The sequence below is a fragment of the Electrophorus electricus genome, chromosome 5, assembly GCF_041902795.1.
Source record: "Electrophorus electricus isolate QZ-2024a chromosome 5, ASM4190279v1, whole genome shotgun sequence".
In the NCBI taxonomy this organism is placed as follows: Eukaryota; Metazoa; Chordata; class Actinopteri; order Gymnotiformes; family Gymnotidae; genus Electrophorus; species Electrophorus electricus.
The window spans coordinates 18,882,686-19,171,043 of record NC_137501.1 but is presented as its reverse complement, the minus strand read 5'-3'; positions in this window follow the sequence as shown (position 1 = coordinate 19,171,043).

The following is a 288,358-nucleotide window of genomic DNA, read 5'->3' as shown; positions in this document are numbered from 1 at the left end:
CATTATGAGAAGAATCTTTACTTAGAAACTCTGTTCTTTACCTTTTTCACACTATGAAACAGCTTTATATTCAACTTAAACACTGTTTCAGGGCAAGAGATTGTGTTTTAGACTAAAAGGGAATGCATTATAAGAAGAATCTTTACTTTGAAACTCTGTTCTTTACCTTTTTCACACTATGAAACAGCTTTGTATTCACCTTAAACACTGCTTCAGGGCAAGAGATTGTGTTTTAGACTAAAACGGAATGCATTATAAGAAGAATCTTTACTTTGAAACTCTGTTCTTTACCTTTTTCACACTATGAAACATCTTTGTATTCACATTAAACACTGTTTCAGGGCAAGAGATTGTGTTTTAGACTAAAAGGGAATGCATTATTAGAAGAATCTTTAATTTGAAACTGTTCTTTACCTTTTTCACACTATGAAACAGCTTTGTATTCGCCTTAAACACTGTTTCAGGGCAAGAGATTGTGTTTAAGATTAAAACGGAATGCATTATAAGAAGAATCTTTACTTTGAAACTCTGTTCTTTACCTTTTTCACACTATGAAACAGCTTTGTATTCACCTTAAACACTGTTTCAGGGCAAGAGATTGTGTTTTAGACTAAAAGGGAATGCATTATAAGAAGAATCTTTACTTTGAAACTCTGTTCTTTACCTTATTCACACAATGAAACAGCTTTATATTCAACTTAAACACTTTTTCAGGGCAAGAGATTGTGTTGTAGCCTAAAAGAGACTGCATTATTAGAATAATCTTTACTTTGAAACTCTGTTCTTTACCTTTTTCACACTATGAAACAGCTTTATATTCAACTTAAACACTGTTTCAGGGCAAGAGATTGTGTTTTAGACTAAAAGGGAATGCATTATTAGAAGAATCTTTACTTTGAAACTGTTCTTTACCTTTTTCACACTATGAAACAGCTTTGTATTCGCCTTAAACACTGTTTCAGGGCAAGAGATTGTGTTTTAGACTAAAAGGGAATGCATTATGAGAAGAATCTTTACTTAGAAACTCTGTTCTTTACCTTTTTCACACTATGAAACAGCTTTATATTCAACTTAAACACTGTTTCAGGGCAAGAGATTGTGTTTTAGACTAAAAGGGAATGCATTATAAGAAGAATCTTTACTTTGAAACTCTGTTCTTTACCTTTTTCACACTATGAAACAGCTTTGTATTCGCCTTAAACACTGCTTCAGGGCAAGAGATTGTGTTTTAGACTAAAACGGAATGCATTATAAGAAGAAGCTTTACTTTGAAACTGTTCTTTAACTTGTTCACACTATGAAACAGCTTTGTATTCACCTTAAACACTGTTTCAGGGCAAGAGATTGTGTTTTAGACTAAAAGGGAATGCATTATAAGTAGAATCTTTACTTTGAAAATCTGTTCTTTACCTTTTTCACACTATGAAACAGCTTTGTATTCGCCTTAAACACTGTTTCAGGGCAAGAGATTGTGTTTTTGACTAAAAGGGAATGCATTATAAGAAGAATCTTTACTTTGAAACTCTGTTCTTTACCTTTTTCACACTATGAAACAGCTTTGTATTCACCTTAAACACTGTTTCAGGGCAACAGATTGTGTTTTAGACTAAAAGGGAATGCATTATAAGTAGAATCTTTACTTTGAAACTCTGTTCTTTACCTTTTTCACACTATGAAACAGCTTTGTATTCGCCTTAAACACTGTTTCTGGGCAAGAGATTATGTTTTAGACTAAAACGGAATGCATTATAAGAAGAATCTTTACTTTGAAACTGTTCTTTAACTTGTTCACACTATGAAACAGCTTTGTATTCACCTTAAACACTGTTTCAGGGCAAGAGACTGTGTTTTAGACTAAAAGGGAATGCATTATAAGAAGAATCTTTACTTTGAAACTCTGTTCTTTAACTTTTTCACACTATGAAACAGCTTTGTATTCACCTTAAACACTGTTTCAGGGCAAGAGATTGTGTTTTAGACTAAAAGGGAATGCATTCTAAGAAGAATCTTTACTTTGAAAATCTGTTCTTTACCTTTTTCACACTATGAAACAGCTTTATATTCAACTTAAACACTTTTTCAGGGCAAGAGATTGTGTTGTAGCCTAAAAGAGACTGCATTATTAGAATAATCTTTACTTTGAAACTCTGTTCTTTACCTTTTTCACACTATGAAACAGCTTTATATTCAACTTAAACACTGTTTCAGGGCAAGAGATTGTGTTTTAGACTAAAAGGGAATGCATTATTAGAAGAATCTTTACTTTGAAACTGTTCTTTACCTTTTTCACACTATGAAACAGCTTTGTATTCGCCTTAAACACTGTTTCAGGGCAAGAGATTGTGTTTTAGACTAAAAGGGAATGCATTATGAGAAGAATCTTTACTTAGAAACTCTGTTCTTTACCTTTTTCACACTATGAAACAGCTTTATATTCAACTTAAACACTGTTTCAGGGCAAGAGATTGTGTTTTAGACTAAAAGGGAATGCATTATAAGAAGAATCTTTACTTTGAAACTCTGTTCTTTACCTTTTTCACACTATGAAACAGCTTTGTATTCGCCTTAAACACTGTTTCAGGGCAAGAGATTGTGTTTTAGACTAAAAGGGAATGCATTATTAGAAGAATCTTTACTTTGAAACTGTTCTTTACCTTTTTCACACTATGAAACAGCTTTGTATTCGCCTTAAACACTGTTTCAGGGCAAGAGATTGTGTTTTAGACTAAAAGGGAATGCATTATGAGAAGAATCTTTACTTAGAAACTCTGTTCTTTACCTTTTTCACACTATGAAACAGCTTTATATTCAACTTAAACACTGTTTCAGGGCAAGAGATTGTGTTTTAGACTAAAAGGGAATGCATTATAAGAAGAATCTTTACTTTGAAACTCTGTTCTTTACCTTTTTCACACTATGAAACAGCTTTGTATTCGCCTTAAACACTGCTTCAGGGCAAGAGATTGTGTTTTAGACTAAAACGGAATGCATTATAAGAAGAAGCTTTACGTTGAAACTCTGTTCTTTAACTTGTTCACACTATGAAACAGCTTTGTATTCACCTTAAACACTGTTTCAGGGCAAGAGATTGTGTTTTAGACTAAAAGGGAATGCATTATAAGAAGAATCTTTACTTTGAAACTCTGTTCTTTACCTTATTCACACTATGAAACAGCTTTGTATTCACCTTAAACACTGTTTCAGGGCAAGAGATTGTGTTTTAGACTAAAAGGGAATGCATTATAAGAAGAATCTTTACTTTGAAACTCTGTTCTTTACCTTATTCACACAATGAAACAGCTTTATATTCAACTTAAACACTTTTTCAGGGCAAGAGATTGTGTTTTAGACTAAATGGGAATGCATTATAAGTAGAATCTTTACTTTGAAACTGTTCTTTACCTTTTTCACACTATGAAACAGCTTTATATTCAATTTAAACACTGTTTCAGGGCAAGAGATTGTGTTTTAGAATAAAAGGGAATGCATTATTAGAAGAATCTTTACTTTGAAACTGTTCTTTACCTTTTTCACACTATGAAACAGCTTTGTATTCGCCTTAAACACTGTTTCAGGGCAAGAGATTGTGTTTTAGACTAAAAGGGAATGCATTATGAGAAGAATCTTTACTTAGAAACTCTGTTCTTTACCTTTTTCACACTATGAAACAGCTTTATATTCAACTTAAACACTGTTTCAGGGCAAGAGATTGTGTTTTAGACTAAAAGGGAATGCATTATAAGAAGAATCTTTACTTTGAAACTCTGTTCTTTACCTTTTTCACACTATGAAACAGCTTTGTATTCGCCTTAAACACTGCTTCAGGGCAAGAGATTGTGTTTTAGACTAAAACGGAATGCATTATAAGAAGAAGCTTTACTTTGAAACTCTGTTCTTTACCTTATTCACACTATGAAACAGCTTTGTATTCACCTTAAACACTGTTTCAGGGCAAGAGATTGTGTTTTAGACTAAAACGGAATGCGTTATAAGAAGAATCTTTACTTTGAAACTCTGTTCTTTACCTTTTTCACACTATGAAACATCTTTGTATTCACATTAAACACTGTTTCAGGGGAAGAGATTGTGTTTTAGACTAAAAGGGAATGCATTATTAGAAGAATCTTTAATTTGAAACTGTTCTTTACCTTTTTCACACTATGAAACAGCTATGTATTCGCCTTAAACACTGTTTCAGGGCAAGAGATTGTGTTTAAGATTAAAACGGAATGCATTATAAGAAGAATCTTTACTTTGAAACTCTGTTCTTTACCTTTTTCACACTATGAAACAGCTTTGTATTCACCTTAAACACTGTTTCAGGGCAAGAGATTGTGTTTTAGACTAAAAGGGAATGCATTATAAGAAGAATCTTTACTTTGAAACTCTGTTCTTTACCTTATTCACACAATGAAACAGCTTTATATTCAACTTAAACACTTTTTCAGGGCAAGAGATTGTGTTGTAGCCTAAAAGAGACTGCATTATTAGAATAATCTTTACTTTGAAACTCTGTTCTTTACCTTATTCACACAATGAAACAGCTTTATATTCAACTTAAACACTTTTTCAGGGCAAGAGATTGTGTTTTAGACTAAAAGGGAATGCATTATTAGAAGAATCTTTACTTTGAAACTGTTCTTTACCTTTTTCACACTATGAAACAGCTTTGTATTCGCCTTAAACACTGTTTCAGGGCAAGAGATTGTGTTTTAGACTAAAAGGGAATGCATTATGAGAAGAATCTTTACTTAGAAACTCTGTTCTTTACATTTTTCACACTATGAAACAGCTTTATATTCAACTTAAACACTGTTTCAGGGCAAGAGATTGTGTTTTAGACTAAAAGGGAATGCATTATAAGAAGAATCTTTACTTTGAAACTCTGTTCTTTACCTTTTTCACACTATGAAACAGCTTTGTATTCGCCTTAAACACTGCTTCAGGGCAAGAGATTGTGTTTTAGACTAAAACGGAATGCATTATAAGAAGAAGCTTTACTTTGAAACTCTGTTCTTTAACTTGTTCACACTATGAAACAGCTTTGTATTCACCTTAAACACTGTTTCAGGGCAAGAGATTGTGTTTTAGACTAAAAGGGAATGCATTATAAGTAGAATCTTTACTTTGAAACTCTGTTCTTTACCTTTTTCACACTATGAAACAGCTTTATATTCAACTTAAACACTGTTTCAGGGCAAGAGATTGTGTTTTAGACTAAAAGGGAATGCATTATTAGAAGAATCTTTACTTTGAAACTGTTCTTTACCTTTTTCACACTATGAAACAGCTTTGTATTCGCCTTAAACACTGTTTCAGGGCAAGAGATTGTGTTTTAGACTAAAAGGGAATGCATTATGAGAAGAATCTTTACTTAGAAACTCTGTTCTTTACCTTTTTCACACTATGAAACAGCTTTATATTCAACTTAAACACTGTTTCAGGGCAAGAGATTGTGTTTTAGACTAAAAGGGAATGCATTATAAGAAGAATCTTTACTTTGAAACTCTGTTCTTTACCTTTTTCACACTATGAAACAGCTTTGTATTCGCCTTAAACACTGCTTCAGGGCAAGAGATTGTGTTTTACACTAAAACGGAATGCATTATAAGAAGAAGCTTTACTTTGAAACTCTGTTCTTTAACTTGTTCACACTATGAAACAGCTTTGTATTCACCTTAAACACTGTTTCAGGGCAAGAGATTGTGTTTTAGACTAAAAGGGAATGCATTATAAGAAGAATCTTTACTTTGAAACTCTGTTCTTTACCTTATTCACACTATGAAACAGCTTTGTATTCACCTTAAACACTGTTTCAGGGCAAGAGATTGTGTTTTAGACTAAAAGGGAATGCATTATAAGAAGAATCTTTACTTTGAAACTCTGTTCTTTACCTTATTCACACAATGAAACAGCTTTATATTCAACTTAAACACTTTTTCAGGGCAAGAGATTGTGTTGTAGCCTAAAAGAGACTGCATTATTAGAATAATCTTTACTTTGAAACTCTGTTCTTTACCTTTTTCACACTATGAAACAGCTTTATATTCAACTTAAACACTGTTACAGGGCAAGAGATTGTGTTTTAGACTAAAAGGGAATGCATTATTAGAAGAATCTTTACTTTGAAACTGTTCTTTACCTTTTTCACACTATGAAACAGCTTTGTATTCGCCTTCAACACTGTTTCAGGGCAAGAGATTGTGTTTTAGACTAAAAGGGAATGCATTATGAGAAGAATCTTTACTTAGAAACTCTGTTCTTTACCTTTTTCACACTATGAAACAGCTTTATATTCAACTTAAACACTGTTTCAGGGCAAGAGATTGTGTTTTAGACTAAAAGGGAATGCATTATAAGAAGAATCTTTACTTTGAAACTCTGTTCTTTACCTTTTTCACACTATGAAACAGCTTTGTATTCGCCTTAAACACTGCTTCAGGGCAAGAGATTGTGTTTTAGACTAAAACGGAATGCATTATAAGAAGAAGCTTTACTTTGAAACTCTGTTCTTTAACTTGTTCACACTATGAAACAGCTTTGTATTCACCTTAAACACTGTTTCAGGGCAAGAGATTGTGTTTTAGACTAAAAGGGAATGCATTATAAGTAGAATCTTTACTTTGAAACTCTGTTCTTTACCTTTTTCACACTATGAAACAGCTTTATATTCAACTTAAACACTGTTTCAGGGCAAGAGATTGTGTTTTAGACTAAAAGGGAATGCATTATTAGAAGAATCTTTACTTTGAAACTGTTCTTTACCTTTTTCACACTATGAAACAGCTTTGTATTCGCCTTAAACACTGTTTCAGGGCAAGAGATTGTGTTTTAGACTAAAAGGGAATGCATTATGAGAAGAATCTTTACTTAGAAACTCTGTTCTTTACCTTTTTCACACTATGAAACAGCTTTATATTCAACTTAAACACTGTTTCAGGGCAAGAGATTGTGTTTTAGACTAAAAGGGAATGCATTATAAGAAGAATCTTTACTTTGAAACTCTGTTCTTTACCTTATTCACACTATGAAACAGCTTTGTATTCACCTTAAACACTGTTTCAGGGCAAGAGATTGTGTTTTTGACTAAAAGGGAATGCATTATAAGAAGAATCTTTACTTTGAAACTCTGTTCTTTACCTTATTCACACAATGAAACAGCTTTATATTCAACTTAAACACTTTTTCAGGGCAAGAGATTGTGTTTTAGACTAAATGGGAATGCATTATAAGTAGAATCTTTACTTTGAAACTGTTCTTTACCTTTTTCACACTATGAAACAGCTTTATATTCAATTTAAACACTGTTTCAGGGCAAGAGATTGTGTTTTAGAATAAAAGGGAATGCATTATTAGAAGAATCTTTACTTTGAAACTGTTCTTTACCTTTTTCACACTATGAAACAGCTTTGTATTCGCCTTAAACACTGTTTCAGGGCAAGAGATTGTGTTTTAGACTAAAAGGGAATGCATTATGAGAAGAATCTTTACTTAGAAACTCTGTTCTTTACCTTTTTCACACTATGAAACAGCTTTATATTCAACTTAAACACTGTTTCAGGGCAAGAGATTGTGTTTTAGACTAAAAGGGAATGCATTATAAGAAGAATCTTTACTTTGAAACTCTGTTCTTTACCTTTTTCACACTATGAAACAGCTTTGTATTCGCCTTAAACACTGCTTCAGGGCAAGAGATTGTGTTTTAGACTAAAACGGAATGCATTATAAGAAGAAGCTTTACTTTGAAACTCTGTTCTTTACCTTATTCACACTATGAAACAGCTTTGTATTCACCTTAAACACTGTTTCAGGGCAAGAGATTGTGTTTTAGACTAAAACGGAATGCGTTATAAGAAGAATCTTTACTTTGAAACTCTGTTCTTTACCTTTTTCACACTATGAAACATCTTTGTATTCACATTAAACACTGTTTCAGGGCAAGAGATTGTGTTTTAGACTAAAAGGGAATGCATTATTAGAAGAATCTTTAATTTGAAACTGTTCTTTACCTTTTTCACACTATGAAACAGCTATGTATTCGCCTTAAACACTGTTTCAGGGCAAGAGATTGTGTTTAAGATTAAAACGGAATGCATTATAAGAAGAATCTTTACTTTGAAACTCTGTTCTTTACCTTTTTCACACTATGAAACAGCTTTGTATTCACCTTAAACACTGTTTCAGGGCAAGAGATTGTGTTTTAGACTAAAAGGGAATGCATTATAAGAAGAATCTTTACTTTGAAACTCTGTTCTTTACCTTATTCACACAATGAAACAGCTTTATATTCAACTTAAACACTTTTTCAGGGCAAGAGATTGTGTTGTAGCCTAAAAGAGACTGCATTATTAGAATAATCTTTACTTTGAAACTCTGTTCTTTACCTTATTCACACAATGAAACAGCTTTATATTCAACTTAAACACTTTTTCAGGGCAAGAGATTGTGTTTTAGACTAAAAGGGAATGCATTATTAGAAGAATCTTTACTTTGAAACTGTTCTTTACCTTTTTCACACTATGAAACAGCTTTGTATTCGCCTTAAACACTGTTTCAGGGCAAGAGATTGTGTTTTAGACTAAAAGGGAATGCATTATGAGAAGAATCTTTACTTAGAAACTCTGTTCTTTACCTTTTTCACACTATGAAACAGCTTTATATTCAACTTAAACACTGTTTCAGGGCAAGAGATTGTGTTTTAGACTAAAAGGGAATGCATTATAAGAAGAATCTTTACTTTGAAACTCTGTTCTTTACCTTTTTCACACTATGAAACAGCTTTGTATTCGCCTTAAACACTGCTTCAGGGCAAGAGATTGTGTTTTAGACTAAAACGGAATGCATTATAAGAAGAAGCTTTACTTTGAAACTCTGTTCTTTAACTTGTTCACACTATGAAACAGCTTTGTATTCACCTTAAACACTGTTTCAGGGCAAGAGATTGTGTTTTAGACTAAAAGGGAATGCATTATAAGTAGAATCTTTACTTTGAAACTCTGTTCTTTACCTTTTTCACACTATGAAACAGCTTTATATTCAACTTAAACACTGTTTCAGGGCAAGAGATTGTGTTTTAGACTAAAAGGGAATGCATTATTAGAAGAATCTTTACTTTGAAACTGTTCTTTACCTTTTTCACACTATGAAACAGCTATGTATTCGCCTTAAACACTGTTTCAGGGCAAGAGATTGTGTTTAAGATTAAAACGGAATGCATTATAAGAAGAATCTTTACTTTGAAACTCTGTTCTTTACCTTTTTCACACTATGAAACAGCTTTGTATTCACCTTAAACACTGTTTCAGGGCAAGAGATTGTGTTTTAGACTAAAAGGGAATGCATTATAAGAAGAATCTTTACTTTGAAACTCTGTTCTTTACCTTATTCACACAATGAAACAGCTTTATATTCAACTTAAACACTTTTTCAGGGCAAGAGATTGTGTTGTAGCCTAAAAGAGACTGCATTATTAGAATAATCTTTACTTTGAAACTCTGTTCTTTACCTTATTCACACAATGAAACAGCTTTATATTCAACTTAAACACTTTTTCAGGGCAAGAGATTGTGTTTTAGACTAAAAGGGAATGCATTATTAGAAGAATCTTTACTTTGAAACTGTTCTTTACCTTTTTCACACTATGAAACAGCTTTGTATTCGCCTTAAACACTGTTTCAGGGCAAGAGATTGTGTTTTAGACTAAAAGGGAATGCATTATGAGAAGAATCTTTACTTAGAAACTCTGTTCTTTACCTTTTTCACACTATGAAACAGCTTTATATTCAACTTAAACACTGTTTCAGGGCAAGAGATTGTGTTTTAGACTAAAAGGGAATGCATTATAAGAAGAATCTTTACTTTGAAACTCTGTTCTTTACCTTTTTCACACTATGAAACAGCTTTGTATTCGCCTTAAACACTGCTTCAGGGCAAGAGATTGTGTTTTAGACTAAAACGGAATGCATTATAAGAAGAAGCTTTACTTTGAAACTCTGTTCTTTAACTTGTTCACACTATGAAACAGCTTTGTATTCACCTTAAACACTGTTTCAGGGCAAGAGATTGTGTTTTAGACTAAAAGGGAATGCATTATAAGTAGAATCTTTACTTTGAAACTCTGTTCTTTACCTTTTTCACACTATGAAACAGCTTTATATTCAACTTAAACACTGTTTCAGGGCAAGAGATTGTGTTTTAGACTAAAAGGGAATGCATTATTAGAAGAATCTTTACTTTGAAACTGTTCTTTACCTTTTTCACACTATGAAACAGCTTTGTATTCGCCTTAAACACTGTTTCAGGGCAAGAGATTGTGTTTTAGACTAAAAGGGAATGCATTATGAGAAGAATCTTTACTTAGAAACTCTGTTCTTTACCTTTTTCACACTATGAAACAGCTTTATATTCAACTTAAACACTGTTTCAGGGCAAGAGATTGTGTTTTAGACTAAAAGGGAATGCATTATAAGAAGAATCTTTACTTTGAAACTCTGTTCTTTACCTTTTTCACACTATGAAACAGCTTTGTATTCGCCTTAAACACTGCTTCAGGGCAAGAGATTGTGTTTTAGACTAAAACGGAATGCATTATAAGAAGAAGCTTTACTTTGAAACTCTGTTCTTTAACTTGTTCACACTATGAAACAGCTTTGTATTCACCTTAAACACTGTTTCAGGGCAAGAGATTGTGTTTTAGACTAAAAGGGAATGCATTATAAGAAGAATCTTTACTTTGAAACTCTGTTCTTTACCTTATTCACACTATGAAACAGCTTTGTATTCACCTTAAACACTGTTTCAGGGCAAGAGATTGTGTTTTAGACTAAAAGGGAATGCATTATAAGAAGAATCTTTACTTTGAAACTCTGTTCTTTACCTTATTCACACAATGAAACAGCTTTATATTCAACTTAAACACTTTTTCAGGGCAAGAGATTGTGTTGTAGCCTAAAAGAGACTGCATTATTAGAATAATCTTTACTTTGAAACTCTGTTCTTTACCTTTTTCACACTATGAAACAGCTTTATATTCAACTTAAACACTGTTACAGGGCAAGAGATTGTGTTTTAGACTAAAAGGGAATGCATTATTAGAAGAATCTTTACTTTGAAACTGTTCTTTACCTTTTTCACACTATGAAACAGCTTTGTATTCGCCTTCAACACTGTTTCAGGGCAAGAGATTGTGTTTTAGACTAAAAGGGAATGCATTATGAGAAGAATCTTTACTTAGAAACTCTGTTCTTTACCTTTTTCACACTATGAAACAGCTTTATATTCAACTTAAACACTGTTTCAGGGCAAGAGATTGTGTTTTAGACTAAAAGGGAATGCATTATAAGAAGAATCTTTACTTTGAAACTCTGTTCTTTACCTTTTTCACACTATGAAACAGCTTTGTATTCGCCTTAAACACTGCTTCAGGGCAAGAGATTGTGTTTTAGACTAAAACGGAATGCATTATAAGAAGAAGCTTTACTTTGAAACTCTGTTCTTTAACTTGTTCACACTATGAAACAGCTTTGTATTCACCTTAAACACTGTTTCAGGGCAAGAGATTGTGTTTTAGACTAAAAGGGAATGCATTATAAGTAGAATCTTTACTTTGAAACTCTGTTCTTTACCTTTTTCACACTATGAAACAGCTTTATATTCAACTTAAACACTGTTTCAGGGCAAGAGATTGTGTTTTAGACTAAAAGGGAATGCATTATTAGAAGAATCTTTACTTTGAAACTGTTCTTTACCTTTTTCACACTATGAAACAGCTTTGTATTCGCCTTAAACACTGTTTCAGGGCAAGAGATTGTGTTTTAGACTAAAAGGGAATGCATTATGAGAAGAATCTTTACTTAGAAACTCTGTTCTTTACCTTTTTCACACTATGAAACAGCTTTATATTCAACTTAAACACTGTTTCAGGGCAAGAGATTGTGTTTTAGACTAAAAGGGAATGCATTATAAGAAGAATCTTTACTTTGAAACTCTGTTCTTTACCTTTTTCACACTATGAAACAGCTTTGTATTCGCCTTAAACACTGCTTCAGGGCAAGAGATTGTGTTTTAGACTAAAACGGAATGCATTATAAGAAGAAGCTTTACTTTGAAACTCTGTTCTTTAACTTGTTCACACTATGAAACAGCTTTGTATTCACCTTAAACACTGTTTCAGGGCAAGAGATTGTGTTTTAGACTAAAAGGGAATGCATTATAAGAAGAATCTTTACTTTGAAACTCTGTTCTTTACCTTATTCACACTATGAAACAGCTTTGTATTCACCTTAAACACTGTTTCAGGGCAAGAGATTGTGTTTTAGACTAAAAGGGAATGCATTATAAGAAGAATCTTTACTTTGAAACTCTGTTCTTTACCTTATTCACACAATGAAACAGCTTTATATTCAACTTAAACACTTTTTCAGGGCAAGAGATTGTGTTGTAGCCTAAAAGAGACTGCATTATTAGAATAATCTTTACTTTGAAACTCTGTTCTTTACCTTTTTCACACTATGAAACAGCTTTATATTCAACTTAAACACTGTTACAGGGCAAGAGATTGTGTTTTAGACTAAAAGGGAATGCATTATTAGAAGAATCTTTACTTTGAAACTGTTCTTTACCTTTTTCACACTATGAAACAGCTTTGTATTCGCCTTCAACACTGTTTCAGGGCAAGAGATTGTGTTTTAGACTAAAAGGGAATGCATTATGAGAAGAATCTTTACTTAGAAACTCTGTTCTTTACCTTTTTCACACTATGAAACAGCTTTATATTCAACTTAAACACTGTTTCAGGGCAAGAGATTGTGTTTTAGACTAAAAGGGAATGCATTATAAGAAGAATCTTTACTTTGAAACTCTGTTCTTTACCTTTTTCACACTATGAAACAGCTTTGTATTCGCCTTAAACACTGCTTCAGGGCAAGAGATTGTGTTTTAGACTAAAACGGAATGCATTATAAGAAGAAGCTTTACTTTGAAACTCTGTTCTTTAACTTGTTCACACTATGAAACAGCTTTGTATTCACCTTAAACACTGTTTCAGGGCAAGAGATTGTGTTTTAGACTAAAAGGGAATGCATTATAAGTAGAATCTTTACTTTGAAACTCTGTTCTTTACCTTTTTCACACTATGAAACAGCTTTATATTCAACTTAAACACTGTTTCAGGGCAAGAGATTGTGTTTTAGACTAAAAGGGAATGCATTATTAGAAGAATCTTTACTTTGAAACTGTTCTTTACCTTTTTCACACTATGAAACAGCTTTGTATTCGCCTTAAACACTGTTTCAGGGCAAGAGATTGTGTTTTAGACTAAAAGGGAATGCATTATGAGAAGAATCTTTACTTAGAAACTCTGTTCTTTACCTTTTTCACACTATGAAACAGCTTTATATTCAACTTAAACACTGTTTCAGGGCAAGAGATTGTGTTTTAGACTAAAAGGGAATGCATTATAAGAAGAATCTTTACTTTGAAACTCTGTTCTTTACCTTTTTCACACTATGAAACAGCTTTGTATTCGCCTTAAACACTGCTTCAGGGCAAGAGATTGTGTTTTAGACTAAAACGGAATGCATTATAAGAAGAAGCTTTACTTTGAAACTCTGTTCTTTAACTTGTTCACACTATGAAACAGCTTTGTATTCACCTTAAACACTGTTTCAGGGCAAGAGATTGTGTTTTGGACTAAAATGGAATGCATTATAAGAAGAATCTTTACTTTGAAACTCTGTTCTTTACCTTATTCACACTATGAAACAGCTTTGTATTCACCTTAAACACTGTTTCAGGGCAAGAGATTGTGTTTTAGACTAAAAGGGAATGCATTATAAGAAGAATCTTTACTTTGAAACTCTGTTCTTTACCTTATTCACACAATGAAACAGCTTTATATTCAACTTAAACACTTTTTCAGGGCAAGAGATTGTGTTGTAGCCTAAAAGAGACTGCATTATTAGAATAATCTTTACTTTGAAACTCTGTTCTTTACCTTTTTCACACTATGAAACAGCTTTATATTCAACTTAAACACTGTTACAGGGCAAGAGATTGTGTTTTAGACTAAAAGGGAATGCATTATTAGAAGAATCTTTACTTTGAAACTGTTCTTTACCTTTTTCACACTATGAAACAGCTTTGTATTCGCCTTCAACACTGTTTCAGGGCAAGATATTGTGTTTTAGACTAAAAGGGAATGCATTATGAGAAGAATCTTTACTTAGAAACTCTGTTCTTTACCTTTTTCACACTATGAAACAGCTTTATATTCAACTTAAACACTGTTTCAGGGCAAGAGATTGTGTTTTAGACTAAAAGGGAATGCATTATAAGAAGAATCTTTACTTTGAAACTCTGTTCTTTACCTTATTCACACTATGAAACAGCTTTGTATTCACCTTAAACACTGTTTCAGGGCAAGAGATTGTGTTTTAGACTAAAAGGGAATGCATTATAAGAAGAATCTTTACTTTGAAACTCTGTTCTTTACCTTATTCACACAATGAAACAGCTTTATATTCAACTTAAACACTTTTTCAGGGCAAGAGATTGTGTTGTAGCCTAAAAGAGACTGCATTATTAGAATAATCTTTACTTTGAAACTCTGTTCTTTACCTTTTTCACACTATGAAACAGCTTTATATTCAACTTAAACACTGTTACAGGGCAAGAGATTGTGTTTTAGACTAAAAGGGAATGCATTATTAGAAGAATCTTTACTTTGAAACTGTTCTTTACCTTTTTCACACTATGAAACAGCTTTGTATTCGCCTTCAACACTGTTTCAGGGCAAGAGATTGTGTTTTAGACTAAAAGGGAATGCATTATGAGAAGAATCTTTACTTAGAAACTCTGTTCTTTACCTTTTTCACACTATGAAACAGCTTTGTATTCGCCTTAAACACTGTTTCAGGGCAAGAGATTGTGTTTTTGACTAAAACGGAATGCATTATAAGAAGAATCTTTACTTTGAAACTGTTCTTTAACTTGTTCACACTATGAAACAGCTTTGTATTCACCTTAAACACTGTTTCAGGGCAAGAGACTGTGTTTTAGACTAAAAGGGAATGCATTATAAGAAGAATCTTTACTTTGAAACTCTGTTCTTTAACTTTTTCACACTATGAAACAGCTTTGTATTCACCTTAAACACTGTTTCAGGGCAAGAGATTGTGTTTTAGACTAAAAGGGAATGCATTCTAAGAAGAATCTTTACTTTGAAAATCTGTTCTTTACCTTTTTCACACTATGAAACAGCTTTGTATTCGCCTTAAACACTGTTTCAGGGCAAGAGATTGTGTTTTAGACTAAAAGGGAATGCATTATGAGAAGAATCTTTACTTAGAAACTCTGTTCTTTACCTTATTCACACTATGAAACAGCTTTGTATTCACCTTAAACACTGTTTCAGGGCAAGAGATTGTGTTTTAGACTAAAAGGGAATGCATTATAAGAAGAATCTTTACTTTGAAACTCTGTTCTTTACCTTATTCACACAATGAAACAGCTTTATATTCAACTTAAACACTTTTTCAGGGCAAGAGATTGTGTTGTAGCCTAAAAGAGACTGCATTATTAGAATAATCTTTACTTTGAAACTCTGTTCTTTACCTTTTTCACACTATGAAACAGCTTTATATTCAACTTAAACACTGTTTCAGGGCAAGAGATTGTGTTTTAGACTAAAAGGGAATGCATTATTAGAAGAATCTTTACTTTGAAACTGTTCTTTACCTTTTTCACACTATGAAACAGCTTTGTATTCGCCTTAAACACTGTTTCAGGGCAAGAGATTGTGTTTTAGACTAAAAGGGAATGCATTATGAGAAGAATCTTTACTTAGAAACTCTGTTCTTTACCTTTTTCACACTATGAAACAGCTTTATATTCAACTTAAACACTGTTTCAGGGCAAGAGATTGTGTTTTAGACTAAAAGGGAATGCATTATAAGAAGAATCTTTACTTTGAAACTCTGTTCTTTACCTTTTTCACACTATGAAACAGCTTTGTATTCGCCTTAAACACTGTTTCAGGGCAAGAGATTGTGTTTTAGACTAAAAGGGAATGCATTATTAGAAGAATCTTTACTTTGAAACTGTTCTTTACCTTTTTCACACTATGAAACAGCTTTGTATTCGCCTTAAACACTGTTTCAGGGCAAGAGATTGTGTTTTAGACTAAAAGGGAATGCATTATGAGAAGAATCTTTACTTAGAAACTCTGTTCTTTACCTTTTTCACACTATGAAACAGCTTTATATTCAACTTAAACACTGTTTCAGGGCAAGAGATTGTGTTTTAGACTAAAAGGGAATGCATTATAAGAAGAATCTTTACTTTGAAACTCTGTTCTTTACCTTTTTCACACTATGAAACAGCTTTGTATTCGCCTTAAACACTGCTTCAGGGCAAGAGATTGTGTTTTAGACTAAAACGGAATGCATTATAAGAAGAAGCTTTACTTTGAAACTCTGTTCTTTAACTTGTTCACACTATGAAACAGCTTTGTATTCACCTTAAACACTGTTTCAGGGCAAGAGATTGTGTTTTAGACTAAAAGGGAATGCATTATTAGAAGAATCTTTAATTTGAAACTGTTCTTTACCTTTTTCACACTATGAAACAGCTTTGTATTCGCCTTAAACACTGTTTCAGGGCAAGAGATTGTGTTTTAGACTAAAAGGGAATGCATTATGAGAAGAATCTTTACTTAGAAACTCTGTTCTTTACCTTTTTCACACTATGAAACAGCTTTATATTCAACTTAAACACTGTTTCAGGGCAAGAGATTGTGTTTTAGACTAAAAGGGAATGCATTATAAGAAGAATCTTTACTTTGAAACTCTGTTCTTTACCTTTTTCACACTATGAAACAGCTTTGTATTCGCCTTAAACACTGCTTCAGGGCAAGAGATTGTGTTTTAGACTAAAACGGAATGCATTATAAGAAGAAGCTTTACTTTGAAACTCTGTTCTTTAACTTGTTCACACTATGAAACAGCTTTGTATTCACCTTAAACACTGTTTCAGGGCAAGAGATTGTGTTTTGGACTAAAATGGAATGCATTATAAGAAGAATCTTTACTTTGAAGCTCTGTTCTTTACCTTATTCACACTATGAAACAGCTTTGTATTCACCTTAAACACTGTTTCAGGGCAAGAGATTGTGTTTTAGACTAAAAGGGAATGCATTATAAGAAGAATCTTTACTTTGAAACTCTGTTCTTTACCTTATTCACACAATGAAACAGCTTTATATTCAACTTAAACACTTTTTCAGGGCAAGAGATTGTGTTGTAGCCTAAAAGAGACTGCATTATTAGAATAATCTTTACTTTGAAACTCTGTTCTTTACCTTTTTCACACTATGAAACAGCTTTATATTCAACTTAAACACTGTTACAGGGCAAGAGATTGTGTTTTAGACTAAAAGGGAATGCATTATTAGAAGAATCTTTACTTTGAAACTGTTCTTTACCTTTTTCACACTATGAAACAGCTTTGTATTCGCCTTCAACACTGTTTCAGGGCAAGAGATTGTGTTTTAGACTAAAAGGGAATGCATTATGAGAAGAATCTTTACTTAGAAACTCTGTTCTTTACCTTTTTCACACTATGAAACAGCTTTATATTCAACTTAAACACTGTTTCAGGGCAAGAGATTGTGTTTTAGACTAAAAGGGAATGCATTATAAGAAGAATCTTTACTTTGAAACTCTGTTCTTTACCTTATTCACACTATGAAACAGCTTTGTATTCACCTTAAACACTGTTTCAGGGCAAGAGATTGTGTTTTAGACTAAAAGGGAATGCATTATAAGAAGAATCTTTACTTTGAAACTCTGTTCTTTACCTTATTCACACAATGAAACAGCTTTATATTCAACTTAAACACTTTTTCAGGGCAAGAGATTGTGTTGTAGCCTAAAAGAGACTGCATTATTAGAATAATCTTTACTTTGAAACTCTGTTCTTTACCTTTTTCACACTATGAAACAGCTTTATATTCAACTTAAACACTGTTACAGGGCAAGAGATTGTGTTTTAGACTAAAAGGGAATGCATTATTAGAAGAATCTTTACTTTGAAACTGTTCTTTACCTTTTTCACACTATGAAACAGCTTTGTATTCGCCTTCAACACTGTTTCAGGGCAAGAGATTGTGTTTTAGACTAAAAGGGAATGCATTATGAGAAGAATCTTTACTTAGAAACTCTGTTCTTTACCTTTTTCACACTATGAAACAGCTTTATATTCAACTTAAACACTGTTTCAGGGCAAGAGATTGTGTTTTAGACTAAAAGGGAATGCATTATGAGAAGAATCTTTACTTAGAAACTCTGTTCTTTACCTTTTTCACACTATGAAACAGCTTTATATTCAACTTAAACACTGTTTCAGGGCAAGAGATTGTGTTTTAGACTAAAAGGGAATGCATTATAAGAAGAATCTTTACTTTGAAACTCTGTTCTTTACCTTTTTCACACTATGAAACAGCTTTGTATTCGCCTTAAACACTGCTTCAGGGCAAGAGATTGTGTTTTAGACTAAAACGGAATGCATTATAAGAAGAAGCTTTACTTTGAAACTCTGTTCTTTAACTTGTTCACACTATGAAACAGCTTTGTATTCACCTTAAACACTGTTTCAGGGCAAGAGATTGTGTTTTAGACTAAAAGGGAATGCATTATAAGTAGAATCTTTACTTTGAAAATCTGTTCTTTACCTTTTTCACACTATGAAACAGCTTTGTATTCGCCTTAAACACTGTTTCAGGGCAAGAGATTGTGTTTTTGACTAAAAGGGAATGCATTATAAGAAGAATCTTTACTTTGAAACTCTGTTCTTTACCTTTTTCACACTATGAAACAGCTTTGTATTCACCTTAAACACTGTTTCAGGGCAACAGATTGTGTTTTAGACTAAAAGGGAATGCATTATAAGTAGAATCTTTACTTTGAAACTCTGTTCTTTACCTTTTTCACACTATGAAACAGCTTTGTATTCGCCTTAAACACTGTTTCTGGGCAAGAGATTATGTTTTAGACTAAAACGGAATGCATTATAAGAAGAATCTTTACTTTGAAACTGTTCTTTAACTTGTTCACACTATGAAACAGCTTTGTATTCACCTTAAACACTGTTTCAGGGCAAGAGACTGTGTTTTAGACTAAAAGGGAATGCATTATAAGAAGAATCTTTACTTTGAAACTCTGTTCTTTAACTTTTTCACACTATGAAACAGCTTTGTATTCACCTTAAACACTGTTTCAGGGCAAGAGATTGTGTTTTAGACTAAAAGGGAATGCATTCTAAGAAGAATCTTTACTTTGAAAATCTGTTCTTTACCTTTTTCACACTATGAAACAGCTTTGTATTCGCCTTAAACACTGTTTCAGGGCAAGAGATTGTGTTTTAGACTAAAAGGGAATGCATTATGAGAAGAATCTTTACTTAGAAACTCTGTTCTTTACCTTATTCACACTATGAAACAGCTTTGTATTCACCTTAAACACTGTTTCAGGGCAAGAGATTGTGTTTTGGACTAAAAGGGAATGCATTATAAGAAGAATCTTTACTTTGAAACTCTGTTCTTTACCTTATTCACACTATGAAACAGCTTTGTATTCACCTTAAACACTGTTTCAGGGCAAGAGATTGTGTTTTAGACTAAAAGGGAATGCATTATAAGAAGAATCTTTACTTTGAAACTCTGTTCTTTACCTTATTCACACAATGAAACAGCTTTATATTCAACTTAAACACTTTTTCAGGGCAAGAGATTGTGTTGTAGCCTAAAAGAGACTGCATTATTAGAATAATCTTTACTTAGAAACTCTGTTCTTTACCTTTTTCACACTATGAAACAGCTTTATATTCAACTTAAACACTGTTTCAGGGCAAGAGATTGTGTTTTAGACTAAAAGGGAATGCATTATAAGAAGAATCTTTACTTTGAAACTCTGTTCTTTACCTTTTTCACACTATGAAACAGCTTTGTATTCGCCTTAAACACTGTTTCAGGGCAAGAGATTGTGTTTTAGACTAAAAGGGAATGCATTATTAGAAGAATCTTTACTTTGAAACTGTTCTTTACCTTTTTCACACTATGAAACAGCTTTGTATTCGCCTTAAACACTGTTTCAGGGCAAGAGATTGTGTTTTAGACTAAAAGGGAATGCATTATGAGAAGAATCTTTACTTAGAAACTCTGTTCTTTACCTTTTTCACACTATGAAACAGCTTTATATTCAACTTAAACACTGTTTCAGGGCAAGAGATTGTGTTTTAGACTAAAAGGGAATGCATTATAAGAAGAATCTTTACTTTGAAACTCTGTTCTTTACCTTTTTCACACTATGAAACAGCTTTGTATTCGCCTTAAACACTGCTTCAGGGCAAGAGATTGTGTTTTAGACTAAAACGGAATGCATTATAAGAAGAAGCTTTACTTTGAAACTCTGTTCTTTAACTTGTTCACACTATGAAACAGCTTTGTATTCACCTTAAACACTGTTTCAGGGCAAGAGATTGTGTTTTAGACTAAAAGGGAATGCATTATAAGAAGAATCTTTACTTTGAAACTCTGTTCTTTACCTTATTCACACTATGAAACAGCTTTGTATTCACCTTAAACACTGTTTCAGGGCAAGAGATTGTGTTTTAGACTAAAAGGGAATGCATTATAAGAAGAATCTTTACTTTGAAACTCTGTTCTTTACCTTATTCACACAATGAAACAGCTTTATATTCAACTTAAACACTTTTTCAGGGCAAGAGATTGTGTTTTAGACTAAATGGGAATGCATTATAAGTAGAATCTTTACTTTGAAACTGTTCTTTACCTTTTTCACACTATGAAACAGCTTTATATTCAATTTAAACACTGTTTCAGGGCAAGAGATTGTGTTTTAGAATAAAAGGGAATGCATTATTAGAAGAATCTTTACTTTGAAACTGTTCTTTACCTTTTTCACACTATGAAACAGCTTTGTATTCGCCTTAAACACTGTTTCAGGGCAAGAGATTGTGTTTTAGACTAAAAGGGAATGCATTATGAGAAGAATCTTTACTTAGAAACTCTGTTCTTTACCTTTTTCACACTATGAAACAGCTTTATATTCAACTTAAACACTGTTTCAGGGCAAGAGATTGTGTTTTAGACTAAAAGGGAATGCATTATAAGAAGAATCTTTACTTTGAAACTCTGTTCTTTACCTTTTTCACACTATGAAACAGCTTTGTATTCGCCTTAAACACTGCTTCAGGGCAAGAGATTGTGTTTTAGACTAAAACGGAATGCATTATAAGAAGAAGCTTTACTTTGAAACTCTGTTCTTTACCTTATTCACACTATGAAACAGCTTTGTATTCACCTTAAACACTGTTTCAGGGCAAGAGATTGTGTTTTAGACTAAAACGGAATGCGTTATAAGAAGAATCTTTACTTTGAAACTCTGTTCTTTACCTTTTTCACACTATGAAACATCTTTGTATTCACATTAAACACTGTTTCAGGGCAAGAGATTGTGTTTTAGACTAAAAGGGAATGCATTATTAGAAGAATCTTTAATTTGAAACTGTTCTTTACCTTTTTCACACTATGAAACAGCTTTGTATTCGCCTTAAACACTGTTTCAGGGCAAGAGATTGTGTTTTAGACTAAAAGGGAATGCATTATGAGAAGAATCTTTACTTAGAAACTCTGTTCTTTACCTTTTTCACACTATGAAACAGCTTTATATTCAACTTAAACACTGTTTCAGGGCAAGAGATTGTGTTTTAGACTAAAAGGGAATGCATTATAAGAAGAATCTTTACTTTGAAACTCTGTTCTTTACCTTTTTCACACTATGAAACAGCTTTGTATTCGCCTTAAACACTGCTTCAGGGCAAGAGATTGTGTTTTAGACTAAAACGGAATGCATTATAAGAAGAAGCTTTACTTTGAAACTCTGTTCTTTAACTTGTTCACACTATGAAACAGCTTTGTATTCACCTTAAACACTGTTTCAGGGCAAGAGATTGTGTTTTAGACTAAAAGGGAATGCATTATAAGTAGAATCTTTACTTTGAAACTCTGTTCTTTACCTTTTTCACACTATGAAACAGCTTTATATTCAACTTAAACACTGTTTCAGGGCAAGAGATTGTGTTTTAGACTAAAAGGGAATGCATTATTAGAAGAATCTTTACTTTGAAACTGTTCTTTACCTTTTTCACACTATGAAACAGCTTTATATTCAACTTAAACACTGTTTCAGGGCAAGAGATTGTGTTTTAGACTAAAAGGGAATGCATTATAAGAAGAATCTTTACTTTGAAACTCTGTTCTTTACCTTTTTCACACTATGAAACAGCTTTGTATTCGCCTTAAACACTGCTTCAGGGCAAGAGATTGTGTTTTAGACTAAAACGGAATGCATTATAAGAAGAAGCTTTACTTTGAAACTCTGTTCTTTAACTTGTTCACACTATGAAACAGCTTTGTATTCACCTTAAACACTGTTTCAGGGCAAGAGATTGTGTTTTAGACTAAAAGGGAATGCATTATAAGAAGAATCTTTACTTTGAAACTCTGTTCTTTACCTTATTCACACTATGAAACAGCTTTGTATTCACCTTAAACACTGTTTCAGGGCAAGAGATTGTGTTTTAGACTAAAAGGGAATGCATTATAAGAAGAATCTTTACTTTGAAACTCTGTTCTTTACCTTATTCACACAATGAAACAGCTTTATATTCAACTTAAACACTTTTTCAGGGCAAGAGATTGTGTTGTAGCCTAAAAGAGACTGCATTATTAGAATAATCTTTACTTTGAAACTCTGTTCTTTACCTTTTTCACAATATGAAACAGCTTTATATTCAACTTAAACACTGTTACAGGGCAAGAGATTGTGTTTTAGACTAAAAGGGAATGCATTATTAGAAGAATCTTTACTTTGAAACTGTTCTTTACCTTTTTCACACTATGAAACAGCTTTGTATTCGCCTTCAACACTGTTTCAGGGCAAGAGATTGTGTTTTAGACTAAAAGGGAATGCATTATGAGAAGAATCTTTACTTAGAAACTCTGTTCTTTACCTTTTTCACATTATGAAACAGCTTTATATTCAACTTAAACACTGTTTCAGGGCAAGAGATTGTGTTTTAGACTAAAAGGGAATGCATTATAAGAAGAATCTTTACTTTGAAACTCTGTTCTTTACCTTTTTCACACTATGAAACAGCTTTGTATTCGCCTTAAACACTGCTTCAGGGCAAGAGATTGTGTTTTAGACTAAAACGGAATGCATTATAAGAAGAAGCTTTACTTTGAAACTCTGTTCTTTAACTTGTTCACACTATGAAACAGCTTTGTATTCACCTTAAACACTGTTTCAGGGCAAGAGATTGTGTTTTAGACTAAAAGGGAATGCATTATAAGTAGAATCTTTACTTTGAAACTCTGTTCTTTACCTTTTTCACACTATGAAACAGCTTTATATTCAACTTAAACACTGTTTCAGGGCAAGAGATTGTGTTTTAGACTAAAAGGGAATGCATTATTAGAAGAATCTTTACTTTGAAACTGTTCTTTACCTTTTTCACACTATGAAACAGCTTTGTATTCGCCTTAAACACTGTTTCAGGGCAAGAGATTGTGTTTTAGACTAAAAGGGAATGCATTATGAGAAGAATCTTTACTTAGAAACTCTGTTCTTTACCTTTTTCACACTATGAAACAGCTTTATATTCAACTTAAACACTGTTTCAGGGCAAGAGATTGTGTTTTAGACTAAAAGGGAATGCATTATAAGAAGAATCTTTACTTTGAAACTCTGTTCTTTACCTTTTTCACACTATGAAACAGCTTTGTATTCGCCTTAAACACTGCTTCAGGGCAAGAGATTGTGTTTTAGACTAAAACGGAATGCATTATAAGAAGAAGCTTTACTTTGAAACTCTGTTCTTTAACTTGTTCACACTATGAAACAGCTTTGTATTCACCTTAAACACTGTTTCAGGGCAAGAGATTGTGTTTTAGACTAAAAGGGAATGCATTATAAGAAGAATCTTTACTTTGAAACTCTGTTCTTTACCTTATTCACACTATGAAACAGCTTTGTATTCACCTTAAACACTGTTTCAGGGCAAGAGATTGTGTTTTAGACTAAAAGGGAATGCATTATAAGAAGAATCTTTACTTTGAAACTCTGTTCTTTACCTTATTCACACAATGAAACAGCTTTATATTCAACTTAAACACTTTTTCAGGGCAAGAGATTGTGTTGTAGCCTAAAAGAGACTGCATTATTAGAATAATCTTTACTTTGAAACTCTGTTCTTTACCTTTTTCACACTATGAAACAGCTTTATATTCAACTTAAACACTGTTACAGGGCAAGAGATTGTGTTTTAGACTAAAAGGGAATGCATTATTAGAAGAATCTTTACTTTGAAACTGTTCTTTACCTTTTTCACACTATGAAACAGCTTTGTATTCGCCTTCAACACTGTTTCAGGGCAAGAGATTGTGTTTTAGACTAAAAGGGAATGCATTATGAGAAGAATCTTTACTTAGAAACTCTGTTCTTTACCTTTTTCACACTATGAAACAGCTTTATATTCAACTTAAACACTGTTTCAGGGCAAGAGATTGTGTTTTAGACTAAAAGGGAATGCATTATAAGAAGAATCTTTACTTTGAAACTCTGTTCTTTACCTTTTTCACACTATGAAACAGCTTTGTATTCGCCTTAAACACTGCTTCAGGGCAAGAGATTGTGTTTTAGACTAAAACGGAATGCATTATAAGAAGAAGCTTTACTTTGAAACTCTGTTCTTTAACTTGTTCACACTATGAAACAGCTTTGTATTCACCTTAAACACTGTTTCAGGGCAAGAGATTGTGTTTTAGACTAAAAGGGAATGCATTATAAGTAGAATCTTTACTTTGAAACTCTGTTCTTTACCTTTTTCACACTATGAAACAGCTTTATATTCAACTTAAACACTGTTTCAGGGCAAGAGATTGTGTTTTAGACTAAAAGGGAATGCATTATTAGAAGAATCTTTACTTTGAAACTGTTCTTTACCTTTTTCACACTATGAAACAGCTTTGTATTCGCCTTAAACACTGTTTCAGGGCAAGAGATTGTGTTTTAGACTAAAAGGGAATGCATTATGAGAAGAATCTTTACTTAGAAACTCTGTTCTTTACCTTTTTGACACTATGAAACAGCTTTATATTCAACTTAAACACTGTTTCAGGGCAAGAGATTGTGTTTTAGACTAAAAGGGAATGCATTATAAGAAGAATCTTTACTTTGAAACTCTGTTCTTTACCTTTTTCACACTATGAAACAGCTTTGTATTCGCCTTAAACACTGCTTCAGGGCAAGAGATTGTGTTTTAGACTAAAACGGAATGCATTATAAGAAGAAGCTTTACTTTGAAACTCTGTTCTTTAACTTGTTCACACTATGAAACAGCTTTGTATTCACCTTAAACACTGTTTCAGGGCAAGAGATTGTGTTTTGGACTAAAAGGGAATGCATTATAAGAAGAATCTTTACTTTGAAACTCTGTTCTTTACCTTATTCACACTATGAAACAGCTTTGTATTCACCTTAAACACTGTTTCAGGGCAAGAGATTGTGTTTTAGACTAAAAGGGAATGCATTATAAGAAGAATCTTTACTTTGAAACTCTGTTCTTTACCTTATTCACACAATAAAACAGCTTTATATTCAACTTAAACACTTTTTCAGGGCAAGAGATTGTGTTGTAGCCTAAAAGAGACTGCATTATTAGAATAATCTTTACTTTGAAACTCTGTTCTTTACCTTTTTCACACTATGAAACAGCTTTATATTCAACTTAAACACTGTTACAGGGCAAGAGATTGTGTTTTAGACTAAAAGGGAATGCATTATTAGAAGAATCTTTACTTTGAAACTGTTCTTTACCTTTTTCACACTATGAAACAGCTTTGTATTCGCCTTCAACACTGTTTCAGGGCAAGAGATTGTGTTTTAGACTAAAAGGGAATGCATTATGAGAAGAATCTTTACTTAGAAACTCTGTTCTTTACCTTTTTCACACTATGAAACAGCTTTATATTCAACTTAAACACTGTTTCAGGGCAAGAGATTGTGTTTTAGACTAAAAGGGAATGCATTATAAGAAGAATCTTTACTTTGAAACTCTGTTCTTTACCTTATTCACACTATGAAACAGCTTTGTATTCACCTTAAACACTGTTTCAGGGCAAGAGATTGTGTTTTAGACTAAAAGGGAATGCATTATAAGAAGAATCTTTACTTTGAAACTCTGTTCTTTACCTTATTCACACAATGAAACAGCTTTATATTCAACTTAAACACTTTTTCAGGGCAAGAGATTGTGTTGTAGCCTAAAAGAGACTGCATTATTAGAATAATCTTTACTTTGAAACTCTGTTCTTTACCTTTTTCACACTATGAAACAGCTTTATATTCAACTTAAACACTGTTACAGGGCAAGAGATTGTGTTTTAGACTAAAAGGGAATGCATTATTAGAAGAATCTTTACTTTGAAACTGTTCTTTACCTTTTTCACACTATGAAACAGCTTTGTATTCGCCTTCAACACTGTTTCAGGGCAAGAGATTGTGTTTTAGACTAAAAGGGAATGCATTATGAGAAGAATCTTTACTTAGAAACTCTGTTCTTTACCTTTTTCACACTATGAAACAGCTTTATATTCAATTTAAACACTGTTTCAGGGCAAGAGATTGTGTTTTAGACTAAAAGGGAATGCATTATAAGAAGAATCTTTACTTTGAAACTCTGTTCTTTACCTTTTTCACACTATGAAACAGCTTTGTATTCGCCTTAAACACTGTTTCAGGGCAAGAGATTGTGTTTTTGACTAAAAGGGAATGCATTATAAGAAGAATCTTTACTTTGAAACTCTGTTCTTTACCTTTTTCACACTATGAAACAGCTTTGTATTCACCTTAAACACTGTTTCAGGGCAACAGATTGTGTTTTAGACTAAAAGGGAATGCATTATAAGTAGAATCTTTACTTTGAAACTCTGTTCTTTACCTTTTTCACACTATGAAACAGCTTTGTATTCGCCTTAAACACTGTTTCTGGGCAAGAGATTATGTTTTAGACTAAAACGGAATGCATTATAAGAAGAATCTTTACTTTGAAACTGTTCTTTAACTTGTTCACACTATGAAACAGCTTTGTATTCACCTTAAACACTGTTTCAGGGCAAGAGACTGTGTTTTAAACTAAAAGGGAATGCATTATAAGAAGAATCTTTACTTTGAAACTCTGTTCTTTAACTTTTTCACACTATGAAACAGCTTTGTATTCACCTTAAACACTGTTTCAGGGCAAGAGATTGTGTTTTAGACTAAAAGGGAATGCATTCTAAGAAGAATCTTTACTTTGAAAATCTGTTCTTTACCTTTTTCACAATATGAAACAGCTTTGTATTCGCCTTAAACACTGTTTCAGGGCAAGAGATTGTGTTTTTGACTAAAAGGGAATGCATTATAAGAAGAATCTTTACTTTGAAACTCTGTTCTTTACCTTATTCACACTATGAAACAGCTTTGTATTCACCTTAAACACTGTTTCAAGGCAAGAGATTGTGTTTTAGACTAAAAGGGAATGCATTATAAGAAGAATCTTTACTTTGAAACTCTGCACTTTACCTTTTTCACATTATGAAACATCTTTGTATTCACATTAAACACTGTTTCAGGGCAAGAGATTGTGTTTTAGACTAAAAGGGAATGCATTATTAGAAGAATCTTTAATTTGAAACTCTGTTCTTTACCTTTTTCACACAATGAAACAGCTTTGTATTCGCCTTAAACACTGTTTCAGGGCAAGAGATTGTGTTTTACACTAAAAGGGAATGCATTATGAGAAGAATCTTTACTTTGAAACTCTGTTCTTTACCTTATTCACACTATGAAACAGCTTTGTATTCACCTTAAACACTGTTTCAGGGCAAGAGATTGTGTTTTAGACTAAAAGGGAATGCATTCTAAGAAGAATCTTTACTTTGAAAATCTGTTCTTTACCTTTTTCACACTATGAAACAGCTTTGTATTCGCCTTAAACACTGTTTCAGGGCAAGAGATTGTGTTTTTGACTAAAAGGGAATGCATTATAAGAAGAATCTTTACTTTGAAACTCTGTTCTTTACCTTTTTCACACTATGAAACAGCTTTGTATTCACCTTAAACACTGTTTCAGGGCAAGAGACTGTGTTTTAGACTAAAAGGGAATGCATTATAAGAAGAATCTTTACTTTGAAACTCTGTTCTTTAACTTTTTCACACTATGAAACAGCTTTGTATTCACCTTAAACACTGTTTCAGGGCAAGAGATTGTGTTTTAGACTAAAAGGGAATGCATTCTAAGAAGAATCTTTACTTTGAAAATCTGTTCTTTACCTTTTTCACACTATGAAACAGCTTTGTATTCGCCTTAAACACTGTTTCAGGGCAAGAGATTGTGTTTTAGACTAAAACGGAATGCATTATGAGAAGAATCTTTACTTAGAAACTCTGTTCTTTACCTTTTTCACACTATGAAACAGCTTTATATTCAACTTAAACACTGTTTCAGGGCAAGAGATTGTGTTTTAGACTAAAAGGGAATGCATTATAAGAAGAATCTTTACTTTGAAACTCTGTTCTTTACCTTTTTCACACTATGAAACAGCTTTGTATTCGCCTTAAACACTGCTTCAGGGCAAGAGATTGTGTTTTAGACTAAAACGGAATGCATTATAAGAAGAAGCTTTACTTTGAAACTCTGTTCTTTAACTTGTTCACACTATGAAACAGCTTTGTATTCACCTTAAACACTGTTTCAGGGCAAGAGATTGTGTTTTAGACTAAAAGGGAATGCATTATAAGTAGAATCTTTACTTTGAAAATCTGTTCTTTACCTTTTTCACACTATGAAACAGCTTTGTATTCGCCTTAAACACTGTTTCAGGGCAAGAGATTGTGTTTTTGACTAAAAGGGAATGCATTATAAGAAGAATCTTTACTTTGAAACTCTGTTCTTTACCTTTTTCACACTATGAAACAGCTTTGTATTCACCTTAAACACTGTTTCAGGGCAACAGATTGTGTTTTAGACTAAAAGGGAATGCATTATAAGTAGAATCTTTACTTTGAAACTCTGTTCTTTACCTTTTTCACACTATGAAACAGCTTTGTATTCGCCTTAAACACTGTTTCTGGGCAAGAGATTATGTTTTAGACTAAAACGGAATGCATTATAAGAAGAATCTTTACTTTGAAACTGTTCTTTAACTTGTTCACACTATGAAACAGCTTTGTATTCACCTTAAACACTGTTTCAGGGCAAGAGACTGTGTTTTAGACTAAAAGGGAATGCATTATAAGAAGAATCTTTACTTTGAAACTCTGTTCTTTACCTTATTCACACTATGAAACAGCTTTGTATTCACCTTAAACACTGTTTCAGGGCAAGAGATTGTGTTTTAGACTAAAAGGGAATGCATTATAAGAAGAATCTTTACTTTGAAACTCTGTTCTTTACCTTATTCACACAATGAAACAGCTTTATATTCAACTTAAACACTTTTTCAGGGCAAGAGATTGTGTTTTAGACTAAATGGGAATGCATTATAAGTAGAATCTTTACTTTGAAACTGTTCTTTACCTTTTTCACACTATGAAACAGCTTTATATTCAATTTAAACACTGTTTCAGGGCAAGAGATTGTGTTTTAGAATAAAAGGGAATGCATTATTAGAAGAATCTTTACTTTGAAACTGTTCTTTACCTTTTTCACACTATGAAACAGCTTTGTATTCGCCTTAAACACTGTTTCAGGGCAAGAGATTGTGTTTTAGACTAAAAGGGAATGCATTATGAGAAGAATCTTTACTTAGAAACTCTGTTCTTTACCTTTTTCACACTATGAAACAGCTTTATATTCAACTTAAACACTGTTTCAGGGCAAGAGATTGTGTTTTAGACTAAAAGGGAATGCATTATAAGAAGAATCTTTACTTTGAAACTCTGTTCTTTACCTTTTTCACACTATGAAACAGCTTTGTATTCGCCTTAAACACTGCTTCAGGGCAAGAGATTGTGTTTTAGACTAAAACGGAATGCATTATAAGAAGAAGCTTTACTTTGAAACTCTGTTCTTTACCTTATTCACACTATGAAACAGCTTTGTATTCACCTTAAACACTGTTTCAGGGCAAGAGATTGTGTTTTAGACTAAAACGGAATGCGTTATAAGAAGAATCTTTACTTTGAAACTCTGTTCTTTACCTTTTTCACACTATGAAACATCTTTGTATTCACATTAAACACTGTTTCAGGGCAAGAGATTGTGTTTTAGACTAAAAGGGAATGCATTATTAGAAGAATCTTTAATTTGAAACTGTTCTTTATCTTTTTCACACTATGAAACAGCTTTGTATTCGCCTTAAACACTGTTTCAGGGCAAGAGATTGTGTTTTAGACTAAAAGGGAATGCATTATGAGAAGAATCTTTACTTAGAAACTCTGTTCTTTACCTTTTTCACACTATGAAACAGCTTTATATTCAACTTAAACACTGTTTCAGGGCAAGAGATTGTGTTTTAGACTAAAAGGGAATGCATTATAAGAAGAATCTTTACTTTGAAACTCTGTTCTTTACCTTTTTCACACTATGAAACAGCTTTGTATTCGCCTTAAACACTGCTTCAGGGCAAGAGATTGTGTTTTAGACTAAAACGGAATGCATTATAAGAAGAAGCTTTACTTTGAAACTCTGTTCTTTAACTTGTTCACACTATGAAACAGCTTTGTATTCACCTTAAACACTGTTTCAGGGCAAGAGATTGTGTTTTAGACTAAAAGGGAATGCATTATAAGAAGAATCTTTACTTTGAAACTCTGTTCTTTACCTTATTCACACTATGAAACTGCTTTGTATTCACCTTAAACACTGTTTCAGGGCAAGAGATTGTGTTTTAGACTAAAAGGGAATGCATTATAAGAAGAATCTTTACTTTGAAACTCTGTTCTTTACCTTATTCACACAATGAAACAGCTTTATATTCAACTTAAACACTTTTTCAGGGCAAGAGATTGTGTTGTAGCCTAAAAGAGACTGCATTATTAGAATAATCTTTACTTTGAAACTCTGTTCTTTACCTTTTTCACACTATGAAACAGCTTTATATTCAACTTAAACACTGTTACAGGGCAAGAGATTGTGTTTTAGACTAAAAGGGAATGCATTATTAGAAGAATCTTTACTTTGAAACTGTTCTTTACCTTTTTCACACTATGAAACAGCTTTGTATTCGCCTTCAACACTGTTTCAGGGCAAGAGATTGTGTTTTAGACTAAAAGGGAATGCATTATGAGAAGAATCTTTACTTAGAAACTCTGTTCTTTACCTTTTTCACACTATGAAACAGCTTTATATTCAACTTAAACACTGTTTCAGGGCAAGAGATTGTGTTTTAGACTAAAAGGGAATGCATTATAAGAAGAATCTTTACTTTGAAACTCTGTTCTTTACCTTTTTCACACTATGAAACAGCTTTGTATTCGCCTTAAACACTGCTTCAGGGCAAGAGATTGTGTTTTAGACTAAAACGGAATGCATTATAAGAAGAAGCTTTACTTTGAAACTCTGTTCTTTAACTTGTTCACACTATGAAACAGCTTTGTATTCACCTTAAACACTGTTTCAGGGCAAGAGATTGTGTTTTAGACTATAAGGGAATGCATTATAAGTAGAATCTTTACTTTGAAACTCTGTTCTTTACCTTTTTCACACTATGAAACAGCTTTATATTCAACTTAAACACTGTTTCAGGGCAAGATATTGTGTTTTAGACTAAAAGGGAATGCATTATTAGAAGAATCTTTACTTTGAAACTGTTCTTTACCTTTTTCACACTATGAAACAGCTTTGTATTCGCCTTAAACACTGTTTCAGGGCAAGAGATTGTGTTTTAGACTAAAAGGGAATGCATTATGAGAAGAATCTTTACTTAGAAACTCTGTTCTTTACCTTTTTCACACTATGAAACAGCTTTATATTCAACTTAAACACTGTTTCAGGGCAAGAGATTGTGTTTTAGACTAAAAGGGAATGCATTATAAGAAGAATCTTTACTTTGAAACTCTGTTCTTTACCTTTTTCACACTATGAAACAGCTTTGTATTCGCCTTAAACACTGCTTCAGGGCAAGAGATTGTGTTTTAGACTAAAACGGAATGCATTATAAGAAGAAGCTTTACTTTGAAACTCTGTTCTTTAACTTGTTCACACTATGAAACAGCTTTGTATTCACCTTAAACACTGTTTCAGGGCAAGAGATTGTGTTTTAGACTAAAAGGGAATGCATTATAAGTAGAATCTTTACTTTGAAACTCTGTTCTTTACCTTTTTCACACTATGAAACAGCTTTATATTCAACTTAAACACTGTTTCAGGGCAAGAGATTGTGTTTTAGACTAAAAGGGAATGCATTATTAGAAGAATCTTTACTTTGAAACTGTTCTTTACCTTTTTCACACTATGAAACAGCTTTGTATTCGCCTTAAACACTGTTTCAGGGCAAGAGATTGTGTTTTAGACTAAAAGGGAATGCATTATGAGAAGAAACTTTACTTAGAAACTCTGTTCTTTACCTTTTTCACACTATGAAACAGCTTTATATTCAACTTAAACACTGTTTCAGGGCAAGAGATTGTGTTTTAGACTAAAAGGGAATGCATTATAAGAAGAATCTTTACTTTGAAACTCTGTTCTTTACCTTTTTCACACTATGAAACAGCTTTGTATTCGCCTTAAACACTGCTTCAGGGCAAGAGATTGTGTTTTAGACTAAAACGGAATGCATTATAAGAAGAAGCTTTACTTTGAAACTCTGTTCTTTAACTTGTTCACACTATGAAACAGCTTTGTATTCACCTTAAACACTGTTTCAGGGCAAGAGATTGTGTTTTAGACTAAAAGGGAATGCATTATAAGAAGAATCTTTACTTTGAAACTCTGTTCTTTACCTTATTCACACTATGAAACTGCTTTGTATTCACCTTAAACACTGTTTCAGGGCAAGAGATTGTGTTTTAGACTAAAAGGGAATGCATTATAAGAAGAATCTTTACTTTGAAACTCTGTTCTTTACCTTATTCACACAATGAAACAGCTTTATATTCAACTTAAACACTTTTTCAGGGCAAGAGATTGTGTTGTAGCCTAAAAGAGACTGCATTATTAGAATAATCTTTACTTTGAAACTCTGTTCTTTACCTTTTTCACACTATGAAACAGCTTTATATTCAACTTAAACACTGTTACAGGGCAAGAGATTGTGTTTTAGACTAAAAGGGAATGCATTATTAGAAGAATCTTTACTTTGAAACTGTTCTTTACCTTTTTCACACTATGAAACAGCTTTGTATTCGCCTTCAACACTGTTTCAGGGCAAGAGATTGTGTTTTAGACTAAAAGGGAATGCATTATGAGAAGAATCTTTACTTAGAAACTCTGTTCTTTACCTTTTTCACACTATGAAACAGCTTTATATTCAACTTAAACACTGTTTCAGGGCAAGAGATTGTGTTTTAGACTAAAAGGGAATGCATTATAAGAAGAATCTTTACTTTGAAACTCTGTTCTTTACCTTTTTCACACTATGAAACAGCTTTGTATTCGCCTTAAACACTGCTTCAGGGCAAGAGATTGTGTTTTGGACTAAAAGGGAATGCATTATAAGAAGAATCTTTACTTTGAAACTCTGTTCTTTACCTTATTCACACTATGAAACAGCTTTGTATTCACCTTAAACACTGTTTCAGGGCAAGAGATTGTGTTTTAGACTAAAAGGGAATGCATTATAAGAAGAATCTTTACTTTGAAACTCTGTTCTTTACCTTATTCACACAATAAAACAGCTTTATATTCAACTTAAACACTTTTTCAGGGCAAGAGATTGTGTTGTAGCCTAAAAGAGACTGCATTATTAGAATAATCTTTACTTTGAAACTCTGTTCTTTACCTTTTTCACACTATGAAACAGCTTTATATTCAACTTAAACACTGTTACAGGGCAAGAGATTGTGTTTTAGACTAAAAGGGAATGCATTATTAGAAGAATCTTTACTTTGAAACTGTTCTTTACCTTTTTCACACTATGAAACAGCTTTGTATTCGCCTTCAACACTGTTTCAGGGCAAGAGATTGTGTTTTAGACTAAAAGGGAATGCATTATGAGAAGAATCTTTACTTAGAAACTCTGTTCTTTACCTTTTTCACACTATGAAACAGCTTTATATTCAACTTAAACACTGTTTCAGGGCAAGAGATTGTGTTTTAGACTAAAAGGGAATGCATTATAAGAAGAATCTTTACTTTGAAACTCTGTTCTTTACCTTATTCACACTATGAAACAGCTTTGTATTCACCTTAAACACTGTTTCAGGGCAAGAGATTGTGTTTTAGACTAAAAGGGAATGCATTATAAGAAGAATCTTTACTTTGAAACTCTGTTCTTTACCTTATTCACACAATGAAACAGCTTTATATTCAACTTAAACACTTTTTCAGGGCAAGAGATTGTGTTGTAGCCTAAAAGAGACTGCATTATTAGAATAATCTTTACTTTGAAACTCTGTTCTTTACCTTTTTCACACTATGAAACAGCTTTATATTCAACTTAAACACTGTTACAGGGCAAGAGATTGTGTTTTAGACTAAAAGGGAATGCATTATTAGAAGAATCTTTACTTTGAAACTGTTCTTTACCTTTTTCACACTATGAAACAGCTTTGTATTCGCCTTCAACACTGTTTCAGGGCAAGAGATTGTGTTTTAGACTAAAAGGGAATGCATTATGAGAAGAATCTTTACTTAGAAACTCTGTTCTTTACCTTTTTCACACTATGAAACAGCTTTATATTCAACTTAAACACTGTTTCAGGGCAAGAGATTGTGTTTTAGACTAAAAGGGAATGCATTATAAGAAGAATCTTTACTTTGAAACTCTGTTCTTTACCTTTTTCACACTATGAAACAGCTTTGTATTCGCCTTAAACACTGTTTCAGGGCAAGAGATTGTGTTTTTGACTAAAAGGGAATGCATTATAAGAAGAATCTTTACTTTGAAACTCTGTTCTTTACCTTTTTCACACTATGAAACAGCTTTGTATTCACCTTAAACACTGTTTCAGGGCAACAGATTGTGTTTTAGACTAAAAGGGAATGCATTATAAGTAGAATCTTTACTTTGAAACTCTGTTCTTTACCTTTTTCACACTATGAAACAGCTTTGTATTCGCCTTAAACACTGTTTCTGGGCAAGAGATTATGTTTTAGACTAAAACGGAATGCATTATAAGAAGAATCTTTACTTTGAAACTGTTCTTTAACTTGTTCACACTATGAAACAGCTTTGTATTCACCTTAAACACTGTTTCAGGGCAAGAGACTGTGTTTTAAACTAAAAGGGAATGCATTATAAGAAGAATCTTTACTTTGAAACTCTGTTCTTTAACTTTTTCACACTATGAAACAGCTTTGTATTCACCTTAAACACTGTTTCAGGGCAAGAGATTGTGTTTTAGACTAAAAGGGAATGCATTCTAAGAAGAATCTTTACTTTGAAAATCTGTTCTTTACCTTTTTCACAATATGAAACAGCTTTGTATTCGCCTTAAACACTGTTTCAGGGCAAGAGATTGTGTTTTTGACTAAAAGGGAATGCATTATAAGAAGAATCTTTACTTTGAAACTCTGTTCTTTACCTTATTCACACTATGAAACAGCTTTGTATTCACCTTAAACACTGTTTCAAGGCAAGAGATTGTGTTTTAGACTAAAAGGGAATGCATTATAAGAAGAATCTTTACTTTGAAACTCTGCACTTTACCTTTTTCACATTATGAAACATCTTTGTATTCACATTAAACACTGTTTCAGGGCAAGAGATTGTGTTTTAGACTAAAAGGGAATGCATTATTAGAAGAATCTTTAATTTGAAACTCTGTTCTTTACCTTTTTCACACAATGAAACAGCTTTGTATTAGCCTTAAACACTGTTTCAGGGCAAGAGATTGTGTTTTACACTAAAAGGGAATGCATTATGAGAAGAATCTTTACTTTGAAACTCTGTTCTTTACCTTATTCACACTATGAAACAGCTTTGTATTCACCTTAAACACTGTTTCAGGGCAAGAGATTGTGTTTTAGACTAAAAGGGAATGCATTCTAAGAAGAATCTTTACTTTGAAAATCTGTTCTTTACCTTTTTCACACTATGAAACAGCTTTGTATTCGCCTTAAACACTGTTTCAGGGCAAGAGATTGTGTTTTTGACTAAAAGGGAATGCATTATAAGAAGAATCTTTACTTTGAAACTCTGTTCTTTACCTTTTTCACACTATGAAACAGCTTTGTATTCACCTTAAACACTGTTTCAGGGCAAGAGACTGTGTTTTAGACTAAAAGGGAATGCATTATAAGAAGAATCTTTACTTTGAAACTCTGTTCTTTAACTTTTTCACACTATGAAACAGCTTTGTATTCACCTTAAACACTGTTTCAGGGCAAGAGATTGTGTTTTAGACTAAAAGGGAATGCATTCTAAGAAGAATCTTTACTTTGAAAATCTGTTCTTTACCTTTTTCACACTATGAAACAGCTTTGTATTCGCCTTAAACACTGTTTCAGGGCAAGAGATTGTGTTTTAGACTAAAACGGAATGCATTATGAGAAGAATCTTTACTTAGAAACTCTGTTCTTTACCTTTTTCACACTATGAAACAGCTTTATATTCAACTTAAACACTGTTTCAGGGCAAGAGATTGTGTTTTAGACTAAAAGGGAATGCATTATAAGAAGAATCTTTACTTTGAAACTCTGTTCTTTACCTTTTTCACACTATGAAACAGCTTTGTATTCGCCTTAAACACTGCTTCAGGGCAAGAGATTGTGTTTTTGACTAAAAGGGAATGCATTATAAGAAGAATCTTTACTTTGAAACTCTGTTCTTTACCTTTTTCACACTATGAAACAGCTTTGTATTCACCTTAAACACTGTTTCAGGGCAACAGATTGTGTTTTAGACTAAAAGGGAATGCATTATAAGTAGAATCTTTACTTTGAAACTCTGTTCTTTACCTTTTTCACACTATGAAACAGCTTTGTATTCGCCTTAAACACTGTTTCTGGGCAAGAGATTATGTTTTAGACTAAAACGGAATGCATTATAAGAAGAATCTTTACTTTGAAACTGTTCTTTAACTTGTTCACACTATGAAACAGCTTTGTATTCACCTTAAACACTGTTTCAGGGCAAGAGACTGTGTTTTAGACTAAAAGGGAATGCATTATAAGAAGAATCTTTACTTTGAAACTCTGTTCTTTACCTTATTCACACTATGAAACAGCTTTGTATTCACCTTAAACACTGTTTCAGGGCAAGAGATTGTGTTTTAGACTAAAAGGGAATGCATTATAAGAAGAATCTTTACTTTGAAACTGTTCTTTACCTTTTTCACACTATGAAACAGCTTTATATTCAATTTAAACACTGTTTCAGGGCAAGAGATTGTGTTTTAGAATAAAAGGGAATGCATTATTAGAAGAATCTTTACTTTGAAACTGTTCTTTACCTTTTTCACACTATGAAACAGCTTTGTATTCGCCTTAAACACTGTTTCAGGGCAAGAGATTGTGTTTTAGACTAAAAGGGAATGCATTATGAGAAGAATCTTTACTTAGAAACTCTGTTCTTTACCTTTTTCACACTATGAAACAGCTTTATATTCAACTTAAACACTGTTTCAGGGCAAGAGATTGTGTTTTAGACTAAAAGGGAATGCATTATAAGAAGAATCTTTACTTTGAAACTCTGTTCTTTACCTTTTTCACACTATGAAACAGCTTTGTATTCGCCTTAAACACTGCTTCAGGGCAAGAGATTGTGTTTTAGACTAAAACGGAATGCATTATAAGAAGAAGCTTTACTTTGAAACTCTGTTCTTTACCTTATTCACACTATGAAACAGCTTTGTATTCACCTTAAACACTGTTTCAGGGCAAGAGATTGTGTTTTAGACTAAAACGGAATGCGTTATAAGAAGAATCTTTACTTTGAAACTCTGTTCTTTACCTTTTTCACACTATGAAACATCTTTGTATTCACATTAAACACTGTTTCAGGGCAAGAGATTGTGTTTTAGACTAAAAGGGAATGCATTATTAGAAGAATCTTTAATTTGAAACTGTTCTTTATCTTTTTCACACTATGAAACAGCTTTGTATTCGCCTTAAACACTGTTTCAGGGCAAGAGATTGTGTTTTAGACTAAAAGGGAATGCATTATGAGAAGAATCTTTACTTAGAAACTCTGTTCTTTACCTTTTTCACACTATGAAACAGCTTTATATTCAACTTAAACACTGTTTCAGGGCAAGAGATTGTGTTTTAGACTAAAAGGGAATGCATTATAAGAAGAATCTTTACTTTGAAACTCTGTTCTTTACCTTTTTCACACTATGAAACAGCTTTGTATTCGCCTTAAACACTGCTTCAGGGCAAGAGATTGTGTTTTAGACTAAAACGGAATGCATTATAAGAAGAAGCTTTACTTTGAAACTCTGTTCTTTAACTTGTTCACACTATGAAACAGCTTTGTATTCACCTTAAACACTGTTTCAGGGCAAGAGATTGTGTTTTAGACTAAAAGGGAATGCATTATAAGAAGAATCTTTACTTTGAAACTCTGTTCTTTACCTTATTCACACTATGAAACTGCTTTGTATTCACCTTAAACACTGTTTCAGGGCAAGAGATTGTGTTTTAGACTAAAAGGGAATGCATTATAAGAAGAATCTTTACTTTGAAACTCTGTTCTTTACCTTATTCACACAATGAAACAGCTTTATATTCAACTTAAACACTTTTTCAGGGCAAGAGATTGTGTTGTAGCCTAAAAGAGACTGCATTATTAGAATAATCTTTACTTTGAAACTCTGTTCTTTACCTTTTTCACACTATGAAACAGCTTTATATTCAACTTAAACACTGTTACAGGGCAAGAGATTGTGTTTTAGACTAAAAGGGAATGCATTATTAGAAGAATCTTTACTTTGAAACTGTTCTTTACCTTTTTCACACTATGAAACAGCTTTGTATTCGCCTTCAACACTGTTTCAGGGCAAGAGATTGTGTTTTAGACTAAAAGGGAATGCATTATGAGAAGAATCTTTACTTAGAAACTCTGTTCTTTACCTTTTTCACACTATGAAACAGCTTTATATTCAACTTAAACACTGTTTCAGGGCAAGAGATTGTGTTTTAGACTAAAAGGGAATGCATTATAAGAAGAATCTTTACTTTGAAACTCTGTTCTTTACCTTTTTCACACTATGAAACAGCTTTGTATTCGCCTTAAACACTGCTTCAGGGCAAGAGATTGTGTTTTAGACTAAAACGGAATGCATTATAAGAAGAAGCTTTACTTTGAAACTCTGTTCTTTAACTTGTTCACACTATGAAACAGCTTTGTATTCACCTTAAACACTGTTTCAGGGCAAGAGATTGTGTTTTAGACTATAAGGGAATGCATTATAAGTAGAATCTTTACTTTGAAACTCTGTTCTTTACCTTTTTCACACTATGAAACAGCTTTATATTCAACTTAAACACTGTTTCAGGGCAAGAGATTGTGTTTTAGACTAAAAGGGAATGCATTATTAGAAGAATCTTTACTTTGAAACTGTTCTTTACCTTTTTCACACTATGAAACAGCTTTGTATTCGCCTTAAACACTGTTTCAGGGCAAGAGATTGTGTTTTAGACTAAAAGGGAATGCATTATGAGAAGAATCTTTACTTAGAAACTCTGTTCTTTACCTTTTTCACACTATGAAACAGCTTTATATTCAACTTAAACACTGTTTCAGGGCAAGAGATTGTGTTTTAGACTAAAAGGGAATGCATTATAAGAAGAATCTTTACTTTGAAACTCTGTTCTTTACCTTTTTCACACTATGAAACAGCTTTGTATTCGCCTTAAACACTGCTTCAGGGCAAGAGATTGTGTTTTAGACTAAAACGGAATGCATTATAAGAAGAAGCTTTACTTTGAAACTCTGTTCTTTAACTTGTTCACACTATGAAACAGCTTTGTATTCACCTTAAACACTGTTTCAGGGCAAGAGATTGTGTTTTAGACTAAAAGGGAATGCATTATAAGTAGAATCTTTACTTTGAAACTCTGTTCTTTACCTTTTTCACACTATGAAACAGCTTTATATTCAACTTAAACACTGTTTCAGGGCAAGAGATTGTGTTTTAGACTAAAAGGGAATGCATTATTAGAAGAATCTTTACTTTGAAACTGTTCTTTACCTTTTTCACACTATGAAACAGCTTTGTATTCGCCTTAAACACTGTTTCAGGGCAAGAGATTGTGTTTTAGACTAAAAGGGAATGCATTATGAGAAGAAACTTTACTTAGAAACTCTGTTCTTTACCTTTTTCACACTATGAAACAGCTTTATATTCAACTTAAACACTGTTTCAGGGCAAGAGATTGTGTTTTAGACTAAAAGGGAATGCATTATAAGAAGAATCTTTACTTTGAAACTCTGTTCTTTACCTTTTTCACACTATGAAACAGCTTTGTATTCGCCTTAAACACTGCTTCAGGGCAAGAGATTGTGTTTTAGACTAAAACGGAATGCATTATAAGAAGAAGCTTTACTTTGAAACTCTGTTCTTTAACTTGTTCACACTATGAAACAGCTTTGTATTCACCTTAAACACTGTTTCAGGGCAAGAGATTGTGTTTTAGACTAAAAGGGAATGCATTATAAGAAGAATCTTTACTTTGAAACTCTGTTCTTTACCTTATTCACACTATGAAACTGCTTTGTATTCACCTTAAACACTGTTTCAGGGCAAGAGATTGTGTTTTAGACTAAAAGGGAATGCATTATAAGAAGAATCTTTACTTTGAAACTCTGTTCTTTACCTTATTCACACAATGAAACAGCTTTATATTCAACTTAAACACTTTTTCAGGGCAAGAGATTGTGTTGTAGCCTAAAAGAGACTGCATTATTAGAATAATCTTTACTTTGAAACTCTGTTCTTTACCTTTTTCACACTATGAAACAGCTTTATATTCAACTTAAACACTGTTACAGGGCAAGAGATTGTGTTTTAGACTAAAAGGGAATGCATTATTAGAAGAATCTTTACTTTGAAACTGTTCTTTACCTTTTTCACACTATGAAACAGCTTTGTATTCGCCTTCAACACTGTTTCAGGGCAAGAGATTGTGTTTTAGACTAAAAGGGAATGCATTATGAGAAGAATCTTTACTTAGAAACTCTGTTCTTTACCTTTTTCACACTATGAAACAGCTTTATATTCAACTTAAACACTGTTTCAGGGCAAGAGATTGTGTTTTAGACTAAAAGGGAATGCATTATAAGAAGAATCTTTACTTTGAAACTCTGTTCTTTACCTTTTTCACACTATGAAACAGCTTTGTATTCGCCTTAAACACTGCTTCAGGGCAAGAGATTGTGTTTTAGACTAAAACGGAATGCATTATAAGAAGAAGCTTTACTTTGAAACTCTGTTCTTTAACTTGTTCACACTATGAAACAGCTTTGTATTCACCTTAAACACTGTTTCAGGGCAAGAGATTGTGTTTTAGACTATAAGGGAATGCATTATAAGTAGAATCTTTACTTTGAAACTCTGTTCTTTACCTTTTTCACACTATGAAACAGCTTTATATTCAACTTAAACACTGTTTCAGGGCAAGAGATTGTGTTTTAGACTAAAAGGGAATGCATTATTAGAAGAATCTTTACTTTGAAACTGTTCTTTACCTTTTTCACACTATGAAACAGCTTTGTATTCGCCTTAAACACTGTTTCAGGGCAAGAGATTGTGTTTTAGACTAAAAGGGAATGCATTATGAGAAGAATCTTTACTTAGAAACTCTGTTCTTTACCTTTTTCACACTATGAAACAGCTTTATATTCAACTTAAACACTGTTTCAGGGCAAGAGATTGTGTTTTAGACTAAAAGGGAATGCATTATAAGAAGAATCTTTACTTTGAAACTCTGTTCTTTACCTTTTTCACACTATGAAACAGCTTTGTATTCGCCTTAAACACTGCTTCAGGGCAAGAGATTGTGTTTTAGACTAAAACGGAATGCATTATAAGAAGAAGCTTTACTTTGAAACTCTGTTCTTTAACTTGTTCACACTATGAAACAGCTTTGTATTCACCTTAAACACTGTTTCAGGGCAAGAGATTGTGTTTTAGACTAAAAGGGAATGCATTATGAGAAGAATCTTTACTTTGAAACTCTGTTCTTTACCTTATTCACACTATGAAACAGCTTTGTATTCACCTTAAACACTGTTTCAGGGCAAGAGATTGTGTTTTAGACTAAAAGGGAATGCATTATAAGAAGAATCTTTACTTTGAAACTCTGTTCTTTACCTTATTCACACAATGAAACAGCTTTATATTCAACTTAAACACTTTTTCAGGGCAAGAGATTGTGTTGTAGCCTAAAAGAGACTGCATTATTAGAATAATCTTTACTTTGAAACTCTGTTCTTTACCTTTTTCACACTATGAAACAGCTTTATATTCAACTTAAACACTGTTACAGGGCAAGAGATTGTGTTTTAGACTAAAAGGGAATGCATTATTAGAAGAATCTTTACTTTGAAACTGTTCTTTACCTTTTTCACACTATGAAACAGCTTTGTATTCGCCTTCAACACTGTTTCAGGGCAAGAGATTGTGTTTTAGACTAAAAGGGAATGCATTATGAGAAGAATCTTTACTTAGAAACTCTGTTCTTTACCTTTTTCACACTATGAAACAGCTTTATATTCAACTTAAACACTGTTTCAGGGCAAGAGATTGTGTTTTAGACTAAAAGGGAATGCATTATAAGAAGAATCTTTACTTTGAAACTCTGTTCTTTACCTTTTTCACACTATGAAACAGCTTTGTATTCGCCTTAAACACTGCTTCAGGGCAAGAGATTGTGTTTTAGACTAAAACGGAATGCATTATAAGAAGAAGCTTTACTTTGAAACTCTGTTCTTTAACTTGTTCACACTATGAAACAGCTTTGTATTCACCTTAAACACTGTTTCAGGGCAAGAGATTGTGTTTTAGACTAAAAGGGAATGCATTATAAGTAGAATCTTTACTTTGAAACTCTGTTCTTTACCTTTTTCACACTATGAAACAGCTTTATATTCAACTTAAACACTGTTTCAGGGCAAGAGATTGTGTTTTAGACTAAAAGGGAATGCATTATTAGAAGAATCTTTACTTTGAAACTGTTCTTTACCTTTTTCACACTATGAAACAGCTTTGTATTCGCCTTAAACACTGTTTCAGGGCAAGAGATTGTGTTTTAGACTAAAAGGGAATGCATTATGAGAAGAATCTTTACTTAGAAACTCTGTTCTTTACCTTTTTCACACTATGAAACAGCTTTATATTCAACTTAAACACTGTTTCAGGGCAAGAGATTGTGTTTTAGACTAAAAGGGAATGCATTATAAGAAGAATCTTTACTTTGAAACTCTGTTCTTTACCTTTTTCACACTATGAAACAGCTTTGTATTCGCCTTAAACACTGCTTCAGGGCAAGAGATTGTGTTTTAGACTAAAACGGAATGCATTATAAGAAGAAGCTTTACTTTGAAACTCTGTTCTTTAACTTGTTCACACTATGAAACAGCTTTGTATTCACCTTAAACACTGTTTCAGGGCAAGAGATTGTGTTTTGGACTAAAAGGGAATGCATTATAAGAAGAATCTTTACTTTGAAACTCTGTTCTTTACCTTATTCACACTATGAAACAGCTTTGTATTCACCTTAAACACTGTTTCAGGGCAAGAGATTGTGTTTTAGACTAAAAGGGAATGCATTATAAGAAGAATCTTTACTTTGAAACTCTGTTCTTTACCTTATTCACACAATAAAACAGCTTTATATTCAACTTAAACACTTTTTCAGGGCAAGAGATTGTGTTGTAGCCTAAAAGAGACTGCATTATTAGAATAATCTTTACTTTGAAACTCTGTTCTTTACCTTTTTCACACTATGAAACAGCTTTATATTCAACTTAAACACTGTTACAGGGCAAGAGATTGTGTTTTAGACTAAAAGGGAATGCATTATTAGAAGAATCTTTACTTTGAAACTGTTCTTTACCTTTTTCACACTATGAAACAGCTTTGTATTCACCTTAAACACTGTTTCAGGGCAAGAGATTGTGTTTTAGACTAAAAGGGAATGCATTATAAGAAGAATCTTTACTTTGAAACTCTGTTCTTTACCTTATTCACACTATGAAACAGCTTTGTATTCACCTTAAACACTGTTTCAGGGCAAGAGATTGTGTTTTAGACTAAAAGGGAATGCATTATAAGAAGAATCTTTACTTTGAAACTCTGTTCTTTACCTTATTCACACAATGAAACAGCTTTATATTCAACTTAAACACTTTTTCAGGGCAAGAGATTGTGTTGTAGCCTAAAAGAGACTGCATTATTAGAATAATCTTTACTTTGAAACTCTGTTCTTTACCTTTTTCACACTATGAAACAGCTTTATATTCAACTTAAACACTGTTACAGGGCAAGAGATTGTGTTTTAGACTAAAAGGGAATGCATTATTAGAAGAATCTTTACTTTGAAACTGTTCTTTACCTTTTTCACACTATGAAACAGCTTTGTATTCGCCTTCAACACTGTTTCAGGGCAAGAGATTGTGTTTTAGACTAAAAGGGAATGCATTATGAGAAGAATCTTTACTTAGAAACTCTGTTCTTTACCTTTTTCACACTATGAAACAGCTTTATATTCAACTTAAACACTGTTTCAGGGCAAGAGATTGTGTTTTAGACTAAAAGGGAATGCATTATAAGAAGAATCTTTACTTTGAAACTCTGTTCTTTACCTTTTTCACACTATGAAACAGCTTTGTATTCGCCTTAAACACTGTTTCAGGGCAAGAGATTGTGTTTTTGACTAAAAGGGAATGCATTATAAGAAGAATCTTTACTTTGAAACTCTGTTCTTTACCTTTTTCACACTATGAAACAGCTTTGTATTCACCTTAAACACTGTTTCAGGGCAACAGATTGTGTTTTAGACTAAAAGGGAATGCATTATAAGTAGAATCTTTACTTTGAAACTCTGTTCTTTACCTTTTTCACACTATGAAACAGCTTTGTATTCGCCTTAAACACTGTTTCTGGGCAAGAGATTATGTTTTAGACTAAAACGGAATGCATTATAAGAAGAATCTTTACTTTGAAACTGTTCTTTAACTTGTTCACACTATGAAACAGCTTTGTATTCACCTTAAACACTGTTTCAGGGCAAGAGACTGTGTTTTAAACTAAAAGGGAATGCATTATAAGAAGAATCTTTACTTTGAAACTCTGTTCTTTAACTTTTTCACACTATGAAACAGCTTTGTATTCACCTTAAACACTGTTTCAGGGCAAGAGATTGTGTTTTAGACTAAAAGGGAATGCATTCTAAGAAGAATCTTTACTTTGAAAATCTGTTCTTTACCTTTTTCACAATATGAAACAGCTTTGTATTCGCCTTAAACACTGTTTCAGGGCAAGAGATTGTGTTTTTGACTAAAAGTTAATGCATTATAAGAAGAATCTTTACTTTGAAACTCTGCACTTTACCTTTTTCACATTATGAAACATCTTTGTATTCACATTAAACACTGTTTCAGGGCAAGAGATTGTGTTTTAGACTAAAAGGGAATGCATTATTAGAAGAATCTTTAATTTGAAACTCTGTTCTTTACCTTTTTCACACAATGAAACAGCTTTGTATTCGCCTTAAACACTGTTTCAGGGCAAGAGATTGTGTTTTACACTAAAAGGGAATGCATTATGAGAAGAATCTTTACTTTGAAACTCTGTTCTTTACCTTATTCACACTATGAAACAGCTTTGTATTCACCTTAAACACTGTTTCAGGGCAAGAGATTGTGTTTTAGACTAAAAGGGAATGCATTCTAAGAAGAATCTTTACTTTGAAAATCTGTTCTTTACCTTTTTCACACTATGAAACAGCTTTGTATTCGCCTTAAACACTGTTTCAGGGCAAGAGATTGTGTTTTTGACTAAAAGGGAATGCATTATAAGAAGAATCTTTACTTTGAAACTCTGTTCTTTACCTTTTTCACACTATGAAACAGCTTTGTATTCACCTTAAACACTGTTTCAGGGCAAGAGACTGTGTTTTAGACTAAAAGGGAATGCATTATAAGAAGAATCTTTACTTTGAAACTCTGTTCTTTAACTTTTTCACACTATGAAACAGCTTTGTATTCACCTTAAACACTGTTTCAGGGCAAGAGATTGTGTTTTAGACTAAAAGGGAATGCATTCTAAGAAGAATCTTTACTTTGAAAATCTGTTCTTTACCTTTTTCACACTATGAAACAGCTTTGTATTCAACTTAAACACTTTTTCAGGGCAAGAGATTGTGTTGTAGCCTAAAAGAGACTGCATTATTAGAATAATCTTTACTTTGAAACTCTGTTCTTTACCTTTTTCACACTATGAAACAGCTTTGTATTCACCTTAAACACTGTTTCAGGGCAAGAGATTGTGTTTTAGACTAAAAGGGAATGCATTCTAAGAAGAATCTTTACTTTGAAAATCTGTTCTTTACCTTTTTCACAATATGAAACAGCTTTGTATTCGCCTTAAACACTGTTTCAGGGCAAGAGATTGTGTTTTTGACTAAAAGTTAATGCATTATAAGAAGAATCTTTACTTTGAAACTCTGCACTTTACCTTTTTCACATTATGAAACATCTTTGTATTCACATTAAACACTGTTTCAGGGCAAGAGATTGTGTTTTAGACTAAAAGGGAATGCATTATTAGAAGAATCTTTAATTTGAAACTCTGTTCTTTACCTTTTTCACACAATGAAACAGCTTTGTATTCGCCTTAAACACTGTTTCAGGGCAAGAGATTGTGTTTTACACTAAAAGGGAATGCATTATGAGAAGAATCTTTACTTTGAAACTCTGTTCTTTACCTTATTCACACTATGAAACAGCTTTGTATTCACCTTAAACACTGTTTCAGGGCAAGAGATTGTGTTTTAGACTAAAAGGGAATGCATTCTAAGAAGAATCTTTACTTTGAAAATCTGTTCTTTACCTTTTTCACACTATGAAACAGCTTTGTATTCGCCTTAAACACTGTTTCAGGGCAAGAGATTGTGTTTTTGACTAAAAGGGAATGCATTATAAGAAGAATCTTTACTTTGAAACTCTGTTCTTTACCTTTTTCACACTATGAAACAGCTTTGTATTCACCTTAAACACTGTTTCAGGGCAAGAGACTGTGTTTTAGACTAAAAGGGAATGCATTATAAGAAGAATCTTTACTTTGAAACTCTGTTCTTTAACTTTTTCACACTATGAAACAGCTTTGTATTCACCTTAAACACTGTTTCAGGGCAAGAGATTGTGTTTTAGACTAAAAGGGAATGCATTCTAAGAAGAATCTTTACTTTGAAAATCTGTTCTTTACCTTTTTCACACTATGAAACAGCTTTGTATTCAACTTAAACACTTTTTCAGGGCAAGAGATTGTGTTGTAGCCTAAAAGAGACTGCATTATTAGAATAATCTTTACTTTGAAACTCTGTTCTTTACCTTTTTCACACTATGAAACAGCTTTATATTCAACTTAAACACTGTTACAGGGCAAGAGATTGTGTTTTAGACTAAAAGGGAATGCATTATTAGAAGAATCTTTACTTTGAAACTGTTCTTTACCTTTTTCACACTATGAAACAGCTTTGTATTCGCCTTCAACACTGTTTCAGGGCAAGAGATTGTGTTTTAGACTAAAAGGGAATGCATTATGAGAAGAATCTTTACTTAGAAACTCTGTTCTTTACCTTTTTCACACTATGAAACAGCTTTATATTCAACTTAAACACTGTTTCAGGGCAAGAGATTGTGTTTTAGACTAAAAGGGAATGCATTATAAGAAGAATCTTTACTTTGAAACTCTGTTCTTTACCTTTTTCACACTATGAAACAGCTTTGTATTCGCCTTAAACACTGTTTCAGGGCAAGAGATTGTGTTTTTGACTAAAAGGGAATGCATTATAAGAAGAATCTTTACTTTGAAACTCTGTTCTTTACCTTATTCACACAATAAAACAGCTTTATATTCAACTTAAACACTTTTTCAGGGCAAGAGATTGTGTTGTAGCCTAAAAGAGACTGCATTATTAGAATAATCTTTACTTTGAAACTCTGTTCTTTACCTTTTTCACACTATGAAACAGCTTTATATTCAACTTAAACACTGTTACAGGGCAAGAGATTGTGTTTTAGACTAAAAGGGAATGCATTATTAGAAGAATCTTTACTTTGAAACTGTTCTTTACCTTTTTCACACTATGAAACAGCTTTGTATTCGCCTTCAACACTGTTTCAGGGCAAGAGATTGTGTTTTAGACTAAAAGGGAATGCATTATGAGAAGAATCTTTACTTAGAAACTCTGTTCTTTACCTTTTTCACACTATGAAACAGCTTTATATTCAACTTAAACACTGTTTCAGGGCAAGAGATTGTGTTTTAGACTAAAAGGGAATGCATTATAAGAAGAATCTTTACTTTGAAACTCTGTTCTTTACCTTATTCACACTATGAAACAGCTTTGTATTCACCTTAAACACTGTTTCAGGGCAAGAGATTGTGTTTTAGACTAAAAGGGAATGCATTATAAGAAGAATCTTTACTTTGAAACTCTGTTCTTTACCTTATTCACACAATGAAACAGCTTTATATTCAACTTAAACACTTTTTCAGGGCAAGAGATTGTGTTGTAGCCTAAAAGAGACTGCATTATTAGAATAATCTTTACTTTGAAACTCTGTTCTTTACCTTTTTCACACTATGAAACAGCTTTATATTCAACTTAAACACTGTTACAGGGCAAGAGATTGTGTTTTAGACTAAAAGGGAATGCATTATTAGAAGAATCTTTACTTTGAAACTGTTCTTTACCTTTTTCACACTATGAAACAGCTTTGTATTCGCCTTCAACACTGTTTCAGGGCAAGAGATTGTGTTTTAGACTAAAAGGGAATGCATTATGAGAAGAATCTTTACTTAGAAACTCTGTTCTTTACCTTTTTCACACTATGAAACAGCTTTATATTCAACTTAAACACTGTTTCAGGGCAAGAGATTGTGTTTTAGACTAAAAGGGAATGCATTATAAGAAGAATCTTTACTTTGAAACTCTGTTCTTTACCTTTTTCACACTATGAAACAGCTTTGTATTCGCCTTAAACACTGTTTCAGGGCAAGAGATTGTGTTTTTGACTAAAAGGGAATGCATTATAAGAAGAATCTTTACTTTGAAACTCTGTTCTTTACCTTTTTCACACTATGAAACAGCTTTGTATTCACCTTAAACACTGTTTCAGGGCAACAGATTGTGTTTTAGACTAAAAGGGAATGCATTATAAGTAGAATCTTTACTTTGAAACTCTGTTCTTTACCTTTTTCACACTATGAAACAGCTTTGTATTCGCCTTAAACACTGTTTCTGGGCAAGAGATTATGTTTTAGACTAAAACGGAATGCATTATAAGAAGAATCTTTACTTTGAAACTGTTCTTTAACTTGTTCACACTATGAAACAGCTTTGTATTCACCTTAAACACTGTTTCAGGGCAAGAGACTGTGTTTTAAACTAAAAGGGAATGCATTATAAGAAGAATCTTTACTTTGAAACTCTGTTCTTTAACTTTTTCACACTATGAAACAGCTTTGTATTCACCTTAAACACTGTTTCAGGGCAAGAGATTGTGTTTTAGACTAAAAGGGAATGCATTCTAAGAAGAATCTTTACTTTGAAAATCTGTTCTTTACCTTTTTCACAATATGAAACAGCTTTGTATTCGCCTTAAACACTGTTTCAGGGCAAGAGATTGTGTTTTTGACTAAAAGTTAATGCATTATAAGAAGAATCTTTACTTTGAAACTCTGCACTTTACCTTTTTCACATTATGAAACATCTTTGTATTCACATTAAACACTGTTTCAGGGCAAGAGATTGTGTTTTAGACTAAAAGGGAATGCATTATTAGAAGAATCTTTAATTTGAAACTCTGTTCTTTACCTTTTTCACACAATGAAACAGCTTTGTATTCGCCTTAAACACTGTTTCAGGGCAAGAGATTGTGTTTTACACTAAAAGGGAATGCATTATGAGAAGAATCTTTACTTTGAAACTCTGTTCTTTACCTTATTCACACTATGAAACAGCTTTGTATTCACCTTAAACACTGTTTCAGGGCAAGAGATTGTGTTTTAGACTAAAAGGGAATGCATTCTAAGAAGAATCTTTACTTTGAAAATCTGTTCTTTACCTTTTTCACACTATGAAACAGCTTTGTATTCGCCTTAAACACTGTTTCAGGGCAAGAGATTGTGTTTTTGACTAAAAGGGAATGCATTATAAGAAGAATCTTTACTTTGAAACTCTGTTCTTTACCTTTTTCACACTATGAAACAGCTTTGTATTCACCTTAAACACTGTTTCAGGGCAAGAGACTGTGTTTTAGACTAAAAGGGAATGCATTATAAGAAGAATCTTTACTTTGAAACTCTGTTCTTTAACTTTTTCACACTATGAAACAGCTTTGTATTCACCTTAAACACTGTTTCAGGGCAAGAGATTGTGTTTTAGACTAAAAGGGAATGCATTCTAAGAAGAATCTTTACTTTGAAAATCTGTTCTTTACCTTTTTCACACTATGAAACAGCTTTGTATTCAACTTAAACACTTTTTCAGGGCAAGAGATTGTGTTGTAGCCTAAAAGAGACTGCATTATTAGAATAATCTTTACTTTGAAACTCTGTTCTTTACCTTTTTCACACTATGAAACAGCTTTATATTCAACTTAAACACTGTTTCAGGGCAAGAGATTGTGTTTTAGACTAAAAGGGAATGCATTATAAGAAGAATCTTTACTTTGAAACTCTGTTCTTTACCTTTTTCACACTATGAAACAGCTTTGTATTCGCCTTAAACACTGCTTCAGGGCAAGAGATTGTGTTTTAGACTAAAACGGAATGCATTATAAGTAGAAGCTTTACTTTGAAACTCTGTTCTTTAACTTGTTCACACTATGAAACAGCTTTGTATTAACCTTAAACACTGTTTCAGGGCAAGAGATTGTGTTTTAGACTAAAAGGGAATGCATTATGAGAAGAATCTTTACTTTGAAACTCTGTTCTTTACCTTATTCACACTATGAAACAGCTTTGTATTCACCTTAAACACTGTTTCAGGGCAAGAGATTGTGTTTTAGACTAAAAGGGAATGCATTATAAGAAGAATCTTTACTTTGAAACTCTGTTCTTTACCTTATTCACACAATGAAACAGCTTTATATTCAACTTAAACACTTTTTCAGGGCAAGAGATTGTGTTGTAGCCTAAAAGAGACTGCATTATTAGAATAATCTTTACTTTGAAACTCTGTTCTTTACCTTTTTCACACTATGAAACAGCTTTATATTCAACTTAAACACTGTTACAGGGCAAGAGATTGTGTTTTAGACTAAAAGGGAATGCATTATTAGAAGAATCTTTACTTTGAAACTGTTATTTACCTTTTTCACACTATGAAACAGCTTTGTATTCGCCTTCAACACTGTTTCAGGGCAAGAGATTGTGTTTTAGACTAAAAGGGAATGCATTATGAGAAGAATCTTTACTTAGAAACTCTGTTCTTTACCTTTTTCACACTATGAAACAGCTTTATATTCAACTTAAACACTGTTTCAGGGCAAGAGATTGTGTTTTAGACTAAAAGGGAATGCATTATAAGAAGAATCTTTACTTTGAAACTCTGTTCTTTACCTTTTTCACACTATGAAACAGCTTTGTATTCGCCTTAAACACTGCTTCAGGGCAAGAGATTGTGTTTTAGACTAAAACGGAATGCATTATAAGAAGAAGCTTTACTTTGAAACTCTGTTCTTTAACTTGTTCACACTATGAAACAGCTTTGTATTCACCTTAAACACTGTTTCAGGGCAAGAGATTGTGTTTTAGACTAAAAGGGAATGCATTATAAGTAGAATCTTTACTTTGAAACTGTTCTTTACCTTTTTCACACTATGAAACAGCTTTATATTCAACTTAAACACTGTTTCAGGGCAAGAGATTGTGTTTTAGACTAAAAGGGAATGCATTATTAGAAGAATCTTTACTTTGAAACTGTTCTTTACCTTTTTCACACTATGAAACAGCTTTGTATTCGCCTTAAACACTGTTTCAGGGCAAGAGATTGTGTTTTAGACTAAAAGGGAATGCATTATGAGAAGAATCTTTACTTAGAAACTCTGTTCTTTACCTTTTTCACACTATGAAACAGCTTTATATTCAACTTAAACACTGTTTCAGGGCAAGAGATTGTGTTTTAGACTAAAAGGGAATGCATTATAAGAAGAATCTTTACTTTGAAACTCTGTTCTTTACCTTTTTCACACTATGAAACAGCTTTGTATTCGCCTTAAACACTGCTTCAGGGCAAGAGATTGTGTTTTAGACTAAAACGGAATGCATTATAAGAAGAAGCTTTACTTTGAAACTCTGTTCTTTAACTTGTTCACACTATGAAACAGCTTTGTATTCACCTTAAACACTGTTTCAGGGCAAGAGATTGTGTTTTGGACTAAAAGGGAATGCATTATAAGAAGAATCTTTACTTTGAAACTCTGTTCTTTACCTTATTCACACTATGAAACAGCTTTGTATTCACCTTAAACACTGTTTCAGGGCAAGAGATTGTGTTTTAGACTAAAAGGGAATGCATTATAAGAAGAATCTTTACTTTGAAACTCTGTTCTTTACCTTATTCACACAATAAAACAGCTTTATATTCAACTTAAACACTTTTTCAGGGCAAGAGATTGTGTTGTAGCCTAAAAGAGACTGCATTATTAGAATAATCTTTACTTTGAAACTCTGTTCTTTACCTTTTTCACACTATGAAACAGCTTTATATTCAACTTAAACACTGTTACAGGGCAAGAGATTGTGTTTTAGACTAAAAGGGAATGCATTATTAGAAGAATCTTTACTTTGAAACTGTTCTTTACCTTTTTCACACTATGAAACAGCTTTGTATTCGCCTTCAACACTGTTTCAGGGCAAGAGATTGTGTTTTAGACTAAAAGGGAATGCATTATGAGAAGAATCTTTACTTAGAAACTCTGTTCTTTACCTTTTTCACACTATGAAACAGCTTTATATTCAACTTAAACACTGTTTCAGGGCAAGAGATTGTGTTTTAGACTAAAAGGGAATGCATTATAAGAAGAATCTTTACTTTGAAACTCTGTTCTTTACCTTATTCACACTATGAAACAGCTTTGTATTCACCTTAAACACTGTTTCAGGGCAAGAGATTGTGTTTTAGACTAAAAGGGAATGCATTCTAAGAAGAATCTTTACTTTGAAAATCTGTTCTTTACCTTTTTCACACTATGAAACAGCTTTGTATTCAACTTAAACACTTTTTCAGGGCAAGAGATTGTGTTGTAGCCTAAAAGAGACTGCATTATTAGAATAATCTTTACTTTGAAACTCTGTTCTTTACCTTTTTCACACTATGAAACAGCTTTATATTCAACTTAAACACTGTTTCAGGGCAAGAGATTGTGTTTTAGACTAAAAGGGAATGCATTATAAGAAGAATCTTTACTTTGAAACTCTGTTCTTTACCTTTTTCACACTATGAAACAGCTTTGTATTCGCCTTAAACACTGCTTCAGGGCAAGAGATTGTGTTTTAGACTAAAACGGAATGCATTATAAGAAGAAGCTTTACTTTGAAACTCTGTTCTTTAACTTGTTCACACTATGAAACAGCTTTGTATTCACCTTAAACACTGTTTCAGGGCAAGAGATTGTGTTTTAGACTAAAAGGGAATGCATTATGAGAAGAATCTTTACTTTGAAACTCTGTTCTTTACCTTATTCACACTATGAAACAGCTTTGTATTCACCTTAAACACTGTTTCAGGGCAAGAGATTGTGTTTTAGACTAAAAGGGAATGCATTATAAGAAGAATCTTTACTTTGAAACTCTGTTCTTTACCTTATTCACACAATGAAACAGCTTTATATTCAACTTAAACACTTTTTCAGGGCAAGAGATTGTGTTGTAGCCTAAAAGAGACTGCATTATTAGAATAATCTTTACTTTGAAACTCTGTTCTTTACCTTTTTCACACTATGAAACAGCTTTATATTCAACTTAAACACTGTTACAGGGCAAGAGATTGTGTTTTAGACTAAAAGGGAATGCATTATTAGAAGAATCTTTACTTTGAAACTGTTATTTACCTTTTTCACACTATGAAACAGCTTTGTATTCGCCTTCAACACTGTTTCAGGGCAAGAGATTGTGTTTTAGACTAAAAGGGAATGCATTATAAGAAGAATCTTTACTTTGAAACTCTGTTCTTTACCTTTTTCACACTATGAAACAGCTTTGTATTCGCCTTAAACACTGCTTCAGGGCAAGAGATTGTGTTTTAGACTAAAACGGAATGCATTATAAGAAGAAGCTTTACTTTGAAACTCTGTTCTTTAACTTGTTCACACTATGAAACAGCTTTGTATTCACCTTAAACACTGTTTCAGGGCAAGAGATTGTGTTTTAGACTAAAAGGGAATGCATTATAAGTAGAATCTTTACTTTGAAACTGTTCTTTACCTTTTTCACACTATGAAACAGCTTTATATTCAACTTAAACACTGTTTCAGGGCAAGAGATTGTGTTTTAGACTAAAAGGGAATGCATTATTAGAAGAATCTTTACTTTGAAACTGTTCTTTACCTTTTTCACACTATGAAACAGCTTTGTATTCGCCTTAAACACTGTTTCAGGGCAAGAGATTGTGTTTTAGACTAAAAGGGAATGCATTATGAGAAGAATCTTTACTTAGAAACTCTGTTCTTTACCTTTTTCACACTATGAAACAGCTTTATATTCAACTTAAACACTGTTTCAGGGCAAGAGATTGTGTTTTAGACTAAAAGGGAATGCATTATAAGAAGAATCTTTACTTTGAAACTCTGTTCTTTACCTTTTTCACACTATGAAACAGCTTTGTATTCGCCTTAAACACTGCTTCAGGGCAAGAGATTGTGTTTTAGACTAAAACGGAATGCATTATAAGAAGAAGCTTTACTTTGAAACTCTGTTCTTTAACTTGTTCACACTATGAAACAGCTTTGTATTCACCTTAAACACTGTTTCAGGGCAAGAGATTGTGTTTTGGACTAAAAGGGAATGCATTATAAGAAGAATCTTTACTTTGAAACTCTGTTCTTTACCTTATTCACACTATGAAACAGCTTTGTATTCACCTTAAACACTGTTTCAGGGCAAGAGATTGTGTTTTAGACTAAAAGGGAATGCATTATAAGAAGAATCTTTACTTTGAAACTCTGTTCTTTACCTTATTCACACAATAAAACAGCTTTATATTCAACTTAAACACTTTTTCAGGGCAAGAGATTGTGTTGTAGCCTAAAAGAGACTGCATTATTAGAATAATCTTTACTTTGAAACTCTGTTCTTTACCTTTTTCACACTATGAAACAGCTTTATATTCAACTTAAACACTGTTACAGGGCAAGAGATTGTGTTTTAGACTAAAAGGGAATGCATTATTAGAAGAATCTTTACTTTGAAACTGTTCTTTACCTTTTTCACACTATGAAACAGCTTTGTATTCGCCTTCAACACTGTTTCAGGGCAAGAGATTGTGTTTTAGACTAAAAGGGAATGCATTATGAGAAGAATCTTTACTTAGAAACTCTGTTCTTTACCTTTTTCACACTATGAAACAGCTTTATATTCAACTTAAACACTGTTTCAGGGCAAGAGATTGTGTTTTAGACTAAAAGGGAATGCATTATAAGAAGAATCTTTACTTTGAAACTCTGTTCTTTACCTTATTCACACTATGAAACAGCTTTGTATTCACCTTAAACACTGTTTCAGGGCAAGAGATTGTGTTTTAGACTAAAAGGGAATGCATTATAAGAAGAATCTTTACTTTGAAACTCTGTTCTTTACCTTATTCACACAATGAAACAGCTTTATATTCAACTTAAACACTTTTTCAGGGCAAGAGATTGTGTTGTAGCCTAAAAGAGACTGCATTATTAGAATAATCTTTACTTTGAAACTCTGTTCTTTACCTTTTTCACACTATGAAACAGCTTTATATTCAACTTAAACACTGTTACAGGGCAAGAGATTGTGTTTTAGACTAAAAGGGAATGCATTATTAGAAGAATCTTTACTTTGAAACTGTTCTTTACCTTTTTCACACTATGAAACAGCTTTGTATTCGCCTTCAACACTGTTTCAGGGCAAGAGATTGTGTTTTAGACTAAAAGGGAATGCATTATGAGAAGAATCTTTACTTAGAAACTCTGTTCTTTACCTTTTTCACACTATGAAACAGCTTTATATTCAACTTAAACACTGTTTCAGGGCAAGAGATTGTGTTTTAGACTAAAAGGGAATGCATTATAAGAAGAATCTTTACTTTGAAACTCTGTTCTTTACCTTTTTCACACTATGAAACAGCTTTGTATTCGCCTTAAACACTGTTTCAGGGCAAGAGATTGTGTTTTTGACTAAAAGGGAATGCATTATAAGAAGAATCTTTACTTTGAAACTCTGTTCTTTACCTTTTTCACACTATGAAACAGCTTTGTATTCACCTTAAACACTGTTTCAGGGCAACAGATTGTGTTTTAGACTAAAAGGGAATGCATTATAAGTAGAATCTTTACTTTGAAACTCTGTTCTTTACCTTTTTCACACTATGAAACAGCTTTGTATTCGCCTTAAACACTGTTTCTGGGCAAGAGATTATGTTTTAGACTAAAACGGAATGCATTATAAGAAGAATCTTTACTTTGAAACTGTTCTTTAACTTGTTCACACTATGAAACAGCTTTGTATTCACCTTAAACACTGTTTCAGGGCAAGAGACTGTGTTTTAAACTAAAAGGGAATGCATTATAAGAAGAATCTTTACTTTGAAACTCTGTTCTTTAACTTTTTCACACTATGAAACAGCTTTGTATTCACCTTAAACACTGTTTCAGGGCAAGAGATTGTGTTTTAGACTAAAAGGGAATGCATTCTAAGAAGAATCTTTACTTTGAAAATCTGTTCTTTACCTTTTTCACAATATGAAACAGCTTTGTATTCGCCTTAAACACTGTTTCAGGGCAAGAGATTGTGTTTTTGACTAAAAGTTAATGCATTATAAGAAGAATCTTTACTTTGAAACTCTGCACTTTACCTTTTTCACATTATGAAACATCTTTGTATTCACATTAAACACTGTTTCAGGGCAAGAGATTGTGTTTTAGACTAAAAGGGAATGCATTATTAGAAGAATCTTTAATTTGAAACTCTGTTCTTTACCTTTTTCACACAATGAAACAGCTTTGTATTCGCCTTAAACACTGTTTCAGGGCAAGAGATTGTGTTTTACACTAAAAGGGAATGCATTATGAGAAGAATCTTTACTTTGAAACTCTGTTCTTTACCTTATTCACACTATGAAACAGCTTTGTATTCACCTTAAACACTGTTTCAGGGCAAGAGATTGTGTTTTAGACTAAAAGGGAATGCATTCTAAGAAGAATCTTTACTTTGAAAATCTGTTCTTTACCTTTTTCACACTATGAAACAGCTTTGTATTCGCCTTAAACACTGTTTCAGGGCAAGAGATTGTGTTTTTGACTAAAAGGGAATGCATTATAAGAAGAATCTTTACTTTGAAACTCTGTTCTTTACCTTTTTCACACTATGAAACAGCTTTGTATTCACCTTAAACACTGTTTCAGGGCAAGAGACTGTGTTTTAGACTAAAAGGGAATGCATTATAAGAAGAATCTTTACTTTGAAACTCTGTTCTTTAACTTTTTCACACTATGAAACAGCTTTGTATTCACCTTAAACACTGTTTCAGGGCAAGAGATTGTGTTTTAGACTAAAAGGGAATGCATTCTAAGAAGAATCTTTACTTTGAAAATCTGTTCTTTACCTTTTTCACACTATGAAACAGCTTTGTATTCAACTTAAACACTTTTTCAGGGCAAGAGATTGTGTTGTAGCCTAAAAGAGACTGCATTATTAGAATAATCTTTACTTTGAAACTCTGTTCTTTACCTTTTTCACACTATGAAACAGCTTTATATTCAACTTAAACACTGTTACAGGGCAAGAGATTGTGTTTTAGACTAAAAGGGAATGCATTATTAGAAGAATCTTTACTTTGAAACTGTTCTTTACCTTTTTCACACTATGAAACAGCTTTGTATTCGCCTTCAACACTGTTTCAGGGCAAGAGATTGTGTTTTAGACTAAAAGGGAATGCATTATGAGAAGAATCTTTACTTAGAAACTCTGTTCTTTACCTTTTTCACACTATGAAACAGCTTTATATTCAACTTAAACACTGTTTCAGGGCAAGAGATTGTGTTTTAGACTAAAAGGGAATGCATTATAAGAAGAATCTTTACTTTGAAACTCTGTTCTTTACCTTTTTCACACTATGAAACAGCTTTGTATTCGCCTTAAACACTGTTTCAGGGCAAGAGATTGTGTTTTTGACTAAAAGGGAATGCATTATAAGAAGAATCTTTACTTTGAAACTCTGTTCTTTACCTTATTCACACAATAAAACAGCTTTATATTCAACTTAAACACTTTTTCAGGGCAAGAGATTGTGTTGTAGCCTAAAAGAGACTGCATTATTAGAATAATCTTTACTTTGAAACTCTGTTCTTTACCTTTTTCACACTATGAAACAGCTTTATATTCAACTTAAACACTGTTACAGGGCAAGAGATTGTGTTTTAGACTAAAAGGGAATGCATTATTAGAAGAATCTTTACTTTGAAACTGTTCTTTACCTTTTTCACACTATGAAACAGCTTTGTATTCGCCTTCAACACTGTTTCAGGGCAAGAGATTGTGTTTTAGACTAAAAGGGAATGCATTATTAGAAGAATCTTTACTTTGAAACTGTTCTTTACCTTTTTCACACTATGAAACAGCTTTGTATTCGCCTTCAACACTGTTTCAGGGCAAGAGACTGTGTTTTAGACTAAAAGGGAATGCATTATGAGAAGAATCTTTACTTAGAAACTCTGTTCTTTACCTTTTTCACACTATGAAACAGCTTTATATTCAACTTAAACACTGTTTCAGGGCAAGAGATTGTGTTTTAGACTAAAAGGGAATGCATTATAAGAAGAATCTTTACTTTGAAACTCTGTTCTTTACCTTTTTCACACTATGAAACAGCTTTGTATTCGCCTTAAACACTGTTTCAGGGCAAGAGATTGTGTTTTTGACTAAAAGGGAATGCATTATAAGAAGAATCTTTACTTTGAAACTCTGTTCTTTACCTTTTTCACACTATGAAACAGCTTTGTATTCACCTTAAACACTGTTTCAGGGCAACAGATTGTGTTTTAGACTAAAAGGGAATGCATTATAAGTAGAATCTTTACTTTGAAACTCTGTTCTTTACCTTTTTCACACTATGAAACAGCTTTGTATTCGCCTTAAACACTGTTTCTGGGCAAGAGATTATGTTTTAGACTAAAACGGAATGCATTATAAGAAGAATCTTTACTTTGAAACTGTTCTTTAACTTGTTCACACTATGAAACAGCTTTGTATTCACCTTAAACACTGTTTCAGGGCAAGAGACTGTGTTTTAAACTAAAAGGGAATGCATTATAAGAAGAATCTTTACTTTGAAACTCTGTTCTTTAACTTTTTCACACTATGAAACAGCTTTGTATTCACCTTAAACACTGTTTCAGGGCAAGAGATTGTGTTTTAGACTAAAAGGGAATGCATTCTAAGAAGAATCTTTACTTTGAAAATCTGTTCTTTACCTTTTTCACAATATGAAACAGCTTTGTATTCGCCTTAAACACTGTTTCAGGGCAAGAGATTGTGTTTTTGACTAAAAGTTAATGCATTATAAGAAGAATCTTTACTTTGAAACTCTGCACTTTACCTTTTTCACATTATGAAACATCTTTGTATTCACATTAAACACTGTTTCAGGGCAAGAGATTGTGTTTTAGACTAAAAGGGAATGCATTATTAGAAGAATCTTTAATTTGAAACTCTGTTCTTTACCTTTTTCACACAATGAAACAGCTTTGTATTCGCCTTAAACACTGTTTCAGGGCAAGAGATTGTGTTTTACACTAAAAGGGAATGCATTATGAGAAGAATCTTTACTTTGAAGCTCTGTTCTTTACCTTATTCACACTATGAAACAGCTTTGTATTCACCTTAAACACTGTTTCAGGGCAAGAGATTGTGTTTTAGACTAAAAGGGAATGCATTCTAAGAAGAATCTTTACTTTGAAAATCTGTTCTTTACCTTTTTCACACTATGAAACAGCTTTGTATTCGCCTTAAACACTGTTTCAGGGCAAGAGATTGTGTTTTTGACTAAAAGGGAATGCATTATAAGAAGAATCTTTACTTTGAAACTCTGTTCTTTACCTTTTTCACACTATGAAACAGCTTTGTATTCACCTTAAACACTGTTTCAGGGCAAGAGACTGTGTTTTAGACTAAAAGGCAATGCATTATAAGAAGAATCTTTACTTTGAAACTCTGTTCTTTAACTTTTTCACACTATGAAACAGCTTTGTATTCACCTTAAACACTGTTTCAGGGCAAGAGATTGTGTTTTAGACTAAAAGGGAATGCATTCTAAGAAGAATCTTTACTTTGAAAATCTGTTCTTTACCTTTTTCACACTATGAAACAGCTTTGTATTCAACTTAAACACTTTTTCAGGGCAAGAGATTGTGTTGTAGCCTAAAAGAGACTGCATTATAAGAAGAATCTTTACTTTGAAACTCTGTTCTTTACCTTTTTCACACTATGAAACAGCTTTGTATTCACCTTAAACACTGTTTCAGGGCAACAGATTGTGTTTTAGACTAAAAGGGAATGCATTATAAGTAGAATCTTTACTTTGAAACTCTGTTCTTTACCTTTTTCACACTATGAAACAGCTTTGTATTCGCCTTAAACACTGTTTCTGGGCAAGAGATTATGTTTTAGACTAAAACGGAATGCATTATAAGAAGAATCTTTACTTTGAAACTGTTCTTTAACTTGTTCACACTATGAAACAGCTTTGTATTCACCTTAAACACTGTTTCAGGGCAAGAGACTGTGTTTTAAACTAAAAGGGAATGCATTATAAGAAGAATCTTTACTTTGAAACTCTGTTCTTTAACTTTTTCACACTATGAAACAGCTTTGTATTCACCTTAAACACTGTTTCAGGGCAAGAGATTGTGTTTTAGACTAAAAGGGAATGCATTCTAAGAAGAATCTTTACTTTGAAAATCTGTTCTTTACCTTTTTCACAATATGAAACAGCTTTGTATTCGCCTTAAACACTGTTTCAGGGCAAGAGATTGTGTTTTTGACTAAAAGTTAATGCATTATAAGAAGAATCTTTACTTTGAAACTCTGCACTTTACCTTTTTCACATTATGAAACATCTTTGTATTCACATTAAACACTGTTTCAGGGCAAGAGATTGTGTTTTAGACTAAAAGGGAATGCATTATTAGAAGAATCTTTAATTTGAAACTCTGTTCTTTACCTTTTTCACACAATGAAACAGCTTTGTATTCGCCTTAAACACTGTTTCAGGGCAAGAGATTGTGTTTTACACTAAAAGGGAATGCATTATGAGAAGAATCTTTACTTTGAAACTCTGTTCTTTACCTTATTCACACTATGAAACAGCTTTGTATTCACCTTAAACACTGTTTCAGGGCAAGAGATTGTGTTTTAGACTAAAAGGGAATGCATTCTAAGAAGAATCTTTACTTTGAAAATCTGTTCTTTACCTTTTTCACACTATGAAACAGCTTTGTATTCGCCTTAAACACTGTTTCAGGGCAAGAGATTGTGTTTTTGACTAAAAGGGAATGCATTATAAGAAGAATCTTTACTTTGAAACTCTGTTCTTTACCTTTTTCACACTATGAAACAGCTTTGTATTCACCTTAAACACTGTTTCAGGGCAAGAGACTGTGTTTTAGACTAAAAGGGAATGCATTATAAGAAGAATCTTTACTTTGAAACTCTGTTCTTTAACTTTTTCACACTATGAAACAGCTTTGTATTCACCTTAAACACTGTTTCAGGGCAAGAGATTGTGTTTTAGACTAAAAGGGAATGCATTCTAAGAAGAATCTTTACTTTGAAAATCTGTTCTTTACCTTTTTCACACTATGAAACAGCTTTGTATTCGCCTTAAACACTGTTTCAGGGCAAGAGATTGTGTTTTAGACTAAAACGGAATGCATTATGAGAAGAATCTTTACTTAGAAACTCTGTTCTTTACCTTTTTCACACTATGAAACAGCTTTATATTCAACTTAAACACTGTTTCAGGGCAAGAGATTGTGTTTTAGACTAAAAGGGAATGCATTATAAGAAGAATCTTTACTTTGAAACTCTGTTCTTTACCTTTTTCACACTATGAAACAGCTTTGTATTCGCCTTAAACACTGCTTCAGGGCAAGAGATTGTGTTTTAGACTAAAACGGAATGCATTATAAGAAGAAGCTTTACTTTGAAACTCTGTTCTTTAACTTGTTCACACTATGAAACAGCTTTGTATTCACCTTAAACACTGTTTCAGGGCAAGAGATTGTGTTTTAGACTAAAAGGGAATGCATTATAAGTAGAATCTTTACTTTGAAAATCTGTTCTTTACCTTTTTCACACTATGAAACAGCTTTGTATTCGCCTTAAACACTGTTTCAGGGCAAGAGATTGTGTTTTTGACTAAAAGGGAATGCATTATAAGAAGAATCTTTACTTTGAAACTCTGTTCTTTACCTTTTTCACACTATGAAACAGCTTTGTATTCACCTTAAACACTGTTTCAGGGCAACAGATTGTGTTTTAGACTAAAAGGGAATGCATTATAAGTAGAATCTTTACTTTGAAACTCTGTTCTTTACCTTTTTCACACTATGAAACAGCTTTGTATTCGCCTTAAACACTGTTTCTGGGCAAGAGATTATGTTTTAGACTAAAACGGAATGCATTATAAGAAGAATCTTTACTTTGAAACTGTTCTTTAACTTGTTCACACTATGAAACAGCTTTGTATTCACCTTAAACACTGTTTCAGGGCAAGAGACTGTGTTTTAGACTAAAAGGGAATGCATTATAAGAAGAATCTTTACTTTGAAACTCTGTTCTTTAACTTTATCACACTATGAAACAGCTTTGTATTCACCTTAAACACTGTTTCAGGGCAAGAGATTGTGTTTTAGACTAAAAGGGAATGCATTCTAAGAAGAATCTTTACTTTGAAAATCTGTTCTTTACCTTTTTCACACTATGAAACAGCTTTGTATTCGCCTTAAACACTGTTTCAGGGCAAGAGATTGTGTTTTTGACTAAAAGGTAATGCATTATAAGAAGAATCTTTACTTTGAAACTCTGCACTTTACCTTTTTCACATTATGAAACATCTTTGTATTCACATTAAACACTGTTTCAGGGCAAGAGATTGTGTTTTAGACTAAAAGGGAATGCATTATTAGAAGAATCTTTAATTTGAAACTCTGTTCTTTACCTTTTTCACACTATGAAACAGCTTTGTATTCGCCTTAAACACTGCTTCAGGGCAAGAGATTGTGTTTTAGACTAAAAGGGAATGCATTATTAGAAGAATCTTTACTTTGAAACTCTGTTCTTTACCTTATTCACACAATGAAACAGCTTTATATTCAACTTAAACACTGTTTCAGGGCAAGAGATTGTGTTTTAGACTAAAAGGGAATGCATTATTAGAAGAATCTTTACTTTGAAACTGTTCTTTACCTTTTTCACACTATGAAACAGCTTTGTATTCGCCTTAAACACTGTTTCAGGGCAAGAGATTGTGTTTTAGATTAAAAGGGAATGCATTATGAGAAGAATCTTTACTTAGAAACTCTGTTCTTTACCTTTTTCACACTATGAAACAGCTTTATATTCAACTTAAACACTGTTTCAGGGCAAGAGATTGTGTTTTAGACTAAAAGGGAATGCATTATAAGAAGAATCTTTACTTTGAAACTCTGTTCTTTACCTTTTTCACACTATGAAACAGCTTTGTATTCGCCTTAAACACTACTTCAGGGCAAGAGATTGTGTTTTAGACTAAAACGGAATGCATTATAAGAAGAAGCTTTACTTTGAAACTCTGTTCTTTAACTTGTTCACACTATGAAACAGCTTTGTATTCACCTTAAACACTGTTTCAGGGCAAGAGATTGTGTTTTAGACTAAAAGGGAATGCATTCTAAGAAGAATCTTTACTTTGAAAATCTGTTCTTTACCTTTTTCACACTATGAAACAGCTTTGTATTCGCCTTAAACACTGTTTCTGGGCAAGAGATTATGTTTTAGACTAAAAGGGAATGCATTATAAGAAGAATCTTTACTTTGGAACTGTTCTTTAACTTGTTCACACTATGAAACAGCTTTGTATTCACATTAAACACTGTTTCAGGGCAAGAGACTGTGTTTTAGACTAAAAGGGAATGCATTATAAGAAGAATCTTTACTTTGAAACTCTGTTCTTTAACTTTTTCACACTATGAAACAGCTTTGTATTCACCTTAAACACTGTTTCAGGGCAAGAGATTGTGTTTTAGACTAAAAGGGAATGCATTATAAGAAGAATCTTTACTTTGAAACTCTGTTCTTTACCTTTTTCACACTATGAAACAGCTTTGTATTCGCCTTAAACACTGCTTCAGGGCAAGAGATTGTGTTTTAGACTAAAACGGAATGCATTATAAGAAGAAGCTTTACTTTGAAACTCTGTTCTTTAACTTGTTCACACTATGAAACAGCTTTGTATTCACCTTAAACACTGTTTCAGGGCAAGAGATTGTGTTTTGGACTAAAAGGGAATGCATTATAAGAAGAATCTTTACTTTGAAACTCTGTTCTTTACCTTATTCACACTATGAAACAGCTTTGTATTCACCTTAAACACTGTTTCAGGGCAAGAGATTGTGTTTTAGACTAAAAGGGAATGCATTATAAGAAGAATCTTTACTTTGAAACTCTGTTCTTTACCTTATTCACACAATGAAACAGCTTTATATTCAACTTAAACACTTTTTCAGGGCAAGAGATTGTGTTGTAGCCTAAAAGAGACTGCATTATTAGAATAATCTTTACTTTGAAACTCTGTTCTTTACCTTTTTCACACTATGAAACAGCTTTATATTCAACTTAAACACTGTTACAGGGCAAGAGATTGTGTTTTAGACTAAAAGGGAATGCATTATTAGAAGAATCTTTACTTTGAAACTGTTCTTTACCTTTTTCACACTATGAAACAGCTTTGTATTCGCCTTCAACACTGTTTCAGGGCAAGAGATTGTGTTTTAGACTAAAAGGGAATGCATTATGAGAAGAATCTTTACTTAGAAACTCTGTTCTTTACCTTTTTCACACTATGAAACAGCTTTATATTCAACTTAAACACTGTTTCAGGGCAAGAGATTGTGTTTTAGACTAAAAGGGAATGCATTATAAGAAGAATCTTTACTTTGAAACTCTGTTCTTTACCTTATTCACACTATGAAACAGCTTTGTATTCACCTTAAACACTGTTTCAGGGCAAGAGATTGTGTTTTAGACTAAAAGGGAATGCATTATAAGAAGAATCTTTACTTTGAAACTCTGTTCTTTACCTTATTCACACAATGAAACAGCTTTATATTCAACTTAAACACTTTTTCAGGGCAAGAGATTGTGTTGTAGCCTAAAAGAGACTGCATTATTAGAATAATCTTTACTTTGAAACTCTGTTCTTTACCTTTTTCACACTATGAAACAGCTTTATATTCAACTTAAACACTGTTACAGGGCAAGAGATTGTGTTTTAGACTAAAAGGGAATGCATTATTAGAAGAATCTTTACTTTGAAACTGTTCTTTACCTTTTTCACACTATGAAACAGCTTTGTATTCGCCTTCAACACTGTTTCAGGGCAAGAGATTGTGTTTTAGACTAAAAGGGAATGCATTATGAGAAGAATCTTTAATTAGAAACTCTGTTCTTTACCTTTTTCACACTATGAAACAGCTTTATATTCAACTTAAACACTGTTTCAGGGCAAGAGATTGTGTTTTAGACTAAAAGGGAATGCATTATAAGAAGAATCTTTACTTTGAAACTCTGTTCTTTACCTTTTTCACACTATGAAACAGCTTTGTATTCGCCTTAAACACTGTTTCAGGGCAAGAGATTGTGTTTTTGACTAAAAGGGAATGCATTATAAGAAGAATCTTTACTTTGAAACTCTGTTCTTTACCTTTTTCACACTATGAAACAGCTTTGTATTCACCTTAAACACTGTTTCAGGGCAACAGATTGTGTTTTAGACTAAAAGGGAATGCATTATAAGTAGAATCTTTACTTTGAAACTCTGTTCTTTACCTTTTTCACACTATGAAACAGCTTTGTATTCGCCTTAAACACTGTTTCTGGGCAAGAGATTATGTTTTAGACTAAAACGGAATGCATTATAAGAAGAATCTTTACTTTGAAACTGTTCTTTAACTTGTTCACACTATGAAACAGCTTTGTATTCACCTTAAACACTGTTTCAGGGCAAGAGACTGTGTTTTAAACTAAAAGGGAATGCATTATAAGAAGAATCTTTACTTTGAAACTCTGTTCTTTAACTTTTTCACACTATGAAACAGCTTTGTATTCACCTTAAACACTGTTTCAGGGCAAGAGATTGTGTTTTAGACTAAAAGGGAATGCATTCTAAGAAGAATCTTTACTTTGAAAATCTGTTCTTTACCTTTTTCACAATATGAAACAGCTTTGTATTCGCCTTAAACACTGTTTCAGGGCAAGAGATTGTGTTTTTGACTAAAAGGTAATGCATTATAAGAAGAATCTTTACTTTGAAACTCTGCACTTTACCTTTTTCACATTATGAAACATCTTTGTATTCACATTAAACACTGTTTCAGGGCAAGAGATTGTGTTTTAGACTAAAAGGGAATGCATTATTAGAAGAATCTTTAATTTGAAACTCTGTTCTTTACCTTTTTCACACAATGAAACAGCTTTGTATTCGCCTTAAACACTGTTTCAGGGCAAGAGATTGTGTTTTACACTAAAAGGGAATGCATTATGAGAAGAATCTTTACTTTGAAACTCTGTTCTTTACCTTATTCACACTATGAAACAGCTTTGTATTCACCTTAAACACTGTTTCAGGGCAAGAGATTGTGTTTTAGACTAAAAGGGAATGCATTCTAAGAAGAATCTTTACTTTGAAAATCTGTTCTTTACCTTTTTCACACTATGAAACAGCTTTGTATTCGCCTTAAACACTGTTTCAGGGCAAGAGATTGTGTTTTTGACTAAAAGGGAATGCATTATAAGAAGAATCTTTACTTTGAAACTCTGTTCTTTACCTTTTTCACACTATGAAACAGCTTTGTATTCACCTTAAACACTGTTTCAGGGCAAGAGATTGTGTTTTAGACTAAAAGGGAATGCATTATTAGAAGAATCTTTACTTTGAAACTGTTCTTTACCTTTTTCACACTATGAAACAGCTTTGTATTCGCCTTAAACACTGTTTCAGGGCAAGAGATTGTGTTTTAGATTAAAAGGGAATGCATTATGAGAAGAATCTTTACTTTGAAACTCTGTTCTTTACCTTTTTCACACTATGAAACAGCTTTGTATTCGCCTTAAACACTGCTTCAGGGCAAGAGATTGTGTTTTAGACTAAAACGGAATGCATTATAAGAAGAAGCTTTACTTTGAAACTCTGTTCTTTAACTTGTTCACACTATGAAACAGCTTTGTATTCACCTTAAACACTGTTTCAGGGCAAGAGATTGTGTTTTAGACTAAAAGGGAATGCATTCTAAGAAGAATCTTTACTTTGAAAATCTGTTCTTTACCTTTTTCACACTATGAAACAGCTTTGTATTCGCCTTAAACACTGTTTCTGGGCAAGAGATTATGTTTTAGACTAAAAGGGAATGCATTATAAGAAGAATCTTTACTTTGGAACTGTTCTTTAACTTGTTCACACTATGAATCAGCTTTGTATTCACATTAAACACTGTTTCAGGGCAAGAGACTGTGTTTTAGACTAAAAGGGAATGCATTATAAGAAGAATCTTTACTTTGAAACTCTGTTCTTTAACTTTTTCACACTATGAAACAGCTTTGTATTCACCTTAAACACTGTTTCAGGGCAAGAGATTGTGTTTTAGACTAAAAGGGAATGCATTCTAAGAAGAATCTTTACTTTGAAAATCTGTTCTTTACCTTTTTCACACTATGAAACAGCTTTGTATTCGCCTTAAACACTGTTTCAGGGCAAGAGATGGTGTTTTTGACTAAAAGGTAATGCATTATAAGAAGAATCTTTACTTTGAAACTCTGCACTTTACCTTTTTCACATTATGAAACATCTTTGTATTCACATTAAACACTGTTTCAGGGCAAGAGATTGTGTTTTAGACTAAAAGGGAATGCATTATTAGAAGAATCTTTAATTTGAAACTCTGTTCTTTACCTTTTTCACACTATGAAACAGCTTTGTATTCACCTTAAACACTGTTTCAGGGCAAGAGATTGTGTTTTAGACTAAAAGGGAATGCATTCTAAGAAGAATCTTTACTTTGAAAATCTGTTCTTTACCTTTTTCACACTATGAAACAGCTTTGTATTCGCCTTAAACACTGTTTCAGGGCAAGAGATTGTGTTTTTGACTAAAAGGTAATGCATTATAAGAAGAATCTTTACTTTGAAACTCTGTTCTTTACCTTTTTCACACTATGAAACATCTTTGTATTCACATTAAACACTGTTTCAGGGCAAGAGATTGTGTTTTAGACTAAAAGGGAATGCATTATTAGAAGAATCTTTACTTTGAAACTCTGTTCTTTACCTTATTCACACAATGAAACAGCTTTATATTCAACTTAAACACTTTTTCAGGGCAAGAGATTGTGTTGAATACTAAAAGAGACTGCATTATTAGAAGAATCTTTACTTTGAAACTCTGTTCTTTACCTTTTTCACACTATGAAACAGCTTTATATTCAACTTAAACACTGTTTCAGGGCAAGAGATTGTGTTTTAGACTAAAAGGGAATGCATTATTAGAAGAATCTTTACTTTGAAACTGTTCTTTACCTTTTTCACACTATGAAACAGCTTTGTATTCGCCTTAAACACTGTTTCAGGGCAAGAGATTGTGTTTTAGATTAAAAGGGAATGCATTATGAGAAGAATCTTTACTTAGAAACTCTGTTCTTTACCTTTTTCACACTATGAAACAGCTTTATATTCAACTTAAACACTGTTTCAGGGCAAGAGATTGTGTTTTAGACTAAAAGGGAATGCATTATAAGAAGAATCTTTACTTTGAAACTCTGTTCTTTACCTTTTTCACACTATGAAACAGCTTTGTATTCGCCTTAAACACTGCTTCAGGGCAAGAGATTGTGTTTTAGACTAAAACGGAATGCATTATAAGAAGAAGCTTTACTTTGAAACTCTGTTCTTTAACTTGTTCACACTATGAAACAGCTTTGTATTCACCTTAAACACTGTTTCAGGGCAAGAGATTGTGTTTTAGATTAAAAGGGAATGCATTCTAAGAAGAATCTTTACTTTGAAAATCTGTTCTTTACCTTTTTCACACTATGAAACAGCTTTGTATTCGCCTTAAACACTGTTTCAGGGCAAGAGATTGTGTTTTTGACTAAAAGGTAATGCATTATAAGAAGAATCTTTACTTTGAAACTCTGTTCTTTACCTTTTTCACATTATGAAACATCTTTGTATTCACATTAAACACTGTTTCAGGGCAAGAGATTGTGTTTTAGACTAAAAGGGAATGCATTATTAGAAGAATCTTTACTTTGAAACTCTGTTCTTTACCTTATTCACACAATGAAACAGCTTTATATTCAACTTAAACACTTTTTCAGGGCAAGAGATTGTGTTGAATACTAAAAGAGACTGCATTATTAGAAGAATCTTTACTTTGAAACTCTGTTCTTTACCTTTTTCACACTATGAAACAGCTTTATATTCAACTTAAACACTGTTTCAGGGCAAGAGATTGTGTTTTAGACTAAAAGGGAATGCATTATTAGAAGAATCTTTACTTTGAAACTGTTCTTTACCTTTTTCACACTATGAAACAGCTTTGTATTCGCCTTAAACACTGTTTCAGGGCAAGAGATTGTGTTTTAGACTAAAAGGGAATGCATTATGAGAAGAATCTTTACTTAGAAACTCTGTTCTTTACCTTTTTCACACTATGAAACAGCTTTATATTCAACTTAAACACTGTTTCAGGGCAAGAGATTGTGTTTTAGACTAAAAGGGAATGCATTATAAGAAGAATCTTTACTTTGAAACTCTGTTCTTTACCTTTTTCACACTATGAAACAGCTTTGTATTCGCCTTAAACACTGCTTCAGGGCAAGAGATTGTGTTTTAGACTAAAACGGAATGCATTATAAGAAGAAGCTTTACTTTGAAACTCTGTTCTTTAACTTGTTCACACTATGAAACAGCTTTGTATTCACCTTAAACACTGTTTCAGGGCAAGAGATTGTGTTTTAGACTAAAAGGGAATGCATTATAAGAAGAATCTTTACTTTGAAACTCTGTTCTTTACCTTATTCACACTATGAAACAGCTTTGTATTCACCTTAAACACTGTTTCAGGGCAAGAGATTGTGTTTTAGACTAAAACGGAATGCATTATAAGAAGAAGCTTTACTTTGAAACTCTGTTCTTTACCTTATTCACACAATGAAACAGCTTTATATTCAACTTAAACACTTTTTCAGGGCAAGAGATTGTGTTGTAGCCTAAAAGAGACTGCATTATTAGAATAATCTTTACTTTGAAACTCTGTTCTTTACCTTTTTCACACTATGAAACAGCTTTATATTCAACTTAAACACTGTGTCAGGGCAAGAGATTGTGTTTTAGACTAAAAGGGAATGCATTATTAGAAGAATCTTTACTTTGAAACTGTTCTTTACCTTTTTCACACTATGAAACAGCTTTGTATTCGCCTTAAACACTGTTTCAGGGCAAGAGATTGTGTTTTAGACTAAAAGGGAATGCATTATGAGAAGAATCTTTACTTAGAAACTCTGTTCTTTACCTTTTTCACACTATGAAACAGCTTTATATTCAACTTAAACACTGTTTCAGGGCAAGAGATTGTGTTTTAGACTAAAAGGGAATGCATTATAAGAAGAATCTTTACTTTGAAACTCTGTTCTTTACCTTTTTCACACTATGAAACAGCTTTGTATTCGCCTTAAACACTGCTTCAGGGCAAGAGATTGTGTTTTAGACTAAAACGGAATGCATTATAAGAAGAAGCTTTACTTTGAAACTCTGTTCTTTAACTTGTTCACACTATGAAACAGCTTTGTATTCACCTTAAACACTGTTTCAGGGCAAGAGATTGTGTTTTAGACTAAAAGGGAATGCATTATAAGTAGAATCTTTACTTTGAAAATCTGTTCTTTACCTTTTTCACACTATGAAACAGCTTTGTATTCGCCTTAAACACTGTTTCAGGGCAAGAGATTGTGTTTTTGACTAAAAGGGAATGCATTATAAGAAGAATCTTTACTTTGAAACTCTGTTCTTTACCTTTTTCACACTATGAAACAGCTTTGTATTCACCTTAAACACTGTTTCAGGGCAAAAGATTGTGTTTTAGACTAAAAGGGAATGCATTATATGTAGAATCTTTACTTTGAAACTCTGTTCTTTATTTTTTTCACACTATGAAACAGCTTTATATTCAACTTAAACACTGTTTCAGGGCAAGAGATTGTGTTTTAGACTAAAAGGGAATGCATTATAAGAAGAATCTTTACTTTGAAACTGTTCTTTACCTTTTTCACACTATGAAACAGCTTTGTATTCGCCTTAAACACTGTTTCAGGGCAAGAGATTGTGTTTTAGACTAAAAGGGAATGCATTATGAGAAGAATCTTTACTTAGAAACTCTGTTCTTTACCTTTTTCACACTATGAAACAGCTTTATATTCAACTTAAACACTGTTTCAGGGCAAGAGATTGTGTTTTAGACTAAAAGGGAATGCATTATAAGAAGAATCTTTACTTTGAAACTCTGTTCTTTACCTTTTTCACACTATGAAACAGCTTTGTATTCGCCTTAAACACTGCTTCAGGGCAAGAGATTGTGTTTTAGACTAAAACGGAATGCATTATAAGAAGAAGCTTTACTTAGAAACTCTGTTCTTTAACTTGTTCACACTATGAAACAGCTTTGTATTCACCTTAAACACTGTTTCAGGGCAAGAGATTGTGTTTTAGACTAAAAGGGAATGCATTATAAGTAGAATCTTTACTTTGAAAATCTGTTCTTTACCTTTTTCACACTTTGAAACAGCTTTGTATTCGCCTTAAACACTGTTTCAGGGCAAGAGATTGTGTTTTTGACTAAAAGGGAATGCATTATAAGAAGAATCTTTACTTTGAAACTCTGTTCTTTACCTTTTTCACACTATGAAACAGCTTTGTATTCACCTTAAACACTGTTTCAGGGCAACAGATTGTGTTTTAGACTAAAAGGGAATGCATTATAAGTAGAATCTTTACTTTGAAACTCTGTTCTTTACCTTTTTCACACTATGAAACAGCTTTGTATTCGCCTTAAACACTGTTTCTGGGCAAGAGATTATGTTTTAGACTAAAACGGAATGCATTATAAGAAGAATCTTTACTTTGAAACTGTTCTTTAACTTGTTCACACTATGAAACAGCTTTGTATTCACCTTAAACACTGTTTCAGGGCAAGAGACTGTGTTTTAGACTAAAAGGGAATGCATTATAAGAAGAATCTTTACTTTGAAACTCTGTTCTTTAACTTTATCACACTATGAAACAGCTTTGTATTCACCTTAAACACTGTTTCAGGGCAAGAGATTGTGTTTTAGACTAAAAGGGAATGCATTCTAAGAAGAATCTTTACTTTGAAAATCTGTTCTTTACCTTTTTCACACTATGAAACAGCTTTGTATTCGCCTTAAACACTGTTTCAGGGCAAGAGATTGTGTTTTTGACTAAAAGGTAATGCATTATAAGAAGAATCTTTACTTTGAAACTCTGCACTTTACCTTTTTCACATTATGAAACATCTTTGTATTCACATTAAACACTGTTTCAGGGCAAGAGATTGTGTTTTAGACTAAAAGGGAATGCATTATTAGAAGAATCTTTAATTTGAAACTCTGTTCTTTACCTTTTTCACACTATGAAACAGCTTTGTATTCGCCTTAAACACTGTTTCAGGGCAAGAGATTGTGTTTTAGACTAAAAGGGAATGCATTATAAGAAGAATCTTTACTTTGAAACTCTGTTCTTTACCTTTTTCACACTATGAAACAGCTTTGTATTCGCCTTAAACACTGCTTCAGGGCAAGAGATTGTGTTTTAGACTAAAAGGGAATGCATTATTAGAAGAATCTTTACTTTGAAACTCTGTTCTTTACCTTATTCACACAATGAAACAGCTTTATATTCAACTTAAACACTGTTTCAGGGCAAGAGATTGTGTTTTAGACTAAAAGGGAATGCATTATTAGAAGAATCTTTACTTTGAAACTGTTCTTTACCTTTTTCACACTATGAAACAGCTTTGTATTCGCCTTAAACACTGTTTCAGGGCAAGAGATTGTGTTTTAGATTAAAAGGGAATGCATTATGAGAAGAATCTTTACTTTGAAACTCTGTTCTTTACCTTTTTCACACTATGAAACAGCTTTGTATTCGCCTTAAACACTGCTTCAGGGCAAGAGATTGTGTTTTAGACTAAAACGGAATGCATTATAAGAAGAAGCTTTACTTTGAAACTCTGTTCTTTAACTTGTTCACACTATGAAACAGCTTTGTATTCACCTTAAACACTGTTTCAGGGCAAGAGATTGTGTTTTAGACTAAAAGGGAATGCATTCTAAGAAGAATCTTTACTTTGAAAATCTGTTCTTTACCTTTTTCACACTATGAAACAGCTTTGTATTCGCCTTAAACACTGTTTCTGGGCAAGAGATTATGTTTTAGACTAAAAGGGAATGCATTATAAGAAGAATCTTTACTTTGGAACTGTTCTTTAACTTGTTCACACTATGAATCAGCTTTGTATTCACATTAAACACTGTTTCAGGGCAAGAGACTGTGTTTTAGACTAAAAGGGAATGCATTATAAGAAGAATCTTTACTTTGAAACTCTGTTCTTTAACTTTTTCACACTATGAAACAGCTTTGTATTCACCTTAAACACTGTTTCAGGGCAAGAGATTGTGTTTTAGACTAAAAGGGAATGCATTCTAAGAAGAATCTTTACTTTGAAAATCTGTTCTTTACCTTTTTCACACTATGAAACAGCTTTGTATTCGCCTTAAACACTGTTTCAGGGCAAGAGATGGTGTTTTTGACTAAAAGGTAATGCATTATAAGAAGAATCTTTACTTTGAAACTCTGCACTTTACCTTTTTCACATTATGAAACATCTTTGTATTCACATTAAACACTGTTTCAGGGCAAGAGATTGTGTTTTAGACTAAAAGGGAATGCATTATTAGAAGAATCTTTAATTTGAAACTCTGTTCTTTACCTTTTTCACACTATGAAACAGCTTTGTATTCACCTTAAACACTGTTTCAGGGCAAGAGATTGTGTTTTAGACTAAAAGGGAATGCATTCTAAGAAGAATCTTTACTTTGAAAATCTGTTCTTTACCTTTTTCACACTATGAAACAGCTTTGTATTCGCCTTAAACACTGTTTCAGGGCAAGAGATTGTGTTTTTGACTAAAAGGTAATGCATTATAAGAAGAATCTTTACTTTGAAACTCTGTTCTTTACCTTTTTCACACTATGAAACATCTTTGTATTCACATTAAACACTGTTTCAGGGCAAGAGATTGTGTTTTAGACTAAAAGGGAATGCATTATTAGAAGAATCTTTACTTTGAAACTCTGTTCTTTACCTTATTCACACAATGAAACAGCTTTATATTCAACTTAAACACTTTTTCAGGGCAAGAGATTGTGTTGAATACTAAAAGAGACTGCATTATTAGAAGAATCTTTACTTTGAAACTCTGTTCTTTACCTTTTTCACACTATGAAACAGCTTTATATTCAACTTAAACACTGTTTCAGGGCAAGAGATTGTGTTTTAGACTAAAAGGGAATGCATTATTAGAAGAATCTTTACTTTGAAACTGTTCTTTACCTTTTTCACACTATGAAACAGCTTTGTATTCGCCTTAAACACTGTTTCAGGGCAAGAGATTGTGTTTTAGATTAAAAGGGAATGCATTATGAGAAGAATCTTTACTTAGAAACTCTGTTCTTTACCTTTTTCACACTATGAAACAGCTTTATATTCAACTTAAACACTGTTTCAGGGCAAGAGATTGTGTTTTAGACTAAAAGGGAATGCATTATAAGAAGAATCTTTACTTTGAAACTCTGTTCTTTACCTTTTTCACACTATGAAACAGCTTTGTATTCGCCTTAAACACTGCTTCAGGGCAAGAGATTGTGTTTTAGACTAAAACGGAATGCATTATAAGAAGAAGCTTTACTTTGAAACTCTGTTCTTTAACTTGTTCACACTATGAAACAGCTTTGTATTCACCTTAAACACTGTTTCAGGGCAAGAGATTGTGTTTTAGATTAAAAGGGAATGCATTCTAAGAAGAATCTTTACTTTGAAAATCTGTTCTTTACCTTTTTCACACTATGAAACAGCTTTGTATTCGCCTTAAACACTGTTTCAGGGCAAGAGATTGTGTTTTTGACTAAAAGGTAATGCATTATAAGAAGAATCTTTACTTTGAAACTCTGTTCTTTACCTTTTTCACATTATGAAACATCTTTGTATTCACATTAAACACTGTTTCAGGGCAAGAGATTGTGTTTTAGACTAAAAGGGAATGCATTATTAGAAGAATCTTTACTTTGAAACTCTGTTCTTTACCTTATTCACACAATGAAACAGCTTTATATTCAACTTAAACACTTTTTCAGGGCAAGAGATTGTGTTGAATACTAAAAGAGACTGCATTATTAGAAGAATCTTTACTTTGAAACTCTGTTCTTTACCTTTTTCACACTATGAAACAGCTTTATATTCAACTTAAACACTGTTTCAGGGCAAGAGATTGTGTTTTAGACTAAAAGGGAATGCATTATTAGAAGAATCTTTACTTTGAAACTGTTCTTTACCTTTTTCACACTATGAAACAGCTTTGTATTCGCCTTAAACACTGTTTCAGGGCAAGAGATTGTGTTTTAGACTAAAAGGGAATGCATTATGAGAAGAATCTTTACTTAGAAACTCTGTTCTTTACCTTTTTCACACTATGAAACAGCTTTATATTCAACTTAAACACTGTTTCAGGGCAAGAGATTGTGTTTTAGACTAAAAGGGAATGCATTATAAGAAGAATCTTTACTTTGAAACTCTGTTCTTTACCTTTTTCACACTATGAAACAGCTTTGTATTCGCCTTAAACACTGCTTCAGGGCAAGAGATTGTGTTTTAGACTAAAACGGAATGCATTATAAGAAGAAGCTTTACTTTGAAACTCTGTTCTTTAACTTGTTCACACTATGAAACAGCTTTGTATTCACCTTAAACACTGTTTCAGGGCAAGAGATTGTGTTTTAGACTAAAAGGGAATGCATTATAAGAAGAATCTTTACTTTGAAACTCTGTTCTTTACCTTATTCACACTATGAAACAGCTTTGTATTCACCTTAAACACTGTTTCAGGGCAAGAGATTGTGTTTTAGACTAAAACGGAATGCATTATAAGAAGAAGCTTTACTTTGAAACTCTGTTCTTTACCTTATTCACACAATGAAACAGCTTTATATTCAACTTAAACACTTTTTCAGGGCAAGAGATTGTGTTGTAGCCTAAAAGAGACTGCATTATTAGAATAATCTTTACTTTGAAACTCTGTTCTTTACCTTTTTCACACTATGAAACAGCTTTATATTCAACTTAAACACTGTGTCAGGGCAAGAGATTGTGTTTTAGACTAAAAGGGAATGCATTATTAGAAGAATCTTTACTTTGAAACTGTTCTTTACCTTTTTCACACTATGAAACAGCTTTGTATTCGCCTTAAACACTGTTTCAGGGCAAGAGATTGTGTTTTAGACTAAAAGGGAATGCATTATGAGAAGAATCTTTACTTAGAAACTCTGTTCTTTACCTTTTTCACACTATGAAACAGCTTTATATTCAACTTAAACACTGTTTCAGGGCAAGAGATTGTGTTTTAGACTAAAAGGTAATGCATTATAAGAAGAATCTTTACTTTGAAACTCTGCACTTTACCTTTTTCACATTATGAAACATCTTTGTATTCACATTAAACACTGTTTCAGGGCAAGAGATTGTGTTTTAGACTAAAAGGGAATGCATTATTAGAAGAATCTTTAATTTGAAACTCTGTTCTTTACCTTTTTCACACTATGAAACAGCTTTGTATTCACCTTAAACACTGTTTCAGGGCAAGAGATTGTGTTTTAGACTAAAAGGGAATGCATTCTAAGAAGAATCTTTACTTTGAAAATCTGTTCTTTACCTTTTTCACACTATGAAACAGCTTTGTATTCGCCTTAAACACTGTTTCAGGGCAAGAGATTGTGTTTTTGACTAAAAGGTAATGCATTATAAGAAGAATCTTTACTTTGAAACTCTGTTCTTTACCTTTTTCACACTATGAAACATCTTTGTATTCACATTAAATACTGTTTCAGGGCAAGAGATTGTGTTTTAGACTAAAAGGGAATGCATTATTAGAAGAATATTTACTTTGAAACTGTTCTTTACCTTATTCACACAATGAAACAGCTTTATATTCAACTTAAACACTTTTTCAGGGCAAGAGATTGTGTTGAATACTAAAAGAGACTGCATTATTAGAAGAATCTTTACTTTGAAACTCTATTCTTTACCTTTTTCACACTATGAAACAGCTTTGTATTCGCCTTAAACACTGTTTCAGGGCAAGAGATTGTGTTTTAGATTAAAAGGGAATGCATTATGAGAAGAATCTTTACTTAGAAACTCTGTTCTTTACCTTTTTCACACTATGAAACAGCTTTATATTCAACTTAAACACTGTTTCAGGGCAAGAGATTGTGTTTTAGACTAAAAGGGAATGCATTATAAGAAGAATCTTTACTTTGAAACTCTGTTCTTTACCTTTTTCACACTATGAAACAGCTTTGTATTCGCCTTAAACACTGCTTCAGGGCAAGAGATTGTGTTTTAGACTAAAACGGAATGCATTATAAGAAGAAGCTTTACTTTGAAACTCTGTTCTTTAACTTGTTCACACTATGAAACAGCTTTGTATTCACCTTAAACACTGTTTCAGGGCAAGAGATTGTGTTTTAGATTAAAAGGGAATGCATTCTAAGAAGAATCTTTACTTTGAAAATCTGTTCTTTACCTTTTTCACACTATGAAACAGCTTTGTATTCGCCTTAAACACTGTTTCAGGGCAAGAGATTGTGTTTTTGACTAAAAGGTAATGCATTATAAGAAGAATCTTTACTTTGAAACTCTGTTCTTTACCTTTTTCACATTATGAAACATCTTTGTATTCACATTAAACACTGTTTCAGGGCAAGAGATTGTGTTTTAGACTAAAAGGGAATGCATTATTAGAAGAATCTTTACTTTGAAACTCTGTTCTTTACCTTATTCACACAATGAAACAGCTTTGTATTCGCCTTAAACACTGTTTCAGGGCAAGAGATTGTGTTTTAGAATAAAAGGGAATGCATTATAAGAAGAATCTTTACTTTGAAACTCTGTTCTTTACCTTTTTCACACTATGAAACAGCTTTGTATTCACCTTAAACACTTTTTCAGGGCAAGAGATTGTGTTGAATACTAAAAGAGACTGCATTATTAGAAGAATCTTTACTTTGAAACTCTGTTCTTTACCTTTTTCACACTATGAAACAGCTTTATATTCAACTTAAACACTGTTTCAGGGCAAGAGATTGTGTTTTAGACTAAAAGGGAATGCATTATTAGAAGAATCTTTACTTTGAAACTGTTCTTTACCTTTTTCACACTATGAAACAGCTTTGTATTCGCCTTAAACACTGTTTCAGGGCAAGAGATTGTGTTTTAGACTAAAAGGGAATGCATTATAAGAAGAAGCTTTACTTTGAAACTCTGTTCTTTAACTTGTTCACACTATGAAACAGCTTTGTATTCACCTTAAACACTGTTTCAGGGCAAGAGATTGTGTTTTAGACTAAAAGGGAATGCATTATAAGAAGAATCTTTACTTTGAAACTCTGTTCTTTACCTTATTCACACTATGAAACAGCTTTGTATTCACCTTAAACACTGTTTCAGGGCAAGAGATTGTGTTTTAGACTAAAACGGAATGCATTATAAGAAGAAGCTTTACTTTGAAACTCTGTTCTTTACCTTATTCACACAATGAAACAGCTTTATATTCAACTTAAACACTTTTTCAGGGCAAGAGATTGTGTTGTAGCCTAAAAGAGACTGCATTATTAGAATAATCTTTACTTTGAAACTCTGTTCTTTACCTTTTTCACACTATGAAACAGCTTTATATTCAACTTAAACACTGTGTCAGGGCAAGAGATTGTGTTTTAGACTAAAAGGGAATGCATTATTAGAAGAATCTTTACTTTGAAACTGTTCTTTACCTTTTTCACACTATGAAACAGCTTTGTATTCGCCTTAAACACTGTTTCAGGGCAAGAGATTGTGTTTTAGACTAAAAGGGAATGCATTATGAGAAGAATCTTTACTTAGAAACTCTGTTCTTTACCTTTTTCACACTATGAAACAGCTTTATATTCAACTTAAACACTGTTTCAGGGCAAGAGATTGTGTTTTAGACTAAAAGGGAATGCATTATAAGAAGAATCTTTACTTTGAAACTCTGTTCTTTACCTTTTTCACACTATGAAACAGCTTTGTATTCGCCTTAAACACTGCTTCAGGGCAAGAGATTGTGTTTTAGACTAAAACGGAATGCATTATAAGAAGAAGCTTTACTTTGAAACTCTGTTCTTTAACTTGTTCACACTATGAAACAGCTTTGTATTCACCTTAAACACTGTTTCAGGGCAAGAGATTGTGTTTTAGACTAAAAGGGAATGCATTATAAGTAGAATCTTTACTTTGAAAATCTGTTCTTTACCTTTTTCACACTATGAAACAGCTTTGTATTCGCCTTAAACACTGCTTCAGGGCAAGAGATTGTGTTTTAGACTAAAAGGGAATGCATTATAAGAAGAAGCTTTACTTTGAAACTCTGTTCTTTAACTTGTTCACACTATGAAACAGCTTTGTATTCACCTTAAACACTGTTTCAGGGCAAGAGATTGTGTTTTAGACTAAAAGGGAATGCATTATAAGAAGAATCTTTACTTTGAAACTCTGTTCTTTACCTTATTCACACTATGAAACAGCTTTGTATTCACCTTAAACACTGTTTCAGGGCAAGAGATTGTGTTTTAGACTAAAACGGAATGCATTATAAGAAGAAGCTTTACTTTGAAACTCTGTTCTTTACCTTATTCACACAATGAAACAGCTTTATATTCAACTTAAACACTTTTTCAGGGCAAGAGATTGTGTTGTAGCCTAAAAGAGACTGCATTATTAGAATAATCTTTACTTTGAAACTCTGTTCTTTACCTTTTTCACACTATGAAACAGCTTTATATTCAACTTAAACACTGTGTCAGGGCAAGAGATTGTGTTTTAGACTAAAAGGGAATGCATTATTAGAAGAATCTTTACTTTGAAACTGTTCTTTACCTTTTTCACACTATGAAACAGCTTTGTATTCGCCTTAAACACTGTTTCAGGGCAAGAGATTGTGTTTTAGACTAAAAGGGAATGCATTATGAGAAGAATCTTTACTTAGAAACTCTGTTCTTTACCTTTTTCACACTATGAAACAGCTTTATATTCAACTTAAACACTGTTTCAGGGCAAGAGATTGTGTTTTAGACTAAAAGGGAATGCATTATAAGAAGAATCTTTACTTTGAAACTCTGTTCTTTACCTTTTTCACACTATGAAACAGCTTTGTATTCGCCTTAAACACTGCTTCAGGGCAAGAGATTGTGTTTTAGACTAAAACGGAATGCATTATAAGAAGAAGCTTTACTTTGAAACTCTGTTCTTTAACTTGTTCACACTATGAAACAGCTTTGTATTCACCTTAAACACTGTTTCAGGGCAAGAGATTGTGTTTTAGACTAAAAGGGAATGCATTATAAGTAGAATCTTTACTTTGAAAATCTGTTCTTTACCTTTTTCACACTATGAAACAGCTTTGTATTCGCCTTAAACACTGTTTCAGGGCAAGAGATTGTGTTTTAGACTAAAACGGAATGCATTATAAGAAGAATCTTTACTTTGAAACTGTTCTTTAACTTGTTCACACTATGAAACAGCTTTGTATTCACCTTAAACACTGTTTCAGGGCAAGAGACTGTGTTTTAGACTAAAAGGGAATGCATTATAAGAAGAATCTTTACTTTGAAACTCTGTTCTTTAACTTTTTCACACTATGAAACAGCTTTGTATTCACCTTAAACACTGTTTCAGGGCAAGAGATTGTGTTTTAGACTAAAAGGGAATGCATTCTAAGAAGAATCTTTACTTTGAAAATCTGTTCTTTACCTTTTTCACACTATGAAACAGCTTTGTATTCGCCTTAAACACTGTTTCAGGGCAAGAGATTGTGTTTTTGACTAAAAGGTAATGCATTATAAGAAGAATCTTTACTTTGAAACTCTGCACTTTACCTTTTTCACATTATGAAACATCTTTGTATTCACATTAAACACTGTTTCAGGGCAAGAGATTGTGTTTTAGACTAAAAGGGAATGCATTATTAGAAGAATCTTTAATTTGAAACTCTGTTCTTTACCTTTTTCACACTATGAAACAGCTTTGTATTCACCTTAAACACTGTTTCAGGGCAAGAGATTGTGTTTTAGACTAAAAGGGAATGCATTCTAAGAAGAATCTTTACTTTGAAAATCTGTTCTTTACCTTTTTCACACTATGAAACAGCTTTGTATTCGCCTTAAACACTGTTTCAGGGCAAGAGATTGTGTTTTTGACTAAAAGGTAATGCATTATAAGAAGAATCTTTACTTTGAAACTCTGTTCTTTACCTTTTTCACACTATGAAACATCTTTGTATTCACATTAAATACTGTTTCAGGGCAAGAGATTGTGTTTTAGACTAAAAGGGAATGCATTATTAGAAGAATATTTACTTTGAAACTGTTCTTTACCTTATTCACACAATGAAACAGCTTTATATTCAACTTAAACACTTTTTCAGGGCAAGAGATTGTGTTGAATACTAAAAGAGACTGCATTATTAGAAGAATCTTTACTTTGAAACTCTATTCTTTACCTTTTTCACACTATGAAACAGCTTTGTATTCGCCTTAAACACTGTTTCAGGGCAAGAGATTGTGTTTTAGATTAAAAGGGAATGCATTATGAGAAGAATCTTTACTTAGAAACTCTGTTCTTTACCTTTTTCACACTATGAAACAGCTTTATATTCAACTTAAACACTGTTTCAGGGCAAGAGATTGTGTTTTAGACTAAAAGGGAATGCATTATAAGAAGAATCTTTACTTTGAAACTCTGTTCTTTACCTTTTTCACACTATGAAACAGCTTTGTATTCGCCTTAAACACTGCTTCAGGGCAAGAGATTGTGTTTTAGACTAAAACGGAATGCATTATAAGAAGAAGCTTTACTTTGAAACTCTGTTCTTTAACTTGTTCACACTATGAAACAGCTTTGTATTCACCTTAAACACTGTTTCAGGGCAAGAGATTGTGTTTTAGATTAAAAGGGAATGCATTCTAAGAAGAATCTTTACTTTGAAAATCTGTTCTTTACCTTTTTCACACTATGAAACAGCTTTGTATTCGCCTTAAACACTGTTTCAGGGCAAGAGATTGTGTTTTTGACTAAAAGGTAATGCATTATAAGAAGAATCTTTACTTTGAAACTCTGTTCTTTACCTTTTTCACATTATGAAACATCTTTGTATTCACATTAAACACTGTTTCAGGGCAAGAGATTGTGTTTTAGACTAAAAGGGAATGCATTATTAGAAGAATCTTTACTTTGAAACTCTGTTCTTTACCTTATTCACACAATGAAACAGCTTTGTATTCGCCTTAAACACTGTTTCAGGGCAAGAGATTGTGTTTTAGAATAAAAGGGAATGCATTATAAGAAGAATCTTTACTTTGAAACTCTGTTCTTTACCTTTTTCACACTATGAAACAGCTTTGTATTCACCTTAAACACTTTTTCAGGGCAAGAGATTGTGTTGAATACTAAAAGAGACTGCATTATTAGAAGAATCTTTACTTTGAAACTCTGTTCTTTACCTTTTTCACACTATGAAACAGCTTTATATTCAACTTAAACACTGTTTCAGGGCAAGAGATTGTGTTTTAGACTAAAAGGGAATGCATTATTAGAAGAATCTTTACTTTGAAACTGTTCTTTACCTTTTTCACACTATGAAACAGCTTTGTATTCGCCTTAAACACTGTTTCAGGGCAAGAGATTGTGTTTTAGACTAAAAGGGAATGCATTATGAGAAGAATCTTTACTTAGAAACTCTGTTCTTTACCTTTTTCACACTATGAAACAGCTTTATATTCAACTTAAACACTGTTTCAGGGCAAGAGATTGTGTTTTAGACTAAAAGGGAATGCATTATAAGAAGAATCTTTACTTTGAAACTCTGTTCTTTACCTTTTTCACACTATGAAACAGCTTTGTATTCGCCTTAAACACTGCTTCAGGGCAAGAGATTGTGTTTTAGACTAAAAGGGAATGCATTATAAGAAGAAGCTTTACTTTGAAACTCTGTTCTTTAACTTGTTCACACTATGAAACAGCTTTGTATTCACCTTAAACACTGTTTCAGGGCAAGAGATTGTGTTTTAGACTAAAAGGGAATGCATTATAAGAAGAATCTTTACTTTGAAACTCTGTTCTTTACCTTATTCACACTATGAAACAGCTTTGTATTCACCTTAAACACTGTTTCAGGGCAAGAGATTGTGTTTTAGACTAAAACGGAATGCATTATAAGAAGAAGCTTTACTTTGAAACTCTGTTCTTTACCTTATTCACACAATGAAACAGCTTTATATTCAACTTAAACACTTTTTCAGGGCAAGAGATTGTGTTGTAGCCTAAAAGAGACTGCATTATTAGAATAATCTTTACTTTGAAACTCTGTTCTTTACCTTTTTCACACTATGAAACAGCTTTATATTCAACTTAAACACTGTGTCAGGGCAAGAGATTGTGTTTTAGACTAAAAGGGAATGCATTATTAGAAGAATCTTTACTTTGAAACTGTTCTTTACCTTTTTCACACTATGAAACAGCTTTGTATTCGCCTTAAACACTGTTTCAGGGCAAGAGATTGTGTTTTAGACTAAAAGGGAATGCATTATGAGAAGAATCTTTACTTAGAAACTCTGTTCTTTACCTTTTTCACACTATGAAACAGCTTTATATTCAACTTAAACACTGTTTCAGGGCAAGAGATTGTGTTTTAGACTAAAAGGGAATGCATTATAAGAAGAATCTTTACTTTGAAACTCTGTTCTTTACCTTTTTCACACTATGAAACAGCTTTGTATTCGCCTTAAACACTGCTTCAGGGCAAGAGATTGTGTTTTAGACTAAAACGGAATGCATTATAAGAAGAAGCTTTACTTTGAAACTCTGTTCTTTAACTTGTTCACACTATGAAACAGCTTTGTATTCACCTTAAACACTGTTTCAGGGCAAGAGATTGTGTTTTAGACTAAAAGGGAATGCATTATAAGTAGAATCTTTACTTTGAAAATCTGTTCTTTACCTTTTTCACACTATGAAACAGCTTTGTATTCGCCTTAAACACTGTTTCAGGGCAAGAGATTGTGTTTTAGACTAAAACGGAATGCATTATAAGAAGAATCTTTACTTTGAAACTGTTCTTTAACTTGTTCACACTATGAAACAGCTTTGTATTCACCTTAAACACTGTTTCAGGGCAAGAGACTGTGTTTTAGACTAAAAGGGAATGCATTATAAGAAGAATCTTTACTTTGAAACTCTGTTCTTTAACTTTTTCACACTATGAAACAGCTTTGTATTCACCTTAAACACTGTTTCAGGGCAAGAGATTGTGTTTTAGACTAAAAGGGAATGCATTCTAAGAAGAATCTTTACTTTGAAAATCTGTTCTTTACCTTTTTCACACTATGAAACAGCTTTGTATTCGCCTTAAACACTGTTTCAGGGCAAGAGATTGTGTTTTTGACTAAAAGGTAATGCATTATAAGAAGAATCTTTACTTTGAAACTCTGCACTTTACCTTTTTCACATTATGAAACATCTTTGTATTCACATTAAACACTGTTTCAGGGCAAGAGATTGTGTTTTAGACTAAAAGGGAATGCATTATTAGAAGAATCTTTAATTTGAAACTCTGTTCTTTACCTTTTTCACACTATGAAACAGCTTTGTATTCACCTTAAACACTGTTTCAGGGCAAGAGATTGTGTTTTAGACTAAAAGGGAATGCATTCTAAGAAGAATCTTTACTTTGAAAATCTGTTCTTTACCTTTTTCACACTATGAAACAGCTTTGTATTCGCCTTAAACACTGTTTCAGGGCAAGAGATTGTGTTTTTGACTAAAAGGTAATGCATTATAAGAAGAATCTTTACTTTGAAACTCTGTTCTTTACCTTTTTCACACTATGAAACATCTTTGTATTCACATTAAATACTGTTTCAGGGCAAGAGATTGTGTTTTAGACTAAAAGTGAATGCATTATTAGAAGAATATTTACTTTGAAACTGTTCTTTACCTTATTCACACAATGAAACAGCTTTATATTCAACTTAAACACTTTTTCAGGGCAAGAGATTGTGTTGAATACTAAAAGAGACTGCATTATTAGAAGAATCTTTACTTTGAAACTCTATTCTTTACCTTTTTCACACTATGAAACAGCTTTATATTCAACTTAAACACTGTTTCAGGGCAAGAGATTGTGTTTTAGACTAAAAGGGAATGCATTATAAGAAGAATCTTTACTTTGAAACTCTGTTCTTTACCTTTTTCACACTATGAAACAGCTTTGTATTCGCCTTAAACACTGCTTCAGGGCAAGAGATTGTGTTTTAGACTAAAACGGAATGCATTATAAGAAGAAGCTTTACTTTGAAACTCTGTTCTTTAACTTGTTCACACTATGAAACAGCTTTGTATTCACCTTAAACACTGTTTCAGGGCAAGAGATTGTGTTTTAGATTAAAAGGGAATGCATTCTAAGAAGAATCTTTACTTTGAAAATCTGTTCTTTACCTTTTTCACACTATGAAACAGCTTTGTATTCGCCTTAAACACTGTTTCAGGGCAAGAGATTGTGTTTTTGACTAAAAGGTAATGCATTATAAGAAGAATCTTTACTTTGAAACTCTGTTCTTTACCTTTTTCACATTATGAAACATCTTTGTATTCACATTAAACACTGTTTCAGGGCAAGAGATTGTGTTTTAGACTAAAAGGGAATGCATTATTAGAAGAATCTTTACTTTGAAACTCTGTTCTTTACCTTATTCACACAATGAAACAGCTTTGTATTCGCCTTAAACACTGTTTCAGGGCAAGAGATTGTGTTTTAGAATAAAAGGGAATGCATTATAAGAAGAATCTTTACTTTGAAACTCTGTTCTTTACCTTTTTCACACTATGAAACAGCTTTATATTCAACTTAAACACTGTTTCAGGGCAAGAGATTGTGTTTTAGACTAAAAGGGAATGCATTATAAGAAGAATCTTTACTTTGAAACTCTGTTCTTTACCTTTTTCACACTATGAAACAGCTTTGTATTCGCCTTAAACACTGCTTCAGGGCAAGAGATTGTGTTTTAGACTAAAACGGAATGCATTATAAGAAGAAGCTTTACTTTGAAACTCTGTTCTTTAACTTGTTCACACTATGAAACAGCTTTGTATTCACCTTAAACACTGTTTCAGGGCAAGAGATTGTGTTTTAGATTAAAAGGGAATGCATTCTAAGAAGAATCTTTACTTTGAAAATCTGTTCTTTACCTTTTTCACACTATGAAACAGCTTTGTATTCGCCTTAAACACTGTTTCAGGGCAAGAGATTGTGTTTTTGACTAAAAGGTAATGCATTATAAGAAGAATCTTTACTTTGAAACTCTGTTCTTTACCTTTTTCACATTATGAAACATCTTTGTATTCACATTAAACACTGTTTCAGGGCAAGAGATTGTGTTTTAGACTAAAAGGGAATGCATTATTAGAAGAATCTTTACTTTGAAACTCTGTTCTTTACCTTATTCACACAATGAAACAGCTTTGTATTCGCCTTAAACACTGTTTCAGGGCAAGAGATTGTGTTTTAGAATAAAAGGGAATGCATTATAAGAAGAATCTTTACTTTGAAACTCTGTTCTTTACCTTTTTCACACTATGAAACAGCTTTGTATTCACCTTAAACACTTTTTCAGGGCAAGAGATTGTGTTGAATACTAAAAGAGACTGCATTATTAGAAGAATCTTTACTTTGAAACTCTGTTCTTTACCTTTTTCACACTATGAAACAGCTTTATATTCAACTTAAACACTGTTTCAGGGCAAGAGATTGTGTTTTAGACTAAAAGGGAATGCATTATTAGAAGAATCTTTACTTTGAAACTGTTCTTTACCTTTTTCACACTATGAAACAGCTTTGTATTCACATTAAACACTGTTTCAGGGCAAGAGATTGTGTTTTAGACTAAAAGGGAATGCATTATTAGAAGAATCTTTACTTTGAAACTCTGTTCTTTACCTTATTCACACAATGAAACAGCTTTGTATTCGCCTTAAACACTGTTTCAGGGCAAGAGATTGTGTTTTAGAATAAAAGGGAATGCATTATAAGAAGAATCTTTACTTTGAAACTCTGTTCTTTACCTTTTTCACACTATGAAACAGCTTTGTATTCGCCTTAAACACTGTTTCAGGGCAAGAGATTGTGTTTTAGACTAAAAGGGAATGCATTATGAGAAGAATCTTTACTTAGAAACTCTGTTCTTTACCTTTTTCACACTATGAAACAGCTTTATATTCAACTTAAACACTGTTTCAGGGCAAGAGATTGTGTTTTAGACTAAAAGGGAATGCATTATAAGAAGAATCTTTACTTTGAAACTCTGTTCTTTACCTTTTTCACACTATGAAACAGCTTTGTATTCGCCTTAAACACTGCTTCAGGGCAAGAGATTGTGTTTTAGACTAAAACGGAATGCATTATAAGAAGAAGCTTTACTTTGAAACTCTGTTCTTTAACTTGTTCACACTATGAAACAGCTTTGTATTCACCTTAAACACTGTTTCAGGGCAAGAGATTGTGTTTTAGACTAAAAGGGAATGCATTATAAGTAGAATCTTTACTTTGAAAATCTGTTCTTTACCTTTTTCACACTATGAAACAGCTTTGTATTCGCCTTAAACACTGTTTCAGGGCAAGAGATTGTGTTTTAGACTAAAACGGAATGCATTATAAGAAGAATCTTTACTTTGAAACTGTTCTTTAACTTGTTCACACTATGAAACAGCTTTGTATTCACCTTAAACACTGTTTCAGGGCAAGAGACTGTGTTTTAGACTAAAAGGGAATGCATTATAAGAAGAATCTTTACTTTGAAACTCTGTTCTTTAACTTTTTCACACTATGAAACAGCTTTGTATTCACCTTAAACACTGTTTCAGGGCAAGAGATTGTGTTTTAGACTAAAAGGGAATGCATTCTAAGAAGAATCTTTACTTTGAAAATCTGTTCTTTACCTTTTTCACACTATGAAACAGCTTTGTATTCGCCTTAAACACTGTTTCAGGGCAAGAGATTGTGTTTTTGACTAAAAGGTAATGCATTATAAGAAGAATCTTTACTTTGAAACTCTGCACTTTACCTTTTTCACATTATGAAACATCTTTGTATTCACATTAAACACTGTTTCAGGGCAAGAGATTGTGTTTTAGACTAAAAGGGAATGCATTATTAGAAGAATCTTTAATTTGAAACTCTGTTCTTTACCTTTTTCACACTATGAAACAGCTTTGTATTCACCTTAAACACTGTTTCAGGGCAAGAGATTGTGTTTTAGACTAAAAGGGAATGCATTCTAAGAAGAATCTTTACTTTGAAAATCTGTTCTTTACCTTTTTCACACTATGAAACAGCTTTGTATTCGCCTTAAACACTGTTTCAGGGCAAGAGATTGTGTTTTTGACTAAAAGGTAATGCATTATAAGAAGAATCTTTACTTTGAAACTCTGTTCTTTACCTTTTTCACACTATGAAACATCTTTGTATTCACATTAAATACTGTTTCAGGGCAAGAGATTGTGTTTTAGACTAAAAGGGAATGCATTATTAGAAGAATATTTACTTTGAAACTGTTCTTTACCTTATTCACACAATGAAACAGCTTTATATTCAACTTAAACACTTTTTCAGGGCAAGAGATTGTGTTGAATACTAAAAGAGACTGCATTATTAGAAGAATCTTTACTTTGAAACTCTATTCTTTACCTTTTTCACACTATGAAACAGCTTTGTATTCGCCTTAAACACTGTTTCAGGGCAAGAGATTGTGTTTTAGATTAAAAGGGAATGCATTATGAGAAGAATCTTTACTTAGAAACTCTGTTCTTTACCTTTTTCACACTATGAAACAGCTTTATATTCAACTTAAACACTGTTTCAGGGCAAGAGATTGTGTTTTAGACTAAAAGGGAATGCATTATAAGAAGAATCTTTACTTTGAAACTCTGTTCTTTACCTTTTTCACACTATGAAACAGCTTTGTATTCGCCTTAAACACTGCTTCAGGGCAAGAGATTGTGTTTTAGACTAAAACGGAATGCATTATAAGAAGAAGCTTTACTTTGAAACTCTGTTCTTTAACTTGTTCACACTATGAAACAGCTTTGTATTCACCTTAAACACTGTTTCAGGGCAAGAGATTGTGTTTTAGATTAAAAGGGAATGCATTCTAAGAAGAATCTTTACTTTGAAAATCTGTTCTTTACCTTTTTCACACTATGAAACAGCTTTGTATTCGCCTTAAACACTGTTTCAGGGCAAGAGATTGTGTTTTTGACTAAAAGGTAATGCATTATAAGAAGAATCTTTACTTTGAAACTCTGTTCTTTACCTTTTTCACATTATGAAACATCTTTGTATTCACATTAAACACTGTTTCAGGGCAAGAGATTGTGTTTTAGACTAAAAGGGAATGCATTATTAGAAGAATCTTTACTTTGAAACTCTGTTCTTTACCTTATTCACACAATGAAACAGCTTTGTATTCGCCTTAAACACTGTTTCAGGGCAAGAGATTGTGTTTTAGAATAAAAGGGAATGCATTATAAGAAGAATCTTTACTTTGAAACTCTGTTCTTTACCTTTTTCACACTATGAAACAGCTTTGTATTCACCTTAAACACTTTTTCAGGGCAAGAGATTGTGTTGAATACTAAAAGAGACTGCATTATTAGAAGAATCTTTACTTTGAAACTCTGTTCTTTACCTTTTTCACACTATGAAACAGCTTTATATTCAACTTAAACACTGTTTCAGGGCAAGAGATTGTGTTTTAGACTAAAAGGGAATGCATTATTAGAAGAATCTTTACTTTGAAACTGTTCTTTACCTTTTTCACACTATGAAACAGCTTTGTATTCGCCTTAAACACTGTTTCAGGGCAAGAGATTGTGTTTTAGACTAAAAGGGAATGCATTATGAGAAGAATCTTTACTTAGAAACTCTGTTCTTTACCTTTTTCACACTATGAAACAGCTTTATATTCAACTTAAACACTGTTTCAGGGCAAGAGATTGTGTTTTAGACTAAAAGGGAATGCATTATAAGAAGAATCTTTACTTTGAAACTCTGTTCTTTACCTTTTTCACACTATGAAACAGCTTTGTATTCGCCTTAAACACTGCTTCAGGGCAAGAGATTGTGTTTTAGACTAAAAGGGAATGCATTATAAGAAGAAGCTTTACTTTGAAACTCTGTTCTTTAACTTGTTCACACTATGAAACAGCTTTGTATTCACCTTAAACACTGTTTCAGGGCAAGAGATTGTGTTTTAGACTAAAAGGGAATGCATTATAAGAAGAATCTTTACTTTGAAACTCTGTTCTTTACCTTATTCACACTATGAAACAGCTTTGTATTCACCTTAAACACTGTTTCAGGGCAAGAGATTGTGTTTTAGACTAAAACGGAATGCATTATAAGAAGAAGCTTTACTTTGAAACTCTGTTCTTTACCTTATTCACACAATGAAACAGCTTTATATTCAACTTAAACACTTTTTCAGGGCAAGAGATTGTGTTGTAGCCTAAAAGAGACTGCATTATTAGAATAATCTTTACTTTGAAACTCTGTTCTTTACCTTTTTCACACTATGAAACAGCTTTATATTCAACTTAAACACTGTGTCAGGGCAAGAGATTGTGTTTTAGACTAAAAGGGAATGCATTATTAGAAGAATCTTTACTTTGAAACTGTTCTTTACCTTTTTCACACTATGAAACAGCTTTGTATTCGCCTTAAACACTGTTTCAGGGCAAGAGATTGTGTTTTAGACTAAAAGGGAATGCATTATGAGAAGAATCTTTACTTAGAAACTCTGTTCTTTACCTTTTTCACACTATGAAACAGCTTTATATTCAACTTAAACACTGTTTCAGGGCAAGAGATTGTGTTTTAGACTAAAAGGGAATGCATTATAAGAAGAATCTTTACTTTGAAACTCTGTTCTTTACCTTTTTCACACTATGAAACAGCTTTGTATTCGCCTTAAACACTGCTTCAGGGCAAGAGATTGTGTTTTAGACTAAAACGGAATGCATTATAAGAAGAAGCTTTACTTTGAAACTCTGTTCTTTAACTTGTTCACACTATGAAACAGCTTTGTATTCACCTTAAACACTGTTTCAGGGCAAGAGATTGTGTTTTAGACTAAAAGGGAATGCATTATAAGTAGAATCTTTACTTTGAAAATCTGTTCTTTACCTTTTTCACACTATGAAACAGCTTTGTATTCGCCTTAAACACTGTTTCAGGGCAAGAGATTGTGTTTTAGACTAAAACGGAATGCATTATAAGAAGAATCTTTACTTTGAAACTGTTCTTTAACTTGTTCACACTATGAAACAGCTTTGTATTCACCTTAAACACTGTTTCAGGGCAAGAGACTGTGTTTTAGACTAAAAGGGAATGCATTATAAGAAGAATCTTTACTTTGAAACTCTGTTCTTTAACTTTTTCACACTATGAAACAGCTTTGTATTCACCTTAAACACTGTTTCAGGGCAAGAGATTGTGTTTTAGACTAAAAGGGAATGCATTCTAAGAAGAATCTTTACTTTGAAAATCTGTTCTTTACCTTTTTCACACTATGAAACAGCTTTGTATTCGCCTTAAACACTGTTTCAGGGCAAGAGATTGTGTTTTTGACTAAAAGGTAATGCATTATAAGAAGAATCTTTACTTTGAAACTCTGCACTTTACCTTTTTCACATTATGAAACATCTTTGTATTCACATTAAACACTGTTTCAGGGCAAGAGATTGTGTTTTAGACTAAAAGGGAATGCATTATTAGAAGAATCTTTAATTTGAAACTCTGTTCTTTACCTTTTTCACACTATGAAACAGCTTTGTATTCACCTTAAACACTGTTTCAGGGCAAGAGATTGTGTTTTAGACTAAAAGGGAATGCATTCTAAGAAGAATCTTTACTTTGAAAATCTGTTCTTTACCTTTTTCACACTATGAAACAGCTTTGTATTCGCCTTAAACACTGTTTCAGGGCAAGAGATTGTGTTTTTGACTAAAAGGTAATGCATTATAAGAAGAATCTTTACTTTGAAACTCTGTTCTTTACCTTTTTCACACTATGAAACATCTTTGTATTCACATTAAATACTGTTTCAGGGCAAGAGATTGTGTTTTAGACTAAAAGGGAATGCATTATTAGAAGAATATTTACTTTGAAACTGTTCTTTACCTTATTCACACAATGAAACAGCTTTATATTCAACTTAAACACTTTTTCAGGGCAAGAGATTGTGTTGAATACTAAAAGAGACTGCATTATTAGAAGAATCTTTACTTTGAAACTCTATTCTTTACCTTTTTCACACTATGAAACAGCTTTATATTCAACTTAAACACTGTTTCAGGGCAAGAGATTGTGTTTTAGACTAAAAGGGAATGCATTATAAGAAGAATCTTTACTTTGAAACTCTGTTCTTTACCTTTTTCACACTATGAAACAGCTTTGTATTCGCCTTAAACACTGCTTCAGGGCAAGAGATTGTGTTTTAGACTAAAACGGAATGCATTATAAGAAGAAGCTTTACTTTGAAACTCTGTTCTTTAACTTGTTCACACTATGAAACAGCTTTGTATTCACCTTAAACACTGTTTCAGGGCAAGAGATTGTGTTTTAGACTAAAAGGGAATGCATTATAAGTAGAATCTTTACTTTGAAAATCTGTTCTTTACCTTTTTCACACTATGAAACAGCTTTGTATTCGCCTTAAACACTGTTTCAGGGCAAGAGATTGTGTTTTAGACTAAAACGGAATGCATTATAAGAAGAATCTTTACTTTGAAACTGTTCTTTAACTTGTTCACACTATGAAACAGCTTTGTATTCACCTTAAACACTGTTTCAGGGCAAGAGACTGTGTTTTAGACTAAAAGGGAATGCATTATAAGAAGAATCTTTACTTTGAAACTCTGTTCTTTAACTTTTTCACACTATGAAACAGCTTTGTATTCACCTTAAACACTGTTTCAGGGCAAGAGATTGTGTTTTAGACTAAAAGGGAATGCATTCTAAGAAGAATCTTTACTTTGAAAATCTGTTCTTTACCTTTTTCACACTATGAAACAGCTTTGTATTCGCCTTAAACACTGTTTCAGGGCAAGAGATTGTGTTTTTGACTAAAAGGTAATGCATTATAAGAAGAATCTTTACTTTGAAACTCTGCACTTTACCTTTTTCACATTATGAAACATCTTTGTATTCACATTAAACACTGTTTCAGGGCAAGAGATTGTGTTTTAGACTAAAAGGGAATGCATTATTAGAAGAATCTTTAATTTGAAACTCTGTTCTTTACCTTTTTCACACTATGAAACAGCTTTGTATTCACCTTAAACACTGTTTCAGGGCAAGAGATTGTGTTTTAGACTAAAAGGGAATGCATTCTAAGAAGAATCTTTACTTTGAAAATCTGTTCTTTACCTTTTTCACACTATGAAACAGCTTTGTATTCGCCTTAAACACTGTTTCAGGGCAAGAGATTGTGTTTTTGACTAAAAGGTAATGCATTATAAGAAGAATCTTTACTTTGAAACTCTGTTCTTTACCTTTTTCACACTATGAAACATCTTTGTATTCACATTAAATACTGTTTCAGGGCAAGAGATTGTGTTTTAGACTAAAAGGGAATGCATTATTAGAAGAATATTTACTTTGAAACTGTTCTTTACCTTATTCACACAATGAAACAGCTTTATATTCAACTTAAACACTTTTTCAGGGCAAGAGATTGTGTTGAATACTAAAAGAGACTGCATTATTAGAAGAATCTTTACTTTGAAACTCTATTCTTTACCTTTTTCACACTATGAAACAGCTTTATATTCAACTTAAACACTGTTTCAGGGCAAGAGATTGTGTTTTAGACTAAAAGGGAATGCATTATAAGAAGAATCTTTACTTTGAAACTCTGTTCTTTACCTTTTTCACACTATGAAACAGCTTTGTATTCGCCTTAAACACTGCTTCAGGGCAAGAGATTGTGTTTTAGACTAAAACGGAATGCATTATAAGAAGAAGCTTTACTTTGAAACTCTGTTCTTTAACTTGTTCACACTATGAAACAGCTTTGTATTCACCTTAAACACTGTTTCAGGGCAAGAGATTGTGTTTTAGATTAAAAGGGAATGCATTCTAAGAAGAATCTTTACTTTGAAAATCTGTTCTTTACCTTTTTCACACTATGAAACAGCTTTGTATTCGCCTTAAACACTGTTTCAGGGCAAGAGATTGTGTTTTTGACTAAAAGGTAATGCATTATAAGAAGAATCTTTACTTTGAAACTCTGTTCTTTACCTTTTTCACATTATGAAACATCTTTGTATTCACATTAAACACTGTTTCAGGGCAAGAGATTGTGTTTTAGACTAAAAGGGAATGCATTATTAGAAGAATCTTTACTTTGAAACTCTGTTCTTTACCTTATTCACACAATGAAACAGCTTTGTATTCGCCTTAAACACTGTTTCAGGGCAAGAGATTGTGTTTTAGAATAAAAGGGAATGCATTATAAGAAGAATCTTTACTTTGAAACTCTGTTCTTTACCTTTTTCACACTATGAAACAGCTTTATATTCAACTTAAACACTGTTTCAGGGCAAGAGATTGTGTTTTAGACTAAAAGGGAATGCATTATTAGAAGAATCTTTACTTTGAAACTGTTCTTTACCTTTTTCACACTATGAAACAGCTTTGTATTCGCCTTAAACACTGTTTCAGGGCAAGAGATTGTGTTTTAGACTAAAAGGGAATGCATTATGAGAAGAATCTTTACTTAGAAACTCTGTTCTTTACCTTTTTCACACTATGAAACAGCTTTATATTCAACTTAAACACTGTTTCAGGGCAAGAGATTGTGTTTTAGACTAAAAGGGAATGCATTATAAGAAGAATCTTTACTTTGAAACTCTGTTCTTTACCTTTTTCACACTATGAAACAGCTTTGTATTCGCCTTAAACACTGCTTCAGGGCAAGAGATTGTGTTTTAGACTAAAACGGAATGCATTATAAGAAGAAGCTTTACTTTGAAACTCTGTTCTTTAACTTGTTCACACTATGAAACAGCTTTGTATTCACCTTAAACACTGTTTCAGGGCAAGAGATTGTGTTTTAGATTAAAAGGGAATGCATTCTAAGAAGAATCTTTACTTTGAAAATCTGTTCTTTACCTTTTTCACACTATGAAACAGCTTTGTATTCGCCTTAAACACTGTTTCAGGGCAAGAGATTGTGTTTTTGACTAAAAGGTAATGCATTATAAGAAGAATCTTTACTTTGAAACTCTGTTCTTTACCTTTTTCACATTATGAAACATCTTTGTATTCACATTAAACACTGTTTCAGGGCAAGAGATTGTGTTTTAGACTAAAAGGGAATGCATTATTAGAAGAATCTTTACTTTGAAACTCTGTTCTTTACCTTATTCACACAATGAAACAGCTTTATATTCAACTTAAACACTTTTTCAGGGCAAGAGATTGTGTTGAATACTAAAAGAGACTGCATTATTAGAAGAATCTTTACTTTGAAACTCTGTTCTTTACCTTTTTCACACTATGAAACAGCTTTATATTCAACTTAAACACTGTTTCAGGGCAAGAGATTGTGTTTTAGACTAAAAGGGAATGCATTATTAGAAGAATCTTTACTTTGAAACTGTTCTTTACCTTTTTCACACTATGAAACAGCTTTGTATTCGCCTTAAACACTGTTTCAGGGCAAGAGATTGTGTTTTAGACTAAAAGGGAATGCATTATGAGAAGAATCTTTACTTAGAAACTCTGTTCTTTACCTTTTTCACACTATGAAACAGCTTTATATTCAACTTAAACACTGTTTCAGGGCAAGAGATTGTGTTTTAGACTAAAAGGGAATGCATTATAAGAAGAATCTTTACTTTGAAACTCTGTTCTTTACCTTTTTCACACTATGAAACAGCTTTGTATTCGCCTTAAACACTGCTTCAGGGCAAGAGATTGTGTTTTAGACTAAAACGGAATGCATTATAAGAAGAAGCTTTACTTTGAAACTCTGTTCTTTAACTTGTTCACACTATGAAACAGCTTTGTATTCACCTTAAACACTGTTTCAGGGCAAGAGATTGTGTTTTAGACTAAAAGGGAATGCATTATAAGAAGAATCTTTACTTTGAAACTCTGTTCTTTACCTTATTCACACTATGAAACAGCTTTGTATTCACCTTAAACACTGTTTCAGGGCAAGAGATTGTGTTTTAGACTAAAACGGAATGCATTATAAGAAGAAGCTTTACTTTGAAACTCTGTTCTTTACCTTATTCACACAATGAAACAGCTTTATATTCAACTTAAACACTTTTTCAGGGCAAGAGATTGTGTTGTAGCCTAAAAGAGACTGCATTATTAGAATAATCTTTACTTTGAAACTCTGTTCTTTACCTTTTTCACACTATGAAACAGCTTTATATTCAACTTAAACACTGTGTCAGGGCAAGAGATTGTGTTTTAGACTAAAAGGGAATGCATTATTAGAAGAATCTTTACTTTGAAACTGTTCTTTACCTTTTTCACACTATGAAACAGCTTTGTATTCGCCTTAAACACTGTTTCAGGGCAAGAGATTGTGTTTTAGACTAAAAGGGAATGCATTATGAGAAGAATCTTTACTTAGAAACTCTGTTCTTTACCTTTTTCACACTATGAAACAGCTTTATATTCAACTTAAACACTGTTTCAGGGCAAGAGATTGTGTTTTAGACTAAAAGGTAATGCATTATAAGAAGAATCTTTACTTTGAAACTCTGCACTTTACCTTTTTCACATTATGAAACATCTTTGTATTCACATTAAACACTGTTTCAGGGCAAGAGATTGTGTTTTAGACTAAAAGGGAATGCATTATTAGAAGAATCTTTAATTTGAAACTCTGTTCTTTACCTTTTTCACACTATGAAACAGCTTTGTATTCACCTTAAACACTGTTTCAGGGCAAGAGATTGTGTTTTAGACTAAAAGGGAATGCATTCTAAGAAGAATCTTTACTTTGAAAATCTGTTCTTTACCTTTTTCACACTATGAAACAGCTTTGTATTCGCCTTAAACACTGTTTCAGGGCAAGAGATTGTGTTTTTGACTAAAAGGTAATGCATTATAAGAAGAATCTTTACTTTGAAACTCTGTTCTTTACCTTTTTCACACTATGAAACATCTTTGTATTCACATTAAATACTGTTTCAGGGCAAGAGATTGTGTTTTAGACTAAAAGGGAATGCATTATTAGAAGAATATTTACTTTGAAACTGTTCTTTACCTTATTCACACAATGAAACAGCTTTATATTCAACTTAAACACTTTTTCAGGGCAAGAGATTGTGTTGAATACTAAAAGAGACTGCATTATTAGAAGAATCTTTACTTTGAAACTCTATTCTTTACCTTTTTCACACTATGAAACAGCTTTGTATTCGCCTTAAACACTGTTTCAGGGCAAGAGATTGTGTTTTAGATTAAAAGGGAATGCATTATGAGAAGAATCTTTACTTAGAAACTCTGTTCTTTACCTTTTTCACACTATGAAACAGCTTTATATTCAACTTAAACACTGTTTCAGGGCAAGAGATTGTGTTTTAGACTAAAAGGGAATGCATTATAAGAAGAATCTTTACTTTGAAACTCTGTTCTTTACCTTTTTCACACTATGAAACAGCTTTGTATTCGCCTTAAACACTGCTTCAGGGCAAGAGATTGTGTTTTAGACTAAAACGGAATGCATTATAAGAAGAAGCTTTACTTTGAAACTCTGTTCTTTAACTTGTTCACACTATGAAACAGCTTTGTATTCACCTTAAACACTGTTTCAGGGCAAGAGATTGTGTTTTAGATTAAAAGGGAATGCATTCTAAGAAGAATCTTTACTTTGAAAATCTGTTCTTTACCTTTTTCACACTATGAAACAGCTTTGTATTCGCCTTAAACACTGTTTCAGGGCAAGAGATTGTGTTTTTGACTAAAAGGTAATACATTATAAGAAGAATCTTTACTTTGAAACTCTGTTCTTTACCTTTTTCACATTATGAAACATCTTTGTATTCACATTAAACACTGTTTCAGGGCAAGAGATTGTGTTTTAGACTAAAAGGGAATGCATTATTAGAAGAATCTTTACTTTGAAACTCTGTTCTTTACCTTATTCACACAATGAAACAGCTTTGTATTCGCCTTAAACACTGTTTCAGGGCAAGAGATTGTGTTTTAGAATAAAAGGGAATGCATTATAAGAAGAATCTTTACTTTGAAACTCTGTTCTTTACCTTTTTCACACTATGAAACAGCTTTGTATTCACCTTAAACACTTTTTCAGGGCAAGAGATTGTGTTGAATACTAAAAGAGACTGCATTATTAGAAGAATCTTTACTTTGAAACTCTGTTCTTTACCTTTTTCACACTATGAAACAGCTTTATATTCAACTTAAACACTGTTTCAGGGCAAGAGATTGTGTTTTAGACTAAAAGGGAATGCATTATTAGAAGAATCTTTACTTTGAAACTGTTCTTTACCTTTTTCACACTATGAAACAGCTTTGTATTCGCCTTAAACACTGTTTCAGGGCAAGAGATTGTGTTTTAGACTAAAAGGGAATGCATTATGAGAAGAATCTTTACTTAGAAACTCTGTTCTTTACCTTTTTCACACTATGAAACAGCTTTATATTCAACTTAAACACTGTTTCAGGGCAAGAGATTGTGTTTTAGACTAAAAGGGAATGCATTATAAGAAGAATCTTTACTTTGAAACTCTGTTCTTTACCTTTTTCACACTATGAAACAGCTTTGTATTCGCCTTAAACACTGCTTCAGGGCAAGAGATTGTGTTTTAGACTAAAAGGGAATGCATTATAAGAAGAAGCTTTACTTTGAAACTCTGTTCTTTAACTTGTTCACACTATGAAACAGCTTTGTATTCACCTTAAACACTGTTTCAGGGCAAGAGATTGTGTTTTAGACTAAAAGGGAATGCATTATAAGAAGAATCTTTACTTTGAAACTCTGTTCTTTACCTTATTCACACTATGAAACAGCTTTGTATTCACCTTAAACACTGTTTCAGGGCAAGAGATTGTGTTTTAGACTAAAACGGAATGCATTATAAGAAGAAGCTTTACTTTGAAACTCTGTTCTTTACCTTATTCACACAATGAAACAGCTTTATATTCAACTTAAACACTTTTTCAGGGCAAGAGATTGTGTTGTAGCCTAAAAGAGACTGCATTATTAGAATAATCTTTACTTTGAAACTCTGTTCTTTACCTTTTTCACACTATGAAACAGCTTTATATTCAACTTAAACACTGTGTCAGGGCAAGAGATTGTGTTTTAGACTAAAAGGGAATGCATTATTAGAAGAATCTTTACTTTGAAACTGTTCTTTACCTTTTTCACACTATGAAACAGCTTTGTATTCGCCTTAAACACTGTTTCAGGGCAAGAGATTGTGTTTTAGACTAAAAGGGAATGCATTATGAGAAGAATCTTTACTTAGAAACTCTGTTCTTTACCTTTTTCACACTATGAAACAGCTTTATATTCAACTTAAACACTGTTTCAGGGCAAGAGATTGTGTTTTAGACTAAAAGGGAATGCATTATAAGAAGAATCTTTACTTTGAAACTCTGTTCTTTACCTTTTTCACACTATGAAACAGCTTTGTATTCGCCTTAAACACTGCTTCAGGGCAAGAGATTGTGTTTTAGACTAAAACGGAATGCATTATAAGAAGAAGCTTTACTTTGAAACTCTGTTCTTTAACTTGTTCACACTATGAAACAGCTTTGTATTCACCTTAAACACTGTTTCAGGGCAAGAGATTGTGTTTTAGACTAAAAGGGAATGCATTATAAGTAGAATCTTTACTTTGAAAATCTGTTCTTTACCTTTTTCACACTATGAAACAGCTTTGTATTCGCCTTAAACACTGTTTCAGGGCAAGAGATTGTGTTTTAGACTAAAACGGAATGCATTATAAGAAGAATCTTTACTTTGAAACTGTTCTTTAACTTGTTCACACTATGAAACAGCTTTGTATTCACCTTAAACACTGTTTCAGGGCAAGAGACTGTGTTTTAGACTAAAAGGGAATGCATTATAAGAAGAATCTTTACTTTGAAACTCTGTTCTTTAACTTTTTCACACTATGAAACAGCTTTGTATTCACCTTAAACACTGTTTCAGGGCAAGAGATTGTGTTTTAGACTAAAAGGGAATGCATTCTAAGAAGAATCTTTACTTTGAAAATCTGTTCTTTACCTTTTTCACACTATGAAACAGCTTTGTATTCGCCTTAAACACTGTTTCAGGGCAAGAGATTGTGTTTTTGACTAAAAGGTAATGCATTATAAGAAGAATCTTTACTTTGAAACTCTGCACTTTACCTTTTTCACATTATGAAACATCTTTGTATTCACATTAAACACTGTTTCAGGGCAAGAGATTGTGTTTTAGACTAAAAGGGAATGCATTATTAGAAGAATCTTTAATTTGAAACTCTGTTCTTTACCTTTTTCACACTATGAAACAGCTTTGTATTCACCTTAAACACTGTTTCAGGGCAAGAGATTGTGTTTTAGACTAAAAGGGAATGCATTCTAAGAAGAATCTTTACTTTGAAAATCTGTTCTTTACCTTTTTCACACTATGAAACAGCTTTGTATTCGCCTTAAACACTGTTTCAGGGCAAGAGATTGTGTTTTTGACTAAAAGGTAATGCATTATAAGAAGAATCTTTACTTAGAAACTCTGTTCTTTACCTTTTTCACACTATGAAACAGCTTTATATTCAACTTAAACACTGTTTCAGGGCAAGAGATTGTGTTTTAGACTAAAAGGGAATGCATTATAAGAAGAATCTTTACTTTGAAACTCTGTTCTTTACCTTTTTCACACTATGAAACAGCTTTGTATTCGCCTTAAACACTGCTTCAGGGCAAGAGATTGTGTTTTAGACTAAAACGGAATGCATTATAAGAAGAAGCTTTACTTTGAAACTCTGTTCTTTAACTTGTTCACACTATGAAACAGCTTTGTATTCACCTTAAACACTGTTTCAGGGCAAGAGATTGTGTTTTAGATTAAAAGGGAATGCATTCTAAGAAGAATCTTTACTTTGAAAATCTGTTCTTTACCTTTTTCACACTATGAAACAGCTTTGTATTCGCCTTAAACACTGTTTCAGGGCAAGAGATTGTGTTTTTGACTAAAAGGTAATGCATTATAAGAAGAATCTTTACTTTGAAACTCTGTTCTTTACCTTTTTCACATTATGAAACATCTTTGTATTCACATTAAACACTGTTTCAGGGCAAGAGATTGTGTTTTAGACTAAAAGGGAATGCATTATTAGAAGAATCTTTACTTTGAAACTCTGTTCTTTACCTTATTCACACAATGAAACAGCTTTGTATTCGCCTTAAACACTGTTTCAGGGCAAGAGATTGTGTTTTTGACTAAAAGGTAATGCATTATAAGAAGAATCTTTACTTTGAAACTCTGTTCTTTACCTTTTTCACACAATGAAACAGCTTTGTATTCGCCTTAAACACTGTTTCAGGGCAAGAGATTGTGTTTTAGAATAAAAGGGAATGCATTATAAGAAGAATCTTTACTTTGAAACTCTGTTCTTTACCTTTTTCACACTATGAAACAGCTTTGTATTCACCTTAAACACTTTTTCAGGGCAAGAGATTGTGTTGAATACTAAAAGAGACTGCATTATTAGAAGAATCTTTACTTTGAAACTCTGTTCTTTACCTTTTTCACACTATGAAACAGCTTTATATTCAACTTAAACACTGTTTCAGGGCAAGAGATTGTGTTTTAGACTAAAAGGGAATGCATTATTAGAAGAATCTTTACTTTGAAACTGTTCTTTACCTTTTTCACACTATGAAACAGCTTTGTATTCGCCTTAAACACTGTTTCAGGGCAAGAGATTGTGTTTTAGACTAAAAGGGAATGCATTATGAGAAGAATCTTTACTTAGAAACTCTGTTCTTTACCTTTTTCACACTATGAAACAGCTTTATATTCAACTTAAACACTGTTTCAGGGCAAGAGATTGTGTTTTAGACTAAAAGGGAATGCATTATAAGAAGAATCTTTACTTTGAAACTCTGTTCTTTACCTTTTTCACACTATGAAACAGCTTTGTATTCGCCTTAAACACTGCTTCAGGGCAAGAGATTGTGTTTTAGACTAAAAGGGAATGCATTATAAGAAGAAGCTTTACTTTGAAACTCTGTTCTTTAACTTGTTCACACTATGAAACAGCTTTGTATTCACCTTAAACACTGTTTCAGGGCAAGAGATTGTGTTTTAGACTAAAAGGGAATGCATTATAAGAAGAATCTTTACTTTGAAACTCTGTTCTTTACCTTATTCACACTATGAAACAGCTTTGTATTCACCTTAAACACTGTTTCAGGGCAAGAGATTGTGTTTTAGACTAAAACGGAATGCATTATAAGAAGAAGCTTTACTTTGAAACTCTGTTCTTTACCTTATTCACACAATGAAACAGCTTTATATTCAACTTAAACACTTTTTCAGGGCAAGAGATTGTGTTGTAGCCTAAAAGAGACTGCATTATTAGAATAATCTTTACTTTGAAACTCTGTTCTTTACCTTTTTCACACTATGAAACAGCTTTATATTCAACTTAAACACTGTGTCAGGGCAAGAGATTGTGTTTTAGACTAAAAGGGAATGCATTATTAGAAGAATCTTTACTTTGAAACTGTTCTTTACCTTTTTCACACTATGAAACAGCTTTGTATTCGCCTTAAACACTGTTTCAGGGCAAGAGATTGTGTTTTAGACTAAAAGGGAATGCATTATGAGAAGAATCTTTACTTAGAAACTCTGTTCTTTACCTTTTTCACACTATGAAACAGCTTTATATTCAACTTAAACACTGTTTCAGGGCAAGAGATTGTGTTTTAGACTAAAAGGGAATGCATTATAAGAAGAATCTTTACTTTGAAACTCTGTTCTTTACCTTTTTCACACTATGAAACAGCTTTGTATTCGCCTTAAACACTGCTTCAGGGCAAGAGATTGTGTTTTAGACTAAAACGGAATGCATTATAAGAAGAAGCTTTACTTTGAAACTCTGTTCTTTAACTTGTTCACACTATGAAACAGCTTTGTATTCACCTTAAACACTGTTTCAGGGCAAGAGATTGTGTTTTAGACTAAAAGGGAATGCATTATAAGTAGAATCTTTACTTTGAAAATCTGTTCTTTACCTTTTTCACACTATGAAACAGCTTTGTATTCGCCTTAAACACTGTTTCAGGGCAAGAGATTGTGTTTTAGACTAAAACGGAATGCATTATAAGAAGAATCTTTACTTTGAAACTGTTCTTTAACTTGTTCACACTATGAAACAGCTTTGTATTCACCTTAAACACTGTTTCAGGGCAAGAGACTGTGTTTTAGACTAAAAGGGAATGCATTATAAGAAGAATCTTTACTTTGAAACTCTGTTCTTTAACTTTTTCACACTATGAAACAGCTTTGTATTCACCTTAAACACTGTTTCAGGGCAAGAGATTGTGTTTTAGACTAAAAGGGAATGCATTCTAAGAAGAATCTTTACTTTGAAAATCTGTTCTTTACCTTTTTCACACTATGAAACAGCTTTGTATTCGCCTTAAACACTGTTTCAGGGCAAGAGATTGTGTTTTTGACTAAAAGGTAATGCATTATAAGAAGAATCTTTACTTTGAAACTCTGCACTTTACCTTTTTCACATTATGAAACATCTTTGTATTCACATTAAACACTGTTTCAGGGCAAGAGATTGTGTTTTAGACTAAAAGGGAATGCATTATTAGAAGAATCTTTAATTTGAAACTCTGTTCTTTACCTTTTTCACACTATGAAACAGCTTTGTATTCACCTTAAACACTGTTTCAGGGCAAGAGATTGTGTTTTAGACTAAAAGGGAATGCATTCTAAGAAGAATCTTTACTTTGAAAATCTGTTCTTTACCTTTTTCACACTATGAAACAGCTTTGTATTCGCCTTAAACACTGTTTCAGGGCAAGAGATTGTGTTTTTGACTAAAAGGTAATGCATTATAAGAAGAATCTTTACTTTGAAACTCTGTTCTTTACCTTTTTCACACTATGAAACATCTTTGTATTCACATTAAATACTGTTTCAGGGCAAGAGATTGTGTTTTAGACTAAAAGGGAATGCATTATTAGAAGAATATTTACTTTGAAACTGTTCTTTACCTTATTCACACAATGAAACAGCTTTATATTCAACTTAAACACTTTTTCAGGGCAAGAGATTGTGTTGAATACTAAAAGAGACTGCATTATTAGAAGAATCTTTACTTTGAAACTCTATTCTTTACCTTTTTCACACTATGAAACAGCTTTATATTCAACTTAAACACTGTTTCAGGGCAAGAGATTGTGTTTTAGACTAAAAGGGAATGCATTATTAGAAGAATCTTTACTTTGAAACTGTTCTTTACCTTTTTCACACTATGAAACAGCTTTGTATTCGCCTTAAACACTGTTTCAGGGCAAGAGATTGTGTTTTAGATTAAAAGGGAATGCATTATGAGAAGAATCTTTACTTAGAAACTCTGTTCTTTACCTTTTTCACACTATGAAACAGCTTTATATTCAACTTAAACACTGTTTCAGGGCAAGAGATTGTGTTTTAGACTAAAAGGGAATGCATTATAAGAAGAATCTTTACTTTGAAACTCTGTTCTTTACCTTTTTCACACTATGAAACAGCTTTGTATTCGCCTTAAACACTGCTTCAGGGCAAGAGATTGTGTTTTAGACTAAAACGGAATGCATTATAAGAAGAAGCTTTACTTTGAAACTCTGTTCTTTAACTTGTTCACACTATGAAACAGCTTTGTATTCACCTTAAACACTGTTTCAGGGCAAGAGATTGTGTTTTAGATTAAAAGGGAATGCATTCTAAGAAGAATCTTTACTTTGAAAATCTGTTCTTTACCTTTTTCACACTATGAAACAGCTTTGTATTCGCCTTAAACACTGTTTCAGGGCAAGAGATTGTGTTTTTGACTAAAAGGTAATGCATTATAAGAAGAATCTTTACTTTGAAACTCTGTTCTTTACCTTTTTCACATTATGAAACATCTTTGTATTCACATTAAACACTGTTTCAGGGCAAGAGATTGTGTTTTAGACTAAAAGGGAATGCATTATTAGAAGAATCTTTACTTTGAAACTCTGTTCTTTACCTTATTCACACAATGAAACAGCTTTGTATTCGCCTTAAACACTGTTTCAGGGCAAGAGATTGTGTTTTAGAATAAAAGGGAATGCATTATAAGAAGAATCTTTACTTTGAAACTCTGTTCTTTACCTTTTTCACACTATGAAACAGCTTTATATTCAACTTAAACACTGTTTCAGGGCAAGAGATTGTGTTTTAGACTAAAAGGGAATGCATTATGAGAAGAATCTTTACTTAGAAACTCTGTTCTTTACCTTTTTCACACTATGAAACAGCTTTATATTCAACTTAAACACTGTTTCAGGGCAAGAGATTGTGTTTTAGACTAAAAGGGAATGCATTATAAGAAGAATCTTTACTTTGAAACTCTGTTCTTTACCTTTTTCACACTATGAAACAGCTTTGTATTCGCCTTAAACACTGCTTCAGGGCAAGAGATTGTGTTTTAGACTAAAACGGAATGCATTATAAGAAGAAGCTTTACTTTGAAACTCTGTTCTTTAACTTGTTCACACTATGAAACAGCTTTGTATTCACCTTAAACACTGTTTCAGGGCAAGAGATTGTGTTTTAGACTAAAAGGGAATGCATTATAAGAAGAATCTTTACTTTGAAACTCTGTTCTTTACCTTATTCACACTATGAAACAGCTTTGTATTCACCTTAAACACTGTTTCAGGGCAAGAGATTGTGTTTTAGACTAAAACGGAATGCATTATAAGAAGAAGCTTTACTTTGAAACTCTGTTCTTTACCTTATTCACACAATGAAACAGCTTTATATTCAACTTAAACACTTTTTCAGGGCAAGAGATTGTGTTGTAGCCTAAAAGAGACTGCATTATTAGAATAATCTTTACTTTGAAACTCTGTTCTTTACCTTTTTCACACTATGAAACAGCTTTATATTCAACTTAAACACTGTGTCAGGGCAAGAGATTGTGTTTTAGACTAAAAGGGAATGCATTATTAGAAGAATCTTTACTTTGAAACTGTTCTTTACCTTTTTCACACTATGAAACAGGTTTGTATTCGCCTTAAACACTGTTTCAGGGCAAGAGATTGTGTTTTAGACTAAAAGGGAATGCATTATGAGAAGAATCTTTACTTTGACACTCTGTTCTTTAACTTGTTCACACTATGAAACAGCTTTGTATTCACCTTAAACACTGTTTCAGGGCAAGAGATTGTGTTTTAGACTAAAAGGGAATGCATAATAAGTAGAATCTTTACTTTGAAAATCTGTTCTTTACCTTTTTCACACTATGAAACAGCTTTGTATTCGCCTTAAACACTGTTTCTGGGCAAGAGATTATGTTTTAGACTAAAACGGAATGCATTATAAGAAGAATCTTTACTTTGAAACTGTTCTTTAACTTGTTCACACTATGAAACAGCTTTGTATTCACCTTAAACACTGTTTCAGGGCAAGAGACTGTGTTTTAGACTAAAAGGGAATGCATTATAAGAAGAATCTTTACTTTGAAACTCTGTTCTTTAACTTTTTCACACTATGAAACAGCTTTGTATTCACCTTAAACACTGTTTCAGGGCAAGAGATTGTGTTTTAGACTAAAAGGGAATGCATTATAAGAAGAATCTTTACTTTGAAAATCTGTTCTTTACCTTTTTCACACTATGAAACAGCTTTGTATTCGCCTTAAACACTGTTTCAGGGCAAGAGATTGTTTTTGACTAAAAGGTAATGCATTATAAGAAGAATCTTTACTTTGAAACTCTGCACTTTACCTTTTTCACATTATGAAACATCTTTGTATTCACATTAAACACTGTTTCAGGGCAAGAGATTGTGTTTTAGACTAAAAGGGAATGCATTATTAGAAGAATCTTTAATTTGAAACTCTGTTCTTTACCTTTTTCACACTATGAAACAGCTTTGTATTCACCTTAAACACTGTTTCAGGGCAAGAGATTGTGTTTTAGACTAAAAGGGAATGCATTCTAAGAAGAATCTTTACTTTGAAAATCTGTTCTTTACCTTTTTCACACTATGAAACAGCTTTGTATTCGCCTTAAACACTGTTTCAGGGCAAGAGATTGTGTTTTTGACTAAAAGGTAATGCATTATAAGAAGAATCTTTACTTTGAAACTCTGTTCTTTACCTTTTTCACACTATGAAACATCTTTGTATTCACATTAAATACTGTTTCAGGGCAAGAGATTGTGTTTTAGACTAAAAGGGAATGCATTATAAAAAGAATCTTTACTTAGAAACTCTGTTCTTTACCTTTTTCACACTATGAAACAGCTTTGTATTCGCCTTAAACACTGCTTCAGGGCAAGAGATTGTGTTTTAGACTAAAACGGAATGCATTATAAGAAGAAGCTTTACTTTGAAACTCTGTTCTTTAACTTGTTCACACTATGAAACAGCTTTGTATTCACCTTAAACACTGTTTCAGGGCAAGAGATTGTGTTTTAGACTAAAAGGGAATGCATTATAAGAAGAATCTTTACTTTGAAACTCTGTTCTTTACCTTATTCACACTATGAAACAGCTTTGTATTCACCTTAAACACTGTTTCAGGGCAAGAGATTGTGTTTTTGACTAAAACGGAATGCATTATAAGAAGAAGCTTTAATTTGAAACTCTGTTCTTTACCTTATTCACACAATGAAACAGCTTTATATTCAACTTAAACACTTTTTCAGGGCAAGAGATTGTGTTGTAGCCTAAAAGAGACTGCATTATTAGAATAATCTTTACTTTGAAACTCTGTTCTTTACCTTTTTCACACTATGAAACAGCTTTATATTCAACTTAAACACTGTTTCAGGGCAAGAGATTGTGTTTTAGACTAAAAGGGAATGCATTATTAGAAGAATCTTTACTTTGAAACTGTTCTTTACCTTTTTCACACTATGAAACAGCTTTGTATTCGCCTTAAACACTGTTTCAGGGCAAGAGATTGTGTTTTAGACTAAAAGGGAATGCATTATGAGAAGAATCTTTACTTAGAAACTCTGTTCTTTACCTTTTTCACACTATGAAACAGCTTTATATTCAACTTAAACACTGTTTCAGGGCAAGAGATTGTGTTTTAGACTAAAAGGGAATGCATTATAAGAAGAATCTTTACTTTGAAACTCTGTTCTTTACCTTTTTCACACTATGAAACAGCTTTGTATTCGCCTTAAACACTGCTTCAGGGCAAGAGATTGTGTTTTAGACTAAAACGGAATGCATTATAAGAAGAAGCTTTACTTTGAAACTCTGTTCTTTAACTTGTTCACACTATGAAACAGCTTTGTATTCACCTTAAACACTGTTTCAGGGCAAGAGATTGTGTTTTAGACTAAAAGGGAATGCATTATAAGTAGAATCTTTACTTTGAAAATCTGTTCTTTACCTTTTTCACACTATGAAACAGCTTTGTATTCGCCTTAAACACTGTTTCAGGGCAAGAGATTGTGTTTTTGACTAAAAGGGAATGCATTATAAGAAGAATCTTTACTTTGAAACTCTGTTCTTTACCTTTTTCACACTATGAAACAGCTTTGTATTCACCTTAAACACTGTTTCAGGGCAACAGATTGTGTTTTAGACTAAAAGGGAATGCATTATAAGTAGAATCTTTACTTTGAAACTCTGTTCTTTACCTTTTTCACACTATGAAACAGCTTTATATTCAACTTAAACACTGTTTCAGGGCAAGAGATTGTGTTTTAGACTAAAAGGGAATGCATTATTAGAAGAATCTTTACTTTGAAACTGTTCTTTACCTTTTTCACACTATGAAACAGCTTTGTATTCGCCTTAAACACTGTTTCAGGGCAAGAGATTGTGTTTTAGACTAAAAGGGAATGCATTATGAGAAGAATCTTTACTTAGAAACTCTGTTCTTTACCTTTTTCACACTATGAAACAGCTTTATATTCAACTTAAACACTGTTTCAGGGCAAGAGATTGTGTTTTAGACTAAAAGGGAATGCATTATAAGAAGAATCTTTACTTTGAAACTCTGTTCTTTACCTTTTTCACACTATGAAACAGCTTTGTATTCGCCTTAAACACTGCTTCAGGGCAAGAGATTGTGTTTTAGACTAAAACGGAATGCATTATAAGAAGAAGCTTTACTTTGAAACTCTGTTCTTTAACTTGTTCACACTATGAAACAGCTTTGTATTCACCTTAAACACTGTTTCAGGGCAAGAGATTGTGTTTTAGACTAAAAGGGAATGCATTATAAGAAGAATCTTTACTTTGAAACTCTGTTCTTTACCTTATTCACACTATGAAACAGCTTTGTATTCACCTTAAACACTGTTTCAGGGCAAGAGATTGTGTTTTAAACTAAAAGGGAATGCATTATAAGAAGAATCTTTACTTTGAAACTCTGTTCTTTACCTTATTCACACAATGAAACAGCTTTATATTCAACTTAAACACTTTTTCAGGGCAAGAGATTGTGTTGTAGCCTAAAAGAGACTGCATTATTAGAATAATCTTTACTTTGAAACTCTGTTCTTTACCTTTTTCACACTATGAAACAGCTTTATATTCAACTTAAACACTGTTTCAGGGCAAGAGATTGTGTTTTAGACTAAAAGGGAATGCATTATTAGAAGAATCTTTACTTTGAAACTGTTCTTTACCTTTTTCACACTATGAAACAGCTTTGTATTCGCCTTAAACAGTTTCAGGGCAAGAGATTGTGTTTTAGACTAAAAGGGAATGCATTATGAGAAGAATCTTTACTTAGAAACTCTGTTCTTTACCTTTTTCACACTATGAAACAGCTTTATATTCAACTTAAACACTGTTTCAGGGCAAGAGATTGTGTTTTAGACTAAAAGGGAATGCATTATAAGAAGAATCTTTACTTTGAAACTTTGTTCTTTACCTTTTTCACACTATGAAACAGCTTTGTATTCGCCTTAAACACTGCTTCAGGGCAAGAGATTGTGTTTTAGACTAAAACGGAATGCATTATAAGAAGAAGCTTTACTTTGAAACTCTGTTCTTTAACTTGTTCACACTATGAAACAGCTTTGTATTCACCTTAAACACTGTTTCAGGGCAAGAGATTGTGTTTTAGACTAAAAGGGAATGCATTATAAGAAGAATCTTTACTTTGAAACTCTGTTCTTTACCTTATTCACACTATGAAACAGCTTTGTATTCACCTTAAACACTGTTTCAGGGCAAGAGATTGTGTTTTAGACTAAAAGGGAATGCATTCTAAGAAGAATCTTTACTTTGAAAATCTGTTCTTTACCTTTTTCACACTATGAAACAGCTTTGTATTCGCCTTAAACACTGTTTCAGGGCAAGAGATTGTGTTTTTGACTAAAAGGTAATGCATTATAAGAAGAATCTTTACTTTGAAACTCTGTTCTTTACCTTTTTCACACTATGAAACATCTTTGTATTCACATTAAACACTGTTTCAGGGCAAGAGATTGTGTTTTAGACTAAAAGGGAATGCATTATTAGAAGAATCTTTACTTTGAAACTCTGTTCTTTACCTTATTCACACAATGAAACAGCTTTATATTCAACTTAAACACTTTTTCAGGGCAAGAGATTGTGTTGAATACTAAAAGAGACTGCATTATTAGAAGAATCTTTACTTTGAAACTCTGTTCTTTACCTTTTTCACACTATGAAACAGCTTTATATTCAACTTAAACACTGTTTCAGGGCAAGAGATTGTGTTTTAGACTAAAAGGGAATGCATTATTAGAAGAATCTTTACTTTGAAACTGTTCTTTACCTTTTTCACACTATGAAACAGCTTTGTATTCGCCTTAAACACTGTTTCAGGGCAAGAGATTGTGTTTTAGACTAAAAGGGAATGCATTATAAGAAGAATCTTTACTTTGAAACTCTGTTCTTTACCTTATTCACACTATGAAACAGCTTTGTATTCACCTTAAACACTGTTTCAGGGCAAGAGATTGTGTTTTAGACTAAAACGGAATGCATTATAAGAAGAAGCTTTACTTTGAAACTCTGTTCTTTACCTTATTCACACAATGAAACAGCTTTATATTCAACTTAAACACTTTTTCAGGGCAAGAGATTGTGTTGTAGCCTAAAAGAGACTGCATTATTAGAATAATCTTTACTTTGAAACTCTATTCTTTACCTTTTTCACACTATGAAACAGCTTTATATTCAACTTAAACACTGTTTCAGGGCAAGAGATTGTGTTTAGACTAAAAGGGAATGCATTATTAGAAGAATCTTTACTTTGAAACTGTTCTTTACCTTTTTCACACTATGAAACAGCTTTGTATTCGCCTTAAACACTGTTTCAGGGCAAGAGATTGTGTTTTAGACTAAAAGGGAATGCATTATGAGAAGAATCTTTACTTAGAAACTCTGTTCTTTACCTTTTTCACACTATGAAACAGCTTTATATTCAACTTAAACACTGTTTCAGGGCAAGAGATTGTGTTTTAGACTAAAAGGGAATGCATTATAAGAAGAATCTTTACTTTGAAACTCTGTTCTTTACCTTTTTCACACTATGAAACAGCTTTGTATTCGCCTTAAACACTGCTTCAAGGCAAGAGATTGTGTTTTAGACTAAAACGGAATGCATTATAAGAAGAAGCTTTACTTAGAAACTCTGTTCTTTAACTTGTTCACACTATGAAACAGCTTTGTATTCACCTTAAACACTGTTTCAGGGCAAGAGATTGTGTTTTAGACTAAAAGGGAATGCATTATAAGAAGAATCTTTACTTTGAAACTCTGTTCTTTACCTTTTTCACACTATGAAACATCTTTGTATTCACATTAAACACTGTTTCAGGGCAAGAGATTGTGTTTTAGACTAAAAGGGAATGCATTATTAGAAGAATCTTTACTTTGAAACTCTGTTCTTTACCTTATTCACACAATGAAACAGCTTTATATTCAACTTAAACACTTTTTCAGGGCAAGAGATTGTGTTGAATACTAAAAGAGACTGCATTATTAGAAGAATCTTTACTTTGAAACTCTGTTCTTTACCTTTTTCACACTATGAAACAGCTTTATATTCAACTTAAACACTGTTTCAGGGCAAGAGATTGTGTTTTAGACTAAAAGGGAATGCATTATTAGAAGAATCTTTACTTTGAAACTGTTCTTTACCTTTTTCACACTATGAAACAGCTTTGTATTCGCCTTAAACACTGTTTCAGGGCAAGAGATTGTGTTTTAGACTAAAAGGGAATGCATTATAAGAAGAATCTTTACTTTGAAACTCTGTTCTTTACCTTATTCACACTATGAAACAGCTTTGTATTCACCTTAAACACTGTTTCAGGGCAAGAGATTGTGTTTTAGACTAAAACGGAATGCATTATAAGAAGAAGCTTTACTTTGAAACTCTGTTCTTTAACTTGTTCACACTATGAAACAGCTTTGTATTCACCTTAAACACTGTTTCAGGGCAAGAGATTGTGTTTTAGACTAAAAGGGAATGCATTATAAGAAGAATCTTTACTTTGAAACTCTGTTCTTTACCTTATTCACACTATGAAACAGCTTTGTATTCACCTTAAACACTGTTTCAGGGCAAGAGATTGTGTTTTAGACTAAAACGGAATGCATTATAAGAAGAAGCTTTAATTTGAAACTCTGTTCTTTACCTTATTCACACAATGAAACAGCTTTATATTCAACTTAAACACTTTTTCAGGGCAAGAGATTGTGTTGTAGCCTAAAAGAGACTGCATTATTAGAATAATCTTTACTTTGAAACTCTGTTCTTTACCTTTTTCACACTATGAAACAGCTTTATATTCAACTTAAACACTGTTTCAGGGCAAGAGATTGTGTTTTAGACTAAAAGGGAATGCATTATTAGAAGAATCTTTACTTTGAAACTGTTCTTTACCTTTTTCACACTATGAAACAGCTTTGTATTCGCCTTAAACACTGTTTCAGGGCAAGAGATTGTGTTTTAGACTAAAAGGGAATGCATTATGAGAAGAATCTTTACTTAGAAACTCTGTTCTTTACCTTTTTCACACTATGAAACAGCTTTATATTCAACTTAAACACTGTTTCAGGGCAAGAGATTGTGTTTTAGACTAAAAGGGAATGCATTATAAGAAGAATCTTTACTTTGAAACTCTGTTCTTTACCTTTTTCACACTATGAAACAGCTTTGTATTCGCCTTAAACACTGCTTCAGGGCAAGAGATTGTGTTTTAGACTAAAACGGAATGCATTATAAGAAGAAGCTTTACTTTGAAACTCTGTTCTTTAACTTGTTCACACTATGAAACAGCTTTGTATTCACCTTAAACACTGTTTCAGGGCAAGAGATTGTGTTTTAGACTAAAAGGGAATGCATTATAAGTAGAATCTTTACTTTGAAAATCTGTTCTTTACCTTTTTCACACTATGAAACAGCTTTGTATTCGCCTTAAACACTGTTTCAGGGCAAGAGATTGTGTTTTTGACTAAAAGGGAATGCATTATAAGAAGAATCTTTACTTTGAAACTCTGTTCTTTACCTTTTTCACACTATGAAACAGCTTTGTATTCACCTTAAACACTGTTTCAGGGCAACAGATTGTGTTTTAGACTAAAAGGGAATGCATTATAAGTAGAATCTTTACTTTGAAACTCTGTTCTTTACCTTTTTCACACTATGAAACAGCTTTATATTCAACTTAAACACTGTTTCAGGGCAAGAGATTGTGTTTTAGACTAAAAGGGAATGCATTATTAGAAGAATCTTTACTTTGAAACTGTTCTTTACCTTTTTCACACTATGAAACAGCTTTGTATTCGCCTTAAACACTGTTTCAGGGCAAGAGATTGTGTTTTAGACTAAAAGGGAATGCATTATGAGAAGAATCTTTACTTAGAAACTCTGTTCTTTACCTTTTTCACACTATGAAACAGCTTTATATTCAACTTAAACACTGTTTCAGGGCAAGAGATTGTGTTTTAGACTAAAAGGGAATGCATTATAAGAAGAATCTTTACTTTGAAACTCTGTTCTTTACCTTTTTCACACTATGAAACAGCTTTGTATTCGCCTTAAACACTGCTTCAGGGCAAGAGATTGTGTTTTAGACTAAAACGGAATGCATTATAAGAAGAAGCTTTACTTTGAAACTCTGTTCTTTAACTTGTTCACACTATGAAACAGCTTTGTATTCACCTTAAACACTGTTTCAGGGCAAGAGATTGTGTTTTAGACTAAAAGGGAATGCATTATAAGAAGAATCTTTACTTTGAAACTCTGTTCTTTACCTTATTCACACTATGAAACAGCTTTGTATTCACCTTAAACACTGTTTCAGGGCAAGAGATTGTGTTTTAAACTAAAAGGGAATGCATTATAAGAAGAATCTTTACTTTGAAACTCTGTTCTTTACCTTATTCACACAATGAAACAGCTTTATATTCAACTTAAACACTTTTTCAGGGCAAGAGATTGTGTTGTAGCCTAAAAGAGACTGCATTATTAGAATAATCTTTACTTTGAAACTCTGTTCTTTACCTTTTTCACACTATGAAACAGCTTTATATTCAACTTAAACACTGTTTCAGGGCAAGAGATTGTGTTTTAGACTAAAAGGGAATGCATTATTAGAAGAATCTTTACTTTGAAACTGTTCTTTACCTTTTTCACACTATGAAACAGCTTTGTATTCGCCTTAAACAGTTTCAGGGCAAGAGATTGTGTTTTAGACTAAAAGGGAATGCATTATGAGAAGAATCTTTACTTAGAAACTCTGTTCTTTACCTTTTTCACACTATGAAACAGCTTTATATTCAACTTAAACACTGTTTCAGGGCAAGAGATTGTGTTTTAGACTAAAAGGGAATGCATTATAAGAAGAATCTTTACTTTGAAACTTTGTTCTTTACCTTTTTCACACTATGAAACAGCTTTGTATTCGCCTTAAACACTGCTTCAGGGCAAGAGATTGTGTTTTAGACTAAAACGGAATGCATTATAAGAAGAAGCTTTACTTTGAAACTCTGTTCTTTAACTTGTTCACACTATGAAACAGCTTTGTATTCACCTTAAACACTGTTTCAGGGCAAGAGATTGTGTTTTAGACTAAAAGGGAATGCATTATAAGAAGAATCTTTACTTTGAAACTCTGTTCTTTACCTTATTCACACTATGAAACAGCTTTGTATTCACCTTAAACACTGTTTCAGGGCAAGAGATTGTGTTTTAGACTAAAAGGGAATGCATTCTAAGAAGAATCTTTACTTTGAAAATCTGTTCTTTACCTTTTTCACACTATGAAACAGCTTTGTATTCGCCTTAAACACTGTTTCAGGGCAAGAGATTGTGTTTTTGACTAAAAGGTAATGCATTATAAGAAGAATCTTTACTTTGAAACTCTGTTCTTTACCTTTTTCACACTATGAAACATCTTTGTATTCACATTAAACACTGTTTCAGGGCAAGAGATTGTGTTTTAGACTAAAAGGGAATGCATTATTAGAAGAATCTTTACTTTGAAACTCTGTTCTTTACCTTATTCACACAATGAAACAGCTTTATATTCAACTTAAACACTTTTTCAGGGCAAGAGATTGTGTTGAATACTAAAAGAGACTGCATTATTAGAAGAATCTTTACTTTGAAACTCTGTTCTTTACCTTTTTCACACTATGAAACAGCTTTATATTCAACTTAAACACTGTTTCAGGGCAAGAGATTGTGTTTTAGACTAAAAGGGAATGCATTATTAGAAGAATCTTTACTTTGAAACTGTTCTTTACCTTTTTCACACTATGAAACAGCTTTGTATTCGCCTTAAACACTGTTTCAGGGCAAGAGATTGTGTTTTAGACTAAAAGGGAATGCATTATAAGAAGAATCTTTACTTTGAAACTCTGTTCTTTACCTTATTCACACTATGAAACAGCTTTGTATTCACCTTAAACACTGTTTCAGGGCAAGAGATTGTGTTTTAGACTAAAACGGAATGCATTATAAGAAGAAGCTTTACTTTGAAACTCTGTTCTTTACCTTATTCACACAATGAAACAGCTTTATATTCAACTTAAACACTTTTTCAGGGCAAGAGATTGTGTTGTAGCCTAAAAGAGACTGCATTATTAGAATAATCTTTACTTTGAAACTCTATTCTTTACCTTTTTCACACTATGAAACAGCTTTATATTCAACTTAAACACTGTTTCAGGGCAAGAGATTGTGTTTAGACTAAAAGGGAATGCATTATTAGAAGAATCTTTACTTTGAAACTGTTCTTTACCTTTTTCACACTATGAAACAGCTTTGTATTCGCCTTAAACACTGTTTCAGGGCAAGAGATTGTGTTTTAGACTAAAAGGGAATGCATTATGAGAAGAATCTTTACTTAGAAACTCTGTTCTTTACCTTTTTCACACTATGAAACAGCTTTATATTCAACTTAAACACTGTTTCAGGGCAAGAGATTGTGTTTTAGACTAAAAGGGAATGCATTATAAGAAGAATCTTTACTTTGAAACTCTGTTCTTTACCTTTTTCACACTATGAAACAGCTTTGTATTCGCCTTAAACACTGCTTCAAGGCAAGAGATTGTGTTTTAGACTAAAACGGAATGCATTATAAGAAGAAGCTTTACTTAGAAACTCTGTTCTTTAACTTGTTCACACTATGAAACAGCTTTGTATTCACCTTAAACACTGTTTCAGGGCAAGAGATTGTGTTTTAGACTAAAAGGGAATGCATTATAAGAAGAATCTTTACTTTGAAACTCTGTTCTTTACCTTTTTCACACTATGAAACATCTTTGTATTCACATTAAACACTGTTTCAGGGCAAGAGATTGTGTTTTAGACTAAAAGGGAATGCATTATTAGAAGAATCTTTACTTTGAAACTCTGTTCTTTACCTTATTCACACAATGAAACAGCTTTATATTCAACTTAAACACTTTTTCAGGGCAAGAGATTGTGTTGAATACTAAAAGAGACTGCATTATTAGAAGAATCTTTACTTTGAAACTCTGTTCTTTACCTTTTTCACACTATGAAACAGCTTTATATTCAACTTAAACACTGTTTCAGGGCAAGAGATTGTGTTTTAGACTAAAAGGGAATGCATTATTAGAAGAATCTTTACTTTGAAACTGTTCTTTACCTTTTTCACACTATGAAACAGCTTTGTATTCGCCTTAAACACTGTTTCAGGGCAAGAGATTGTGTTTTAGACTAAAAGGGAATGCATTATAAGAAGAATCTTTACTTTGAAACTCTGTTCTTTACCTTATTCACACTATGAAACAGCTTTGTATTCACCTTAAACACTGTTTCAGGGCAAGAGATTGTGTTTTAGACTAAAACGGAATGCATTATAAGAAGAAGCTTTACTTTGAAACTCTGTTCTTTACCTTATTCACACAATGAAACAGCTTTATATTCAACTTAAACACTTTTTCAGGGCAAGAGATTGTGTTGTAGCCTAAAAGAGACTGCATTATTAGAATAATCTTTACTTTGAAACTCTATTCTTTACCTTTTTCACACTATGAAACAGCTTTATATTCAACTTAAACACTGTTTCAGGGCAAGAGATTGTGTTTAGACTAAAAGGGAATGCATTATTAGAAGAATCTTTACTTTGAAACTGTTCTTTACCTTTTTCACACTATGAAACAGCTTTGTATTCGCCTTAAACACTGTTTCAGGGCAAGAGATTGTGTTTTAGACTAAAAGGGAATGCATTATGAGAAGAATCTTTACTTAGAAACTCTGTTCTTTACCTTTTTCACACTATGAAACAGCTTTATATTCAACTTAAACACTGTTTCAGGGCAAGAGATTGTGTTTTAGACTAAAAGGGAATGCATTATAAGAAGAATCTTTACTTTGAAACTCTGTTCTTTACCTTTTTCACACTATGAAACAGCTTTGTATTCGCCTTAAACACTGCTTCAAGGCAAGAGATTGTGTTTTAGACTAAAACGGAATGCATTATAAGAAGAAGCTTTACTTAGAAACTCTGTTCTTTAACTTGTTCACACTATGAAACAGCTTTGTATTCACCTTAAACACTGTTTCAGGGCAAGAGATTGTGTTTTAGACTAAAAGGGAATGCATTATAAGAAGAATCTTTACTTTGAAACTCTGTTCTTTACCTTTTTCACACTATGAAACAGCTTTGTATTCGCCTTAAACACTGCTTCAGGGCAAGAGATTGTGTTTTAGACTAAAACGGAATGCATTATAAGAAGAAGCTTTACTTTGAAACTCTGTTCTTTAACTTGTTCACACTATGAAACAGCTTTGTATTCACCTTAAACACTGTTTCAGGGCAAGAGATTGTGTTTTAGACTAAAAGGGAATGCATTATAAGTAGAATCTTTACTTTGAAAATCTGTTCTTTACCTTTTTCACACTATGAAACAGCTTTGTATTCGCCTTAAACACTGTTTCAGGGCAAGAGATTGTGTTTTTGACTAAAAGGGAATGCATTATAAGAAGAATCTTTACTTTGAAACTCTGTTCTTTACCTTTTTCACACTATGAAACAGCTTTGTATTCACCTTAAACCCTGTTTCAGGGCAACAGATTGTGTTTTAGACTAAAAGGGAATGCATTATAAGTAAAATCTTTACTTTGAAACTCTGTTCTTTACCTTTTTCACACTATGAAACAGCTTTATATTCAACTTAAACACTGTTTCAGGGCAAGAGATTGTGTTTTAGACTAAAAGGGAATGCATTATTAGAAGAATCTTTACTTTGAAACTGTTCTTTACCTTTTTCACACTATGAAACAGCTTTGTATTCGCCTTAAACACTGTTTCAGGGCAAGAGATTGTGTTTTAGACTAAAAGGGAATGCATTATGAGAAGAATCTTTACTTAGAAACTCTGTTCTTTACCTTTTTCACACTATGAAACAGCTTTATATTCAACTTAAACACTGTTTCAGGGCAAGAGATTGTGTTTTAGACTAAAAGGGAATGCATTATAAGAAGAAGCTTTACTTTGAAACTCTGTTCTTTAACTTGTTCACACTATGAAACAGCTTTGTATTCACCTTAAACACTGTTTCAGGGCAAGAGATTGTGTTTTAGACTAAAAGGGAATGCATTATAAGAAGAATCTTTACTTTGAAACTCTGTTCTTTACCTTATTCACACAATGAAACAGCTTTATATTCAACTTAAACACTTTTTCAGGGCAAGAGATTGTGTTGTAGCCTAAAAGAGACTGCATTATTAGAATAATCTTTACTTTGAAACTCTGTTCTTTACCTTTTTCACACTATGAAACAGCTTTATATTCAACTTAAACACTGTTTCAGGGCAAGAGATTGTGTTTTAGACTAAAAGGGAATGCATTATTAGAAGAATCTTTACTTTGAAACTGTTCTTTACCTTTTTCACACTATGAAACAGCTTTGTATTCGCCTTAAACACTGTTTCAGGGCAAGAGATTGTGTTTTAGACTAAAAGGGAATGCATTATGAGAAGAATCTTTACTTAGAAACTCTGTTCTTTACCTTTTTCACACTATGAAACAGCTTTGTATTCACCTTAAACACTGTTTCAGGGCAACAGCTTGTGTTTTAGACTAAAAGGGAATGCATTATAAGTAGAATCTTTACTTTGAAACTCTGTTCTTTACCTTTTTCACACTATGAAACATCTTTGTATTCACATTAAATACTGTTTCAGGGCAAGAGATTGTGTTTTAGACTAAAAGGGAATGCATTATTAGAAGAATATTTACTTTGAAACTGTTCTTTACCTTATTCACACAATGAAACAGCTTTATATTCAACTTAAACACTTTTTCAGGGCAAGAGATTGTGTTGAATACTAAAAGAGACTGCATTATTAGAAGAATCTTTACTTTGAAACTCTATTCTTTACCTTTTTCACACTATGAAACAGCTTTATATTCAACTTAAACACTGTTTCAGGGCAAGAGATTGTGTTTTAGACTAAAAGGGAATGCATTATTAGAAGAATCTTTACTTTGAAACTGTTCTTTACCTTTTTCACACTATGAAACAGCTTTGTATTCGCCTTAAACACTGTTTCAGGGCAAGAGATTGTGTTTTAGACTAAAAGGGAATGCATTATGAGAAGAATCTTTACTTAGAAACTCTGTTCTTTACCTTTTTCACACTATGAAACAGCTTTGTATTCACCTTAAACACTGTTTCAGGGCAACAGCTTGTGTTTTAGACTAAAAGGGAATGCATTATAAGTAGAATCTTTACTTTGAAACTCTGTTCTTTACCTTTTTCACACTATGAAACATCTTTGTATTCACATTAAATACTGTTTCAGGGCAAGAGATTGTGTTTTAGACTAAAAGGGAATGCATTATTAGAAGAATATTTACTTTGAAACTGTTCTTTACCTTATTCACACAATGAAACAGCTTTATATTCAACTTAAACACTTTTTCAGGGCAAGAGATTGTGTTGAATACTAAAAGAGACTGCATTATTAGAAGAATCTTTACTTTGAAACTCTATTCTTTACCTTTTTCACACTATGAAACAGCTTTATATTCAACTTAAACACTGTTTCAGGGCAAGAGATTGTGTTTTAGACTAAAAGGGAATGCATTATTAGAAGAATCTTTACTTTGAAACTGTTCTTTACCTTTTTCACACTATGAAACAGCTTTGTATTCGCCTTAAACACTGTTTCAGGGCAAGAGATTGTGTTTTAGATTAAAAGGGAATGCATTATGAGAAGAATCTTTACTTAGAAACTCTGTTCTTTACCTTTTTCACACTATGAAACAGCTTTATATTCAACTTAAACACTGTTTCAGGGCAAGAGATTGTGTTTTAGACTAAAAGGGAATGCATTATAAGAAGAATCTTTACTTTGAAACTCTGTTCTTTACCTTTTTCACACTATGAAACAGCTTTGTATTCGCCTTAAACACTGCTTCAGGGCAAGAGATTGTGTTTTAGACTAAAACGGAATGCATTATAAGAAGAAGCTTTACTTTGAAACTCTGTTCTTTAACTTGTTCACACTATGAAACAGCTTTGTATTCACCTTAAACACTGTTTCAGGGCAAGAGATTGTGTTTTAGATTAAAAGGGAATGCATTCTAAGAAGAATCTTTACTTTGAAAATCTGTTCTTTACCTTTTTCACACTATGAAACAGCTTTGTATTCGCCTTAAACACTGTTTCAGGGCAAGAGATTGTGTTTTTGACTAAAAGGTAATGCATTATAAGAAGAATCTTTACTTTGAAACTCTGTTCTTTACCTTTTTCACATTATGAAACATCTTTGTATTCACATTAAACACTGTTTCAGGGCAAGAGATTGTGTTTTAGACTAAAAGGGAATGCATTATTAGAAGAATCTTTACTTTGAAACTCTGTTCTTTACCTTATTCACACAATGAAACAGCTTTGTATTCGCCTTAAACACTGTTTCAGGGCAAGAGATTGTGTTTTAGAATAAAAGGGAATGCATTATAAGAAGAATCTTTACTTTGAAACTCTGTTCTTTACCTTTTTCACACTATGAAACAGCTTTGTATTCACCTTAAACACTTTTTCAGGGCAAGAGATTGTGTTGAATACTAAAAGAGACTGCATTATTAGAAGAATCTTTACTTTGAAACTCTGTTCTTTACCTTTTTCACACTATGAAACAGCTTTATATTCAACTTAAACACTGTTTCAGGGCAAGAGATTGTGTTTTAGACTAAAAGGGAATGCATTATTAGAAGAATCTTTACTTTGAAACTGTTCTTTACCTTTTTCACACTATGAAACAGCTTTGTATTCGCCTTAAACACTGTTTCAGGGCAAGAGATTGTGTTTTAGACTAAAAGGGAATGCATTATGAGAAGAATCTTTACTTAGAAACTCTGTTCTTTACCTTTTTCACACTATGAAACAGCTTTATATTCAACTTAAACACTGTTTCAGGGCAAGAGATTGTGTTTTAGACTAAAAGGGAATGCATTATAAGAAGAATCTTTACTTTGAAACTCTGTTCTTTACCTTTTTCACACTATGAAACAGCTTTGTATTCGCCTTAAACACTGCTTCAGGGCAAGAGATTGTGTTTTAGACTAAAACGGAATGCATTATAAGAAGAAGCTTTACTTTGAAACTCTGTTCTTTAACTTGTTCACACTATGAAACAGCTTTGTATTCACCTTAAACACTGTTTCAGGGCAAGAGATTGTGTTTTAGACTAAAAGGGAATGCATTATAAGAAGAATCTTTACTTTGAAACTCTGTTCTTTACCTTATTCACACTATGAAACAGCTTTGTATTCACCTTAAACACTGTTTCAGGGCAAGAGATTGTGTTTTAGACTAAAACGGAATGCATTATAAGAAGAAGCTTTACTTTGAAACTCTGTTCTTTACCTTATTCACACAATGAAACAGCTTTATATTCAACTTAAACACTTTTTCAGGGCAAGAGATTGTGTTGTAGCCTAAAAGAGACTGCATTATTAGAATAATCTTTACTTTGAAACTCTGTTCTTTACCTTTTTCACACTATGAAACAGCTTTATATTCAACTTAAACACTGTGTCAGGGCAAGAGATTGTGTTTTAGACTAAAAGGGAATGCATTATTAGAAGAATCTTTACTTTGAAACTGTTCTTTACCTTTTTCACACTATGAAACAGCTTTGTATTCGCCTTAAACACTGTTTCAGGGCAAGAGATTGTGTTTTAGACTAAAAGGGAATGCATTATGAGAAGAATCTTTACTTTGAAACTCTGTTCTTTAACTTGTTCACACTATGAAACAGCTTTGTATTCACCTTAAACACTGTTTCAGGGCAAGAGATTGTGTTTTAGACTAAAAGGGAATGCATTATAAGTAGAATCTTTACTTTGAAAATCTGTTCTTTACCTTTTTCACACTATGAAACAGCTTTGTATTCGCCTTAAACACTGTTTCTGGGCAAGAGATTATGTTTTAGACTAAAACGGAATGCATTATAAGAAGAATCTTTACTTTGAAACTGTTCTTTAACTTGTTCACACTATGAAACAGCTTTGTATTCACCTTAAACACTGTTTCAGGGCAAGAGACTGTGTTTTAGACTAAAAGGGAATGCATTATAAGAAGAATCTTTACTTTGAAACTCTGTTCTTTAACTTTTTCACACTATGAAACAGCTTTGTATTCGCCTTAAACACTGTTTCAGGGCAAGAGATTGTTTTTGACTAAAAGGTAATGCATTATAAGAAGAATCTTTACTTTGAAACTCTGCACTTTACCTTTTTCACATTATGAAACATCTTTGTATTCACATTAAACACTGTTTCAGGGCAAGAGATTGTGTTTTAGACTAAAAGGGAATGCATTATTAGAAGAATCTTTAATTTGAAACTCTGTTCTTTACCTTTTTCACACTATGAAACAGCTTTGTATTCACCTTAAACACTGTTTCAGGGCAAGAGATTGTGTTTTAGACTAAAAGGGAATGCATTCTAAGAAGAATCTTTACTTTGAAAATCTGTTCTTTACCTTTTTCACACTATGAAACAGCTTTGTATTCGCCTTAAACACTGTTTCAGGGCAAGAGATTGTGTTTTTGACTAAAAGGTAATGCATTATAAGAAGAATCTTTACTTTGAAACTCTGTTCTTTACCTTTTTCACACTATGAAACATCTTTGTATTCACATTAAATACTGTTTCAGGGCAAGAGATTGTGTTTTAGACTAAAAGGGAATGCATTATAAAAAGAATCTTTACTTAGAAACTCTGTTCTTTACCTTTTTCACACTATGAAACAGCTTTGTATTCGCCTTAAACACTGCTTCAGGGCAAGAGATTGTGTTTTAGACTAAAACGGAATGCATTATAAGAAGAAGCTTTACTTTGAAACTCTGTTCTTTAACTTGTTCACACTATGAAACAGCTTTGTATTCACCTTAAACACTGTTTCAGGGCAAGAGATTGTGTTTTAGACTAAAAGGGAATGCATTATAAGAAGAATCTTTACTTTGAAACTCTGTTCTTTACCTTATTCACACTATGAAACAGCTTTGTATTCACCTTAAACACTGTTTCAGGGCAAGAGATTGTGTTTTAGACTAAAACGGAATGCATTATAAGAAGAAGCTTTAATTTGAAACTCTGTTCTTTACCTTATTCACACAATGAAACAGCTTTATATTCAACTTAAACACTTTTTCAGGGCAAGAGATTGTGTTGTAGCCTAAAAGAGACTGCATTATTAGAATAATCTTTACTTTGAAACTCTGTTCTTTACCTTTTTCACACTATGAAACAGCTTTATATTCAACTTAAACACTGTTTCAGGGCAAGAGATTGTGTTTTAGACTAAAAGGGAATGCATTATTAGAAGAATCTTTACTTTGAAACTGTTCTTTACCTTTTTCACACTATGAAACAGCTTTGTATTCGCCTTAAACACTGTTTCAGGGCAAGAGATTGTGTTTTAGACTAAAAGGGAATGCATTATGAGAAGAATCTTTACTTAGAAACTCTGTTCTTTACCTTTTTCACACTATGAAACAGCTTTATATTCAACTTAAACACTGTTTCAGGGCAAGAGATTGTGTTTTAGACTAAAAGGGAATGCATTATAAGAAGAATCTTTACTTTGAAACTCTGTTCTTTACCTTTTTCACACTATGAAACAGCTTTGTATTCGCCTTAAACACTGCTTCAGGGCAAGAGATTGTGTTTTAGACTAAAACGGAATGCATTATAAGAAGAAGCTTTACTTTGAAACTCTGTTCTTTAACTTGTTCACACTATGAAACAGCTTTGTATTCACCTTAAACACTGTTTCAGGGCAAGAGATTGTGTTTTAGACTAAAAGGGAATGCATTATAAGTAGAATCTTTACTTTGAAAATCTGTTCTTTACCTTTTTCACACTATGAAACAGCTTTGTATTCGCCTTAAACACTGTTTCAGGGCAAGAGATTGTGTTTTTGACTAAAAGGGAATGCATTATAAGAAGAATCTTTACTTTGAAACTCTGTTCTTTACCTTTTTCACACTATGAAACAGCTTTGTATTCACCTTAAACACTGTTTCAGGGCAACAGATTGTGTTTTAGACTAAAAGGGAATGCATTATAAGTAGAATCTTTACTTTGAAACTCTGTTCTTTACCTTTTTCACACTATGAAACAGCTTTATATTCAACTTAAACACTGTTTCAGGGCAAGAGATTGTGTTTTAGACTAAAAGGGAATGCATTATTAGAAGAATCTTTACTTTGAAACTGTTCTTTACCTTTTTCACACTATGAAACAGCTTTGTATTCGCCTTAAACACTGTTTCAGGGCAAGAGATTGTGTTTTAGACTAAAAGGGAATGCATTATGAGAAGAATCTTTACTTAGAAACTCTGTTCTTTACCTTTTTCACACTATGAAACAGCTTTATATTCAACTTAAACACTGTTTCAGGGCAAGAGATTGTGTTTTAGACTAAAAGGGAATGCATTATAAGAAGAATCTTTACTTTGAAACTCTGTTCTTTACCTTTTTCACACTATGAAACAGCTTTGTATTCGCCTTAAACACTGCTTCAGGGCAAGAGATTGTGTTTTAGACTAAAACGGAATGCATTATAAGAAGAAGCTTTACTTTGAAACTCTGTTCTTTAACTTGTTCACACTATGAAACAGCTTTGTATTCACCTTAAACACTGTTTCAGGGCAAGAGACTGTGTTTTAGACTAAAAGGGAATGCATTATAAGAAGAATCTTTACTTTGAAACTCTGTTCTTTACCTTATTCACACTATGAAACAGCTTTGTATTCACCTTAAACACTGTTTCAGGGCAAGAGATTGTGTTTTAGACTAAAAGGGAATGCATTATAAGAAGAATCTTTACTTTGAAACTCTGTTCTTTACCTTATTCACACAATGAAACAGCTTTATATTCAACTTAAACACTTTTTCAGGGCAAGAGATTGTGTTGTAGCCTAAAAGAGACTGCATTATTAGAATAATCTTTACTTTGAAACTCTGTTCTTTACCTTTTTCACACTATGAAACAGCTTTATATTCAACTTAAACACTGTTTCAGGGCAAGAGATTGTGTTTTAGACTAAAAGGGAATGCATTATTAGAAGAATCTTTACTTTGAAACTGTTCTTTACCTTTTTCACACTATGAAACAGCTTTGTATTCGCCTTAAACACTGTTTCAGGGCAAGAGATTGTGTTTTAGACTAAAAGGGAATGCATTATGAGAAGAATCTTTACTTAGAAACTCTGTTCTTTACCTTTTTCACACTATGAAACAGCTTTATATTCAACTTAAACACTGTTTCAGGGCAAGAGATTGTGTTTTAGACTAAAAGGGAATGCATTATAAGAAGAATCTTTACTTTGAAACTTTGTTCTTTACCTTTTTCACACTATGAAACAGCTTTGTATTCGCCTTAAACACTGCTTCAGGGCAAGAGATTGTGTTTTAGACTAAAACGGAATGCATTATAAGAAGAAGCTTTACTTTGAAACTCTGTTCTTTAACTTGTTCACACTATGAAACAGCTTTGTATTCACCTTAAACACTGTTTCAGGGCAAGAGATTGTGTTTTAGACTAAAAGGGAATGCATTATAAGAAGAATCTTTACTTTGAAACTCTGTTCTTTACCTTATTCACACTATGAAACAGCTTTGTATTCACCTTAAACACTGTTTCAGGGCAAGAGATTGTGTTTTAGACTAAAAGGGAATGCATTCTAAGAAGAATCTTTACTTTGAAACTCTGTTCTTTACCTTATTCACACTATGAAACAGCTTTGTATTCACCTTAAACACTGTTTCAGGGCAAGAGATTGTGTTTTAGACTAAAACGGAATGCATTATAAGAAGAAGCTTTAATTTGAAACTCTGTTCTTTACCTTATTCACACAATGAAACAGCTTTATATTCAACTTAAACACTTTTTCAGGGCAAGAGATTGTGTTGTAGCCTAAAAGAGAATGCATTATTAGAATAATCTTTACTTTGAAACTCTGTTCTTTACCTTTTTCACACTATGAAACATCTTTATATTCAACTTAAACACTGTTTCAGGGCAAGAGATTGTGTTTTAGACTAAAAGGGAATGCATTATTAGAAGAATCTTTACTTTGAAACTGTTCTTTACCTTTTTCACACTATGAAACAGCTTTGTATTCGCCTTAAACACTGTTTCAGGGCAAGAGATTGTGTTTTAGACTAAAAGGGAATGCATTATGAGAAGAATCTTTACTTAGAAACTCTGTTCTTTACCTTTTTCACACTATGAAACAGCTTTATATTCAACTTAAACACTGTTTCAGGGCAAGAGATTGTGTTTTAGACTAAAAGGGAATGCATTATAAGAAGAATCTTTACTTTGAAACTCTGTTCTTTACCTTTTTCACACTATGAAACAGCTTTGTATTCGCCTTAAACACTGCTTCAGGGCAAGAGATTGTGTTTTAGACTAAAACGGAATGCATTATAAGAAGAAGCTTTACTTTGAAACTCTGTTCTTTAACTTGTTCACACTATGAAACAGCTTTGTATTCACCTTAAACACTGTTTCAGGGCAAGAGATTGTGTTTTAGACTAAAAGGGAATGCATTATAAGTAGAATCTTTACTTTGAAAATCTGTTCTTTACCTTTTTCACACTATGAAACAGCTTTGTATTCGCCTTAAACACTGTTTCAGGGCAAGAGATTGTGTTTTTGACTAAAAGGGAATGCATTATAAGAAGAATCTTTACTTTGAAACTCTGTTCTTTACCTTTTTCACACTATGAAACAGCTTTGTATTCACCTTAAACACTGTTTCAGGGCAACAGATTGTGTTTTAGACTAAAAGGGAATGCATTATAAGTAGAATCTTTACTTTGAAACTCTGTTCTTTACCTTTTTCACACTATGAAACAGCTTTATATTCAACTTAAACACTGTTTCAGGGCAAGAGATTGTGTTTTAGACTAAAAGGGAATGCATTATTAGAAGAATCTTTACTTTGAAACTGTTCTTTACCTTTTTCACACTATGAAACAGCTTTGTATTCGCCTTAAACACTGTTTCAGGGCAAGAGATTGTGTTTTAGACTAAAAGGGAATGCATTATGAGAAGAATCTTTACTTAGAAACTCTGTTCTTTACCTTTTTCACACTATGAAACAGCTTTATATTCAACTTAAACACTGTTTCAGGGCAAGAGATTGTGTTTTAGACTAAAAGGGAATGCATTATAAGAAGAATCTTTACTTTGAAACTCTGTTCTTTACCTTTTTCACACTATGAAACAGCTTTGTATTCGCCTTAAACACTGCTTCAGGGCAAGAGATTGTGTTTTAGACTAAAACGGAATGCATTATAAGAAGAAGCTTTACTTTGAAACTCTGTTCTTTAACTTGTTCACACTATGAAACAGCTTTGTATTCACCTTAAACACTGTTTCAGGGCAAGAGATTGTGTTTTAGACTAAAAGGGAATGCATTATAAGAAGAATCTTTACTTTGAAACTCTGTTCTTTACCTTATTCACACTATGAAACAGCTTTGTATTCACCTTAAACACTGTTTCAGGGCAAGAGATTGTGTTTTAGACTAAAAGGGAATGCATTATAAGAAGAATCTTTACTTTGAAACTCTGTTCTTTACCTTATTCACACAATGAAACAGCTTTATATTCAACTTAAACACTTTTTCAGGGCAAGAGATTGTGTTGTAGCCTAAAAGAGACTGCATTATTAGAATAATCTTTACTTTGAAACTCTGTTCTTTACCTTTTTCACACTATGAAACAGCTTTATATTCAACTTAAACACTGTTTCAGGGCAAGAGATTGTGTTTTAGACTAAAAGGGAATGCATTATTAGAAGAATCTTTACTTTGAAACTGTTCTTTACCTTTTTCACACTATGAAACAGCTTTGTATTCGCCTTAAACACTGTTTCAGGGCAAGAGATTGTGTTTTAGACTAAAAGGGAATGCATTATAAGAAGAATCTTTACTTTGAAACTCTGTTCTTTACCTTATTCACACTATGAAACAGCTTTGTATTCACCTTAAACACTGTTTCAGGGCAAGAGATTGTGTTTTAGACTAAAAGGGAATGCATTCTAAGAAGAATCTTTACTTTGAAAATCTGTTCTTTACCTTTTTCACACTATGAAACAGCTTTGTATTCGCCTTAAACACTGTTTCAGGGCAAGAGATTGTGTTTTTGACTAAAAGGTAATGCATTATAAGAAGAATCTTTACTTTGAAACTCTGTTCTTTACCTTTTTCACACTATGAAACATCTTTGTATTCACATTAAACACTGTTTCAGGGCAAGAGATTGTGTTTTAGACTAAAAGGGAATGCATTATTAGAAGAATCTTTACTTTGAAACTCTGTTCTTTACCTTATTCACACAATGAAACAGCTTTATATTCCACTTAAACACTTTTTCAGGGCAAGAGATTGTGTTGAATACTAAAAGAGACTGCATTATTAGAAGAATCTTTACTTTGAAACTCTGTTCTTTACCTTTTTCACACTATGAAACAGCTTTATATTCAACTTAAACACTGTTTCAGGGCAAGAGATTGTGTTTTAGACTAAAAGGGAATGCATTATTAGAAGAATCTTTACTTTGAAACTGTTCTTTACCTTTTTCACACTATGAAACAGCTTTGTATTCGCCTTAAACACTGTTTCCGGGCAAGAGATTGTGTTTTAGACTAAAAGGGAATGCATTATAAGAAGAATCTTTACTTTGAAACTCTGTTCTTTACCTTATTCACACTATGAAACAGCTTTGTATTCACCTTAAACACTGTTTCAGGGCAAGAGATTGTGTTTTAGACTAAAACGGAATGCATTATAAGAAGAAGCTTTACTTTGAAACTCTGTTCTTTACCTTATTCACACAATGAAACAGCTTTATATTCAACTTAAACACTTTTTCAGGGCAAGAGATTGTGTTGTAGCCTAAAAGAGACTGCATTATTAGAATAATCTTTACTTTGAAACTCTATTCTTTACCTTTTTCACACTATGAAACAGCTTTATATTCAACTTAAACACTGTTTCAGGGCAAGAGATTGTGTTTTAGACTAAAAGGGAATGCATTATTAGAAGAATCTTTACTTTGAAACTGTTCTTTACCTTTTTCACACTATGAAACAGCTTTGTATTCGCCTTAAACACTGTTTCAGGGCAAGAGATTGTGTTTTAGACTAAAAGGGAATGCATTATGAGAAGAATCTTTACTTAGAAACTCTGTTCTTTACCTTTTTCACACTATGAAACAGCTTTATATTCAACTTAAACACTGTTTCAGGGCAAGAGATTGTGTTTTAGACTAAAAGGGAATGCATTATATGAAGAATCTTTACTTTGAAACTCTGTTCTTTACCTTTTTCACACTATGAAACAGCTTTGTATTCGCCTTAAACACTGCTTCAAGGCAAGAGATTGTGTTTTAGACTAAAACGGAATGCATTATAAGAAGAAGCTTTACTTAGAAACACTGTTCTTTAACTTGTTCACACTATGAAACAGCTTTGTATTCACCTTAAACACTGTTTCAGGGCAAGAGATTGTGTTTTAGACTAAAAGGGAATGCATTATAAGAAGAATCTTTACTTTGAAACTCTGTTCTTTACCTTTTTCACACTATGAAACAGCTTTGTATTCGCCTTAAACACTGCTTCAGGGCAAGAGATTGTGTTTTAGACTAAAACGGAATGCATTATAAGAAGAAGCTTTACTTTGAAACTCTGTTCTTTAACTTGTTCACACTATGAAACAGCTTTGTATTCACCTTAAACACTGTTTCAGGGCAAGAGATTGTGTTTTAGACTAAAAGGGAATGCATTATAAGTAGAATCTTTACTTTGAAAATCTGTTCTTTACCTTTTTCACACTATGAAACAGCTTTGTATTCGCCTTAAACACTGTTTCAGGGCAAGAGATTGTGTTTTTGACTAAAAGGGAATGCATTATAAGAAGAATCTTTACTTTGAAACTCTGTTCTTTACCTTTTTCACACTATGAAACAGCTTTGTATTCACCTTAAACCCTGTTTCAGGGCAACAGATTGTGTTTTAGACTAAAAGGGAATGCATTATAAGTAAAATCTTTACTTTGAAACTCTGTTCTTTACCTTTTTCACACTATGAAACAGCTTTATATTCAACTTAAACACTGTTTCAGGGCAAGAGATTGTGTTTTAGACTAAAACGGAATGCATTATTAGAAGAATCTTTACTTTGAAACTGTTCTTTACCTTTTTCACACTATGAAACAGCTTTGTATTCGCCTTAAACACTGTTTCAGGGCAAGAGATTGTGTTTTAGACTAAAAGGGAATGCATTATGAGAAGAATCTTTACTTAGAAACTCTGTTCTTTACCTTTTTCACACTATGAAACAGCTTTATATTCAACTTAAACACTGTTTCAGGGCAAGAGATTGTGTTTTAGACTAAAAGGGAATGCATTATAAGAAGAAGCTTTACTTTGAAACTCTGTTCTTTAACTTGTTCACACTATGAAACAGCTTTGTATTCACCTTAAACACTGTTTCAGGGCAAGAGATTGTGTTTTAGACTAAAAGGGAATGCATTATAAGAAGAATCTTTACTTTGAAACTCTGTTCTTTACCTTATTCACACAATGAAACAGCTTTATATTCAACTTAAACACTTTTTCAGGGCAAGAGATTGTGTTGTAGCCTAAAAGAGACTGCATTATTAGAATAATCTTTACTTTGAAACTCTGTTCTTTACCTTTTTCACACTATGAAACAGCTTTGTATTCGCCTTAAACACTGTTTCTGGGCAAGAGATTATGTTTTAGACTAAAACGGAATGCATTATAAGAAGAATCTTTACTTTGAAACTGTTCTTTAACTTGTTCACACTATGAAACAGCTTTGTATTCACCTTAAACACTGTTTCAGGGCAAGAGACTGTGTTTTAGACTAAAAGGGAATGCATTATAAGAAGAATCTTTACTTTGAAACTCTGTTCTTTAACTTTTTCACACTATGAAACAGCTTTGTATTCACCTTAAACACTGTTTCAGGGCAAGAGATTGTGTTTTAGACTAAAAGGGAATGCATTCTAAGAAGAATCTTTACTTTGAAACTCTGTTCTTTACCTTTTTCACACTATGAAACAGCTTTGTATTCGCCTTAAACACTGTTTCAGGGCAAGAGATTGTGTTTTTGACTAAAAGGTAATGCATTATAAGAAGAATCTTTACTTTGAAACTCTGCACTTTACCTTTTTCACATTATGAAACATCTTTGTATTCACATTAAACACTGTTTCAGGGCAAGAGATTGTGTTTTAGACGAAAAGGGAATGCATTATTAGAAGAATCTTTAATTTGAAACTCTGTTCTTTACCTTTTTCACACTATGAAACAGCTTTGTATTCGCCTTAAACACTGTTTCAGGGCAAGAGATTGTGTTTTAGACTAAAAGGGAATGCATTATAAGAAGAATCTTTACTTTGAAACTCTGTTCTTTACCTTATTCACACTATGAAACAGCTTTGTATTCACCTTAAACACTGTTTCAGGGCAAGAGATTGTGTTTTAGACTAAAAGGGAATGCATTCTAAGAAGAATCTTTACTTTGAAAATCTGTTCTTTACCTTTTTCACACTATGAAACAGCTTTGTATTCACCTTAAACACTGTTTCAGGGCAAGAGATTGTGTTTTAGACTAAAAGGGAATGCATTCTAAGAAGAATCTTTACTTTGAAAATCTGTTCTTTACCTTTTTCACACTATGAAACAGCTTTGTATTCGCCTTAAACACTGTTTCTGGGCAAGAGATTATGTTTTAGACTAAAACGGAATGCATTATAAGAAGAATCTTTACTTTGAAACTCTGTTCTTTACCTTTTTCACACTATGAAACATCTTTGTATTCACATTAAACACTGTTTCAGGGCAAGAGATTGTGTTTTAGACTAAAAGGGAATGCATTATTAGAAGAATCTTTACTTTGAAACTCTGTTCTTTACCTTATTCACACAATTAAACAGCTTTATATTCAACTTAAACACTTTTTCAGGGCAAGAGATTGTGTTGAATACTAAAAGAGACTGCATTATTAGAAGAATCTTTACTTTGAAACTCTGTTCTTTACCTTTTTCACACTATGAAACAGCTTTATATTCAACTTAAACACTGTTTCAGGGCAAGAGATTGTGTTTTAGACTAAAAGGGAATGCATTATTAGAAGAATCTTTACTTTGAAACTCTGTTCTTTACCTTTTTCACACTATGAAACAGCTTTGTATTCGCCTTAAACACTGTTTCAGGGCAAGAGATTGTGTTTTTGACTAAAAGGTAATGCATTATAAGAAGAATCTTTACTTTGAAACTCTGCACTTTACCTTTTTCACATTATGAAACATCTTTGTTTTCACATTAAACACTGTTTCAGGGCAAGAGATTGTGTTTTAGACTAAAAGGGAATGCATTATAAGAAGAATCTTTACTTTGAAAATCTGTTCTTTACCTTTTTCACACTATGAAACAGCTTTGTATTCACCTTAAACACTGTTTCAGGGCAAGAGATTGTGTTTTAGACTAAAAGGGAATGCATTCTAAGAAGAATCTTTACTTTGAAAATCTGTTCTTTACCTTTTTCACACTATGAAACAGCTTTGTATTCGCCTTAAACACTGTTTCTGGGCAAGAGATTATGTTTTAGACTAAAACGGAATGCATTATAAGAAGAATCTTTACTTTGAAACTCTGTTCTTTACCTTTTTCACACTATGAAACATCTTTGTATTCACATTAAACACTGTTTCAGGGCAAGAGATTGTGTTTTAGACTAAAAGGGAATGCATTATTAGAAGAATCTTTACTTTGAAACTCTGTTCTTTACCTTATTCACACAATTAAACAGCTTTATATTCAACTTAAACACTTTTTCAGGGCAAGAGATTGTGTTGAATACTAAAAGAGACTGCATTATTAGAAGAATCTTTACTTTGAAACTCTGTTCTTTACCTTTTTCACACTATGAAACAGCTTTATATTCAACTTAAACACTGTTTCAGGGCAAGAGATTGTGTTTTAGACTAAAAGGGAATGCATTATTAGAAGAATCTTTACTTTGAAACTGTTCTTTACCTTTTTCACACTATGAAACAGCTTTGTATTCGCCTTAAACACTGTTTCAGGGCAAGAGATTGTGTTTTAGACTAAAAGGGAATGCATTATGAGAAGAATCTTTACTTAGAAACTCTGTTCTTTACCTTTTTCACACTATGAAACAGCTTTATATTCAACTTAAACACTGTTTCAGGGCAAGAGATTGTGTTTTAGACTAAAAGGGAATGCATTATAAGAAGAATCTTTACTTTGAAACTCTGTTCTTTACCTTTTTCACACTATGAAACAGCTTTGTATTCGCCTTAAACACTGCTTCAGGGCAAGAGATTGTGTTTTAGACTAAAACGGAATGCATTATAAGAAGAAGCTTTACTTTGAAACTCTGTTCTTTAACTTGTTCACACTATGAAACAGCTTTGTATTCACCTTAAACACTGTTTCAGGGCAAGAGATTGTGTTTTAGACTAAAAGGGAATGCATTATAAGAAGAATCTTTACTTTGAAACTCTGTTCTTTACCTTATTCACACTATGAAACAGCTTTGTATTCACCTTAAACACTGTTTCAGGGCAAGAGATTGTGTTTTAGACTAAAAGGGAATGCATTCTAAGAAGAATCTTTACTTTGAAACTCTGTTCTTTACCTTTTTCACACTATGAAACAGCTTTATATTCAACTTAAACACTGTTTCAGGGCAAGAGATTGTGTTTTAGACTAAAAGGGAATGCATTATAAGAAGAATCTTTACTTTGAAACTCTGTTCTTTACCTTTTTCACACTATGAAACAGCTTTGTATTCACCTTAAACACTGTTTCAGGGCAAGAGATTGTGTTTTAGACTAAAACGGAATGCATTATAAGAAGAATCTTTACTTTGAAACTCTGTTCTTTACCTTATTCACACTATGAAACAGCTTTGTATTCACCTTAAACACTGTTTCAGGGCAAGAGATTGTGTTTTAGACTAAAACGGAATGCATTATAAGAAGAAGCTTTACTTTGAAACTCTGTTCTTTACCTTATTCACACAATGAAACAGCTTTATATTCAACTTAAACACTTTTTCAGGGCAAGAGATTGTGTTGTAGCCTAAAAGAGACTGCATTATTAGAATAATCTTTACTTTGAAACTCTGTTCTTTACCTTTTTCACACTATGAAACAGCTTTATATTCAACTTAAACACTGTTTCAGGGCAAGAGATTGTGTTTTAGACTAAAAGGGAATGCATTATTAGAAGAATCTTTACTTTGAAACTGTTCTTTACCTTTTTCACACTATGAAACAGCTTTGTATTCGCCTTAAACACTGTTTCAGGGCAAGAGATTGTGTTTTAGACTAAAAGGGAATGCATTATGAGAAGAATCTTTACTTAGAAACTCTGTTCTTTACCTTTTTCACACTATGAAACAGCTTTATATTCAACTTAAACACTGTTTCAGGGCAAGAGATTGTGTTTTAGACTAAAAGGGAATGCATTATAAGAAGAATCTTTACTTTGAAACTTCTTTTCCTTTTTCACACTATGAAACAGCTTTGTATTCGCCTTAAACACTGCTTCAGGGCAAGAGATTGTCTTTTAGACTAAAACGGAATGCATTATAAGAAGAAGCTTTACTTTGAAACTCTGTTCTTTAACTTGTTCACACTATGAAACAGCTTTGTATTCACCTTAAACACTGTTTCAGGGCAAGAGATTGTGTTTTAGACTAAAAGGGAATGCATTATAAGTAGAATCTTTACTTTGAAAATCTGTTCTTTACCTTTTTCACACTATGAAACAGCTTTGTATTCGCCTTAAACACTGTTTCAGGGCAAGAGATTGTGTTTTTGACTAAAAGGGAATGCATTATAAGAAGAATCTTTACTTTGAAACTGTTCTTTACCTTTTTCACACTATGAAACAGCTTTGTATTCACCTTAAACACTGTTTCAGGGCAACAGATTGTGTTTTAGACTAAAAGGGAATGCATTATAAGTAGAATCTTTACTTTGAAACTCTGTTCTTTACCTTTTTCACACTATGAAACAGCTTTATATTCAACTTAAACACTGTTTCAGGGCAAGAGATTGTGTTTTAGACTAAAAGGGAATGCATTATTAGAAGAATCTTTACTTTGAAACTGTTCTTTACCTTTTTCACACTATGAAACAGCTTTGTATTCGCCTTAAACACTGTTTCAGGGCAAGAGATTGTGTTTTAGACTAAAAGGGAATGCATTATGAGAAGAATCTTTACTTAGAAACTCTGTTCTTTACCTTTTTCACACTATGAAACAGCTTTATATTCAACTTAAACACTGTTTCAGGGCAAGAGATTGTGTTTTAGACTAAAAGGGAATGCATTATAAGAAGAATCTTTACTTTGAAACTCTGTTCTTTACCTTTTTCACACTATGAAACAGCTTTGTATTCGCCTTAAACACTGCTTCAGGGCAAGAGATTGTGTTTTAGACTAAAACGGAATGCATTATAAGAAGAAGCTTTACTTTGAAACTCTGTTCTTTAACTTGTTCACACTATGAAACAGCTTTGTATTCACCTTAAACACTGTTTCAGGGCAAGAGATTGTGTTTTAGACTAAAAGGGAATGCATTATAAGAAGAATCTTTACTTTGAAACTCTGTTCTTTACCTTATTCACACTATGAAACAGCTTTGTATTCACCTTAAACACTGTTTCAGGGCAAGAGATTGTGTTTTAGACTAAAAGGGAATGCATTATAAGAAGAATCTTTACTTTGAAACTCTGTTCTTTACCTTTTTCACACTATGAAACAGCTTTGTATTCACCTTAAACACTGTTTCAGGGCAACAGATTGTGTTTTAGACTAAAAGGGAATGCATTATAAGTAGAATCTTTACTTTGAAACTCTGTTCTTTACCTTTTTCACACTATGAAACAGCTTTGTATTCGCCTTAAACACTGTTTCTGGGCAAGAGATTATGTTTTAGACTAAAACGGAATGCATTATAAGAAGAATCTTTACTTTGAAACTGTTCTTTAACTTGTTCACACTATGAAACAGCTTTGTATTCACCTTAAACACTGTTTCAGGGCAAGAGACTGTGTTTTAGACTAAAAGGGAATGCATTATAAGAAGAATCTTTACTTTGAAACTCTGTTCTTTAACTTTTTCACACTATGAAACAGCTTTGTATTCACCTTAAACACTGTTTCAGGGCAAGAGATTGTGTTTTAGACTAAAAGGGAATGCATTCTAAGAAGAATCTTTACTTTGAAACTCTGTTCTTTACCTTTTTCACACTATGAAACAGCTTTGTATTCGCCTTAAACACTGTTTCAGGGCAAGAGATTGTGTTTTTGACTAAAAGGTAATGCATTATAAGAAGAATCTTTACTTTGAAACTCTGCACTTTACCTTTTTCACATTATGAAACATCTTTGTATTCACATTAAACACTGTTTCAGGGCAAGAGATTGTGTTTTAGACTAAAAGGGAATGCATTATTAGAAGAATCTTTAATTTGAAACTGTTCTTTACCTTTTTCACACTATGAAACAGCTTTGTATTCGCCTTAAACACTGTTTCAGGGCAAGAGATTGTGTTTTAGACTAAAAGGGAATGCATTATAAGAAGAATCTTTACTTTGAAACTGTTCTTTACCTTTTTCACACTATGAAACAGCTTTGTATTCGCCGTAAACACTGTTTCAGGGCAAGAGATTGTGTTTTAGACTAAAAGGGAATGCATTATAAGAAGAATCTTTACTTTGAAACTCTGTTCTTTACCTTTTTCACACTATGAAACAGCTTTGTATTCACCTTAAACACTGTTTCAGGGCAAGAGATTGTGTTTTAGACTAAAAGGGAATGCATTATAAGAAGAATCTTTACTTTGAAACTCTGTTCTTTACCTTATTCACACTATGAAACAGCTTTGTATTCACCTTAAACACTGTTTCAGGGCAAGAGATTGTGTTTTAGACTAAAACGGAATGCATTATAAGAAGAAGCTTTACTTTGAAACTCTGTTCTTTACCTTATTCACACAATGAAACAGCTTTATATTCAACTTAAACACTTTTTCAGGGCAAGAGATTGTGTTGTAGCCTAAAAGAGACTGCATTATTAGAATAATCTTTACTTTGAAACTCTGTTCTTTACCTTTTTCACTCTATGAAACAGCTTTATATTCAACTTAAACACTGTTTCAGGGCAAGAGATTGTGTTTTAGACTAAAAGGGAATGCATTATTAGAAGAATCTTTACTTTGAAACTGTTCTTTACCTTTTTCACACTATGAAACAGCTTTGTATTCGCCTTAAACACTGTTTCAGGGCAAGAGATTGTGTTTTAGACTAAAAGGGAATGCATTATGAGAAGAATCTTTACTTAGAAACTCTGTTCTTTACCTTTTTCACACTATGAAACAGCTTTATATTCAACTTAAACACTGTTTCAGGGCAAGAGATTGTGTTTTAGACTAAAAGGGAATGCATTATAAGAAGAATCTTTACTTTGAAACTCTGTTCTTTACCTTTTTCACACTATGAAACAGCTTTGTATTCGCCTTAAACACTGCTTCAGGGCAAGAGATTGTGTTTTAGACTAAAACGGAATGCATTATAAGAAGAAGCTTTACTTTGAAACTCTGTTCTTTAACTTGTTCACACTATGAAACAGCTTTGTATTCACCTTAAACACTGTTTCAGGGCAAGAGATTGTGTTTTAGACTAAAAGGGAATGCATTATAAGTAGAATCTTTACTTTGAAAATCTGTTCTTTACCTTTTTCACACTATGAAACAGCTTTGTATTCGCCTTAAACACTGTTTCAGGGCAAGAGATTGTGTTTTTGACTAAAAGGGAATGCATTATAAGAAGAATCTTTACTTTGAAACTCTGTTCTTTACCTTTTTCACACTATGAAACAGCTTTGTATTCACCTTAAACACTGTTTCAGGGCAACAGATTGTGTTTTAGACTAAAAGGGAATGCATTATAAGTAGAATCTTTACTTTGAAACTCTGTTCTTTACCTTTTTCACACTATGAAACAGCTTTATATTCAACTTAAACACTGTTTCAGGGCAAGAGATTGTGTTTTAGACTAAAAGGGAATGCATTATTAGAAGAATCTTTACTTTGAAACTGTTCTTTACCTTTTTCACACTATGAAACAGCTTTGTATTCGCCTTAAACACTGTTTCAGGGCAAGAGATTGTGTTTTAGACTAAAAGGGAATGCATTATGAGAAGAATCTTTACTTAGAAACTCTGTTCTTTACCTTTTTCACACTATGAAACAGCTTTGTATTCGCCTTAAACACTGCTTCAGGGCAAGAGATTGTGTTTTAGACTAAAACGGAATGCATTATAAGAAGAATCTTTACTTTGAAAATCTGTTCTTTACCTTTTTCACACTATGAAACAGCTTTGTATTCGCCTTAAACACTGTTTCAGGGCAAGAGATTGTGTTTTAGACTAAAAGGGAATGCATTATGAGAAGAATCTTTACTTAGAAACTCTGTTCTTTACCTTTTTCACACTATGAAACAGCTTTATATTCAACTTAAACACTGTTTCAGGGCAAGAGATTGTGTTTTAGACTAAAAGGGAATGCATTATAAGAAGAATCTTTACTTTGAAACTTCTTTTCCTTTTTCACACTATGAAACAGCTTTGTATTCGCCTTAAACACTGCTTCAGGGCAAGAGATTGTCTTTTAGACTAAAACGGAATGCATTATAAGAAGAAGCTTTACTTTGAAACTCTGTTCTTTAACTTGTTCACACTATGAAACAGCTTTGTATTCACCTTAAACACTGTTTCAGGGCAAGAGATTGTGTTTTAGACTAAAAGGGAATGCATTATAAGTAGAATCTTTACTTTGAAAATCTGTTCTTTACCTTTTTCACACTATGAAACAGCTTTGTATTCGCCTTAAACACTGTTTCAGGGCAAGAGATTGTGTTTTTGACTAAAAGGGAATGCATTATAAGAAGAATCTTTACTTTGAAACTGTTCTTTACCTTTTTCACACTATGAAACAGCTTTGTATTCACCTTAAACACTGTTTCAGGGCAACAGATTGTGTTTTAGACTAAAAGGGAATGCATTATAAGTAGAATCTTTACTTTGAAACTCTGTTCTTTACCTTTTTCACACTATGAAACAGCTTTATATTCAACTTAAACACTGTTTCAGGGCAAGAGATTGTGTTTTAGACTAAAAGGGAATGCATTATTAGAAGAATCTTTACTTTGAAACTGTTCTTTACCTTTTTCACACTATGAAACAGCTTTGTATTCGCCTTAAACACTGTTTCAGGGCAAGAGATTGTGTTTTAGACTAAAAGGGAATGCATTATGAGAAGAATCTTTACTTAGAAACTCTGTTCTTTACCTTTTTCACACTATGAAACAGCTTTATATTCAACTTAAACACTGTTTCAGGGCAAGAGATTGTGTTTTAGACTAAAAGGGAATGCATTATAAGAAGAATCTTTACTTTGAAACTCTGTTCTTTACCTTTTTCACACTATGAAACAGCTTTGTATTCGCCTTAAACACTGCTTCAGGGCAAGAGATTGTGTTTTAGACTAAAACGGAATGCATTATAAGAAGAAGCTTTACTTTGAAACTCTGTTCTTTAACTTGTTCACACTATGAAACAGCTTTGTATTCACCTTAAACACTGTTTCAGGGCAAGAGATTGTGTTTTAGACTAAAAGGGAATGCATTATAAGAAGAATCTTTACTTTGAAACTCTGTTCTTTACCTTATTCACACTATGAAACAGCTTTGTATTCACCTTAAACACTGTTTCAGGGCAAGAGATTGTGTTTTAGACTAAAAGGGAATGCATTATAAGAAGAATCTTTACTTTGAAACTCTGTTCTTTACCTTTTTCACACTATGAAACAGCTTTGTATTCACCTTAAACACTGTTTCAGGGCAACAGATTGTGTTTTAGACTAAAAGGGAATGCATTATAAGTAGAATCTTTACTTTGAAACTCTGTTCTTTACCTTTTTCACACTATGAAACAGCTTTGTATTCGCCTTAAACACTGTTTCTGGGCAAGAGATTATGTTTTAGACTAAAACGGAATGCATTATAAGAAGAATCTTTACTTTGAAACTGTTCTTTAACTTGTTCACACTATGAAACAGCTTTGTATTCACCTTAAACACTGTTTCAGGGCAAGAGACTGTGTTTTAGACTAAAAGGGAATGCATTATAAGAAGAATCTTTACTTTGAAACTCTGTTCTTTAACTTTTTCACACTATGAAACAGCTTTGTATTCACCTTAAACACTGTTTCAGGGCAAGAGATTGTGTTTTAGACTAAAAGGGAATGCATTCTAAGAAGAATCTTTACTTTGAAACTCTGTTCTTTACCTTTTTCACACTATGAAACAGCTTTGTATTCGCCTTAAACACTGTTTCAGGGCAAGAGATTGTGTTTTTGACTAAAAGGTAATGCATTATAAGAAGAATCTTTACTTTGAAACTCTGCACTTTACCTTTTTCACATTATGAAACATCTTTGTATTCACATTAAACACTGTTTCAGGGCAAGAGATTGTGTTTTAGACTAAAAGGGAATGCATTATTAGAAGAATCTTTAATTTGAAACTGTTCTTTACCTTTTTCACACTATGAAACAGCTTTGTATTCGCCTTAAACACTGTTTCAGGGCAAGAGATTGTGTTTTAGACTAAAAGGGAATGCATTATAAGAAGAATCTTTACTTTGAAACTGTTCTTTACCTTTTTCACACTATGAAACAGCTTTGTATTCGCCGTAAACACTGTTTCAGGGCAAGAGATTGTGTTTTAGACTAAAAGGGAATGCATTATAAGAAGAATCTTTACTTTGAAACTCTGTTCTTTACCTTTTTCACACTATGAAACAGCTTTGTATTCACCTTAAACACTGTTTCAGGGCAAGAGATTGTGTTTTAGACTAAAAGGGAATGCATTATAAGAAGAATCTTTACTTTGAAACTCTGTTCTTTACCTTATTCACACTATGAAACAGCTTTGTATTCACCTTAAACACTGTTTCAGGGCAAGAGATTGTGTTTTAGACTAAAACGGAATGCATTATAAGAAGAAGCTTTACTTTGAAACTCTGTTCTTTACCTTATTCACACAATGAAACAGCTTTATATTCAACTTAAACACTTTTTCAGGGCAAGAGATTGTGTTGTAGCCTAAAAGAGACTGCATTATTAGAATAATCTTTACTTTGAAACTCTGTTCTTTACCTTTTTCACTCTATGAAACAGCTTTATATTCAACTTAAACACTGTTTCAGGGCAAGAGATTGTGTTTTAGACTAAAAGGGAATGCATTATTAGAAGAATCTTTACTTTGAAACTGTTCTTTACCTTTTTCACACTATGAAACAGCTTTGTATTCGCCTTAAACACTGTTTCAGGGCAAGAGATTGTGTTTTAGACTAAAAGGGAATGCATTATGAGAAGAATCTTTACTTAGAAACTCTGTTCTTTACCTTTTTCACACTATGAAACAGCTTTATATTCAACTTAAACACTGTTTCAGGGCAAGAGATTGTGTTTTAGACTAAAAGGGAATGCATTATAAGAAGAATCTTTACTTTGAAACTCTGTTCTTTACCTTTTTCACACTATGAAACAGCTTTGTATTCGCCTTAAACACTGCTTCAGGGCAAGAGATTGTGTTTTAGACTAAAACGGAATGCATTATAAGAAGAAGCTTTACTTTGAAACTCTGTTCTTTAACTTGTTCACACTATGAAACAGCTTTGTATTCACCTTAAACACTGTTTCAGGGCAAGAGATTGTGTTTTAGACTAAAAGGGAATGCATTATAAGTAGAATCTTTACTTTGAAAATCTGTTCTTTACCTTTTTCACACTATGAAACAGCTTTGTATTCGCCTTAAACACTGTTTCAGGGCAAGAGATTGTGTTTTTGACTAAAAGGGAATGCATTATAAGAAGAATCTTTACTTTGAAACTCTGTTCTTTACCTTTTTCACACTATGAAACAGCTTTGTATTCACCTTAAACACTGTTTCAGGGCAACAGATTGTGTTTTAGACTAAAAGGGAATGCATTATAAGTAGAATCTTTACTTTGAAACTCTGTTCTTTACCTTTTTCACACTATGAAACAGCTTTATATTCAACTTAAACACTGTTTCAGGGCAAGAGATTGTGTTTTAGACTAAAAGGGAATGCATTATTAGAAGAATCTTTACTTTGAAACTGTTCTTTACCTTTTTCACACTATGAAACAGCTTTGTATTCGCCTTAAACACTGTTTCAGGGCAAGAGATTGTGTTTTAGACTAAAAGGGAATGCATTATGAGAAGAATCTTTACTTAGAAACTCTGTTCTTTACCTTTTTCACACTATGAAACAGCTTTGTATTCGCCTTAAACACTGCTTCAGGGCAAGAGATTGTGTTTTAGACTAAAACGGAATGCATTATAAGAAGAATCTTTACTTTGAAAATCTGTTCTTTACCTTTTTCACACTATGAAACAGCTTTGTATTCGCCTTAAACACTGTTTCAGGGCAAGAGATTGTGTTTTTGACTAAAAGGGAATGCATTATAAGAAGAATCTTTACTTTGAAACTCTGTTCTTTACCTTTTTCACACTATGAAACAGCTTTGTATTCACCTTAAACACTGTTTCAGGGCAACAGATTGTGTTTTAGACTAAAAGGGAATGCATTATAAGTAGAATCTTTACTTTGAAACTCTGTTCTTTACCTTTTTCACACTATGAAACAGCTTTGTATTCGCCTTAAACACTGTTTCTGGGCAAGAGATTATGTTTTAGACTAAAATGGAATGCATTATAAGTAGAATCTTTACTTTGAAACTGTTCTTTAACTTGTTCACACTATGAAACAGCTTTGTATTCACCTTAAACACTGTTTCAGGGCAAGAGACTGTGTTTTAGACTAAAAGGGAATGCATTATAAGAAGAATCTTTACTTTGAAACTCTGTTCTTTAACTTTTTCACACTATGAAACAGCTTTGTATTCACCTTAAACACTGTTTCAGGGCAAGAGATTGTGTTTTAGACTAAAAGGGAATGCATTCTAAGAAGAATCTTTACTTTGAAAATCTGTTCTTTACCTTTTTCACTCTATGAAACAGCTTTATATTCAACTTAAACACTGTTTCAGGGCAAGAGATTGTGTTTTAGACTAAAAGGGAATGCATTATTAGAAGAATCTTTACTTTGAAACTGTTCTTTACCTTTTTCACACTATGAAACAGCTTTGTATTCGCCTTAAACACTGTTTCAGGGCAAGAGATTGTGTTTTAGACTAAAAGGGAATGCATTATGAGAAGAATCTTTACTTAGAAACTCTGTTCTTTACCTTTTTCACACTATGAAACAGCTTTATATTCAACTTAAACACTGTTTCAGGGCAAGAGATTGTGTTTTAGACTAAAAGGGAATGCATTATAAGAAGAATCTTTACTTTGAAACTCTGTTCTTTACCTTTTTCACACTATGAAACAGCTTTGTATTCGCCTTAAACACTGCTTCAGGGCAAGAGATTGTGTTTTAGACTAAAACGGAATGCATTATAAGAAGAAGCTTTACTTTGAAACTCTGTTCTTTAACTTGTTCACACTATGAAACAGCTTTGTATTCACCTTAAACACTGTTTCAGGGCAAGAGATTGTGTTTTAGACTAAAAGGGAATGCATTATAAGTAGAATCTTTACTTTGAAAATCTGTTCTTTACCTTTTTCACACTATGAAACAGCTTTGTATTCGCCTTAAACACTGTTTCAGGGCAAGAGATTGTGTTTTTGACTAAAAGGGAATGCATTATAAGAAGAATCTTTACTTTGAAACTCTGTTCTTTACCTTTTTCACACTATGAAACAGCTTTGTATTCACCTTAAACACTGTTTCAGGGCAACAGATTGTGTTTTAGACTAAAAGGGAATGCATTATAAGTAGAATCTTTACTTTGAAACTCTGTTCTTTACCTTTTTCACACTATGAAACAGCTTTATATTCAACTTAAACACTGTTTCAGGGCAAGAGATTGTGTTTTAGACTAAAAGGGAATGCATTATTAGAAGAATCTTTACTTTGAAACTGTTCTTTACCTTTTTCACACTATGAAACAGCTTTGTATTCGCCTTAAACACTGTTTCAGGGCAAGAGATTGTGTTTTAGACTAAAAGGGAATGCATTATGAGAAGAATCTTTACTTAGAAACTCTGTTCTTTACCTTTTTCACACTATGAAACAGCTTTGTATTCGCCTTAAACACTGCTTCAGGGCAAGAGATTGTGTTTTAGACTAAAACGGAATGCATTATAAGAAGAATCTTTACTTTGAAAATCTGTTCTTTACCTTTTTCACACTATGAAACAGCTTTGTATTCGCCTTAAACACTGTTTCAGGGCAAGAGATTGTGTTTTTGACTAAAAGGGAATGCATTATAAGAAGAATCTTTACTTTGAAACTCTGTTCTTTACCTTTTTCACACTATGAAACAGCTTTGTATTCACCTTAAACACTGTTTCAGGGCAACAGATTGTGTTTTAGACTAAAAGGGAATGCATTATAAGTAGAATCTTTACTTTGAAACTCTGTTCTTTACCTTTTTCACACTATGAAACAGCTTTGTATTCGCCTTAAACACTGTTTCTGGGCAAGAGATTATGTTTTAGACTAAAATGGAATGCATTATAAGTAGAATCTTTACTTTGAAACTGTTCTTTAACTTGTTCACACTATGAAACAGCTTTGTATTCACCTTAAACACTGTTTCAGGGCAAGAGACTGTGTTTTAGACTAAAAGGGAATGCATTATAAGAAGAATCTTTACTTTGAAACTCTGTTCTTTAACTTTTTCACACTATGAAACAGCTTTGTATTCACCTTAAACACTGTTTCAGGGCAAGAGATTGTGTTTTAGACTAAAAGGGAATGCATTCTAAGAAGAATCTTTACTTTGAAAATCTGTTCTTTACCTTTTTCACACTATGAAACAGCTTTGTATTCACCTTAAACACTGTTTCAGGGCAAGAGATTGTGTTTTAGACTAAAAGGGAATGCATTCTAAGAAGAATCTTTACTTTGAAAATCTGTTCTTTACCTTTTTCACACTATGAAACAGCTTTGTATTCGCCTTAAACACTGTTTCAGGGCAAGAGATTGTGTTTTAGACTAAAAGGGAATGCATTATGAGAAGAATCTTTACTTAGAAACTCTGTTCTTTACCTTTTTCACACTATGAAACAGCTTTATATTCAACTTAAACACTGTTTCAGGGCAAGAGATTGTGTTTTAGACTAAAAGGGAATGCATTATAAGAAGAATCTTTACTTTGAAACTCTGTTCTTTACCTTTTTCACACTATGAAACAGCTTTGTATTCGCCTTAAACACTGCTTCAGGGCAAGAGATTGTGTTTTAGACTAAAACGGAATGCATTATAAGAAGAAGCTTTACTTTGAAACTCTGTTCTTTAACTTGTTCACACTATGAAACAGCTTTGTATTCACCTTAAACACTGTTTCAGGGCAAGAGATTGTGTTTTAGACTAAAAGGGAATGCATTATAAGTAGAATCTTTACTTTGAAAATCTGTTCTTTACCTTTTTCACACTATGAAACAGCTTTGTATTCGCCTTAAACACTGTTTCAGGGCAAGAGATTGTGTTTTTGACTAAAAGGGAATGCATTATAAGAAGAATCTTTACTTTGAAACTCTGTTCTTTACCTTTTTCACACTATGAAACAGCTTTGTATTCACCTTAAACACTGTTTCAGGGCAACAGATTGTGTTTTAGACTAAAAGGGAATGCATTATAAGTAGAATCTTTACTTTGAAACTCTGTTCTTTACCTTTTTCACACTATGAAACAGCTTTATATTCAACTTAAACACTGTTTCAGGGCAAGAGATTGTGTTTTAGACTAAAAGGGAATGCATTATTAGAAGAATCTTTACTTTGAAACTGTTCTTTACCTTTTTCACACTATGAAACAGCTTTGTATTCGCCTTAAACACTGTTTCAGGGCAAGAGATTGTGTTTTAGACTAAAAGGGAATGCATTATGAGAAGAATCTTTACTTAGAAACTCTGTTCTTTACCTTTTTCACACTATGAAACAGCTTTATATTCAACTTAAACACTGTTTCAGGGCAAGAGATTGTGTTTTAGACTAAAAGGGAATGCATTATAAGAAGAATCTTTACTTTGAAACTCTGTTCTTTACCTTTTTCACACTATGAAACAGCTTTGTATTCGCCTTAAACACTGCTTCAGGGCAAGAGATTGTGTTTTAGACTAAAACGGAATGCATTATAAGAAGAAGCTTTACTTTGAAACTCTGTTCTTTAACTTGTTCACACTATGAAACAGCTTTGTATTCACCTTAAACACAGTTTCAGGGCAAGAGATTGTGTTTTAGACTAAAAGGGAATGCATTATAAGAAGAATCTTTACTTTGAAACTCTGTTCTTTACCTTATTCACACTATGAAACAGCTTTGTATTCACCTTAAACACTGTTTCAGGGCAAGAGATTGTGTTTTACACTAAAAGGGAATGCATTATAAGAAGAATCTTTACTTTGAAACTCTGTTCTTTACCTTATTCACACAATGAAACAGCTTTATATTCAACTTAAACACTTTTTCAGGGCAAGAGATTGTGTTGTAGCCTAAAAGAGACTGCATTATTAGAATAATCTTTACTTTGAAACTCTGTTCTTTACCTTTTTCACACTATGAAACAGCTTTATATTCAACTTAAACACTGTTTCAGGGCAAGAGATTGTGTTTTAGACTAAAAGGGAATGCATTATAAGTAGAATCTTTACTTTGAAAATCTGTTCTTTACCTTTTTCACACTTTGAAACAGCTTTGTATTCGCCTTAAACACTGTTTCAGGGCAAGAGATTGTGTTTTTGACTAAAAGGGAATGCATTATAAGAAGAATCTTTACTTTGAAACTCTGTTCTTTACCTTTTTCACACTATGAAACAGTTTTGTATTCACCTTAAACACTGTTTCAGGGCAAGAGATTGTGTTTTAGACTAAAAGGGAATGCATTATAAGAAGAATCTTTACTTTGAAACTCTGTTCTTTACCTTATTCACACTATGAAACAGCTTTGTATTCACCTTAAACACTGTTTCAGGGCAAGAGATTGTGTTTTAGACTAAAAGGGAATGCATTATAAGAAGAATCTTTACTTTGAAACTCTGTTCTTTACCTTTTTCACACTATGAAACAGTTTTGTATTCACCTTAAACACTGTTTCAGGGCAAGAGATTGTGTTTTAGACTAAAAGGGAATGCATTATAAGAAGAATCTTTACTTTGAAACTCTGTTCTTTACCTTTTTCACACTATGAAACAGCTTTGTATTCGCCTTAAACACTGCTTCAGGGCAAGAGATTGTGTTTTAGACTAAAACGGAATGCATTATAAGAAGAAGCTTTACTTTGAAACTCTGTTCTTTAACTTGTTCACACTATGAAACAGCTTTGTATTCACCTTAAACACTGTTTCAGGGCAAGAGATTGTGTTTTAGACTAAAAGGGAATGCATTATAAGAAGAATCTTTACTTTGAAACTCTGTTCTTTACCTTATTCACACTATGAAACAGCTTTGTATTCACCTTAAACACTGTTTCAGGGCAAGAGATTGTGTTTTAGACTAAAAGGGAATGCATTATAAGAAGAATCTTTACTTTGAAACTCTGTTCTTTACCTTATTCACACAATGAAACAGCTTTATATTCAACTTAAACACTTTTTCAGGGCAAGAGATTGTGTTGTAGCCTAAAAGAGACTGCATTATTAGAATAATCTTTACTTTGAAACTCTGTTCTTTACCTTTTTCACACTATGAAACAGCTTTATATTCAACTTAAACACTGTTTCAGGGCAAGAGATTGTGTTTTAGACTAAAAGGGAATGCATTATTAGAAGAATCTTTACTTTGAAACTGTTCTTTACCTTTTTCACACTATGAAACAGCTTTGTATTCGCCTTAAACACTGTTTCAGGGCAAGAGATTGTGTTTTAGACTAAAAGGGAATGCATTATGAGAAGAATCTTTACTTAGAAACTCTGTTCTTTACCTTTTTCACACTATGAAACAGCTTTGTATTCACCTTAAACACTGTTTCAGGGCAACAGATTGTGTTTTAGACTAAAAGGGAATGCATTATAAGTAGAATCTTTACTTTGAAACTCTGTTCTTTACCTTTTTCACACTATGAAACAGCTTTGTATTCGCCTTAAACACTGTTTCTGGGCAAGAGATTATGTTTTAGACTAAAACGGAATGCATTATAAGAAAAATCTTTACTTTGAAACTGTTCTTTAACTTGTTCACACTATGAAACAGCTTTGTATTCACCTTAAACACTGTTTCAGGGCAAGAGATTGTGTTTTAGACTAAAAGGGAATGCATTCTAAGAAGAATCTTTACTTTGAAACTCTGTTCTTTACCTTTTTCACACTATGAAACAGCTTTGTATTCGCCTTAAACACTGTTTCAGGGCAAGAGATTGTGTTTTTGACTAAAAGGTAATGCATTATAAGAAGAATCTTTACTTTGAAACTCTGCACTTTACCTTTTTCACATTATGAAACATCTTTGTATTCACATTAAACACTGTTTCAGGGCAAGAGATTGTGTTTTAGACTAAAAGGGAATGCATTATTAGAAGAATCTTTAATTTGAAACTCTGTTCTTTACCTTTTTCACACTATGAAACAGCTTTGTATTCGCCTTAAACACTGTTTCAGGGCAAGAGATTGTGTTTTAGACTAAAAGGGAATGCCTTATAAGAAGAATCTTTACTTTGAAACTGTTCTTTACCTTTTTCACACTATGAAACAGCTTTGTATTCGCCTTAAACACTGTTTCAGGGCAAGAGATTGTGTTTTAGACTAAAAGGGAATGCATTATAAGAAGAATCTTTACTTTGAAACTCTGTTCTTTACCTTTTTCACACTATGAAACAGCTTTGTATTCACCTTAAACACTGTTTCAGGGCAAGAGATTGTGTTTTAGACTAAAAGGGAATGCATTATAAGAAGAATCTTTACTTTGAAACTCTGTTCTTTACCTTATTCACACTATGAAACAGCTTTGTATTCACCTTAAACACTGTTTCAGGGCAAGAGATTGTGTTTTAGACTAAAACGGATTGCATTATAAGAAGAAGCTTTACTTTGAAACTCTGTTCTTTACCTTATTCACACAATGAAACAGCTTTATATTCAACTTAAACACTTTTTCAGGGCAAGAGATTGTGTTGTAGCCTAAAAGAGACTGCATTATTAGAATAATCTTTACTTTGAAACTCTGTTCTTTACCTTTTTCACACTATGAAACAGCTTTATATTCAACTTAAACACTGTTTCAGGGCAAGAGATTGTGTTTTAGACTAAAAGGGAATGCATTATTAGAAGAATCTTTACTTTGAAACTGTTCTTTACCTTTTTCACACTATGAAACAGCTTTGTATTCGCCTTAAACACTGTTTCAGGGCAAGAGATTGTGTTTTAGACTAAAAGGGAATGCATTATGAGAAGAATCTTTACTTAGAAACTCTGTTCTTTACCTTTTTCACACTATGAAACAGCTTTATATTCAACTTAAACACTGTTTCAGGGCAAGAGATTGTGTTTTAGACTAAAACGGAATGCATTATAAGAAGAAGCTTTACTTTGAAACTCTGTTCTTTAACTTGTTCACACTATGAAACAGCTTTGTATTCACCTTAAACACTGTTTCAGGGCAAGAGATTGTGTTTTAGACTAAAAGGGAATGCATTATAAGTAGAATCTTTACTTTGAAAATCTGTTCTTTACCTTTTTCACACTATGAAACAGCTTTGTATTCGCCTTAAACACTGTTTCAGGGCAAGAGATTGTGTTTTTGACTAAAAGGGAATGCATTATAAGAAGAATCTTTACTTTGAAACTCTGTTCTTTACCTTTTTCACACTATGAAACAGCTTTGTATTCACCTTAAACACTGTTTCAGGGCAACAGATTGTGTTTTAGACTAAAAGGGAATGCATTATAAGTAGAATCTTTACTTTGAAACTCTGTTCTTTACCTTTTTCACACTATGAAACAGCTTTATATTCAACTTAAACACTGTTTCAGGGCAAGAGATTGTGTTTTAGACTAAAAGGGAATGCATTATTAGAAGAATCTTTACTTTGAAACTGTTCTTTACCTTTTTCACACTATGAAACAGCTTTGTATTCGCCTTAAACACTGTTTCAGGGCAAGAGATTGTGTTTTAGACTAAAAGGGAATGCATTATGAGAAGAATCTTTACTTAGAAACTCTGTTCTTTACCTTTTTCACACTATGAAACAGCTTTATATTCAACTTAAACACTGTTTCAGGGCAAGAGATTGTGTTTTAGACTAAAAGGGAATGCATTATAAGAAGAATCTTTACTTTGAAACTCTGTTCGTTACCTTTTTCACACTATGAAACAGCTTTGTATTCGCCTTAAACACTGCTTCAGGGCAAGAGATTGTGTTTTAGACTAAAACGGAATGCATTATAAGAAGAAGCTTTACTTTGAAACTCTGTTCTTTAACTTGTTCACACTATGAAACAGCTTTGTATTCACCTTCAACACTGTTTCAGGGCAAGAGATTGTGTTTTAGACTAAAAGGGAATGCATTATAAGAAGAATCTTTACTTTGAAACTCTGTTCTTTACCTTATTCACACTATGAAACAGCTTTGTATTCACCTTAAACACTGTTTTAAGGCAAGAGATTGTGTTTTAGACTAAAAGGGAATGCATTATAAGAAGAATCTTTACTTTGAAACTCTGTTCTTTACCTTATTCACACAATGAAACAGCTTTATATTCAGCTTAAACACTTTTTCAGGGCAAGAGATTGTGTTGTAGCCTAAAAGAGACTGCATTATTAGAATAATCTTTACTTTGAAACTCTGTTCTTTACCTTTTTCACACTATGAAACAGCTTTATATTCAACTTAAACACTGTTTCAGGGCAAGAGATTGTGTTTTAGACTAAAAGGGAATGCATTATTAGAAGAATCTTTACTTTGAAACTGTTCTTTACCTTTTTCACACTATGAAACAGCTTTGTATTCGCCTTAAACACTGTTTCAGGGCAAGAGATTGTGTATTAGACTAAAAGGGAATGCATTATGAGAAGAATCTTTACTTAGAAACTCTGTTCTTTACCTTTTTCACACTATGAAACAGCTTTATATTCAACTTAAACACTGTTTCAGGGCAAGAGATTGTGTTTTAGACTAAAAGGGAATGCATTATAAGAAGAATCTTTACTTTGAAACTCTGTTCTTTACCTTTTTCACACTATGAAACAGCTTTGTATTCGCCTTAAACACTGCTTCAGGGCAAGAGATTGTGTTTTAGACTAAAACGGAATGCATTATAAGAAGAATCTTTACTTTGAAAATCTGTTCTTTACCTTTTTCACACTATGAAACAGCTTTGTATTCGCCTTAAACACTGTTTCAGGGCAAGAGATTGTGTTTTTGACTAAAAGGGAATGCATTATAAGAAGAATCTTTACTTTGAAACTCTGTTCTTTACCTTTTTCACACTATGAAACAGCTTTGTATTCACCTTAAACACTGTTTCAGGGCAACAGATTGTGTTTTAGACTAAAAGGGAATGCATTATAAGTAGAATCTTTACTTTGAAACTCTGTTCTTTACCTTTTTCACACTATGAAACAGCTTTGTATTCGCCTTAAACACTGTTTCTGGGCAAGAGATTATGTTTTAGACTAAAATGGAATGCATTATAAGAAGAATCTTTACTTTGAAACTGTTCTTTAACTTGTTCACACTATGAAACAGCTTTGTATTCACCTTAAACACTGTTTCAGGGCAAGAGATTGTGTTTTAGACTAAAAGGGAATGCATTCTAAGAAGAATCTTTACTTTGAAAATCTGTTCTTTACCTTTTTCACACTATGAAACAGCTTTGTATTCGCCTTAAACACTGTTTCAGGGCAAGAGATTGTGTTTTTGACTAAAAGGTAATGCATTATAAGAAGAATCTTTACTTTGAAACTCTGTTCTTTACCTTATTCACACTATGAAACAGCTTTGTATTCACCTTAAACACTGTTTCAGGGCAAGAGATTGTGTTTTAGACTAAAACGGATTGCATTATAAGAAGAAGCTTTACTTTGAAACTCTGTTCTTTACCTTATTCACACAATGAAACAGCTTTATATTCAACTTAAACACTTTTTCAGGGCAAGAGATTGTGTTGTAGCCTAAAAGAGACTGCATTATTAGAATAATCTTTACTTTGAAACTCTGTTCTTTACCTTTTTCACACTATGAAACAGCTTTATATTCAACTTAAACACTGTTTCAGGGCAAGAGATTGTGTTTTAGACTAAAAGGGAATGCATTATTAGAAGAATCTTTACTTTGAAACTGTTCTTTACCTTTTTCACACTATGAAACAGCTTTGTATTCGCCTTAAACACTGTTTCAGGGCAAGAGATTGTGTTTTAGACTAAAAGGGAATGCATTATGAGAAGAATCTTTACTTAGAAACTCTGTTCTTTACCTTTTTCACACTATGAAACAGCTTTATATTCAACTTAAACACTGTTTCAGGGCAAGAGATTGTGTTTTAGACTAAAACGGAATGCATTATAAGAAGAAGCTTTACTTTGAAACTCTGTTCTTTAACTTGTTCACACTATGAAACAGCTTTGTATTCACCTTAAACACTGTTTCAGGGCAAGAGATTGTGTTTTAGACTAAAAGGGAATGCATTATAAGTAGAATCTTTACTTTGAAAATCTGTTCTTTACCTTTTTCACACTATGAAACAGCTTTGTATTCGCCTTAAACACTTTCAGGGCAAGAGATTGTGTTTTTGACTAAAAGGGAATGCATTATAAGAAGAATCTTTACTTTGAAACTCTGTTCTTTACCTTTTTCACACTATGAAACAGCTTTGTATTCACCTTAAACACTGTTTCAGGGCAACAGATTGTGTTTTAGACTAAAAGGGAATGCATTATAAGTAGAATCTTTACTTTGAAACTCTGTTCTTTACCTTTTTCACACTATGAAACAGCTTTATATTCAACTTAAACACTGTTTCAGGGCAAGAGATTGTGTTTTAGACTAAAAGGGAATGCATTATTAGAAGAATCTTTACTTTGAAACTGTTCTTTACCTTTTTCACACTATGAAACAGCTTTGTATTCGCCTTAAACACTGTTTCAGGGCAAGAGATTGTGTTTTAGACTAAAAGGGAATGCATTATGAGAAGAATCTTTACTTAGAAACTCTGTTCTTTACCTTTTTCACACTATGAAACAGCTTTATATTCAACTTAAACACTGTTTCAGGGCAAGAGATTGTGTTTTAGACTAAAAGGGAATGCATTATAAGAAGAATCTTTACTTTGAAACTCTGTTCGTTACCTTTTTCACACTATGAAACAGCTTTGTATTCGCCTTAAACACTGCTTCAGGGCAAGAGATTGTGTTTTAGACTAAAACGGAATGCATTATAAGAAGAAGCTTTACTTTGAAACTCTGTTCTTTAACTTGTTCACACTATGAAACAGCTTTGTATTCACCTTCAACACTGTTTCAGGGCAAGAGATTGTGTTTTAGACTAAAAGGGAATGCATTATAAGAAGAATCTTTACTTTGAAACTCTGTTCTTTACCTTATTCACACTATGAAACAGCTTTGTATTCACCTTAAACACTGTTTTAAGGCAAGAGATTGTGTTTTAGACTAAAAGGGAATGCATTATAAGAAGAATCTTTACTTTGAAACTCTGTTCTTTACCTTATTCACACAATCAAACAGCTTTATATTCAGCTTAAACACTTTTTCAGGGCAAGAGATTGTGTTGTAGCCTAAAAGAGACTGCATTATTAGAATAATCTTTACTTTGAAACTCTGTTCTTTACCTTTTTCACACTATGAAACAGCTTTATATTCAACTTAAACACTGTTTCAGGGCAAGAGATTGTGTTTTAGACTAAAAGGGAATGCATTATTAGAAGAATCTTTACTTTGAAACTGTTCTTTACCTTTTTCACACTATGAAACAGCTTTGTATTCGCCTTAAACACTGTTTCAGGGCAAGAGATTGTGTATTAGACTAAAAGGGAATGCATTATAAGAAGAATCTTTACTTTGAAAATCTGTTCTTTACCTTTTTCACACTATGAAACAGCTTTGTATTCGCCTTAAACACTGCTTCAGGGCAAGAGATTGTGTTTTTGACTAAAAGGGAATGCATTATAAGAAGAATCTTTACTTTGAAACTCTGTTCTTTACCTTTTTCACACTATGAAACAGCTTTGTATTCACCTTAAACACTGTTTCAGGGCAACAGATTGTGTTTTAGACTAAAAGGGAATGCATTATAAGTAGAATCTTTACTTTGAAACTCTGTTCTTTACCTTTTTCACACTATGAAACAGCTTTGTATTCGCCTTAAACACTGTTTCTGGGCAAGAGATTATGTTTTAGACTAAAATGGAATGCATTATAAGAAGAATCTTTACTTTGAAACTGTTCTTTAACTTGTTCACACTATGAAACAGCTTTGTATTCACCTTAAACACTGTTTCAGGGCAAGAGATTGTGTTTTAGACTAAAAGGGAATGCATTCTAAGAAGAATCTTTACTTTGAAAATCTGTTCTTTACCTTTTTCACACTATGAAACAGCTTTGTATTCGCCTTAAACACTGTTTCAGGGCAAGAGATTGTGTTTTTGACTAAAAGGTAATGCATTATAAGAAGAATCTTTACTTTGAAACTCTGCACTTTACCTTTTTCACATTATGAAACATCTTTGTATACACATTAAACACTGTTTCAGGGCAAGAGATTGTGTTTTAGACTAAAAGGGAATGCATTATTAGAAGAATCTTTAATTTGAAACTCTGTTCTTTACCTTTTTCACACTATGAAACAGCTTTGTATTCGCCTTAAACACTGTTTCAGGGCAAGAGATTGTGTTTTAGACTAAAAGGGAATGCATTATAAGAAGAATCTTTACTTTGAAACTCTGTTCTTTACCTTATTCACACTATGAAACAGCTTTGTATTCACCTTAAACACTGTTTCAGGGCAAGAGATTGTGTTTTAGACTAAAAGGGAATGCATTCTAAGAAGAATCTTTACTTTGAAAATCTGTTCTTTACCTTTTTCACACTATGAAACAGCTTTGTATTCACCTTAAACACTGTTTCAGGGCAAGAGATTGTGTTTTAGACTAAAAGGGAATGCATTCTAAGAAGAATCTTTACTTTGAAAATCTGTTCTTTACCTTTTTCACACTATGAAACAGCTTTGTATTCGCCTTAAACACTGTTTCAGGGCAAGAGATTGTGTTTTAGACTAAAAGGGAATGCATTATGAGAAGAATCTTTACTTTGAAACTCTGTTCTTTACCTTATTCACACTATGAAACAGCTTTGTATTCACCTTAAACACTGTTTTAAGGCAAGAGATTGTGTTTTAGACTAAAAGGGAATGCATTATAAGAAGAATCTTTACTTTGAAACTCTGTTCTTTACCTTATTCACACAATCAAACAGCTTTATATTCAGCTTAAACACTTTTTCAGGGCAAGAGATTGTGTTGTAGCCTAAAAGAGACTGCATTATTAGAATAATCTTTACTTTGAAACTCTGTTCTTTACCTTTTTCACACTATGAAACAGCTTTATATTCAACTTAAACACTGTTTCAGGGCAAGAGATTGTGTTTTAGACTAAAAGGGAATGCATTATTAGAAGAATCTTTACTTTGAAACTGTTCTTTACCTTTTTCACACTATGAAACAGCTTTGTATTCGCCTTAAACACTGTTTCAGGGCAAGAGATTGTGTATTAGACTAAAAGGGAATGCATTATGAGAAGAATCTTTACTTAGAAACTCTGTTCTTTACCTTTTTCACACTATGAAACAGCTTTATATTCAACTTAAACACTGTTTCAGGGCAAGAGATTGTGTTTTAGACTAAAAGGGAATGCATTATAAGAAGAATCTTTACTTTGAAACTCTGTTCTTTACCTTTTTCACACTATGAAACAGCTTTGTATTCGCCTTAAACACTGCTTCAGGGCAAGAGATTGTGTTTTAGACTAAAACGGAATGCATTATAAGAAGAATCTTTACTTTGAAAATCTGTTCTTTACCTTTTTCACACTATGAAACAGCTTTGTATTCGCCTTAAACACTGCTTCAGGGCAAGAGATTGTGTTTTTGACTAAAAGGGAATGCATTATAAGAAGAATCTTTACTTTGAAACTCTGTTCTTTACCTTTTTCACACTATGAAACAGCTTTGTATTCACCTTAAACACTGTTTCAGGGCAACAGATTGTGTTTTAGACTAAAAGGGAATGCATTATAAGTAGAATCTTTACTTTGAAACTCTGTTCTTTACCTTTTTCACACTATGAAACAGCTTTGTATTCGCCTTAAACACTGTTTCTGGGCAAGAGATTATGTTTTAGACTAAAATGGAATGCATTATAAGAAGAATCTTTACTTTGAAACTGTTCTTTAACTTGTTCACACTATGAAACAGCTTTGTATTCACCTTAAACACTGTTTCAGGGCAAGAGATTGTGTTTTAGACTAAAAGGGAATGCATTCTAAGAAGAATCTTTACTTTGAAAATCTGTTCTTTACCTTTTTCACACTATGAAACAGCTTTGTATTCGCCTTAAACACTGTTTCAGGGCAAGAGATTGTGTTTTTGACTAAAAGGTAATGCATTATAAGAAGAATCTTTACTTTGAAACTCTGCACTTTACCTTTTTCACATTATGAAACATCTTTGTATACACATTAAACACTGTTTCAGGGCAAGAGATTGTGTTTTAGACTAAAAGGGAATGCATTATTAGAAGAATCTTTAATTTGAAACTCTGTTCTTTACCTTTTTCACACTATGAAACAGCTTTGTATTCGCCTTAAACACTGTTTCAGGGCAAGAGATTGTGTTTTAGACTAAAAGGGAATGCATTATAAGAAGAATCTTTACTTTGAAACTCTGTTCTTTACCTTATTCACACTATGAAACAGCTTTGTATTCACCTTAAACACTGTTTCAGGGCAAGAGATTGTGTTTTAGACTAAAAGGGAATGCATTCTAAGAAGAATCTTTACTTTGAAAATCTGTTCTTTACCTTTTTCACACTATGAAACAGCTTTGTATTCACCTTAAACACTGTTTCAGGGCAAGAGATTGTGTTTTAGACTAAAAGGGAATGCATTCTAAGAAGAATCTTTACTTTGAAAATCTGTTCTTTACCTTTTTCACACTATGAAACAGCTTTGTATTCGCCTTAAACACTGTTTCAGGGCAAGAGATTGTGTTTTAGACTAAAAGGGAATGCATTATGAGAAGAATCTTTACTTAGAAACTCTGTTCTTTACCTTTTTCACACTATGAAACAGCTTTATATTCAACTTAAACACTGTTTCAGGGCAAGAGATTGTGTTTTAGACTAAAAGGGAATGCATTATAAGAAGAATCTTTACTTTGAAACTCTGTTCTTTACCTTTTTCACACTATGAAACAGCTTTGTATTCGCCTTAAACACTGCTTCAGGGCAAGAGATTGTGTTTTAGACTAAAACGGAATGCATTATAAGAAGAAGCTTTACTTTGAAACTCTGTTCTTTAACTTGTTCACACTATGAAACAGCTTTGTATTCACCTTAAACACTGTTTCAGGGCAAGAGATTGTGTTTTAGACTAAAAGGGAATGCATTATAAGTAGAATCTTTACTTTGAAAATCTGTTCTTTACCTTTTTCACACTATGAAACAGCTTTGTATTCGCCTTAAACACTGTTTCAGGGCAAGAGATTGTGTTTTTGACTAAAAGGGAATGCATTATAAGAAGAATCTTTACTTTGGAACTCTGTTCTTTACCTTTTTCACACTATGAAACAGCTTTGTATTCACCTTAAACACTGTTTCAGGGCAACAGATTGTGTTTTAGACTAAAAGGGAATGCATTATAAGTAGAATCTTTACTTTGAAACTCTGTTCTTTACCTTTTTCACACTATGAAACAGCTTTATATTCAACTTAAACACTGTTTCAGGGCAAGAGATTGTGTTTTAGACTAAAAGGGAATGCATTATTAGAAGAATCTTTACTTTGAAACTGTTCTTTACCTTTTTCACACTATGAAACAGCTTTATATTCAACTTAAACACTGTTTCAGGGCAAGAGATTGTGTTTTAGACTAAAAGGGAATGCATTATAAGAAGAATCTTTACTTTGAAACTCTGTTCTTTACCTTTTTCACACTATGAAACAGCTTTGTATTCGCCTTAAACACTGCTTCAGGGCAAGAGATTGTGTTTTAGACTAAAATGGAATGCATTATAAGAAGAAGCTTTACTTTGAAACTCTGTTCTTTAACTTGTTCACACTATGAAACAGCTTTGTATTCACCTTAAACACTGTTTCAGGGCAAGAGATTGTGTTTTAGACTAAAAGGGAATGCATTATAAGAAGAATCTTTACTTTGAAACTCTGTTCTTTACCTTATTCACACTATGAAACAGCTTTGTATTCACCTTAAACACTGTTTCAGGGCAAGAGATTGTGTTTTAGACTAAAAGGGAATGCATTATAAGAAGAATCTTTACTTTGAAACTCTGTTCTTTACCTTATTCACACAATGAAACAGCTTTATATTCAACTTAAACACTTTTTCAGGGCAAGAGATTGTGTTGTAGCCTAAAAGAGACTGCATTATTAGAATAATCTTTACTTTGAAACTCTGTTCTTTACCTTTTTCACACTATGAAACAGCTTTATATTCAACTTAAACACTGTTTCAGGGCAAGAGATTGTGTTTTAGACTAAAAGGGAATGCATTACTAGAAGAATCTTTACTTTGAAACTGTTCTTTACCTTTTTCACACTATGAAACAGCTTTGTATTCGCCTTAAACACTGTTTCAGGGCAAGAGATTGTGTTTTAGACTAAAAGGGAATGCATTATGAGAAGAATCTTTACTTAGAAACTCTGTTCTTTACCTTTTTCACACTATGAAACAGCTTTTATTCAACTTAAACACTGTTTCAGGGCAAGAGATTGTGTTTTAGACTAAAAGGGAATGCATTATAAGAAGAATCTTTACTTTGAAACTCTGTTCTTTACCTTTTTCACACTATGAAACAGCTTTGTATTCGCCTTAAACACTGCTTCAGGGCAAGAGATTGTGTTTTAGACTAAAACGGAATGCATTATAAGAAGAAGCTTTACTTTGAAACTCTGTTCTTTAACTTGTTCACACTATGAAACAGCTTTGTATTCACCTTAAACACTGTTTCAGGGCAAGAGATTGTGTTTTAGACTAAAAGGGAATGCATTATAAGTAGAATCTTTACTTTGAAAATCTGTTCTTTACCTTTTTCACACTTTGAAACAGCTTTGTATTCGCCTTAAACACTGTTTCAGGGCAAGAGATTGTGTTTTTGACTAAAAGGGAATGCATTATAAGAAGAATCTTTACTTTGAAACTCTGTTCTTTACCTTTTTCACACTATGAAACAGTTTTGTATTCACCTTAAACACTGTTTCAGGGCAACAGATTGTGTTTTAGACTAAAAGGGAATGCATTATAAGTAGAATCTTTACTTTGAAACTCTGTTCTTTACCTTTTTCACACTATGAAACAGCTTTGTATTCGCCTTAAACACTGTTTCTGGGCAAGAGATTATGTTTTAGACTAAAACGGAATGCATTATAAGAAGAATCTTTACTTTGAAACTGTTCTTTAACTTGTTCACACTATGAAACAGCTTTGTATTCACCTTAAACACTGTTTCAGGGCAAGAGACTGTGTTTTAGACTAAAAGGGAATGCATTATAAGAAGAATCTTTACTTTGAAACTCTGTTCTTTAACTTTTTCACACTATGAAACAGCTTTGTATTCACCTTAAACACTGTTTCAGGGCAAGAGATTGTGTTTTAGACTAAAAGGGAATGCATTCTAAGAAGAATCTTTACTTTGAAAATCTGTTCTTTACCTTTTTCACACTATGAAACAGCTTTGTATTCGCCTTAAACACTGTTTCAGGGCAAGAGATTGTGTTTTTGACTAAAAGGTAATGCATTATAAGAAGAATCTTTACTTTGAAACTCTGCACTTTACCATTTTCACATTATGAAACATCTTTGTATTCACATTAAACACTGTTTCAGGGCAAGAGATTGTGTTTTAGACTAAAAGGGAATGCATTATTAGAAGAATCTTTAATTTGAAACTCTGTTCTTTACCTTTTTCACACTATGAAACAGCTTTGTATTCGCCTTAAACACTGTTTCAGGGCAAGAGATTGTGTTTTAGACTAAAAGGGAATGCATTATAAGAAGAATCTTTACTTTGAAACTCTGTTCTTTACCTTATTCACACTATGAAACAGCTTTGTATTCACCTTAAACACTGTTTCAGGGCAAGAGATTGTGTTTTAGACTAAAAGGGAATGCATTATAAGTAGAATCTTTACTTTGAAAATCTGTTCTTTACCTTTTTCACACTATGAAACAGCTTTGTATTCGCCTTAAACACTGTTTCAGGGCAAGAGATTGTGTTTTTGACTAAAAGGGAATGCATTATAAGAAGAATCTTTACTTTGGAACTCTGTTCTTTACCTTTTTCACACTATGAAACAGCTTTGTATTCACCTTAAACACTGTTTCAGGGCAACAGATTGTGTTTTAGACTAAAAGGGAATGCATTATAAGTAGAATCTTTACTTTGAAACTCTGTTCTTTACCTTTTTCACACTATGAAACAGCTTTATATTCAACTTAAACACTGTTTCAGGGCAAGAGATTGTGTTTTAGACTAAAAGGGAATGCATTATTAGAAGAATCTTTACTTTGAAACTGTTCTTTACCTTTTTCACACTATGAAACAGCTTTATATTCAACTTAAACACTGTTTCAGGGCAAGAGATTGTGTTTTAGACTAAAAGGGAATGCATTATAAGAAGAATCTTTACTTTGAAACTCTGTTCTTTACCTTTTTCACACTATGAAACAGCTTTGTATTCGCCTTAAACACTGCTTCAGGGCAAGAGATTGTGTTTTAGACTAAAATGGAATGCATTATAAGAAGAAGCTTTACTTTGAAACTCTGTTCTTTAACTTGTTCACACTATGAAACAGCTTTGTATTCACCTTAAACACTGTTTCAGGGCAAGAGATTGTGTTTTAGACTAAAAGGGAATGCATTATAAGAAGAATCTTTACTTTGAAACTCTGTTCTTTACCTTATTCACACTATGAAACAGCTTTGTATTCACCTTAAACACTGTTTCAGGGCAAGAGATTGTGTTTTAGACTAAAAGGGAATGCATTATAAGAAGAATCTTTACTTTGAAACTCTGTTCTTTACCTTATTCACACAATGAAACAGCTTTATATTCAACTTAAACACTTTTTCAGGGCAAGAGATTGTGTTGTAGCCTAAAAGAGACTGCATTATTAGAATAATCTTTACTTTGAAACTCTGTTCTTTACCTTTTTCACACTATGAAACAGCTTTATATTCAACTTAAACACTGTTTCAGGGCAAGAGATTGTGTTTTAGACTAAAAGGGAATGCATTACTAGAAGAATCTTTACTTTGAAACTGTTCTTTACCTTTTTCACACTATGAAACAGCTTTGTATTCGCCTTAAACACTGTTTCAGGGCAAGAGATTGTGTTTTAGACTAAAAGGGAATGCATTATGAGAAGAATCTTTACTTAGAAACTCTGTTCTTTACCTTTTTCACACTATGAAACAGCTTTTATTCAACTTAAACACTGTTTCAGGGCAAGAGATTGTGTTTTAGACTAAAAGGGAATGCATTATAAGAAGAATCTTTACTTTGAAACTCTGTTCTTTACCTTTTTCACACTATGAAACAGCTTTGTATTCGCCTTAAACACTGCTTCAGGGCAAGAGATTGTGTTTTAGACTAAAACGGAATGCATTATAAGAAGAAGCTTTACTTTGAAACTCTGTTCTTTAACTTGTTCACACTATGAAACAGCTTTGTATTCACCTTAAACACTGTTTCAGGGCAAGAGATTGTGTTTTAGACTAAAAGGGAATGCATTATAAGTAGAATCTTTACTTTGAAAATCTGTTCTTTACCTTTTTCACACTTTGAAACAGCTTTGTATTCGCCTTAAACACTGTTTCAGGGCAAGAGATTGTGTTTTTGACTAAAAGGGAATGCATTATAAGAAGAATCTTTACTTTGAAACTCTGTTCTTTACCTTTTTCACACTATGAAACAGTTTTGTATTCACCTTAAACACTGTTTCAGGGCAACAGATTGTGTTTTAGACTAAAAGGGAATGCATTATAAGTAGAATCTTTACTTTGAAACTCTGTTCTTTACCTTTTTCACACTATGAAACAGCTTTGTATTCGCCTTAAACACTGTTTCTGGGCAAGAGATTATGTTTTAGACTAAAACGGAATGCATTATAAGAAGAATCTTTACTTTGAAACTGTTCTTTAACTTGTTCACACTATGAAACAGCTTTGTATTCACCTTAAACACTGTTTCAGGGCAAGAGACTGTGTTTTAGACTAAAAGGGAATGCATTATAAGAAGAATCTTTACTTTGAAACTCTGTTCTTTAACTTTTTCACACTATGAAACAGCTTTGTATTCACCTTAAACACTGTTTCAGGGCAAGAGATTGTGTTTTAGACTAAAAGGGAATGCATTCTAAGAAGAATCTTTACTTTGAAAATCTGTTCTTTACCTTTTTCACACTATGAAACAGCTTTGTATTCGCCTTAAACACTGTTTCAGGGCAAGAGATTGTGTTTTTGACTAAAAGGTAATGCATTATAAGAAGAATCTTTACTTTGAAACTCTGCACTTTACCATTTTCACATTATGAAACATCTTTGTATTCACATTAAACACTGTTTCAGGGCAAGAGATTGTGTTTTAGACTAAAAGGGAATGCATTATTAGAAGAATCTTTAATTTGAAACTCTGTTCTTTACCTTTTTCACACTATGAAACAGCTTTGTATTCGCCTTAAACACTGTTTCAGGGCAAGAGATTGTGTTTTAGACTAAAAGGGAATGCATTATAAGAAGAATCTTTACTTTGAAACTCTGTTCTTTACCTTATTCACACTATGAAACAGCTTTGTATTCACCTTAAACACTGTTTCAGGGCAAGAGATTGTGTTTTAGACTAAAAGGGAATGCATTCTAAGAAGAATCTTTACTTTGAAAATCTGTTCTTTACCTTTTTCACACTATGAAACAGCTTTGTATTCGCCTTAAACACTGTTTCAGGGCAAGAGATTGTGTTTTTGACTAAAAGGGAATGCATTATAAGAAGAATCTTTACTTTGAAACTCTGTTCTTTACCTTTTTCACACTATGAAACAGCTTTGTATTCACCTTAAACACTGTTTCAGGGCAAGAGACTGTGTTTTAGACTAAAAGGGAATGCATTATAAGAAGAATCTTTACTTTGAAACTCTGTTCTTTACCTTATTCACACAATGAAACAGCTTTATATTCAACTTAAACACTTTTTCAGGGCAAGAGATTGTGTTGTAGACTAAAAGAGACTGCATTATTAGAATAATCTTTACTTTGAAACTCTGTTCTTTACCTTTTTCACACTATGAAACAGCTTTGTATTCGCCTTAAACACTGTTTCAGGGCAAGAGATTGTGTTTTAGACTAAAAGGGAATGCATTATAAGAAGAATCTTTACTTTGAAACTCTGTTCTTTACCTTATTCACACAATGAAACAGCTTTATATTCAACTTAAACACTTTTTCAGGGCAAGAGATTGTGTTGTAGACTAAAAGAGACTGCATTATTAGAATAATCTTTACTTTGAAACTCTGTTCTTTACCTTTTTCACACTATGAAACAGCTTTATATTCAACTTAAACACTGTTTCAGGGCAAGAGATTGTGTTTTAGACTAAAAGGGAATGCATTATTAGAAGAATCTTTACTTTGAAACTGTTCTTTACCTTTTTCACACTATGAAACAGCTTTGTATTCGCCTTAAACACTGTTTCAGGGCAAGAGATTGTGTTTTAGACTAAAAGGGAATGCATTATAAGAAGAATCTTTACTTTGAAACTCTGTTCTTTACCTTTTTCACACTATGAAACAGCTTTGTATTCACCTTAAACACTGTTTCAGGGCAACAGATTGTGTTTTAGACTAAAAGGGAATGCATTATAAGTAGAATCTTTACTTAGAAACTCTGTTCTTTACCTTTTTCACACTATGAAACAGCTTTGTATTCACCTTAAACACTGTTTCAGGGCAACAGATTGTGTTTTAGACTAAAAGGGAATGCATTATAAGTAGAATCTTTACTTAGAAACTCTGTTCTTTACCTTTTTCACACTATGAAACAGCTTTGTATTCGCCTTAAACACTGTTTCTGGGCAAGAGATTATGTTTTAGACTAAAACGGAATGCATTATAAGAAGAATCTTTACTTTGAAACTGTTCTTTACCTTATTCACACTATGAAACAGCTTTGTATTCACCTTAAACACTGTTTCAGGGCAAGAGACTGTGTTTTAGACTAAAAGGGAATGCATTATAAGAAGAATCTTTACTTTGAAACTCTGTTCTTTAACTTTTTCACACTATGAAACAGCTTTGTATTCACCTTAAACACTGTTTCAGGGCAAGAGATTGTGTTTTAGACTAAAAGGGAATGCATTCTAAGAAGAATCTTTACTTTGAAAATCTGTTCTTTACCTTTTTCACACTATGAAACAGCTTTGTATTCGCCTTAAACACTGTTTCAGGGCAAGAGATTGTGTTTTTGACTAAAAGGTAATGCATTATAAGAAGAATCTTTACTTTGAAACTCTGTTCTTTACCTTTTTCACACTATGAAACATCTTTGTATTCACATTAAACACTGTTTCAGGGCAAGAGATTGTGTTTTAGACTAAAAGGGAATGCATTATTAGAAGAATCTTTAATTTGAAACTCTGTTCTTTACCTTTTTCACACTATGAAACAGCTTTGTATTCGCCTTAAACACTGCTTCAGGGCAAGAGATTGTGTTTTAGACTAAAACGGAATGCATTATAAGAAGAATCTTTACTTTGAAACTCTGTTCTTTACCTTTTTCACACTATGAAACAGCTTTGTATTCACCTTAAACACTGTTTCAGGGCAAGAGATTGTGTTTTAGACTAAAAGGGAATGCATTCTAAGAAGAATCTTTACTTTGAAACTCTGTTCTTTACCTTTTTCACACTATGAAACAGCTTTGTATTCACCTTAAACACTTTCAGGGCAAGAGATTATGTTTTAGACTAAAAGAGACTGCATTATGAGAAGAATCTTTACGTAGAAACTCTGTTCTTTACCTTTTTCACACTATGAAACAGCTTTATATTCACCTTAAACACTGTTTCAGGGCAAGAGATTGTGTTTTAGACTAAAACGGAATGCGTTATAAGAAGAATCTTTACTTTGAAACTCTGTTCTTTACCTTTTTCACACTATGAAACATCTTTGTATTCACATTAAACACTGTTTCAGGGCAAGAGATTGTGTTTTAGACTAAAAGGGAATGCATTATTAGAAGAATCTTTAATTTGAAACTGTTCTTTACCTTTTTCACACTATGAAACAGCTTTGTATTCGCCTTAAACACTGTTTCAGGGCAAGAGATTGTGTTTAAGATTAAAACGGAATGCATTATAAGAAGAATCTTTACTTTGAAACTCTGTTCTTTACCTTTTTCACACTATGAAACAGCTTTGTATTCACCTTAAACACTGTTTCAGGGCAAGAGATTGTGTTTTAGACTAAAAGGGAATGCAGTATAAGAAGAATCTTTACTTTGAAAATCTGTTCTTTACCTTTTTCACACTATGAAACGGCTTTGTATTCGCCTTAAACACTGTTTCAGGGCAAGAGATTGTGTTTTAGACTAAAACGGAATGCATTATAAGAAGAATCTTTACTTTGAAACTCTGTTCTTTACCTTTTTCACACTATGAAACAGCTTTGTATTCACCTTAAACACTGTTTCAGGGCAAGAGATTGTGTTTTAGACTAAAAGAGACTGCATTATGAGAAGAATCTTTACGTAGAAACTCTGTTCTTTACCTTTTTCACACTATGAAACAGCTTTGTATTCGCCTTAAACACTGTTTCAGGGCAAGAGACTGTGTTTTAGACTAAAAGGGAATGCATTATAAGAAGAATCTTTACTTTGAAAATCTGTTCTTTACCTTTTTCACACTATGAAACAGCTTTGTATTCACCTTAAACACTGTTTCAGGGCAAGAGATTGTGTTTTTGACTAAAAGGGAATGCATTATAAGAAGAATATTTACTTTGAAACTCTGTTCTTTACCTTTTTCACACTATGAAACAGCTTTGTATTCACCTTAAACACTGTTTCAGGGCAAGAGATTGTGTTTTAGACTAAAAGGGAATGCATTCTAAGAAGAATCTTTACTTTGAAACTCTGTTCTTTACCTTTTTCACACTATGAAACAGCTTTGTATTCACCTTAAACACTTTTTCAGGGCAAGAGATTATGTTTTAGACTAAAAGAGACTGCATTATGAGAAGAATCTTTACGTAGAAACTCTGTTCTTTACCTTTTTCACACTATGAAACAGCTTTATATTCAACTTAAACACTGTTTCAGGGCAAGAGATTGTCTTTTATACTAAAAGGGAATGCATTATTAGAAGAATCTTTAATTTGAAACTCTGTTCTTTACCTTTTTCACACTATGAAACAGCTTTGTATTCGCCTTAAACACTGTTTCAGGGCAAGAGATTGTGTTTTAGACTAAAAGGGAATGCATTATAAGAAGAATCTTTACTTTGAAACTCTGTTCTTTACCTTATTCACACTATGAAACAGCTTTGTATTCACCTTAAACACTGTTTCAGGGCAAGAGATTGTGTTTTAGACTAAAACGGAATGCGTTATAAGAAGAATCTTTACTTTGAAACTCTGTTCTTTACCTTTTTCACACTATGAAACATCTTTGTATTCACATTAAACACTGTTTCAGGGCAAGAGATTGTGTTTTAGACTAAAAGGGAATGCATTATTAGAAGAATCTTTAATTTGAAACTGTTCTTTACCTTTTTCACACTATGAAACAGCTTTGTATTCGCCTTAAACACTGTTTCTGGGCAAGAGATTATGTTTTAGACTAAAACGGAATGCATTATAAGAAGAATCTTTACTTTGAAACTGTTCTTTACCTTATTCACACTATGAAACAGCTTTGTATTCACCTTAAACACTGTTTCAGGGCAAGAGACTGTGTTTTAGACTAAAAGGGAATGCATTATAAGAAGAATCTTTACTTTGAAACTCTGTTCTTTAACTTTTTCACACTATGAAACAGCTTTGTATTCACCTTAAACACTGTTTCAGGGCAAGAGATTGTGTTGTAGACTAAAAGGGAATGCATTCTAAGAAGAATCTTTACTTTGAAAATCTGTTCTTTACCTTTTTCACACTATGAAACAGCTTTGTATTCACCTTAAACACTGTTTCAGGGCAAGAGATTGTGTTTTTGACTAAAAGGTAATGCATTATAAGAAGAATCTTTACTTTGAAACTCTGTTCTTTACCTTTTTCACACTATGAAACATCTTTGTATTCACATTAAACACTGTTTCAGGGCAAGAGATTGTGTTTTAGACTAAAAGGGAATGCATTATTAGAAGAATCTTTACTTTGAAACTGTTCTTTACCTTATTCACACAATGAAACAGCTTTATATTCAACTTAAACACTTTTTCAGGGCAAGAGATTGTGTTGTAGACTAAAAGAGACTGCATTATTAGAATAATCTTTACTTTGAAACTCTGTTCTTTACCTTTTTCACACTATGAAACAGCTTTATATTCAACTTAAACACTGTTTCAGGGCAAGAGATTGTGTTTTAGACTAAAAGGGAATGCATTATTAGAAGAATCTTTACTTTGAAACAGTTCTTTACCTTTTTCACACTATGAAACAGCTTTGTATTCGCCTTAAACACTGTTTCAGGGCAAGAGATTGTGTTTTAGACTAAAAGGGAATGCATTATGAGAAGAATCTTTACTTAGAAACTCTGTTCTTTACCTTTTTCACACTATGAAGCAGCTTTATATTCAACTTAAACACTGTTTCAGGGCAAGAGATTGTGTTTTAGACTAAAAAGGAATGCATTATAAGAAGAAGCTTTACTTTGAAACTCTGTTCTTTAACTTGTTCACACTATGAAACAGCTTTGTATTCACCTTAAACACTGTTTCAGGGCAAGAGATTGTGTTTTAGACTAAAAGGGAATGCATTCTAAGAAGAATCTTTACTTTGAAAATCTGTTCTTTACCTTTTTCACACTATGAAACAGCTTTGTATTCGCCTTAAACACTGTTTCAGGGCAAGAGATTGTGTTTTTGACTAAAAGGGAATGCATTATAAGAAGAATCTTTACTTTGAAACTCTGTTCTTTACCTTTTTCACACTATGAAACAGCTTTGTATTCACCTTAAACACTGTTTCAGGGCAACAGATTGTGTTTTAGACTAAAAGGGAATGCATTATAAGTAGAATCTTTACTTAGAAACTCTGTTCTTTACCTTTTTCACACTATGAAACAGCTTTGTATTCGCCTTAAACACTGTTTCTGGGCAAGAGATTATGTTTTAGACTAAAACGGAATGCATTATAAGAAGAATCTTTACTTTGAAACTGTTCTTTACCTTATTCACACTATGAAACAGCTTTGTATTCACCTTAAACACTGTTTCAGGGCAAGAGACTGTGTTTTAGACTAAAAGGGAATGCATTATAAGAAGAATCTTTACTTTGAAACTCTGTTCTTTAACTTTTTCACACTATGAAACAGCTTTGTATTCACCTTAAACACTGTTTCAGGGCAAGAGATTGTGTTTTAGACTAAAAGGGAATGCATTCTAAGAAGAATCTTTACTTTGAAAATCTGTTCTTTACCTTTTTCACACTATGAAACAGCTTTGTATTCGCCTTAAACACTGTTTCAGAGCAAGAGATTGTGTATTTGACTAAAAGGTAATGCATTATAAGAAGAATCTTTACTTTGAAACTCTGTTCTTTACCTTTTTCACACTATGAAACATCTTTGTATTCACATTAAACACTGTTTCAGGGCAAGAGATTGTGTTTTAGACTAAAAGGGAATGCATTATTAGAAGAATCTTTAATTTGAAACTCTGTTCTTTACCTTTTTCACACTATGAAACAGCTTTGTATTCGCCTTAAACACTGCTTCAGGGCAAGAGATTGTGTTTTAGACTAAAACGGAATGCATTATAAGAAGAATCTTTACTTTGAAACTCTGTTCTTTACCTTTTTCACACTATGAAACAGCTTTGTATTCACCTTAAACACTGTTTCAGGGCAAGAGATTGTGTTTTAGACTAAAAGGGAATGCATTCTAAGAAGAATCTTTACTTAGAAACTCTGTTCTTTACCTTTTTCACACTATGAAACAGCTTTGTATTCGCCTTAAACACTGTTTCTGGGCAAGAGATTATGTTTTAGACTAAAACGGAATGCATTATAAGAAGAATCTTTACATTGAAACTGTTCTTTACCTTATTCACACTATGAAACAGCTTTGTATTCACCTTAAACACTGTTTCAGGGCAAGAGACTGTGTTTTAGACTAAAAGGGAATGCATTATAAGAAGAATCTTTACTTTGAAACTCTGTTCTTTAACTTTTTCACACTATGAAACAGCTTTGTATTCACCTTAAACACTGTTTCAGGGCAAGAGATTGTGTTGTAGACTAAAAGGGAATGCATTCTAAGAAGAATCTTTACTTTGAAAATCTGTTCTTTACCTTTTTCACACTATGAAACAGCTTTGTATTCGCCTTAAACACTGTTTCAGGGCAAGAGATTGTGTTTTTGACTAAAAGGTAATGCATTATAAGAAGAATCTTTACTTTGAAACTCTGTTCTTTACCTTTTTCACACTATGAAACATCTTTGTATTCACATTAAACACTGTTTCAGGGCAAGAGATTGTGTTTTAGACTAAAAGGGAATGCATTATTAGAAGAATCTTTACTTTGAAACTCTGTTCTTTACCTTTTTCACACTATGAAACAGCTTTATATTCAACTTAAACACTGTTTCAGGGCAAGAGATTGTGTTTTAGACTAAAAGGGAATGCATTATTAGAAGAATCTTTACTTTGAAACTGTTCTTTACCTTTTTCACACTATGAAACAGCTTTGTATTCGCCTTAAACACTGTTTCAGGGCAAGAGATTGTGTTTTAGACTAAAAGGGAATGCATTATGAGAAGAATCTTTACTTAGAAACTCTGTTCTTTACCTTTTTCACACTATGAAACAGCTTTATATTCAACTTAAACACTGTTTCAGGGCAAGAGATTGTGTTTTAGACTAAAAGGGAATGCATTATAAGAAGAATCTTTACTTTGAAACTCTGTTCTTTACCTTTTTCACACTATGAAACAGCTTTGTATTCGCCTTAAACACTGCTTCAGGGCAAGAGATTGTGTTTTAGACTAAAACGGAATGCATTATAAGAAGAAGCTTTACTTTGAAACTCTGTTCTTTAACTTGTTCACACTATGAAACAGCTTTGTATTCACCTTAAACACTGTTTCAGGGCAAGAGATTGTGTTTTAGACTAAAAGGGAATGCATTCTAAGAAGAATCTTTACTTTGAAAATCTGTTCTTTACCTTTTTCACACTATGAAACAGCTTTGTATTCGCCTTAAACACTGTTTCAGGGCAAGAGATTGTGTTTTTGACTAAAAGGGAATGCATTATAAGAAGAATCTTTACTTTGAAACTCTGTTCTTTACCTTTTTCACACTATGAAACAGCTTTGTATTCACCTTAAACACTGTTTCAGGGCAACAGATTGTGTTTTAGACTAAAAGGGAATGCATTATAAGTAGAATCTTTACTTAGAAACTCTGTTCTTTACCTTTTTCACACTATGAAACAGCTTTGTATTCGCCTTAAACACTGTTTCTGGGCAAGAGATTATGTTTTAGACTAAAACGGAATGCATTATAAGAAGAATCTTTACTTTGAAACTTCTTTACCTTATTCACACTATGAAACAGCTTTGTATTCACCTTAAACACTGTTTCAGGGCAAGAGACTGTGTTTTAGACTAAAAGGGAATGCATTATAAGAAGAATCTTTACTTTGAAACTCTGTTCTTTAACTTTTTCACACTATGAAACAGCTTTGTATTCACCTTAAACACTGTTTCAGGGCAAGAGATTGTGTTTTAGACTAAAAGGGAATGCATTCTAAGAAGAATCTTTACTTTGAAAATCTGTTCTTTACCTTTTTCACACTATGAAACAGCTTTGTATTCGCCTTAAACACTGTTTCAGGGCAAGAGATTGTGTTTTTGACTAAAAGGTAATGCATTATAAGAAGAATCTTTACTTTGAAACTCTGTTCTTTACCTTTTTCACACTATGAAACATCTTTGTATTCACATTAAACACTGTTTCAGGGCAAGAGATTGTGTTTTAGACTAAAAGGGAATGCATTATTAGAAGAATCTTTAATTTGAAACTCTGTTCTTTACCTTTTTCACACTATGAAACAGCTTTGTATTCGCCTTAAACACTGCTTCAGGGCAAGAGATTGTGTTTTAGACTAAAACGGAATGCATTATAAGAAGAATCTTTACTTTGAAACTCTGTTCTTTACCTTTTTCACACTATGAAACAGCTTTGTATTCACCTTAAACACTGTTTCAGGGCAAGAGATTGTGTTTTAGACTAAAAGGGAATGCATTCTAAGAAGAATCTTTACTTTGAAACTCTGTTCTTTACCTTTTTCACACAATGAAACAGCTTTGTATTCACCTTAAACACTTTCAGGGCAAGAGATTATGTTTTAGACTAAAAGAGACTGCATTATGAGAAGAATCTTTACGTAGAAACTCTGTTCTTTACCTTTTTCACACTATGAAACAGCTTTATATTCACCTTAAACACTGTTTCAGGGCAAGAGATTGTGTTTTAGACTAAAACGGAATGCGTTATAAGAAGAATCTTTACTTTGAAACTCTGTTCTTTACCTTTTTCACACTATGAAACATCTTTGTATTCACATTAAACACTGTTTCAGGGCAAGAGATTGTGTTTTAGACTAAAAGGGAATGCATTATTAGAAGAATCTTTAATTTGAAACTGTTCTTTACCTTTTTCACACTATGAAACAGCTTTGTATTCGCCTTAAACACTGTTTCAGGGCAAGAGATTGTGTTTAAGATTAAAACGGAATGCATTATAAGAAGAATCTTTACTTTGAAACTCTGTTCTTTACCTTTTTCACACTATGAAACAGCTTTGTATTCACCTTAAACACTGTTTCAGGGCAAGAGATTGTGTTTTAGACTAAAAGGGAATGCAGTATAAGAAGAATCTTTACTTTGAAAATCTGTTCTTTACCTTTTTCACACTATGAAACGGCTTTGTATTCGCCTTAAACACTGTTTCAGGGCAAGAGATTGTGTTTTAGACTAAAACGGAATGCATTATAAGAAGAATCTTTACTTTGAAACTCTGTTCTTTACCTTTTTCACACTATGAAACAGCTTTGTATTCACCTTAAACACTGTTTCAGGGCAAGAGATTGTGTTTTAGACTAAAAGAGACTGCATTATGAGAAGAATCTTTACGTAGAAACTCTGTTCTTTACCTTTTTCACACTATGAAACAGCTTTGTATTCGCCTTAAACACTGTTTCAGGGCAAGAGACTGTGTTTTAGACTAAAAGGGAATGCATTATAAGAAGAATCTTTACTTTGAAAATCTGTTCTTTACCTTTTTCACACTATGAAACAGCTTTGTATTCGCCTTAAACACTGTTTCAGGGCAAGAGATTGTGTTTTTGACTAAAAGGGAATGCATTATAAGAAGAATATTTACTTTGAAACTCTGTTCTTTACCTTTTTCACACTATGAAACAGCTTTGTATTCACCTTAAACACTGTTTCAGGGCAAGAGATTGTGTTTTAGACTAAAAGGGAATGCATTCTAAGAAGAATCTTTACTTTGAAACTCTGTTCTTTACCTTTTTCACACTATGAAACAGCTTTGTATTCACCTTAAACACTGTTTCAGGGCAAGAGATTATGTTTTAGACTAAAAGAGACTGCATTATGAGAAGAATCTTTACGTAGAAACTCTGTTCTTTACCTTTTTCACACTATGAAACAGCTTTATATTCAACTTAAACACTGTTTCAGGGCAAGAGATTGTCTTTTATACTAAAAGGGAATGCATTATTAGAAGAATCTTTAATTTGAAACTCTGTTCTTTACCTTTTTCACACTATGAAACAGCTTTGTATTCGCCTTAAACACTGTTTCAGGGCAAGAGATTGTGTTTTAGACTAAAAGGGAATGCATTATAAGAAGAATCTTTACTTTGAAACTCTGTTCTTTACCTTATTCACACTATGAAACAGCTTTGTATTCACCTTAAACACTGTTTCAGGGCAAGAGATTGTGTTTTAGACTAAAACGGAATGCGTTATAAGAAGAATCTTTACTTTGAAACTCTGTTCTTTACCTTTTTCACACTATGAAACATCTTTGTATTCACATTAAACACTGTTTCAGGGCAAGAGATTGTGTTTTAGACTAAAAGGGAATGCATTATTAGAAGAATCTTTAATTTGAAACTGTTCTTTACCTTTTTCACACTATGAAACAGCTTTGTATTCGCCTTAAACACTGTTTCTGGGCAAGAGATTATGTTTTAGACTAAAACGGAATGCATTATAAGAAGAATCTTTACTTTGAAACTGTTCTTTACCTTATTCACACTATGAAACAGCTTTGTATTCACCTTAAACACTGTTTCAGGGCAAGAGACTGTGTTTTAGACTAAAAGGGAATGCATTATAAGAAGAATCTTTACTTTGAAACTCTGTTCTTTAACTTTTTCACACTATGAAACAGCTTTGTATTCACCTTAAACACTGTTTCAGGGCAAGAGATTGTGTTTTAGACTAAAACGGAATGCGTTATAAGAAGAATCTTTACTTTGAAACTCTGTTCTTTACCTTTTTCACACTATGAAACATCTTTGTATTCACATTAAACACTGTTTCAGGGCAAGAGATTGTGTTTTAGACTAAAAGGGAATGCATTATTAGAAGAATCTTTAATTTGAAACTGTTCTTTACCTTTTTCACACTATGAAACAGCTTTGTATTCGCCTTAAACACTGTTTCAGGGCAAGAGATTGTGTTTAAGATTAAAACGGAATGCATTATAAGAAGAATCTTTACTTTGAAACTCTGTTCTTTACCTTTTTCACACTATGAAACAGCTTTGTATTCACCTTAAACACTGTTTCAGGGCAAGAGATTGTGTTTTAGACTAAAAGGGAATGCAGTATAAGAAGAATCTTTACTTTGAAAATCTGTTCTTTACCTTTTTCACACTATGAAACGGCTTTGTATTCGCCTTAAACACTGTTTCAGGGCAAGAGATTGTGTTTTAGACTAAAACGGAATGCATTATAAGAAGAATCTTTACTTTGAAACTCTGTTCTTTACCTTTTTCACACTATGAAACAGCTTTGTATTCACCTTAAACACTGTTTCAGGGCAAGAGATTGTGTTTTAGACTAAAAGAGACTGCATTATGAGAAGAATCTTTACGTAGAAACTCTGTTCTTTACCTTTTTCACACTATGAAACAGCTTTGTATTCGCCTTAAACACTGTTTCAGGGCAAGAGACTGTGTTTTAGACTAAAAGGGAATGCATTATAAGAAGAATCTTTACTTTGAAAATCTGTTCTTTACCTTTTTCACACTATGAAACAGCTTTGTATTCGCCTTAAACACTGTTTCAGGGCAAGAGATTGTGTTTTTGACTAAAAGGGAATGCATTATAAGAAGAATATTTACTTTGAAACTCTGTTCTTTACCTTTTTCACACTATGAAACAGCTTTGTATTCACCTTAAACACTGTTTCAGGGCAAGAGATTGTGTTTTAGACTAAAAGGGAATGCATTCTAAGAAGAATCTTTACTTTGAAACTCTGTTCTTTACCTTTTTCACACTATGAAACAGCTTTGTATTCACCTTAAACACTGTTTCAGGGCAAGAGATTATGTTTTAGACTAAAAGAGACTGCATTATGAGAAGAATCTTTACGTAGAAACTCTGTTCTTTACCTTTTTCACACTATGAAACAGCTTTATATTCAACTTAAACACTGTTTCAGGGCAAGAGATTGTCTTTTATACTAAAAGGGAATGCATTATTAGAAGAATCTTTAATTTGAAACTCTGTTCTTTACCTTTTTCACACTATGAAACAGCTTTGTATTCGCCTTAAACACTGTTTCAGGGCAAGAGATTGTGTTTTAGACTAAAAGGGAATGCATTATAAGAAGAATCTTTACTTTGAAACTCTGTTCTTTACCTTATTCACACTATGAAACAGCTTTGTATTCACCTTAAACACTGTTTCAGGGCAAGAGATTGTGTTTTAGACTAAAACGGAATGCGTTATAAGAAGAATCTTTACTTTGAAACTCTGTTCTTTACCTTTTTCACACTATGAAACATCTTTGTATTCACATTAAACACTGTTTCAGGGCAAGAGATTGTGTTTTAGACTAAAAGGGAATGCATTATTAGAAGAATCTTTAATTTGAAACTGTTCTTTACCTTTTTCACACTATGAAACAGCTTTGTATTCGCCTTAAACACTGTTTCTGGGCAAGAGATTATGTTTTAGACTAAAACGGAATGCATTATAAGAAGAATCTTTACTTTGAAACTGTTCTTTACCTTATTCACACTATGAAACAGCTTTGTATTCACCTTAAACACTGTTTCAGGGCAAGAGACTGTGTTTTAGACTAAAAGGGAATGCATTATAAGAAGAATCTTTACTTTGAAACTCTGTTCTTTAACTTTTTCACACTATGAAACAGCTTTGTATTCACCTTAAACACTGTTTCAGGGCAAGAGATTGTGTTGTAGACTAAAAGGGAATGCATTCTAAGAAGAATCTTTACTTTGAAAATCTGTTCTTTACCTTTTTCACACTATGAAACAGCTTTGTATTCGCCTTAAACACTGTTTCAGGGCAAGAGATTGTGTTTTTGACTAAAAGGTAATGCATTATAAGAAGAATCTTTACTTTGAAACTCTGTTCTTTACCTTTTTCACAATATGAAACATCTTTGTATTCACATTAAACACTGTTTCAGGGCAAGAGATTGTGTTTTAGACTAAAAGGGAATGCATTATTAGAAGAATCTTTACTTTGAAACTCTGTTCTTTACCTTATTCACACAATGAAACAGCTTTATATTCAACTTAAACACTTTTTCAGGGCAAGAGATTGTGTTTTAGACTAAAAGGGAATGCATTATAAGAAGAATCTTTACTTTGAAACTCTGTTCTTTAACTTTTTCACACTATGAAACAGCTTTGTATTCACCTTAAACACTGTTTCAGGGCAAGAGATTGTGTTGTAGACTAAAAGGGAATGCATTCTAAGAAGAATCTTTACTTTGAAAATCTGTTCTTTACCTTTTTCACACTATGAAACAGCTTTGTATTCGCCTTAAACACTGTTTCAGGGCAAGAGATTGTGTTTTTGACTAAAAGGTAATGCATTATAAGAAGAATCTTTACTTTGAAACTCTGTTCTTTACCTTTTTCACACTATGAAACATCTTTGTATTCACATTAAACACTGTTTCAGGGCAAGAGATTGTGTTTTAGACTAAAAGGGAATGCATTATTAGAAGAATCTTTACTTTGAAACTCTGTTCTTTACCTTTTTCACACTAAGAAACAGCTTTATATTCAACTTAAACACTGTTTCAGGGCAAGAGATTGTGTTTTAGACTAAAAGGGAATGCATTATTAGAAGAATCTTTACTTTGAAACTGTTCTTTACCTTTTTCACACTATGAAACAGCTTTGTATTCGCCTTAAACACTGTTTCAGGGCAAGAGATTGTGTTTTAGACTAAAAGGGAATGCATTATGAGAAGAATCTTTACTTAGAAACTCTGTTCTTTACCTTTTTCACACTATGAAACAGCTTTATATTCAACTTAAACACTGTTTCAGGGCAAGAGATTGTGTTTTAGACTAAAACGGAATGCGTTATAAGAAGAATCTTTACTTTGAAACTCTGTTCTTTACCTTTTTCACACTATGAAACATCTTTGTATTCACATTAAACACTGTTTCAGGGCAAGAGATTGTGTTTTAGACTAAAAGGGAATGCATTATTAGAAGAATCTTTAATTTGAAACTGTTCTTTACCTTTTTCACACTATGAAACAGCTTTGTATTCGCCTTAAACACTGTTTCAGGGCAAGAGATTGTGTTTAAGATTAAAACGGAATGCATTATAAGAAGAATCTTTACTTTGAAACTCTGTTCTTTACCTTTTTCACACTATGAAACAGCTTTGTATTCACCTTAAACACTGTTTCAGGGCAAGAGATTGTGTTTTAGACTAAAAGGGAATGCAGTATAAGAAGAATCTTTACTTTGAAAATCTGTTCTTTACCTTTTTCACACTATGAAACGGCTTTGTATTCGCCTTAAACACTGTTTCAGGGCAAGAGATTGTGTTTTAGACTAAAACGGAATGCATTATAAGAAGAATCTTTACTTTGAAACTCTGTTCTTTACCTTTTTCACACTATGAAACAGCTTTGTATTCACCTTAAACACTGTTTCAGGGCAAGAGATTGTGTTTTAGACTAAAAGAGACTGCATTATGAGAAGAATCTTTACGTAGAAACTCTGTTCTTTACCTTTTTCACACTATGAAACAGCTTTGTATTCGCCTTAAACACTGTTTCAGGGCAAGAGACTGTGTTTTAGACTAAAAGGGAATGCATTATAAGAAGAATCTTTACTTTGAAAATCTGTTCTTTACCTTTTTCACACTATGAAACAGCTTTGTATTCGCCTTAAACACTGTTTCAGGGCAAGAGATTGTGTTTTTGACTAAAAGGGAATGCATTATAAGAAGAATATTTACTTTGAAACTCTGTTCTTTACCTTTTTCACACTATGAAACAGCTTTGTATTCACCTTAAACACTGTTTCAGGGCAAGAGATTGTGTTTTAGACTAAAAGGGAATGCATTCTAAGAAGAATCTTTACTTTGAAACTCTGTTCTTTACCTTTTTCACACTATGAAACAGCTTTGTATTCACCTTAAACACTGTTTCAGGGCAAGAGATTATGTTTTAGACTAAAAGAGACTGCATTATGAGAAGAATCTTTACGTAGAAACTCTGTTCTTTACCTTTTTCACACTATGAAACAGCTTTATATTCAACTTAAACACTGTTTCAGGGCAAGAGATTGTCTTTTATACTAAAAGGGAATGCATTATTAGAAGAATCTTTAATTTGAAACTCTGTTCTTTACCTTTTTCACACTATGAAACAGCTTTGTATTCGCCTTAAACACTGTTTCAGGGCAAGAGATTGTGTTTTAGACTAAAAGGGAATGCATTATAAGAAGAATCTTTACTTTGAAACTCTGTTCTTTACCTTATTCACACTATGAAACAGCTTTGTATTCACCTTAAACACTGTTTCAGGGCAAGAGATTGTGTTTTAGACTAAAACGGAATGCGTTATAAGAAGAATCTTTACTTTGAAACTCTGTTCTTTACCTTTTTCACACTATGAAACATCTTTGTATTCACATTAAACACTGTTTCAGGGCAAGAGATTGTGTTTTAGACTAAAAGGGAATGCATTATTAGAAGAATCTTTAATTTGAAACTGTTCTTTACCTTTTTCACACTATGAAACAGCTTTGTATTCGCCTTAAACACTGTTTCTGGGCAAGAGATTATGTTTTAGACTAAAACGGAATGCATTATAAGAAGAATCTTTACTTTGAAACTGTTCTTTACCTTATTCACACTATGAAACAGCTTTGTATTCACCTTAAACACTGTTTCAGGGCAAGAGACTGTGTTTTAGACTAAAAGGGAATGCATTATAAGAAGAATCTTTACTTTGAAACTCTGTTCTTTAACTTTTTCACACTATGAAACAGCTTTGTATTCACCTTAAACACTGTTTCAGGGCAAGAGATTGTGTTTTAGACTAAAACGGAATGCGTTATAAGAAGAATCTTTACTTTGAAACTCTGTTCTTTACCTTTTTCACACTATGAAACATCTTTGTATTCACATTAAACACTGTTTCAGGGCAAGAGATTGTGTTTTAGACTAAAAGGGAATGCATTATTAGAAGAATCTTTAATTTGAAACTGTTCTTTACCTTTTTCACACTATGAAACAGCTTTGTATTCGCCTTAAACACTGTTTCAGGGCAAGAGATTGTGTTTAAGATTAAAACGGAATGCATTATAAGAAGAATCTTTACTTTGAAACTCTGTTCTTTACCTTTTTCACACTATGAAACAGCTTTGTATTCACCTTAAACACTGTTTCAGGGCAAGAGATTGTGTTTTAGACTAAAAGGGAATGCAGTATAAGAAGAATCTTTACTTTGAAAATCTGTTCTTTACCTTTTTCACACTATGAAACGGCTTTGTATTCGCCTTAAACACTGTTTCAGGGCAAGAGATTGTGTTTTAGACTAAAACGGAATGCATTATAAGAAGAATCTTTACTTTGAAACTCTGTTCTTTACCTTTTTCACACTATGAAACAGCTTTGTATTCACCTTAAACACTGTTTCAGGGCAAGAGATTGTGTTTTAGACTAAAAGAGACTGCATTATGAGAAGAATCTTTACGTAGAAACTCTGTTCTTTACCTTTTTCACACTATGAAACAGCTTTGTATTCGCCTTAAACACTGTTTCAGGGCAAGAGACTGTGTTTTAGACTAAAAGGGAATGCATTATAAGAAGAATCTTTACTTTGAAAATCTGTTCTTTACCTTTTTCACACTATGAAACAGCTTTGTATTCGCCTTAAACACTGTTTCAGGGCAAGAGATTGTGTTTTTGACTAAAAGGGAATGCATTATAAGAAGAATATTTACTTTGAAACTCTGTTCTTTACCTTTTTCACACTATGAAACAGCTTTGTATTCACCTTAAACACTGTTTCAGGGCAAGAGATTGTGTTTTAGACTAAAAGGGAATGCATTCTAAGAAGAATCTTTACTTTGAAACTCTGTTCTTTACCTTTTTCACACTATGAAACAGCTTTGTATTCACCTTAAACACTGTTTCAGGGCAAGAGATTATGTTTTAGACTAAAAGAGACTGCATTATGAGAAGAATCTTTACGTAGAAACTCTGTTCTTTACCTTTTTCACACTATGAAACAGCTTTATATTCAACTTAAACACTGTTTCAGGGCAAGAGATTGTCTTTTATACTAAAAGGGAATGCATTATTAGAAGAATCTTTAATTTGAAACTCTGTTCTTTACCTTTTTCACACTATGAAACAGCTTTGTATTCGCCTTAAACACTGTTTCAGGGCAAGAGATTGTGTTTTAGACTAAAAGGGAATGCATTATAAGAAGAATCTTTACTTTGAAACTCTGTTCTTTACCTTATTCACACTATGAAACAGCTTTGTATTCACCTTAAACACTGTTTCAGGGCAAGAGATTGTGTTTTAGACTAAAACGGAATGCGTTATAAGAAGAATCTTTACTTTGAAACTCTGTTCTTTACCTTTTTCACACTATGAAACATCTTTGTATTCACATTAAACACTGTTTCAGGGCAAGAGATTGTGTTTTAGACTAAAAGGGAATGCATTATTAGAAGAATCTTTAATTTGAAACTGTTCTTTACCTTTTTCACACTATGAAACAGCTTTGTATTCGCCTTAAACACTGTTTCTGGGCAAGAGATTATGTTTTAGACTAAAACGGAATGCATTATAAGAAGAATCTTTACTTTGAAACTGTTCTTTACCTTATTCACACTATGAAACAGCTTTGTATTCACCTTAAACACTGTTTCAGGGCAAGAGACTGTGTTTTAGACTAAAAGGGAATGCATTATAAGAAGAATCTTTACTTTGAAACTCTGTTCTTTAACTTTTTCACACTATGAAACAGCTTTGTATTCACCTTAAACACTGTTTCAGGGCAAGAGATTGTGTTGTAGACTAAAAGGGAATGCATTCTAAGAAGAATCTTTACTTTGAAAATCTGTTCTTTACCTTTTTCACACTATGAAACAGCTTTGTATTCGCCTTAAACACTGTTTCAGGGCAAGAGATTGTGTTTTTGACTAAAAGGTAATGCATTATAAGAAGAATCTTTACTTTGAAACTCTGTTCTTTACCTTTTTCACAATATGAAACATCTTTGTATTCACATTAAACACTGTTTCAGGGCAAGAGATTGTGTTTTAGACTAAAAGGGAATGCATTATTAGAAGAATCTTTACTTTGAAACTCTGTTCTTTACCTTATTCACACAATGAAACAGCTTTATATTCAACTTAAACACTTTTTCAGGGCAAGAGATTGTGTTTTAGACTAAAAGGGAATGCATTATAAGAAGAATCTTTACTTTGAAACTCTGTTCTTTAACTTTTTCACACTATGAAACAGCTTTGTATTCACCTTAAACACTGTTTCAGGGCAAGAGATTGTGTTGTAGACTAAAAGGGAATGCATTCTAAGAAGAATCTTTACTTTGAAAATCTGTTCTTTACCTTTTTCACACTATGAAACAGCTTTGTATTCGCCTTAAACACTGTTTCAGGGCAAGAGATTGTGTTTTTGACTAAAAGGTAATGCATTATAAGAAGAATCTTTACTTTGAAACTCTGTTCTTTACCTTTTTCACACTATGAAACATCTTTGTATTCACATTAAACACTGTTTCAGGGCAAGAGATTGTGTTTTAGACTAAAAGGGAATGCATTATTAGAAGAATCTTTACTTTGAAACTCTGTTCTTTACCTTTTTCACACTAAGAAACAGCTTTATATTCAACTTAAACACTGTTTCAGGGCAAGAGATTGTGTTTTAGACTAAAAGGGAATGCATTATTAGAAGAATCTTTACTTTGAAACTGTTCTTTACCTTTTTCACACTATGAAACAGCTTTGTATTCGCCTTAAACACTGTTTCAGGGCAAGAGATTGTGTTTTAGACTAAAAGGGAATGCATTATGAGAAGAATCTTTACTTAGAAACTCTGTTCTTTACCTTTTTCACACTATGAAACAGCTTTATATTCAACTTAAACACTGTTTCAGGGCAAGAGATTGTGTTTTAGACTAAAAGGGAATGCATTATAAGAAGAATCTTTACTTTGAAACTCTGTTCTTTACCTTTTTCACACTATGAAACAGCTTTGTATTCACCTTAAACACTGCTTCAGGGCAAGAGATTGTGTTTTAGACTAAAACGGAATGCATTATAAGAAGAAGCTTTACTTTGAAACTCTGTTCTTTAACTTGTTCACACTATGAAACAGCTTTGTATTCACCTTAAACACTGTTTCAGGGCAAGAGATTGTGTTTTAGACTAAAAGGGAATGCATTCTAAGAAGAATCTTTACTTTGAAAATCTGTTCTTTACCTTTTTCACACTATGAAACAGCTTTGTATTCGCCTTAAACACTGTTTCAGGGCAAGAGATTGTGTTTTTGACTAAAAGGGAATGCATTATAAGAAGAATCTTTACTTTGAAACTCTGTTCTTTACCTTTTTCACACTATGAAACAGCTTTGTATTCACCTTAAACACTGTTTCAGGGCAACAGATTGTGTTTTAGACTAAAAGGGAATGCATTATAAGTAGAATCTTTACTTAGAAACTCTGTTCTTTACCTTTTTCACACTATGAAACAGCTTTGTATTCGCCTTAAACACTGTTTCTGGGCAAGAGATTATGTTTTAGACTAAAACGGAATGCATTATAAGAAGAATCTTTACTTTGAAACTGTTCTTTACCTTATTCACACTATGAAACAGCTTTGTATTCACCTTAAACACTGTTTCAGGGCAAGAGACTGTGTTTTAGACTAAAAGGGAATGCATTATAAGAAGAATCTTTACTTTGAAACTCTGTTCTTTAACTTTTTCACACTATGAAACAGCTTTGTATTCACCTTAAACACTGTTTCAGGGCAAGAGATTGTGTTTTAGACTAAAAGGGAATGCATTCTAAGAAGAATCTTTACTTTGAAAATCTGTTCTTTACCTTTTTCACACTATGAAACAGCTTTGTATTCGCCTTAAACACTGTTTCAGGGCAAGAGATTGTGTTTTTGACTAAAAGGTAATGCATTATAAGAAGAATCTTTACTTTGAAACTCTGTTCTTTACCTTTTTCACACTATGAAACATCTTTGTATTCACATTAAACACTGTTTCAGGGCAAGAGATTGTGTTTTAGACTAAAAGGGAATGCATTATTAGAAGAATCTTTAATTTGAAACTCTGTTCTTTACCTTTTTCACACTATGAAACAGCTTTGTATTCGCCTTAAACACTGCTTCAGGGCAAGAGATTGTGTTTTAGACTAAAACGGAATGCATTATAAGAAGAATCTTTACTTTGAAACTCTGTTCTTTACCTTATTTACACTATGAAACAGCTTTGTATTCACCTTAAACACTGTTTCAGGGCAAGAGATTGTGTTTTAGACTAAAAGGGAATGCATTATAAGAAGAATCTTTACTTTGAAACTCTGTTCTTTAACTTTTTCACACTATGAAACAGCTTTGTATTCACCTTAAACACTGTTTCAGGGCAAGAGATTGTGTTGTAGACTAAAAGGGAATGCATTCTAAGAAGAATCTTTACTTTGAAAATCTGTTCTTTACCTTATTCACACTATGAAACAGCTTTGTATTCACCTTAAACACTGTTTCAGGGCAAGAGACTGTGTTTTAGACTAAAAGGGAATGCATTATAAGAAGAATCTTTACTTTGAAACTCTGTTCTTTAACTTTTTCACACTATGAAACAGCTTTGTATTCACCTTAAACACTGTTTCAGGGCAAGAGATTGTGTTGTAGACTAAAAGGGAATGCATTCTAAGAAGAATCTTTACTTTGAAAATCTGTTCTTTACCTTTTTCACACTATGAAACAGCTTTGTATTCACCTTAAACACTGTTTCAGGGCAAGAGATTGTGTTGTAGACTAAAAGGGAATGCATTCTAAGAAGAATCTTTACTTTGAAAATCTGTTCTTTACCTTTTTCACACTATGAAACAGCTTTGTATTCACCTTAAACACTGTTTCAGGGCAAGAGATTGTGTTTTAGACTAAAAGGGAATGCATTCTAAGAAGAATCTTTACTTTGAAAATCTGTTCTTTACCTTTTTCACACTATGAAACAGCTTTGTATTCGCCTTAAACACTGTTTCAGGGCAAGAGATTGTGTTTTTGACTAAAAGGTAATGCATTATAAGAAGAATCTTTACTTTGAAACTCTGTTCTTTACCTTTTTCACACTATGAAACATCTTTGTATTCACATTAAACACTGTTTCAGGGCAAGAGATTGTGTTTTAGACTAAAAGGGAATGCATTATTAGAAGAATCTTTAATTTGAAACTCTGTTCTTTACCTTTTTCACACTATGAAACAGCTTTGTATTCGCCTTAAACACTGCTTCAGGGCAAGAGATTGTGTTTTAGACTAAAACGGAATGCATTATAAGAAGAATCTTTACTTTGAAACTCTGTTCTTTACCTTTTTCACACTATGAAACAGCTTTGTATTCACCTTAAACACTGTTTCAGGGCAAGAGATTGTGTTTTAGACTAAAAGGGAATGCATTCTAAGAAGAATCTTTACTTTGAAACTCTGTTCTTTACCTTTTTCACACTATGAAACAGCTTTGTATTCGCCTTAAACACTGTTTCTGGGCAAGAGATTATGTTTTAGACTAAAACGGAATGCATTATAAGAAGAATCTTTACATTGAAACTGTTCTTTACCTTATTTACACTATGAAACAGCTTTGTATTCACCTTAAACACTGTTTCAGGGCAAGAGACTGTGTTTTAGACTAAAAGGGAATGCATTATAAGAAGAATCTTTACTTTGAAACTCTGTTCTTTAACTTTTTCACACTATGAAACAGCTTTGTATTCACCTTAAACACTGTTTCAGGGCAAGAGATTGTGTTGTAGACTAAAAGGGAATGCATTCTAAGAAGAATCTTTACTTTGAAAATCTGTGCTTTACCTTTTTCACACTATGAAACAGCTTTGTATTCGCCTTAAACACTGTTTCAGGGCAAGAGATTGTGTTTTTGACTAAAAGGTAATGCATTATAAGAAGAATCTTTACTTTGAAACTCTGTTCTTTACCTTTTTCACACTATGAAACATCTTTGTATTCACATTAAACACTGTTTCAGGGCAAGAGATTGTGTTTTAGACTAAAAGGGAATGCATTATTAGAAGAATCTTTACTTTGAAACTCTGTTCTTTACCTTTTTCACACTATGAAACAGCTTTATATTCAACTTAAACACTGTTTCAGGGCAAGAGATTGTGTTTTAGACTAAAAGGGAATGCATTATTAGAAGAATCTTTACTTTGAAACTGTTCTTTACCTTTTTCACACTATGAAACAGCTTTGTATTCGCCTTAAACACTGTTTCAGGGCAAGAGATTGTGTTTTAGACTAAAAGGGAATGCATTATGAAAAGAATCTTTACTTAGAAACTCTGTTCTTTACCTTTTTCACACTATGAAACAGCTTTATATTCAACTTAAACACTGTTTCAGGGCAAGAGATTGTGTTTTAGACTAAAAGGGAATGCATTATAAGAAGAATCTTTACTTTGAAACTCTGTTCTTTACCTTTTTCACACTATGAAACAGCTTTGTATTCGCCTTAAACACTGCTTCAGGGCAAGAGATTGTGTTTTAGACTAAAAGGGAATGCATTATAAGAAGAAGCTTTACTTTGAAACTCTGTTCTTTAACTTGTTCACACTATGAAACAGCTTTGTATTCACCTTAAACACTGTTTCAGGGCAAGAGATTGTGTTTTAGACTAAAAGGGAATGCATTCTAAGAAGAATCTTTACTTTGAAAATCTGTTCTTTACCTTTTTCACACTATGAAACAGCTTTGTATTCGCCTTAAACACTGTTTCAGGGCAAGAGATTGTGTTTTTGACTAAAAGGGAATGCATTATAAGAAGAATCTTTACTTTGAAACTCTGTTCTTTACCTTTTTCACACTATGAAACAGCTTTGTATTCACCTTAAACACTGTTTCAGGGCAACAGATTGTGTTTTAGACTAAAAGGGAATGCATTATAAGTAGAATCTTTACTTAGAAACTCTGTTCTTTACCTTTTTCACACTATGAAACAGCTTTGTATTCGCCTTAAACACTGTTTCTGGGCAAGAGATTATGTTTTAGACTAAAACGGAATGCATTATAAGAAGAATCTTTACTTTGAAACTGTTCTTTACCTTATTCACACTATGAAACAGCTTTGTATTCACCTTAAACACTGTTTCAGGGCAAGAGACTGTGTTTTAGACTAAAAGGGAATGCATTATAAGAAGAATCTTTACTTTGAAACTCTGTTCTTTAACTTTTTCACACTATGAAACAGCTTTGTATTCACCTTAAACACTGTTTCAGGGCAAGAGATTGTGTTTTAGACTAAAAGGGAATGCATTCTAAGAAGAATCTTTACTTTGAAAATCTGTTCTTTACCTTTTTCACACTATGAAACAGCTTTGTATTCGCCTTAAACACTGTTTCAGGGCAAGAGATTGTGTTTTTGACTAAAAGGTAATGCATTATAAGAAGAATCTTTACTTTGAAACTCTGTTCTTTACCTTTTTCACACTATGAAACATCTTTGTATTCACATTAAACACTGTTTCAGGGCAAGAGATTGTGTTTTAGACTAAAAGGGAATGCATTATTAGAAGAATCTTTAATTTGAAACTCTGTTCTTTACCTTTTTCACACTATGAAACAGCTTTGTATTCGCCTTAAACACTGCTTCAGGGCAAGAGATTGTGTTTTAGACTAAAACGGAATGCATTATAAGAAGAATCTTTACTTTGAAACTCTGTTCTTTACCTTTTTCACACTATGAAACAGCTTTGTATTCACCTTAAACACTGTTTCAGGGCAAGAGATTGTGTTTTAGACTAAAAGGGAATGCATTCTAAGAAGAATCTTTACTTTGAAACTCTGTTCTTTACCTTTTTCACACTATGAAACAGCTTTGTATTCACCTTAAACACTTTCAGGGCAAGAGATTATGTTTTAGACTAAAAGAGACTGCATTATGAGAAGAATCTTTACGTAGAAACTCTGTTCTTTACCTTTTTCACACTATGAAACAGCTTTATATTCACCTTAAACACTGTTTCAGGGCAAGAGATTGTGTTTTAGACTAAAAGGGAATGCGTTATAAGAAGAATCTTTACTTTGAAACTCTGTTCTTTACCTTTTTCACACTATGAAACATCTTTGTATTCACATTAAACACTGTTTCAGGGCAAGAGATTGTGTTTTAGACTAAAAGGGAATGCATTATTAGAAGAATCTTTAATTTGAAACTGTTCTTTACCTTTTTCACACTATGAAACAGCTTTGTATTCGCCTTAAACACTGTTTCAGGGCAAGAGATTGTGTTTAAGATTAAAACGGAATGCATTATAAGAAGAATCTTTACTTTGAAACTCTGTTCTTTACCTTTTTCACACTATGAAACAGCTTTGTATTCACCTTAAACACTGTTTCAGGGCAAGAGATTGTGTTTTAGACTAAAAGGGAATGCAGTATAAGAAGAATCTTTACTTTGAAAATCTGTTCTTTACCTTTTTCACACTATGAAACGGCTTTGTATTCGCCTTAAACACTGTTTCAGGGCAAGAGATTGTGTTTTAGACTAAAACGGAATGCATTATAAGAAGAATCTTTACTTTGAAACTCTGTTCTTTACCTTTTTCACACTATGAAACAGCTTTGTATTCACCTTAAACACTGTTTCAGGGCAAGAGATTGTGTTTTAGACTAAAAGAGACTGCATTATGAGAAGAATCTTTACGTAGAAACTCTGTTCTTTACCTTTTTCACACTATGAAACAGCTTTGTATTCGCCTTAAACACTGTTTCAGGGCAAGAGACTGTGTTTTAGACTAAAAGGGAATGCATTATAAGAAGAATCTTTACTTTGAAAATCTGTTCTTTACCTTTTTCACACTATGAAACAGCTTTGTATTCGCCTTAAACACTGTTTCAGGGCAAGAGATTGTGTTTTTGACTAAAAGGGAATGCATTATAAGAAGAATATTTACTTTGAAACTCTGTTCTTTACCTTTTTCACACTATGAAACAGCTTTGTATTCACCTTAAACACTGTTTCAGGGCAAGAGATTGTGTTTTAGACTAAAAGGGAATGCATTCTAAGAAGAATCTTTACTTTGAAACTCTGTTCTTTACCTTTTTCACACTATGAAACAGCTTTGTATTCACCTTAAACACTGTTTCAGGGCAAGAGATTATGTTTTAGACTAAAAGATACTGCATTATGAGAAGAATCTTTACGTAGAAACTCTGTTCTTTACCTTTTTCACACTATGAAACAGCTTTATATTCAATTTAAACACTGTTTCAGGGCAAGAGATTGTCTTTTATACTAAAAGGGAATGCATTATTAGAAGAATCTTTAATTTGAAACTCTGTTCTTTACCTTTTTCACACTATGAAACAGCTTTGTATTCGCCTTAAACACTGTTTCAGGGCAAGAGATTGTGTTTTAGACTAAAAGGGAATGCATTATAAGAAGAATCTTTACTTTGAAACTCTGTTCTTTACCTTATTCACACTATGAAACAGCTTTGTATTCACCTTAAACACTGTTTCAGGGCAAGAGATTGTGTTTTAGACTAAAACGGAATGCGTTATAAGAAGAATCTTTACTTTGAAACTCTGTTCTTTACCTTTTTCACACTATGAAACATCTTTGTATTCACATTAAACACTGTTTCAGGGCAAGAGATTGTGTTTTAGACTAAAAGGGAATGCATTATTAGAAGAATCTTTAATTTGAAACTGTTCTTTACCTTTTTCACACTATGAAACAGCTTTGTATTCGCCTTAAACACTGTTTCTGGGCAAGAGATTATGTTTTAGACTAAAACGGAATGCATTATAAGAAGAATCTTTACTTTGAAACTGTTCTTTACCTTATTCACACTATGAAACAGCTTTGTATTCACCTTAAACACTGTTTCAGGGCAAGAGACTGTGTTTTAGACTAAAAGGGAATGCATTATAAGAAGAATCTTTACTTTGAAACTCTGTTCTTTAACTTTTTCACACTATGAAACAGCTTTGTATTCACCTTAAACACTGTTTCAGGGCAAGAGATTGTGTTGTAGACTAAAAGGGAATGCATTCTAAGAAGAATCTTTACTTTGAAAATCTGTTCTTTACCTTTTTCACACTATGAAACAGCTTTGTATTCGCCTTAAACACTGTTTCAGGGCAAGAGATTGTGTTTTTGACTAAAAGGTAATGCATTATAAGAAGAATCTTTACTTTGAAACTCTGTTCTTTACCTTTTTCACAATATGAAACATCTTTGTATTCACATTAAACACTGTTTCAGGGCAAGAGATTGTGTTTTAGACTAAAAGGGAATGCATTATTAGAAGAATCTTTACTTTGAAACTCTGTTCTTTACCTTATTCACACAATGAAACAGCTTTATATTCAACTTAAACACTTTTTCAGGGCAAGAGATTGTGTTTTAGACTAAAAGGGAATGCATTATAAGAAGAATCTTTACTTTGAAACTCTGTTCTTTAACTTTTTCACACTATGAAACAGCTTTGTATTCACCTTAAACACTGTTTCAGGGCAAGAGATTGTGTTGTAGACTAAAAGGGAATGCATTCTAAGAAGAATCTTTACTTTGAAAATCTGTTCTTTACCTTTTTCACACTATGAAACAGCTTTGTATTCGCCTTAAACACTGTTTCAGGGCAAGAGATTGTGTTTTTGACTAAAAGGTAATGCATTATAAGAAGAATCTTTACTTTGAAACTCTGTTCTTTACCTTTTTCACACTATGAAACAGCTTTGTATTCGCCTTAAACACTGCTTCAGGGCAAGAGATTGTGTTTTAGACTAAAACGGAATGCATTATAAGAAGAATCTTTACTTTGAAACTCTGTTCTTTACCTTTTTCACACTATGAAACAGCTTTGTATTCACCTTAAACACTGTTTCAGGGCAAGAGATTGTGTTTTAGACTAAAAGGGAATGCATTCTAAGAAGAATCTTTACTTTGAAACTCTGTTCTTTACCTTTTTCACACTATGAAACAGCTTTGTATTCACCTTAAACACTTTCAGGGCAAGAGATTATGTTTTAGACTAAAAGAGACTGCATTATGAGAAGAATCTTTACGTAGAAACTCTGTTCTTTACCTTTTTCACACTATGAAACAGCTTTGTATTCGCCTTAAACACTGTTTCAGGGCAAGAGATTGTGTTTTTGACTAAAAGGTAATGCATTATAAGAAGAATCTTTACTTTGAAACTCTGTTCTTTACCTTTTTCACACTATGAAACATCTTTGTATTCACATTAAACACTGTTTCAGGGCAAGAGATTGTGTTTTAGACTAAAAGGGAATGCATTATTAGAAGAATCTTTAATTTGAAACTCTGTTCTTTACCTTTTTCACACTATGAAACAGCTTTGTATTCGCCTTAAACACTGCTTCAGGGCAAGAGATTGTGTTTTAGACTAAAACGGAATGCATTATAAGAAGAATCTTTACTTTGAAACTCTGTTCTTTACCTTTTTCACACTATGAAACAGCTTTGTATTCACCTTAAACACTGTTTCAGGGCAAGAGATTGTGTTTTAGACTAAAAGGGAATGCATTCTAAGAAGAATCTTTACTTTGAAACTCTGTTCTTTACCTTTTTCACACTATGAAACAGCTTTGTATTCACCTTAAACACTTTCAGGGCAAGAGATTATGTTTTAGACTAAAAGAGACTGCATTATGAGAAGAATCTTTACGTAGAAACTCTGTTCTTTACCTTTTTCACACTATGAAACAGCTTTATATTCACCTTAAACACTGTTTCAGGGCAAGAGATTGTGTTTTAGACTAAAACGGAATGCGTTATAAGAAGAATCTTTACTTTGAAACTCTGTTCTTTACCTTTTTCACACTATGAAACATCTTTGTATTCACATTAAACACTGTTTCAGGGCAAGAGATTGTGTTTTAGACTAAAAGGGAATGCATTATTAGAAGAATCTTTAATTTGAAACTGTTCTTTACCTTTTTCACACTATGAAACAGCTTTGTATTCGCCTTAAACACTGTTTCAGGGCAAGAGATTGTGTTTAAGATTAAAACGGAATGCATTATAAGAAGAATCTTTACTTTGAAACTCTGTTCTTTACCTTTTTCACACTATGAAACAGCTTTGTATTCACCTTAAACACTGTTTCAGGGCAAGAGATTGTGTTTTAGACTAAAAGGGAATGCAGTATAAGAAGAATCTTTACTTTGAAAATCTGTTCTTTACCTTTTTCACACTATGAAACGGCTTTGTATTCGCCTTAAACACTGTTTCAGGGCAAGAGATTGTGTTTTAGACTAAAACGGAATGCATTATAAGAAGAATCTTTACTTTGAAACTCTGTTCTTTACATTTTTCACACTATGAAACAGCTTTGTATTCACCTTAAACACTGTTTCAGGGCAAGAGATTGTGTTTTAGACTAAAAGAGACTGCATTATGAGAAGAATCTTTACGTAGAAACTCTGTTCTTTACCTTTTTCACACTATGAAACAGCTTTGTATTCGCCTTAAACACTGTTTCAGGGCAAGAGACTGTGTTTTAGACTAAAAGGGAATGCATTATAAGAAGAATCTTTACTTTGAAAATCTGTTCTTTACCTTTTTCACACTATGAAACAGCTTTGTATTCGCCTTAAACACTGTTTCAGGGCAAGAGATTGTGTTTTTGACTAAAAGGGAATGCATTATAAGAAGAATATTTACTTTGAAACTCTGTTCTTTACCTTTTTCACACTATGAAACAGCTTTGTATTCACCTTAAACACTGTTTCAGGGCAAGAGATTGTGTTTTAGACTAAAAGGGAATGCATTCTAAGAAGAATCTTTACTTTGAAACTCTGTTCTTTACCTTTTTCACACTATGAAACAGCTTTGTATTCACCTTAAACACTGTTTCAGGGCAAGAGATTATGTTTTAGACTAAAAGAGACTGCATTATGAGAAGAATCTTTACGTAGAAACTCTGTTCTTTACCTTTTTCACACTATGAAACAGCTTTATATTCAACTTAAACACTGTTTCAGGGCAAGAGATTGTCTTTTATACTAAAAGGGAATGCATTATTAGAAGAATCTTTAATTTGAAACTCTGTTCTTTACCTTTTTCACACTATGAAACAGCTTTGTATTCGCCTTAAACACTGTTTCAGGGCAAGAGATTGTGTTTTAGACTAAAAGGGAATGCATTATAAGAAGAATCTTTACTTTGAAACTCTGTTCTTTACCTTATTCACACTATGAAACAGCTTTGTATTCACCTTAAACACTGTTTCAGGGCAAGAGATTGTGTTTTAGACTAAAACGGAATGCGTTATAAGAAGAATCTTTACTTTGAAACTCTGTTCTTTACCTTTTTCACACTATGAAACATCTTTGTATTCACATTAAACACTGTTTCAGGGCAAGAGATTGTGTTTTAGACTACAAGGGAATGCATTATTAGAAGAATCTTTAATTTGAAACTGTTCTTTACCTTTTTCACACTATGAAACAGCTTTGTATTCGCCTTAAACACTGTTTCTGGGCAAGAGATTATGTTTTAGACTAAAACGGAATGCATTATAAGAAGAATCTTTACTTTGAAACTGTTCTTTACCTTATTCACACTATGAAACAGCTTTGTATTCACCTTAAACACTGTTTCAGGGCAAGAGACTGTGTTTTAGACTAAAAGGGAATGCATTATAAGAAGAATCTTTACTTTGAAACTCTGTTCTTTAACTTTTTCACACTATGAAACAGCTTTGTATTCACCTTAAACACTGTTTCAGGGCAAGAGATTGTGTTGTAGACTAAAAGGGAATGCATTCTAAGAAGAATCTTTACTTTGAAAATCTGTTCTTTACCTTTTTCACACTATGAAACAGCTTTGTATTCGCCTTAAACACTGTTTCAGGGCAAGAGATTGTGTTTTTGACTAAAAGGTAATGCATTATAAGAAGAATCTTTACTTGGAAACTCTGTTCTTTACCTTTTTCACAATATGAAACATCTTTGTATTCACATTAAACACTGTTTCAGGGCAAGAGATTGTGTTTTAGACTAAAAGGGAATGCATTATTAGAAGAATCTTTACTTTGAAACTCTGTTCTTTACCTTATTCACACAATGAAACAGCTTTATATTCAACTTAAACACTTTTTCAGGGCAAGAGATTGTGTTTTAGACTAAAAGGGAATGCATTATAAGAAGAATCTTTACTTTGAAACTCTGTTCTTTAACTTTTTCACACTATGAAACAGCTTTGTATTCACCTTAAACACTGTTTCAGGGCAAGAGATTGTGTTGTAGACTAAAAGGGAATGCATTCTAAGAAGAATCTTTACTTTGAAAATCTGTTCTTTACCTTTTTCACACTATGAAACAGCTTTGTATTCGCCTTAAACACTGTTTCAGGGCAAGAGATTGTGTTTTTGACTAAAAGGTAATGCATTATAAGAAGAATCTTTACTTTGAAACTCTGTTCTTTACCTTTTTCACACTATGAAACATCTTTGTATTCACATTAAACACTGTTTCAGGGCAAGAGATTGTGTTTTAGACTAAAAGGGAATGCATTATTAGAAGAATCTTTAATTTGAAACTGTTCTTTACCTTTTTCACACTATGAAACAGCTTTGTATTCGCCTTAAACACTGTTTCAGGGCAAGAGATTGTGTTTAAGATTAAAACGGAATGCATTATAAGAAGAATCTTTACTTTGAAACTCTGTTCTTTACCTTTTTCACACTATGAAACAGCTTTGTATTCACCTTAAACACTGTTTCAGGGCAAGAGATTGTGTTTTAGACTAAAAGGGAATGCTGTATAAGAAGAATCTTTACTTTGAAAATCTGTTCTTTACCTTTTTCACACTATGAAACGGCTTTGTATTCGCCTTAAACACTGTTTCAGGGCAAGAGATTGTGTTTTAGACTAAAACGGAATGCATTCTAAGAAGAATCTTTACTTTGAAACTCTGTTCTTTACCTTTTTCACACTATGAAACAGCTTTGTATTCACCTTAAACACTGTTTCAGGGCAAGAGATTATGTTTTAGACTAAAAGAGACTGCATTATGAGAAGAATCTTTACGTAGAAACTCTGTTCTTTACCTTTTTCACACTATGAAACAGCTTTATATTCAACTTAAACACTGTTTCAGGGCAAGAGATTGTCTTTTATACTAAAAGGGAATGCATTATTAGAAGAATCTTTAATTTGAAACTCTGTTCTTTACCTTTTTCACACTATGAAACAGCTTTGTATTCGCCTGAAACACTGTTTCAGGGCAAGAGATTGTGTTTTAGACTAAAAGGGAATGCATTATAAGAAGAATCTTTACTTTGAAACTCTGTTCTTTACCTTATTCACACTATGAAACAGCTTTGTATTCACCTTAAACACTGTTTCAGGGCAAGAGATTGTGTTTTAGACTAAAACGGAATGCGTTATAAGAAGAATCTTTACTTTGAAACTCTGTTCTTTACCTTTTTCACACTATGAAACATCTTTGTATTCACATTAAACACTGTTTCAGGGCAAGAGATTGTGTTTTAGACTAAAAGGGAATGCATTATTAGAAGAATCTTTAATTTGAAACTGTTCTTTACCTTTTTCACACTATGAAACAGCTTTGTATTCGCCTTAAACACTGTTTCTGGGCAAGAGATTATGTTTTAGACTAAAACGGAATGCATTATAAGAAGAATCTTTACTTTGAAACTGTTCTTTACCTTATTCACACTATGAAACAGCTTTGTATTCACCTTAAACACTGTTTCAGGGCAAGAGACTGTGTTTTAGACTAAAAGGGAATGCATTATAAGAAGAATCTTTACTTTGAAACTCTGTTCTTTAACTTTTTCACACTATGAAACAGCTTTGTATTCACCTTAAACACTGTTTCAGGGCAAGAGATTGTGTTGTAGACTAAAAGGGAATGCATTCTAAGAAGAATCTTTACTTTGAAAATCTGTTCTTTACCTTTTTCACACTATGAAACAGCTTTGTATTCGCCTTAAACACTGTTTCAGGGCAAGAGATTGTGTTTTTGACTAAAAGGTAATGCATTATAAGAAGAATCTTTACTTTGAAACTCTGTTCTTTACCTTTTTCACAATATGAAACATCTTTGTATTCACATTAAACACTGTTTCAGGGCAAGAGATTGTGTTTTAGACTAAAAGGGAATGCATTATTAGAAGAATCTTTACTTTGAAACTCTGTTCTTTACCTTATTCACACAATGAAACAGCTTTATATTCAACTTAAACACTTTTTCAGGGCAAGAGATTGTGTTTTAGACTAAAAGGGAATGCATTATAAGAAGAATCTTTACTTTGAAACTCTGTTCTTTAACTTTTTCACACTATGAAACAGCTTTTTATTCACCTTAAACACTGTTTCAGGGCAAGAGATTGTGTTGTAGACTAAAAGGGAATGCATTCTAAGAAGAATCTTTACTTTGAAAATCTGTTCTTTACCTTTTTCACACTATGAAACAGCTTTGTATTCGCCTTAAACACTGTTTCAGGGCAAGAGATTGTGTTTTTGACTAAAAGGTAATGCATTATAAGAAGAATCTTTACTTTGAAACTCTGTTCTTTACCTTTTTCACACTATGAAACATCTTTGTATTCACATTAAACACTGTTTCAGGGCAAGAGATTGTGTTTTAGACTAAAAGGGAATGCATTATTAGAAGAATCTTTACTTTGAAACTCTGTTCTTTACCTTTTTCACACTAAGAAACAGCTTTATATTCAACTTAAACACTGTTTCAGGGCAAGAGATTGTGTTTTAGACTAAAAGGGAATGCATTATTAGAAGAATCTTTACTTTGAAACTGTTCTTTACCTTTTTCACACTATGAAACAGCTTTGTATTCGCCTTAAACACTGTTTCAGGGCAAGAGATTGTGTTTTAGACTAAAAGGGAATGCATTATGAGAAGAATCTTTACTTAGAAACTCTGTTCTTTACCTTTTTCACACTATGAAACAGCTTTGTATTCACCTTAAACACTGCTTCAGGGCAAGAGATTGTGTTTTAGACTAAAACGGAATGCATTATAAGAAGAAGCTTTACTTTGAAACTCTGTTCTTTAACTTGTTCACACTATGAAACAGCTTTGTATTCACCTTAAACACTGTTTCAGGGCAAGAGATTGTGTTTTAGACTAAAAGGGAATGCATTATAAGAAGAATCTTTACTTTGAAACTCTGTTCTTTACCTTTTTCACACTATGAAACAGCTTTGTATTCACCTTAAACACTGTTTCAGGGCAACAGATTGTGTTTTAGACTAAAAGGGAATGCATTATAAGTAGAATCTTTACTTAGAAACTCTGTTCTTTACCTTTTTCACACTATGAAACAGCTTTGTATTCGCCTTAAACACTGTTTCTGGGCAAGAGATTATGTTTTAGACTAAAACGGAATGCATTATAAGAAGAATCTTTACTTTGAAACTGTTCTTTACCTTATTCACACTATGAAACAGCTTTGTATTCACCTTAAACACTGTTTCAGGGCAAGAGATTGTGTTTTTGACTAAAAGGTAATGCATTATAAGAAGAATCTTTACTTTGAAACTCTGTTCTTTACCTTTTTCACACTATGAAACATCTTTGTATTCACATTAAACACTGTTTCAGGGCAAGAGATTGTGTTTTAGACTAAAAGGGAATGCATTATTAGAAGAATCTTTAATTTGAAACTCTGTTCTTTACCTTTTTCACACTATGAAACAGCTTTGTATTCGCCTTAAACACTGCTTCAGGGCAAGAGATTGTGTTTTAGACTAAAACGGAATGCATTATAAGAAGAATCTTTACTTTGAAACTCTGTTCTTTACCTTTTTCACACTATGAAACAGCTTTGTATTCACCTTAAACACTGTTTCAGGGCAAGAGATTGTGTTTTAGACTAAAAGGGAATGCATTCTAAGAAGAATCTTTACTTTGAAACTCTGTTCTTTACCTTTTTCACACTATGAAACAGCTTTGTATTCACCTTAAACACTTTCAGGGCAAGAGATTATGTTTTAGACTAAAAGAGACTGCATTATGAGAAGAATCTTTACGTAGAAACTCTGTTCTTTACCTTTTTCACACTATGAAACAGCTTTATATTCACCTTAAACACTGTTTCAGGGCAAGAGATTGTGTTTTAGACTAAAACGGAATGCGTTATAAGAAGAATCTTTACTTTGAAACTCTGTTCTTTACCTTTTTCACACTATGAAACATCTTTGTATTCGCCTTAAACACTGTTTCAGGGCAAGAGATTGTGTTTTAGACTAAAACGGAATGCATTATAAGAAGAATCTTTACTTTGAAACTCTGTTCTTTACCTTTTTCACACTATGAAACAGCTTTGTATTCACCTTAAACACTGTTTCAGGGCAAGAGATTGTGTTTTAGACTAAAAGAGACTGCATTATGAGAAGAATCTTTACGTAGAAACTCTGTTCTTTACCTTTTTCACACTATGAAACAGCTTTGTATTCGCCTTAAACACTGTTTCAGGGCAAGAGACTGTGTTTTAGACTAAAAGGGAATGCATTATAAGAAGAATCTTTACTTTGAAAATCTGTTCTTTACCTTTTTCACACTATGAAACAGCTTTGTATTCGCCTTAAACACTGTTTCAGGGCAAGAGATTGTGTTTTTGACTAAAAGGGAATGCATTATAAGAAGAATATTTACTTTGAAACTCTGTTCTTTACCTTTTTCACACTATGAAACAGCTTTGTATTCACCTTAAACACTGTTTCAGGGCAAGAGATTGTGTTTTAGACTAAAAGGGAATGCATTCTAAGAAGAATCTTTACTTTGAAACTCTGTTCTTTACCTTTTTCACACTATGAAACAGCTTTGTATTCACCTTAAACACTGTTTCAGGGCAAGAGATTATGTTTTAGACTAAAAGAGACTGCATTATGAGAAGAATCTTTACGTAGAAACTCTGTTCTTTACCTTTTTCACACTATGAAACAGCTTTATATTCAACTTAAACACTGTTTCAGGGCAAGAGATTGTCTTTTATACTAAAAGGGAATGCATTATTAGAAGAATCTTTAATTTGAAACTCTGTTCTTTACCTTTTTCACACTATGAAACAGCTTTGTATTCGCCTTAAACACTGTTTCAGGGCAAGAGATTGTGTTTTAGACTAAAAGGGAATGCATTATAAGAAGAATCTTTACTTTGAAACTCTGTTCTTTACCTTATTCACACTATGAAACAGCTTTGTATTCACCTTAAACACTGTTTCAGGGCAAGAGATTGTGTTTTAGACTAAAACGGAATGCGTTATAAGAAGAATCTTTACTTTGAAACTCTGTTCTTTACCTTTTTCACACTATGAAACATCTTTGTATTCACATTAAACACTGTTTCAGGGCAAGAGATTGTGTTTTAGACTAAAAGGGAATGCATTATAAGAAGAATCTTTAATTTGAAACTGTTCTTTACCTTTTTCACACTATGAAACAGCTTTGTATTCGCCTTAAACACTGTTTCTGGGCAAGAGATTATGTTTTAGACTAAAACGGAATGCATTATAAGAAGAATCTTTACTTTGAAACTGTTCTTTACCTTATTCACACTATGAAACAGCTTTGTATTCACCTTAAACACTGTTTCAGGGCAAGAGACTGTGTTTTAGACTAAAAGGGAATGCATTATAAGAAGAATCTTTACTTTGAAACTCTGTTCTTTAACTTTTTCACACTATGAAACAGCTTTGTATTCACCTTAAACACTGTTTCAGGGCAAGAGATTGTGTTGTAGACTAAAAGGGAATGCATTCTAAGAAGAATCTTTACTTTGAAAATCTGTTCTTTACCTTTTTCACACTATGAAACAGCTTTGTATTCGCCTTAAACACTGTTTCAGGGCAAGAGATTGTGTTTTTGACTAAAAGGTAATGCATTATAAGAAGAATCTTTACTTGGAAACTCTGTTCTTTACCTTTTTCACAATATGAAACATCTTTGTATTCACATTAAACACTGTTTCAGGGCAAGAGATTGTGTTTTAGACTAAAAGGGAATGCATTATTAGAAGAATCTTTACTTTGAAACTCTGTTCTTTAACTTTTTCACACTATGAAACAGCTTTGTATTCGCCTTAAACACTGTTTCAGGGCAAGAGATTGTGTTTAAGATTAAAACGGAATGCATTATAAGAAGAATCTTTACTTTGAAACTCTGTTCTTTACCTTTTTCACACTATGAAACAGCTTTGTATTCACCTTAAACACTGTTTCAGGGCAAGAGATTGTGTTTTAGACTAAAAGGGAATGCAGTATAAGAAGAATCTTTACTTTGAAAATCTGTTCTTTACCTTTTTCACACTATGAAACGGCTTTGTATTCGCCTTAAACACTGTTTCAGGGCAAGAGATTGTGTTTTAGACTAAAACGGAATGCATTATAAGAAGAATCTTTACTTTGAAACTCTGTTCTTTACCTTTTTCACACTATGAAACAGCTTTGTATTCACCTTAAACACTGTTTCAGGGCAAGAGATTGTGTTTTAGACTAAAAGAGACTGCATTATGAGAAGAATCTTTACGTAGAAACTCTGTTCTTTACCTTTTTCACACTATGAAACAGCTTTGTATTCGCCTTAAACACTGTTTCAGGGCAAGAGACTGTGTTTTAGACTAAAAGGGAATGCATTATAAGAAGAATCTTTACTTTGAAAATCTGTTCTTTACCTTTTTCACACTATGAAACAGCTTTGTATTCGCCTTAAACACTGTTTCAGGGCAAGAGATTGTGTTTTTGACTAAAAGGGAATGCATTATAAGAAGAATATTTACTTTGAAACTCTGTTCTTTACCTTTTTCACACTATGAAACAGCTTTGTATTCACCTTAAACACTGTTTCAGGGCAAGAGATTGTGTTTTAGACTAAAAGGGAATGCATTCTAAGAAGAATCTTTACTTTGAAACTCTGTTCTTTACCTTTTTCACACTATGAAACAGCTTTGTATTCACCTTAAACACTGTTTCAGGGCAAGAGATTATGTTTTAGACTAAAAGAGACTGCATTATGAGAAGAATCTTTACGTAGAAACTCTGTTCTTTACCTTTTTCACACTATGAAACAGCTTTATATTCAACTTAAACACTGTTTCAGGGCAAGAGATTGTCTTTTATACTAAAAGGGAATGCATTATTAGAAGAATCTTTAATTTGAAACTCTGTTCTTTACCTTTTTCACACTATGAAACAGCTTTGTATTCGCCTTAAACACTGTTTCAGGGCAAGAGATTGTGTTTTAGACTAAAAGGGAATGCATTATAAGAAGAATCTTTACTTTGAAACTCTGTTCTTTACCTTATTCACACTATGAAACAGCTTTGTATTCACCTTAAACACTGTTTCAGGGCAAGAGATTGTGTTTTAGACTAAAACGGAATGCGTTATAAGAAGAATCTTTACTTTGAAACTCTGTTCTTTACCTTTTTCACACTATGAAACATCTTTGTATTCACATTAAACACTGTTTCAGGGCAAGAGATTGTGTTTTAGACTAAAAGGGAATGCATTATTAGAAGAATCTTTAATTTGAAACTGTTCTTTACCTTTTTCACACTATGAAACAGCTTTGTATTCGCCTTAAACACTGTTTCTGGGCAAGAGATTATGTTTTAGACTAAAACGGAATGCATTATAAGAAGAATCTTTACTTTGAAACTGTTCTTTACCTTATTCACACTATGAAACAGCTTTGTATTCACCTTAAACACTGTTTCAGGGCAAGAGACTGTGTTTTAGACTAAAAGGGAATGCATTATAAGAAGAATCTTTACTTTGAAACTCTGTTCTTTAACTTTTTCACACTATGAAACAGCTTTGTATTCACCTTAAACACTGTTTCAGGGCAAGAGATTGTGTTGTAGACTAAAAGGGAATGCATTCTAAGAAGAATCTTTACTTTGAAAATCTGTTCTTTACCTTTTTCACACTATGAAACAGCTTTGTATTCGCCTTAAACACTGTTTCAGGGCAAGAGATTGTGTTTTTGACTAAAAGGTAATGCATTATAAGAAGAATCTTTACTTTGAAACTCTGTTCTTTACCTTTTTCACAATATGAAACATCTTTGTATTCACATTTAACACTGTTTCAGGGCAAGAGATTGTGTTTTAGACTAAAAGGGAATGCATTATTAGAAGAATCTTTACTTTGAAACTCTGTTCTTTACCTTATTCACACAATGAAACAGCTTTATATTCAACTTAAACACTTTTTCAGGGCAAGAGATTGTGTTTTAGACTAAAAGGGAATGCATTATAAGAAGAATCTTTACTTTGAAACTCTGTTCTTTAACTTTTTCACACTATGAAACAGCTTTGTATTCACCTTAAACACTGTTTCAGGGCAAGAGATTGTGTTGTAGACTAAAAGGGAATGCATTCTAAGAAGAATCTTTACTTTGAAAATCTGTTCTTTACCTTTTTCACACTATGAAACAGCTTTGTATTCGCCTTAAACACTGTTTCAGGGCAAGAGATTGTGTTTTTGACTAAAAGGTAATGCATTATAAGAAGAATCTTTACTTTGAAACTCTGTTCTTTACCTTTTTCACACTATGAAACATCTTTGTATTCACATTAAACACTGTTTCAGGGCAAGAGATTGTGTTTTAGACTAAAAGGGAATGCATTATTAGAAGAATCTTTACTTTGAAACTCTGTTCTTTACCTTTTTCACACTAAGAAACAGCTTTATATTCAACTTAAACACTGTTTCAGGGCAAGAGATTGTGTTTTAGACTAAAAGGGAATGCATTATTAGAAGAATCTTTACTTTGAAACTGTTCTTTACCTTTTTCACACTATGAAACAGCTTTGTATTCGCCTTAAACACTGTTTCAGGGCAAGAGATTGTGTTTTAGACTAAAAGGGAATGCATTATGAGAAGAATCTTTACTTAGAAACTCTGTTCTTTACCTTTTTCACACTATGAAACAGCTTTATATTCAACTTAAACACTGTTTCAGGGCAAGAGATTGTGTTTTAGACTAAAAGGGAATGCATTATAAGAAGAATCTTTACTTTGAAACTCTGTTCTTTACCTTTTTCACACTATGAAACAGCTTTGTATTCACCTTAAACACTGCTTCAGGGCAAGAGATTGTGTTTTAGACTAAAACGGAATGCATTATAAGAAGAAGCTTTACTTTGAAACTCTGTTCTTTAACTTGTTCACACTATGAAACAGCTTTGTATTCACCTTAAACACTGTTTCAGGGCAAGAGATTGTGTTTTAGACTAAAAGGGAATGCATTCTAAGAAGAATCTTTACTTTGAAAATCTGTTCTTTACCTTTTTCACACTATGAAACAGCTTTGTATTCGCCTTAAACACTGTTTCAGGGCAAGATATTGTGTTTTTGACTAAAAGGGAATGCATTATAAGAAGAATCTTTACTTTGAAACTCTGTTCTTTACCTTTTTCACACTATGAAACAGCTTTGTATTCACCTTAAACACTGTTTCAGGGCAACAGATTGTGTTTTAGACTAAAAGGGAATGCATTATAAGTAGAATCTTTACTTAGAAACTCTGTTCTTTACCTTTTTCACACTATGAAACAGCTTTGTATTCGCCTTAAACACTGTTTCTGGGCAAGAGATTATGTTTTAGACTAAAACGGAATGCATTATAAGAAGAATCTTTACTTTGAAACTGTTCTTTACCTTATTCACACTATGAAACAGCTTTGTATTCACCTTAAACACTGTTTCAGGGCAAGAGACTGTGTTTTAGACTAAAAGGGAATGCATTATAAGAAGAATCTTTACTTTGAAACTCTGTTCTTTAACTTGTTCACACTATGAAACAGCTTTGTATTCACCTTAAACACTGTTTCAGGGCAAGAGATTGTGTTTTAGACTAAAAGGGAATGCATTCTAAGAAGAATCTTTACTTTGAAAATCTGTTCTTTACCTTTTTCACACTATGAAACAGCTTTGTATTCGCCTTAAACACTGTTTCAGGGCAAGAGATTGTGTTTTTGACTAAAAGGTAATGCATTATAAGAAGAATCTTTACTTTGAAACTCTGTTCTTTACCTTTTTCACACTATGAAACATCTTTGTATTCACATTAAACACTGTTTCAGGGCAAGAGATTGTGTTTTAGACTAAAAGGGAATGCATTATTAGAAGAATCTTTAATTTGAAACTGTTCTTTACCTTTTTCACACTATGAAACAGCTTTGTATTCGCCTTAAACACTGCTTCAGGGCAAGAGATTGTGTTTTAGACTAAAACGGAATGCATTATAAGAAGAATCTTTACTTTGAAACTCTGTTCTTTACCTTTTTCACACTATGAAACAGCTTTGTATTCACCTTAAACACTGTTTCAGGGCAAGAGATTGTGTTTTAGACTAAAAGGGAATGCATTCTAAGAAGAATCTTTACTTTGAAACTCTGTTCTTTACCTTTTTCACACTATGAAACAGCTTTGTATTCACCTTAAACACTTTCAGGGCAAGAGATTATGTTTTAGACTAAAAGAGACTGCATTATGAGAAGAATCTTTACGTAGAAACTCTGTTCTTTACCTTTTTCACACTATGAAACAGCTTTATATTCACCGTAAACACTGTTTCAGGGCAAGAGATTGTGTTTTAGACTAAAACGGAATGCGTTATAAGAAGAATCTTTACTTTGAAACTCTGTTCTTTACCTTTTTCACACTATGAAACATCTTTGTATTCACATTAAACACTGTTTCAGGGCAAGAGATTGTGTTTTAGACTAAAAGGGAATGCATTATTAGAAGAATCTTTAATTTGAAACTGTTCTTTACCTTTTTCACACTATGAAACAGCTTTGTATTCGCCTTAAACACTGTTTCAGGGCAAGAGATTGTGTTTAAGATTAAAACGGAATGCATTATAAGAAGAATCTTTACTTTGAAACTCTGTTCTTTACCTTTTTCACACTATGAAACAGCTTTGTATTCACCTTAAACACTGTTTCAGGGCAAGAGATTGTGTTTTAGACTAAAAGGGAATGCAGTATAAGAAGAATCTTTACTTTGAAACTCTGTTCTTTACCTTTTTCACACTATGAAACAGCTTTGTATTCACCTTAAACACTGTTTCAGGGCAAGAGATTGTGTTTTAGACTAAAAGAGACTGCATTATGAGAAGAATCTTTACGTAGAAACTCTGTTCTTTACCTTTTTCACACTATGAAACAGCTTTGTATTCGCCTTAAACACTGTTTCAGGGCAAGAGACTGTGTTTTAGACTAAAAGGGAATGCATTATAAGAAGAATCTTTACTTTGAAAATCTGTTCTTTACCTTTTTCACACTATGAAACAGCTTTGTATTCGCCTTAAACACTGTTTCAGGGCAAGAGATTGTGTTTTTGACTAAAAGGGAATGCATTATAAGAAGAATATTTACTTTGAAACTCTGTTCTTTACCTTTTTCACACTATGAAACAGCTTTGTATTCACCGTAAACACTGTTTCAGGGCAAGAGATTGTGTTTTAGACTAAAAGGGAATGCATTCTAAGAAGAATCTTTACTTTGAAACTCTGTTCTTTACCTTTTTCACACTATGAAACAGCTTTGTATTCACCTTAAACACTGTTTCAGGGCAAGAGATTATGTTTTAGACTAAAAGAGACTGCATTATGAGAAGAATCTTTACGTAGAAACTCTGTTCTTTACCTTTTTCACACTATGAAACAGCTTTATATTCAACTTAAACACTGTTTCAGGGCAAGAGATTGTCTTTTATACTAAAACGGAATGCATTATTAGAAGAATCTTTAATTTGAAACTCTGTTCTTTACCTTTTTCACACTATGAAACAGCTTTGTATTCGCCTTAAACACTGTTTCAGAGCAAGAGATTGTGTTTTAGACTAAAAGGGAATGCATTATAAGAAGAATCTTTACTTTGAAACTCTGTTCTTTACCTTATTCACACTATGAAACAGCTTTGTATTCACCTTAAACACTGTTTCAGGGCAAGAGATTGTGTTTTAGACTAAAACGGAATGCGTTATAAGAAGAATCTTTACTTTGAAACTCTGTTCTTTACCTTTTTCACACTATGAAACATCTTTGTATTCACATTAAACACTGTTTCAGGGCAAGAGATTGTGTTTTAGACTAAAAGGGAATGCATTATTAGAAGAATCTTTAATTTGAAACTGTTCTTTACCTTTTTCACACTATGAAACAGCTTTGTATTCGCCTTAAACACTGTTTCTGGGCAAGAGATTATGTTTTAGACTAAAACGGAATGCATTATAAGAAGAATCTTTACTTTGAAACTGTTCTTTACCTTATTCACACTATGAAACAGCTTTGTATTCACCTTAAACACTGTTTCAGGGCAAGAGACTGTGTTTTAGACTAAAAGGGAATGCATTATAAGAAGAATCTTTACTTTGAAACTCTGTTCTTTAACTTTTTCACACTATGAAACAGCTTTGTATTCACCTTAAACACTGTTTCAGGGCAAGAGATTGTGTTGTAGACTAAAAGGGAATGCATTCTAAGAAGAATCTTTACTTTGAAAATCTGTTCTTTACCTTTTTCACACTATGAAACAGCTTTGTATTCGCCTTAAACACTGTTTCAGGGCAAGAGATTGTGTTTTTGACTAAAAGGTAATGCATTATAAGAAGAATCTTTACTTTGAAACTCTGTTCTTTACCTTTTTCACAATATGAAACATCTTTGTATTCACATTAAACACTGTTTCAGGGCAAGAGATTGTGTTTTAGACTAAAAGGGAATGCATTATTAGAAGAATCTTTACTTTGAAACTCTGTTCTTTACCTTATTCACACAATGAAACAGCTTTATATTCAACTTAAACACTTTTTCAGGGCAAGAGATTGTGTTTTAGACTAAAAGGGAATGCATTATAAGAAGAATCTTTACTTTGAAACTCTGTTCTTTAACTTTTTCACACTATGAAACAGCTTTGTATTCACCTTAAACACTGTTTCAGGGCAAGAGATTGTGTTGTAGACTAAAAGGGAATGCATTCTAAGAAGAATCTTTACTTTGAAAATCTGTTCTTTACCTTTTTCACACTATGAAACAGCTTTGTATTCGCCTTAAACACTGTTTCAGGGCAAGAGATTGTGTTTTTGACTAAAAGGTAATGCATTATAAGAAGAATCTTTACTTTGAAACTCTGTTCTTTACCTTTTTCACACTAAGAAACAGCTTTATATTCAACTTAAACACTGTTTCAGGGCAAGAGATTGTGTTTTAGACTAAAAGGGAATGCATTATTAGAAGAATCTTTACTTTGAAACTGTTCTTTACCTTTTTCACACTATGAAACAGCTTTGTATTCGCCTTAAACACTGTTTCAGGGCAAGAGATTGTGTTTTAGACTAAAAGGGAATGCATTATGAGAAGAATCTTTACTTAGAAACTCTGTTCTTTACCTTTTTCACACTATGAAACAGCTTTATATTCAACTTAAACACTGTTTCAGGGCAAGAGATTGTGTTTTAGACTAAAAGGGAATGCATTATAAGAAGAATCTTTACTTTGAAACTCTGTTCTTTACCTTTTTCACACTATGAAACAGCTTTGTATTCGCCTTAAACACTGCTTCAGGGCAAGAGATTGTGTTTTAGACTAAAACGGAATGCATTATAAGAAGAAGCTTTACTTTGAAACTCTGTTCTTTAACTTGTTCACACTATGAAACAGCTTTGTATTCACCTTAAACACTGTTTCAGGGCAAGAGATTGTGTTTTAGACTAAAAGGGAATGCATTCTAAGAAGAATCTTTACTTTGAAAATCTGTTCTTTACCTTTTTCACACTATGAAACAGCTTTGTATTCGCCTTAAACACTGTTTCAGGGCAAGATATTGTGTTTTTGACTAAAAGGGAATGCATTATAAGAAGAATCTTTACTTTGAAACTCTGTTCTTTACCTTTTTCACACTATGAAACAGCTTTGTATTCACCTTAAACACTGTTTCAGGGCAACAGATTGTGTTTTAGACTAAAAGGGAATGCATTATAAGTAGAATCTTTACTTAGAAACTCTGTTCTTTACCTTTTTCACACTATGAAACAGCTTTGTATTCGCCTTAAACACTGTTTCTGGGCAAGAGATTATGTTTTAGACTAAAACGGAATGCATTATAAGAAGAATCTTTACTTTGAAACTGTTCTTTACCTTATTCACACTATGAAACAGCTTTGTATTCACCTTAAACACTGTTTCAGGGCAAGAGACTGTGTTTTAGACTAAAAGGGAATGCATTATAAGAAGAATCTTTACTTTGAAACTCTGTTCTTTAACTTGTTCACACTATGAAACAGCTTTGTATTCGCCTTAAACACTGTTTCAGGGCAAGAGATTGTGTTTTTGACTAAAAGGTAATGCATTATAAGAAGAATCTTTACTTTGAAACTCTGTTCTTTACCTTTTTCACACTATGAAACATCTTTGTATTCACATTAAACACTGTTTCAGGGCAAGAGATTGTGTTTTAGACTAAAAGGGAATGCATTATTAGAAGAATCTTTAATTTGAAACTCTGTTCTTTACCTTTTTCACACTATGAAACAGCTTTGTATTCGCCTTAAACACTGCTTCAGGGCAAGAGATTGTGTTTTAGACTAAAACGGAATGCATTATAAGAAGAATCTTTACTTTGAAACTCTGTTCTTTACCTTTTTCACACTATGAAACAGCTTTGTATTCACCTTAAACACTGTTTCAGGGCAAGAGATTGTGTTTTAGACTAAAAGGGAATGCATTCTAAGAAGAATCTTTACTTTGAAACTCTGTTCTTTACCTTTTTCACACTATGAAACAGCTTTGTATTCACCTTAAACACTTTCAGGGCAAGAGATTATGTTTTAGACTAAAAGAGACTGCATTATGAGAAGAATCTTTACGTAGAAACTCTGTTCTTTACCTTTTTCACACTATGAAACAGCTTTATATTCACCTTAAACACTGTTTCAGGGCAAGAGATTGTGTTTTAGACTAAAACGGAATGCGTTATAAGAAGAATCTTTACTTTGAAACTCTGTTCTTTACCTTTTTCACACTATGAAACATCTTTGTATTCACATTAAACACTGTTTCAGGGCAAGAGATTGTGTTTTAGACTAAAAGGGAATGCATTATTAGAAGAATCTTTAATTTGAAACTGTTCTTTACCTTTTTCACACTATGAAACAGCTTTGTATTCGCCTTAAACACTGTTTCAGGGCAAGAGATTGTGTTTAAGATTAAAACGGAATGCATTATAAGAAGAATCTTTACTTTGAAACTCTGTTCTTTACCTTTTTCACACTATGAAACAGCTTTGTATTCACCTTAAACACTGTTTCAGGGCAAGAGATTGTGTTTTAGACTAAAAGGGAATGCAGTATAAGAAGAATCTTTACTTTGAAAATCTGTTCTTTACCTTTTTCACACTATGAAACGGCTTTGTATTCGCCTTAAACACTGTTTCAGGGCAAGAGATTGTGTTTTAGACTAAAACGGAATGCATTATAAGAAGAATCTTTACTTTGAAACTCTGTTCTTTACCTTTTTCACACTATGAAACAGCTTTGTATTCACCTTAAACACTGTTTCAGGGCAAGAGATTGTGTTTTAGACTAAAAGAGACTGCATTATGAGAAGAATCTTTACGTAGAAACTCTGTTCTTTACCTTTTTCACACTATGAAACAGCTTTGTATTCGCCTTAAACACTGTTTCAGGGCAAGAGACTGTGTTTTAGACTAAAAGGGAATGCATTATAAGAAGAATCTTTACTTTGAAAATCTGTTCTTTACCTTTTTCACACTATGAAACAGCTTTGTATTCGCCTTAAACACTGTTTCAGGGCAAGAGATTGTGTTTTTGACTAAAAGGGAATGCATTATAAGAAGAATATTTACTTTGAAACTCTGTTCTTTACCTTTTTCACACTATGAAACAGCTTTGTATTCACCGTAAACACTGTTTCAGGGCAAGAGATTGTGTTTTAGACTAAAAGGGAATGCATTCTAAGAAGAATCTTTACTTTGAAACTCTGTTCTTTACCTTTTTCACACTATGAAACAGCTTTGTATTCACCTTAAACACTGTTTCAGGGCAAGAGATTATGTTTTAGACTAAAAGAGACTGCATTATGAGAAGAATCTTTACGTAGAAACTCTGTTCTTTACCTTTTTCACACTATGAAACAGCTTTATATTCAACTTAAACACTGTTTCAGGGCAAGAGATTGTCTTTTATACTAAAACGGAATGCATTATTAGAAGAATCTTTAATTTGAAACTCTGTTCTTTACCTTTTTCACACTATGAAACAGCTTTGTATTCGCCTTAAACACTGTTTCAGAGCAAGAGATTGTGTTTTAGACTAAAAGGGAATGCATTATAAGAAGAATCTTTACTTTGAAACTCTGTTCTTTACCTTATTCACACTATGAAACAGCTTTGTATTCACCTTAAACACTGTTTCAGGGCAAGAGATTGTGTTTTAGACTAAAACGGAATGCGTTATAAGAAGAATCTTTACTTTGAAACTCTGTTCTTTACCTTTTTCACACTATGAAACATCTTTGTATTCACATTAAACACTGTTTCAGGGCAAGAGATTGTGTTTTAGACTAAAAGGGAATGCATTATTAGAAGAATCTTTAATTTGAAACTGTTCTTTACCTTTTTCACACTATGAAACAGCTTTGTATTCGCCTTAAACACTGTTTCTGGGCAAGAGATTATGTTTTAGACTAAAACGGAATGCATTATAAGAAGAATCTTTACTTTGAAACTGTTCTTTACCTTATTCACACTATGAAACAGCTTTGTATTCACCTTAAACACTGTTTCAGGGCAAGAGACTGTGTTTTAGACTAAAAGGGAATGCATTATAAGAAGAATCTTTACTTTGAAACTCTGTTCTTTAACTTTTTCACACTATGAAACAGCTTTGTATTCACCTTAAACACTGTTTCAGGGCAAGAGATTGTGTTGTAGACTAAAAGGGAATGCATTCTAAGAAGAATCTTTACTTTGAAAATCTGTTCTTTACCTTTTTCACACTATGAAACAGCTTTGTATTCGCCTTAAACACTGTTTCAGGGCAAGAGATTGTGTTTTTGACTAAAAGGTAATGCATTCTAAGAAGAATCTTTACTTTGAAACTCTGTTCTTTACCTTTTTCACAATATGAAACATCTTTGTATTCACATTAAACACTGTTTCAGGGCAAGAGATTGTGTTTTAGACTAAAAGGGAATGCATTATTAGAAGAATCTTTACTTTGAAACTCTGTTCTTTACCTTATTCACACAATGAAACAGCTTTATATTCAACTTAAATACTTTTTCAGGGCAAGAGATTGTGTTGTAGACTAAAAGAGACTGCATTATTAGAATAATCTTTACTTTGAAACTCTGTTCTTTACCTTTTTCACACTATGAAACAGCTTTATATTCAACTTAAACACTGTTTCAGGGCAAGAGATTGTGTTTTAGACTAAAAGGGAATGCATTATTAGAAGAATCTTTACTTTGAAACTGTTCTTTACCTTTTTCACACTATGAAACAGCTTTGTATTCGCCTTAAACACTGTTTCAGGGCAAGAGATTGTGTTTTAGACTAAAAGGGAATGCATTATGAGAAGAATCTTTACTTAGAAACTCTGTTCTTTACCTTTTTCACACTATGAAGCAGCTTTATATTCAACTTAAACACTGTTTCAGGGCAAGAGATTGTGTTTTAGACTAAAAGGGAATGCATTATAAGAAGAATCTTTACTTTGAAACTCTGTTCTTTACCTTTTTCACACTATGAAACAGCTTTGTATTCGCCTTAAACACTGCTTCAGGGCAAGAGATTGTGTTTTAGACTAAAACGGAATGCATTATAAGAAGAAGCTTTACTTTGAAACTCTGTTCTTTAACTTGTTCACACTATGAAACAGCTTTGTATTCACCTTAAACACTGTTTCAGGGCAAGAGATTGTGTTTTAGACTAAAAGGGAATGCATTCTAAGAAGAATCTTTACTTTGAAAATCTGTTCTTTACCTTTTTCACACTATGAAACAGCTTTGTATTCGCCTTAAACACTGTTTCAGGGCAAGAGATTGTGTTTTTGACTAAAAGGGAATGCATTATAAGAAGAATCTTTACTTTGAAACTCTGTTCTTTACCTTTTTCACACTATGAAACAGCTTTGTATTCACCTTAAACACTGTTTCAGGGCAACAGATTGTGTTTTAGACTAAAAGGGAATGCATTATAAGTAGAATCTTTACTTAGAAACTCTGTTCTTTACCTTTTTCACACTATGAAACGGCTTTGTATTCGCCTTAAACACTGTTTCAGGGCAAGAGATTGTGTTTTAGACTAAAACGGAATGCATTATAAGAAGAATCCTTACTTTGAAACTCTGTTCTTTACCTTTTTCACACTATGAAACAGCTTTGTATTCACCTTAAACACTGTTTCAAGGCAAGAGATTGTGTTTTAGACTAAAAGAGACTGCATTATGAGAAGAATCTTTACGTAGAAACTCTGTTCTTTACCTTTTTCACACTATGAAACAGCTTTGTATTCGCCTTAAACACTGTTTCAGGGCAAGAGACTGTGTTTTAGACTAAAAGGGAATGCATTATAAGAAGAATCTTTACTTTGAAAATCTGTTCTTTACCTTTTTCACACTATGAAACAGCTTTGTATTCGCCTTAAACACTGTTTCAGGGCAAGAGATTGTGTTTTTGACTAAAAGGGAATGCATTATAAGAAGAATATTTACTTTGAAACTCTGTTCTTTACCTTTTTCACACTATGAAACAGCTTTGTATTCACCGTAAACACTGTTTCAGGGCAAGAGATTGTGTTTTAGACTAAAAGGGAATGCATTCTAAGAAGAATCTTTACTTTGAAACTCTGTTCTTTACCTTTTTCACACTATGAAACAGCTTTGTATTCACCTTAAACACTGTTTCAGGGCAAGAGATTATGTTTTAGACTAAAAGAGACTGCATTATGAGAAGAATCTTTACGTAGAAACTCTGTTCTTTACCTTTTTCACACTATGAAACAGCTTTATATTCAACTTAAACACTGTTTCAGGGCAAGAGATTGTCTTTTATACTAAAACGGAATGCATTATTAGAAGAATCTTTAATTTGAAACTCTGTTCTTTACCTTTTTCACACTATGAAACAGCTTTGTATTCGCCTTAAACACTGTTTCAGAGCAAGAGATTGTGTTTTAGACTAAAAGGGAATGCATTATAAGAAGAATCTTTACTTTGAAACTCTGTTCTTTACCTTATTCACACTATGAAACAGCTTTGTATTCACCTTAAACACTGTTTCAGGGCAAGAGATTGTGTTTTAGACTAAAACGGAATGCGTTATAAGAAGAATCTTTACTTTGAAACTCTGTTCTTTACCTTTTTCACACTATGAAACATCTTTGTATTCACATTAAACACTGTTTCAGGGCAAGAGATTGTGTTTTAGACTAAAAGGGAATGCATTATTAGAAGAATCTTTAATTTGAAACTGTTCTTTACCTTTTTCACACTATGAAACAGCTTTGTATTCGCCTTAAACACTGTTTCTGGGCAAGAGATTATGTTTTAGACTAAAACGGAATGCATTATAAGAAGAATCTTTACTTTGAAACTGTTCTTTACCTTATTCACACTATGAAACAGCTTTGTATTCACCTTAAACACTGTTTCAGGGCAAGAGACTGTGTTTTAGACTAAAAGGGAATGCATTATAAGAAGAATCTTTACTTTGAAACTCTGTTCTTTAACTTTTTCACACTATGAAACAGCTTTGTATTCACCTTAAACACTGTTTCAGGGCAAGAGATTGTGTTGTAGACTAAAAGGGAATGCATTCTAAGAAGAATCTTTACTTTGAAAATCTGTTCTTTACCTTTTTCACACTATGAAACAGCTTTGTATTCGCCTTAAACACTGTTTCAGGGCAAGAGATTGTGTTTTTGACTAAAAGGTAATGCATTCTAAGAAGAATCTTTACTTTGAAACTCTGTTCTTTACCTTTTTCACAATATGAAACATCTTTGTATTCACATTAAACACTGTTTCAGGGCAAGAGATTGTGTTTTAGACTAAAAGGGAATGCATTATTAGAAGAATCTTTACTTTGAAACTCTGTTCTTTACCTTATTCACACAATGAAACAGCTTTATATTCAACTTAAATACTTTTTCAGGGCAAGAGATTGTGTTGTAGACTAAAAGAGACTGCATTATTAGAATAATCTTTACTTTGAAACTCTGTTCTTTACCTTTTTCACACTATGAAACAGCTTTATATTCAACTTAAACACTGTTTCAGGGCAAGAGATTGTGTTTTAGACTAAAAGGGAATGCATTATTAGAAGAATCTTTACTTTGAAACTGTTCTTTACCTTTTTCACACTATGAAACAGCTTTGTATTCGCCTTAAACACTGTTTCAGGGCAAGAGATTGTGTTTTAGACTAAAAGGGAATGCATTATGAGAAGAATCTTTACTTAGAAACTCTGTTCTTTACCTTTTTCACACTATGAAGCAGCTTTATATTCAACTTAAACACTGTTTCAGGGCAAGAGATTGTGTTTTAGACTAAAAGGGAATGCATTATAAGAAGAATCTTTACTTTGAAACTCTGTTCTTTACCTTTTTCACACTATGAAACAGCTTTGTATTCGCCTTAAACACTGCTTCAGGGCAAGAGATTGTGTTTTAGACTAAAACGGAATGCATTATAAGAAGAAGCTTTACTTTGAAACTCTGTTCTTTAACTTGTTCACACTATGAAACAGCTTTGTATTCACCTTAAACACTGTTTCAGGGCAAGAGATTGTGTTTTAGACTAAAAGGGAATGCATTCTAAGAAGAATCTTTACTTTGAAAATCTGTTCTTTACCTTTTTCACACTATGAAACAGCTTTGTATTCGCCTTAAACACTGTTTCAGGGCAAGAGATTGTGTTTTTGACTAAAAGGGAATGCATTATAAGAAGAATCTTTACTTTGAAACTCTGTTCTTTACCTTTTTCACACTATGAAACAGCTTTGTATTCACCTTAAACACTGTTTCAGGGCAACAGATTGTGTTTTAGACTAAAAGGGAATGCATTATAAGTAGAATCTTTACTTAGAAACTCTGTTCTTTACCTTTTTCACACTATGAAACAGCTTTGTATTCGCCTTAAACACTGTTTCTGGGCAAGAGATTATGTTTTAGACTAAAACGGAATGCATTATAAGAAGAATCTTTACTTTGAAACTGTTCTTTACCTTATTCACACTATGAAACAGCTTTGTATTCACCTTAAACACTGTTTCAGGGCAAGAGACTGTGTTTTAGACTAAAAGGGAATGCATTATAAGAAGAATCTTTACTTTGAAACTCTGTTCTTTAACTTTTTCACACTATGAAACAGCTTTGTATTCACCTTAAACACTGTTTCAGGGCAAGAGATTGTGTTTTAGACTAAAAGGGAATGCATTCTAAGAAGAATCTTTACTTTGAAACTCTGTTCTTTACCTTATTCACACTATGAAACAGCTTTGTATTCACCTTAAACACTGTTTCAGGGCAAGAGATTGTGTTTTAGACTAAAACGGAATGCGTTATAAGAAGAATCTTTACTTTGAAACTCTGTTCTTTACCTTTTTCACACTATGAAACAGCTTTATATTCAACTTAAACACTGTTTCAGGGCAAGAGATTGTGTTTTAGACTAAAAGGGAATGCATTATTAGAAGAATCTTTACTTTGAAACTGTTCTTTACCTTTTTCACACTATGAAACAGCTTTGTATTCGCCTTAAACACTGTTTCAGGGCAAGAGATTGTGTTTTAGACTAAAAGGGAATGCATTATGAGAAGAATCTTTACTTAGAAACTCTGTTCTTTACCTTTTTCACACTATGAAGCAGCTTTATATTCAACTTAAACACTGTTTCAGGGCAAGAGATTGTGTTTTAGACTAAAAGGGAATGCATTATAAGAAGAATCTTTACTTTGAAACTCTGTTCTTTACCTTTTTCACACTATGAAACAGCTTTGTATTCGCCTTAAACACTGCTTCAGGGCAAGAGATTGTGTTTTAGACTAAAACGGAATGCATTATAAGAAGAAGCTTTACTTTGAAACTCTGTTCTTTAACTTGTTCACACTATGAAACAGCTTTGTATTCACCTTAAACACTGTTTCAGGGCAAGAGATTGTGTTTTAGACTAAAAGGGAATGCATTCTAAGAAGAATCTTTACTTTGAAAATCTGTTCTTTACCTTTTTCACACTATGAAACAGCTTTGTATTCGCCTTAAACACTGTTTCAGGGCAAGAGATTGTGTTTTTGACTAAAAGGGAATGCATTATAAGAAGAATCTTTACTTTGAAACTCTGTTCTTTACCTTTTTCACACTATGAAACAGCTTTGTATTCACCTTAAACACTGTTTCAGGGCAACAGATTGTGTTTTAGACTAAAAGGGAATGCATTATAAGTAGAATCTTTACTTAGAAACTCTGTTCTTTACCTTTTTCACACTATGAAACGGCTTTGTATTCGCCTTAAACACTGTTTCAGGGCAAGAGATTGTGTTTTAGACTAAAACGGAATGCATTATAAGAAGAATCTTTACTTTGAAACTCTGTTCTTTACCTTTTTCACACTATGAAACAGCTTTGTATTCACCTTAAACACTGTTTCAAGGCAAGAGATTGTGTTTTAGACTAAAAGAGACTGCATTATGAGAAGAATCTTTACTTTGAAACTCTGTTCTTTACCTTTTTCACACTATGAAACAGCTTTGTATTCGCCTTAAACACTGTTTCAGGGCAAGAGACTGTGTTTTAGACTAAAAGGGAATGCATTATAAGAAGAATCTTTACTTTGAAAATCTGTTCTTTACCTTTTTCACACTATGAAACAGCTTTGTATTCGCCTTAAACACTGTTTCAGGGCAAGAGATTGTGTTTTTGACTAAAAGGGAATGCATTATAAGAAGAATATTTACTTTGAAACTCTGTTCTTTACCTTTTTCACACTATGAAACAGCTTTGTATTCACCGTAAACACTGTTTCAGGGCAAGAGATTGTGTTTTAGACTAAAAGGGAATGCATTCTAAGAAGAATCTTTACTTTGAAACTCTGTTCTTTACCTTTTTCACACTATGAAACAGCTTTGTATTCACCTTAAACACTGTTTCAGGGCAAGAGATTATGTTTTAGACTAAAAGAGACTGCATTATGAGAAGAATCTTTACGTAGAAACTCTGTTCTTTACCTTTTTCACACTATGAAACAGCTTTATATTCAACTTAAACACTGTTTCAGGGCAAGAGATTGTCTTTTATACTAAAACGGAATGCATTATTAGAAGAATCTTTAATTTGAAACTCTGTTCTTTACCTTTTTCACACTATGAAACAGCTTTGTATTCGCCTTAAACACTGTTTCAGAGCAAGAGATTGTGTTTTAGACTAAAAGGGAATGCATTATAAGAAGAATCTTTACTTTGAAACTCTGTTCTTTACCTTATTCACACTATGAAACAGCTTTGTATTCACCTTAAACACTGTTTCAGGGCAAGAGATTGTGTTTTAGACTAAAACGGAATGCGTTATAAGAAGAATCTTTACTTTGAAACTCTGTTCTTTACCTTTTTCACACTATGAAACATCTTTGTATTCACATTAAACACTGTTTCAGGGCAAGAGATTGTGTTTTAGACTAAAAGGGAATGCATTATTAGAAGAATCTTTAATTTGAAACTGTTCTTTACCTTTTTCACACTATGAAACAGCTTTGTATTCGCCTTAAACACTGTTTCTGGGCAAGAGATTATGTTTTAGACTAAAACGGAATGCATTATAAGAAGAATCTTTACTTTGAAACTGTTCTTTACCTTATTCACACTATGAAACAGCTTTGTATTCACCTTAAACACTGTTTCAGGGCAAGAGACTGTGTTTTAGACTAAAAGGGAATGCATTATAAGAAGAATCTTTACTTTGAAACTCTGTTCTTTAACTTTTTCACACTATGAAACAGCTTTGTATTCACCTTAAACACTGTTTCAGGGCAAGAGATTGTGTTGTAGACTAAAAGGGAATGCATTCTAAGAAGAATCTTTACTTTGAAAATCTGTTCTTTACCTTTTTCACACTATGAAACAGCTTTGTATTCGCCTTAAACACTGTTTCAGGGCAAGAGATTGTGTTTTTGACTAAAAGGTAATGCATTCTAAGAAGAATCTTTACTTTGAAACTCTGTTCTTTACCTTTTTCACAATATGAAACATCTTTGTATTCACATTAAACACTGTTTCAGGGCAAGAGATTGTGTTTTAGACTAAAAGGGAATGCATTATTAGAAGAATCTTTACTTTGAAACTCTGTTCTTTACCTTATTCACACAATGAAACAGCTTTATATTCAACTTAAATACTTTTTCAGGGCAAGAGATTGTGTTGTAGACTAAAAGAGACTGCATTATTAGAATAATCTTTACTTTGAAACTCTGTTCTTTACCTTTTTCACACTATGAAACAGCTTTATATTCAACTTAAACACTGTTTCAGGGCAAGAGATTGTGTTTTAGACTAAAAGGGAATGCATTATTAGAAGAATCTTTACTTTGAAACTGTTCTTTACCTTTTTCACACTATGAAACAGCTTTGTATTCGCCTTAAACACTGTTTCAGGGCAAGAGATTGTGTTTTAGACTAAAAGGGAATGCATTATGAGAAGAATCTTTACTTAGAAACTCTGTTCTTTACCTTTTTCACACTATGAAGCAGCTTTATATTCAACTTAAACACTGTTTCAGGGCAAGAGATTGTGTTTTAGACTAAAAGGGAATGCATTATAAGAAGAATCTTTACTTTGAAACTCTGTTCTTTACCTTTTTCACACTATGAAACAGCTTTGTATTCGCCTTAAACACTGCTTCAGGGCAAGAGATTGTGTTTTAGACTAAAACGGAATGCATTATAAGAAGAAGCTTTACTTTGAAACTCTGTTCTTTAACTTGTTCACACTATGAAACAGCTTTGTATTCACCTTAAACACTGTTTCAGGGCAAGAGATTGTGTTTTAGACTAAAAGGGAATGCATTCTAAGAAGAATCTTTACTTTGAAAATCTGTTCTTTACCTTTTTCACACTATGAAACAGCTTTGTATTCGCCTTAAACACTGTTTCAGGGCAAGAGATTGTGTTTTTGACTAAAAGGGAATGCATTATAAGAAGAATCTTTACTTTGAAACTCTGTTCTTTACCTTTTTCACACTATGAAACAGCTTTGTATTCACCTTAAACACTGTTTCAGGGCAACAGATTGTGTTTTAGACTAAAAGGGAATGCATTATAAGTAGAATCTTTACTTAGAAACTCTGTTCTTTACCTTTTTCACACTATGAAACAGCTTTGTATTCGCCTTAAACACTGTTTCTGGGCAAGAGATTATGTTTTAGACTAAAACGGAATGCATTATAAGAAGAATCTTTACTTTGAAACTGTTCTTTACCTTATTCACACTATGAAACAGCTTTGTATTCACCTTAAACACTGTTTCAGGGCAAGAGACTGTGTTTTAGACTAAAAGGGAATGCATTATAAGAAGAATCTTTACTTTGAAACTCTGTTCTTTAACTTTTTCACACTATGAAACAGCTTTGTATTCACCTTAAACACTGTTTCAGGGCAAGAGATTGTGTTTTAGACTAAAAGGGAATGCATTCTAAGAAGAATCTTTACTTTGAAACTCTGTTCTTTACCTTATTCACACTATGAAACAGCTTTGTATTCACCTTAAACACTGTTTCAGGGCAAGAGATTGTGTTTTAGACTAAAACGGAATGCGTTATAAGAAGAATCTTTACTTTGAAACTCTGTTCTTTACCTTTTTCACACTATGAAACATCTTTGTATTCACATTAAACACTGTTTCAGGGCAAGAGATTGTGTTTTAGACTAAAAGGGAATGCATTATTAGAAGAATCTTTAATTTGAAACTGTTCTTTACCTTTTTCACACTATGAAACAGCTTTGTATTCGCCTTAAACACTGTTTCTGGGCAAGAGATTATGTTTTAGACTAAAACGGAATGCATTATAAGAAGAATCTTTACTTTGAAACTGTTCTTTACCTTATTCACACTATGAAACAGCTTTGTATTCACCTTAAACACTGTTTCAGGGCAAGAGACTGTGTTTTAGACTAAAAGGGAATGCATTATAAGAAGAATCTTTACTTTGAAACTCTGTTCTTTAACTTTTTCACACTATGAAACAGCTTTGTATTCACCTTAAACACTGTTTCAGGGCAAGAGATTGTGTTGTAGACTAAAAGGGAATGCATTCTAAGAAGAATCTTTACTTTGAAAATCTGTTCTTTACCTTTTTCACACTATGAAACAGCTTTGTATTCGCCTTAAACACTGTTTCAGGGCAAGAGATTGTGTTTTTGACTAAAAGGTAATGCATTCTAAGAAGAATCTTTACTTTGAAACTCTGTTCTTTACCTTTTTCACAATATGAAACATCTTTGTATTCACATTAAACACTGTTTCAGGGCAAGAGATTGTGTTTTAGACTAAAAGGGAATGCATTATTAGAAGAATCTTTACTTTGAAACTCTGTTCTTTACCTTATTCACACAATGAAACAGCTTTATATTCAACTTAAATACTTTTTCAGGGCAAGAGATTGTGTTGTAGACTAAAAGAGACTGCATTATTAGAATAATCTTTACTTTGAAACTCTGTTCTTTACCTTTTTCACACTATGAAACAGCTTTATATTCAACTTAAACACTGTTTCAGGGCAAGAGATTGTGTTTTAGACTAAAAGGGAATGCATTATTAGAAGAATCTTTACTTTGAAACTGTTCTTTACCTTTTTCACACTATGAAACAGCTTTGTATTCGCCTTAAACACTGTTTCAGGGCAAGAGATTGTGTTTTAGACTAAAAGGGAATGCATTATGAGAAGAATCTTTACTTAGAAACTCTGTTCTTTACCTTTTTCACACTATGAAGCAGCTTTATATTCAACTTAAACACTGTTTCAGGGCAAGAGATTGTGTTTTAGACTAAAAGGGAATGCATTATAAGAAGAATCTTTACTTTGAAACTCTGTTCTTTACCTTTTTCACACTATGAAACAGCTTTGTATTCGCCTTAAACACTGCTTCAGGGCAAGAGATTGTGTTTTAGACTAAAACGGAATGCATTATAAGAAGAAGCTTTACTTTGAAACTCTGTTCTTTACCTTTTTCACACTATGAAACAGCTTTGTATTCACCTTAAACACTGTTTCAGGGCAACAGATTGTGTTTTAGACTAAAAGGGAATGCATTATAAGTAGAATCTTTACTTAGAAACTCTGTTCTTTACCTTTTTCACACTATGAAACAGCTTTGTATTCGCCTTAAACACTGTTTCTGGGCAAGAGATTATGTTTTAGACTAAAACGGAATGCATTATAAGAAGAATCTTTACTTTGAAACTGTTCTTTACCTTATTCACACTATGAAACAGCTTTGTATTCACCTTAAACACTGTTTCAGGGCAAGAGACTGTGTTTTAGACTAAAAGGGAATGCATTATAAGAAGAATCTTTACTTTGAAACTCTGTTCTTTAACTTTTTCACACTATGAAACAGCTTTGTATTCACCTTAAACACTGTTTCAGGGCAAGAGATTGTGTTTTAGACTAAAAGGGAATGCATTCTAAGAAGAATCTTTACTTTGAAAATCTGTTCTTTACCTTTTTCACACTATGAAACAGCTTTGTATTCGCCTTAAACACTGTTTCAGGGCAAGAGATTGTGTTTTTGACTAAAAGGTAATGCATTATAAGAAGAATCTTTACTTTGAAACTCTGTTCTTTACCTTTTTCACACTATGAAACATCTTTGTATTCACATTAAACACTGTTTCAGGGCAAGAGATTGTGTTTTAGACTAAAAGGGAATGCATTATTAGAAGAATCTTTAATTTGAAACTCTGTTCTTTACCTTTTTCACACTATGAAACAGCTTTGTATTCGCCTTAAACACTGCTTCAGGGCAAGAGATTGTGTTTTAGACTAAAACGGAATGCATTATAAGAAGAATCTTTACTTTGAAACTCTGTTCTTTACCTTTTTCACACTATGAAACAGCTTTGTATTCACCTTAAACACTTTCAGGGCAAGAGATTATGTTTTAGACTAAAAGAGACTGCATTATGAGAAGAATCTTTACTTTGAAACTCTGTTCTTTACCTTTTTCACACTATGAAACAGCTTTGTATTCACCTTAAACACTGTTTCAGGGCAAGAGATTGTGTTTTAGACTAAAACGGAATGCGTTATAAGAAGAATCTTTACTTTGAAACTCTGTTCTTTACCTTTTTCACACTATGAAACATCTTTGTATTCACATTAAACACTGTTTCAGGGCAAGAGATTGTGTTTTAGACTAAAAGGGAATGCATTATTAGAAGAATCTTTAATTTGAAACTGTTCTTTACCTTTTTCACACTATGAAACAGCTTTGTATTCGCCTTAAACACTGTTTCAGGGCAAGAGATTGTGTTTAAGATTAAAACGGAATGCATTATAAGAAGAATCTTTACTTTGAAACTCTGTTCTTTACCTTTTTCACACTATGAAACAGCTTTGTATTCACCTTAAACACTGTTTCAGGGCAAGAGATTGTGTTTTAGACTAAAAGGGAATGCAGTATAAGAAGAATCTTTACTTTGAAAATCTGTTCTTTACCTTTTTCACACTATGAAACAGCTTTGTATTCGCCTTAAACACTGTTTCAGGGCAAGAGATTGTGTTTTAGACTAAAACGGAATGCATTATAAGAAGAATCTTTACTTTGAAACTCTGTTCTTTACCTTTTTCACACTATGAAACAGCTTTGTATTCACCTTAAACACTGTTTCAGGGCAAGAGATTGTGTTTTAGACTAAAAGAGACTGCATTATGAGAAGAATCTTTACGTAGAAACTCTGTTCTTTACCTTTTTCACACTATGAAACAGCTTTGTATTCGCCTTAAACACTGTTTCAGGGCAAGAGACTGTGTTTTAGACTAAAAGGGAATGCATTATAAGAAGAATCTTTACTTTGAAAATCTGTTCTTTACCTTTTTCACACTATGAAACAGCTTTGTATTCGCCTTAAACACTGTTTCAGGGCAAGAGATTGTGTTTTTGACTAAAAGGGAATGCATTATAAGAAGAATCTTTACTTTGAAACTCTGTTCTTTACCTTTTTCACACTATGAAACAGCTTTGTATTCACCTTAAACACTGTTTCAGGGCAAGAGATTGTGTTTTAGACTAAAAGGGAATGCATTCTAAGAAGAATCTTTACTTTGAAACTCTGTTCTTTACCTTTTTCACACTATGAAACAGCTTTGTATTCACCTTAAACACTGTTTCAGGGCAAGAGATTATGTTTTAGACTAAAAGAGACTGCATTATGAGAAGAATCTTTACGTAGAAACTCTGTTCTTTACCTTTTTCACACTATGAAACAGCTTTATATTCAACTTAAACACTGTTTCAGGGCAAGAGATTGTCTTTTATACTAAAAGGGAATGCATTATTAGAAGAATCTTTAATTTGAAACTCTGTTCTTTACCTTTTTCACACTATGAAACAGCTTTGTATTCGCCTTAAACACTGTTTCAGGGCAAGAGATTGTGTTTTAGACTAAAAGGGAATGCATTATAAGAAGAATCTTTACTTTGAAACTCTGTTCTTTAACTTTTTCACACTATGAAACAGCTTTGTATTCACCTTAAACACTGTTTCAGGGCAAGAGATTGTGTTGTAGACTAAAAGGGAATGCATTCTAAGAAGAATCTTTACTTTGAAAATCTGTTCTTTACCTTTTTCACACTATGAAACAGCTTTGTATTCGCCTTAAACACTGTTTCAGGGCAAGAGATTGTGTTTTTGACTAAAAGGTAATGCATTCTAAGAAGAATCTTTACTTTGAAACTCTGTTCTTTACCTTTTTCACAATATGAAACATCTTTGTATTCACATTAAACACTGTTTCAGGGCAAGAGATTGTGTTTTAGACTAAAAGGGAATGCATTATTAGAAGAATCTTTACTTTGAAACTCTGTTCTTTACCTTATTCACACAATGAAACAGCTTTATATTCAACTTAAATACTTTTTCAGGGCAAGAGATTGTGTTGTAGACTAAAAGAGACTGCATTATTAGAATAATCTTTACTTTGAAACTCTGTTCTTTACCTTTTTCACACTATGAAACAGCTTTATATTCAACTTAAACACTGTTTCAGGGCAAGAGATTGTGTTTTAGACTAAAAGGGAATGCATTATTAGAAGAATCTTTACTTTGAAACTGTTCTTTACCTTTTTCACACTATGAAACAGCTTTGTATTCGCCTTAAACACTGTTTCAGGGCAAGAGATTGTGTTTTAGACTAAAAGGGAATGCATTATGAGAAGAATCTTTACTTAGAAACTCTGTTCTTTACCTTTTTCACACTATGAAGCAGCTTTATATTCAACTTAAACACTGTTTCAGGGCAAGAGATTGTGTTTTAGACTAAAAGGGAATGCATTATAAGAAGAATCTTTACTTTGAAACTCTGTTCTTTACCTTTTTCACACTATGAAACAGCTTTGTATTCGCCTTAAACACTGCTTCAGGGCAAGAGATTGTGTTTTAGACTAAAACGGAATGCATTATAAGAAGAAGCTTTACTTTGAAACTCTGTTCTTTAACTTGTTCACACTATGAAACAGCTTTGTATTCACCTTAAACACTGTTTCAGGGCAAGAGATTGTGTTTTAGACTAAAAGGGAATGCATTCTAAGAAGAATCTTTACTTTGAAAATCTGTTCTTTACCTTTTTCACACTATGAAACAGCTTTGTATTCGCCTTAAACACTGATTCAGGGCAAGAGATTGTGTTTTTGACTAAAAGGGAATGCATTATAAGAAGAATCTTTACTTTGAAACTCTGTTCTTTACCTTTTTCACACTATGAAACAGCTTTGTATTCACCTTAAACACTGTTTCAGGGCAACAGATTGTGTTTTAGACTAAAAGGGAATGCATTATAAGTAGAATCTTTACTTAGAAACTCTGTTCTTTACCTTTTTCACACTATGAAACAGCTTTGTATTCGCCTTAAACACTGTTTCTGGGCAAGAGATTATGTTTTAGACTAAAACGGAATGCATTATAAGAAGAATCTTTACTTTGAAACTGTTCTTTACCTTATTCACACTATGAAACAGCTTTGTATTCACCTTAAACACTGTTTCAGGGCAAGAGACTGTGTTTTAGACTAAAAGGGAATGCATTATAAGAAGAATCTTTACTTTGAAACTCTGTTCTTTAACTTTTTCACACTATGAAACAGCTTTGTATTCACCTTAAACACTGTTTCAGGGCAAGAGATTGTGTTTTAGACTAAAAGGGAATGCATTCTAAGAAGAATCTTTACTTTGAAACTCTGTTCTTTACCTTATTCACACTATGAAACAGCTTTGTATTCACCTTAAACACTGTTTCAGGGCAAGAGATTGTGTTTTAGACTAAAACGGAATGCGTTATAAGAAGAATCTTTACTTTGAAACTCTGTTCTTTACCTTTTTCACACTATGAAACATCTTTGTATTCACATTAAACACTGTTTCAGGGCAAGAGATTGTGTTTTAGACTAAAAGGGAATGCATTATTAGAAGAATCTTTAATTTGAAACTGTTCTTTACCTTTTTCACACTATGAAACAGCTTTGTATTCGCCTTAAACACTGTTTCTGGGCAAGAGATTATGTTTTAGACTAAAACGGAATGCATTATAAGAAGAATCTTTACTTTGAAACTGTTCTTTACCTTATTCACACTATGAAACAGCTTTGTATTCACCTTAAACACTGTTTCAGGGCAAGAGACTGTGTTTTAGACTAAAAGGGAATGCATTATAAGAAGAATCTTTACTTTGAAACTCTGTTCTTTAACTTTTTCACACTATGAAACAGCTTTGTATTCACCTTAAACACTGTTTCAGGGCAAGAGATTGTGTTGTAGACTAAAAGGGAATGCATTCTAAGAAGAATCTTTACTTTGAAAATCTGTTCTTTACCTTTTTCACACTATGAAACAGCTTTGTATTCGCCTTAAACACTGTTTCAGGGCAAGAGATTGTGTTTTTGACTAAAAGGTAATGCATTCTAAGAAGAATCTTTACTTTGAAACTCTGTTCTTTACCTTTTTCACAATATGAAACATCTTTGTATTCACATTAAACACTGTTTCAGGGCAAGAGATTGTGTTTTAGACTAAAAGGGAATGCATTATTAGAAGAATCTTTACTTTGAAACTCTGTTCTTTACCTTATTCACACAATGAAACAGCTTTATATTCAACTTAAATACTTTTTCAGGGCAAGAGATTGTGTTGTAGACTAAAAGAGACTGCATTATTAGAATAATCTTTACTTTGAAACTCTGTTCTTTACCTTTTTCACACAATGAAACAGCTTTATATTCAACTTAAACACTGTTTCAGGGCAAGAGATTGTGTTTTAGACTAAAAGGGAATGCATTATTAGAAGAATCTTTACTTTGAAACTGTTCTTTACCTTTTTCACACTATGAAACAGCTTTGTATTCGCCTTAAACACTGTTTCAGGGCAAGAGATTGTGTTTTAGACTAAAAGGGAATGCATTATGAGAAGAATCTTTACTTAGAAACTCTGTTCTTTACCTTTTTCACACTATGAAGCAGCTTTATATTCAACTTAAACACTGTTTCAGGGCAAGAGATTGTGTTTTAGACTAAAAGGGAATGCATTATAAGAAGAATCTTTACTTTGAAACTCTGTTCTTTACCTTTTTCACACTATGAAACAGCTTTGTATTCGCCTTAAACACTGCTTCAGGGCAAGAGATTGTGTTTTAGACTAAAACGGAATGCATTATAAGAAGAAGCTTTACTTTGAAACTCTGTTCTTTAACTTGTTCACACTATGAAACAGCTTTGTATTCACCTTAAACACTGTTTCAGGGCAAGAGATTGTGTTTTAGACTAAAAGGGAATGCATTCTAAGAAGAATCTTTACTTTGAAAATCTGTTCTTTACCTTTTTCACACTATGAAACAGCTTTGTATTCGCCTTAAACACTGTTTCAGGGCAAGAGATTGTGTTTTTGACTAAAAGGGAATGCATTATAAGAAGAATCTTTACTTTGAAACTCTGTTCTTTACCTTTTTCACACTATGAAACAGCTTTGTATTCACCTTAAACACTGTTTCAGGGCAACAGATTGTGTTTTAGACTAAAAGGGAATGCATTATAAGTAGAATCTTTACTTAGAAACTCTGTTCTTTACCTTTTTCACACTATGAAACAGCTTTGTATTCGCCTTAAACACTGTTTCTGGGCAAGAGATTATGTTTTAGACTAAAACGGAATGCATTATAAGAAGAATCTTTACTTTGAAACTGTTCTTTACCTTATTCACACTATGAAACAGCTTTGTATTCACCTTAAACACTGTTTCAGGGCAAGAGACTGTGTTTTAGACTAAAAGGGAATGCATTATAAGAAGAATCTTTACTTTGAAACTCTGTTCTTTAACTTTTTCACACTATGAAACAGCTTTGTATTCACCTTAAACACTGTTTCAGGGCAAGAGATTGTGTTTTAGACTAAAAGGGAATGCATTCTAAGAAGAATCTTTACTTTGAAAATCTGTTCTTTACCTTTTTCACACTATGAAACAGCTTTGTATTCGCCTTAAACACTGTTTCAGGGCAAGAGATTGTGTTTTTGACTAAAAGGTAATGCATTATAAGAAGAATCTTTACTTTGAAACTCTGTTCTTTACCTTTTTCACACTATGAAACATCTTTGTATTCACATTAAACACTGTTTCAGGGCAAGAGATTGTGTTTTAGACTAAAAGGGAATGCATTATTAGAAGAATCTTTAATTTGAAACTCTGTTCTTTACCTTTTTCACACTATGAAACAGCTTTGTATTCGCCTTAAACACTGCTTCAGGGCAAGAGATTGTGTTTTAGACTAAAACGGAATGCATTATAAGAAGAATCTTTACTTTGAAACTCTGTTCTTTACCTTTTTCACACTATGAAACAGCTTTGTATTCACCTTAAACACTGTTTCAGGGCAAGAGATTGTGTTTTAGACTAAAAGGGAATGCATTCTAAGAAGAATCTTTACTTTGAAACTCTGTTCTTTACCTTTTTCACACTATGAAACAGCTTTGTATTCACCTTAAACACTTTCAGGGCAAGAGATTATGTTTTAGACTAAAAGAGACTGCATTATGAGAAGAATCTTTACTTTGAAACTCTGTTCTTTACCTTTTTCACACTATGAAACAGCTTTGTATTCACCTTAAACACTGTTTCAGGGCAAGAGATTGTGTTTTAGACTAAAACGGAATGCGTTATAAGAAGAATCTTTACTTTGAAACTCTGTTCTTTACCTTTTTCACACTATGAAACATCTTTGTATTCACATTAAACACTGTTTCAGGGCAAGAGATTGTGTTTTAGACTAAAAGGGAATGCATTATTAGAAGAATCTTTAATTTGAAACTGTTCTTTACCTTTTTCACATTATGAAACAGCTTTGTATTCGCCTTAAACACTGTTTCAGGGCAAGAGATTGTGTTTAAGATTAAAACGGAATGCATTATAAGAAGAATCTTTACTTTGAAACTCTGTTCTTTACCTTTTTCACACTATGAAACAGCTTTGTATTCACCTTAAACACTGTTTCAGGGCAAGAGATTGTGTTTTAGACTAAAAGGGAATGCAGTATAAGAAGAATCTTTACTTTGAAAATCTGTTCTTTACCTTTTTCACACTATGAAACAGCTTTGTATTCGCCTTAAACACTGTTTCAGGGCAAGAGATTGTGTTTTAGACTAAAACGGAATGCATTATAAGAAGAATCTTTACTTTGAAACTCTGTTCTTTACCTTTTTCACACTATGAAACAGCTTTGTATTCACCTTAAACACTGTTTCAGGGCAAGAGATTGTGTTTTAGACTAAAAGAGACTGCATTATGAGAAGAATCTTTACGTAGAAACTCTGTTCTTTACCTTTTTCACACTATGAAACAGCTTTGTATTCGCCTTAAACACTGTTTCAGGGCAAGAGACTGTGTTTTAGACTAAAAGGGAATGCATTATAAGAAGAATCTTTACTTTGAAAATCTGTTCTTTACCTTTTTCACACTATGAAACAGCTTTGTATTCGCCTTAAACACTGTTTCAGGGCAAGAGATTGTGTTTTTGACTAAAAGGGAATGCATTATAAGAAGAATCTTTACTTTGAAACTCTGTTCTTTACCTTTTTCACACTATGAAACAGCTTTGTATTCACCTTAAACACTGTTTCAGGGCAAGAGATTGTGTTTTAGACTAAAAGGGAATGCATTCTAAGAAGAATCTTTACTTTGAAACTCTGTTCTTTACCTTTTTCACACTATGAAACAGCTTTGTATTCACCTTAAACACTGTTTCAGGGCAAGAGATTATGTTTTAGACTAAAAGAGACTGCATTATGAGAAGAATCTTTACGTAGAAACTCTGTTCTTTACCTTTTTCACACTATGAAACAGCTTTATATTCAACTTAAACACTGTTTCAGGGCAAGAGATTGTCTTTTATACTAAAAGGGAATGCATTATTAGAAGAATCTTTAATTTGAAACTCTGTTCTTTACCTTTTTCACACTATGAAACAGCTTTGTATTCGCCTTAAACACTGTTTCAGGGCAAGAGATTGTGTTTTAGACTAAAACGGAATGCGTTATAAGAAGAATCTTTACTTTGAAACTCTGTTCTTTACCTTTTTCACACTATGAAACATCTTTGTATTCACATTAAACACTGTTTCAGGGCAAGAGATTGTGTTTTAGACTAAAAGGGAATGCATTATTAGAAGAATCTTTAATTTGAACTGTTCTTTACCTTTTTCACACTATGAAACAGCTTTGTATTCGCCTTAAACACTGTTTCAGGGCAAGAGATTGTGTTTAAGATTAAAACGGAATGCATTATAAGAAGAATCTTTACTTTGAAACTCTGTTCTTTACCTTATTCACACTATGAAACAGCTTTGTATTCACCTTAAACACTGTTTCAGGGCAAGAGATTGTGTTTTAGACTAAAAGGGAATGCATTATAAGAAGAATCTTTACTTTGAAACTCTGTTCTTTACCTTATTCACACAATGAAACAGCTTTATATTCAACTTAAACACTTTTTCAGGGCAAGAGATTGTGTTGTAGACTAAAAGAGACTGCATTATTAGAATAATCTTTACTTTGAAACTCTGTTCTTTACCTTTTTCACACTATGAAACAGCTTTATATTCAACTTAAACACTGTTTCAGGGCAAGAGATTGTGTTTTAGACTAACAGGGAATGCATTATTAGAAGAATCTTTACTTTGAAACTGTTCTTTACCTTTTTCACACTATGAAACAGCTTTGTATTCGCCTTAAACACTGTTTCAGGGCAAGAGATTGTGTTTTAGACTAAAAGGGAATGCATTCTAAGAAGAATCTTTACTTTGAAACTCTGTTCTTTACCTTTTTCACACTATGAAACAGCTTTGTATTCACCTTAAACACTGTTTCAGGGCAAGAGATTGTGTTTTAGACTAAAAGGGAATGCAGTATAAGAAGAATCTTTACTTTGAAAATCTGTTCTTTACCTTTTTCACACTATGAAACAGCTTTGTATTCGCCTTAAACACTGTTTCAGGGCAAGAGATTGTGTTTTAGACTAAAACGGAATGCATTATAAGAAGAATCTTTACTTTGAAACTCTGTTCTTTACCTTTTTCACACTATGAAACAGCTTTGTATTCACCTTAAACACTGTTTCAGGGCAAGAGATTGTGTTTTAGACTAAAAGGGAATGCATTCTAAGAAGAATCTTTACTTTGAAACTCTGTTCTTTACCTTTTTCACACTATGAAACAGCTTTGTATTCACCTTAAACACTGTTTCAGGGCAAGAGATTATGTTTTAGACTAAAAGAGACTGCATTATGAGAAGAATCTTTACGTAGAAACTCTGTTCTTTACCTTTTTCACACTATGAAACAGCTTTGTATTCGCCTTAAACACTGTTTCAGGGCAAGAGACTGTGTTTTAGACTAAAAGGGAATGCATTATAAGAAGAATCTTTACTTTGAAAATCTGTTCTTTACCTTTTTCACACTATGAAACAGCTTTGTATTCGCCTTAAACACTGTTTCAGGGCAAGAGATTGTGTTTTTGACTAAAAGGGAATGCATTATAAGAAGAATCTTTACTTTGAAACTCTGTTCTTTACCTTTTTCACACTATGAAACAGCTTTGTATTCACCTTAAACACTGTTTCAGGGCAAGAGATTGTGTTTTAGACTAAAAGGGAATGCATTCTAAGAAGAATCTTTACTTTGAAACTCTGTTCTTTACCTTTTTCACACTATGAAACAGCTTTGTATTCACCTTAAACACTGTTTCAGGGCAAGAGATTATGTTTTAGACTAAAAGAGACTGCATTATGAGAAGAATCTTTACGTAGAAACTCTGTTCTTTACCTTTTTCACACTATGAAACAGCTTTATATTCAACTTAAACACTGTTTCAGGGCAAGAGATTGTCTTTTAGACTAAAAGGGAATGCATTATTAGAAGAATCTTTAATTTGAAACTCTGTTCTTTACCTTTTTCACACTATGAAACAGCTTTGTATTCGCCTTAAACACTGTTTCAGGGCAAGAGATTGTGTTTTAGACTAAAAGGGAATGCATTCTAAGAAGAATCTTTACTTTGAAAATCTGTTCTTTACCTTTTTCACACTATGAAACAGCTTTGTATTCACCTTAAACACTGTTTCAGGGCAAGAGATTGTGTTTTAGACTAAAAGGGAATGCATTCTAAGAAGAATCTTTACTTTGAAAATCTGTTCTTTACCTTTTTCACACTATGAAACAGCTTTGTATTCGCCTTAAACACTGTTTCTGGGCAAGAGATTATGTTTTAGACTAAAACGGAATGCATTATAAGAAGAATCTTTACTTTGAAACTCTGTTCTTTACCTTTTTCACACTATGAAACATCTTTGTATTCACATTAAACACTGTTTCAGGGCAAGAGATTGTGTTTTAGACTAAAAGGGAATGCATTATTAGAAGAATCTTTACTTTGAAACTCTGTTCTTTACCTTATTCACACAATTAAACAGCTTTATATTCAACTTAAACACTTTTTCAGGGCAAGAGATTGTGTTGAATACTAAAAGAGACTGCATTATTAGAAGAATCTTTACTTTGAAACTCTGTTCTTTACCTTTTTCACACTATGAAACAGCTTTATATTCAACTTAAACACTGTTTCAGGGCAAGAGATTGTGTTTTAGACTAAAAGGGAATGCATTATTAGAAGAATCTTTACTTTGAAACTGTTCTTTACCTTTTTCACACTATGAAACAGCTTTGTATTCGCCTTAAACACTGTTTCAGGGCAAGAGATTGTGTTTTAGACTAAAAGGGAATGCATTATGAGAAGAATCTTTACTTAGAAACTCTGTTCTTTACCTTTTTCACACTATGAAACAGCTTTATATTCAACTTAAACACTGTTTCAGGGCAAGAGATTGTGTTTTAGACTAAAAGGGAATGCATTATAAGAAGAATCTTTACTTAGAAACTCTGTTCTTTACCTTTTTCACACTATGAAACAGCTTTGTATTCGCCTTAAACACTGCTTCAGGGCAAGAGATTGTGTTTTAGACTAAAACGGAATGCATTATAAGAAGAAGCTTTACTTTGAAACTCTGTTCTTTAACTTGTTCACACTATGAAACAGCTTTGTATTCACCTTAAACACTGTTTCAGGGCAAGAGATTGTGTTTTAGACTAAAAGGGAATGCATTATAAGAAGAATCTTTACTTTGAAACTCTGTTCTTTACCTTTTTCACACTATGAAACAGCTTTGTATTCGCCTTAAACACTGTTTCAGGGCAAGAGATTGTGTTTTAGACTAAAAGGGAATGCATTATGAGAAGAATCTTTACTTAGAAACTCTGTTCTTTACCTTTTTCACACTATGAAACAGCTTTATATTCAACTTAAACACTGTTTCAGGGCAAGAGATTGTGTTTTAGACTAAAAGGGAATGCATTATAAGAAGAATCTTTACTTAGAAACTCTGTTCTTTACCTTTTTCACACTATGAAACAGCTTTGTATTCGCCTTAAACACTGCTTCAGGGCAAGAGATTGTGTTTTAGACTAAAACGGAATGCATTATAAGAAGAAGCTTTACTTTGAAACTATGTTCTTTAACTTGTTCACACTATGAAACAGCTTTGTATTCACCTTAAACACTGTTTCAGGGCAAGAGATTGTGTTTTAGATTAAAGGGAATGCATTATAAGAAGAATCTTTACTTTGAAACTCTGTTCTTTACCTTATTCACACTATGAAACAGCTTTGTATTCACCTTAAACACTGTTTCAGGGCAAGAGATTGTGTTTTAGACTAAAAGGGAATGCATTCTAAGAAGAATCTTTACTTTGAAAATCTGTTCTTTACCTTTTTCACACTATGAAACAGCTTTGTATTCGCCTTAAACACTGTTTCAGGGCAAGAGATTGTGTTTTTGACTAAAAGGTAATGCATTATAAGAAGAATCTTTACTTTGAAACTCTGTTCTTTACCTTTTTCACACTATGAAACATCTTTGTATTCACATTAAACACTGTTTCAGGGCAAGAGATTGTGTTTTAGACTAAAAGGGAATGCATTATTAGAAGAATCTTTAATTTGAAACTCTGTTCTTTACCTTTTTCACACTATGAAACAGCTTTGTATTCGCCTTAAACACTGCTTCAGGGCAAGAGATTGTGTTTTAGACTAAAACGGAATGCATTATAAGAAGAATCTTTACTTTGAAACTCTGTTCTTTACCTTTTTCACACTATGAAATAGCTTTGTATTCACCTTAAACACTGTTTCAGGGCAAGAGATTGTGTTTTAGACTAAAAGGGAATGCATTCTAAGAAGAATCTTTACTTTGAAACTCTGTTCTTTACCTTTTTCACACTATGAAACAGCTTTGTATTCACCTTAAACACTTTCAGGGCAAGAGATTATGTTTTAGACTAAAAGAGACTGCATTATGAGAAGAATCTTTACTTTGAAACTCTGTTCTTTACCTTTTTCACACTATGAAACAGCTTTGTATTCACCTTAAACACTGTTTCAGGGCAAGAGATTGTGTTTTAGACTAAAACGGAATGCGTTATAAGAAGAATCTTTACTTTGAAACTCTGTTCTTTACCTTTTTCACACTATGAAACATCTTTGTATTCACATTAAACACTGTTTCAGGGCAAGAGATTGTGTTTTAGACTAAAAGGGAATGCATTATTAGAAGAATCTTTAATTTGAAACTGTTCTTTACCTTTTTCACACTATGAAACAGCTTTGTATTCGCCTTAAACACTGTTTCAGGGCAAGAGATTGTGTTTAAGATTAAAACGGAATGCATTATAAGAAGAATCTTTACTTTGAAACTCTGTTCTTTACCTTTTTCACACTATAAAACAGCTTTGTATTCACCTTAAACACTGTTTCAGGGCAAGAGATTGTGTTTTAGACTAAAAGGGAATGCAGTATAAGAAGAATCTTTACTTTGAAAATCTGTTCTTTACCTTTTTCACACTATGAAACAGCTTTGTATTCGCCTTAAACACTGTTTCAGGGCAAGAGATTGTGTTTTAGACTAAAACGGAATGCATTATAAGAAGAATCTTTACTTTGAAACTCTGTTCTTTACCTTTTTCACACTATGAAACAGCTTTGTATTCACCTTAAACACTGTTTCAGGGCAAGAGATTGTGTTTTAGACTAAAAGAGACTGCATTATGAGAAGAATCTTTACGTAGAAACTCTGTTCTTTACCTTTTTCACACTATGAAACAGCTTTGTATTCGCCTTAAACACTGTTTCAGGGCAAGAGACTGTGTTTTAGACTAAAAGGGAATGCATTATAAGAAGAATCTTTACTTTGAAAATCTGTTCTTTACCTTTTTCACACTATGAAACAGCTTTGTATTCGCCTTAAACACTGTTTCAGGGCAAGAGATTGTGTTTTTGACTAAAAGGGAATGCATTATAAGAAGAATCTTTACTTTGAAACTCTGTTCTTTACCTTTTTCACACTATGAAACAGCTTTGTATTCACCTTAAACACTGTTTCAGGGCAAGAGATTGTGTTTTAGACTAAAAGGGAATGCATTCTAAGAAGAATCTTTACTTTGAAACTCTGTTCTTTACCTTTTTCACACTATGAAACAGCTTTGTATTCACCTTAAACACTGTTTCAGGGCAAGAGATTATGTTTTAGACTAAAAGAGACTGCATTATGAGAAGAATCTTTACGTAGAAACTCTGTTCTTTACCTTTTTCACACTATGAAACAGCTTTATATTCAACTTAAACACTGTTTCAGGGCAAGAGATTGTCTTTTATACTAAAAGGGAATGCATTATTAGAAGAATCTTTAATTTGAAACTCTGTTCTTTACCTTTTTCACACTATGAAACAGCTTTGTATTCGCCTTAAACACTGTTTCAGGGCAAGAGATTGTGTTTTAGACTAAAACGGAATGCGTTATAAGAAGAATCTTTACTTTGAAACTCTGTTCTTTACCTTTTTCACACTATGAAACATCTTTGTATTCACATTAAACACTGTTTCAGGGCAAGAGATTTTGTTTTAGACTAAAAGGGAATGCATTATTAGAAGAATCTTTAATTTGAAACTGTTCTTTACCTTTTTCACACTATGAAACAGCTTTGTATTCGCCTTAAACACTGTTTCAGGGCAAGAGATTGTGTTTAAGATTAAAACGGAATGCATTATAAGAAGAATCTTTACTTTGAAACTCTGTTCTTTACCTTATTCACACTATGAAACAGCTTTGTATTCACCTTAAACACTGTTTCAGGGCAAGAGATTGTGTTTTAGACTAAAAGGGAATGCATTATAAGAAGAATCTTTACTTTGAAACTCTGTTCTTTACCTTATTCACACAATGAAACAGCTTTATATTCAACTTAAACACTTTTTCAGGGCAAGAGATTGTGTTGTAGACTAAAAGAGACTGCATTATTAGAATAATCTTTACTTTGAAACTCTGTTCTTTACCTTTTTCACACTATGAAACAGCTTTATATTCAACTTAAACACTGTTTCAGGGCAAGAGATTGTGTTTTAGACTAACAGGGAATGCATTATTAGAAGAATCTTTACTTTGAAACTGTTCTTTACCTTTTTCACACTATGAAACAGCTTTGTATTCGCCTTAAACACTGTTTCAGGGCAAGAGATTGTGTTTTAGACTAAAAGGGAATGCATTCTAAGAAGAATCTTTACTTTGAAACTCTGTTCTTTACCTTTTTCACACTATGAAACAGCTTTGTATTCACCTTAAACACTGTTTCAGGGCAAGAGACTGTGTTTTAGACTAAAAGGGAATGCATTATAAGAAGAATCTTTACTTTGAAAATCTGTTCTTTACCTTTTTCACACTATGAAACAGCTTTGTATTCGCCTTAAACACTGTTTCAGGGCAAGAGATTGTGTTTTTGACTAAAAGGGAATGCATTATAAGAAGAATCTTTACTTTGAAACTCTGTTCTTTACCTTTTTCACACTATGAAACAGCTTTGTATTCACCTTAAACACTGTTTCAGGGCAAGAGATTGTGTTTTAGACTAAAAGGGAATGCATTCTAAGAAGAATCTTTACTTTGAAACTCTGTTCTTTACCTTTTTCACACTATGAAACAGCTTTGTATTCACCTTAAACACTGTTTCAGGGCAAGAGATTATGTTTTAGACTAAAAGAGACTGCATTATGAGAAGAATCTTTACGTAGAAACTCTGTTCTTTACCTTTTTCACACTATGAAACAGCTTTATATTCAACTTAAACACTGTTTCAGGGCAAGAGATTGTCTTTTATACTAAAAGGGAATGCATTATTAGAAGAATCTTTAATTTGAAACTCTGTTCTTTACCTTTTTCACACTATGAAACAGCTTTGTATTCGCCTTAAACACTGTTTCAGGGCAAGAGATTGTGTTTTAGACTAAAACGGAATGCGTTATAAGAAGAATCTTTACTTTGAAACTCTGTTCTTTACCTTTTTCACACTATGAAACATCTTTGTATTCACATTAAACACTGTTTCAGGGCAAGAGATTTTGTTTTAGACTAAAAGGGAATGCATTATTAGAAGAATCTTTAATTTGAAACTGTTCTTTACCTTTTTCACACTATGAAACAGCTTTGTATTCGCCTTAAACACTGTTTCAGGGCAAGAGATTGTGTTTAAGATTAAAACGGAATGCATTATAAGAAGAATCTTTACTTTGAAACTCTGTTCTTTACCTTATTCACACTATGAAACAGCTTTGTATTCACCTTAAACACTGTTTCAGGGCAAGAGATTGTGTTTTAGACTAAAAGGGAATGCATTATAAGAAGAATCTTTACTTTGAAACTCTGTTCTTTACCTTATTCACACAATGAAACAGCTTTATATTCAACTTAAACACTTTTTCAGGGCAAGAGATTGTGTTGTAGACTAAAAGAGACTGCATTATTAGAATAATCTTTACTTTGAAACTCTGTTCTTTACCTTTTTCACACTATGAAACAGCTTTATATTCAACTTAAACACTGTTTCAGGGCAAGAGATTGTGTTTTAGACTAACAGGGAATGCATTATTAGAAGAATCTTTACTTTGAAACTGTTCTTTACCTTTTTCACACTATGAAACAGCTTTGTATTCGCCTTAAACACTGTTTCAGGGCAAGAGATTGTGTTTTAGACTAAAAGGGAATGCATTCTAAGAAGAATCTTTACTTTGAAACTCTGTTCTTTACCTTTTTCACACTATGAAACAGCTTTGTATTCACCTTAAACACTGTTTCAGGGCAAGAGATTGTGTTTTAGACTAAAAGGGAATGCATTCTAAGAAGAATCTTTACTTTGAAACTCTGTTCTTTACCTTTTTCACACTATGAAACAGCTTTGTATTCACCTTAAACACTTTCAGGGCAAGAGATTATGTTTTAGACTAAAAGAGACTGCATTATGAGAAGAATCTTTACGTAGAAACTCTGTTCTTTACCTTTTTCACACTATGAAACAGCTTTATATTCACCTTAAACACTGTTTCAGGGCAAGAGATTGTGTTTTAGACTAAAACGGAATGCGTTATAAGAAGAATCTTTACTTTGAAACTCTGTTCTTTACCTTTTTCACACTATGAAACATCTTTGTATTCACATTAAACACTGTTTCAGGGCAAGAGATTGTGTTTTAGACTAAAAGGGAATGCATTATTAGAAGAATCTTTAATTTGAAACTGTTCTTTACCTTTTTCACACTATGAAACAGCTTTGTATTCGCCTTAAACACTGTTTCAGGGCAAGAGATTGTGTTTAAGATTAAAACGGAATGCATTATAAGAAGAATCTTTACTTTGAAACTCTGTTCTTTACCTTTTTCACACTATGAAACAGCTTTGTATTCACCTTAAACACTGTTTCAGGGCAAGAGATTGTGTTTTAGACTAAAAGGGAATGCATTCTAAGAAGAATCTTTACTTTGAAACTCTGTTCTTTACCTTTTTCACACTATGAAACAGCTTTGTATTCACCTTAAACACTGTTTTAGGGCAAGAGATTATGTTTTAGACTAAAAGAGACTGCATTATGAGAAGAATCTTTACGTAGAAACTCTGTTCTTTACCTTTTTCACACTATGAAACAGCTTTATATTCAACTTAAACACTGTTTCAGGGCAAGAGATTGTCTTTTATACTAAAAGGGAATGCATTATTAGAAGAATCTTTAATTTGAAACTCTGTTCTTTACCTTTTTCACACTATGAAACAGCTTTGTATTCGCCTTAAACACTGTTTCAGGGCAAGAGATTGTGTTTTAGACTAAAACGGAATGCGTTATAAGAAGAATCTTTACTTTGAAACTCTGTTCTTTACCTTTTTCACACTATGAAACATCTTTGTATTCACATTAAACACTGTTTCAGGGCAAGAGATTTTGTTTTAGACTAAAAGGGAATGCATTATTAGAAGAATCTTTAATTTGAAACTGTTCTTTACCTTTTTCACACTATGAAACAGCTTTGTATTCGCCTTAAACACTGTTTCAGGGCAAGAGATTGTGTTTAAGATTAAAACGGAATGCATTATAAGAAGAATCTTTACTTTGAAACTCTGTTCTTTACCTTATTCACACTATGAAACAGCTTTGTATTCACCTTAAACACTGTTTCAGGGCAAGAGATTGTGTTTTAGACTAAAAGGGAATGCATTATAAGAAGAATCTTTACTTTGAAACTCTGTTCTTTACCTTATTCACACAATGAAACAGCTTTATATTCAACTTAAACACTTTTTCAGGGCAAGAGATTGTGTTGTAGACTAAAAGAGACTGCATTATTAGAATAATCTTTACTTTGAAACTCTGTTCTTTACCTTTTTCACACTATGAAACAGCTTTATATTCAACTTAAACACTGTTTCAGGGCAAGAGATTGTGTTTTAGACTAACAGGGAATGCATTATTAGAAGAATCTTTACTTTGAAACTGTTCTTTACCTTTTTCACACTATGAAACAGCTTTGTATTCGCCTTAAACACTGTTTCAGGGCAAGAGATTGTGTTTTAGACTAAAAGGGAATGCATTCTAAGAAGAATCTTTACTTTGAAACTCTGTTCTTTACCTTTTTCACACTATGAAACAGCTTTGTATTCACCTTAAACACTGTTTCAGGGCAAGAGATTGTGTTTTAGACTAAAAGGGAATGCATTCTAAGAAGAATCTTTACTTTGAAACTCTGTTCTTTACCTTTTTCACACTATGAAACAGCTTTGTATTCACCTTAAACACTTTCAGGGCAAGAGATTATGTTTTAGACTAAAAGAGACTGCATTATGAGAAGAATCTTTACGTAGAAACTCTGTTCTTTACCTTTTTCACACTATGAAACAGCTTTATATTCACCTTAAACACTGTTTCAGGGCAAGAGATTGTGTTTTAGACTAAAACGGAATGCGTTATAAGAAGAATCTTTACTTTGAAACTCTGTTCTTTACCTTTTTCACACTATGAAACATCTTTGTATTCACATTAAACACTGTTTCAGGGCAAGAGATTGTGTTTTAGACTAAAAGGGAATGCATTATTAGAAGAATCTTTAATTTGAAACTGTTCTTTACCTTTTTCACACTATGAAACAGCTTTGTATTCGCCTTAAACACTGTTTCAGGGCAAGAGATTGTGTTTAAGATTAAAACGGAATGCATTATAAGAAGAATCTTTACTTTGAAACTCTGTTCTTTACCTTTTTCACACTATGAAACAGCTTTGTATTCACCTTAAACACTGTTTCAGGGCAAGAGATTGTGTTTTAGACTAAAAGGGAATGCAGTATAAGAAGAATCTTTACTTTGAAAATCTGTTCTTTACCTTTTTCACACTATGAAACAGCTTTGTATTCGCCTTAAACACTGTTTCAGGGCAAGAGATTGTGTTTTAGACTAAAACGGAATGCATTATAAGAAGAATCTTTACTTTGAAACTCTGTTCTTTACCTTTTTCACACTATGAAACAGCTTTGTATTCACCTTAAACACTGTTTCAGGGCAAGAGATTGTGTTTTAGACTAAAAGGGAATGCATTCTAAGAAGAATCTTTACTTTGAAACTCTGTTCTTTACCTTTTTCACACTATGAAACAGCTTTGTATTCACCTTAAACACTGTTTCAGGGCAAGAGATTATGTTTTAGACTAAAAGAGACTGCATTATGAGAAGAATCTTTACGTAGAAACTCTGTTCTTTACCTTTTTCACACTATGAAACAGCTTTGTATTCGCCTTAAACACTGTTTCAGGGCAAGAGACTGTGTTTTAGACTAAAAGGGAATGCATTATAAGAAGAATCTTTACTTTGAAAATCTGTTCTTTACCTTTTTCACACTATGAAACAGCTTTGTATTCGCCTTAAACACTGTTTCAGGGCAAGAGATTGTGTTTTTGACTAAAAGGGAATGCATTATAAGAAGAATCTTTACTTTGAAACTCTGTTCTTTACCTTTTTCACACTATGAAACAGCTTTGTATTCACCTTAAACACTGTTTCAGGGCAAGAGATTGTGTTTTAGACTAAAAGGGAATGCATTCTAAGAAGAATCTTTACTTAGAAACTATGTTCTTTACCTTTTTCACACTATGAAACAGCTTTGTATTCACCTTAAACACTGTTTCAGGGCAAGAGATTATGTTTTAGACTAAAAGAGACTGCATTATGAGAAGAATCTTTATGTAGAAACTCTGTTCTTTACCTTTTTCACACTATGAAACAGCTTTATATTCAACTTAAACACTGTTTCAGGGCAAGAGATTGTCTTTTAGACTAAAAGGGAATGCATTATTAGAAGAATCTTTAATTTGAAACTCTGTTCTTTACCTTTTTCACACTATGAAACAGCTTTGTATTCGCCTTAAACACTGTTTCAGGGCAAGAGATTGTGTTTTAGACTAAAAGGGAATGCATTCTAAGAAGAATCTTTACTTTGAAAATCTGTTCTTTACCTTTTTCACACTATGAAACAGCTTTGTATTCACCTTAAACACTGTTTCAGGGCAAGAGATTGTGTTTTAGACTAAAAGGGAATGCATTCTAAGAAGAATCTTTACTTTGAAAATCTGTTCTTTACCTTTTTCACACTATGAAACAGCTTTGTATTCGCCTTAAACACTGTTTCTGGGCAAGAGATTATGTTTTAGACTAAAACGGAATGCATTATAAGAAGAATCTTTACTTTGAAACTCTGTTCTTTACCTTTTTCACACTATGAAACATCTTTGTATTCACATTAAACACTGTTTCAGGGCAAGAGATTGTGTTTTAGACTAAAAGGGAATGCATTATTAGAAGAATCTTTACTTTGAAACTCTGTTCTTTACCTTATTCACACAATTAAACAGCTTTATATTCAACTTAAACACTTTTTCAGGGCAAGAGATTGTGTTGAATACTAAAAGAGACTGCATTATTAGAAGAATCTTTACTTTGAAACTCTGTTCTTTACCTTTTTCACACTATGAAACAGCTTTATATTCAACTTAAACACTGTTTCAGGGCAAGAGATTGTGTTTTAGACTAAAAGGGAATGCATTATTAGAAGAATCTTTACTTTGAAACTGTTCTTTACCTTTTTCACACTATGAAACAGCTTTGTATTCGCCTTAAACACTGTTTCAGGGCAAGAGATTGTGTTTTAGACTAAAAGGGAATGCATTATGAGAAGAATCTTTACTTAGAAACTCTGTTCTTTACCTTTTTCACACTATGAAACAGCTTTATATTCAACTTAAACACTGTTTCAGGGCAAGAGATTGTGTTTTAGACTAAAAGGGAATGCAGTATAAGAAGAATCTTTACTTTGAAAATCTGTTCTTTACCTTTTTCACACTATGAAACAGCTTTGTATTCGCCTTAAACACTGTTTCAGGGCAAGAGATTGTGTTTTTGACTAAAAGGGAATGCATTATAAGAAGAATCTTTACTTTGAAACTCTGTTCTTTACCTTTTTCACACTATGAAACAGCTTTGTATTCACCTTAAACACTGTTTCAGGGCAAGAGATTTTGTTTTAGACTAAAAGGGAATGCATTATTAGAAGAATCTTTAATTTGAAACTGTTCTTTACCTTTTTCACACTATGAAACAGCTTTGTATTCGCCTTAAACACTGTTTCAGGGCAAGAGATTGTGTTTAAGATTAAAACGGAATGCATTATAAGAAGAATCTTTACTTTGAAACTCTGTTCTTTACCTTATTCACACTATGAAACAGCTTTGTATTCACCTTAAACACTGTTTCAGGGCAAGAGATTGTGTTTTAGACTAAAAGGGAATGCATTATAAGAAGAATCTTTACTTTGAAACTCTGTTCTTTACCTTATTCACACAATGAAACAGCTTTATATTCAACTTAAACACTTTTTCAGGGCAAGAGATTGTGTTGTAGACTAAAAGAGACTGCATTATTAGAATAATCTTTACTTTGAAACTCTGTTCTTTACCTTTTTCACACTATGAAACAGCTTTATATTCAACTTAAACACTGTTTCAGGGCAAGAGATTGTGTTTTAGACTAACAGGGAATGCATTATTAGAAGAATCTTTACTTTGAAACTGTTCTTTACCTTTTTCACACTATGAAACAGCTTTGTATTCGCCTTAAACACTGTTTCAGGGCAAGAGATTGTGTTTTAGACTAAAAGGGAATGCATTCTAAGAAGAATCTTTACTTTGAAACTCTGTTCTTTACCTTTTTCACACTATGAAACAGCTTTGTATTCACCTTAAACACTGTTTCAGGGCAAGAGATTGTGTTTTAGACTAAAAGGGAATGCATTCTAAGAAGAATCTTTACTTTGAAACTCTGTTCTTTACCTTATTCACACTATGAAACAGCTTTGTATTCACCTTAAACACTGTTTCAGGGCAAGAGATTGTGTTTTAGACTAAAAGGGAATGCATTATAAGAAGAATCTTTACTTTGAAACTCTGTTCTTTACCTTATTCACACAATGAAACAGCTTTATATTCAACTTAAACACTTTTTCAGGGCAAGAGATTGTGTTGTAGACTAAAAGAGACTGCATTATTAGAATAATCTTTACTTTGAAACTCTGTTCTTTACCTTTTTCACACTATGAAACAGCTTTATATTCAACTTAAACACTGTTTCAGGGCAAGAGATTGTGTTTTAGACTAACAGGGAATGCATTATTAGAAGAATCTTTACTTTGAAACTGTTCTTTACCTTTTTCACACTATGAAACAGCTTTGTATTCGCCTTAAACACTGTTTCAGGGCAAGAGATTGTGTTTTAGACTAAAAGGGAATGCATTCTAAGAAGAATCTTTACTTTGAAACTCTGTTCTTTACCTTTTTCACACTATGAAACAGCTTTGTATTCACCTTAAACACTGTTTCAGGGCAAGAGATTGTGTTTTAGACTAAAAGGGAATGCATTCTAAGAAGAATCTTTACTTTGAAACTCTGTTCTTTACCTTTTTCACACTATGAAACAGCTTTGTATTCACCTTAAACACTTTCAGGGCAAGAGATTATGTTTTAGACTAAAAGAGACTGCATTATGAGAAGAATCTTTACGTAGAAACTCTGTTCTTTACCTTTTTCACACTATGAAACAGCTTTATATTCACCTTAAACACTGTTTCAGGGCAAGAGATTGTGTTTTAGACTAAAACGGAATGCGTTATAAGAAGAATCTTTACTTTGAAACTCTGTTCTTTACCTTTTTCACACTATGAAACATCTTTGTATTCACATTAAACACTGTTTCAGGGCAAGAGATTGTGTTTTAGACTAAAAGGGAATGCATTATTAGAAGAATCTTTAATTTGAAACTGTTCTTTACCTTTTTCACACTATGAAACAGCTTTGTATTCGCCTTAAACACTGTTTCAGGGCAAGAGATTGTGTTTAAGATTAAAACGGAATGCATTATAAGAAGAATCTTTACTTTGAAACTCTGTTCTTTACCTTTTTCACACTATGAAACAGCTTTGTATTCACCTTAAACACTGTTTCAGGGCAAGAGATTGTGTTTTAGACTAAAAGGGAATGCAGTATAAGAAGAATCTTTACGTAGAAACTCTGTTCTTTACCTTTTTCACACTATGAAACAGCTTTGTATTCGCCTTAAACACTGTTTCAGGGCAAGAGACTGTGTTTTAGACTAAAAGGGAATGCATTATAAGAAGAATCTTTACTTTGAAAATCTGTTCTTTACCTTTTTCACACTATGAAACAGCTTTGTATTCGCCTTAAACACTGTTTCAGGGCAAGAGATTGTGTTTTTGACTAAAAGGGAATGCATTATAAGAAGAATCTTTACTTTGAAACTCTGTTCTTTACCTTTTTCACACTATGAAACAGCTTTGTATTCACCTTAAACACTGTTTCAGGGCAAGAGATTGTGTTTTAGACTAAAAGGGAATGCATTCTAAGAAGAATCTTTACTTTGAAACTCTGTTCTTTACCTTTTTCACACTATGAAACAGCTTTGTATTCACCTTAAACACTGTTTCAGGGCAAGAGATTATGTTTTAGACTAAAAGAGACTGCATTATGAGAAGAATCTTTATGTAGAAACTCTGTTCTTTACCTTTTTCACACTATGAAACAGCTTTATATTCAACTTAAACACTGTTTCAGGGCAAGAGATTGTCTTTTAGACTAAAAGGGAATGCATTATTAGAAGAATCTTTAATTTGAAACTCTGTTCTTTACCTTTTTCACACTATGAAACAGCTTTGTATTCGCCTTAAACACTGTTTCAGGGCAAGAGATTGTGTTTTAGACTAAAAGGGAATGCATTCTAAGAAGAATCTTTACTTTGAAAATCTGTTCTTTACCTTTTTCACACTATGAAACAGCTTTGTATTCACCTTAAACACTGTTTCAGGGCAAGAGATTGTGTTTTAGACTAAAAGGGAATGCATTCTAAGAAGAATCTTTACTTTGAAAATCTGTTCTTTACCTTTTTCACACTATGAAACAGCTTTGTATTCGCCTTAAACACTGTTTCTGGGCAAGAGATTATGTTTTAGACTAAAACGGAATGCATTATAAGAAGAATCTTTACTTTGAAACTCTGTTCTTTACCTTTTTCACACTATGAAACATCTTTGTATTCACATTAAACACTGTTTCAGGGCAAGAGATTGTGTTTTAGACTAAAAGGGAATGCATTATTAGAAGAATCTTTACTTTGAAACTCTGTTCTTTACCTTATTCACACAATTAAACAGCTTTATATTCAACTTAAACACTTTTTCAGGGCAAGAGATTGTGTTGAATACTAAAAGAGACTGCATTATTAGAAGAATCTTTACTTTGAAACTCTGTTCTTTACCTTTTTCACACTATGAAACAGCTTTATATTCAACTTAAACACTGTTTCAGGGCAAGAGATTGTGTTTTAGACTAAAAGGGAATGCATTATTAGAAGAATCTTTACTTTGAAACTGTTCTTTACCTTTTTCACACTATGAAACAGCTTTGTATTCGCCTTAAACACTGTTTCAGGGCAAGAGATTGTGTTTTAGACTAAAAGGGAATGCATTATAAGAAGAATCTTTACTTTGAAACTCTGTTCTTTACCTTTTTCACACTATGAAACAGCTTTATATTCAACTTAAACACTGTTTCAGGGCAAGAGATTGTGTTTTAGACTAAAACGGAATGCATTATAAGAAGAAGCTTTACTTTGAAACTCTGTTCTTTACCTTATTCACACAATGAAACAGCTTTATATTCAACTTAAACACTTTTTCAGGGCAAGAGATTGTGTTGTAGCCTAAAAGAGACTGCATTATTAGAATAATCTTTACTTTGAAACTCTGTTCTTTACCTTTTTCACACTATGAAACAGCTTTATATTCAACTTAAACACTGTTTCAGGGCAAGAGATTGTGTTTTAGACTAAAAGGGAATGCATTATTAGAAGAATCTTTACTTTGAAACTGTTCTTTACCTTTTTCACACTATGAAACAGCTTTGTATTGGCCTTAAACACTGTTTCAGGGCAAGAGATTGTGTTTTTGACTAAAAGGGAATGCATTATAAGAAGAATCTTTACTTAGAAACTCTGTTCTTTACCTTTTTCACACTATGAAACAGCTTTATATTCAACTTAAACACTGTTTCAGGGCAAGAGATTGTGTTTTAGACTAAAAGGGAATGCATTATAAGAAGAATCTTTACTTTGAAACTCTGTTCTTTACCTTTTTCACACTATGAAACAGCTTTGTATTCGCCATAAACACTGCTTCAGGGCAAGAGATTGTGTTTTAGACTAAAACGGAATGCATTATAAGAAGAAGCTTTACTTTGAAACTCTGTTCTTTAACTTGTTCACACTATGAAACATCTTTGTATTCACATTAAACACTGTTTCAGGGCAAGAGATTGTGTTTTAGACTAAAAGGGAATGCATTATTAGAAGAATCTTTAATTTGAAACTGTTCTTTACCTTTTTCACACTATGAAACAGCTTTGTATTCGCCTTAAACACTGTTTCAGGGCAAGAGATTGTGTTTTAGACTAAAAGGGAATGCATTATAAGAAGAATCTTTACTTTGAAACTCTGTTCTTTACCTTATTCACACAATGAAACAGCTTTATATTCAACTTAAACACTTTTTCATGGCAAGAGATTGTGTTGTAGACTAAAAGAGACTGCATTATTAGAATAATCTTTACTTTGAAACTCTGTTCTTTACCTTTTTCACACTATGAAACAGCTTTATTTTCAACTTAAACACTGTTTCAGGGCAAGAGATTGTGTTTTAGACTAAAAGGGAATGCATTATTAGAAGAATCTTTACTTTGAAACTGTAATTTACCTTTTTCACACTATGAAACAGCTTTGTATTCGCCTTAAACACTGTTTCAGGGCAAGAGATTGTGTTTTAGACTAAAAGGGAATGCATTATAAGAAGAATCTTTACTTTGAAACTCTGTTCTTTACCTTTTTCACACTATGAAACAGCTTTGTATTCACCTTAAACACTGTTTCAGGGCAACAGATTGTGTTTTAGACTAAAAGGGAATGCATTATAAGTAGAATCTTTACTTAGAAACTCTGTTCTTTACCTTTTTCACACTATGAAACAGCTTTGTATTCGCCTTAAACACTGTTTCTGGGCAAGAGATTATGTTTTAGACTAAAACGGAATGCATTATAAGAAGAATCTTTACTTTGAAACTCTGTTCTTTACCTTTTTCACACTATGAAACAGCTTTGTATTCACCTTAAACACTGTTTCAGGGCAAGAGATTGTGTTTTAGACTAAAAGGGAATGCATTCTAAGAAGAATCTTTACTTTGAAACTCTGTTCTTTACCTTTTTCACACTATGAAACAGCTTTGTATTCACCTTAAACACTTTCAGGGCAAGAGATTATGTTTTAGACTAAAAGAGACTGCATTATGAGAAGAATCTTTACGTAGAAACTCTGTTCTTTACCTTTTTCACACTATGAAACAGCTTTATATTCACCTTAAACACTGTTTCAGGGCAAGAGATTGTGTTTTAGACTAAAACGGAATGCGTTATAAGAAGAATCTTTACTTTGAAACTCTGTTCTTTACCTTTTTCACACTATGAAACAGCTTTGTATTCACCTTAAACACTGTTTCAGGGCAAGAGATTGTGTTTTAGACTAAAAGGGAATGCATTCTAAGAAGAATCTTTACTTTGAAACTCTGTTCTTTACCTTATTCACACTATGAAACAGCTTTGTATTCACCTTAAACACTGTTTCAGGGCAAGAGATTGTGTTTTAGACTAAAAGGGAATGCATTATAAGAAGAATCTTTACTTTGAAACTCTGTTCTTTACCTTATTCACACAATGAAACAGCTTTATATTCAACTTAAACACTTTTTCAGGGCAAGAGATTGTGTTGTAGACTAAAAGAGACTGCATTATTAGAATAATCTTTACTTTGAAACTCTGTTCTTTACCTTTTTCACACTATGAAACAGCTTTATATTCAACTTAAACACTGTTTCAGGGCAAGAGATTGTGTTTTAGACTAAAAGGGAATGCATTATTAGAAGAATCTTTACTTTGAAACTGTTCTTTACCTTTTTCACACTATGAAACAGCTTTGTATTCACCTTAAACACTGTTTCAGGGCAAGAGATTGTGTTTTAGACTAAAAGAGACTGCATTATGAGAAGAATCTTTACGTAGAAACTCTGTTCTTTACCTTTTTCACACTATGAAACAGCTTTATATTCAACTTAAACACTGTTTCAGGGCAAGAGATTGTCTTTTAGACAAAAAGGGAATGCATTATTAGAAGAATCTTTAATTTGAAACTGTTCTTTACCTTATTCACACTATGAAACAGCTTTGTATTCGCCTTAAACACTGTTTCAGGGCAAGAGATTGTGTTTAAGATTAAAAGGGAATGCATTATAAGAAGAATCTTTACTTTGAAACTCTGTTCTTTACCTTTTTCACACTATGAAACAGCTTTGTATTCGCCTTAAACACTGTTTCAGGGCAAGAGATTGTGTTTTTGACTAAAAGGGAATGCATTATAAGAAGAATCTTTACTTTGAAACTCTGTTCTTTACCTTTTTCACACTATGAAACATCTTTGTATTCACATTAAACACTGTTTCAGGGCAAGAGATTGTGTTTTAGACTAAAAGGGAATGCATTATTAGAAGAATCTTTAATTTGAAACTGTTCTTTACCTTTTTCACACTATGAAACAGCTTTGTATTCGCCTTAAACACTGTTTCAGGGCAAGAGATTGTGTTTAAGATTAAAACGGAATGCATTATAAGAAGAATCTTTACTTTGAAACTCTGTTCTTTACCTTATTCACACTATGAAACAGCTTTGTATTCACCTTAAACACTGTTTCAGGGCAAGAGATTGTGTTTTAGACTAAAAGGGAATGCATTATAAGAAGAATCTTTACTTTGAAACTCTGTTCTTTACCTTATTCACACAATGAAACAGCTTTATATTCAACTTAAACACTGTTTCAGGGCAAGAGATTGTGTTTTAGACTAAAAGGGAATACATTATTAGAAGAATCTTTACTTTGAAACTGTAATTTACCTTTTTCACACTATGAAAGAGCTTTGTATTCGCCTTAAACACTGTTTCAGGGCAAGAGATTGTGTTTTAGACTAAAAGGGAATGCATTATAAGAAGAATCTTTACTTTGAAACTCTGTTCTTTACCTTTTTCACACTATGAAACAGCTTTGTATTCACCTTAAACACTGTTTCAGGGCAACAGATTGTGTTTTAGACTAAAAGGGAATGCATTATAAGTAGAATCTTTACTTAGAAACTCTGTTCTTTACCTTTTTCACACTATGAAACAGCTTTGTATTCGCCTTAAACACTGTTTCTGGGCAAGAGATTATGTTTTAGACTAAAACGGAATGCATTATAAGAAGAATCTTTACTTTGAAACTCTGTTCTTTACCTTTTTCACACTATGAAACAGCTTTGTATTCACCTTAAACACTGTTTCAGGGCAAGAGATTGTGTTTTAGACTAAAAGGGAATGCATTCTAAGAAGAATCTTTACTTTGAAACTCTGTTCTTTACCTTTTTCACACTATGAAACAGCTTTGTATTCACCTTAAACACTTTCAGGGCAAGAGATTATGTTTTAGACTAAAAGAGACTGCATTATGAGAAGAATCTTTACGTAGAAACTCTGTTCTTTACCTTTTTCACACTATGAAACAGCTTTATATTCACCTTAAACACTGTTTCAGGGCAAGAGATTGTGTTTTAGACTAAAACGGAATGCGTTATAAGAAGAATCTTTACTTTGAAACTCTGTTCTTTACCTTTTTCACACTATGAAACAGCTTTGTATTCACCTTAAACACTGTTTCAGGGCAAGAGATTGTGTTTTAGACTAAAAGGGAATGCATTCTAAGAAGAATCTTTACTTTGAAACGCTGTTCTTTACCTTATTCACACTATGAAACAGCTTTGTATTCACCTTAAACACTGTTTCAGGGCAAGAGATTGTGTTTTAGACTAAAAGGGAATGCATTATAAGAAGAATCTTTACTTTGAAACTCTGTTCTTTACCTTATTCACACAATGAAACAGCTTTATATTCAACTTAAACACTTTTTAGGGCAAGAGATTGTGTTTTAGACTAAAAGAGACTGCATTATGAGAAGAATCTTTACGTAGAAACTCTGTTCTTTACCTTTTTCACACTATGAAACAGCTTTATATTCAACTTAAACACTGTTTCAGGGCAAGAGATTGTCTTTTAGACTAAAAGGGAATGCATTATTAGAAGAATCTTTAATTTGAAACTGTTCTTTACCTTTTTCACACTATGAAACAGCTTTGTATTCGCCTTAAACACTGTTTCAGGGCAAGAGATTGTGTTTAAGATTAAAAGGGAATGCATTATAAGAAGAATCTTTACTTTGAAACTCTGTTCTTTACCTTTTTCACACTATGAAACAGCTTTGTATTCGCCTTAAACACTGTTTCAGGGCAAGAGATTGTGTTTTTGACTAAAAGGGAATGCATTATAAGAAGAATCTTTACTTTGAAACTCTGTTCTTTACCTTTTTCACACTATGAAACATCTTTGTATTCACATTAAACACTGTTTCAGGGCAAGAGATTGTGTTTTAGACTAAAAGGGAATGCATTATTAGAAGAATCTTTAATTTGAAACTGTTCTTTACCTTTTTCACACTATGAAACAGCTTTGTATTCGCCTTAAACACTGTTTCAGGGCAAGAGATTGTGTTTAAGATTAAAACGGAATGCATTATAAGAAGAATCTTTACTTTGAAACTCTGTTCTTTACCTTATTCACACTATGAAACAGCTTTGTATTCACCTTAAACACTGTTTCAGGGCAAGAGATTGTGTTTTAGACTAAAAGGGAATGCATTATAAGAAGAATCTTTACTTTGAAACTCTGTTCTTTACCTTATTCACACAATGAAACAGCTTTGTATTCACCTTAAACACTGTTTCAGGGCAAGAGATTGTGTTTTAGACTAAAAGGGAATGCATTCTAAGAAGAATCTTTACTTTGAAACTCTGTTCTTTACCTTTTTCACACTATGAAACAGCTTTGTATTCACCTTAAACACTTTCAGGGCAAGAGATTATGTTTTAGACTAAAAGAGACTGCATTATGAGAAGAATCTTTACGTAGAAACTCTGTTCTTTACCTTTTTCACACTATGAAACAGCTTTATATTCACCTTAAACACTGTTTCAGGGCAAGAGATTGTGTTTTAGACTAAAACGGAATGCGTTATAAGAAGAATCTTTACTTTGAAACTCTGTTCTTTACCTTTTTCACACTATGAAACAGCTTTGTATTCACCTTAAACACTGTTTCAGGGCAAGAGATTGTGTTTTAGACTAAAAGGGAATGCATTATAAGAAGAATCTTTACTTTGAAACTCTGTTCTTTACCTTATTCACACAATGAAACAGCTTTATATTCAACTTAAACACTTTTTCAGGGCAAGAGATTGTGTTGTAGACTAAAAGAGACTGCATTATTAGAATAATCTTTACTTTGAAACTCTGTTCTTTACCTTTTTCACACTATGAAACAGCTTTATTTTCAACTTAAACACTGTTTCAGGGCAAGAGATTGTGTTTTAGACTAAAAGGGAATGCATTATTAGAAGAATCTTTACTTTGAAACTGTAATTTACCTTTTTCACACTATGAAACAGCTTTGTATTCGCCTTAAACACTGTTTCAGGGCAAGAGATTGTGTTTTAGACTAAAAGGGAATGCATTATAAGAAGAATCTTTACTTTGAAACTCTGTTCTTTACCTTTTTCACACTATGAAACAGCTTTGTATTCACCTTAAACACTGTTTCAGGGCAACAGATTGTGTTTTAGACTAAAAGGGAATGCATTATAAGTAGAATCTTTACTTAGAAACTCTGTTCTTTACCTTTTTCACACTATGAAACAGCTTTGTATTCACCTTAAACACTGTTTCAGGGCAAGAGATTGTGTTTTAGACTAAAAGGGAATGCATTCTAAGAAGAATCTTTACTTTGAAACTCTGTTCTTTACCTTTTTCACACTATGAAACAGCTTTGTATTCACCTTAAACACTTTCAGGGCAAGAGATTATGTTTTAGACTAAAAGAGACTGCATTATGAGAAGAATCTTTACGTAGAAACTCTGTTCTTTACCTTTTTCACACTATGAAACAGCTTTATATTCACCTTAAACACTGTTTCAGGGCAAGAGATTGTGTTTTAGACTAAAACGGAATGCGTTATAAGAAGAATCTTTACTTTGAAACTCTGTTCTTTACCTTATTCACACTATGAAACAGCTTTGTATTCACCTTAAACACTGTTTCAGGGCAAGAGATTGTGTTTTAGACTAAAAGGGAATGCATTATAAGAAGAATCTTTACTTTGAAACTCTGTTCTTTACCTTATTCACACAATGAAACAGCTTTATATTCAACTTAAACACTTTTTCAGGGCAAGAGATTGTGTTGTAGACTAAAAGAGACTGCATTATTAGAATAATCTTTACTTTGAAACTCTGTTCTTTACCTTTTTCACACTATGAAACAGCTTTATATTCAACTTAAACACTGTTTCAGGGCAAGAGATTGTGTTTTAGACTAAAAGGGAATGCATTATTAGAAGAATCTTTACTTTGAAACTGTTCTTTACCTTTTTCACACTATGAAACAGCTTTGTATTCACCTTAAACACTGTTTCAGGGCAAGAGATTGTGTTTTAGACTAAAAGAGACTGCATTATGAGAAGAATCTTTACGTAGAAACTCTGTTCTTTACCTTTTTCACACTATGAAACAGCTTTGTATTCACCTTCAACACTGTTTCAGGGCAAGAGATTGTGTTTTAGACTAAAAGGGAATGCATTCTAAGAAGAATCTTTACTTTGAAACTCTGTTCTTTACCTTTTTCACACTATGAAACAGCTTTGTATTCACCTTAAACACTTTCAGGGCAAGAGATTATGTTTTAGACTAAAAGAGACTGCATTATGAGAAGAATCTTTACGTAGAAACTCTGTTCTTTACCTTTTTCACACTATGAAACAGCTTTGTATTCGCCTTAAACACTGTTTCAGGGCAAGAGATTGTGTTTAAGATTAAAAGGGAATGCATTATAAGAAGAATCTTTACTTTGAAACTCTGTTCTTTACCTTTTTCACACTATGAAACAGCTTTGTATTCGCCTTAAACACTGTTTCAGGGCAAGAGATTGTGTTTTTGACTAAAAGGGAATGCATTATAAGAAGAATCTTTACTTTGAAACTCTGTTCTTTACCTTTTTCACACTATGAAACATCTTTGTATTCACATTAAACACTGTTTCAGGGCAAGAGATTGTGTTTTAGACTAAAAGGGAATGCATTATTAGAAGAATCTTTAATTTGAAACTGTTCTTTACCTTTTTCACACTATGAAACAGCTTTGTATTCGCCTTAAACACTGTTTCAGGGCAAGAGATTGTGTTTAAGATTAAAACGGAATGCATTATAAGAAGAATCTTTACTTTGAAACTCTGTTCTTTACCTTATTCACACTATGAAACAGCTTTGTATTCACCTTAAACACTGTTTCAGGGCAAGAGATTGTGTTTTAGACTAAAAGGGAATGCATTATAAGAAGAATCTTTACTTTGAAACTCTGTTCTTTACCTTATTCACACAATGAAACAGCTTTATATTCAACTTAAACACTGTTTCAGGGCAAGAGATTGTGTTTTAGACTAAAAGGGAATGCATTATTAGAAGAATCTTTACTTTGAAACTGTAATTTACCTTTTTCACACTATGAAAGAGCTTTGTATTCGCCTTAAACACTGTTTCAGGGCAAGAGATTGTGTTTTAGACTAAAAGGGAATGCATTATAAGAAGAATCTTTACTTTGAAACTCTGTTCTTTACCTTTTTCACACTATGAAACAGCTTTGTATTCACCTTAAACACTGTTTCAGGGCAACAGATTGTGTTTTAGACTAAAAGGGAATGCATTATAAGTAGAATCTTTACTTAGAAACTCTGTTCTTTACCTTTTTCACACTATGAAACAGCTTTGTATTCGCCTTAAACACTGTTTCTGGGCAAGAGATTATGTTTTAGACTAAAACGGAATGCATTATAAGAAGAATCTTTACTTTGAAACTCTGTTCTTTACCTTATTCACACTATGAAACAGCTTTGTATTCACCTTCAACACTGTTTCAGGGCAAGAGATTGTGTTTTAGACTAAAAGGGAATGCATTCTAAGAAGAATCTTTACTTTGAAACTCTGTTCTTTACCTTTTTCACACTATGAAACAGCTTTGTATTCACCTTAAACACTTTCAGGGCAAGAGATTATGTTTTAGACTAAAAGAGACTGCATTATGAGAAGAATCTTTACGTAGAAACTCTGTTCTTTACCTTTTTCACACTATGAAACAGCTTTATATTCACCTTAAACACTGTTTCAGGGCAAGAGATTGTGTTTTAGACTAAAACGGAATGCGTTATAAGAAGAATCTTTACTTTGAAACTCTGTTCTTTACCTTTTTCACACTATGAAACAGCTTTGTATTCACCTTAAACACTGTTTCAGGGCAAGAGATTGTGTTTTAGACTAAAAGGGAATGCATTCTAAGAAGAATCTTTACTTTGAAACGCTGTTCTTTACCTTATTCACACTATGAAACAGCTTTGTATTCACCTTAAACACTGTTTCAGGGCAAGAGATTGTGTTTTAGACTAAAAGGGAATGCATTATAAGAAGAATCTTTACTTTGAAACTCTGTTCTTTACCTTATTCACACAATGAAACAGCTTTATATTCAACTTAAACACTTTTTAGGGCAAGAGATTGTGTTGTAGACTAAAAGAGACTGCATTATTAGAATAATCTTTACTTTGAAATTCTGTTCTTTACCTTTTTCACACTATGAAACAGCTTTATATTCAACTTAAACACTGTTTCAGGGCAAGAGATTGTGTTTTAGACTAAAAGGGAATGCATTATTAGAAGAATCTTTACTTTGAAACTGTTCTTTACCTTTTTCACACTATGAAACAGCTTTGTATTCACCTTAAACACTGTTTCAGGGCAAGAGATTGTGTTTTAGACTAAAAGAGACTGCATTATGAGAAGAATCTTTACGTAGAAACTCTGTTCTTTACCTTTTTCACACTATGAAACAGCTTTATATTCAACTTAAACACTGTTTCAGGGCAAGAGATTGTCTTTTAGACTAAAAGGGAATGCATTATTAGAAGAATCTTTAATTTGAAACTGTTCTTTACCTTTTTCACACTATGAAACAGCTTTGTATTCGCCTTAAACACTGTTTCAGGGCAAGAGATTGTGTTTAAGATTAAAAGGGAATGCATTATAAGAAGAATCTTTACTTTGAAACTGTAATTTACCTTTTTCACACTATGAAAGAGCTTTGTATTCGCCTTAAACACTGTTTCAGGGCAAGAGATTGTGTTTTAGACTAAAAGGGAATGCATTATAAGAAGAATCTTTACTTTGAAACTCTGTTCTTTACCTTTTTCACACTATGAAACAGCTTTGTATTCACCTTAAACACTGTTTCAGGGCAAGAGATTGTGTTTTAGACTAAAAGGGAATGCATTATTAGAAGAATCTTTACTTTGAAACTGTAATTTACCTTTTTCACACTATGAAACAGCTTTGTATTCGCCTTAAACACTGTTTCTGGGCAAGAGATTGTGTTTTAGACTAAAAGGGAATGCATTATAAGAAGAATCTTTACTTTGAAACTCTGTTCTTTACCTTTTTCACACTATGAAACAGCTTTGTATTCACCTTAAACACTGTTTCAGGGCAACAGATTGTGTTTTAGACTAAAAGGGAATGCATTATAAGTAGAATCTTTACTTAGAAACTCTGTTCTTTACCTTTTTCACACTATGAAACAGCTTTGTATTCGCCTTAAACACTGTTTCTGGGCAAGAGATTATGTTTTAGACTAAAACGGAATGCATTATAAGAAGAATCTTTACTTTGAAACTCTGTTCTTTACCTTTTTCACACTATGAAACAGCTTTGTATTCACCTTAAACACTGTTTCAGGGCAAGAGATTGTGTTTTAGACTAAAAGGGAATGCATTCTAAGAAGAATCTTTACTTTGAAACTCTGTTCTTTACCTTTTTCACACTATGAAACAGCTTTGTATTCACCTTAAACACTTTCAGGGCAAGAGATTATGTTTTAGACTAAAAGAGACTGCATTATGAGAAGAATCTTTACGTAGAAACTCTGTTCTTTACCTTTTTCACACTATGAAACAGCTTTATATTCACCTTAAACACTGTTTCAGGGCAAGAGATTGTGTTTTAGACTAAAACGGAATGCGTTATAAGAAGAATCTTTACTTTGAAACTCTGTTCTTTACCTTTTTCACACTATGAAACAGCTTTGTATTCACCTTAAACACTGTTTCAGGGCAAGAGATTGTGTTTTAGACTAAAAGGGAATGCATTCTAAGAAGAATCTTTACTTTGAAACGCTGTTCTTTACCTTATTCACACTATGAAACAGCTTTGTATTCACCTTAAACACTGTTTCAGGGCAAGAGATTGTGTTTTAGACTAAAAGGGAATGCATTATAAGAAGAATCTTTACTTTGAAACTCTGTTCTTTACCTTATTCACACAATGAAACAGCTTTATATTCAACTTAAACACTTTTTAGGGCAAGAGATTGTGTTGTAGACTAAAAGAGACTGCATTATTAGAATAATCTTTACTTTGAAATTCTGTTCTTTACCTTTTTCACACTATGAAACAGCTTTATATTCAACTTAAACACTGTTTCAGGGCAAGAGATTGTGTTTTAGACTAAAAGGGAATGCATTATTAGAAGAATCTTTACTTTGAAACTGTTCTTTACCTTTTTCACACTATGAAACAGCTTTGTATTCACCTTAAACACTGTTTCAGGGCAAGAGATTGTGTTTTAGACTAAAAGAGACTGCATTATGAGAAGAATCTTTACGTAGAAACTCTGTTCTTTACCTTTTTCACACTATGAAACAGCTTTATATTCAACTTAAACACTGTTTCAGGGCAAGAGATTGTCTTTTAGACTAAAAGGGAATGCATTATTAGAAGAATCTTTAATTTGAAACTGTTCTTTACCTTTTTCACACTATGAAACAGCTTTGTATTCGCCTTAAACACTGTTTCAGGGCAAGAGATTGTGTTTAAGATTAAAAGGGAATGCATTATAAGAAGAATCTTTACTTTGAAACTCTGTTCTTTACCTTTTTCACACTATGAAACAGCTTTGTATTCGCCTTAAACACTGTTTCAGGGCAAGAGATTGTGTTTTTGACTAAAAGGGAATGCATTATAAGAAGAATCTTTACTTTGAAACTCTGTTCTTTACCTTTTTCACACTATGAAACATCTTTGTATTCACATTAAACACTGTTTCAGGGCAAGAGATTGTGTTTTAGACTAAAAGGGAATGCATTATTAGAAGAATCTTTAATTTGAAACTGTTCTTTACCTTTTTCACACTATGAAACAGCTTTGTATTCGCCTTAAACACTGTTTCAGGGCAAGAGATTGTGTTTAAGATTAAAACAGAATGCATTATAAGAAGAATCTTTACTTTGAAACTCTGTTCTTTACCTTATTCACACTATGAAACAGCTTTGTATTCACCTTAAACACTGTTTCAGGGCAAGAGATTGTGTTTTAGACTAAAAGGGAATGCATTATAAGAAGAATCTTTACTTTGAAACTCTGTTCTTTACCTTATTCACACAATGAAACAGCTTTGTATTCACCTTAAACACTGTTTCAGGGCAAGAGATTGTGTTTTAGACTAAAAGGGAATGCATTCTAAGAAGAATCTTTACTTTGAAACTCTGTTCTTTACCTTTTTCACACTATGAAACAGCTTTGTATTCACCTTAAACACTTTCAGGGCAAGAGATTATGTTTTAGACTAAAAGAGACTGCATTATGAGAAGAATCTTTACGTAGAAACTCTGTTCTTTACCTTTTTCACACTATGAAACAGCTTTATATTCACCTTAAACACTGTTTCAGGGCAAGAGATTGTGTTTTAGACTAAAACGGAATGCGTTATAAGAAGAATCTTTACTTTGAAACTCTGTTCTTTACCTTTTTCACACTATGAAACAGCTTTGTATTCACCTTAAACACTGTTTCAGGGCAAGAGATTGTGTTTTAGACTAAAAGGGAATGCATTATAAGAAGAATCTTTAGTTTGAAACTCTGTTCTTTACCTTATTCACACAATGAAACAGCTTTATATTCAACTTAAACACTTTTTCAGGGCAAGAGATTGTGTTGTAGACTAAAAGAGACTGCATTATTAGAATAATCTTTACTTTGAAACTCTGTTCTTTACCTTTTTCACACTATGAAACAGCTTTATTTTCAACTTAAACACTGTTTCAGGGCAAGAGATTGTGTTTTAGACTAAAAGGGAATGCATTATTAGAAGAATCTTTACTTTGAAACTGTAATTTACCTTTTTCACACTATGAAACAGCTTTGTATTCGCCTTAAACACTGTTTCAGGGCAAGAGATTGTGTTTTAGACTAAAAGGGAATGCATTATAAGAAGAATCTTTACTTTGAAACTCTGTTCTTTACCTTTTTCACACTATGAAACAGCTTTGTATTCACCTTAAACACTGTTTCAGGGCAACAGATTGTGTTTTAGACTAAAAGGGAATGCATTATAAGTAGAATCTTTACTTAGAAACTCTGTTCTTTACCTTTTTCACACTATGAAACAGCTTTGTATTCGCCTTAAACACTGTTTCTGGGCAAGAGATTATGTTTTAGACTAAAACGGAATGCATTATAAGAAGAATCTTTACTTTGAAACTCTGTTCTTTACCTTTTTCACACTATGAAACAGCTTTGTATTCACCTTAAACACTTTCAGGGCAAGAGATTATGTTTTAGACTAAAAGAGACTGCATTATGAGAAGAATCTTTACGTAGAAACTCTGTTCTTTACCTTTTTCACACTATGAAACAGCTTTATATTCACCTTAAACACTGTTTCAGGGCAAGAGATTGTGTTTTAGACTAAAACGGAATGCGTTATAAGAAGAATCTTTACTTTGAAACTCTGTTCTTTACCTTTTTCACACTATGAAACAGCTTTGTATTCACCTTAAACACTGTTTCAGGGCAAGAGATTGTGTTTTAGACTAAAAGGGAATGCATTCTAAGAAGAATCTTTACTTTGAAACTCTGTTCTTTACCTTATTCACACTATGAAACAGCTTTGTATTCACCTTAAACACTGTTTCAGGGCAAGAGATTGTGTTTTAGACTAAAAGGGAATGCATTATAAGAAGAATCTTTACTTTGAAACTCTGTTCTTTACCTTATTCACACAATGAAACAGCTTTATATTCAACTTAAACACTTTTTCAGGGCAAGAGATTGTGTTGTAGACTAAAAGAGACTGCATTATTAGAATAATCTTTACTTTGAAACTCTGTTCTTTACCTTTTTCACACTATGAAACAGCTTTATATTCAACTTAAACACTGTTTCAGGGCAAGAGATTGTGTTTTAGACTAAAAGGGAATGCATTATTAGAAGAATCTTTACTTTGAAACTGTTCTTTACCTTTTTCACACTATGAAACAGCTTTGTATTCACCTTAAACACTGTTTCAGGGCAAGAGATTGTGTTTTAGACTAAAAGAGACTGCATTATGAGAAGAATCTTTACGTAGAAACTCTGTTCTTTACCTTTTTCACACTATGAAACAGCTTTATATTCAACTTAAACACTGTTTCAGGGCAAGAGATTGTCTTTTAGACTAAAAGGGAATGCATTATTAGAAGAATCTTTAATTTGAAACTGTTCTTTACCTTTTTCACACTATGAAACAGCTTTGTATTCGCCTTAAACACTGTTTCAGGGCAAGAGATTGTGTTTAAGATTAAAAGGGAATGCATTATAAGAAGAATCTTTACTTTGAAACTCTGTTCTTTACCTTTTTCACACTATGAAACAGCTTTGTATTCGCCTTAAACACTGTTTCAGGGCAAGAGATTGTGTTTTTGACTAAAAGGGAATGCATTATAAGAAGAATCTTTACTTTGAAACTCTGTTCTTTACCTTTTTCACACTATGAAACATCTTTGTATTCACATTAAACACTGTTTCAGGGCAAGAGATTGTGTTTTAGACTAAAAGGGAATGCATTATTAGAAGAATCTTTAATTTGAAACTGTTCTTTACCTTTTTCACACTATGAAACAGCTTTGTATTCGCCTTAAACACTGTTTCAGGGCAAGAGATTGTGTTTAAGATTAAAAAGGAATGCATTATAAGAAGAATCTTTACTTTGAAACTCTGTTCTTTACCTTATTCACACTATGAAACAGCTTTGTATTCACCTTAAACACTGTTTCAGGGCAAGAGATTGTGTTTTAGACTAAAAGGGAATGCATTATAAGAAGAATCTTTACTTTGAAACTCTGTTCTTTACCTTATTCACACAATGAAACAGCTTTATATTCAACTTAAACACTGTTTCAGGGCAAGAGATTGTGTTTTAGACTAAAAGGGAATGCATTATTAGAAGAATCTTTACTTTGAAACTGTAATTTACCTTTTTCACACTATGAAAGAGCTTTGTATTCGCCTTAAACACTGTTTCAGGGCAAGAGATTGTGTTTTAGACTAAAAGGGAATGCATTATAAGAAGAATCTTTACTTTGAAACTCTGTTCTTTACCTTTTTCACACTATGAAACAGCTTTGTATTCACCTTAAACACTGTTTCAGGGCAACAGATTGTGTTTTAGACTAAAAGGGAATGCATTATAAGTAGAATCTTTACTTAGAAACTCTGTTCTTTACCTTTTTCACACTATGAAACAGCTTTGTATTCGCCTTAAACACTGTTTCTGGGCAAGAGATTATGTTTTAGACTAAAACGGAATGCATTATAAGAAGAATCTTTACTTTGAAACTCTGTTCTTTACCTTTTTCACACTATGAAACAGCTTTGTATTCACCTTAAACACTGTTTCAGGGCAAGAGATTGTGTTTTAGACTAAAAGGGAATGCATTATTAGAAGAATCTTTACTTTGAAACTGTAATTTACCTTTTTCACACTATGAAACAGCTTTGTATTCGCCTTAAACACTGTTTCAGGGCAAGAGATTGTGTTTTAGACTAAAAGGGAATGCATTATAAGAAGAATCTTTACTTTGAAACTCTGTTCTTTACCTTTTTCACACTATGAAACAGCTTTGTATTCACCTTAAACACTGTTTCAGGGCAACAGATTGTGTTTTAGACTAAAAGGGAATGCATTATAAGTAGAATCTTTACTTAGAAACTCTGTTCTTTACCTTTTTCACACTATGAAACAGCTTTGTATTCGCCTTAAACACTGTTTCTGGGCAAGAGATTATGTTTTAGACTAAAACGGAATGCATTATAAGAAGAATCTTTACTTTGAAACTCTGTTCTTTACCTTTTTCACACTATGAAACAGCTTTGTATTCACCTTAAACACTGTTTCAGGGCAAGAGATTGTGTTTTAGACTAAAAGGGAATGCATTCTAAGAAGAATCTTTACTTTGAAACTCTGTTCTTTACCTTTTTCACACTATGAAACAGCTTTGTATTCACCTTAAACACTTTCAGGGCAAGAGATTATGTTTTAGACTAAAAGAGACTGCATTATGAGAAGAATCTTTACGTAGAAACTCTGTTCTTTACCTTTTTCACACTATGAAACAGCTTTATATTCACCTTAAACACTGTTTCAGGGCAAGAGATTGTGTTTTAGACTAAAACGGAATGCGTTATAAGAAGAATCTTTACTTTGAAACTCTGTTCTTTACCTTTTTCACACTATGAAACAGCTTTGTATTCACCTTAAACACTGTTTCAGGGCAAGAGATTGTGTTTTAGACTAAAAGGGAATGCATTCTAAGAAGAATCTTTACTTTGAAACTCTGTTCTTTACCTTATTCACACTATGAAACAGCTTTGTATTCACCTTAAACACTGTTTCAGGGCAAGAGATTGTGTTTTAGACTAAAAGGGAATGCATTATAAGAAGAATCTTTACTTTGAAACTCTGTTCTTTACCTTATTCACACAATGAAACAGCTTTATATTCAACTTAAACACTTTTTCAGGGCAAGAGATTGTGTTGTAGACTAAAAGAGACTGCATTATTAGAATAATCTTTACTTTGAAACTCTGTTCTTTACCTTTTTCACACTATGAAACAGCTTTATATTCAACTTAAACACTGTTTCAGGGCAAGAGATTGTGTTTTAGACTAAAAGGGAATGCATTATTAGAAGAATCTTTACTTTGAAACTGTTCTTTACCTTTTTCACACTATGAAACAGCTTTGTATTCACCTTAAACACTGTTTCAGGGCAAGAGATTGTGTTTTAGACTAAAAGAGACTGCATTATGAGAAGAATCTTTACGTAGAAACTCTGTTCTTTACCTTTTTCACACTATGAAACAGCTTTATATTCAACTTAAACACTGTTTCAGGGCAAGAGATTGTATTTTAGACTAAAAGGGAATGCATTATTAGAAGAATCTTTAATTTGAAACTGTTCTTTACCTTTTTCACACTATGAAACAGCTTTGTATTCGCCTTAAACACTGTTTCAGGGCAAGAGATTGTGTTTAAGATTAAAAGGGAATGCATTATAAGAAGAATCTTTACTTTGAAACTCTGTTCTTTACCTTTTTCACACTATGAAACAGCTTTGTATTCGCCTTAAACACTGTTTCAGGGCAAGAGATTGTGTTTTTGACTAAAAGGGAATGCATTATAAGAAGAATCTTTACTTTGAAACTCTGTTCTTTACCTTTTTCACACTATGAAACATCTTTGTATTCACATTAAACACTGTTTCAGGGCAAGAGATTGTGTTTTAGACTAAAAGGGAATGCATTATTAGAAGAATCTTTAATTTGAAACTGTTCTTTACCTTTTTCACACTATGAAACAGCTTTGTATTCGCCTTAAACACTGTTTCAGGGCAAGAGATTGTGTTTAAGATTAAAAAGGAATGCATTATAAGAAGAATCTTTACTTTGAAACTCTGTTCTTTACCTTATTCACACTATGAAACAGCTTTGTATTCACCTTAAACACTGTTTCAGGGCAAGAGATTGTGTTTTAGACTAAAAGGGAATGCATTATAAGAAGAATCTTTACTTTGAAACTCTGTTCTTTACCTTATTCACACAATGAAACAGCTTTATATTCAACTTAAACACTGTTTCAGGGCAAGAGATTGTGTTTTAGACTAAAAGGGAATGCATTATTAGAAGAATCTTTACTTTGAAACTGTAATTTACCTTTTTCACACTATGAAAGAGCTTTGTATTCGCCTTAAACACTGTTTCAGGGCAAGAGATTGTGTTTTAGACTAAAAGGGAATGCATTATAAGAAGAATCTTTACTTTGAAACTCTGTTCTTTACCTTTTTCACACTATGAAACAGCTTTGTATTCACCTTAAACACTGTTTCAGGGCAACAGATTGTGTTTTAGACTAAAAGGGAATGCATTATAAGTAGAATCTTTACTTAGAAACTCTGTTCTTTACCTTTTTCACACTATGAAACAGCTTTGTATTCGCCTTAAACACTGTTTCTGGGCAAGAGATTATGTTTTAGACTAAAACGGAATGCATTATAAGAAGAATCTTTACTTTGAAACTCTGTTCTTTACCTTTTTCACACTATGAAACAGCTTTGTATTCACCTTAAACACTGTTTCAGGGCAAGAGATTGTGTTTTAGACTAAAAGGGAATGCATTCTAAGAAGAATCTTTACTTTGAAACTCTGTTCTTTACCTTTTTCACACTATGAAACAGCTTTGTATTCACCTTAAACACTTTCAGGGCAAGAGATTATGTTTTAGACTAAAAGAGACTGCATTATGAGAAGAATCTTTACGTAGAAACTCTGTTCTTTACCTTTTTCACACTATGAAACAGCTTTATATTCACCTTAAACACTGTTTCAGGGCAAGAGATTGTGTTTTAGACTAAAACGGAATGCGTTATAAGAAGAATCTTTACTTTGAAACTCTGTTCTTTACCTTTTTCACACTATGAAACAGCTTTGTATTCACCTTAAACACTGTTTCAGGGCAAGAGATTGTGTTTTAGACTAAAAGGGAATGCATTCTAAGAAGAATCTTTACTTTGAAACTCTGTTCTTTACCTTATTCACACTATGAAACAGCTTTGTATTCACCTTAAACACTGTTTCAGGGCAAGAGATTGTGTTTTAGACTAAAAGGGAATGCATTATAAGAAGAATCTTTACTTTGAAACTGTTCTTTACCTTATTCACACAATGAAACAGCTTTATATTCAACTTAAACACTTTTTAGGGCAAGAGATTGTGTTGTAGACTAAAAGAGACTGCATTATTAGAATAATCTTTACTTTGAAATTCTGTTCTTTACCTTTTTCACACTATGAAACAGCTTTATATTCAACTTAAACACTGTTTCAGGGCAAGAGATTGTGTTTTAGACTAAAAGGGAATGCATTATTAGAAGAATCTTTACTTTGAAACTGTTCTTTACCTTTTTCACACTATGAAACAGCTTTGTATTCACCTTAAACACTGTTTCAGGGCAAGAGATTGTGTTTTAGACTAAAAGGGAATGCATTATAAGAAGAATCTTTACTTTGAAACTCTGTTCTTTACCTTATTCACACTATGAAACAGCTTTGTATTCACCTTAAACACTGTTTCAGGGCAAGAGATTGTGTTTTAGACTAAAAGAGACTGCATTATGAGAAGAATCTTTACGTAGAAACTCTGTTCTTTACCTTTTTCACACTATGAAACAGCTTTATATTCAACTTAAACACTGTTTCAGGGCAAGAGATTGTCTTTTAGACTAAAAGGGAATGCATTATTAGAAGAATCTTTAATTTGAAACTGTTCTTTACCTTTTTCACACTATGAAACAGCTTTGTATTCGCCTTAAACACTGTTTCAGGGCAAGAGATTGTGTTTAAGATTAAAAGGGAATGCATTATAAGAAGAATCTTTACTTTGAAACTCTGTTCTTTACCTTTTTCACACTATGAAACAGCTTTGTATTCGCCTTAAACACTGTTTCAGGGCAAGAGATTGTGTTTTTGACTAAAAGGGAATGCATTATAAGAAGAATCTTTACTTTGAAACTCTGTTCTTTACCTTTTTCACACTATGAAACATCTTTGTATTCACATTAAACACTGTTTCAGGGCAAGAGATTGTGTTTTAGACTAAAAGGGAATGCATTATTAGAAGAATCTTTAATTTGAAACTGTTCTTTACCTTTTTCACACTATGAAACAGCTTTGTATTCGCCTTAAACACTGTTTCAGGGCAAGAGATTGTGTTTAAGATTAAAACGGAATGCATTATAAGAAGAATCTTTACTTTGAAACTCTGTTCTTTACCTTATTCACACTATGAAACAGCTTTGTATTCACCTTAAACACTGTTTCAGGGCAAGAGATTGTGTTTTAGACTAAAAGGGAATGCATTATAAGAAGAATCTTTACTTTGAAACTCTGTTCTTTACCTTATTCACACAATGAAACAGCTTTGTATTCACCTTAAACACTGTTTCAGGGCAAGAGATTGTGTTTTAGACTAAAAGGGAATGCATTCTAAGAAGAATCTTTACTTTGAAACTCTGTTCTTTACCTTTTTCACACTATGAAACAGCTTTGTATTCACCTTAAACACTTTCAGGGCAAGAGATTATGTTTTAGACTAAAAGAGACTGCATTATGAGAAGAATCTTTACGTAGAAACTCTGTTCTTTACCTTTTTCACACTATGAAACAGCTTTATATTCACCTTAAACACTGTTTCAGGGCAAGAGATTGTGTTTTAGACTAAAACGGAATGCGTTATAAGAAGAATCTTTACTTTGAAACTCTGTTCTTTACCTTTTTCACACTATGAAACAGCTTTGTATTCACCTTAAACACTGTTTCAGGGCAAGAGATTGTGTTTTAGACTAAAAGGGAATGCATTCTAAGAAGAATCTTTACTTTGAAACTGTTCTTTACCTTATTCACACTATGAAACAGCTTTGTATTCACCTTAAACACTGTTTCAGGGCAAGAGATTGTGTTTTAGACTAAAAGGGAATGCATTATAAGAAGAATCTTTACTTTGAAACTCTGTTCTTTACCTTATTCACACAATGAAACAGCTTTATATTCAACTTAAACACTTTTTCAGGGCAAGAGATTGTGTTGTAGACTAAAAGAGACTGCATTATTAGAATAATCTTTACTTTGAAACTCTGTTCTTTACCTTTTTCACACTATGAAACAGCTTTATATTCAACTTAAACACTGTTTCAGGGCAAGAGATTGTGTTTTAGACTAAAAGGGAATGCATTATTAGAAGAATCTTTACTTTGAAACTGTTCTTTACCTTTTTCACACTATGAAACAGCTTTGTATTCACCTTAAACACTGTTTCAGGGCAAGAGATTGTGTTTTAGACTAAAAGAGACTGCATTATGAGAAGAATCTTTACGTAGAAACTCTGTTCTTTACCTTTTTCACACTATGAAACAGCTTTATATTCAACTTAAACACTGTTTCAGGGCAAGAGATTGTCTTTTAGACTAAAAGGGAATGCATTATTAGAAGAATCTTTAATTTGAAACTGTTCTTTACCTTTTTCACACTATGAAACAGCTTTGTATTCGCCTTAAACACTGTTTCAGGGCAAGAGATTGTGTTTAAGATTAAAAGGGAATGCATTATAAGAAGAATCTTTACTTTGAAACTCTGTTCTTTACCTTTTTCACACTATGAAACAGCTTTGTATTCGCCTTAAACACTGTTTCAGGGCAAGAGATTGTGTTTTTGACTAAAAGGGAATGCATTATAAGAAGAATCTTTACTTTGAAACTCTGTTCTTTACCTTTTTCACACTATGAAACATCTTTGTATTCACATTAAACACTGTTTCAGGGCAAGAGATTGTGTTTTAGACTAAAAGGGAATGCATTATTAGAAGAATCTTTAATTTGAAACTGTTCTTTACCTTTTTCACACTATGAAACAGCTTTGTATTCGCCTTAAACACTGTTTCAGGGCAAGAGATTGTGTTTAAGATTAAAAAGGAATGCATTATAAGAAGAATCTTTACTTTGAAACTCTGTTCTTTACCTTATTCACACTATGAAACAGCTTTGTATTCACCTTAAACACTGTTTCAGGGCAAGAGATTGTGTTTTAGACTAAAAGGGAATGCATTATAAGAAGAATCTTTACTTTGAAACTCTGTTCTTTACCTTATTCACACAATGAAACAGCTTTATATTCAACTTAAACACTGTTTCAGGGCAAGAGATTGTGTTTTAGACTAAAAGGGAATGCATTATTAGAAGAATCTTTACTTTGAAACTGTAATTTACCTTTTTCACACTATGAAAGAGCTTTGTATTCGCCTTAAACACTGTTTCAGGGCAAGAGATTGTGTTTTAGACTAAAAGGGAATGCATTATAAGAAGAATCTTTACTTTGAAACTCTGTTCTTTACCTTTTTCACACTATGAAACAGCTTTGTATTCACCTTAAACACTGTTTCAGGGCAACAGATTGTGTTTTAGACTAAAAGGGAATGCATTATAAGTAGAATCTTTACTTAGAAACTCTGTTCTTTACCTTTTTCACACTATGAAACAGCTTTGTATTCGCCTTAAACACTGTTTCTGGGCAAGAGATTATGTTTTAGACTAAAACGGAATGCATTATAAGAAGAATCTTTACTTTGAAACTCTGTTCTTTACCTTTTTCACACTATGAAACAGCTTTGTATTCACCTTAAACACTGTTTCAGGGCAAGAGATTGTGTTTTAGACTAAAAGGGAATGCATTATTAGAAGAATCTTTACTTTGAAACTGTAATTTACCTTTTTCACACTATGAAACAGCTTTGTATTCGCCTTAAACACTGTTTCAGGGCAAGAGATTGTGTTTTAGACTAAAAGGGAATGCATTATAAGAAGAATCTTTACTTTGAAACTCTGTTCTTTACCTTTTTCACACTATGAAACAGCTTTGTATTCACCTTAAACACTGTTTCAGGGCAACAGATTGTGTTTTAGACTAAAAGGGAATGCATTATAAGTAGAATCTTTACTTAGAAACTCTGTTCTTTACCTTTTTCACACTATGAAACAGCTTTGTATTCGCCTTAAACACTGTTTCTGGGCAAGAGATTATGTTTTAGACTAAAACGGAATGCATTATAAGAAGAATCTTTACTTTGAAACTCTGTTCTTTACCTTTTTCACACTATGAAACAGCTTTGTATTCACCTTAAACACTGTTTCAGGGCAAGAGATTGTGTTTTAGACTAAAAGGGAATGCATTCTAAGAAGAATCTTTACTTTGAAACTCTGTTCTTTACCTTTTTCACACTATGAAACAGCTTTGTATTCACCTTAAACACTTTCAGGGCAAGAGATTATGTTTTAGATTAAAAGAGACTGCATTATGAGAAGAATCTTTACGTAGAAACTCTGTTCTTTACCTTTTTCACACTATGAAACAGCTTTATATTCACCTTAAACACTGTTTCAGGGCAAGAGATTGTGTTTTAGACTAAAACGGAATGCGTTATAAGAAGAATCTTTACTTTGAAACTCTGTTCTTTACCTTTTTCACACTATGAAACAGCTTTGTATTCACCTTAAACACTGTTTCAGGGCAAGAGATTGTGTTTTAGACTAAAAGGGAATGCATTCTAAGAAGAATCTTTACTTTGAAACTCTGTTCTTTACCTTATTCACACTATGAAACAGCTTTGTATTCACCTTAAACACTGTTTCAGGGCAAGAGATTGTGTTTTAGACTAAAAGGGAATGCATTATAAGAAGAATCTTTACTTTGAAACTCTGTTCTTTACCTTATTCACACAATGAAACAGCTTTATATTCAACTTAAACACTTTTTCAGGGCAAGAGATTGTGTTGTAGACTAAAAGAGACTGCATTATTAGAATAATCTTTACTTTGAAACTCTGTTCTTTACCTTTTTCACACTATGAAACAGCTTTATATTCAACTTAAACACTGTTTCAGGGCAAGAGATTGTGTTTTAGACTAAAAGGGAATGCATTATTAGAAGAATCTTTACTTTGAAACTGTTCTTTACCTTTTTCACACTATGAAACAGCTTTGTATTCACCTTAAACACTGTTTCAGGGCAAGAGATTGTGTTTTAGACTAAAAGAGACTGCATTATGAGAAGAATCTTTACGTAGAAACTCTGTTCTTTACCTTTTTCACACTATGAAACAGCTTTATATTCAACTTAAACACTGTTTCAGGGCAAGAGATTGTCTTTTAGACTAAAAGGGAATGCATTATTAGAAGAATCTTTAATTTGAAACTGTTCTTTACCTTTTTCACACTATGAAACAGCTTTGTATTCGCCTTAAACACTGTTTCAGGGCAAGAGATTGTGTTTAAGATTAAAAGGGAATGCATTATAAGAAGAATCTTTACTTTGAAACTCTGTTCTTTACCTTTTTCACACTATGAAACAGCTTTGTATTCGCCTTAAACACTGTTTCAGGGCAAGAGATTGTGTTTTTGACTAAAAGGGAATGCATTATAAGAAGAATCTTTACTTTGAAACTCTGTTCTTTACCTTTTTCACACTATGAAACATCTTTGTATTCACATTAAACACTGTTTCAGGGCAAGAGATTGTGTTTTAGACTAAAAGGGAATGCATTATTAGAAGAATCTTTAATTTGAAACTGTTCTTTACCTTTTTCACACTATGAAACAGCTTTGTATTCGCCTTAAACACTGTTTCAGGGCAAGAGATTGTGTTTAAGATTAAAAAGGAATGCATTATAAGAAGAATCTTTACTTTGAAACTCTGTTCTTTACCTTATTCACACTATGAAACAGCTTTGTATTCACCTTAAACACTGTTTCAGGGCAAGAGATTGTGTTTTAGACTAAAAGGGAATGCATTATAAGAAGAATCTTTACTTTGAAACTCTGTTCTTTACCTTATTCACACAATGAAACAGCTTTATATTCAACTTAAACACTGTTTCAGGGCAAGAGATTGTGTTTTAGACTAAAAGGGAATGCATTATTAGAAGAATCTTTACTTTGAAACTGTAATTTACCTTTTTCACACTATGAAAGAGCTTTGTATTCGCCTTAAACACTGTTTCAGGGCAAGAGATTGTGTTTTAGACTAAAAGGGAATGCATTATAAGAAGAATCTTTACTTTGAAACTCTGTTCTTTACCTTTTTCACACTATGAAACAGCTTTGTATTCACCTTAAACACTGTTTCAGGGCAACAGATTGTGTTTTAGACTAAAAGGGAATGCATTATAAGTAGAATCTTTACTTAGAAACTCTGTTCTTTACCTTTTTCACACTATGAAACAGCTTTGTATTCGCCTTAAACACTGTTTCTGGGCAAGAGATTATGTTTTAGACTAAAACGGAATGCATTATAAGAAGAATCTTTACTTTGAAACTCTGTTCTTTACCTTTTTCACACTATGAAACAGCTTTGTATTCACCTTAAACACTGTTTCAGGGCAAGAGATTGTGTTTTAGACTAAAAGGGAATGCATTCTAAGAAGAATCTTTACTTTGAAACTCTGTTCTTTACCTTTTTCACACTATGAAACAGCTTTGTATTCACCTTAAACACTTTCAGGGCAAGAGATTATGTTTTAGACTAAAAGAGACTGCATTATGAGAAGAATCTTTACGTAGAAACTCTGTTCTTTACCTTTTTCACACTATGAAACAGCTTTATATTCACCTTAAACACTGTTTCAGGGCAAGAGATTGTGTTTTAGACTAAAACGGAATGCGTTATAAGAAGAATCTTTACTTTGAAACTCTGTTCTTTACCTTTTTCACACTATGAAACAGCTTTGTATTCACCTTAAACACTGTTTCAGGGCAAGAGATTGTGTTTTAGACTAAAAGGGAATGCATTCTAAGAAGAATCTTTACTTTGAAACTCTGTTCTTTACCTTATTCACACTATGAAACAGCTTTGTATTCACCTTAAACACTGTTTCAGGGCAAGAGATTGTGTTTTAGACTAAAAGGGAATGCATTATAAGAAGAATCTTTACTTTGAAACTGTTCTTTACCTTATTCACACAATGAAACAGCTTTATATTCAACTTAAACACTTTTTAGGGCAAGAGATTGTGTTGTAGACTAAAAGAGACTGCATTATTAGAATAATCTTTACTTTGAAATTCTGTTCTTTACCTTTTTCACACTATGAAACAGCTTTATATTCAACTTAAACACTGTTTCAGGGCAAGAGATTGTGTTTTAGACTAAAAGGGAATGCATTATTAGAAGAATCTTTACTTTGAAACTGTTCTTTACCTTTTTCACACTATGAAACAGCTTTGTATTCACCTTAAACACTGTTTCAGGGCAAGAGATTGTGTTTTAGACTAAAAGGGAATGCATTATAAGAAGAATCTTTACTTTGAAACTCTGTTCTTTACCTTATTCACACTATGAAACAGCTTTGTATTCACCTTAAACACTGTTTCAGGGCAAGAGATTGTGTTTTAGACTAAAAGAGACTGCATTATGAGAAGAATCTTTACGTAGAAACTCTGTTCTTTACCTTTTTCACACTATGAAACAGCTTTATATTCAACTTAAACACTGTTTCAGGGCAAGAGATTGTCTTTTAGACTAAAAGGGAATGCATTATTAGAAGAATCTTTAATTTGAAACTGTTCTTTACCTTTTTCACACTATGAAACAGCTTTGTATTCGCCTTAAACACTGTTTCTGGGCAAGAGATTATGTTTTAGACTAAAACGGAATGCATTATAAGAAGAATCTTTACTTTGAAACTCTGTTCTTTACCTTTTTCACACTATGAAACAGCTTTGTATTCACCTTAAACACTGTTTCAGGGCAAGAGATTGTGTTTTAGACTAAAAGGGAATGCATTCTAAGAAGAATCTTTACTTTGAAACTCTGTTCTTTACCTTTTTCACACTATGAAACAGCTTTGTATTCACCTTAAACACTTTCAGGGCAAGAGATTATGTTTTAGACTAAAAGAGACTGCATTATGAGAAGAATCTTTACGTAGAAACTCTGTTCTTTACCTTTTTCACACTATGAAACAGCTTTATATTCACCTTAAACACTGTTTCAGGGCAAGAGATTGTGTTTTAGACTAAAACGGAATGCGTTATAAGAAGAATCTTTACTTTGAAACTCTGTTCTTTACCTTTTTCACACTATGAAACAGCTTTGTATTCACCTTAAACACTGTTTCAGGGCAAGAGATTGTGTTTTAGACTAAAAGGGAATGCATTCTAAGAAGAATCTTTACTTTGAAACTCTGTTCTTTACCTTATTCACACTATGAAACAGCTTTGTATTCACCTTAAACACTGTTTCAGGGCAAGAGATTGTGTTTTAGACTAAAAGGGAATGCATTATAAGAAGAATCTTTACTTTGAAACTGTTCTTTACCTTATTCACACAATGAAACAGCTTTATATTCAACTTAAACACTTTTTAGGGCAAGAGATTGTGTTGTAGACTAAAAGAGACTGCATTATTAGAATAATCTTTACTTTGAAATTCTGTTCTTTACCTTTTTCACACTATGAAACAGCTTTATATTCAACTTAAACACTGTTTCAGGGCAAGAGATTGTGTTTTAGACTAAAAGGGAATGCATTATTAGAAGAATCTTTACTTTGAAACTGTTCTTTACCTTTTTCACACTATGAAACAGCTTTGTATTCACCTTAAACACTGTTTCAGGGCAAGAGATTGTGTTTTAGACTAAAAGGGAATGCATTATAAGAAGAATCTTTACTTTGAAACTCTGTTCTTTACCTTATTCACACTATGAAACAGCTTTGTATTCACCTTAAACACTGTTTCAGGGCAAGAGATTGTGTTTTAGACTAAAAGAGACTGCATTATGAGAAGAATCTTTACGTAGAAACTCTGTTCTTTACCTTTTTCACACTATGAAACAGCTTTATATTCAACTTAAACACTGTTTCAGGGCAAGAGATTGTCTTTTAGACTAAAAGGGAATGCATTATTAGAAGAATCTTTAATTTGAAACTGTTCTTTACCTTTTTCACACTATGAAACAGCTTTGTATTCGCCTTAAACACTGTTTCAGGGCAAGAGATTGTGTTTAAGATTAAAAGGGAATGCATTATAAGAAGAATCTTTACTTTGAAACTCTGTTCTTTACCTTTTTCACACTATGAAACAGCTTTGTATTCGCCTTAAACACTGTTTCAGGGCAAGAGATTGTGTTTTTGACTAAAAGGGAATGCATTATAAGAAGAATCTTTACTTTGAAACTCTGTTCTTTACCTTTTTCACACTATGAAACATCTTTGTATTCACATTAAACACTGTTTCAGGGCAAGAGATTGTGTTTTAGACTAAAAGGGAATGCATTATTAGAAGAATCTTTAATTTGAAACTGTTCTTTACCTTTTTCACACTATGAAACAGCTTTGTATTCGCCTTAAACACTGTTTCAGGGCAAGAGATTGTGTTTAAGATTAAAACGGAATGCATTATAAGAAGAATCTTTACTTTGAAACTCTGTTCTTTACCTTATTCACACTATGAAACAGCTTTGTATTCACCTTAAACACTGTTTCAGGGCAAGAGATTGTGTTTTAGACTAAAAGGGAATGCATTATAAGAAGAATCTTTACTTTGAAACTGTGTTCTTTACCTTATTCACACAATGAAACAGCTTTGTATTCACCTTAAACACTGTTTCAGGGCAAGAGATTGTGTTTTAGACTAAAAGGGAATGCATTCTAAGAAGAATCTTTACTTTGAAACTCTGTTCTTTACCTTTTTCACACTATGAAACAGCTTTGTATTCACCTTAAACACTTTCAGGGCAAGAGATTATGTTTTAGACTAAAAGAGACTGCATTATGAGAAGAATCTTTACGTAGAAACTCTGTTCTTTACCTTTTTCACACTATGAAACAGCTTTATATTCACCTTAAACACTGTTTCAGGGCAAGAGATTGTGTTTTAGACTAAAACGGAATGCGTTATAAGAAGAATCTTTACTTTGAAACTCTGTTCTTTACCTTTTTCACACTATGAAACAGCTTTGTATTCACCTTAAACACTGTTTCAGGGCAAGAGATTGTGTTTTAGACTAAAAGGGAATGCATTCTAAGAAGAATCTTTACTTTGAAACTGTTCTTTACCTTATTCACACTATGAAACAGCTTTGTATTCACCTTAAACACTGTTTCAGGGCAAGAGATTGTGTTTTAGACTAAAAGGGAATGCATTATAAGAAGAATCTTTACTTTGAAACTCTGTTCTTTACCTTATTCACACAATGAAACAGCTTTATATTCAACTTAAACACTTTTTCAGGGCAAGAGATTGTGTTGTAGACTAAAAGAGACTGCATTATTAGAATAATCTTTACTTTGAAATTCTGTTCTTTACCTTTTTCACACTATGAAACAGCTTTATATTCACCTTAAACACTGTTTCAGGGCAAGAGATTGTGTTTTAGACTAAAAGAGACTGCATTATGAGAAGAATCTTTACGTAGAAACTCTGTTCTTTACCTTTTTCACACTATGAAACAGCTTTATATTCAACTTAAACACTGTTTCAGGGCAAGAGATTGTCTTTTAGACTAAAAGGGAATGCATTATTAGAAGAATCTTTAATTTGAAACTGTTCTTTACCTTTTTCACACTATGAAACAGCTTTGTATTCGCCTTAAACACTGTTTCAGGGCAAGAGATTGTGTTTAAGATTAAAAGGGAATGCATTATAAGAAGAATCTTTACTTTGAAACTCTGTTCTTTACCTTTTTCACACTATGAAACAGCTTTGTATTCGCCTTAAACACTGTTTCAGGGCAAGAGATTGTGTTTTTGACTAAAAGGGAATGCATTATAAGAAGAATCTTTACTTTGAAACTCTGTTCTTTACCTTTTTCACACTATGAAACATCTTTGTATTCACATTAAACACTGTTTCAGGGCAAGAGATTGTGTTTTAGACTAAAAGGGAATGCATTATTAGAAGAATCTTTAATTTGAAACTGTTCTTTACCTTTTTCACACTATGAAACAGCTTTGTATTCGCCTTAAACACTGTTTCAGGGCAAGAGATTGTGTTTAAGATTAAAAAGGAATGCATTATAAGAAGAATCTTTACTTTGAAACTCTGTTCTTTACCTTATTCACACTATGAAACAGCTTTGTATTCACCTTAAACACTGTTTCAGGGCAAGAGATTGTGTTTTAGACTAAAAGGGAATGCATTATAAGAAGAATCTTTACTTTGAAACTCTGTTCTTTACCTTATTCACACAATGAAACAGCTTTATATTCAACTTAAACACTGTTTCAGGGCAAGAGATTGTGTTTTAGACTAAAAGGGAATGCATTATTAGAAGAATCTTTACTTTGAAACTGTAATTTACCTTTTTCACACTATGAAAGAGCTTTGTATTCGCCTTAAACACTGTTTCAGGGCAAGAGATTGTGTTTTAGACTAAAAGGGAATGCATTATAAGAAGAATCTTTACTTTGAAACTCTGTTCTTTACCTTTTTCACACTATGAAACAGCTTTGTATTCACCTTAAACACTGTTTCAGGGCAACAGATTGTGTTTTAGACTAAAAGGGAATGCATTATAAGTAGAATCTTTACTTAGAAACTCTGTTCTTTACCTTTTTCACACTATGAAACAGCTTTGTATTCGCCTTAAACACTGTTTCTGGGCAAGAGATTATGTTTTAGACTAAAACGGAATGCATTATAAGAAGAATCTTTACTTTGAAACTCTGTTCTTTACCTTTTTCACACTATGAAACAGCTTTGTATTCACCTTAAACACTGTTTCAGGGCAAGAGATTGTGTTTTAGACTAAAAGGGAATGCATTCTAAGAAGAATCTTTACTTTGAAACTCTGTTCTTTACCTTTTTCACACTATGAAACAGCTTTGTATTCACCTTAAACACTTTCAGGGCAAGAGATTATGTTTTAGACTAAAAGAGACTGCATTATGAGAAGAATCTTTACGTAGAAACTCTGTTCTTTACCTTTTTCACACTATGAAACAGCTTTATATTCACCTTAAACACTGTTTCAGGGCAAGAGATTGTGTTTTAGACTAAAACGGAATGCGTTATAAGAAGAATCTTTACTTTGAAACTCTGTTCTTTACCTTTTTCACACTATGAAACAGCTTTGTATTCACCTTAAACACTGTTTCAGGGCAAGAGATTGTGTTTTAGACTAAAAGGGAATGCATTCTAAGAAGAATCTTTACTTTGAAACTCTGTTCTTTACCTTATTCACACTATGAAACAGCTTTGTATTCACCTTAAACACTGTTTCAGGGCAAGAGATTGTGTTTTAGACTAAAAGGGAATGCATTATAAGAAGAATCTTTACTTTGAAACTGTTCTTTACCTTATTCACACAATGAAACAGCTTTATATTCAACTTAAACACTTTTTAGGGCAAGAGATTGTGTTGTAGACTAAAAGAGACTGCATTATTAGAATAATCTTTACTTTGAAATTCTGTTCTTTACCTTTTTCACACTATGAAACAGCTTTATATTCAACTTAAACACTGTTTCAGGGCAAGAGATTGTGTTTTAGACTAAAAGGGAATGCATTATTAGAAGAATCTTTACTTTGAAACTGTTCTTTACCTTTTTCACACTATGAAACAGCTTTGTATTCACCTTAAACACTGTTTCAGGGCAAGAGATTGTGTTTTAGACTAAAAGGGAATGCATTATAAGAAGAATCTTTACTTTGAAACTCTGTTCTTTACCTTATTCACACTATGAAACAGCTTTGTATTCACCTTAAACACTGTTTCAGGGCAAGAGATTGTGTTTTAGACTAAAAGAGACTGCATTATGAGAAGAATCTTTACGTAGAAACTCTGTTCTTTACCTTTTTCACACTATGAAACAGCTTTATATTCAACTTAAACACTGTTTCAGGGCAAGAGATTGTCTTTTAGACTAAAAGGGAATGCATTATTAGAAGAATCTTTAATTTGAAACTGTTCTTTACCTTTTTCACACTATGAAACAGCTTTGTATTCGCCTTAAACACTGTTTCAGGGCAAGAGATTGTGTTTAAGATTAAAAGGGAATGCATTATAAGAAGAATCTTTACTTTGAAACTCTGTTCTTTACCTTTTTCACACTATGAAACAGCTTTGTATTCGCCTTAAACACTGTTTCAGGGCAAGAGATTGTGTTTTTGACTAAAAGGGAATGCATTATAAGAAGAATCTTTACTTTGAAACTCTGTTCTTTACCTTTTTCACACTATGAAACATCTTTGTATTCACATTAAACACTGTTTCAGGGCAAGAGATTGTGTTTTAGACTAAAAGGGAATGCATTATTAGAAGAATCTTTAATTTGAAACTGTTCTTTACCTTTTTCACACTATGAAACAGCTTTGTATTCGCCTTAAACACTGTTTCAGGGCAAGAGATTGTGTTTAAGATTAAAACGGAATGCATTATAAGAAGAATCTTTACTTTGAAACTCTGTTCTTTACCTTATTCACACTATGAAACAGCTTTGTATTCACCTTAAACACTGTTTCAGGGCAAGAGATTGTGTTTTAGACTAAAAGGGAATGCATTATAAGAAGAATCTTTACTTTGAAACTGTGTTCTTTACCTTATTCACACAATGAAACAGCTTTGTATTCACCTTAAACACTGTTTCAGGGCAAGAGATTGTGTTTTAGACTAAAAGGGAATGCATTCTAAGAAGAATCTTTACTTTGAAACTCTGTTCTTTACCTTTTTCACACTATGAAACAGCTTTGTATTCACCTTAAACACTTTCAGGGCAAGAGATTATGTTTTAGACTAAAAGAGACTGCATTATGAGAAGAATCTTTACGTAGAAACTCTGTTCTTTACCTTTTTCACACTATGAAACAGCTTTATATTCACCTTAAACACTGTTTCAGGGCAAGAGATTGTGTTTTAGACTAAAACGGAATGCGTTATAAGAAGAATCTTTACTTTGAAACTCTGTTCTTTACCTTTTTCACACTATGAAACAGCTTTGTATTCACCTTAAACACTGTTTCAGGGCAAGAGATTGTGTTTTAGACTAAAAGGGAATGCATTCTAAGAAGAATCTTTACTTTGAAACTGTTCTTTACCTTATTCACACTATGAAACAGCTTTGTATTCACCTTAAACACTGTTTCAGGGCAAGAGATTGTGTTTTAGACTAAAAGGGAATGCATTATAAGAAGAATCTTTACTTTGAAACTCTGTTCTTTACCTTATTCACACAATGAAACAGCTTTATATTCAACTTAAACACTTTTTCAGGGCAAGAGATTGTGTTGTAGACTAAAAGAGACTGCATTATTAGAATAATCTTTACTTTGAAATTCTGTTCTTTACCTTTTTCACACTATGAAACAGCTTTATATTCAACTTAAACACTGTTTCAGGGCAAGAGATTGTGTTTTAGACTAAAAGGGAATGCATTATTAGAAGAATCTTTACTTTGAAACTGTTCTTTACCTTTTTCACACTATGAAACAGCTTTGTATTCACCTTAAACACTGTTTCAGGGCAAGAGATTGTGTTTTAGACTAAAAGAGACTGCATTATGAGAAGAATCTTTACGTAGAAACTCTGTTCTTTACCTTTTTCACACTATGAAACAGCTTTATATTCAACTTAAACACTGTTTCAGGGCAAGAGATTGTCTTTTAGACTAAAAGGGAATGCATTATTAGAAGAATCTTTAATTTGAAACTGTTCTTTACCTTTTTCACACTATGAAACAGCTTTGTATTCGCCTTAAACACTGTTTCAGGGCAAGAGATTGTGTTTAAGATTAAAAGGGAATGCATTATAAGAAGAATCTTTACTTTGAAACTCTGTTCTTTACCTTTTTCACACTATGAAACAGCTTTGTATTCGCCTTAAACACTGTTTCAGGGCAAGAGATTGTGTTTTTGACTAAAAGGGAATGCATTATAAGAAGAATCTTTACTTTGAAACTCTGTTCTTTACCTTTTTCACACTATGAAACATCTTTGTATTCACATTAAACACTGTTTCAGGGCAAGAGATTGTGTTTTAGACTAAAAGGGAATGCATTATTAGAAGAATCTTTAATTTGAAACTGTTCTTTACCTTTTTCACACTATGAAACAGCTTTGTATTCGCCTTAAACACTGTTTCAGGGCAAGAGATTGTGTTTAAGATTAAAACGGAATGCATTATAAGAAGAATCTTTACTTTGAAACTCTGTTCTTTACCTTATTCACACTATGAAACAGCTTTGTATTCACCTTAAACACTGTTTCAGGGCAAGAGATTGTGTTTTAGACTAAAAGGGAATGCATTATAAGAAGAATCTTTACTTTGAAACTCTGTTCTTTACCTTATTCACACAATGAAACAGCTTTGTATTCACCTTAAACACTGTTTCAGGGCAAGAGATTGTGTTTTAGACTAAAAGGGAATGCATTCTAAGAAGAATCTTTACTTTGAAACTCTGTTCTTTACCTTTTTCACACTATGAAACAGCTTTGTATTCACCTTAAACACTTTCAGGGCAAGAGATTATGTTTTAGACTAAAAGAGACTGCATTATGAGAAGAATCTTTACGTAGAAACTCTGTTCTTTACCTTTTTCACACTATGAAACAGCTTTATATTCACCTTAAACACTGTTTCAGGGCAAGAGATTGTGTTTTAGACTAAAACGGAATGCGTTATAAGAAGAATCTTTACTTTGAAACTCTGTTCTTTACCTTTTTCACACTATGAAACAGCTTTGTATTCACCTTAAACACTGTTTCAGGGCAAGAGATTGTGTTTTAGACTAAAAGGGAATGCATTCTAAGAAGAATCTTTACTTTGAAACTGTTCTTTACCTTATTCACACTATGAAACAGCTTTGTATTCACCTTAAACACTGTTTCAGGGCAAGAGATTGTGTTTTAGACTAAAAGGGAATGCATTATAAGAAGAATCTTTACTTTGAAACTCTGTTCTTTACCTTATTCACACAATGAAACAGCTTTATATTCAACTTAAACACTTTTTCAGGGCAAGAGATTGTGTTGTAGACTAAAAGAGACTGCATTATTAGAATAATCTTTACTTTGAAATTCTGTTCTTTACCTTTTTCACACTATGAAACAGCTTTATATTCAACTTAAACACTGTTTCAGGGCAAGAGATTGTGTTTTAGACTAAAAGGGAATGCATTATTAGAAGAATCTTTACTTTGAAACTGTTCTTTACCTTTTTCACACTATGAAACAGCTTTGTATTCACCTTAAACACTGTTTCAGGGCAAGAGATTGTGTTTTAGACTAAAAGAGACTGCATTATGAGAAGAATCTTTACGTAGAAACTCTGTTCTTTACCTTTTTCACACTATGAAACAGCTTTATATTCAACTTAAACACTGTTTCAGGGCAAGAGATTGTCTTTTAGACTAAAAGGGAATGCATTATTAGAAGAATCTTTAATTTGAAACTGTTCTTTACCTTTTTCACACTATGAAACAGCTTTGTATTCGCCTTAAACACTGTTTCAGGGCAAGAGATTGTGTTTAAGATTAAAAGGGAATGCATTATAAGAAGAATCTTTACTTTGAAACTCTGTTCTTTACCTTTTTCACACTATGAAACAGCTTTGTATTCGCCTTAAACACTGTTTCAGGGCAAGAGATTGTGTTTTTGACTAAAAGGGAATGCATTATAAGAAGAATCTTTACTTTGAAACTCTGTTCTTTACCTTTTTCACACTATGAAACAGCTTTGTATTCACCTTAAACACTGTTTCAGGGCAAGAGATTGTGTTTTAGACTAAAAGGGAATGCATTCTAAGAAGAATCTTTACTTTGAAAATCTGTTCTTTACCTTTTTCACACTATGAAACAGCTTTGTATTCACCTTAAACACTGTTTCAGGGCAAGAGATTGTGTTTTAGACTAAAAGGGAATGCATTATAAGAAGAATCTTTACTTTGAAACTCTGTTCTTTACCTTATTCACACAATGAAACAGCTTTATATTCAACTTAAACACTTTTTCAGGGCAAGAGATTGTGTTGTAGACTAAAAGAGACTGCATTATTAGAATAATCTTTACTTTGAAATTCTGTTCTTTACCTTTTTCACACTATGAAACAGCTTTATATTCAACTTAAACACTGTTTCAGGGCAAGAGATTGTGTTTTAGACTAAAAGGGAATGCATTATTAGAAGAATCTTTACTTTGAAACTGTTCTTTACCTTTTTCACACTATGAAACAGCTTTGTATTCACCTTAAACACTGTTTCAGGGCAAGAGATTGTGTTTTAGACTAAAAGGGAATGCATTATAAGAAGAATCTTTACTTTGAAACTCTGTTCTTTACCTTATTCACACTATGAAACAGCTTTGTATTCACCTTAAACACTGTTTCAGGGCAAGAGATTGTGTTTTAGACTAAAAGAGACTGCATTATGAGAAGAATCTTTACGTAGAAACTCTGTTCTTTACCTTTTTCACACTATGAAACAGCTTTATATTCAACTTAAACACTGTTTCAGGGCAAGAGATTGTCTTTTAGACTAAAAGGGAATGCATTATTAGAAGAATCTTTAATTTGAAACTGTTCTTTACCTTTTTCACACTATGAAACAGCTTTGTATTCGCCTTAAACACTGTTTCAGGGCAAGAGATTGTGTTTAAGATTAAAAGGGAATGCATTATAAGAAGAATCTTTACTTTGAAACTCTGTTCTTTACCTTTTTCACACTATGAAACAGCTTTGTATTCGCCTTAAACACTGTTTCAGGGCAAGAGATTGTGTTTTTGACTAAAAGGGAATGCATTATAAGAAGAATCTTTACTTTGAAACTCTGTTCTTTACCTTTTTCACACTATGAAACATCTTTGTATTCACATTAAACACTGTTTCAGGGCAAGAGATTGTGTTTTAGACTAAAAGGGAATGCATTATTAGAAGAATCTTTAATTTGAAACTGTTCTTTACCTTTTTCACACTATGAAACAGCTTTGTATTCGCCTTAAACACTGTTTCAGGGCAAGAGATTGTGTTTAAGATTAAAACGGAATGCATTATAAGAAGAATCTTTACTTTGAAACTCTGTTCTTTACCTTATTCACACTATGAAACAGCTTTGTATTCACCTTAAACACTGTTTCAGGGCAAGAGATTGTGTTTTAGACTAAAAGGGAATGCATTATAAGAAGAATCTTTACTTTGAAACTGTGTTCTTTACCTTATTCACACAATGAAACAGCTTTGTATTCACCTTAAACACTGTTTCAGGGCAAGAGATTGTGTTTTAGACTAAAAGGGAATGCATTCTAAGAAGAATCTTTACTTTGAAACTCTGTTCTTTACCTTTTTCACACTATGAAACAGCTTTGTATTCACCTTAAACACTTTCAGGGCAAGAGATTATGTTTTAGACTAAAAGAGACTGCATTATGAGAAGAATCTTTACGTAGAAACTCTGTTCTTTACCTTTTTCACACTATGAAACAGCTTTATATTCACCTTAAACACTGTTTCAGGGCAAGAGATTGTGTTTTAGACTAAAACGGAATGCGTTATAAGAAGAATCTTTACTTTGAAACTCTGTTCTTTACCTTTTTCACACTATGAAACAGCTTTGTATTCACCTTAAACACTGTTTCAGGGCAAGAGATTGTGTTTTAGACTAAAAGGGAATGCATTCTAAGAAGAATCTTTACTTTGAAACTGTTCTTTACCTTATTCACACTATGAAACAGCTTTGTATTCACCTTAAACACTGTTTCAGGGCAAGAGATTGTGTTTTAGACTAAAAGGGAATGCATTATAAGAAGAATCTTTACTTTGAAACTCTGTTCTTTACCTTATTCACACAATGAAACAGCTTTATATTCAACTTAAACACTTTTTCAGGGCAAGAGATTGTGTTGTAGACTAAAAGAGACTGCATTATTAGAATAATCTTTACTTTGAAATTCTGTTCTTTACCTTTTTCACACTATGAAACAGCTTTATATTCAACTTAAACACTGTTTCAGGGCAAGAGATTGTGTTTTAGACTAAAAGGGAATGCATTATTAGAAGAATCTTTACTTTGAAACTGTTCTTTACCTTTTTCACACTATGAAACAGCTTTGTATTCACCTTAAACACTGTTTCAGGGCAAGAGATTGTGTTTTAGACTAAAAGAGACTGCATTATGAGAAGAATCTTTACGTAGAAACTCTGTTCTTTACCTTTTTCACACTATGAAACAGCTTTATATTCAACTTAAACACTGTTTCAGGGCAAGAGATTGTCTTTTAGACTAAAAGGGAATGCATTATTAGAAGAATCTTTAATTTGAAACTGTTCTTTACCTTTTTCACACTATGAAACAGCTTTGTATTCGCCTTAAACACTGTTTCAGGGCAAGAGATTGTGTTTAAGATTAAAAGGGAATGCATTATAAGAAGAATCTTTACTTTGAAACTCTGTTCTTTACCTTTTTCACACTATGAAACAGCTTTGTATTCGCCTTAAACACTGTTTCAGGGCAAGAGATTGTGTTTTTGACTAAAAGGGAATGCATTATAAGAAGAATCTTTACTTTGAAACTCTGTTCTTTACCTTTTTCACACTATGAAACATCTTTGTATTCACATTAAACACTGTTTCAGGGCAAGAGATTGTGTTTTAGACTAAAAGGGAATGCATTATTAGAAGAATCTTTAATTTGAAACTGTTCTTTACCTTTTTCACACTATGAAACAGCTTTGTATTCGCCTTAAACACTGTTTCAGGGCAAGAGATTGTGTTTAAGATTAAAACGGAATGCATTATAAGAAGAATCTTTACTTTGAAACTCTGTTCTTTACCTTATTCACACTATGAAACAGCTTTGTATTCACCTTAAACACTGTTTCAGGGCAAGAGATTGTGTTTTAGACTAAAAGGGAATGCATTATAAGAAGAATCTTTACTTTGAAACTCTGTTCTTTACCTTATTCACACAATGAAACAGCTTTGTATTCACCTTAAACACTGTTTCAGGGCAAGAGATTGTGTTTTAGACTAAAAGGGAATGCATTCTAAGAAGAATCTTTACTTTGAAACTCTGTTCTTTACCTTTTTCACACTATGAAACAGCTTTGTATTCACCTTAAACACTTTCAGGGCAAGAGATTATGTTTTAGACTAAAAGAGACTGCATTATGAGAAGAATCTTTACGTAGAAACTCTGTTCTTTACCTTTTTCACACTATGAAACAGCTTTATATTCACCTTAAACACTGTTTCAGGGCAAGAGATTGTGTTTTAGACTAAAACGGAATGCGTTATAAGAAGAATCTTTACTTTGAAACTCTGTTCTTTACCTTTTTCACACTATGAAACAGCTTTGTATTCACCTTAAACACTGTTTCAGGGCAAGAGATTGTGTTTTAGACTAAAAGGGAATGCATTCTAAGAAGAATCTTTACTTTGAAACTGTTCTTTACCTTATTCACACTATGAAACAGCTTTGTATTCACCTTAAACACTGTTTCAGGGCAAGAGATTGTGTTTTAGACTAAAAGGGAATGCATTATAAGAAGAATCTTTACTTTGAAACTCTGTTCTTTACCTTATTCACACAATGAAACAGCTTTATATTCAACTTAAACACTTTTTCAGGGCAAGAGATTGTGTTGTAGACTAAAAGAGACTGCATTATTAGAATAATCTTTACTTTGAAATTCTGTTCTTTACCTTTTTCACACTATGAAACAGCTTTATATTCAACTTAAACACTGTTTCAGGGCAAGAGATTGTGTTTTAGACTAAAAGGGAATGCATTATTAGAAGAATCTTTACTTTGAAACTGTTCTTTACCTTTTTCACACTATGAAACAGCTTTGTATTCACCTTAAACACTGTTTCAGGGCAAGAGATTGTGTTTTAGACTAAAAGAGACTGCATTATGAGAAGAATCTTTACGTAGAAACTCTGTTCTTTACCTTTTTCACACTATGAAACAGCTTTATATTCAACTTAAACACTGTTTCAGGGCAAGAGATTGTCTTTTAGACTAAAAGGGAATGCATTATTAGAAGAATCTTTAATTTGAAACTGTTCTTTACCTTTTTCACACTATGAAACAGCTTTGTATTCGCCTTAAACACTGTTTCAGGGCAAGAGATTGTGTTTAAGATTAAAAGGGAATGCATTATAAGAAGAATCTTTACTTTGAAACTCTGTTCTTTACCTTTTTCACACTATGAAACAGCTTTGTATTCGCCTTAAACACTGTTTCAGGGCAAGAGATTGTGTTTTTGACTAAAAGGGAATGCATTATAAGAAGAATCTTTACTTTGAAACTCTGTTCTTTACCTTTTTCACACTATGAAACAGCTTTGTATTCACCTTAAACACTGTTTCAGGGCAAGAGATTG